The sequence below is a fragment of the Ammospiza caudacuta genome, chromosome 7 (assembly GCF_027887145.1).
Source record: "Ammospiza caudacuta isolate bAmmCau1 chromosome 7, bAmmCau1.pri, whole genome shotgun sequence".
Taxonomy (NCBI): domain Eukaryota; kingdom Metazoa; phylum Chordata; class Aves; order Passeriformes; family Passerellidae; genus Ammospiza; species Ammospiza caudacuta.
In genome coordinates, this window is record NC_080599.1 from 21,563,522 (window position 1) to 21,824,510 (window position 260,989).

General features: G+C 43.9%; 2 protein-coding genes across 6 annotated transcripts in view; both read right to left on the minus strand.

The window, feature by feature from the left end:
• Positions 1–42,685, minus strand: part of RALGPS2 (Ral GEF with PH domain and SH3 binding motif 2) — a 114,156-nt gene extending 71,471 nt beyond the window's left edge. For 2 of the 5 annotated variants that reach the window (XM_058809081.1, XM_058809085.1), the window contains exons 1-5: positions 35,938–36,020; positions 19,750–19,881; positions 17,026–17,133; positions 7,777–7,827; positions 2,177–2,260 (exon numbers count right to left, since the gene is read on the minus strand). In XM_058809081.1, the coding sequence (XP_058665064.1) occupies positions 2,177–2,260; positions 7,777–7,827; positions 17,026–17,133; positions 19,750–19,881; positions 35,938–35,940 (378 nt within the window). In that variant the 5' untranslated portion in view covers positions 35,941–36,020. Of the gene's footprint in view, positions 1–2,176; positions 2,261–7,776; positions 7,828–17,025; positions 17,134–19,749; positions 19,882–35,937; positions 36,021–42,065; positions 42,150–42,526 lie in introns of those variants that run through there. The other 3 variants (XM_058809082.1, XM_058809083.1, XM_058809084.1) reach the window with 3 other exon arrangements.
• A 32,541-nt stretch (positions 42,686–75,226) lies between these two features.
• Positions 75,227–239,048, minus strand: RASAL2 (RAS protein activator like 2). The gene is made up of 18 exons (XM_058808477.1): positions 238,816–239,048; positions 157,154–157,281; positions 148,523–148,646; positions 121,647–121,753; positions 111,228–111,337; positions 102,472–102,625; positions 100,873–100,971; positions 99,549–100,103; positions 97,416–97,560; positions 94,663–94,807; positions 93,565–93,801; positions 92,705–92,906; positions 90,238–90,416; positions 88,212–89,055; positions 84,833–84,967; positions 83,578–83,780; positions 83,079–83,166; positions 75,227–79,277 (listed from the first exon to the last, which is right to left on the minus strand). Exons 1-18 carry the CDS (start codon positions 238,973–238,975, stop codon positions 79,125–79,127), a joined length of 3,768 nt encoding a protein of 1,255 aa, XP_058664460.1. The 5' UTR covers positions 238,976–239,048; the 3' UTR covers positions 75,227–79,124.
• Positions 239,049–260,989: the final 21,941 nt, after the last annotated feature.

Below are 260,989 nucleotides of genomic sequence, written 5' to 3' on the forward strand. Positions count from 1 at the left end.
GAAAATGAGAGATCAGAGTTTAGGGAAAAAAAAAAAAAGATTCTTCCCTCCTCACTAAATATAAATTAATGCAAAACTAGCACATTAAGTTGCATACTTAAAAAAAAACTGTATCAGATATGTAGATCCATATGGGGCACCACTCAACAATGAATTCTCCAAGAACAGGAGAGTCCTGGCATGGAAGGATTCCACTGATTTCTGTTGCCTGAACCCAATCTGTTTTCACAGGCACATCCAATTAGCCCATAACTAATGCTGGAACTGCCTGGCTTCATCCTCAGTGGAATGTAATCAACTGCACAGAATCATCATTGCTTCCAAAATGCTACCTGCACATCACTCTGCTGTGCAGCAGCTGTTAGTAATTTCATATTCTCTTTATTTAAGAAGTGAGAGCTGTTCATGGTTTTCCTTTTGCAAGCTGGGGGCAAAAAGAGAAGAGACAGATGCACAATGCTTAATTTAACCCCAGTGAAATTTTAAAGGTTAACAAAATTTTGCTGACATGTATTCCTGATGACAAGGCCACAAGTCCCCGTGACTTTGCTGATTATTTATTTTAGGACTAAGCATCAGAACACCCCAGGTAAATGAAGCAGAAACAATATCTGTCCTTTTCCCTCTCTACTCCTGTACTCAGGGCTTCCTTGCTGCCAGAACAAAGGCGGATATAAACTTAATGGAAGTCCTTATTCCATGATAAGGTTTCCCCTCCTTCCTTCTAGCTACTGAGCATATTCTACCAATTCTTTAGTATGTCTGAAGCTGACTTCAGGCAGTTCCTGCAGTTCTTCAACAACTGAGAAGTGAAGTCCTTGATGAGTTACACTGCCTCACATGGTTTTTACCACAAAAACATTCCACAATATTCAGCAAAACTAAACATTTCATTGAAGAGTCAACTTCCATGAATAAGCAAGGCAGAAAATGTTGGAATCTGTGAGATTAGTGTCAAAATCATGAATGTTTTTATAGCAGCCTATACATTCTAACAGGAGCAAAAGCTAGATCAGGAAAGTTTCAACTACATGGAGAGCAGCAACAACAACAACAATCTCTCAAAAAAACCCAAACTCTTGACCAAACCCCCCAGGATCTCAATATCTGAATGGATGGTACAGTCACAGAAAGTTTGCAGTGTACATTTTCTTTTCAGTCCAGAAAAGTGCAGAATCAGGCAAGTGTCCTAAATCCAATGCCAGACAAGCATTTCAGTCACTAGGTTAAGAAATATTCTAAGTGTTGTCAGTGAAAAGTAATAGGATTTGATCATATCCTCAATGAGAGCAATAATGAAAAGTGAGAAAGTACACAAGAATTTATAGGAAAAAACCCTAAGAAGTTGAGAGGTTTGGTCTGAGTTTCAGATTAACAAAGATCTCTGTAAGTCTGAGACTGGGTAAAGAGGTTAATTTGGCAGGACAGCTTGTAAGTCTGAGACATCATTAAACATTTACAAGATGAGAGAGGAGAGTAATAGAATTACTTCATCTGAAAGAGAAAATACAGCATTACTTAAAAAGAGCATCACAGTTTTAAGACATGATTGGGTAACTAAAGCTGGACTCCTCCAGCTTTAATTGTGGAGAAAGGGAGAATTCTGTTCTTCTTGTAATAGTTGATTTATATGGAGAAATTTTTGAGTAAAAACCCCATAAATCTCAAATATACTACCAAAACATTATGTGAAATAGAGTTAAAGAACAAATTTTTTACGGAAAAATTGTTTGGAATTTTTAAAAGTTTGCCTAGAACCACCTTAAAAAGGTACCTATGCTGACAAGAGGCTTCTATTTCTAGGGACAAAAATATCTATGAGAAGCATAAGACACTCAACTAACACAGAGGAAATTACATCTAATTACAAGTCCAGAAATCCTGTATGGCAAACCTTTAACCTGTAATTATGATTCTGTCTTCATATAAAAGACAGCCAGCAGTTCTGGGGAAAATGTGCACTTTTCATCGATTGCTGCTATTTAAAACAGAATATTTCTTCAACACTGGTTTGGTCTTTCTGCATATCCTACAGATAAAGTATTTGCTAAAAGGAGTTCCTTAAGTTGTCAAGCAATCAGCTGTGATCCAAAATAAAAGTGATGTGCCAGAACACTTAATCCCACAGACTTTCTAAAATGTGTACATTTAATAATGCTGGAAAAAAATAACTCACATGATTGAATCTTCTGGTGAAAGCAACAGCATTCGGTGCAGAACTGTATTTCTCTTTTTTATTCCAGCCACAGCTTGCCAGCTCCTGGGAGAACAAGGATGAAAATTCACTTCTTTAATTTAGTGCATAACACATGTTCAGAGACAAAGGCATATAGAGACACAAATCTTGTAAGTTTTAAAATAACAGAGCAATAACACATTGAAGTAATACAGTTACACTTGTTCTGATTCCTTCTGAAAGTTGAGATTCCACAAGTGTAATTTCTGAATTGTGTTGAGTTATTGATTATTACCATTCATCTTTTGCTGAATTAGAGCTTTCCTAATTTTGTAACCACAAAAGATCCTGATTCAAACATGAGCCTGAGCTAGAGAGCCAAATGTCCTTTTGTTTTTCATCACTTTCTGAAGATATTTACAGAGATGATACACCTAGTTAACTCAATCTAAGACATGTTTTTAACTTGGCACATTGCATTAAAGAAATACCAAAAAAATGTCATCATTTGCAACAATAATAAAAGAAACACTATTTTCAGTTTTCCCTTCCAAAGGAGCCTATTTTGGGAAACTGCATCATCTTGTTATTTACTATCACTTAATTTCAGTAAAGAAGTTTGCATTAAAATCATAAATAACTCCATGTACCAAAATGAGCTCTTCCATTTGTATACAACAGACATGAATAGATGCAAAGACATTCAGCACACAACCTGTTCCACAGTACTACCAAGAAAAAGAATCAAAACAGACACAGCTTAATTATTCAAGTGGCATAATAGCAAAGTACAGCCCTTCCTTTTTACTTATTCATGTCTTCCTTCCACATCATCCACTCTGAAGTGCTCTCAGTTTCATTACCATGCTGTAAACTCCTCACTGAAGCCAGAGTCACACTACACATCCAGCTACCACATAACTTCAATGACTCAACATGTAACCAATAATTGTGTCACTTAAGACACAGTTTAAAAGAGTTTGGTATTGGATAGTCTAATTTTTTTTACTTTTTAAAATCAGAAACTTCTTATCTTTCTAACCAATGACCAAAAACTATTAAAGAATCTCATGCCAGTTAAGAGGGAGCCTGAATTCTTCTACTTGAAGTTTGTGTGCTGGTATTTCTTAGAGAAGACCCAGAGATTCTTGGCGAGGCACTGGAAAGAATGCAGAATTTATGGCTTTGTATTTAGAGCTATTCCTTCAAATTTCACTAGAAAGTTGTGCCACCTAAATCCACCCTGGAAAATCTGGCATGTTCAGCCCAGGAAAGCACATGCCCCTGTCCTTACACCTCCACTTCAATGAGTGTGCAAGACATAACCACACAGCCCTGAATTACTCCTGCTCCAAAGGAGAGCAGGCTCCTGGAGAGGGGAGCCATTCAAGAGACTCTTGATTAAATTCTCTATCCCTCAGCATCTCCAGTTTCCACTGGAATCACAGCTCTGCACTCGGAGGAACACAAGGGAACTCATTCACAGGCATTTGATAACCCTTCCTTAACAGCAGGAAAAATTAGTTATCACCTCAGGTTCAGGGAAAGTATGTGAATTTCTTACAAATTCAGCCATGTCCTTAATTTGCAATTCTCATCACAGAGTGAAAAACTCAATGATTCTAGGCAGAAGCTCCCCATTGCCCTGGCCCTGTACATCTAAGGGCCCACAGGGTACAGACATCAACAGCAACAGATTTGAGAATACTCCAAAATAAAAGATCCTGCCCCTGCCTGGGAAGATACACAACCAAAGCTTTTTCCAGAGATGCTGAGGCACAGTCACACAGGCATTCAGGACCTGTGCCATCCCTTCTGATTCTTCAACAGCTTAGGGTGACATCCACACCACTGTTCAGGGACAGACACAGGAGAAGCAAAGCTTTGGGAATTCCAGAAGCATTTCCCCCTCCCTTTAGGAAGTGTAGGAAATATTTAATCTCACTTGCAAGACCCCTCTCTCTTGGGCAGCCAACTTCCTATTTCTTACTTACTCTATTTCTTGATCTTCCTCTAGTATTCTACCTTTTCCACCAGAAGTTTCAAACCTGAAGTATTCCCCAGGATTATTTCCTTAGTCTGCCAGTCAGCTCAGGAGCAGGAGCTACATCACTACAACCACCAATTTCTTACTTAATGTGGTACATTTAAACTGATCTGAAAAACTGAAAGACATAGGAACAAGAATACAAAAACTGAACTTTCTCTGTAGCTCATTCTGGTTTTTATTCCCTTTTGAATACATAGCATTTTAATCTCCTTAACAAAATACTGTGGGAACATTTAAATTATAACCTGTACTACACAGCAGAGAGTGAGGTCGTGTTTCTCACAAAACCCTTTATTTAGGTCAAAGGGAAAGTTTCAAAAAGAGGAGAGAAGAAGCAAGGATTAATAGTGGAACCATTCTACAACTTCAGAGTAAACAGAGATTAAGAATACTCAGTAAGTGATTTTTTTTTCACTGCCTAGTCAGGTGAAGCAGAGGGGATGAAGAGGTAAAGACAATAACCCAGCAGAGATTTTCAATATGAACACATGGGCAAATAATTTTGGATGACATACTAAAACATGTAAAGCAAGTGATCAGATTTTCCAAAAAAAGCAAGCTGATGTGTTCTGCAAGGGGTCATGTGGCTGTTATTTAATGTTAACACAACTACCAGCAGCACAGCCAAGCAAGTTTAAGGCTCCTTTCTTTTACAGTAAGGCAGAGCTTTACAGTCACTGCTCTCTAGAAAGCCACAACCACTCCAAGAGAGAGAACAAAAACCAAAATACCACTCACCATTCCCAGGGAAGAGAAGGAAATCTTATGACTGACTGGGAGAACTCTGTAATTTTTTTTTTCTCCCTTAAAATTAAAATGCAAATTGGCTGCTTTCATACAGATAGATGTTTATGTCAGAGAGGTGTGTTCTTTATAATCTTTATTTCTTATACTGCAGCCCATTAACTATTAATTAGCAAACAACCAGTAATTCCTTCTCCTTTCTCAGAAGCAACTTGCAGGTGGTTTTAATGAAGAAGGAAGGTGGTTTCCAGAACCCAGGAGTGACACAGCCTGCACACAGCTCAGGAAGAGGATTGTGTCACTACAGAGTATCTGACCAGGTAATGGTTCAAGTCCCTGCTTCTGGCTCATCCCCAATGTAAAGGGATCCACCACTTCCCTTAATCCCAGATTCTGTGAGCTTCCAGTCTGTTTTTCCACCAAGCATGAAATGCTGAGTTGTAGTGGACAGTGTGCAGGAACTTGAGCACATGTGTGAAACCACAATATTGCTAAGAAATTTGAATATAAACAGAAATAATTCTATTTACTTACTTCAAACAGAGGCAAAAGGCTGCTGAAGTATTTAAGTGTACTGTGAGCATGTTCATTGATTTTGATGCTAAAACAAAAACTGCTACATATTGCTTTGGAAAGTGTTGTTAAGCTCTGTTTTTTGTAAAGATAATCAAGATGAAATTCTGGTATTGCTTTTTATTGAAAAAAACCCCTACCTGTACTAATTTAATAAATATTTTAACACAATGAGGAAGGTGCAACACAATAATTTAAAAGATATTAAAAGAATACTGCTCACACAGCCTAAAAATGAAAATTCATCACCAGCAATTAAAAAATAAAGCATCTCTGAGTACATCTTTCAGAAATTTTACTTGAGAAAATAAACAAACACACATTAAAGGCTAAAAAATTTGATTCAGACACCACATTGCAGTTTGGGAAGCAAAGGGAGATTTACAACCTGTGTAATGAAGATTTGCTGGTAAATTACAAATTTCAATAAACACCTTGTTTTTAAACCACAGCACACTGGAGCAAAACATTGCTCATCATCTCCCACCATGCACACAGATGAGAGCTGTGAAATTCAGTATCAGTATTCAGAATGAAAAACCCCAAGTCTATCAATGCCTTTCAGTCACTCACTGAAGACTCAGTTTAGGAGCCCTTTCATACAGGTGAAATCAGCTCAATGGTGTTTTGTTTTCTAATTACAAACTCCACACTGCTTGAGTGCACATGCCAAGGGATGGATAAAGATCTACAAGTTGAATCAAGACACGGATATGGCACAGGCTGGTAGAAACTTGAAGAAAGCTCACAAATCTACACCACTTCATTAACCTGTTGTCAAGATGCCCTGAGGTAAACTAAGCCTTCCATATCTGATATTCCCTTCTGCAAACCAAGAGAAAAGCAATTTAATTGTATTTAGCCTTTTCTGATGGGAGAGCTGATCTCTACAGCCCTTTTTCTCAGGGGATGAACAAAGTTTAGAGACATATCAGCCACCTTTCCTCATGGGTATTTCCCACTGAAGGTATCACACCAATTTTTCTTATTGATTTTTTCTTATTCTTATAAATAATTACTTTGCAGGTATATCTGCCTACACTCTCATATTTTTTCTGAATAGCCTTGGAGTGCCTTTAACTGGCAGAATATGTTTATCCTATCCTCCAATTGGATCTCTCTTTTTTAAAAGCTCTTCTCCAAAGCTTTAAAGCATTTTGCCCTTTTATTTGACTCTTTTATATGTTTTTCTCATATGCATGTCTGTGTACTATTGCTAACGTTAAGTACTGCTGTGATGTAGGTTCAAAACAGATCAAATGCAAAACTCTCTGAAGGATTAAACCAACAAAAAACTCCAAAAACCCAAACCAACCAACTAAGAAATGAACCAAAAATCACACACAGATCCACAAGTGCTGGGAAATATCTTGTGGAAATACTATGAAAGCTGAATCATCTTCAAGTACAGATCAAACAGCAGCCTTCAAAAAAATTCCCAGGTAAGACAAATGATGAAATCAATAATCATGGCCAAGAGATTGAGCTGGTTTCTCCACTTGAAGCAAAACATTCCTCAGCAGTCACAAGAGTGACATAACAAACCTGCTGCCAGTGAAATAGCTTGTAATGGACTGAAGTGACTGATGACCTGAGAAAGACTTCCACAGCACTGATAAAATGCACAACAAACTGAAAAATGAACCCTCAAAGTGCAAAACAATGCCCACAGGAAAATGCCGATGGTACAGAAATGAGGAAAAACAAATTCATCATTTATTATAGTCATTGTGAAGATGCTGAAATGAGCTCAAGTCAGCTAAAACCTGAAAGGAATATGGCATTGCATAAAAACAAATGAGAGAACACAAATCATCAATGTATTATCCCAAGAGATCACACACATCTTGAATGCCACTACAACCATTTTCATTTTGCCAAAGGAGAAGTGAAGCAGTTGGAAACAAGGGACAGGATGAAGTATTAAAACACGTATCAGTAGCTGAAACCTAAAACATTATAATCAGAATTAACAAATCAGGATGTTTGTCATTCAGAAACACTAAATCCCACATGCTTCATCTCCAGCACAAGCTGAATTTAATACCAGTATCAGTCCCCAAACAGGCTATTAGTTCCAGATATTTTTCTGTTAAAAAGCCATCTGCTTCAGAAATGTATGAAGTGGGACAAAAATTAAGATTTACAGACATACACTTGGCAATTCCAGATTTTATACTCTGGCATCACTTTTCTTATTTAAACTGAAAAACAAAGCTAAGGAAATACTTACCTCTGGCTGAATTGCTTTAAAAACAGGCACATCCATCAGTGTTATCTGACCCTGGAATGAAAATTTCAAGAAAACAAAAGTTAAGATCAAAATTAACCTTGCATTCAATTTAGGTGCTGTGCTGCTTAAGAACTGCATTTTTTCTGTTTTCTTTTCTTATTTGGCTTTCATTTGCTACCTAATCTCAGAGGTTTCAGCTTCTACCACAGGGTCACACTGCAAAACCAAAGAAAAATGTGCTCCCAGCTTTACATGCACAAATAATAAACAAATTATGAGAAATTATCCTCAGGAGCATAGTCCTGCAGTTACATGAACAAGTAAGAGCTTGAACTCAGAAACAGCACATAAAAACCTCCCTAAAAAGACAAGGAACTGACTGCAGTTGCTCAAGGGTAGCTTCTCTCCAAACTCTGAATGTCAGCCCAGCTACGCAGCTCTACTGAAACATCCCTACAACTTTTCAATCAATACTTGAACCATATTTGAGTAACAAAGCAAAGCAATTGTTCAGTTGCTCAGCAACAGTTCAAATTCAACACAGCCATCTCTTTCCCAGCAAGGCAGAGTCAATAAGTGCATTTTCATTCTGGTATGTTTGCTTAGCTTTGAAAAGAGTAAAGTCAAAGACCAGGTTCTGCATTTTGAAATATATTCACAGAGCCTTATTTTCAGTTTATTAATCCTGCACATTTTAGGATTGCTGACAGCCTATACATCTAGAAAAAAAAGACCATTTCTTTCAAAGGTAGCCCAGAAAGACCAGTGCCATCCGAGTTAGATATCACAAATTTTCTTTAAATAATGAATCCAGGGACCTTGTTCTGTTCCCTGAGCTGTCAGCTGCATGGCTTTATTCCCATTTCCTTGAAACAGCAGTGCCCCATATATACACTCCAAGGTACACACTGACAGCTTTGTGATTCCCACAAATTACAGCTGCCACTGGATGCCACCATGGATGGTGGAACAGCTCCTCAGAGAAAGCCAACCTTGCAGGAAAATTTCAACTGGGATGCTCTAGGTGAAAGTCAGCAACTACAGAGATGTACCTGCTCTAATGAGGCAAGATTTTGTCTTTTGCAAAGACAACCCAATCTATATTTGGTAGCACATCTTGACCTCTAAATGTGTTTTTAGACAGGAATTCTGACAACCAAGCATACACATAAAAAAACTATATATATATCATTTGTCTGTAGCCAAGACCCTGACACAATCAGCTGGTATTTTGCAGTACAACACCAGAGAAGTAACAAGCCCTTTATATGTTTCACTTTTACACACTCTCCTTCCTGCTCTCTGCTCCAGTGCTCTTTCTCCTGAACACCTCCATGTGGGGCTGGAATGCTGATGTGCTGGAGGGCAGGGAATCCCTGCAGAGGATCTGGACAGGCTGGATCAATGGCCAACAGGGGCAATATCCCTCTCTGCAGAGGATCTGGACAGGCTGGATCAATGGCCAATATCCCTCTCTGCAGAGGATCTGGACAGGCTGGATCATGGCCAATATCCCTCTCTGCAGAGGATCTGGACAGGCTGGATCAATGGCCAATATCCCTCTCTGCAGAGGATCTGGACAGGCTGGATCAATGGCCAATATCCCTCTCTGCAGAGGATCTGGACAGGCTGGATCAATGAGGGTCAATAAAGCCAAGGGCTGGGTCCTGTCCTTGGATCACAACCCCCGGCACAGCTAGTATGAGGAGAGTGGCAGCAAAGTGAGGAACCCAGTCTTGGAAGAGCAGCCACAGAACTCCTTCTCCAGTCCCCCATTTGTGTGCAGTTTATCAAGCTTCCTCAGAAATGTGTTATTTTTGGTGAATATGTGGCTGAGTGGGTGCTTCATTATGTTCCTCAGTAAAGCAAATTAATAGCAAAATTGGTTGGGTTTGGGAAGATAAAATGAAAAGAATGGGCAGTTCAATAAAATTCAAGTAGAAGGCACATTAAAAGATCCTTACAAAAGACTTGGGCATTTCAATAGTTTTTGACATTTCACTGCAAATCCTCCTCACTAAAACAAGATTGCAATAATAGCACAACAAAAATAAGCCAGGAAATTGATTCTTTGTTCACACTGAAGAGAGAAGACTTAAAAATAAATGTTGGCTTTCTTGCTAGCCCTCCAGAATCCATCCTCTTCATCAGCCTGAACTGCCTTAGCTAAATTGACTTGCTTCACTAGTGACTTCTGACCAAATTATTACTTTAAGATGGGATCAATACAAAATACTTATGAAATAAAAAGTATTATTAGAACTTCACACCACAATTCATATATAAAAATAAATGCATACATTTAAAACAGGAATATTAAAAAGGACATTTTAACACTGAAAAAACACACAAGTGTCAGGGTTCAGGATTAGTGGTCATTATTAAAAATATTTGAAATTGCTATTAAATACATTACAATATTTTAAAAGTCTGACAATTAAAAAAAACCTCTGGAACTTTTAACAGAGAGATCTCTTTCTTCTAGCACCATGTTGATATTAGGCTGATGTTTTTTTTTCCTTGCTCAGTTGACACATTTTTGCTTTTATTAAAACCTTAAGTAACACTGTATCACAGAAGCACTAGTTCAAGAAATACCCATTATTGCAGCTCCTTTCTCAGAGAGCTTGAAATTTCCTTTATGAGTTCCCAGGGCTTAGTAAATTGCTCATAATTCAAATGAACCAAGCCACTGACAGCTGAATATCTAAGCTGATTGCTAAAAAGCCATTTGAGTTTGTAGATATGACAATAACTCACATTAGAGTCTAAAACTACATTTAACAAAACAGATTTTTTGAAACATTAACTTGCTCATATTTATAAGTCTATATTTATAAGTCTAATGATTGAATTTTTATTCTTGTAAAACGTGCTCGCTTGCTGCTAAGTAAGTAAATAAAGCAGACTGAAAGGCTGGCAGTCTAATTAATAGCACTTGAAATGACAAAGCTTCAAAAATAATTTCTGAGTTTTATGTTATGTGCCATTGCTCAACTCTAACAGCAACAAAAAACTTCAGCCCTGACCCTCTCAAGAGGAATTTGAACCCCAATAAACAAAGCCCCTATTCTGGTTTCTGCAAGTGAGAGGGATACAATGCACTAACTTTTCTCACTCCAGCTCCTTAACCCAGCCAATACAAATTCTTGGAGAGTTTCCCTCTCCCAAATGTGGTTTAATGCTTTAATATTCAAACCAAAAATTATAAGTGTTCAAATCAACTTGTTACGTGAAGCACGCCAACCATAACTTCTCTGGTTTTAGAGCTGCCAGCTGCACAGATTTAAGAAAAATAAAAATAATTACATGTGCAGTACAAAACTGTGAACTTGTCCTTACTTATCATTTAAATAAGCATTCTGATTATGTAGAGATAGGGAAACATGGTATTTTCTCTCTTCCCAGAAGCGATATTTCTACCAAGTTCATTTAGATAATGAAGTATTTCATCATTGCACAGGGTGAGCTGAATGGAGATTTTGTTTCTGTTTGCCCTAGATCCTAAATAAGAGCTCTAGAATATAAGTAGAAAAGGTATGTTTTTAATATATCACAATTACATTTCCCAATTCTCAACCACTTGAACAGCTGTACAAGGCAAAACCATCTTCTAAAAGGGGTGCATGATCATTTTCCAATGAACACAGTGAAATGGCTGCTGGAAGACACCTCCCCACCCCTTCACAGCCACAGGAGTTCTGCATGTATAGAAAAGACCTTGCCTGGGGAGTCTCAACAGCCAAGTGCAAAAATATTTCAGCTCTCATGGGTGTTGAGAAGCTGGACTTGTTAACAATTAAGTACTTCAAAATACTAAAATTATTACCACACAGCTTCTTATAAAGAGCTTTTACCCCTCTCTCGGGGAGGTCTGCCGGGTCAGAAATTTTATATTCAAACAACTCAGAATTACATTTCTCTGTGCTGCTTCTTTGAGGAATATGAAGAAGCTTAATGAAATTTAAAAATATTTCCTGATTCTTTCTCTTTTCTATGAGGGCACATGGATTACTCTCCTTCCACAAAAACTTGTCACTTAAGAACTTCTAGTTCCATTTAAGACCACTGCATTAAGCTCTTCTCCACATTTCTGTATGAAAGTTCTCATTGGACCTGGGCTATATTCCCACTTTTTTAGTCCTTCTCAAGCATGAACTCTTTCTATCAGGCCACTTGCTGTATGTACTGTAAGTTTTCCTGCCATGTACCGACCCTAAGGACAGGGCACTTCCCCCACCGCTCCCTCCCAGACAGAAAACCCTCAGTCTAAAAACAAATTCAGTTTCTGTTTGAACTTTAAAAAGTCAAATGTCTGCATTCTGGTCATTGAAGAATACTGCCATCACCTGATTTTACTTGAAGCCATGTTGGTTTAAGCAGCACTTCATAAATTGTTCCTTAATCTGAATTTCTAGAAGGAATTATATTTAAGCCTTCCAACTTGGCATAGTGTTGTCTCTCTAGGCTGCCAGGATATTTTGCTCACTGAAAAAATAGCTAAGCCTCTGTTAAGCACAGCATCAGTAGGAGAATAATTCTGCTGTCCAGAATGAACACCAGGGGATTCCAGCTCCTGCGTTGAAGCTCTACTTGTTTTCTCACAAAGTCCACTCCAAAATTTTTATCATTAAGAGTTCCTCCACATGCTGTAATTAAGTTGCTTCTTCTTGCTCTCATTGGCAACATATTTACTCTAATACTCTTTTGTGAAGTAAAGCTAGCAGGATGTAGATAACCTGACATTTCACTGTCAGTAAGAACTCCTCCTTGTTTCATTGAAACCATTTTAAAATAAACTCTATTTTCACATTGTTTCCAAAATAAGCAGCATTTTCTTCCAACAACCATCTGACAAAGCTTCACAGGAATTAAAAAGACAGAAATACACATACATTTTAGCATGAGCTTACTCCATAGCACTTCCAGGGACTAGGGCAAAGAATAAAGAATCCTTCTTAGATAACTAGGTGGAAAAAAAAGCAATGGATTTATACAGCTGCGCTTCCCTTAATTCTACCTCAAATATTTACACCACCGTGGCTAAGTCAAAGTATAAAATGGAAAAGTGAGTCAAAAAGTAATAAACAGTCTAATAATTAAACAGTAGCTGTCTAAGGAATAAGAATTTACTGTAAAGCAAAAAATAAATATTTCCTCAACCTCATGAGGTTGGCCAGCACCTTAATTTGGAGCTGATGTCCCCAAGCATTCTCCTTCTTTCCTTCAGCCTCACCAGCCTCCCCTTCCCACTGCCACTGCACCACTGACAGATGCCTCCCCCACAAATTGTGCCCTGTGTGCTCGAAACCACACTTCTCCTGGGATGAAAATGGGGAGCATTCACTGCGACCACGCCGACCCTGGACACACCAGGGCCCCCCCAGCAGGGCCAGACACCACGGGGCAAGGCTGGCACCAGCCTGGCTGTGGCTTCCAGCCCAGCAATGAAGAACCGGGCAGTGACCAGCCTAAAAGCAGGGCTTGAAATCAGAGATGGTCTCCTTCCTAGCTCCATCTACAAAGCTGGCCATTGAGTCCTTAAGGTGTCCTGCTTTGTCAGGACCCAGGACATCCCTCTGGCTGTCCTGAGCAGCCAAGACCCCTGCCAGGGGTCTCATAGACCCTGGCACAGAGCCCAAAATGCCTGTGATTATGATTATGGAGCAAGTTATGATTATGATTATGACCCATGGAGCAAGTTACCAACCTTAGATGAAGATCTGCAAGCCATGACAAATTAAGTAGAATGACAGTGAATTTATCACAAGGTGAAAAAGTAGATTTTGGGGTTTTTAGAATGGAGGTTCGGGGAGCAAGATGGAGGTATCTGACCATGTCCTGCCTTTCTCCTTCTTCTTGGCCTCCATCTTCTGCTGTGATGGTGGCACTTACAGATTGGTTTGGAGTAGAAGCTCACTGTCTAACATAGGTGATGGGTATTGGAAAGTAATTGTAAATATTATAAAGACATAACACTGCCCCTGGGGCAGGCAGAGTGCCTGGAACTGTCCTGCTGGAAAGACCTCAGCAGGGCAGGAGAAAGAATAAACAACCTTGAGACCGAGAAATTAAGAGCTCTGACTCCTTCTTCAGTGCCAGGCTGGGAAAAGAGATTTTCTAACGCATCTCAGGGTCACAAGCTAAATGAGATCTTGACACTACTTCATACTCATTGAATGGGATTCTTCTTCCCCAAGATCCATGCAACACCCAGGTATTCAATACATCCCCTGGAAGCTCTCTGTAAACTGCAAGGTGATAAAGCAAACTATAAATTTGCAGCAGCAGCAGGGCCTGAAGATCTCACCCATTTCTGTAACTCAGCCCTTTCTAAAGCAGCCTTCAGTCTTGGGAAGGATTAAAACCACCCAGCTGCTAACAAGGTTATACTGACTCTTACACCTCTATTACAACAAGAATTTCCATTACTGTTCCAACTGGCCCCCTTGAAGGGCTGGAAGACTTTTGCTTAAGAGACAAAGGACCATTACATGAAACAGCCCTCCTCCTGTGTACTCAGGACAACGTTAGATGACTGCCAAAGGGGAGAATATGGGAATAAAATCACCAAAAATATCTGCACTCAGGTTTCTCTTTGGCTTGGTAGCAGCTTCTTGAAAATCCAGGATTATAACCTTTTGTTGTCCAACTCGTCTCTTACCCACTAAACGACTAAACAGAGAAAGTTTTGGAATGATAATGATGTCTTTGAGACAGTGGGAACTGAAAATACATCTGTGTCTCTCACTGGTACTGAAATCACTAGCATGGATCTTACTTCCAGCATATCTCAAAGTTCATTAACTTTCAGATTTTTCCTCTTTTTCATAACTCTACTTCTCCCATGTGTGCACAGGGACCTGTTCTGATTAAAACAGATCACACAAGGTACAGGACGGGACCTCACAATGTCTGTGTTGACTTGATCCTGATCAGTGAACTCTCACCTTTACACTACCTCTGCTCAGGAACTCTTCCATTGGAGCCAACCCTTCCTAACCATTATTTAGACAGCTGCCTAACTACCTCCTGTGCAGCAACTTACTTTTATTGCTGTTTTACTGGCTTGTTCATGTTATCTTTCCTCTCAATCAAAAGCTACTTAGGTAGCCCACAAATTATTTCACCAGTTTAGCACTTCAAAATAAATTACATTATTTTAAACAGTATTCACTCAGCTATCACAGAGACATGTCTGCAGCCTGCACTGGATCCATTCTGTAAGAGCTATCACTAAATGAGAAGCTTTCCCATACTTTAAAAAGCAACTGGGAGCATATCCATGTCCAACCCAAGAGGTACTACCCACCACCAGGAAATCTCACACATTTTTGCATCCTCACGAGTTTGGCCCAACTGCATCACTCTGGCGGCCTTCACATCCACACTGAAACCTAGATGAAGATTTTACACCTCTCTGTTGTAGCAGGATTAAGCCCAGGAAGAGGAAGAAGTGGCCAAGAAAATAAAAACAAGAGTCAAAGATACTTTTCCTCCAGGATACCTAAGTCTTTGCCAAAAATTTATTCATTTCTATAACCTTCGGCAAAAATGATCATAAAAAGACGGTATTCAAAGCAAAAAGGTGCTACTGGAAAAGTAGATACATGCCTGGGGAAACAAGCATTAACAAAGAAGTGCAGCTGTGTAAAGAAACACTGAAAAAGAAATGAAATCAATTCTTTCCTTGCCAAAGGACTGAATACTGATGATTTTGTTCAATTGTTCAGAATTCTACATGCAAAAAGTTTCATATTGATTTATAGTAAATCAAACCTGCTACAAAGAACTAGATACTTTAAAAGGAAAAAGTTTAAAAGCAAAAATGTTTCTTTTGAGGACTGAGAGAACAGCAGAATTATGCTTAGTAATAGAAAGCAAAAATACAGGCACAGCTTCATAACTGTAATGTGAAATGCTTAATTAAAAGATTCCTGTTGGCGAGTAGAACTCTACCCACTTTGAGGTATAACATGAAAACAAGAAAAACACTGGATTTGGATACAGATTTTTTCCTAACCAAGATTTCTTAAGTGGGTAACATTTAGAACACACAGAGTCAAAGGTTGCTGCATTTGAGAGAAGAAGGATTAGATGGTGGAGCACAAGAATTATGAAATGTGATTCTATGACAAGGCACCTCTGTATATTCTGCTGTCCAAGGGAGTGACAGCAGCTCCACAGAGACTGACTGATCCATTCTGCTGCCCAACAGCATCCACCACTGGTAAATAGTAGAGCCATTCAACAAACTCATTCTGGCCTGAATGCATAATCCACTGGAATTCATGTCCCTAGCCCCAGATTCCCTAAGTTAGGTTTACTTTATGTACAGGAATCATAAGATAAAACTGGAAGGACAGCCAGCCCCAAAAAATATCTTCCCATGGAAAGTGGGTGATGCATTGCCCAGCTGCTCCTGACAACAGTGCAAGGAAGAGGCCCAAACCACATGACTTGAGCCTCAGTCAGGAATAAATCCCATAATTAATTATGATCCTTAGCCAAGAAGAATTTAATGTTTAAGTACCACTTCATAATCCAGCTGCTTTAAATTTTCAGTGTTCTCATTCAAATCAATTGAGCCATTAATAATTAACTGAAATAGTTATTAACAATTACAAACTAGAACAAACTAAATGGGAATATTTTGTGACATGTATTACTCCATATCAATAATCTCCCCAGGACAACTCCTCATGAATCTCATCACTTGAATTGGAAATACATTAAGAGCTTAGCAATCTTTCTAGCAACATACTTGAATCACTTAGAGGGACCATCTGTTGTCCTCACCTCCACAGGGAGTAAAAACAAAACAAAACAATCACCCAACGTTTTGGTTAAACATCTCATTATTCTGTGCAGCTAAAAGAAGAAAACTAGAAAAGCAGAGCTAAGAATTAAAACAGCTCCAGAAAAAAACCCAAGTACAGATCAAGTATAGCCTTGTAACTAAAATATGCATGTCAGAATTAAATTGCATCACATAAATGAAGAATCTTTGGTCTATGCTACATATAAGAGTATGAAAAATACCTGGACAGCAGAGTCCAAAAAGATCCATTAATTTCAATTCAAATTTCAAACAGAATAGAGACAATGAAGAACTAAAGAACAGGATCTGTTTTTAAAATCCATGGATGACAGAAATTAGGCAAAAAAGGCGCAGAAATAGAGAAGCAGAGGAAAATTTGCAAAGGAGAGTCACACACAAAGTTAATTGGAATTCCTGGACTTGCTTACCGCATATTCCTCTGGTGTGACCTTTAGAACATCAAATACCACTGCATCAAAGCTCTTCTTCAGTTCAGCTGAACCCTTGTCACTCAAGGACTCGGAGCTGCTACTCTTCTGCAGAAACAAAAAAACACTGAGCATGTTTTGGACCTGTCCTCTTCTTTTTGTCTTCTCTTTTTCACACTCCCCAAAGCAAAATTTCTGTCCAAACGTCATTGTTCACATAATTTTTCTATTGGGTAAATTATCAATTCAAATTCAGTCACAAAACAGACTTTTCCCTGATGTGGACTGCAAACAATCAGACCCTCAAAGTGACATCTGGATTTCTATGGATTTCCTTCTAGCTGCAGGAGGGCAGGGTTGGATGGGATATTGGGAAGAAATTCTTTGCTGTGAGGATGGGCAGGCCCTGGCACAGGGTGCCCAGAGATGCTGTGGCTGCCCCTGGATCCCTGAAGTGTCCAAGGCCAGGCTGGATGGGGCTTGGAGCAGCCTGGGACAGTGGAAGGTGTCCCTGCAGTGCATGGGCTTTACCTTCCCTTCCAATCCCAAGAATTCCATTATTTCAAAGGGATTCCTCAAAACACAATAGTTATATTTCAATGCGTAATTAAATTCCAATTTTATTGACAGGAATGGTAATAACAGCAGCTATATCAACAAAAGCAATAGTCACACTGAGTTTCAAACAGAAAAAATATCACAAAGTTAAGGAAAAAGACAAGGTCTGCTTCAAGGTAATAGTTATCAATTCTCTTCCATTTTCTCTTAAAAACAAGGAAGCTTACAAAAATTACACTGAGCTACATGTGTTCCTGTTGAAGACATTTAGCAGAAGGAATTTTAGTGTTGTTTTTAAATTACAGTAATTGACATTTGCAAAAATTACCAGATCCTGGGATACCATTCTATGAACATTTATCTCTAAAATACAGGTTTTTCTTCCTTGAAAAATACAAGTGTGGCTCAAAAAATAAACACTTCATATTGGCTTCATATGTTTCATACACAGTTTTCACATTAAAGCAATACATCTGTGTTATGAGCAATCACTTCCCCTAGCACAGAGATGCAGACCTACATTCTATTTATTCATTGCTGAAGCTGTGTCAGGGGAAGTTAGGCTTGGGGATCAGGGAAAGAAAGGTTCTTCCCCAGAGGGTGCTGGGCACTGCCCAGGCAATGGGCACAGCCCTGAGGCTGCCAGAGCTCCAGGAGGGGTTGGACAGCACTGCCAGGGATGCACAGGGTGGGATTGTTGGGGTGGCCAGCAGAATCAAGGCCCTTTGTGAGAGTCTGTGCCATTTCACTGCTAATGCTGCAAGCTTTCAAGGCTGTGGACAGGGGTCCTTGAGAATTCAGCCAGCTGAAATAAACTCATTTCCATTTTCAAGCACTTTTGTTATAAGGACACATTATAAAGAAAATGCTTATTTAATAATGATGTCCACTTTTAATTAGACTCATATTACAATCTCTCTGAAAAATCTGCCTTTGAAAACACCAACAAAAGCTCCAAAGCAGACATAATTTTCAGTAACCAGTATGCTTACAGAAACATTTCAGTTACAAGTCCTCTTTCCTACTTCTTAGTCAAGCTAGGAAAAAAATACCACTTGCTTAAAGTAAATTCATGTAATTTTGCCAAAATATATGTTACTCAATTTTATCAGGTGTCACATAAACATTCAAGACTATTTTGCTCAGTAAAAAGGTTGCTTTCCTCCAAGAAAATTTCTCAGGTGCATGCCAAAAAGCAGTCAATGATTCATGAAGCAATTATAACAGAAGTACAAGAATCTATATAAAAACAAACAATGATCTTGGACACTAATGCCAGCTTTCTTGACAATAATTGTGAAATTGTGGTGGAGATTATTTGGTTCCTTTTAGTAGCACAAGATTCCAATTTTTTTGGAGTCTTTTACCTTGGTTGTGGTACTCCCCATTTCCCATATACAAGTGCACACCACACATAGCTGCTATCAAAACTCATCTGTAAACATGTAAATAAATAAACAAACATCTCTGCTACAGTGCAGAGATTCATGGAGGAAGCAACTTCAGTCAGGACTTTGTGGCTCTCAACCCTATTGACTTTGTAGTGCTCTAATTTCAGCCCAAGGCTGTTCCTCAACAAGCAGATGACAAATGGAAAAACCACATTCACTTCAAACAGAGGCACCAGCAGAGGAGGCCAATCTCCATTGCTTGGCTGATGCACACACTCAGCTCACAAGCTGCTCACTTCTAGAGGGCAGAAGCTCTGATGGGCAGGAGGGATCCCCACCTATGCCAGAATAGAGTCCAAGAGACAAAGGGAACAACTTTATTCACTGCTGCTGTGTCAGACTGCCCTCAGTACACACTACAAGTACCTGTCAAAGAAAAGAACATTTCCCACCGGCCTTGCCAAGCCAGCTTAACGTGCTAAGAGTGTCTATTCCTGTTAAAACTTGAAAAGAAAAGCTTCCTTGTCTAGATGTGATGGAAGAGAACATGGAAAAAGTCAGCTTTGGCTATGGTATATGCAAGTTCATGCTCTATTTTGGTATGCCAAGTTCAGGACTTTACATTTTATTCACACTAAACTGGAGTGTATGAAACCAACACATAGTACAAGAATCTGTTGGATGACAGCTGTTAAAAGAAAAACTCACATTTTAGTGCACTTTAAAGTAAAAGTTGAGTACATGGTTAGGCAGTAACTGAGGTTTCCACCCTTACCTCTGAAGCAGTAGCTGCAATGTTAACACCACTGGACTGTCCGTTCATTAGCTCCATACTGCCCACACCATGAATCTTCAGCCCTACATTTACAGCAGCAGGATCATCTCCAAGGCTACCCAATAACCATTCCTACAAAGAGCAAAAAGGTGTCACAAACCACTTTCTGCAGGGCTTTTCATCAAGATGCAGTGCCTAAAATCCTTAACAAAAATAAATGACTTCCAAAATGGCTACACCACTCTGAGGTCCAGACTTTGGATTCTAACCTGTATTTTAAGATTACCAAAATACTTAAAACCAACATAAACTGAAGGTTCCATTAAGATCCATCAGTCACTGGCAGTATTGACTTACCATATTCTTTTCCCCTATTGTTTTCTCTATGCCAGGAATCAATATGTAAATATATGCAGTAGCCCTAACAAATTGATGTCTGCAACATCAGTTCACATACTCTGCTCTTCCTTTTATTACCAGCTTTAAAAGGTATATTCCAGTATAGATGTTAACTCTATTAGGTAACTTTGAGGTATTATCACTTCCTGTCTTATAGGACTCTTCACCAGCTTTAAGCAAAAATTATTACATTGAAAGCAATTAAAAGTAAAAATGGAATTTATCATTTTCTCCACAAATGACCCAAACTACTGCTTAGTAAAAAAAAACCCAAACAGAAAAACACACAAAGGAAAACTCCACACACTGACTTTTAATGCACTCTTGCATGAATACTACGACTTTCATTCCTGCAGAGAAAAGGCTGCAAAGAAATGGAACCCTTTGGCATCCACTATAAAAACTGTAAGACTACCCAACGCCAGTGTTACAGAGTAAAAATTGGTTTGTGCTTAAATTAATGAGCTGTTAGTGCCCTCTAGTGTGAAAACTATTATAAATCAGCTTCCATGGATCTATGTCTATAGCACAGGTGAGTGCTTCCAAAGTTGCTGCTGTTTATTAAGTTCACTTTTGGTTTGTAGGTTAATTCAGAGTATTGCATGGTCTGAAAACAAATGGAGAGTGACAGGTAACTGGTAATTCTACATGACAAAACAGTTTTACAGGAGCTCATACTTAATGCCTCTAAGGAATGCAATAAAATAATCTGAAAAGTGTTATCTCCAAGCGACCTAAACCAAGTATGTCAGACAGACAAGCTTGGAAGGCAAGAGACTGCAATATTTAAATAAGAAAATATCCCAAAAAAAGAGCAATATTTAAGCAGTAAGATATCCTCAAATTTTAAAGTGTCACCATAAGAATGCAATGCAGAAAGGAAAGCAATGCAAGAGAGCAATGTGGCAAATGTCAGTCACACACTACAGCTTCCAGGTATTTCTGAGTATTACCAGTCCCATCTGAGTTGTTCAGCACAGCCACCCACATTCCACCCTCAGTTGTTTTGGGAAAACTGACAGAACTCTCATTCACAGGAGAGAGGATGCTACATTTCATTTTAATGTTACACTCCCAGTCCTCATGCTTTAATTAACACTGATTCCTCCACTGAAAATACATTCAACTGCACTTAAGCTTTAAATTACAGACCACATAAAGGAAAAAATCTCATCTCTGGCTTCTGAGAGTCACTGCTGTCCTGTCCTTCCCCATCTCAATCACCCTTCAGATTGTCTTGTGGAATATTGCCAAATGCACAGCTCCCCAGTGCCTCTCTCCTGCAGCTTTTTCATTTACAGGAGGGGAAAGCACAGAAATGAAACTCTGATGTGTTACAAGTTTCATTTATGTAGTGACAGTAGAGGACAGAGGTACCACATCTTCAACACCAGTGTCAGGTCCCCTGACATGCTGAAAATGGTAAATTTATCCCAAAGTAATCTCCTCTGCTAAAAAAAAAAAACCCTACCCTTTAAAAATTTGGGTTTTTTTTAAACCATTATACTTTTAAGGAAAGTTGGCACTTTGGCTTTGTATGATACAGTTATGGAGAGTATGACAAAATTGTGTAATCTTAAATAAAGGTTATATATTTGACCCTTGCCTCACATCAGCTTCAATTGTTCCCCTTCTCCATATCAATGGGAAGTGAAAAGGGAAAGAATAAGAGATGTCCTTCTTTGCAAGGAAAAATAAAAACCTGAGCTCTGAGACCTTTTTTTTGTGGCAATATTTGGATGCTGTTAATTAAAAGAAATTACAGCTATCACAGAAACCTATGGAGTTGGCAGCTCAGCCTCACATCAACAAGAGCAAATGAATTCCTGTATCAGCAAATGCTCAAGCCCAGTTTCCTCAATGGCTCCTCTCACATAACCCACAGCCACTCACAGGAACTCCCTCCCCATATTCCCTGACAGACTTTCCACCCCACAGGATCTGCCAGGAAGGGACAGCAGTGCTGCACACTGATCCAGGTTCTCCTTTTCTACCTGCTTACTGTGATGGGAGTTGAGAGAACTCTCTTAGTTAGGTGTAGGCCACCATGCTGAGAAGTGACTTCTATGAGGCACACAAACATTGGCTTTTTCAATTTTTTTTTTTTTTTAATAAGCAGAAAATCACTTAGGGAAAAAAAAAAACCTTCATGCAAAGAAAATGGAGTTTATAAAATATATAATCTGCCATCAAGCTGCATCCTAACAAAGCTGTCCATACAATGATAACTTTGTGCCCATTGCTACATTACAAGAGTATGCCTGAATATATTTATACTTTTTCCTATTTTGTGGAGATACAGTAAGGAGCTGAATTAGTACTGAACTACTGTAAATATATATTTATAAACTTTGAAGTTCCAGAATTGGCAACTATCAAAATGTTCTCACGTCTAGCAGCTTTCAGAAGTACATCACCACTCCCATAACAGGAACAGTCATAGCAACAGTTTTGGTCAATGTGTTACTTGAGACAGATATTGAAAAAATCCTCACACTGGAATAACTAAATAATTTGCTTTCTATACTATCCTTCTGCCCAACACCCAAATAATGTGTGAACAGCAGTATCAGAAAGTGATCAAGAGCAGAGAAGTTCAGAGCAGCACAGCTGGGTCTGTTGAATGACTGTCAGCACACTGCAGTAGTGTCACAGTGTTCACTGCCCACCTCGTGTCTCCAATTACCAAAACTGAGTTACACTGAGTAATCTGAACTTCCAGTCAGTTTCTCCTCTCCCATTCAATAAATGCCTTTGTACTCAGAAATTAATTGCATGTGGAACTGAGAGTGTTTCTATGATGCATAAACACCTAAGCATTTATGCCAGCCTGAAGCCTTGACACACTGTGAGGTATCTTCCTACCACGCCACTCATACTGTACAGTAGAAAGCAAACTAAAAATACTGATACAAATATCCATCACACCCAAACAATGAAAATACCTAGACTATTGTTGTGGTTTAGCCCCAGCCAGCAATTCAGCCCCACGCAGCCACTCACTCACTCCCCCATAGTGGATGGGGGAGACAATCAGCAGAATAGAAGTGAAAGATCTCAGGGGTTGAGATGGAGACAGCTCAGTAGGAAAAGCAAAACCCGTGTGCTCAAGCAGAACAAGGAATTCATTCCCTGCTTCCCATGAGCAGGCAGGTGTTCAGCCAGCCCCAGGAAAGCAGGGCTCCGTCCTGTGTAACATGGAAAGGCAAAAGTCACTCCAAACATCATCCCTTCCACCTTCTTCCTCCAGATTTACATATTATTATATCTATGACCTAGAATAATCCTGTTGGGGTCAGCTGTCCCGGCTATACCCCATCCCAGTTTGTTGTGCAGCCCAGCCTCTTTGCTGGTGGGATGAGGAGCAGAAAAGGCCTTGACTCTGTGTAAGCCCTGCTCAGAGTAACCAAAATATTGCTGCGGTATCAACACTGCTCTCAGCACAGAGAGAAATCCAAAACACAGCCCCACACCAGATACTGCGGAGAAAATTAACTTTACCCCAGCCAAAGCCAGCACAGCTAAGCAGGGTGTGGTGCCTCCAGCGAGTTTTCTGCAAATCCACCCAAGCTGTGGTGCTGACCATTCCCAGGCAGGGGCTGCCCTGCAGATCCCCCCAAGGGAAGGCAGCTCCGAGCAGGGGCAGCAGCAGCAGGGTGTGCCCGAGCCCAGCTGAGGCAGAGCCGACTTGATCCCAGCACAAAGGGGAGCAGAGAGTGCCCTTTGTTCCAGACAAACAGCGCTGCCAGACGCACTGACTGCAGCCCAGCTGAGTGTGAGTGAATCAACTGCGGCTGGAAACGCTTCTCCCCAGTGCTGTGTCACAAGTGACTGTGACTGTGTGCCGGGGTCAGCTGCAGCACCACGGGGCAGCAAAACCACAGAACCACGGAATTTCAGAGCATCAGCTGGCTCCAACCCACGTACTCCTTCCTGGTGTCACCAGCATCGTGACAGGGAGCACACTCCTGGTCACACACGGGGATATAACCAGTATTGTGTACAAACTGTGTACTGCAGTTGCTGGAGTTTGCTAAGCGGAACTTGCATTTGCATCGCGATTTCAGCATATTTTGTATCACACTGCTAAATCAGAAATCAGAAAGCATCAGCCATATTCAAATGGTTAATCTAGCATTTAGCATTCCACCCTCCACGTGTGGAATATCTGAAAGAGCCTGAGCAGAGAGTACTGGACTCTCACAGATGTCTAACACAACACTGACACCTGATTCCCTGCCACAGCAAATGTTTTGGCTCAGTCTGGGTCAAACACTGTCCCCAAAGTACTGTATAAACAGCATTTTAAAAGACACCCTAAAATTAAACACAACCTTAAAATTACATTTGAAACTTCCTGCCCAGAACAGTACAGAAGCTTTGAGGAAACAAACACTGAAGTTTTAGGAACAGCTCAAGAGTCAAGATGACCAATATCCTCTTTTAGTCTTACACACAATGTCAGTACAAAGAGTAATTTGTTTTGATCACAGATCCCCATTTAGAAAACAAAAGTGCCTTGCATGGATCATCATTAACTATAAATGCAGAGGTACTACCCAAGACTTTAGGGACCAAAAAAATCTGTTCCAGACACAATGAACCTCAGCTCCTGATCTTGTGGAAACTAGAGAGTGCAGGAAAACTTAACTCCAAAAGGTAAAAGCTGAGACAACTGCTAAGGACAAATACAACCCACAATGAAAAAATCTGAGAAACCAAACACATTTAAAAAAAAGGCAAAGCACACACTCCACACCAAAACGAATCCAAAGAACATAAAAGACCCACAATGAAGCCGAGAGTTACCAAGGAACAGGCAAAGAACAACGAAGAAAAAACAAATTGCGCCTTCCAAACGACATCCTTCAGTTTCACATTCCAGCCACCAAAGCAGAAACCCACCCTAGTTACTGCACTGCACAAATAAAGACAATATGCAAATATCCTCAAAGAAGAGAAATGAAAATCATCTAAAGCCACACTTGAATTCAGTTTTCAGTAGGCATGATGATATTAAGATAGTAAAGCTGATAAAAATAGTAACTTCCACAAAAGACATAAAAGCTCAAGCAAGTTAACACTACTGCATTCTCCTGCAGAAAATGTATCACTGAAAAGAATAAAATCCCATACACTATGAAATCTCCAGATGTGTGAATCTTGGCAATTTGCCACTAGTGAAGACTGAGATAGGAGAGAAGACACACGTTGGGTGGAGGCATGACAAAACCAGATAGGGCAGCATAGTATTAAAAAAACAGATTACTAAGAGTTATTAAATGTTCAATACCACTACAAATATTATAACAAAAACCATTTATAAATACAGGAAAGCAATGTAATACAGGAGAAATAAAACTATCTGATGGACAGAAGAATGAAAAGAAAAAGTCAATCATTAAAGGGCTCTTGTAGCTGACTCCTGTAAAATTTCTGCTGTGAATTTCAGCTGGAAATGATGCTACTAAAGCTGTAAACATGAAGTAGCCACATGAGACCCAGATATTTACATTAGTTATGAACCAACACTACCTGCAGAAGGGACACTGATGCTGTACTCTATGCAGTTCTGGTCACCTTGTTTCCAAAACATTTTTTCCATGAAATGCATGCACAGAAGGGCTTGCAGGTATTCTCAAGGCAGTGAAACTTCTTTCCTAAGAGGAACCCACGAGACCTCAGCTTGCTTATGGTAGGAAACTGAGATCTGCACAAGGACACAATTGCCATATTTAACTATTAGGAAGATAAACCAGAAGTATATAATGCAGATAAACCAGAAGAATAAAATGCAAATTTATGCTCAAAATCTGAGTAACAGCAATTGGGTTCTTGAGCAGTTTTCAGACACCACCAGTAACAGCAAATATCTCACAGCTGCTTAGGTTCATGCTGGACTCCTCCCTGACAGAAAGTGCCACACGCTGCAGCAGGAGCAGCACAGCTGACCCAGTGACACAGACTCTGCTGGAAACTCAAAGCACTTCTGTGCTCACACAGCTCACTTCTGTCACACACACATTCCTTCCCCAAGCAGCTGCTGCACAACAGTCACAGCAGTATCAGCTGGTTAAGCTCCAAGACAGATGAAATTAGAACCCACAAAATAGCAAAAAAGGGAACAAAAAGTTCTTTCATTAGGTTTGACACTGAAGTTTTAAATAAAAATGAAGCTTCATTTAAATCTATTCATTTAAATTTAGATTCTCTTTTTCTACCTTAGAAAAATGCTTTAGCTGTCAATTAGGTAAAATTATTATTCTTTAAGACACTATTCACAGAGCACTTTCACTGTAATTTGTTCTGAATAAATCCTATTGCTGCTTTTAGGCACTTCATTCCCCAACTTAGGGAATGGAAGGAGGCTGGGGGAGAAATAAAGAAAGAGAGAGAGATAACAGCAAGGTAACAGCAAGGCTCTGTCTCATTCATATCTTGGTTTCCAGCTATCTAGGCCTCTTCTCCGTGGTTCTCCAGTACCCATGCTCTCCTTTTTAATCTCAAAAACTGGTACAACTTGTAGCTCCCATGTCCTAGGATGAGATAAAGAAAGAAAAACCAAAACTGAAAGCCAGAATATCCTTCTCCAGGGCACAAGTTACTCATTTACCAAATCCTATTACAAAAATCAAACCATTATCTCAGTCTGTCATCAACATGCAACAACAATCAAGAGGTTCAGCTCAAAATGGAAATTTTTCCAGGTTAGTTACACAAAAATAGGAAGGAGATCCTTACCACTCAAAAGCAGTTTTCCTCAGTGGACTGACTCAGGGCCAAGACTGAAATGGGAGATATTCTAGCAGAAGGCAACAAATTTGGGTATGAGAACTGGGACACAGCTGCAAGCAGTGGCAGATCTGGGCTCTCACAAAGGCACGAATCAAGCACAAGGGAAAGCATCATTGCAGGCAACAAATGGAGTAAGCCAAAAATGTGAACATGTGTATGTGCTATTCAGGCTCAGCCTGAGGTCCTAGAGCTTGGCTTTCTGCTACCTAAAGGCCTCTCCAGCAGTGGCTGAGTGTTAAAAGACAAAATGTAGGCACACCAAGACAATAACTGCACAAAACCTGAAGAACTTTCTGCTTACAAATCATCAGGTCTCTGGGTGCTTCTTCCTTCAGAGATCACCAAGAAACCTCTGTAGTTCTTGAGAAAAGTGCATAGAACAAAGCTTCATTCCTTTGGATCTGCCTATTACTATGCAAGTGCTACCAGAAGAGTGAAACTTTGAATTTATGATACAGTTTGGTTTAGTTCCCATATGCCAAAAGAGCGAGCAGTAGGGAATTCTTTTAGCACAGAAAGTACATCAGAAGTGTAAGGTTCTTCCTTCCTGATCTCCCTCCCACAACTAAAACAAACCAAAGTTGAACCTCTTGGAGCAAAATCTGCTTTCATCCTGAAGAAGAAATCCAGGCCTGCTCAAGGAACCAGAGGAGAATCCCTCCTTGCCCCAAAGACACAGCAGGAGAAAACATAACCTAGAGACATTGCTGAAGGAAATACTTATTTTCAAGAATAAGAAGTAAAAAGATTGCAAAGAAAATAAATAGGATTTAAACTAGAAGCAAATATTTTAATTAATTAGGCAGTTCTATAAGATGATAATCTTTCCCCAATTGGATTTTCAAGACCTCCACCACTTAGCCAAACAGTTGTCAGTTTTGTTTGCAAACAAGAGAAGCAGTAAATGATGAATGTCCCCTTGATTAAGTGATGCTCAGTTTGCAAAGTGTTATTCTGGCTAAGAAGTGCAGGCATGAAATCAGTGGAATTAATAAAGAACACATCTGTGGACACCATTCTGAACAGGGATATCATACTGAAGAGCATGCAACAGTGGAGCACTGAATGCTGCTAACATGGACTTCAGGATCCAAAAACTCTTTTCAGACATAGTTAGATCCAGTTTTGCTTTGTTTGAGGATAATACAAGTTACACACAAATGGGGAAGAATTATTAAGACTATGCATCAGCAAAAATATCACATCTCACAGTGAATAGTCTCTAGAACTGCTTTCTATATTCCTAGTTTCTTTATTATTATTTTCAATAAGGCAGCACAAAAAAATTCAGCAGAAGGCAGACTTGAAAATCATTGTAATGATCTGCCAATGGATCCACGCAGGTGGCTGCCTTCTCTCAGAAGGAAAAATATTTGGGAAAAATACTTGAATATAATTTTATGTACAGGAATGACAACTGACAGCCTGAGTTCTGTTACTGCAAACAGACTACAGGAACTCTGACACCAGCAGTACCAGCCTCACATGCCAAAAGCACATGTAAGAAAAAATCTGATAAAAACTAAGCCTGAGGATCCCCCCTGAATTTCCTGTGTAAACCTACACATCACACAGGGTAAAAAGAAAACTCAAATTTCCAAGCCTACTCCTGTAGGTATCAAGTGCTAGGGTCAAAATTGCAAACAGCCAAACCAAAACTAAGATGATCAAACCATCCTAGGACAGATTTTTAACAAGAGAGAGATGAGAAAGACCCAACTGTTGCTGAATAACAGCCTCCAAATCCACAGAAATAAGGACATGGTACATCCACCAGCCTTAGCTGCACCCTTGCTTTGTACAGTAAGGTTAAAAAGGAAAAGAAGTCAAAACTCCTCCCTGGTTGAACGCCTGAGTTTTTAACTGAGAAGAAAATACTGCTGAGAGAACATTTTACTGTATTTCTTTATTAAGCCACTAATAAACACTTAAGACTTTTCTCAAAGAGGACACACAATATCTTAGTCTGGTTTGAAATTCAGCTTTCAGAGATGAGTACAGCCTTTATCAGTAAAACCTGGGCAGCAACATTTCAGCCATGTTCTCTGTAATTATTCTTTCCTGAACATCATGCATTGATGTGCACTGTTGCTATAGAAATGGTGCTAACAGGGGAAAATCTATCAGCCTGAACTGCCTGTTTGGTGTGGTGACTGCTATGGGAAACTACAACAGGCATTTGGGGACAAAGGGGGATCTTCTGCCTGTGTCACCATCCCTGCATTCATTTATGGGAGGGTGTCAGGCCCAGGGCAGGCAACTTCAACAAGCAAACAACACACAAAGCAGTTATTTACCAATCTGAGCATCCCCTTCACCTCTTTTCCATATTTCTGTCTCACTTTGGAAGGGCCTCAGTAAATCAGCCAACTCAGGAGAGGATAGATGAACACCCAAATACCCATCACTTAAAGTTAAATACCTTTCTCCACCCAAGAGCAGTCAGCAAGCAGTGACCAGCAAAGCACCAGCCTAATAAAACACAACAGAAACCAAGTCACACAGAAACCTGGAAACCAAGTTAATTCAAGTACAGGACTCCAAGAGTCAGATGGCCTGACCATTTATCAGTGACCCACTCAGAGGGCTTGAAACTGTTGACCAAGAATGTTTGCTTCAACTCAAACTATTCAGAGTGAATATTCTCATGAAGGAGGACAATGTATTTTTAAGATGGCATCAGACTTTTTTTCTTGCTATCAAAATAGAAACTTACAGTAGACCACAGGGCAACAGTGTCTCTTTAGACACTCAAGGCAGACAGGAATTTATTTGAAGGCCTGAAATTCTGGTAAACCCATTTGTCATTTGTTCACAAACAACATCAGCCCAGTCACCAGAAAAATCTCAATGTGACTTCAGGTAAATGAGCATTATAAACAAGAGCCCTGCTGGAGCCATTCCTAAGCCATCTATCTGCATTATTGATGAAAGGATGTGCCCTAAAGAGGGAATGACATAATAAATATCTACAGAACTTGTGTAACTGATGTAGAACACAATGCTTTCCAGAAGACATCAAAAAGACACTGAGATGGAGCAGCACAAGCATTAATTTGAAGAGCACAGCTGGCAAAGAGTAAGAACCAGCTACACAAAATCATTTGTATACCTCTAAGGGCAGTAAAGGCAAGCCTTAAATTCTTGTTACAAAACCAAGAGAAAGCCACTGCAGGGGTAAGATTAATGACATGCCTTCAATACAGACTGTCAAGAAGGATTTTTAAGATTATTCCAGCACTGTGAATTCAGCACAGCACGTTCACAAGTGATATCCTACCCAGCTACTTGGATATTTGAGCTGTTCAGTGGATGACTGGATAATTATCACTCAAACATATCCTTAAGCTTATGAAACACAGCTGTGTCCATTTCTGCCAAATCAATGAAAGCAGACACTAAAGATTGATTTAAGTGCAGACATGTGCAAGCTGGAAACTTGGGTCCAAGAGTAATGACAGAAGTACTCTGTACACAACAGAGCTGTGATGGATTTGAGGGAAAATGGTGTTTTGAATGTAAACTACTGATTTACAGCAGATAACACTTTCCTTTTAAGGAAACCATGCCATTTAACATTGCATTTAACTAAAGAGAATTATAGTCAACTTTTTGTTAATCTTTTAACTGATAAAAAGTAAAACTGGAGTGCTGCAATGCAAGAAAGTGCATGGCATGACAGGGCAAGATACCACAAGTAGGAATATAAAACCCATTGTCATGGGACCACGAGGTGATGGTAACTTTATCTTTAAAAAGCTCACAGATTAGAACCTTCCAACAGAATCCTCTATCTGCTATTTCACTAATACTACTAGCCAAAATCTCTGATCTTAGCAAAATGATTGGAAATTGCTTTGCTTCCTTTCCAGGTTCACCAAAACCATGACAGCAATAAAGCTCAGGGAAACCACAATTAGAAGGACTAAAGCAAAGATCCTCTGATCCTAAGACATCTACCAGGTAAGGATTCCCTGGCAACTTCTGGCAGGAATCCTGTTCTAAATTTTGCACAAACATTTTTCCCCCTTCTGCACAGAGGACATCTTTTGGTCCAGAATAACCAACAACACTTTTTGGCTTTTTCTAAAGCAGCAGTCATTGGTCATTCTGGACAAATCAATGGAAGCTAATTCTTCACCTCATCTAAATGAAAATACAACACTTCTTTCAGCCCTGCCATGCCCTGTATTGCTGCCTTAAAACAAAAATCCAGTCATACAAATATGTAGCTTAGCTAAGACAAGCATTTTTGCTCTCGTGCAAGATTCACCTTGAATAAGACGAAAAACATGAAAGAAATGTCCATGACTAACACAGAGAACTGAAAGGGTCTTAGCAATTGTTTCGAAGTATTTGGAATGAGTAGCCCAAGTTAGTTTGGACAAGGATTTGATGCTGCTTTGTCATTACTGTCATTAAAGTGTCCTTGTTCTGGAGGTGCAAGGAAATCTGTCAACATGAGAAGGATGAGTGGATGCTGCACAGCAAAGAAGGAGCAGCCTTGCCTGAGCAACAAAAAAGCCCCAGTGAAGAGAAAGCTGTGCTGGGAAACAAACTCAGCTGGGAGAGCTCAACAGGGAGCCCAATTAAATATATGCATGTGTGTATATATATAAACTAAACTAATTAAGAGCTTTCAGTATTATCTCCAAGTCAAGATCATCCATATCATCAAACTAAAAAAACAAAGCAAAACACAAATTAGGAATGCATTTCCCCATGCTAAACTAGCAGGAAGCAAGTTGCCTGTTACCTGCTGAAAGAATGGCTGAAAAAGTCAATACCTTGGCTGCCCTTTGAAAACACTTTAATCTTTCAGTTTCACGTTCAGCTTGCCAAGTAGGGGAGGTTCATGCTGGTGCTGCTGTTATTTAAACATGAAAGAGAAGCAGCCACATCATAAATAGGGTATTAGTACCTTACTGTTGAAATACCCTGAAGTCACCAGCCACAACATGGTTAGTGTGTTTTGGCAGGTGATACTTCTGAAACAGCTTTATCACTTAAAAGCAAAGCTATTTTAATGATCTGTACAAATTTATCTTTCACTACCTCCGAATCAGCCAACAAAAACTAGCTAAGCAAAAACCGGCATCACAACTACTAATTTAAATTCAATATTCATATAGGGATTTACAGGGTCTTTCTGACAGATGAATCTAGTTTGTTCACAAACAACAGAGCAGGGCTTTCCAGGAGAGTTGTGTGTGGCTAATAAACACCATTAACCTGACAGAGCTGGCAAACATCAGACAGCAGGGCTGCTCCATCAGAGACTGCTGCATAAAGCAGCCCCCTCACTGACAAATGGAGCCAATTCAACATCAGCTCACCCTGGGACCCAAGCAAATCCCCAAAAGCCCCATACCCAAAAGAGAACACAATTCCCAAGTGGCATTTCCAACCTAAGCAAGACTCCTTTACCTCTTCCATTATATGTTCTCTGATTTTAGGTATTGTTACATTAAAAATCATCAGCCTCATCATCAGAGAAGATGCTGATTATGAATTCCAAAAGACAGCAATATTTTTCCTGTAAGCAAAGCACTTCTACCAACTTTATGAGAATCAGAAATACAGAAAAAGCAACAAAGAACCAGTGATCAGCAAGTCTAATGATAACATCATAGAAACACACCCTTCTGCCCTGGGGAAAAAAAGATATCCAATTGCATTAACAGGCTGAACATAATAGGGAAAGATGACACCAGAGAAAGAGACAAGCAACAAAAACTTCAGTTGCTGAAGTCCATCACTTCTCCTCATCTGCCCTCCCTCACTCAAGCAGAATCAAGAAGATAGCCACGACATTCAGTACCAGGCACAGAAATGTGACACCTGAAAGCAGCACAGAACTCTGACAAACCCCAAGGCAGCAAGGGAAGCCTGTCTTTTCCTGGTCCCTGCAGAGATCTCACTTCTGTCCACATCCTTTAACTCCACTACTGCCCGATTCTGTTTTCCATTTAAGATTATTAGCTCATACAAAGAGAGGAAGAAAAAGTAAGTAAAAGAATTTCCTAAGTCAGGCAAATAAGAGCTACCTTTAAAAAAACCCCAGGTACAGCTGAAATAAAGGTCTAAACTCTTCTACAATGTACTTTGTTTACAAATGAGGGATTTCACAGAAGTTTTGTGGGTGCAGTAGCTTAGCAAGACATCTCTTGTGTTTGTCTGATAAATAATGCAAGGAGCTATCTTCCCTTTTTAGCAGTATCACTTAACAGATGCCAACTGGATTTTTGTGTCTGTCTGACAGTGCAACACAAATACAACACACCTCTGAATTGTATCAACACACAGATCTGCACAGCAGATTTCACATCTTCCAAACCCACCCTTCATAAAAGACTTTGGCCTCAACAATGCCCTTTCAATTAATGTCTTTACTGTCTTATAAGTGACAGAATTCAGATCAAGAAATATTCTTCAACAAAACCACATCAGCCTCAAATCAATAGTGCATATTGTCAACTCCTTTTAGTCTTAACATGCTTAAAACTTCATACCTGTTTTACACACTTGCTAAGTTTTGCTATAAGCCCTGACATAATGTCACCTTAAAAACTTTAAATTGTACATACAAAAAAAATAATATAGCAACGTGCAACAACACATATGTGGATATTTCTTTCCCCTCTCCCTCCCACTCATATGGCATTGATGACCAAAACCAGAAGGAATTAAAACAGCTCCAGCTGCTGGTCTTGAACAGTTTTAGACCTCACTTCTCAACAAGCCCATGTCCCTGAATACCAGCTCATACACAGCTACAGAAATACCTCTTTGAAGATAAATTAAATTGCCTTATCTGAAACATGAACTAGCTCCTAATTGAAGAAGCCTTCCCACCAAGACAGCCTCAGAAAGAGTCAAGACTGACTTTACAGCAGTATTAAAGGCAAGTCACAGCATGAGATACAGTTCAAGTTCTGTCATCACACAGACCCCTATCCACATTAAAAAAAGCCAGTGAGTTAATTAGGTACAAGGGCAAGTCATTACATGCAGGCACTGAGGAAGCTGCTCACAGGCAGGTCGTAGAGCACTCCATCAGCTTACCTGCCATTCCTCAAAGGTAAAGAAATACTTTAGTACCTCAAAAGTAGCTTTTTTTGCTTCATATTGCTTTAATGTGCCTTCAGCTATATAAAACACTGTACCTCTGGCACACATCAATAGTGAAAACTTACCAAGCTTGCTTTTTTGTTTCATCTCCTGACTACAATTTGGTAAACATCATTTTCCCCTCTAAATTCCTTTAAAATTATTCCAGGTGGACACTCAGCCACTTTAATAGCTACTGGAAGTAGAGCTGAACAACCTCCACAAATAAAATCATCTTTTGCCAGCATACCTATAGCTACCTAAGGGTATAAAAGATAATCAAAGAATCACAGTCTCACACTGTGATTAGATTTGGCACTGCTATCTTCCTTTGTCCAATGTAACATAATATGTGCTTGTTTAAAGCACCATTAAAAACTTAGCAAGGCACATCACTATGAATACCAAAATCTATTATCAAAGAGCTACCTGGCAAAATCTGTTCAAAATAAATGCAAAATAGGCCCAGCCTAGCAGGGAAAAAAATCCCCAAAGGAGGATTGTAAGAAATTATGTATGATCAACAGAGCAAACAACCAGCAATGAGTGGAGAGCAAAGCCTTTTTCAAACACAAAGCAGCAAAAACATTTCTATCACAGAGGGACATTTGCTCCGATATAAAGAACAGGAAACAGTTTCCTAAGAAACCACCCACCTGACAGCATCAGTGAATGACATATTAAAAGGTAATAATAATAAAGCCTCATAGCTAGGTAATGTTTAACCTCATCTTATCTTGAGGCAGACCTGCAAGGGCCAGGTTTTACCCACCCCAACAAATGCCCCAAGTTTCAGGCTGCTCACTGGCCACCACACTCCCGTCTCTCAGAAGCAGAGGGTCCATGTGTAGCTAAGCAGAAATCTTGCTAATACTTCAGTAATTTTGCACTCTGAGCTCCAGAAAATACTTGCAAATCACTTCAGCTGCATGAAAGGACTGAACTCAATGGATTCTACCCTAACACATTATTCTTCTCCAAAATGCCTGTTGGCATAGTTCTGTAAAGGTCTGATCAATAATTGTATCAAAATTATTTAGAGGCACTTACCAGACAAGCCTGATGAGTAATGCCTAAACAAACTGGTCAGTCTAAAAGTACATGACTAATATTCTAAAAATACATGAGATAGCTGCCCCTTCTCAGGTAGGCTTCCCAATAAAGCACATGGGAGAAGTGGCTGCTGGCAGAGTGCTCTGGGCCTGCAGCAGCACTGCTCAGGTGCCCTTTAAGCACACAGGGAAAGTTAATTACACCAGTGGCAGAGGAAGTACAACAATTGTGAGTCACCCACGTAACCGTGTGCTTTATCAATGCACTTCATAATACTGAAGTTACTAATTAGTGACAGCACTAACCAGTGATGCAGCAATGGGAAAGTGAGCAGCTTGAAACTTTGGACCTTTTTATCTTTTACTGGTCTGGCACATAGAATTTATGTGCATTCTGAAATCCACAACAAACACATAGGAAACTATGCAATGCTACCAGCATTCTAACACCTCACATCTGCTACCTGCAGATGCTTTTGGAATCCCCAGAATACTTCACAGACTTGTGGACATGATCAGCTGTATGACCAAGTTTCCACCAACACCATCATCACTGCCAACTCACTTCACCAGCCTACTGTAAAAGATGCAACAATGGTAGAGTTTACCTCTATGCAAAAGGGATTTTCAGAAGTGCCACAAGGATCCTAAAGTGCCTTAAATTTTCCTGCATAAAATCTGAAACAAAGTTTCAGCTTTATTTCAAGCTCCCAGACCTGCACACCCAGCTAGGGATTCAAGATAACCACTCCACAAGCTCAGCTAATAAACCACTGACATTTGACCCACTTTTGATTTCAGCTGGTTTATGGGAACTTGATTTTATACTCACCATTCATCTCCACCACTGAAGGTTTTTCATGTTCCTTTCTCTGCCATGACATTAGCCCAAGAGTTTGTACAGCTGAAGTGAACAGTCTGGGGAAGTATCAAACTGAAAAACAAGGCAAGGGCCAGGGGGAAGCTTCATTTCTTAGCTGGGTAAGTTCCCTGATGCAGTTCTCTCTGCTGCTTTACCTCTCTATTTCTGCCAATCCAGGCAGAGAAGTGAGCAGTCAATAAATAAGCTGCCTCACTGCATATGGGGTCACAACCTAACTCAATTACAAACCAACTCACATTAGTTACAGCTGTGGAGGACCCCAAAATTGTCAAGCCAGCAACAGAAATTCAGGGCAATTAGAAGATTACACAAACAACCTGGCAATAAAACAAGTGGACTAGAAACAACCATTTACAGTTTATAGATTTGAGTTTTACACAGAACTCACAAGTCTATCTGTGCTTACACACCTCCTCAGACAAATTAATATATGAAGCTAATAAAGAAAAACAGTAGAGATGAGACCTTCAGCTTTTCACTGGAGGCTTCTGCCTGCCTACACATTAATCTGAAAATGATGTATCACAGCAGAAAATGTGCTTTGTACTAGTCCTGTTTATTCACTTATTAGTCTGAGTCCAGTCACTCTGTGACACTATACCACTAATTCTAAATCTAAATGAAAATATAATACTAGAGTCTAGACAATTACCCCAAACCCTGGGCACATTAATAATGTGATAAAAGCAATCCGATTTACAAACTGCATTAAGATCACTTTTTTCAGGATCTCTGCCAGTTTTATCTAGCCACTATTATCTAAGAAATACACCTTCATCTTCTGAAAAAGATCAATATCCTTCTTCCCCAGTACAATCAATCTGAGCCCATTTCAATGAGAGCTGATTACAGAGCCTCCAAGCTGCCCCTTAATGAATAACGAGGGAGGCACAAATCAAACAACTTTTAATGCCCCACCACTACAGCAATGGTCAGAGCATGGACAGCCAGACCTGGGTCACTTCAGACTTAAGTGATTGCTGCCAATAGCACAGCTCCATTAAAGAGGAAAAGAGGTGACACATGCATATCCCAAAGCCCAAGTGCCACTGAGGCAGCTCCAAAGCCAGCAAAGCCTTCTGCATCCAAATCACTTGAAAATGGAGTTAACAGCCTGAGAGCCAGGGTACCTCAAGTTTCTCCTCTGCAAACCCTGTTACCCATTTCTTCTATGAGCACTTCAGCCCTCAGACAGCTGATGGACACACAGGACAAGCAGTATAAGTCAAGAGATTCACAAGCTCCAAGAAATTAATAAATTGAGCCAACCACTTTTTGGCAGAGGAGCTCATAGCAAGCTCCACAATCAAATTCCCTCACTGGCAGTTCTGCTAATGCCTTACCCATGCTGGTTTCAACTCCTAAACTGACCCAGGCTTGTTACAGTTCCTTACTTGCACTAGGAACTACACTACTAGCTAAAACCCACGAGAGGAAGGGCAAAGACAACTTCCAGTCAAAACTTTCCAGGTCTAATCAGCTGGTGGGGGGGATCTCAGTCTTCCAGTCAAAGGCTTCAAAAAGCCTGATTTTACTGCTTCAATATGACTGCTGAGAACAAGTAATAAACGTGAGTCACCAGAGGGCACTAACACTTCCACCAAATGGCAAATGCAGCCCTTCAATTAGGGAGGCTGATAATTACATCCACATCATCATGTATATTTTATCTGGATTGAACTTCAGCCAGCTTGTTCTAATCCATGTTCAAATCTCAACTACATACTGATGAGGCACTGAGCTACACTAACTGTTGTGGTCACACCTGAAACACATGGGACAGACTCACAGTCTCCTCAGACGGAGCAGGGAACACAGGGCAGGCACACGTTCACACGGCAGCTCAGGCTTCCCGTGCCTGCAGAACGTTTGTGCACGTTTAAATACAAATGGGATCCTGAAACAGGCATGGAGAACAGGCCACGAGTCCTGCATCTCAAAGGAACAGAATAAATAACTATTCTGAGGAGTTTGAATCAAGATCTGTCCTGTCATAGGGGACCACAAGGAGCATCAGCCTGGAGAAAAGGGAAAGGCTTCCCTGGACCATCAAGCAGCAATGGATGTGTTTGTTGTTCTCTCAAGTCTGGCATCAAATCAACTGCCTTGTTACAGCCTTAATCTTTAACACATGAGGCTGCTCTTCACCACTGAGAAATAGGCAGGTTTTTAAACCACAAATATGATGCTCAGCAGGGGCTGATAAGAGTTTCTTGATGTTCTGACCAAGCAGCTCTGGAGCTTCCCAGTGCCAGCAGCACAGCCAGGGAGTTTCTGGGGCAGGAAACCTTGACTTATTGATGCAGTTGATACAAAGAGCCAAAACACACCTAAACAGGACAGACCTACAGAAATAACAGCAAAGCCTCCACGCCCCGCAAGGCACACAGCAGCTTCTTTTCCCAGTTTTACCTAAACTGTAATTCTTGTAAGGACTGTAGGACAACAAAGCCATGGAAGAGAAAGGGAATCCTACCCTTATGGAAAAGTACACCTCACCAGGCAGCTGTTGTTTGTCTGTCTGTGCTGAAGTTACTGACATGTGAAAAGTTACAGTGACAGTAAGGCTGGGCTAGGAAGCACTCAGTGAGCAAACGGGGGATCTCCAGGGGTTCAAGGCAGACACCACTGGTGCCACATGACAGACTACAACCCATCTGGAAGCCCCTGGGGAGCTCTGAAAACACCAGCTGAGACTGCACTGGAGTGGCACACCTCAGAGCAGCGAGTCCAGGAGAGTAAAGACCAACCTCACCTGCAGGTCAGGAACGCTGCATCTTAAAACACTGTGTGGTGACTCACTAGGCTCCCCAGTGCTTCATTTGCCATACTGTAAGATTTACCAAACGGGTCCCTTTCGAGACAAACTCTCCTACCAGCTGAAACCCGGACTGGGAACAGCCTCCCTTGGCCACAAGCAGCTCCAATGCCCATCATTTATTTCTATAATTTATTCAATTTATTTTATATGATTTGTGCCATTCTAACTCCTGAGTGACAGCCAGCAGCTCCAGTGTTCACACCACACCACAATGCAGGACACACCCTCCCTGTTTAGGGCTCTGGGCACCCTCTCCTGACTGCAGAGCCAGCACTGGAGCCCTCCCACCCCTCACACCCTGCCTTGCCCAGCTCCCACCTTGGATGGCCCCATCCTGCTGGGACCAGCCTGCCCACAGCCACGACTCCAATGCCATTCTCCCTAGAATCCCACAAGGCTTTCATGGATCTCTGTAAAACAAAAGGAACTGCAGTCACACATCCACACATTCCAGGGCACTGAGCACACAGAGAATCTACTTCAAACGCCTAAGTGCAGCATTAAGACACTTCAGCAGTCTTTTAAGGTGATTAATTAATAAACAGACCAAACATGAAGCCCACAAAGCTTCTGTTCATGCACTAACTATGACACATGCATTTATATTAAAAGATGATTCCTACTGCAGCAGTTCCAGGTATTTAAATGCAAAGATTTTTAACAGAAATCTTTCATTCTTTTGAAAACACATTTCTAACTCTGTTTTCTAACAAGAGCTGTAAACCAATACTTAGAAGAGAAATATATTATGTCTTTGGTGGCTTACACTTTGAAAAAATGCAACCAATTACACTCCCCCCCAAAGGATATTTTCAACTCAGCTTTAGTTATTGAATGAAAGGAGGAGCTCAAATGACTCAGCTTCAAGCAAATATACAGGAAAAGATTAACCCCTAATCTCAATGCAAAAAAAATAGTGGAACAAAGTGATTAAGATGGAGGTGTGGCTTGTCAATTCAAATCTTTTAATATTCAAAGACATCAAGCAGAACATTAGCACACTATGACTGCATTACTTTTCTGTACAAAAGTAATTTTGTCGATTTCAGTCAATTTCAAAAATCCCAGTCATTCAAAAATCCCAGTCAATTTCAAAAATCAAAGTTTACACAAGGAGTTGTAGTTAAAGTTAGCCCTGTATCTTCATTCTTGTTCCTCAGTGCTGAGCAGCATAAAGATCAATAAAACATCTGAACACTGACATTTTTAATCTACAGTCACAAGGCAAGATAGAAGTGTAAAAAGGAAAAGACAGCTCCAGAATTCTGCAGGAAAACACCCACATTTCCACAGGAAAAAAGAAACCAAAAAAAAAAAAAAAAAAAACCCCAAGCAAAACCCATTGGTGAGCAAACAGGATAACCTCATGAAGGGTTTTTTCTTGGGGGGAGGATTGACTCCACTGGACTGAGTTAAACATTTCATATTAAAATGCAGCAAAATAAACTACAAGGCAGAATGTTTCACAAGGGGGCTCCCAGACACCGAGGGGCCGCTGTACATCCATCCCCCTCATGAATTCCCAAGTGCTTGTCCCCATCTCAGCCAAGCCACAGCAGCACCTCCGTGCAGAACACACGCCCCGCTGTGCCGGGAGGAGGAATGTTTCACCCCAGACCAGCCGGAGCGCTCCTTCACACGCAGCCGAACTCCAAACACAGATGGCACCAGAGGGCACCCTCTCAATTCCAGTGACCCAGCTGGGCCAACGTCTGAGCAGGGCTGCAGACAGCCCGCGAGCAGGGATGTGCAGGGGCTGCGGAAAGCAGGAATAACTCTGCTTCTGCAAGGAACTCCCTTTAAAAAAGGGAATTTAATCCTCCATCGAAATTTAAAAAAAACCAATAATTTACTGATGTAGCCCAGAAACATAAAATAATTTCCAGAGTAATCAGAGACATTCCTAGAAAAAATCAATATTATCAACTTCTGTACAACATTATGCTGTGGCACTTGATGGTGCCAACCCAGTCCAGGTGTTTTGGCACCCATGTGGATCACATCAGCTCCCAAAAGCAGGGTCCAAGGCAGGACAGCTCATGCAGAGGTGCCTATGGAAATCCCTTGGCTCTGCTATCAGATACTACACCTTACAATAATACACCAAAAAAATGCATGAGTAGTTCTCAAGCTTTGGTCCATGTATTATTTCTAATGCCCTGCTGAGAGTTAATAATGTATTAAAATGAACACCTGGTAAGTTGAAGTTCATTAAACAAAATAATGCACAACCAGTAACACATGCAATAGGTCTGTATACCAAAAAGGGTCTCAAACCACCAGTTGGCATGAACAGAATGTTATACCCATTTTGTTTAGAAATAAACACCAACAAAGTACAACTAAAACAAAGTCAGCTGCAGAAGCAAGCAGCGATAAGAGAAAAATAGGAAATAATCATTGTGCATCCCATATTTTCCAATCCTGAGAAAACCTAAAAAGCTGTAGGCCTATCAAACATTTGATTGCCTGATTATCTATTGATCCCATTTGAAAAGAAATAGTTTCCACCTCTTGTAGTTATCTGTGATTGCAAAGCTCTTTAATTCAGCAGAGGCACAGAAGGAGGGGTGCAGGAATAAGAACCTTTTTTCAGTAGAGAAATCTCTCCAATAGTATCAGTATAGAAAACCTGTAAATAGAGATACACATCCACAGAATTTCACCAGGCCTGCAACTACTATTAAACCCCAGGGCAAGTTACTCCAAAATATTACCTGTCATCACCACTCATCGTGCTTTGAAATATTTCTACAGAACTGCCCCTCCAGCATCTGCTGCCAGGAAAGAAATAATGCTAAACACACCTCATGTCTCATAAACACCATCTATCTGTCCATCCTCTAAAGCAGATTCCCATCTGCTGGAAAGTAACATGCTCTGAAATTACCGTGGTTTACATCAAAGTGGTGTGATGTGTGTTCATCCCCTTCTTACAGCCACTGTCCACGTTGTCCCTGGTATCCTCATGCCTGTGTGCTGCCCTGTCACTCGTGTCCCCATCCCTGGGCACTGCCCCGCCCCTCGTGTCCCCATCCCTGTGCCCTGCCCCTTGTGTCCCCATCCCTGTGCCCTGCCCTTCGTGTCCCCATCCCTGTGCCCTGCCCTGTCCCTCGTGTCCCGGTGGCGGGCCCATGCCCAGGGCAGCACCCATGGATAGCGGTATCTCTCCGCCACAGCCTCCGCTCCGCCCCGGCCGCCCTCCGGCCCCCGCGGTGCCCCACACGCGGCCGCGGCTCTGCCCGTCCCCACGCACCGACACCCCCGTCCCTGAGGGCTCCACAGACAGCGAGGGCGGGGTGTCCACGTTAGAACCCGCTCCTCAGCCCCGCAAGCAGGCACCGGGGGGGCGAACATCTTTCCCGAAGCCCCGAACCCTCCGTCCCGCAGCCAGGCTGGAGCCCCGCCGCGTACACACCGGCGAGAAGGGGCTCCGCTCCTCGCCGCCCTCGAGTGAGGAGGAGGGGGAGGAGGAGAGGGCGGCAGGTGGGCGGCGGAGCCCCGTGGGGGCCGGGACCCTCCCCGGATCTGGGAGGGGACGGAGCGCCTCCAATCCCCGGCCGGCAACAGCCCTGCAAGGCCCGGCGTGCGAGCCGGGGTGAAGCCTCCTTTCTTCTCTCCTCCTCCTCCTCTGAGGAACCGGACAATGAGCCCCGCGGAGGCGGGCGCCGGCTCCCTCCTCCTCCTCCTTCTCCCCGCCGCGACAGCGCAGCTCACCTGCGAGAGGGGGGATGGATGACGGCGGGGCGGCCGCTCGGAGGTGCTGCGATGTCTGCGCGGGTCGCTGCGCGCCGCCGGCTCCGCAGGCGCGGGGCGGCCGCGGCCACAGTGCCCCTCACACACTCACTCACTCTCACACACTCTCACACGCACTCACACGGCATGGGGGGGGGAAGGGGGGGGGGCGGCCGCCCCGCCCGCGCATGCGCGCAGAGACCCCCCCCCAGCCCGCCTCCTCCCGGCGCCGCGCGCGGGCTGCGCACGCGCCGCCTCAGCGCCGCCCGTGCCGCCCCCAGCCGGCGCTGCTGAGGGCGGGGACGTGCGGGGGGATGCGCGCTCGCTCCCTCGCGGCAGCGCCGGGGCTGGGACAGAGCAGCGGGGCCCGGCTGTGACCGGCACCACGGTGTCAGACAGACCTGGGCACTCCATGCCACGTCCCGAAACACCTGCAGGGATAGTGGCTCCGCCGCCTCCCTGGGAAACCCGTTCCAGTGTCTGATTACAGAATCCTAGTATTGTTGAGGTTGGAATGGACCTCTGGACATTATCCAGTCCGGCGGAGCAGGTGACACAGGAACGCGTCCAGGCGGGTTTGGAATGTCTCCTAGAAGGGAGGCTCCACGCCCTCCCTGGGCAGCTGTTCAGCGGTCTGCCACCTTCACTGCAAAGTTCATTTACACTTACATCGTCACCCTTTCTGTGAGGGAACTCCTGCTGCTGTCCGACCCAAACCTCCCCTGGCGCAGCTCAGCACCATTGCCCCTTGCCCTGTCCCTTGTGCCCTGGGAGCAGAGCCCGGCCCCAGCCGGCCCCACCCTCCTGTCAGGGCCTGTGGAGAGCGGGAATGTCCCTCATGGAGCTCCTGCAGTCCGGGCTGAGCTCTCCGTGGGGCGTCGCTCCCTAACGAGTGAAAAGACAACGGGGGCAAGGAAAGGAGCTGGCCCCAAAATAAAAACTATTACATTGACAAGAGCTCTGTTCTGCAGTGACTTTTATGATTTCCTTCTCTGCACTTACAGTCATTAGGGAATAATCAGTTTATGAGGGGCAAAGCAAGGCCTTCAAGGTGTTGGCAGCGTTTCTGGAGTGAAAGCCCTCAGAAAACCACAAGGTTTTGCAAGAGTTGCTCTACAGTCACCAGAGCTGGCAGTGCTATCGTCATGGGGACAGGAGCTGGCATCACCACCTTCCCATCCACAGCCCCAGCCAGGCAGTCTGCAGCCTCAGTGAGTTATTGCAATAATTAATAGCTACCATTTATACATATTCTGAATGCTTTGAAAGCAATGCCTAATCTCATTAAATTGTGAATTGACTTGTTTTCATCCTGTTGTGGAGCTAAGACAGTCACTGCTTCCTTCACATCCATGAGAGATGGAGTTGGTAATTTGTTCCTACACCGGAACTGCTGCCATTGCATCTGTGGCCACCTGCTATGGGTTTTAATGAAATACAGAGCCACCTGCTAAGCAGAATGCCTGATTTTTATTAGACTTGCAGACTGGTGAGAATACAGGTGCTATGATCCAGATTAAACAAGTCCAGCAGGCTGGAAAGAGGGTACCAGCTTTTAAATCTGTCAGGGAAATAAGGCAGGCAGGATTTGTGAAGCTACAGGCACAAATTTGACATTAAGCAAAGAAAAGCATTACTTTTAGGTACAGTGCCATTTCCCCAATTTAATAAACCTTTGTGCCTAGAAAGCGAACACTGTTACCTCTTGTATGGGGTTTTTTGTTGTTTTGTTTTGGGGGTTTGTTTGTTTGTTTTTTGGTTTTTTATTTGTTTGTGTTTGTGGGGCTTTTTTCCCCCATGGTAATCTAGTACAGTATCAAATTCATTCTGAACCAGAATAAATGAAGGGAAAATAAAATGCCAAATGCCATCCTGCTGTAAGGTTTTCAACAGGTGAGCCAGTGGATGGAAAGACTGTTTCACCAGATTTGGAAGCACAACAATTTATAATATAGAAATAAGAAAATATTACAAAGTCGTGGAATTGTTAAGTTGAAAAAGAGCTCTAAAATAGTTGAGGAATAAGAGAAAAGAAAAAGTAGTAAAAACACCTCAGAAGGGGGAAGCAATGGGAAATTTTTTTTGTAAGCTATTCTCCTTCACTAAAGCAGGACACAAACTACTTTATCTGGTAAAAAAAGTTTAGGGGTGTAGATACAGATTAGGTGACAAATTTTCAGACATTTTACAATCCTCTCACTAAAATGCTTCAGAAAAAACTGCCCAGTGGGTTGTGAGGAAAAAAGCAATGTCAAAGACCCAAAACTAACAGAGATTGAACATGTAGTCATTCATAATTGTGGTGAAAATCCAAAAGAATAAGGCGTTTTTAATTTTGTTGTAAATACCCTTAAAATAATCTAGAAAAAAGTGGTACAGAAGGAGAAAACATTTTTAGGGGACACAGTATTGCTCCAAATTTTGGGGCAGAGGGTGAAGATACTTGGAGTGACCCAGCTGTGTAGGAAGAAAATACAGAGATGATTATTTATCAATATTGATAAATAATCATCAGTACAATGCAGTGGATACTGGAGGAAAGAATTCTCTGTAGGCATCACAGAGGGGTTCAAACCAAAGGAAATAGTTTAAGAAATGCTCAGGCATCCTGGGCAGTGCTTCAGTAGAAATCTCTCCTCAGTTTATGAACACAGCCATGGACACAACACATCAACAGATAAAATGAGAAAACAAGAAAATGTTTTCTGTCTTGCCTTCATTTCATATTAAAAAGTTTTACAGAATGAGCAGGGAGGAGAACGTACATTAGACTGTGAAACTGAAATGCCCAATTCCACTCAAGTTTTACACCAGAGCCCCACATTTAGCTGCTTTTCACCTACAATTCCAGAATCTTTTCCAAGAAACCACCTTCCAATACTCACTTGCCAACTCTATACACACAGCTGATGCTCCTTATTATTTTACAGGTACAGACCTTCCCCATTTCCCTAAATATTATGTTTTAAATACATTATTAGTTGAATGTTGCAGCTGTGCTGTTAAAGATTCAAATCACAAGAAGCAGTGAAAAGAGGAAATGACTAGATGAAAATATGTGGCAAAATAGTCAGTTGTAATGAAGCAAGCTGCTGTCAGAAATAACAGGAAACCACTGTCCCTTGTGAGGGAATGGGTGCAGAGGCCAAAGCTGAGCCAGCACAGCCATGGGAATTGCTGTGAACACAGCTGGAAATCTTACACAGGACACCACGCTTGCCATTGCCAGCTTTCACCCAAAAGAGCAAATTTAGGGATGGTATTTGTCTGGCCAGCTTGCAGAATTCTTCTAGTAGCAAATAATTATTTACTATGGATCTCATAGGTTCTTTTTTGGACACATGCATCCTAGATTTTATCAGGAGTGATGGTTTTATAATTCACTGCCCAACAAGCTGCATCTCCCTACAAGACTGTAACCAGCTTCACTGTACCCAATCCTCCCAAATTATAGAGGATATAACATTTCCTTTTGAAAGCAACATCTTGCATCTTCAACATAATCTTCCAATTGAGAGGAGGATATTTATCTGTCTATTTTTAATTTCACACATGAAAACCATTTTTCCATTAGGCAGCACAGAAGGTGTGTGTGCTTCCACACACAAACTGCAATGCGCCTGCAGGAGGGGCTGTAATGAAATGTTGACATTGCAATCCAGGGCACTTGTTGATGTAAATTTTAAGTCTATAAAAATGCCAGCAGAGTAGAGTTTATTATACTTTTTCATTAACAGAAGGAAGCATAAGCAATTTAGAATAGAACATTCCTAATGTAAGTTACTTTAATATAATCAGCTTTACTTGGGTGGATTATAATGTAGATTATTCTTCACCATTTAAGAAAAAAGGAGAAATAGTACTTTATTATGGGTGCACATACCCTGGGATTCAAACTATACATTTATATAAAATCAAATTAATTTTGCTGCCTTTCATCCATAATATATCTTACATTTTGGTTAATTAATTACTAAGTCAAGTTATTCTCTCATTGCCTGAATCTAGAAACAGTTACTGTCATAAGAAATCATCAGTTAAAATCAGTTTGATATAAGATGTTCCAACTGGATATCTGCATAAGTATTTAGTTCCCTAAGGAATGAGAATATAGTAGAAAATATTTTATTTATATAACTGGTAAATGCTATTTTCTATTCTTACTCTTTGACTAAGTTATTCTGTGAGTCTGCCTGCACTTAATTCACACAAGTACATCAGGGTGAGAAACACTAAAGAAATGCAAAATATTGCTAAATTTACTTGTCAACTTATGAAAAGAAAATGGTATATTTTTTTTGTTGAAACTGCATAATCATTTCTAACAATTGCAGCACAGTTCTGGTATCTGCCACCTTAATTCTGTTATTTCCTGATTTTACAGTGCTTACCTATACAGGTCTTTTATAAGTGCAGTGCCATTAATATTAATTGTGCAATTAATATCCAGGTTCTAGTAAGGGGCACAATCTGTGACATTTACACCTACATACTCCTCTTTTTTATCTGTGATCCTGTGTGATGTCCTTGCCTTCATGACAGGCAAAATAGGAGTCAGAACTGGATAAATATAACATTGCTGTAACTACCACCTTCTTCCTCTTTCCTTTTGGAGGATGTTTTTGCTTAATACATAACACAAATATATCAGCTTCTAGCCCTGAATAAGGAGGGTGAGCTTCCTGCTTCAATCATAACCAAATGAAATTTTCAGTCCATTCAGTTACCTTTGAAATAAAAAAAAAATTAATTGATAAAAATGTCTGTACCAGAGAACTCTGGTTCAAATAGACACTAGACATCCTATGTGTTTAGAGCTTGGAGCTGAGGGAGAAAAATATGACTAGGAATGCTATGCTGGGGAGTAGATGGATGTTTCCCAGCTCCTCTCACTCTCTGTGTTCATTTGATGTGCTAATATTTGCTCCCCAAGGTGTTGTGATTAACACTGGAACACCTCCTTGGGCTCATACCTCTGCTTGTTTCTCAGTTCCCACTACCATGAAGTGAGGAGCTGGAATTAGAACAACACAAGAGCACTCTGAACCACCTTGGGGCTTTTCTTAATATTTTAAAAATCACAACTTTAAAAAGAGTGCATCCAAGCAGCAGCTGCTGAACTCGCCCAAGCATACATGTAAATATTTGTATTTACATGTAAAGTCAGTATATACACGCACAGCCGCTTTAAGAGGACTTCCTCTACATCTGCAAAACATTGTTTTCCCAAGGTCAGCACCGGCTCCTGCGCCCGTGTCAGCAGCGAGGAAGCTGCCCACGGATCACACGTTATTTCCTCGCTGTCTCTCACACAGCCGATGGATTTTTCCACAGAAGGAGAAGGCTGTTCTTTCTGTGCTGCCTTCCCACGCCGCAGATGCGGGAGCTCAAACCCTGCTTGCTGTTTGAGCCGTGTGCGACAGGGACGCTGCTGGCAGCGCCGGGGAGGGAGCCAGAGGCACAGCAGAGCCCGGATGGGCAGCACCGAGGCTGAATGCAGATGTCCTTCTTTTCCTGCTTCCCTGCTACATCACCAGAACCAGCACAAACTGCTTAAAAGGAAGCAAGCACCATTTTTATGTGGTGTAAATACCTATCTACACATTTTCCACAAAGGATGGAGATGCTGGGATGCCTACATGATTTATGCACAGGATGGAAGTAGCACAAACACCATGATTTACAACAGGTTTTAATGACCATGTGAAGGGGAAAGATACCAAATATGGTCAGCAGCAACTGTTAATTGAAACAAGTCATATTTCATCTGTGTAAACAAAGTGATGATCACGTCTGCCACAAGATTTCAAGAGATTTATCTTCCAGGCTCCCTAATATGGTTACATCTGTCCCCTCCTTAAATCCTATGTTCTTGCCATCTGCTCCTATGCACTTCTTTTCACCCTAAAGCAGTGATTAAACAACTATCTGGAAAATGAAAAAAAGTATTTTTCAATTTTGGAGCAAAATGTTTGACAACTGAAAAAAAACTGGAAAACCAAACCTACAACCCCTTTGGCTGTCAGTTGTTTTCTGTGGATGGGAATGTTACTAGTGAGATGCTCAGGTGAAGTTTCCAGGATCTTTACATCTTGCAAACACTGCACCCATAGATTGAGATAGTTTTGTTATGGAGTGTAATAAGTTTGGAGCAGATTAAACTGCCATTCAGTTAATCAGTCAAATTGTCACTGAGAGGTAATGTTATATGGGGAGATCAGGAAGCTTTTTGCTTTAAAAAGAAAGAAACTTCCTAGAATTCTTTATTTGCACCATGGGAAGCCTTGGTAGTTGTGTTCCTTTGAGATGCGCTTTGTACTTACCTCTCCTTGTCCAAACAGGGAGCAGCAGGAAGGACAGAGCTGCAGCTCACTCTCCTTTCTGTGTGAGGAGCACCAAAGAAGAGCAATTCCACAAATCTGTGCTCCTGCCTTCTGGGCAACACTGCAGCCTGCTGGTCCTCATTAATTAGGGGAGCACTCTGCTCTGCATCCATCACCCTCTGTGGCCACAGAATGGGCATAATCCATCTCTTGGTGTTTATTTGAAATCCTTCAAAGGTATTAGAGATGCATTGAGCATCTTTTTACCAGAGAGACTTGATGCAATGACAATACTGTCATGCTAAAAAAATGCCTCATCCCTTCTCTAAGAGTTTTGTTAAACTTCCTTTTATTTGCTTGGGCTGCTGCTTTCTCCTATACAGAAAAAAATTATGGATATCACCTAATCATTCCCTTGAGCCTCATAGGAAGGACCTGGATGTGGTATCTCTGCTATTCAGTCTTTGCTCCTTTGGCTGGTTTACTCTGCTGCTTCTATCCCCTACCATTGTAATTGTTACTGGATGGGAAACCAGATTTTTTTGTACTGTTTGTAAAACATTGTGAAGTATTTTCAGAAATAATGCATAAATTTACCATGGCTTTTTTATCCACAGGTAATAATCCTTGTCTGAAAATCTAGGCCTATAATTTTAATTTCTACTGGTATAAATAAGTGCAGCTCCATTAAAGGCACTACTGGAGGGTTTTGCTATGAAGGATGTGGAGAGTTAGGCAGTTCAGTTTTAGATTCAATAAACACCATTGCTTAAATTACTAAGATAGACAAAACACATTGTTTTACAGGCAGCATTTTCAGGGCAACTTTCACAATTGTTTGGGAATGCCTTTGGGATGAGCAGAGCAGCCAGCCATCATCTGCTGCAGTCTGTGCATCATTCTGTAAGTCTGAGCTGCTGCTAATCCCCTTGGTACTGTGCTGCTGTGTGCCCCAGGGCTTTGCTGGCAGCTGGAATGAGGTGAACCTTGGTTTTTCAGGTGGATGGATGATGTTTTGCCCCATACCTACCTCAGTGAAAGTTAGAAAGCCAAGTTATAGTATACTCACTCATTTTCAAATGAACAAAAAAAGGCAATGCCTTGGCCACTCCAAATTCTGCATTTTTTCCTGTGTATCTCAGGTATTGTCAGGATGATTTGGTTCAGTTACAGTCAGGACATGGAGAAATGTTGAATGTTAGGATTTTGCAAACCCTGTTCTAGACAATTTACATTAAAAGGAAAAGAAAACACTTAGGAAAACACCTGCATAAGGTTTCAGTATTCTCTACCCAAATTAAGAAATCCATGTATAAAATTAATCCAGGTTTCTAAATGCAAGTTCTATTTTAAGGCATGAAAGACTTTTCTTACCAATCCAAATACTATAGAGAGTTTTCAAAATTTCATTTAAAATAGAAACTATAATGACAACATTTTCACATTCTTATAATACCCAAGCTGAACAGTCACTTTAACATTCATCAGAATAGCTTCTGATAGATGAAAAAACCACACCAATAAATGTATTTTTAAAGTAAATAAGTCAGTGTGTACGGAAACAAGGCTGTTTCTTGAGAAAAATCTGACCTGGAGCACTTGGACTAAATGGACCAGTGTTTATAAATGTGACTCAGCTGGAGATGGTTTCTGAACTTCTGAAATTTTCAAGAGATTTTTCCTGTATACTCTGGAAAGGCTTCAAAGTACACTCAGCAAGCAAATTTCAAAAACACAATGGCTGTACTTTAGTTGGTGTTCACCTTAAGTTCTACTGCAGTCTGATTGAGTCTGTGGCCAAACCTGACATGTGTAAGCTAATTATCATTTGCATATCATCCTTTCCCATTGCAGTCCTTGGAAAGATGAAAAGATTTATTTAAATACTGAAATCTGAGTCTTACAAACCTAAACAAGACACATGCTGACTCTGTGAGAGGATGAAATCTCTGTTTCCAGAGTTTTCTTTTATTTTGAAGAGGACCCATCCTCTTGAGGACAAAGAACCTAATCCATGATACTGATTTGAAAAGAGTTTTTGACAGTTTGTGGTTAATACTTTCTACAAATACATCAGAGGTAAACATTCAACACTGCTGCAATCTAAGTTCGTCACTTTAAAATGTCCTCTCCAGCTTCTTCTGTATGTCATGTAGTGTTAGAAAAAACACATACCTGAGACTCAAAGGAGCATTGTTACACCCTGAAAAACTGGACATTCATTATAAATTATTCTTTGAGAGTGCAGGAGAAAATACTTTCCCACCAATTATTCTGCCATAATGTGGGACTGGAGTAGTTTATTCTGTACCACAGTTTATGACACTGCTTTTGCCAACACATGAGGTGAACACTTTTCAGCCCATCATGAACAGCAACTAAAACTGCACCAATTTATTATCTTGCTCTCCCTGGAGGAGAAGGGTAAATAAGCCACATTGTTTTGCAGTGCTTTGTGTTTGAGATGTACCTCAACACACTCTTAGTTTTCAGTAGAGAAGATAAGATTGAAGAGGCACATCCTGAACTGGAATCAGAAATCAGAGTTTTCCAATGGTCCTTCACAAGGACTATTCTTCTGGACATCTGCATACTGTTCAAACAAACGGAATTTGGGAACCTCTGTCTCAATCACAGCAGCTCAGGTGGGGCTTATGGAGATAACAGAAGTATGAGATAATGTAGGTTTGGTGTTGGGAGCAGATTTTAGAAGAAAAACTTAAAATCAATCAGTTTGCTTAATTATGGGCATATGACAATAAAAATTGAATAAGATACAAGTACTATATAATTAAACAGAGCATATGAAAAACATGAAAAATATTATAATATTTTTAGCAATAGATCCTTAGCTTAAACACTATTTTGCATTTTGCCTTCTGGCTTAAAATCCATATCAAAAAATAAAAGAGGATTATGAAGAAGAATTTAAAAGAACTACAAGTGAAGACTGTAAAACAAGAGAAACTACAAATAGTGTGTTTAAGTGCTTTGTTCTATTGATGTTACTGAGAATGAGAGACAAATTTCTCCCCTCCGTTATCATCATCATCCTCCCGTGACACCAGGAGGCCAATGCACTTGTAGGTACACACACCTGCAGGTAGTGACAGTTTCTACTCTCTTTAGTTGTACATTAATGCAACATGCTTTGGCTCTGGGACTCTGTGCCAGAGAACAAACAGCTCAGCAAAGGAAACAGAGAGCTTGGAAAATTTTTATAATAGCTTGACACATACATGTATAATAACAAATGCTGACAGTGCAAGCCTTACTGTTGGTGGTGCTTCACAGTTAAACTGATCCCTCGCTAGAGAAATTTCTCTCCTTTATCTATTTTACATAAACTTTAGGTTCATTATGCCTTGGTTCTACTACTTGGGGTTATTTATAATAGATCATTAAAAATAACATTCTGACTGGATCAATTTTGCTTGGAGACAGAGGGAATAAGCATGTGCATATGTGAAATTTATGTCACTGCATATTTGGAAAAAGAACATTAAGATAGGATCTGAGAAAAAAGGCATCTGTTTCTCCATTGAATCCTCTAATCCCATTTGAGTTAACCCCTTATTTGCATCCCTACAGGTAGGAAACATCTTTCAAGACTTTTCCCTTTCAATTCAATAAATCTCTTCTGCTGGTTTCTTTCCATTAAGTAACTGGAGACAGGTACTTAAAGCAATTGCTGCACAATGAGCCATGAGGGAAGGCAGCAGGCTGGATGGATGCTTACAGAAGTACACTGAAGATATTACCCAGTTCCCAGCTCTTATCTTTGTGAGCAGAACAGAATTAGGGCAACTTGACTTCCTAGCTGGTCTACTGACCCTTGAGAATAAGGGGAATAAAAATGCGACTGTGAGATAAAACAGGCAAGACTGGCAAAGCAATAACAGAATATGCATAATAGCTCAGAAAACATCCTTAGGAAAACAATTTAGTGACTTTATGCTTCTCTTTGTATTAGGAAAAATATAAAGGAGAGAACCACTAGCAGCTGTGTGGAACAGAGCTAGCTTTTCAGGAAAATACACAGGGCCAGATCTTCCCTCCTCCTTCTTCACATGTTGTCTGCTTTTCAGGCCCATGGAAACATGCCAGGAAAAATTAACTGGCAGAGGACCATATTATCTCTTCTGGCCAGTTCCCATGTAGTGTCTCAGAGAAAGACCATGCAGCTAGGGAGCTGGCTGGAAAAGCTGCCTGCCTGGGGAAAACTGTCCTTGACTCCCACAGATCCCAGAGGACATGGCAGATTCCAGCAGGACCTCTCTCTCTTGTTGTTCTGAGGCAATCTGAGGAATTCTCTGAGATTTCCTTCTAGAGATGAAAAGCTGGGGCTCATTTGAGCATTGGGGTTTTTCCATGGGGAGGTTTTGGCCAGAAGGATGAATGCTGATTTAAGGACAGCAAGCTCTACTGATGGGTCACCAGTTGAATGCAAGGTCAGTAAGTCTGCAGCTGCCTCAGAAATGTGGAAGAGGATTTGATCCTGGATAAATGAAACAAGGAGAGTATAAAGTCCTGCTGTGGCTTGCTCCCACACAACCCATCCCTTCCCCAACCCTTCATATTTGGAGTTTCCAGGCTCTTGGTACCCAGGAAGGAGGATGGATGTTGTTAAAAGTAGCTGATTCCCCACTTTAATATATTAAGAACATAAAGCTGTGATCCAGTCTACTGATTTACACAAGAACTATCGGCCACCAACCTTCATTTCAGTTTCCTATTAAGTAATACACATACTTCTCCTTCATGTCCAGTGGAAAATCCCATGAAGTAGAAAAAAAGGAGTTCACATTGATAAATTGACTTAGGCTGCCTCTCCAGTTGGGGTCTGTGAGCATATGGAAGGGTCAAAGCCTCCATGTCCTCAGCCCCTCATGTCCTCAGGGGATTTGTGCATCCCTTCCATGAAGTGCCATTGGAGCCCTGTCCCCTGCTCCCTCATTTCCTGCTCCCTCTGCTCTCCGTGGCTCCTGCAGCAGGCTCAGTAAGAAACTGTTGTGTGTGAGCTCCCTCCCATATGGCCGTGCACTAATCCCCCCTCCCACACACAGCCAGGCAAACAGGGCGGGAGCTGTGCATGGGCGAGGGATGCTTCCCTGAGCACCAGTGTCTGCTAGCCAGGCAATTCAAAGGTGCAGAAAATTCCTGCTGCCTTCTTCACCATTCTTTGCAACATCTGCAGAGCTTCCAAGTATCCTGAATTTGCAAATGAAGATTTTTTTTTTTTTTTTTTTTAGGGGGAGTCTTAGAATTGAGAGATAGCTTGCAATCATCTTTCCCCTCCACTTACGATGTCAAGGTACTTTCCACAGGTTTTAATTATTAATTTTGCTCCCTTGTCTCTTATGATTGATCAAAAGAAAAATCAACCTTGGAACTTACTGAAGAGTGAGAGAAGATAGGAAAAAAAATCACTGCCATTAAAATTTGTCAGAGTTTTTGAGGAAGCTCTGCTCCTGCCTATTTACATTGAAGCTTTTTTTCTGTATGCAGAGAAAGGCTGTCAGGAAACAGAGCATTTGTCAGGTCGGGCTGTCAGCCCAGTGCCCAGCACAGGGATATCCTGGCATTACAGGCACTGTCACATCTCATTGCCTAATGCTCGCCCTGACGCCGCCTCCTGCCTGAGAGCGTGTTCCGTCAGGTTCTCACTTGGGAAACACCGAGCGCCACTCGGTGTCACCCGCCCCGCTGAGCTCGCCGAATGGCACCGATAGGAACAGCAACAGCATGGCTTCTGCAGGTGGCAGATTGACCTTACTGAAGTCACACGGCATTAACACAGAGTTTTATGTTAAGCAGAAACTCAGCATCAGTGTAGCACAAACATCCTTGAAATGTCAACAGGCATTTTGAAACTTATTTCTCAAAACCCCTTAGTGATTCCTGGGAAAGAAAGCCACAATCTTCAAACTAGGCAAAAACAACCTCCAAGCACATAAATAAACTCCTTTTGCCTTACCCACATCAGCAACATGGCAGTGGGATTTGGGGATTAAATAAGGTGAGCAACATGTTGACTCGAGAGGTCCTGGGTAGGAAATCTGAGGCTGGAGCCTCACCAGTGACAGCAGCCAGGGACTTGGGGCCTCAAGTGGCTGTCAGGTGCCATCGACTGTCATCTTGCAGGTCACAGCCTCCCCCTCCCAGAGCATCCTGTTCTTCAGAGCTTCTCTTGTTATACAGTGCAAAAGAGAACAGAACTGAGGATCTCAAACCTGTATTACTCAAACCCTTTAAGAACACAGAAGAAACCTTGAATTGAACTCAGCAAATAGCAGCCAGATCTGAGAGGTCATGAGAGCATCAATTTTGCAGGTGAAGCCCTTTGAAAAAGCCACTCTGCTGTTTTCAACACAGCTGTGTTCAGGCCTTTTATTCCCAGATCTCAGGCATTTCAGTGAGATTGGTAACTGTGGCAAAGAGCTAATGCTTTTTTACTTAGGTCAAGAGTTTGGAAATACAGGCTTTAATATGATCCTGAAGAGAGAAATTACTTCAGTAAAAAGCATTCTAAGCCAAACAGAGGTGTGTGAGTGCCTCTTTCACCAAACATAAAAGAAATATACTTGTGGATTTTATGCATCCATACAACTCAGTGCATGTACATTTTTAATTGACTACTCATTTCTATACAACAATGTGGGAAAGAAAAATACAGAACCTTTCAAACATGCATTGAGAACAGTATCAGGAGTGATCAGGACATGCAGCATCTCTAACCAAGAGACAAAATCTGCACATTAGAACAGAAGACTGTCTGAAATAAGTTCCTCCAAGTGGGACAGGGAAAATGACATCATTTTTAGGAAGTCAACATCTATGGAACCTTAATTCAAAGATATCTTCCTTCCCATTAACTCTTTGGAAATTACCCAAATAATTTTCTCAGTCAGTTGTCTTTAATACAATTTTTCTGATGAATGCCCTTTGCACAAAAGGATTTCCCATAAGAAAACTGCTAGTGATAATTGTAACTTTTGTATTATTCAGTACAGTAAAATAAGATAGTCAGTGAAGGTGGTTTAATCTAATCAATTTCATTTAAATTATGTGAAGGTGCATATAAAGTATAGCTAACCAAGGCACTTGGCTAGTTATACTTTATATGTACCTTCACATAAGTAGCAGTTGATGATCTGTGTTGTGGCACTTCTGGAATACATGTGGACATACCCAGCTCCATTTGCAGGTCACTCTCTAAGCCACCACCATTATTTTAAATAATTTTCATTTTCAAAAGTAGGGATTTCGTGTACAAATAAGAGAGGCAGGCACACTTGAAGCACTCAAATGGAAGAATTATCCATGACAATGTATAACATTTGCCAGAAAATAAATGCAAATAGTACTTGGACTCCAGACAACAAAATTGTCTCACAGATCATGCATCATTGTGTTAACCCAATAATTTCCCAATTCCATAAATGCTGATAATTTTTCATCTTGTTAAAGAGACCATCAGATTTAGAGTGCCTCCAATCTGATGCAACTGCATTTCACTGGGCAACCCATTGAGCTGTCCCTTCAGTGCCCCTCTCCTCTCTGCTCAGAGGAGCAGGCTGGACATCAAGGATGAATTTTCCACCTCTGAACCCCTTGGCATTGCAGAGCCTCCCTGCAGAGCAAAATCTGAGCACACCAAGTGCAGCTCAGTGTGCTAGTCTAGACACTCATGACCCAGCCCTGCCACACTGTCCCATCTATCCCCACACAACAGACAGGCCTCTCTCAATGATTATTTCATTCCTCATGTCCCAGACAGCAGATGAGACCCAAGGAACAAATTAAAATTGTTTCAGCTGCAGTGTCTGCAGGGCACCTGCAGAATGCAGCAGTGCTCCAGCCATGCCCTTTCCTGTGTCAGAGAAATGAGGGTAATTCCCAGCTGTCTACACAGCTGTACCCTTTCCAGAGCTCCCCTGACACCTGGGAAATCCTTCTGCAGCCAAAAGGAACAACTATTTATAACTGCTTGGCTTTCTCCTGTGGTATTCAAGGGTCTTGGGCAGGATGACTGCTGCCAAACTCCATTTCCCACCTGGCACCTCTGCAGTGGAAGTGAAAACACCTTACAGCTGGGATGCCTGCCATGGTCTGGGCAGCAGCTGCCAGAGGAACAGCCCAGGCCTGCACTGCAATGCTCTGCTGCTGTGCCACAGCTCCAACACAGCTTTGTTCCCAGGAGTCAGCACCCAGCTCTGGAGGCGCGGCTGGGAGCCCGAGCAGGCCCAGACCTGTCCTGGGCTGAGCATGGATGTGGCCATTACACTGCCAAAACTCTGCAAAAACACCTGGCAGCCCCGGGCTTCTTATTCTAGTGTTACCAGAAAGAAAGGAGATAATCCGTGACTTTGATGGCTTTTGCAACTTTTTGTTTCGTGAAGTTATAAAATTTTCCAACCATTTCATGAAATGGTCAGCACGAATATTCTCGAGTCATACAACAGTAAACTCCTTGCAGTCTTGCCACAGAAGCTAACAACCAATGTCTTTTGCTCTTGCCTACTCCGATGCTAACACAGCCATCAGTTCAAATTTGGAAGGAATTTGCTGCTGCTTTTCTCTCCCAGACTCTGAGCCCTCATGTGGGTTACTGTGCTTCATCTGGCTCAGGTTTCACAGACACCTGACTCCTAAGGATTTCCAAGGATCCACTCAGTTCTTGAAGAATCCACACAACTGGGACTACATCATGGTGAACTTAGAAGGAAGGGCAGAGTAGATTTTATATCATTTGGGTCACTCCTGGGAGTTTTCCAGTTTGGTTTAATCCAGATTTCAATGCTTTTTATACAGAAAAGTACAATCATGAATAATAGGAAGAAATTTCTTTATCTCATTTCTCTTGCATTTTTGAATCCAAATAAAAGCTTCACAAAGTTCTGATTCACATACCTGGAATCTATAAAAACAGAAAAACATCAAAGAACCTCTAAACCTGATCCAAAAGGGGAGTTTCCTGGAGTTCTGTCCATGACAGCTTGGCCCAAAATCATGATGGGTATTGGGCCTTCTGATGGTAGCAATCTCTCTTAGAAACGCAAGGATTTCTTAATTGTACGCTCTTTTTAAAAAATAAAATATGTTTTAAACAAAAGATAGATGAAAACCAGGAACAAAGAAGAACCAGAACACAGTATCACAACACAGTTAAGATCAGGCCTTCAGATGACCTTAAACCTGCATGGTAACACAAAGGCTTTGACCCAGCTGTATGGCATTAGCCCTTTTCTACATCTGCTATGCAGCTGCAATTACAAATAGCCTTAGAGGATGTGCTGATGCTCAAGGAAAAAAATGGGAATTTTGAGTTGCAGAAAAGGATATTTGCTTGGCTAGTTCTGTAGTTGCCATGAACTCTAATCTGGACCCCTTGCTTACAGGAGATAATAATTACAGATAAAAGCTGCATAACCCAAAAAAGTCTCTGTTTCTACAGAGAAATCATCAGCTCACTAATGCAAAGTCAACAATTTGTCTTAATTGTTTGCTGGATTTTTTTACATTTTAAAACACATGAACAGAGCATGTTTGTTTATCTAATCTGAGGTACTGCCAGCAGTCACCACCTCAATACAAGATGTGTAAAGTGCCAGCTGCATGCCCTTTGTGTGACAGAGAGAAGTCTGACACCTCAAAAATATCACAGCACAGAGAATTTGATAAAATGGGTTATCTGAAAGCAATGAGACTTTAAAATGGATAATTTTCTCATCCACTTTTCTCATTTATATATTGTGCAAATTTAAACACATACATTCATGTTCCTTACACATTCCTATCTTACAGCTTTCTCAATGAACAGGTTAAAGTCTCCAGGAATATTCAAAGTACCACACACGATGTCACATTTCCTGTTGGCTCTGATCCTGCCACAGACAGACTTCAGGAGAAACTGCTGCTGGGGTGGCAAGCTGGACAATCAAAATATCTAAGGAGAACCAAGAGAAAGACTGGCTAAAAAAACATACCAGTGCATGCAGGCAGAATGGAAGGGAAGCTAAACAGAGGGGAAAGATCTTCTTTGCAGTGGAAGTCACAAAAATTTGGTCATGCATGGAAAAGGAGCAGTACAAGTGGTTCAGTGTCAGGCCTGCCAACAGCCAGCAATGTGCAGTAATGCACTGCACTCACCACAAATTGGAAAGGAATTTAAGACCAAAAGAAATAAATTCAGAATGAGTTCTATTTATAATAAAAAGCATTTTCCCTGGGTATCCTAAAGCATTTACAAATTAAAAGAGAAAAAAAAGTTTTATAACCATGTAAAGAAATAAACAGGAAAGAACTGAAATCTGCAATGCAGAGTAATTGTATCAAGATATAAAATTTTACTGGGGGTCTACTTTAAAACAAAAGAAACCCTAATAGTCTTTGAAATGTGAGCACATGGCAAGCCACGTTCCCAAGAGCAAATGTAACTCCCCAGGATTTGTAAGAGCAGAACAAACAGTCCCACATGTGCTCAGGTTAAAAGCACTCCCCAGATAAAGATGATCAAATTGGTACACAAACCTGCCTGCAGAAGAGGATGCACAAGATAATCCAAAGGAATTTGATTAAGTGCTTAAGAGCCCATAATGAATTCAGGAAGTAAAACACAACATTATTACAGGTACAAGTGCATTTATGTGTTATGTAAACACTGCTGGCACTGAAAATTAACCTGAATGAGGTTCACCAAATGCTAAAATGAAACTTTATTAAGAAAATATCAATATTGCCCAGATGAATTAATGATTTGCTTCCTGTAATAAAACATATAAATCGCGTTCATAGTTTCACTGCAATAAAACCAGCCAATACTGGGTGTTACTTCACAGGGCCAGGTGGGAATACTGATATTTCTGGATAAAGAGTAATTCCAGTACATCCTTCTCAACAGAGAAGCTGTAAAAGTTGCACTCACAAGTCACTTTCTAGAAGCTTAAAAAAAGGCATCTCAGAATCATAAATTTTATACAAAAGCACTAAAATTAAGAGTATGGTTTTAAAAAAAAGAAAGCAACTCTAAGATCTCTATCATTGTAAACACTCATGAGCTGGGACCCATCCAGCAGGAATCCTGCCCACCAGCTTTATGTAAAACTGAGGTTTCTATAATGTAGAACTCTTCCTGCTGCTCAGAACTGAGGCTGGAAAAGAATGTACCAGCTGTGGCAATACAGCAGCTTCCAACACCTTATAATCCCCCATTAAAAACCCAAAGCTGCAGGAAAAACGGGGGGTTTTAGAAATATGACTAGGATATATCTTTCTGAAACACAAGGTGATACCATGAGCTCAAATGTGACACGTAAAGTGACCCAAGCTTATCAGTGCTTGCAAGTTACTCCTGATGCAGTTATGGATTGTACTGCTTTAGGTGATGGGATACAGGGCAAAACTCTCTATGATGTGCTCTTCTACCCCAGGAAAACCCTCCCCCGGCCTAGACAGGAAAGATGATAGGACTTGGCCTACCTTCTAAGCCTGCTCTGTCTCCACACTTATTTGCATTTTAGCTCTCTAGTTACAGCCACTGTGCCACCTTTTTTATGTAAAGAGTAAAAACTTACTACATCAATACTCCTCCCAACACCAGCCATGCTTGGAGAAATATTCACCCCACAAGCACCTAAATCCATACAAGCTTCACGCTGCTGAGATGTTGTGGGATTGAGAAAAGAAAAGTGATTTGTCAACACCTGAGGTACATAAAAACAAACCCAACTGAGCAGAAGATGAGCCTGCTGTGTCCTGTGAGGTGCTCCAAACTACTTCTCCAGAGTTGGATGTGCTGCTCGTGCAGAGATGAATGCAGTGAGGAAATTTTGGTAATAAGTGGTTTGGTAATACATGGTTTGACCACAACAGCCCCACTGGCACCAAGCACTAAAGGAACAGTTGCAGAGGGCCTCAAGCTATCCAGGAAAAAAAAAATTGCACATAAGGCAGAGCAATTAATTGGTTGCTATATCCATACTGTACTGCTGTGTACTGGGAAATAATTGAGTGGTGTGATTTAAACATATTTCATTTGAAAAGTGGTCTTTCCTTAGCTAGAATTGTAATATATTTTTACAAATGGAAGTTTTCCTTTTTAACGTGATCACTCTTGAGAGGTTCTGAACGTGCCCAGCCAATGTCACAACTCAGTTTTGCATTTTAAATAGTACTCTTAAATATAAACAATATAAATGCTCTGTTGAAAGCAACTTTGAATACCCATGATTCACACTGCCAGCCTTAAGAGCAATTAAAAACCAAAAGAGAGAACTATTTCAGAGCTAATAAAGGCTGCAGCAGAATAGACAGCACAAAGCACAGCACTCCAACCCTTTTCAGAGCTGCATCTCTCCCAGCCTTTACAACTGTGTATCAGCCCAAGCTCTCCATGGCACTACCACACCCTTGTTGTCTCACAGAGAGGAGAATGTGAGCATTGCTCACATATTTTCTTTTTCAGAGAAAAAAAATTATAAGAAATAGTGTTTTAAGATGCTGGCTTGGGAAAATGACTCAGAAATTACACCAATCCATGGCAGACAGCCCTGTGGAACTACAAACCCTCTGAGCCAAAATGGGAAAATGAAGATGGCTTGTGAAATCCTCACAGCGAGACTGCCAGCACAGGAACACACAGACCAACTCCTGTGAGTGCTTGGGGGGATCATCACGACCTGTCAGGCCTGGAGCAATCCTGTGTGAGAAACCTCATCAGTTACAGGCACCTACTTGTGCTGCAGAGCAGGAGAGAAAGCATTTTCTTCTTGCTAAAAATATTTCCTTCCCCTCTTCAAAACGACACAAGTATAACTGCACCTGACCTATTTTTCGTCCTTATTCATTCCGTGGAAATCCTGCAAGATTGACACCTAATTTCCAGGTGCTGTTGCTTAGCTTCCTAAATTATTAATGAGCATAATAATGATCCCTTTTCATCATCACCTGGGTCAGGGAATGGATGCAAAGATTACAATCACATCAGCACCCTCACATCAGAGCATTTTCATGGTATTGGAAGATCCCACCACCAGTTTCAATCCATAAGCTTGCATTTGATACCATGGCCTGATGATATGTTATATACAGGGGAAATAGGGACCAAAACCATGGATGTCTCACTAATTTAGTGTGTTCAAGAGTGGTTCCAGCTGGAGCCAGAAGCCACCAGGAGTGGGGAGCACTGAGCTGATTCTGACATGGGTTTACACAGAGGAAGTGAGGGGGAGAGGAGAGGTGGAACTGGTGATGGGGTCTGACAGGGAGCTACTGACTTACAGGAAAACTTCAGATGTCTTGAAAATGTCCAGAAGTATTTCAAAAGTGAAAACCAGGGATATTTCCACAGCTGTACCCTTACCTGCAGAGCTGTGTCAGCTCCTATTAGGATGTGGCCAAGAGGGAGAGCTTTTCTGCTGGTTTAGCTGTCCATTCTCCCTAGGCCAATGACAGACATCCTCATCCAGCACTGCTGGCTGAGCTGGCTCAAGATGTTCTGCTTCACAGGTGCCCACCAGCACCTGCCAGCTGGGAGCTACCCCCAGAAACCTGTGAGCCCTCTCAGACTTTGGAAAAGGCTGGATCAGCCTTTCATCAGCACTTTAAATCTCACCTGGGGTGGGGCAGGGCACAGTCTCTGCTGTGGGCACATAAGTGCAAGAGGAGAATAAGGTCTCCCACAGTCACAGGCTGCTGGCAATGTGTCTTTTTGTGGCCTGAACAAAATCCAGGTAACAAAAGCACAGCTGCTCACCAGTGGTAGATCTACACCTTCTCCTGGCACAGCTAACCCTCACAGGACTTGGAGCCCCAGGCCCAGCTGGATTCTGGAGATGGTTTAGCTCTCAAGGCTATAGGCATGCAGACCTTCAGCCACCACAGCTAAATTCAACAGGGATGATGAAATGGAGCTCCTGAGCAGCAGGACACACACTTGGGGAAGCTGCTCCTCAAGGAGATGCACAAAGCAGCCACAGTGCCACCTCGGCTGGGACCGGGCACAAGGCTCTGAAATGGTTCCTACACGTGGCCAGCCGTCAGGAGATCAGGCTGTGCTCCGAGCCAGCTGTGGGAAAAGGGCAGAGAGGAGGAATGGGTGAGATAAGGGGAGTCTGGTTGCAGGTGGAAAACAGGGAACTGGAGCCCGAGTAAGCAGGACGGGACAAAGAACAAATAACGAGCACCAAGTGATCTGAACAACCGCGTTCGCCCTCCCGCTGCTCGGCCCATCTGCTTGGAATCTGTTTTCAAAACAAGTCCTATTTTCCGTACGCCTGCCCCGATCCAAGCTCCCATCTTGTCCTTTATAGATCCGGTGCTGTCACTCAAGATCATTTCGAGCAGAAAAGCTGAATTGAGAAACAAAGAAAACGTATTGTTTAACATACACATTCTTCACCCCGGTAAGTTCCTCTCGGCTGTGTTTTCCCTTCACTTATTCAGGTCAGAGCCTTTATTACGGGCACTCAGAGACAACGATGCTTTCACATGACTGACTGTGCTACGAATTCATCACAATCCTGTTTGTGCGGAGATCCAAACAAGAGCACCCTGTTGGAGCACCCTCGGCCCCGAGATGCGCTCCGTGACCTCCCCTGCAGCGGAATGAGGTCACGGCGTTAATGAGCGCTCCGAGGGGGCTGCCAACAGCCCCAATCGGCTTTTCTCCGTGTACACCGAGTTACAGAAGGAACGGCACGAACTAAAAGGGCTTCAGCTCCACCCTGTGGCCGTGAGCAGCTTCCCAAAACATCGCTCTGCTCCGGGACCAGGCAGGGACGGCGCACGGGATTTTTAAACTGAAGCACTGGATGCCTCTGCATGGGCACTGTTGTCTTACAGCTCGAAGTGTTCCAGGTGTTTCTCTTTTGGTCCGTGCCTTCATAAACTGGGGTTCATCGTTACTCTGGTTATATGTACCAGCCATCACCATCCTCTTTGGGATTTGTGAGTTTTGAACATTTCACTCACCATTTTAGAACCAACCAGCTGGCTGGGCTTAGCACCACGACCTTGTCTCTCCCTGCAGTGATTTTGGGAGCGATTAGGATGTAAAACTTCTCTTTTCTAACTCATGTTCCTGCCTTTTACCCCTTTTCATATTTCTCTGATGAGACACTGCTCGCTGATATAACTCCTACAAATAACTTTTAGAATTGGGGATGCTTTTAAGGAAAGTTTTCTTTGCTTGCCCAAGTTTTCAAGAAGGGAATGGCTCTCTAAATGAACTTGCAGTTTTAATGACAGGAACCTTGAGAAATTCAAAGCTAGCTCCAGCTCCGTTGGTTGGCCAAAAACTAAATAGTTCATGTCTGACCTAATTAATGCTCAAATACACATCAGCAACTTTCAGGTGCCAAGGCACAAATTTGTGACAAGTGAGGTTCAGGCAAATACCATCTCTCTCTTCACCCACCACAAAACCCCCTCAGTATCCCTGTCATGCAGGATGCTTTGGGGTGGCACTGGAATGCCTCTTTGGGACTCTGGAGAGCAGGTTCTGGGTTAGACAGACTCGAGTCCTGTGTGAAATGTCAGAGCCCTTTATTCTAGTTCTCATCACTGCTCTGGTCCCTCCTACCTGCCCCAGGTGCTCTTCCTCAACTTTTCAGAAGGTGTGGCATATTTTTACCTCTTTATTACGCCCATATCATACTGAGACTCCCATATCAGTATCTTTACTCTGGCTCTATTTACATTTCAAAGTGTTGAGCCTGTAGCATTTGTCTGTGAGTTTTGAGATTCTAATTAGATGCAGTGCCTCATTTTTAACTAAATACTCAAAAACATATGCAAAAGTTGAAATACATTTTAACCAATGTGTGTTGCATGTAAGCAAAGCTGTGGATTTTTTCCAGTCTGAAAAGCTTCCAAACCTATTCACTTCAAGCATTCCCTTGTGGGTTCCTTCTCACCTACGTAGAGAGGCCCATATTTATTTTCATTTTAATAATATCTTCACCACAAAACTGGTTTGATATGTTTATCTATCAAACTATATCACATTCATCAATTAAGGCTTGGAAATGATACACAAACAACATGAAAAAAATGCAGCCATCTTTCCTCCTCCCACGCAAAATCTAACTTGTAAAACTAGAATTTCACGGCATTTTATAGCAGCTATTGAATTTTTCAGCTCATCCCAGATCAAACTAAGTTTTATATGCAGCAACAACTTGTACAATGCATTGAGTACAGCACTGCAATGGTTTCACTTGCAGGAGGAAGGGAAGTAGCCAATGCATGGAGGCTCTAGCACACACCTACCACTGCCAGTCTGGGAAGAGGGAGGAAGGTGAAAGAAAGGTGGGTGCTTCTGTTCCATATGAATTCAGCAGGCATTTTATCACCAAACCCCTCAAAATGTGACCCCTTGTTAGCACAAATGTGATGCCATGGGAGTTTGGGAACCCTCTGATTTGAAATAACCCTCCCTCCATCTGTGCCCATCTCCCCACCTTTTGGGTAGTGCTGTTGGTGGTTCAGGAGATTTTTGTCAACGGAAAGTATTTTTATGGTGTACAAGTTTTGTTTTTATGGAAGGTAGTTTTTTCCCCCTAAGCTGTATAGGTAAAACAAAATCTGCAAGAGCAAATTTCTAAGAAAAGGGGTTCACTCTACAGCTAGAACAGTTATTTCAGTCTTCCCTTTGCTATGTCATATAGCAAAGCCAGAAGAAAAAGATTTTGGCATTTGCCATCTAGTCACTAGCACAAGCACCTCATTTCTGGCCTCTCATTAAATCTTTGGCCAAATACAGCCTGATGTATTTAGAGGTCCAAATACTGCTTTAGTAGCACTCAGGGAAATTTTCAGGGAGAAAAAGCCATTTCAGAGCCCCTCACCTTCCAAAAGATCACCACACCCACAGCTCATATTTTAATAAATCTCTATCAGGTAGAAACAAGCATCCAGCTGCCAAGCACTTAACTGTTAGACCACAACAAATGAGGAAAAAAAAAATCTCTCTTCTACCAAAATCATGGGCTGAGGTGCAGAAATGCTTTGATGATATTTTTCTGAAACATTAACCTTCAAACATAATTCCCAGAGGCACTGAGGTTGCACCTGAAGGCTGCACTGTTGGGGAGAATTGCTGCAGAAGGGGCCTGCAGGGCAGGAACGTGGCAGGTAAACACAAGGAATGTCTGCACAGAGATAATGGGATGCAGGGAGAGCATGGCTTCAGGGCATGGAAGTGCTGCCACTGCCACTTTCCACATGCCAGCAGAGGTGATGGTGACTTGGTTGACATTGCATGAACAGTAATCTTTGAAAACAGACACTCTGAAGCATAAAGCTGAGCTGGAGAGCATGAAACCAATGCTGTCTCTGCTAAAATCTTGTAATGCTGAAACCATTTTAGTAGCAGAAAAAAAAAGAACTGAGCTAGATTCAGTCTGAGCAGTTCTACATCTACATTGTACCTTGAGATCAGAGATAAAAGGAGCAGCGATTTCATTCTTTGCAAGCTTTCCATCCCTATTTTGCAGATCCAGGAGTTAAGGAAGAGGCATAAGCATCCAAAATCTGGTGTGGCTACATGATCCTTATCTCCTGCCTGCATTACCTGGTGTCTGCAGAATACTGAGACTGTGTGCTGTGCCTCCTGAAATTACAGTGAGGGGAGGGACAAGACAGGACTGAAAATCAGCTTTTCAAAATTTCTGGACCACAGCACTATTTAGTGCCAGTACACTTGGATGTGTATCAGGACAGTATCTAGCCCAGAGTGATTTCTTCTTCTTCAGGCATCTGAGCTAGACTGATCTATTCAAACTCCCTGCACTTCCCCACTCAGCCTGACCTTTACAATCAGCTCAAAAGCATTCAGGAGTTGTATGCAAATATAAAAGATGTAATTGTTGGAGCTCGTGTTTCAGGGAATGCAAATAAGAGCAGCATGGAAGGGGGGCAGGCCTGTTTGGGGTGTGATTTGCAGAAGCAATTGATGTGGAAGATCCCAGCGTTAGCAGGCACAAGAGAAATGACACACAGCCAGTTTTGAAAGGCAGCAATTTCCAAGTTCTTCTTGGCCTTCCAATTCTTTCTCCCTGGGATGAGTTTTAGGGGGTGTGCTAGGGATGAAGGGCCCTGGCTCACACCACTCACATTGCACCCTGGACTGGGTCTCTGCCACCACAAAGCAGAACCAATGGGTTTGCTTTAGTGTTTAGTGTCAGAGAGAACATTCCCAAAACAGCTTCTCCAGCAGTCCACTGAACCAAACATGCAGGGCTTCCCTCCCAACAGCCACAGCTGTGTGTCCCAGGATAGTGCAGGGATAGCACAGCATCCCTTGGGATTTGCTTACATCATCTCACAAATCTGCATGCTCTGATGGCTGTGATAAATTTGTGCTTTAAACCACTAATGCTGCAGTCAGAGCTGAGCTCCAGGGATTTTACAGCTCTATTCCTGTCTGCCTGCAGCTCCACAGGGGGCTTGTCTGGCTCCACAGCAGGGAGAGAGGCACCAGCAGGAAACACAGGCATGGAACATGTCTTACCTAAGTTCTTGCCTCCACAACTCACAGCATACAATCCAGACAATGCTGAGTTTTGCTTCTCTGTTGGTTTTCTGTTCCTGGCAAACTGGGTGCCTGAAGAGGGAGAGAATACACCAAATTCCATGGGGGAAGCCATCGGTCACGGTGAAGCCAAGGTAAACCCCACAAAGCCTCTGCTGGGAACATGGTATTAAAATCCTCCCATGGAGATAAACTCCCTTCACTCAGGGCTGGATCTGTCCTGCTTGCCTAGCACACACTTCGGATAGAGTCACAAAAGCCAATCCTCAGAGGATCCTGCCCTCTTGGAAGAACACACTGAAACATGCAATTATCACTCTCCAAAATGGTGCCAGAGATGGCACAAAAGCTGAGCCTCTTTTTAGCCCTGTTTGCAGTGAGCAAAGCACCCAGCCCATGTAACAACAGTTCATTATCCTCAGGATTTCTGTTGACACAGGGGGGAAATTAAAATCCCTGCTATGTGTAACAAACTTCCATCCCTGCAAAGGAGATGCAAACTGGGTGGTGCTGCCGTGGCTCTGCTCTAGCTTCATGGCTGTGTGTGGAACAGCCTTTCTGTGCCTGCTGTCTGTCTGCCTCATAGGCCAGGTGGGATGCCCTCATGCATTTCTGCACAGTGAATCACTAATTACTACATCCAAACCCAGTCACACTGTTATTACTATATGTAGTTGTATAACTTGTCTAACTGTTTGTACTTTCAGTACTTTCCTTCCTTTTCCCACACCTGAACCCTGTTATGTTTATTCCTGCCCATCCAGTTAGTTTTCTAAGATGCTCTAGTCCTCACATTTTTGAGAATAGCTCCCAAATTTGTATCCTCCAAGTCTTGTTAGCATATCCATGGTGTTCATCCTGAGGTCAAAATCAATAAATGCTAATCAGTGTCACAAGTTGAGACTCACCATACAACTTCAGAAGGCTTTAAGCATTTGCCCACACAGAGTAACACCAAACCACCTCAGAAGGCTGCAAGTATTTCTGTTCTTGTTCTTTAGCCCAACCTTTTATACCCTCATGTTCAAACATTGCACCTGTGTGCCCTCTGCTCCCTTTGGTGGTTGCTCAGTGCCCCTGCGCACTCCATGGCTCGTTGCTGTCAGTGCTGCTCACCTGCTGCCACAGCTGTAACCCACTCCCAATTACCACAAACTGTGTCCCTACAAATCAAGGTCTTGGAACTGCATTTTATGACATTTTACTGCCCTCCTTTCCAGAGAGCTTCTTACCTTCCAGTCTGGTAGTAATCTTCTGACTTCCACTTAAAGCAACAGCTTTCCATGTCTTATCCAGGATCTGTCCAAAGCTGAAACAGCAAGATCTGCTGCATATCCCTCATGGGGAATGCCCCCAACTCCCAAACAGGAGATATTCCCTGTTACCACCCCTCAGTCACAGAAACTTGAGGCTCTTTACTCACAGTCTCTTTACTCACAGTCTTGACCTTTTTTGTTGGGGTGAGAATTTGCCAAGGGGGAGTAGGTTCCATGGTGAAGAGCTTTCAGATCATCCTCATGGATACAAGCAAAGCCTGTGATTATTGCTCTCTGTCCACTTCTCATGCCAGGCTCTTTATTTACATCACTGTGTTATTGCACAGCCATTGATGATTAGCTCATTTTTCCTAATAAATATCAGTTCTGTAAGAGAAATATTGCAGCCAAGCCCTGTGGGTAGGAAGGAGAGATTTGTTTAGCTGGGCAGCATCTGCTTTGTCCTGCTTTTCATGTTCCTAGTTCTTCAGGGACACAAATTAGAGGGCAGCTTGAGTGGGAAGTCTCCATGGACACTGTCCCAGCAACAGATTTTGATGTGGTCTCAGAGAGGTCTGGAGTTAGCAGGGATGGCCTAAGGCCTTCAGGAAAGATGAGCATTCTACTGACAGCCATTCCAAGTGGATTGAATTGCAAATGTTACTGAACCTGTTTGCTGATAAGGCTTGTAGCTCTCCCAGCATCTGCACAAGTGTATTTGCCCAAGATACTCCACATACTTGTTTTTCATGCTGATAAGGGAGCAGTGGTTAAGGAAACACTTGTAGCAATGAGTGTGTTCATGTCATGCCTGCGTAGGAATCATTTATCAAATTCATTCCAGACTCATTCCAGTAGAGGCCCCTCTGATAGCTGTGACCCTTAGAAGCCAAAAAGTGCAGCAGGAATGTGAGAAATGAGGAAAAACTGGGCTTGAGTGTGATATGTACTCACCCACCACTCACACAGCTATTAGAGAGACTAAAATGAAATTAAAACCTTGCAGGTTCCCTGTGGAGCCCTGGCGATGAAAATGCCAATCCCCACATGGAAGAACTACAGGCAGGTTGAAAAAATGATGCCAAAACTTTTGATTCACTGCATTTTCTCCTTTCCCATGGGGAAAGCAGCCAGCCTGCCACAAACTGGGCTGGGCCAGATCCAAGTTAAACAGATTCCAGGTCGCTGGGCTCCTCCAGGTTTTCCATCAGCTGAAAAAAGCATCACCACTCTGATGAACTCACCAGGATGGTCTCTTTATGATGATGCACCTTCAAATCCCTGATCAAAGTCAACTGCAAATGTTGTACTGAAAGGTGTAAAAACTTCATTGTCACTTTAAAATCTTCAAATTATTCGATTGCATCCTGCTTTGTGTCTGGGGAGTGGGTCAGCAGCCAAAGTACCAGTGCTGATGCTCCAAAGACTGTGAGACAATGACTCCACTTTTACCTCATGCTAAGGAGTGCAGTGAGCATACCTGGAGCAAAAATTGCTTTTAATGTTCAGGGTCAGGGCCAGGGCAGGTTAGTATTTATTACCCCAATCTGGAAGGGTATCTATTGTTGGGGAGCATGAGCATGACACCAGGCCTGCCCCAGTGTGAGAATAAATCAGTACCAGCACAGTCCTACACCTGGGCAAACTGCAGGAAAGCTGCACAGAGCCAAATCACCAGGGCAACACCTGCCCAAATCTTCACATCCAGAACCAGCCAAATACCAACCTAAAATCATCCTGAAATCAGATGCCTGTGTATTTTTGACCCAAGGACCATCTGAGCTGCTCCCAGAGGACAAATCTGCCAAAGCAGCTCATTCCTGCCCCACAGCATTGCAGCCATTCCTGCCCTGGGCTGAGGGCAGGGCAGCAGCTGTGCTCCCACCAGAGCTGCTGACAGGACACCAACCCTGGCTGGGACCCACCCAGCTCCTCTGGGAGTGCAGGGGCTGCAGACTCCTCTGCAGTCTGCCGTGGCCCAGCAGCCACCAGCTGAGGAGGTCATTTTAGAAGTTTGGAAAGGCACTTGAAAAGCCACTATTGACAATAAATTGTTCATGTCTCCAGGATTTCTGATCTCTGGGATAACCACTGCTGCTTGCTGTGAACTCCCCAGGTGCCCCTGATAACCCTGAGCCTCTGTGCCTGGCCAGGGCAGGAGAAACCCTGCAGCCAAGTGGGAGCAGCACTGGGGACATGATGCCAGCTCTCCAGAGCACATCACCACAGCAAACACCCTCAGGAAAACCCCCCAGACAGCAGCACATGGGCAGAGCTCTCACAACACCTGGGAGCCACCAGGGAGCAGAGCATGGCTGTGGTGAGCTGTGAGCAGGACCGAGGACACGGCTTCCTTCAGCCTTTGCCTCTTCCCCTTAGGCACATGGCTGATTCCAGCAGCACAGTTGTCAAGTCAGCAGCTGGGGCAGATGGACTTTCCATTTTAAGAGCCCTCTCTTCCCAAAGCCACAGTCTGGAATCCGCCCATGGGGATAGTTTACAAAAAAACCCCAAAAACAAAAGCAAAAAACTTCAACACAAGACAAAACAAAAGCCCAACAACAATAAAACCCACAAAAACCCAAAAAACAACAACAACAAAAAATCCAACAAAAAACCCCAACAAAAGCCCATGACAAAGATTATGTAACTTAGGGAGCAACAATGTTTCCACCCTTCAGTCAATCCCAGAGGAGATGGCAAGTATTTTATCCACTTACTTAACCTTACTGGTTGCTGCAGCAATGACTTTCTAAATGCTCCCCAGTAGAGCACAGATCCTGGCATGACAGGGAGCTGCCACTGTTTCCCAAAGAATGAGAAAAATCTGAAAGGCTCTACTTAATCCCAGAAATGACAGTCTCTATCAGGCCCAAGTTCTTCTGGCCTTCCTGATCCTAAATAACATCCAACAATATAAACTAAATATTTGCAGTACCTTCTGGTACTGAGGAAAAGGGAAGTCAATCCTCCACCAATCCTTCCCACCAGGGAAGTCCTGAGTCCTGGAAAAAGTCCTTTGAAAGTGCTGAGGGAGCCAGTGCACACAGAGGTGTCACTCAGGAACAGAGCTCTGAACTGAGACACAGCTATGATCCACACCTGAGGTCCAGGGAAAAGGGACTTGTTCTAGGAACAACCCTGTGCCCAAAGGGATGTGAGCTCCCAGGCACTGCAGCTAACTGGGAGACCACACTCTCACTGATAAGAACTGAAATCCACCCAGCAACTTTTCAAAGCCTTCAGAGAGCTGTTTTTTACTGGACATTCCTAATTTGTGTCCCTGGTAAGGGCAGCTCCTCCTTTCAGAGACACTGCTGGCTCTGCAGCAGGATGTTCTGCTCTGGAATGCTCAGGGAATGCTCAGGAAGTCACAGCCCTGCTGCCTGACAGGGCAGGGCAAGCCCTGTCCTCTGAGGGAGGAAGGGCAAATTCTCACAACAGCCCCTCCAACAACAGTAACAATCCATAGTGGAGTTTCAGGTAGGGTCCAGCATGGATGGTCCATGTCAGACCCTCGTGAGGCCAGGGAAGGGCTGAGTACCTGCATCCTGCAGTACCTGCATCCTGCAGTACCTGCATCCCGCAGTAATTGCATCCTGCAGTACCTGCATCCTGCAATAATTGCATCCTGCAGTAACGGCATCCTGCAGTAATTGCATCCTGCAGTAACTGCATCCTGCAGTAATTGCATCCTGCAGTAATTGCATCCCGCAGTAATTGCTTCCTGCAGTACCTGCATCCTGCAGTAACGGCATCCTGCAGTAACAGCATCCTGCAGTAATTGAATCCTGCAGTACCTGCATCCTGCACTAATTGCATCCTGCAGGAACTGCATCCTGCAGTAACGGCATCCTGCAGTAACGGCATCCTGCAGTAATTGAATCCTGCAGTACCTGCATCCTGCACTAATTGCATCCTGCAGTAATTGCATTCTGCAGTAATTGCTTACTGCAGTAAGGGCATCCTGCAGTAATTGAATCCTGCAGTACCTGCATCCTGCACTAATCGCATCCTGCAGTACTTGCATCCTGCAGTAATTGCATCCTGCAGGAACTGCATCCTGCAGTAATTGCATCCTGCAGCTCAGCTCCAACTCCTCCCTCACTGCAGGCAGAACTTGCACCTTGCCATGCAGAGCAGGAACTGCTCCCACTGTCTGCAGGCTGCTGCCAGCAGAAGCCTGGACAGCAGAGAAAAGGTGGTGAGAAATGTCACTCATCTCTGCGCAGGTCACTTTTCACTCTGAGTTAGATTCTGTCATCACTGTGTCATTCTTCACTGGGGTCAGCACTGAGTCCCTTGTGATCCCCCTCCACTTGTGACACAACAGACCTTTGGCTCCCATTATAGTGTGAAAGCTGGGAAAACTTGGAGGGTGCTGAGACCATCCATCCCAAATGCCCTGCTCCCAAATATGGCATCTGCAATATCAGTAATAATTCCTTCCATTTCAGCCCAGGCTGCTTTGCTACTGAGCTGGGCTAAGGAGGGTCTTGAAAAGTGGTCTCAGGTCCACAAAACTCACATTTCCAATCACATCAGCAGGATGGAGCTGAGTAAGGACAAGGAATTCATGCTGGCTGCAGGAAGAACAGACAGGTAGCCAGGTCTCTTGCCTACAACCAGGATATTTGATCTACCCCTACAGCAAAAAGCAGGAATTTAATACATCTTCTGGAGACATGAGGATATTTAATCTGTGGGACCAGGAGAAAGGTGAAGGGCAGCAATGTGAGATGGGCCCTAGCAAGACCAAGGACTCTCTTCTCCTGACACTCATATCTCAGAATAGGCAAATTGCTATTCCATCTGCTAATGGATCTAAGCAGCAGCTGCTGTTCAATGTAAAGCAGCAGCACACATCCTTGGAAATCAGTCACAGTTGTACACTTGCATCCTTTGGGCAGGAGGACTCTTGGAGGGGAGCTTCTCCCAAGGAATTTCCCAAGGGAACTGCAAGAGTGGCAGGACAGCTCCAGAGCCCTGTGTGCTCTGCCCAGAGTGGCTGGAAATGGGAGAAGAATTTGGACATTCACATACAATTTTACACAGTGGAGTAAAGTGGAATCCAAAGCCTTCTGCAGGATAGAACACCTGGGTTTGGGACAGAAAAGCCCAGAGCTGCCCCAGTTTTATTGCTGTATTATCCCAGTGCCATGCAGGGGCTGGAGCAGAGCACACAGGGTAGGGCCAGCCCCAGGGCACTGTGGGTCTGCTGTGGGCATCCTGCAGGCTTTGAAATTGTGGAGAAAGAATAACTCTGTGAAACTCAAATAGAGACTTTGCCAAAACACCCCCTTGAATATGGATTTTACGTTCAGTAAGTTCACTGTGGAAGGTTTTCCCATTCACTATACACATATGAAGAATAAATGTAAATATCTTAGAATCCAGCATTTGATGAATGAAATGAACCTGTGAATGAAGTGAACCTATAAATAATATCCCTCTGCATGTCCATGCCTCCAACTCTGCAGCTTTGGGCTGCTGTGTGAGAATGTGTAATTTAGGAATGGACTGAACAGGAGAACTGGGCTGATCACACTCACTGGTTGGGTGTGAGGGGAATAACCACAGTAATTAACACACAGAACTCTCTTTTCAGCACTCAGTGAGAAACCCCACAGCCAAAGGAAGCAGAGAGCAGTTCTCCCTGTCTCCACAGCTTGTCGCTCTCTCACTCCACAATGCCAGGATTTCCCAGCCTCAGGAGGCAGGAACTGATTCTGTTCCCCTCAGCCCTTGGTTGGCTGAGGCTGCTCCAGGCAGGAGCTGCTCAGTCCCAAATATTTTGTCCCAGTGGGAATTCCTTCCCCTCCACTCCCTGCATTTACACAAACACAACCCGAGCACAGAACAGAGGGGGACTTAAAATCAGTGTAAGTTTACAGAGTCCAAACTGTTTAAAGTTAAAGTTTATTTGTATTCTTTGTAGGAATATCAATAAAAGTCCTCAAATGTATCTATATCTGTACATATTACAAGAACCTTCAAAAATTATTCACAGAACAAAAATAAATCTTCTTTAGAACAAACCCAGGCAATGAAATGCAGAAATGGATCTCAGAGACCAAACAGTCCAGTGCTACAAGCATAAAAATACGGCTTGAAAAACAAGTTTATCCCTTTTTAAAGGTGTACTTTGTTGAAATAAAAAATAAATTATTTAGAGCTATCACTGTAGAACAGTTCTGTGTAGTAACACTCTTATTAAGGCCCTTGAGACAGAAAAATCTATTTTTGCAGGTAGGATTCCTGGCAGGCATGATCTGTAAGGACATGCTCACTCTCCTGGGGGTTAACTTACTGTGGAGAAGGAAACATTTAAAAACATCACCCTAAATTTAACTCTTTTTCCTCTGGCAGACCATGCCCACCACTGATGGAAATGCACATCATGGTTCAATTGGGACAGGAATTGTTCTCCAGGAACAACAGAGACATTTTTGCAGAACACAGCAGAATTCATCTACACAAGTAAGTACTGCTGACACATTCCATGGACATGGCTGTAAAATTCACGGACTTCCAAGTTAAAAGCTGTTGGGTTTATGCAAGCATCAGAACATGAAATAATTTATTAGTGATTACACCTCATATTCTCTAACTAGAAAATACACACATCCCTTTCCACGCTGCTGTAGATTCCCTGCCTGAGTTAGGCCACTGGAGAGGAATGTGGCAAAATGTGTAGCTGTATGGATCTGTGCTTTTGTAAAAAGCTGCCCATTTTGGATCGACCAGGGAAGTAACAGGTGGTAATTCCTAGATATGAAACCTATTTCCCCTAAAAAAAAAAGGCCTGAATTCCTACAGTTGCAAAGAACAGGGATTTACAGGATGCTGCCTAGGCCGTGCTCCCTCTATCCTCTCAGAGCCAGTCCCTGCTCACCTCACACCCTGCAGACACCACACACAACCTGCCAAGGGGCCACACACAAGAGGCTGCTCCATCTCCCTGCCTTGCTGTGCTGGCTTCAGGCTTTTCCTGAGCACTCAGGAAGCCCAGGTGGCTTTGGGGTTTGGAGAGAACCCTCCTAGAACGTGGCCAGCACAGACTGAGACACCAAGATGGGGTGACTCTCCTGTTCAGTCTGAGGAACATGAGTATTCCTCCTCCAGGCTATCCAATTTTTCCTGCACTACTTCATCTGTTCCCCAGTAAGAGCAGCAGCTCCTTGCACAGCATTAGACACAGCCATCAGCCTTTGCTCAGAGTGTGAACACAAAGCCAGCTCCCCATCACACCTTGCACCATTTACTCCCTCAGAGCCCACTGGCCACGAGTCTAAACCCAAACGTGATCAGGCCCAGGCAGGGCTCCTGCTCCTGAACAGAGCATGGATTTTATCAGTCTGGACAAAATGGAAACTGGCATTTTCACATATTGTCAGCTTGAGGCGGCTGAAAGTTTTCTGGAAGGCTGCTTGGTAACAAACTAGGAGAGACAGCTGCCTGCAGGACTCAGGAGCAGTGTTTTGTGCTGCAGCAGATCATTTCCAGTCTAGCAGCACTGACTCTGCAACCTTCACCCCTTGGTGGCAGAGCTGGAAGAGCACGCCTGGCACCTGAGGGGAGAAACTGGAAAAGCAGAGAAACAACCAACCTAGCAAGGAGCTCTGAGACCACAGAGAGGGGTCAGGCTCTGAGAGAGCCACTGCTTCTTCCTACAAGCATCCTACGAGCTTGAGAAACACACAGGAGAAGATACAGTATTGGAATGATGCACTACCCAAGATCTCACCAATACTGGGGCAGGGATTAATTCCCCTCTAAAAATCCAGGCTGAAATGCTGCCTCTACTGCAGAAACCAAAGTGTACACCTCAGCATCAAACCACACAGGTCAGCCAGTGACCTCTGACACTACCAGAGCACTGGGGAGCTCTGGGGAAAGGTGTTTCCCAAAATAATGCTGGAATAACTCTCCTAAAACAACACATCTGCTTCTGCCTCGTTCTGTCAGTGCAGCCCCACGGGCGCTCACCCACACCTTGCTCACAGCACACCCACATCACCTGCACTGTGCCACAAGGGAGCAGTTCACATGCCCATCCCAAAAGGGATGGGAGCACGTTCCCCCATGCTACAGCTGTGCAATTACAGTACATGGCTACAGGGACATGCAGATCCCACAGAAAGAGACCACAAAAAGGGTTTGTGTGACAGAGGCCCTCACGTGACAGCTCAACACAAACTGGAGAAGTTGCTACGGCTGTGATGCCTGAAGGGAGAAAGGAGAAACTCAAAGGCACAGTTTGAGGAATAAAATATCAGAGGTCAGCAAGGATCTGAGCTGGAAGACGGTTTGGAAAGTATGGAAAAGTAACCACTGCTGAGCCAATGCAGAGCACAACCCCAGGTGTGTCAGTGCCACCTGCACCGAGTCCTGGCCGAGCAGCCAGAGCAGCTGTGATCCCAAAGAGCTGAGAATTAACCCCAAATCCCAGCTCACTGCTGTGCTCCAGAAGGCCTGGCTAGGATGGATGCACACACATCCTGCAGCACAGGAGTCTCTGCACTGATGCACAGAACACACAGGGGTGGTGATGGTGGCTTGAGCATCGTGACACCAGAGCACACACACTGCTCTGCCACCTCCTGCATCAGCCACAGGGCTGGGGTGCATTCATTTCCAAAAACCAGGCAAACTTAGCAACAGACACCAGGTTTGGGTCTTGGTATTGCCAATAACTCATGTGCAGGGAACTGGCTTAGACAATCCTGGATTTTTCATGAGACAATCCCACACTGAGGCACCTCTCAAGGTTTTGTCTCAAATTGAAGTAAACTTTTCCAATTTCCACAGCACATGAGAATGGCTAATCACACTTGCTGTTATCAGTATGTTTCTGTAATTAACAATTTCAATCAGTGCTGCAATACTTTCATTTACTGTGAGGGTTTGAGGGCTAGAAATGCACAGCAAAAGCTGAAAGTAAAAATTCACACTTGACTTCAGAATCTGAGATTTAAAAAAAAAACCAACTCTCTCTCAGATTAAATATTGTGGCACTTGATGAAATCATGAGAATTGACAATACCAAGCCATTTAGTGTTCATCTGTTACAGATTGTGTCACTGTCTCCCAGGAGAAGGTCACTTTGGAGCAATATCCCATTCACACACAGTCTGGAATCATGCTTCTATGAAACACAACTGAAAGAAACTGGAGACAAAAACTTAGTCAAAACTCCTGAAAAGAACTGCAGTGTACAGAACTCAAAAAAATACCTTTAAATTATCCAGAGAAAGGAAAATTTCAGCAGGAATGGAAGATCTTTCAACAAAGGTGCAGAAAGCACCTTTCATTGGAACTACACTGGCTAAGCAAGTGGCTGAAATAGTGAAAATTAGCAAGCATTAAAATACAGAAATCCTCTAGAAAAAGGGACTTTTGCATATGGAATTTCCTGTGCTGGGCATGGGCACCCTTTGGTTAGCCCTTTCCCGAGAGGATTAACCTGTCTGTTCCTGATGGAGAGCAGAGAGGGAATTCAGGGTGCCTCTGAAGGGGGTGTACAGTAGGGATTGGCTAGAAATCGTTAAAAAAGTATTTACAGGTCTGTAAATCCTCCAAACAGAAGAAAATATATAAAACTGCATCAGAACTGGGCTACAAAAGAAAGAATCCTACCACAAAATCCTGCAGATTCCCTCTGTCTGACAGGAAGCCTGACTGTGCAAATTCCAGGAATCCAGCTTGCTGCTGCCACTTTGTACCTTCTCCAGAAAGGCTGTTTTATGACAGAGCCCTATTGGAAGTAGGTACAGGACACAGCAAGAGCCAGTTCTCTTGCTAAAACATTTGCTATCAAGTTTGCATTCAGCTAAAGACCAGCTGGGGAAGAGGGGAATAAACCCAGCTGGTGAGTTTTCCTATGGAATTCATTTCACTCCATTCATGTCCTTTGATCAGCCAGTTGCTGCCTCGGGTCACCCACAACACACACGCACACACACCCCCCCTCTTCCTCCTCCCAGGACTGCAGTGCTTTCAACAAGAGAAAAACAACAACATCAACAATAACAACAACAACATAATTATAATAATAATAAAAAAAATAGCAATAATTAAAAAATCTACAGTATTCACTTCCTTTTGGTATATTACATTGGCATTTTCTGTACACAACCCATGAGTTCCCTCTATTTACACAGTGATCCACAAGGACTTATTCTGGGAAGCCTGGTTCTCCTGGCCCTGAGTGGGGAATTAAAGCCCACCCTTCAGAGTTGCTTTTCAATTTTATTGAATGTACAATACTATCTTAAAACAATTTAAAATACAATTTTAAAATACAACTCTAAAACAATTTTAGAACAGTCTTCAAACAATACAATCTTCAAACAATACAATTTTCCTTTTACAGAAGAACTATGTGCAACAATCAGTGACGGTGAGGGGTCTTGGCTCTGCTCCGTCCTGCTCTTCCACGGAGGTGGTTGGCAGCACCTGCAGAATTAGAAACTGCTGTTCTTAAATTCACCATTCTCCGTGATGGAAAGCTTGGGAGGGTTGCCATTCCGGACGTGCATGGTGTAGCGCTCCTTTACCTGCGTCAGGGCACTCATCAGGCGCGTGTTGGCCGAGTCCAGGAACACGATCCGCTTCTCCTGCAAAGACACCCCACAGCGTCAGCGCTGCCGCCCGCCCTGGCTGGGAGCAGCCTGGGCTCTGGCAGAGGCAGCTGGGCCAGCACTCCCTGCCCACATGGGCTGTCTGCCTCTTTCTGTTTTCGGGGTGCCACGGGCTCCTCTGCGGCCGCTCCGGCCCTCCGGGGTGTTTTGTGCGACGAATCCGAGTTACAGCGGGGAATTGATCGAAGCTCCACCCAGCCAGGCAGGGTTTTGCCACAGGGGGAGTGGGAGGGGGTCGGTGTTAATAACAATGGTAGCCAATTTCCATATTACATTTTAGAAGTATATTAGAAAAACAGAAACAGGCAGCAGAAAATAAAAGTGGTGTGGGGGGGGTTTCATCTGGCAGAGAAAAGTGCAGGTGGTATCTGCCGACTGTTGTCTCTTTGGATGGAGTGTGCTCAGAGTAAACTCATGGGATGCTTGAAATAAATAAATAAACAATAATAAAAAAAAAAGCAGATAATGGCAGCCTGCGGTGATGGTGCAACAGCAACACAGAGAAGCAGCAGCCAAAGCTAACGCTGAGGTTTACTGGAGGTGAGGGGGAGAGGGCACTGTGGGTGGAGGGGAGATGCCATTGACAGAACACAAAGAACAAACATGGAACACGCTGCTCCTAAACCCATTCCAGCTCGGGGGGCTCCTGGGCTCCTCGAATGCACGTGCCTGGTTGATTGTCCTTGCACAGAACGTGCCAGCCTCCACTCGGAGCAGACAGCTGTGTGCTGTCCGAGATGTGTGCTGCTAAATTGATGTAACCCATCACCAGACCCAGCCTGCTAACAGTGGGATACAGCACTGGAGGGGCAAGCCAAGGCATAATCAGAGATGACAATTTCCATCTTTCCCCCAAAAAATAATAATAATAATGCAGCTGCAGAAAGCAGTGCTAGAGATAGCAGGAAGGTTACTGTGCTCTCCATGCCACCAGCCGATTGGCTTTTGTTCTTTGAGAAGGGAAAATGTCTAATTTGCTCAACCAAAACAAGTTGCATGTGGGAACTCTTCCCAGTCCAGCCCATTGAGAAACAAAATGGAGGGAAAAATGATGCACAGAAGGCATAAACGTTAAGGAACAGTTCAGACACACTGCTCAGGAGACTCACGTGCCACCACAGCCCCTTGGGATTTGGATCCCAGCACATCAGTGCATGCTACAGCACTAATCAGCAATGTCTGCTTTTCTCAGTGGGCTCCCCCACAGGGCTGAGTGCTTGGGTGCAAAAACAAAACAGAATTTAAGTCCTGCTTCTGTTACAGCCCTGAACATGCTGAGCTCTGTGTAAAGCCAACAGAGGAGGAAGAGGCAAAAGGCACAAGGCCTGCTTTAGCCCTCATCCCAGTCCAGCTGATGGGAGCAGGGAGAACACAGAGCCAAGGAGTTACAGGCCTCTCCTCCCAGGCTGAAATGAGCCCTGCAGAACACAACTGCCTCAGAAGGAATGTACTCCTCAGCCAGGCAAAGCTCCTACTCCTCCAACTGTATTTCACCTGGAACATACAATTTAAAATGAAATTTTTCCTTCTGAAACTTTTCCAGAAAAATTTCTAAAAGATCTTTTCAAAGAGTTGAGAATGAAGGGCTGGCTGTTTTTAGACACTGCTGAGCACTCACTGAGCCAGTCTGCAAAACAGCTGGAAATCCACACTTGGAAAATCAATCTGAAAAGCACAAGGTTGGTGAGTAGAGGCATCTTCTCACTGAAAGGAAAATTGGATCTACCAGGCACGTCTCTGTAACATGCTCAGGGCACAGGGAGCAGGAGGAGCTGGAATGGGTAGGAGGTCAGTGTGCTGGGCCAGGACTGGGTACTGCTCAGCTAGAGAACTGATTGGGTTTACTTGCCTGTTGGAATTATCTCATCCCCATTTATGACCTGTAATTTAACACAGCGGAGATGTCACTTGCAATAGCAACCGGGCCAGTTCTCTTTGCAGCTGCGCCGCTCCGAGGAGAGACTCTGGCCAGACCTATCCCTGCTCAGGCTCCAGAGCCAGAACAGCTCGTGTCTGTGTGCATGGGGGCAGTGCTGGGAGCTGCCCTGCACCCCTCAGACCATCCCAGGCTGGTGTCCCTAAGCACAGGGTCCCAGGGCACTGCTGCTCCTGGCAGCCTTTAACTCTTCAGCCGGGTATGACGAGCCAGGTTCCAGCCCCACTCAGTGAAATCTCACACAAAAAAACACCTTTCTTTTCTAGCCACTGAAGGAATCAGACTAAATAAAATCTTCCAAGCACGATTTCAAGGGATTGCTACAGAACCCAGCAGACACCTGGGCTCCCCTGGTGAGTCTGCTCTGAATCTTTCAGCAGTTTCCTCCTCTGCTCAGGTACTCGAGGAAGGACAGTGACAACTGCACTTCCCCCATGCACTGCCTGACAGTGAAGCAGTTGAGGTTTGCCAGTGACCTTGCTTGACCAAGAAAGAGAGAAATCATTAATGCTGCTGTTTTGCTCCTGTTTTTTCACTGTTTTATCACTGGTTTCCACCACAGGTGATAAATGCTGCATCACTTGATGAAGTGTGACTAAGGACTACACCCTTCCAGCCCTGAGGGTCTGAAGGTCTCACAGGTCAGCAGAGGTCCCCTCTGCCAGCTGGTGACACTGGGATCACAATGGTCCATGCTCCACCTTGCTAGCCCATCACCAACACCAAGGCTGAGAGCCTCCTGGCACACACAGGTAACAGGCAAGTTTCTTACTCAGTCCCAATCTCTCCCCTCCAAAAATCACTTTGCATGTTTGCCCAGTTTCTTCTTGAGGCAGATGAAAAAGTTATCCACCCATTTCAGAATCCAGGCTGCTGCCTGGATGAACTGCCATTCCATGTCTGTAACAGCAAGATGCCCTGACTGTGCCTAGCTCCAAAAACCACAGCTCTTTGCTGCTTTATATTTTCTCTACAGTTCCACAGGAGTTCAAGTACTTCTAATACCCCAGTGCCATGTTTAACCATGTTCAGCTGAGACTCCCACCACCATTCTTTGTGTAGGGAATAACTTAGGTTATTCCTGAAAAAATGATTAAAGAAGTTTCCATATGGAACTACTGAAAAGCCCAGAAGCAGGAAAGAGACCCTCCAAATGCAAATACCACAAATGTAAACATGGCAGGCAGATACAAACCAGTCCCAGGTTCTGTTGTGGGATCAGCACACACACAGAGGAAAAGCTGGAATGACCCCCAGGATACACCCACATGCACTTCCCACTGGGTTCCCCTCCCCACAGCTGCCCAGGGTGACCGAGGTGGGAGCTGCAGGTCTGTGGGAAATGGGCATTTCCCAGGACTGCTGGGGATGGCCAGTGGGTGAAATGCCACAAGTGACATTCCCAGGACAATGCTCCATTGCAGCATTCTCTTTCCTGGACTCCACTGTCCAAAGCCATGCTGTTGCTGGCACAGCTGAGATGCATGCACATGGCAGCTAAACTATGCTGGGGTGAGGCACAGCTTCCCACAGGTCCCAGGCCCACACTTGAAACAACATCTACACAATGCACTGCTAATCCTTTACTCCCTTGGGATCCCACAAAGCAGCAAAGGTTTTGGAGACGTGATCAGTCCTGGGATTTGTTGCCAGGCTGCCTCAAAGCCCAGGTCAGACAGAATTAAATAAAGCCCAAAGTTGTCTCCCAGAGGCAATAAGTGACCTGTGTCACACTGAGGGCTGATATGGCTTGGAAGTAGAGAACAGTGCTGGGGCAGGAGAGAGGGGCCAAGAACAGGTTCTACACACAGGTTCTGGGAGATCCCAAGCTCTTTACCTACCTGTGCATCAATGATTTTCTGCTTTGCATCAATGACTGCTTGCATCTCAGCGTGATCCTTTTTCAGCTCCTCTTCAACAGCCATGAGTCTGATGAGCAAAGAGAGGGACAGATTAGGACAGTCTAATCTGGCCTGTTGGTTTGACTTCTCTGCTTCTCCTGGCTCTCCAAGAGAAGAATTCTGCTGCTCTCAGGAAAGCTTATCTCTCCATATGACACTCCCAGCTGCCCAACCCTATTATTTTCAGAATGGACATTGCCAAAAATGCCACTGCTCTGAAAAACTGATTTCATGTACAGATTCCAAACAACAACAAAAATAAAGACCTAGACTCAGAGACTTAAGGTAAAAATTCCTAAGTATTTTCTTTTACCTTCCTGACAATCTCAGGCAAGTTTCCACACTGCATCCCCATTTCTTCAGCTCTGAGGATGGAGTTGCACAGGGGAGCCGCTTGTCTCGTTTGGAAAACCCAGTCCTGAGCTTCCCAAAGCCTCACCTGCTGATGATACTTTTCATCTGGCTGTCCTTCTCCTCCTGCTGCCTGCGCAGCCTGTCCTCGCTGTCTTCCAGCCGGGATTTGTAGTCTGTGAGCAGCTTCTGCATCTGCTGCTCCTGCACCAGGAGCCGCCGCTCGTACTCCTCCAGCCGGCGGCTGGACACGCGCAGGCGCTCCTTCAGCTTGGCGATCTCCTGCTCGTACTGGCAGCCAGGGAGGCACCAGGGAATCAGGGGCAAAGGATAAAAAAGAAGAGATCAGATCCTCAAAATGTTCTGCTGGCTCTTTCGGGGAGTGTTGTTGTTTGGGTTTTTTTTAAGGGAAAAATAAGCTGATGGAAGTAAAGGAAGTGAGAAGCAAACATAGGGACAACCAGAGAGAAGGAGCATCCAGCTGCCCCCACGCTGTGGGGTATCACTCTGCAGCACAATTCCAGCAGTCAGAGGGCTCTGACATGGCTCCTCAGCCCTGACTGATCACATCCTGCCTTACTTCAGACTCTAGCAGTTCTCAGGCAGATGTTGCTAACATCTGGAAATGGATATGCAACTGTAGAAATGGCCCAGGCTGCCCAAACTTACAAACCCAGAGCTGTGTAGGACCCAAATAACTCACTCTTCAGGACCTAATCAATCAGGGCAGGTCAGAGCAAACCAGTCACTGCAAACCAGAGCCTTTCTTGGCTGAGCTTTTGTTCTTCTTGTCTCTCTGGGCAATCATTTCTGCAATAGTGTCATGAATCTCAATATATTGCTTTGTTTTGGGTTCATTCCCCTTTCCTAATAATCCTATGTTTCTGCTTCTTTGTCCACTAAACATTCTTCTCACTCCCTGCCTTCTCAAAATACCAGACCTCTTACACAACAACTCCATCCCCACAGCAACACATGACTGTGACTGTATTTGGAAAAATGGGATCTACTTCTGAAAAAACACACACTTTCAAAAACAGACCATGCAGATTTCTGTGCAGCTCAGAAACCTTGCAGTACCTGGGTGACAGGCATTTGCCTCAGGAGAAGCCCAAGACAAATCTGACTGCTGCTACTGATGAAAGCTGAGCTGCAGCCCTGCACAGTCCCTGTGCATGTCCTAAGCCATGCTCAGTGGGGTTAACAATCCTGATTTACTTTATTTACTGAGTTAGTGATCACTGTAACTAATATAACCTGAGAATGTGTGATGCTGTGACAGCAGGGCCTGAAAATCCCTCTGAACTCGCTGTGGGGTGCACAGCACTCAGAATCAAATCTACCTTCTCAGCATGCTTGACTTCATCCAGGCTCTGAGTCGTGTCCTTCTTGGTGTCCTCGTACTGGCCGTTGTTGAACACCCATGCCGCCGTCCTCTCCACCGGGGACAGCGTGGCTGAGTCCACCGGTGACTGCACCTGGGGCAGAGACACCTGGGCGTTGGCATCCAGCAGACAAACTGCACACTAACCAGCTCTGACATCCAGCTCAGCTGGAGGAGAAAGGTACCCATGGATCTGGCAGCCTCAAAGGATCCCTGGAAGGTCTCCTGCAGGGATACTCCATCCTGCGTTGACTTTGGACCTCCAGCACCTGCCTGAATCCTCTAAAACCAACCCGCTTTGGAAATTTTTCTTCCTCTCCAAGTGAGTTACTCTCTGAAAAAGTTCTTGTTTCCCAATCCTGTTCACATCCACCGCTTCCCTTTGCCACGCTGTCAGCAAGGCTTTCTCACCCTGCCACCTCTTGCACAGAGAACACACAGTGACAGAGCTCTGCTCGCAGCGTGCTCAGGTGAGACAGGCTGGTTTCCCTGAGTGCAGAGAAGCTCCAGGAGCAGCTTCCTCAGCCAGGCTGGGACAGACTGCAGTGGAGCCTGGGACTGTACAGTTGATGTGGCAGGGAGGTGTGGCATGATCCCAGCAGTGCCTGCCAGGTTTGGATGGTCCATTGCAGCGTAGCTGCCCTGCCAGGGCCAGCTGTGCTGATGGGGGAAAATGTCCAGCCTCTCTGGAGGCTCTCTCTCCCCTCTTCAAGGGAATCCAAACAGGGAGCCAAGAAAAGAGACAAGAAACTCTCTGCCTGGCTGGGGAAAACATGGCTTGCTACAAATTCCAAGCAATTTTCACAGACAAAGACAAGTTTATAAGCGCAGGAATTAGCATAATGACTCCTGAAAGAGCAAATTGTCTTATGTTTTTGAGAAATGCAAAAGATCAACTTCTCCCCAACTGCAGCTTCTTTTTGTGCCCAGGCAGCTCTTCAGCTCCCTGCCTGGCCCAGTGGTGCACCCAAGTGCACTGTGCTCCCTGGCTGGAGCTTGTCAAATCCCAGTCTCAGCCAGGAGCTCTCCATGGGGGAGGAAGAGCTTCTTTAGGAGCCAGGGATCATGTCATCCTCCTGCTGTGTTTCTCCTGCTCAGAAAGAAGCCTCAGCAGAAGTGTAAAGCCAAAGAAAAGGCATAGGAATTAGGCAAAAATCCCTGGATTTAGGCAAGGGCCTTTTGTGTAGAAGGAAGTCTTCACAACAAGAAAGTTAACAGCCCCTTAGGTGTGGTGTGGCAGCCTGGCAAAGCTCATTAATTCAGATTTTTTTATGGCATTTGCTGTCAGGCAGCCAGAACAAGGGAGACCATGGCCCATGCGTGGCTGTGAATGGCTGGAGAATGAGGAGCAGGATGGATGAACACTGTCACCAGCCACTGGAGCTGCAGGGGACTCAGACAGCAGAAAGGTGACTGTAAAATACATCCCCAGCCCTGCACCAGACTGCTGAGCAGCAGCAAACCTGGCCAAACAAGCTTCCAAGTGTAGGACAGAATATTTCCAGCAGCAAAATTGTGGAAGCTGTCAAGACCAAGTGGATGGCAAGTCACACATGCTAATGGGTCACAAGTTTTTCTCCAATAAAGGGCAAAAAAAAAAGAATTAGCCTGCTAGGAGCATGTATTAATTCCCCTCTTTGCCTCTCTTCCAGAGGAACACACTGACATTTCTGTTCCCACCTACCTCCTAAATGGAAATGGAAGGCAACAAGTGACCTCTCCCAGCAAACAAAGGGCCCAGCTCTATATTCAGAAACAAATGGGACTTGTAGAGAACAGAGTCTAACAATTATAACGCCCACAAAACATGCCTAGAAAGAACATGCCCAACTTCTCTTTTCTCTTTCTCTTTTTTAAACAAGAACAGAATTCCACAACAAGATTTGCAATTAAAAGGATGCAATGGAATTTGCCTTGAAAAAAATGTTGGCCACTCCATTTGGCACCATTCAAGACGTTGTTCATGGGTGTGGGGAAGGAGAGAACAAATTGATTTCTCTGAATAAAGCAGGAGCAAGCACTCTAATGAATCCAGTGGAAACAATTAGTACAGAAAGTACAGTGGGAAGACAAGTGGATGCACATCCCCTGCACATCTATCCTTTTTACTGGCCTAAAATGTGCTACCAGAACCACACAAGGTCTGGTTGTATTCCACAAAAAACCCCTCACCTAGCCATGCCCCTATGCCCCACTGTAAAACACACACTGCAGGGAGTACAAACACACACACACTTCAAATAACCAACAATTACTTCTTTGGGTATCACTAACTTGGCATACTAAGCTTAGGCTTGTGATTCAGTGATTCTGCTCTCATACTTCAATGCACTTGAGGTATCAAAGTAGTTTTGAAGCCCTGATTGTTCCTGGGTTCCCAGATATCACCCAGCTTTTCCTGTAACATTCAGGAGTTTGCCAAAAAAGCTCTGCTGTCAGGGAACACCAAGAAAACCTTGGGCACAGCAGAGGTTGTTCTGCCACCTTCACCTCACAGCCCAAAGTCTTCCCCCTGCAAGAGCTCTGACCTGCAGATCATGTTTTCCACCTTCACTGTAGCATTGAAATACTCACTTCTTCTGTAAAATTAAACTAATGTAGGAAAATATTTTCATACACAGCAAATCACAACAGGATTGTTATTATTTTTTTTAAAGATCAAGGAATGATGGCTTTTTGACAGGAAAACCTTGATTTATAGTTGTCTATGAGCAACTGATAATGTGCATTAGGAGTTGGTAGATATAAGCACTCCTTTCCACAAAAAAATTTACATTATTCATAGTTTGGGATTATTAATGAAAAAGCAGCAGTTTTCTAAGGAACAGCAAGAGATTGCTTCATCACGGTGAAATGTAGATTTCTCCACACTTTAGACAACTGTGCTTATTTGTTATTTTGGCAGCAGTTATCCTGTGATGTTTTATCTTTGTTCATTTCCCTGTTTTGAGGCAGCTCTGCTTTTAAATTAGCACCACAGGGCAAACACAGTCTCACGTGGCGATCTGAACTACCACTACAAAGCTGCTCCTGGTTTTTTTTTTCCTTTGTATTCAGGGAAATTTTCCAGCTCTGTTTCTTACAGCAGGTTTGCTGCTACCTTAGTAAATGGAAAACAGTTGTTTTTTTCTTCAGATTTAGTACAAAAGCATCCCAGTGGCACAGATAAGGTGGCTTGCCGAGCTTGTGAGAGTGACAAGCACGATTATTCCTTACACTTGCCGCTATTGGCCACCGGTGTAAGTGCTGCTATTATTGATTCAGCTTAGAGGTCCAGAAAGCTTTGGAGGCCAAGGGCTGAGCACCAAAGCAGAGGCCTGGAGGCAGGGCTCCCTTACCTGCTGCGTTTGCTGACGCTGGATGGCGCGCACCTTGGGCACGGGGCTTTCCCTGGAGGACGAGGACTGGTGCCGGGAGCGGCTCCCGTTCTGCACAGGCTCCGCGCCCAGGGCCCCCGAGACGCTGCCGGTGCTGCGCAGTGAGGGGCTGTGCGTCAGCGTGTGCAGCGTCTTGGCCCTGGTGCCCAGCACGGCCTGCTCCATCTTGCGGATCTGCGCCTGGCTGCTGCTGTTCTGCCGCGGCAGCACCACGGGCACGGGCCGCTCGGGGCGCCGCGCCGAGTCCTCGCTCTGCGAGCTGCGCTTGGCCGACTCCTCCAGGCTGCTGTTGCTGCGCCCGCTGGGCTTGAAGTCCTCGCTGTTGCTGCGGCTGCGGGAGCTGGCCGTGCTCAGGTTCTCCGGGCTGGAGTCCACAGAGGCCTTGGCCGTGGGGGGGCTCGGGTTGTTCAGCTGGTACACCGGGTTTTGGAAGGAGAGGGGCCGCAGGCTGCCCTGCTGGTTCCAGGCCGGGTGCAGCGGCCTCCGCACCTGGGGAGCGCTCTGGGGCGTGCTCTGGGTGTCCCACAGCTGCTTGATGGTGGCCACCTGGGTGACGGAGAGCTGGCTGCCCGCCAGGCGCAAAGGCACGTCGTGCATCATGGAGGCGCTGTCGCTGTGAGCGGCGTGGGGGTCCTGCAGGTCCATCAGGGAGATGCTGCGGCCGTTGGGCAAGACACTTACCTTCTCATCCTTCTCTGAGCAAGTCATGCTCTGGGTGGATGCCTGCTGAACCAGCAGTAAAGTCTTGCCCCTAAAATGTCCATCTACATTTTCCTGGGTTGGAGACTTCAACTTGTTTATGTCACTGTGGAGTGGAGAGGAATTTGGTTAATTTTTGAGCAGCCAAGACCCTGAGAGAGCTGTCCCAGAGAAGTCTTTCTACCTCACTTAACCTCCCCCCACTGAAAGCTTCAAGGAGCCAGACTTCCTTTTATGAGCTCTTTGTGTGCAAGTCAGAACACACTCTTCCCTTAATTACTGCTTATGTTGGAGAATGGTGTTTGATTCAAGAAGTCCTTCATCTTTATTTTTTTTTACAGGTGAAATCTAAACCATTCCCACTAAATTCTCCCCCCTTTAGTCACTTCTGTGTCTAGCAACACTTCAGATGCCATTTAACCCTTTGCCATTATGTAGCAAGAGATGGGACAAAAGGAAATCATCTCAAATTGTGCCAGGGATGGTTTAAATTGGATACCAGGAAACATTTCTTCACCCAAAGGATTATCAACACTGGCTCAGGCTGCCCAGACAGTGCTGGAGTCACCATCCTTGGAAGGTGTTAGGATGTGGCACACGAGGACATGGTTTAGTGGTGGCCTTGGCATTGCAGGGCTAATGGTTCGACTCTATACTCTTAGAGGCTTTTCCAGCCTTAATGATTCTATGACTCTGTGTATTATGGAGGTCTTAAAATTCAGCAGGAGCTGTGTGAAAGCTCCTTCAGAGCTGGATGTAAGCTCAGGGGGCATGTGACAACCTGGCCCTTGTGCCTGACAGCACAGGTACTGCAGCAGCTGAGCCCTTTGGCAGCTCTGCCATGTCACAGCTCCAGATTAACAGCTGTTACAGCATTAGAAATGCTGCACGGAGCACAGGAGGGACAAATTCTGCTGTTCCACAGGCAATAAGTTTCACCTACAGCTCAGTTTTTCCATTAGCAGCCTGATGGCCAGAAGGAAACACCATGGCTGACCGTGCACTCAGGCTGGCAGTAAATCACAGAACTGATTTTTTATCAGCTCAAGTCATTGACTCCCAGAGATGTGGTTGAGTCCTGGGTAAGTCCAAAGCTCCAGGTGCCCAGTGCCACCTTGTGCACCTCTTACTGGGATGGTCCATTCCCCGTAAGAGAGGCCCCATTCCACAGCTCAGGTGATGAAGCCCCCAACCCTTGGAACCACAGAATAGTTTTGCTGGAAGGAGACCTCGAGGATCATCTCATTCCCACTCCTCACAGCTTTACAACCCCACAGCTGGGACGTACCCATCGCTGGGGTCCTCAGTTATCTTCTGAAGTCCCGAGGAGAGACTCCCAGCGACGTTGGGGCTGGAGCTGTGCTCCGTGAAACGCTTCAGCTGCTGCTGCGTGGGTGTGGGGCTGCTCATGGATTTTGTGATATCCGCAAGAATACGGGGGAGAGGTCCCAGTTTTGCCACGGTTGCCTGTAGGAAGGAATTTTCACCCTAATTGGATACAAGCACCACGACATCCGGCGGGTTTGTGATTTTTTGGTAGCGATGCACAGAGGGATGGAGTGGAAGGAAGGAGGGTGGGTGGTTGTGTGCGGGTGTGCCAGGATCGGAATGCAGTGTTATGGAGCAGCGCAACGACGGCGACCAGATGGATGGAGGAGACGAAACGGGGTGCAGCAGACATTGAGGAAAGAAAAGGAAATAGAAAAGAAATTAGGATTGACCCCCAAAAAATAAAAATCATGCTCAATAAAACAAAACTACTGCCATTCCAATGCAAAACTATCATGCAAAGCACACTAGATCCCGGGTGGGTGAGGTCAAAGTGAGAACTACGGCATCTGCTCATTGAAGGGCATTCAAAGGCTACAGATTCAGCTGGTGGGGGGGACTTTCCAGGCAAAGGGGGTCATGTGGTAAAGGAAATGCATGCCAACAGATGAGGGGGATCATGAGAGGATTGAGGGTGATGGGGAAAGGGAAGGTTTTGATTTCATAAGCCTTTCAGTTTTGGTATCCTGCATGGATGCCATCTCCTTCTGCACCGTTATCAACAATTAATTAAGCCGTTCTTCCCTACCCAAACTTGAAAAATAACTGCATGAGAGCATCAGTGATCCTCATCCCATATCAGCATGGGGTGAAATGTGTGGCTCCAATTACAGGTTAGCTCAGTGCTGGCCAGGCTGAGGGTAAGAGCAGCTGGCCTTCAGCAAGGAAGGCTGCTCCTCCAGGCCCTGGCTGCTCACCCCTTTGGGCCACTGCTGGGAGATCAGCTACAGGGCATCTCCAGGCTCCTGGACTGCAGGAAGAAGGTGAAGGAGCTGCAGATTTATTAAAAAATTAAAATTCTGCTACAAAACCAATGTTCTTCTCAAAGATACCCTTGTTTTCCCCATAAGCAGGTATTCAGTCAGTTTGGCTCCAGAGAAAGGTCTCTTTACAGACACTTTCATACAGCACTGTGGCTATTAAAATCTCCAAGGTGGCTCCTCTCCTTATTTCCCAGCCATTCCCTACAGTAAAGCCATAATGCATGTAACTTTACCCCTTAATTCTCTTTTTAGGAAACCACTGTACCAGCTCCCAAGGGCCTGCTAGGATATATCCATACATCTAACCTACAGAAAGGGCCACGCAGATCCTTACATTTGGAATCTACACTGGATGAGGTAAATTGAAAACCAACATCATATCTTATTATCAAACTAAGATTAATATACAGACTGTCTTTTTGAGTCAAGGGCACTTCAATTTATTCTGATGCAACAAACTCAGATTTTTGTTTTTTTCTTTTAAGTAATGTACAGTGAAAAAATAGATACACAACCATTAACTACTTTGGCAAACCCTAATGCAATAAAAATTGAGTGCATTGCTATTCACCTTACTTCTCCAGTTTCAAAAGAAAGAATAATATACATGGAAAATGGACAAAATAATGCACCTCTAAAAATTGAAGTATGGAACAGTTCCAAGCACTTAAAAAATAAAAATACTCAGTTCAGCTTTTCTGGGCCTTATCAACTACATTTGCTACCAAGATTTTAATGATCTTGGTTCCTGCAAACCCACATAGCCAAGGAAGATCAAAGCTCTGCCTTTCCTGCTTCTATAGTGAAAAGGAAGCAGTGCTCATTGCTGGTGGTGTCTGCTGGGATCAGAAGAACAGAACCTGGACCCTGCACAGGAGCCAGCACAGGGCACAGCAGAAAGCATCTTGCTCTGCTGCAGGATGGCACTGGGAGCAGATCCAGCCTCTGACATGGCATTCCTTGTGTGCCAAAATCAAAGGAAATGAGAGCATCTCAGCAGGCTTTGGATGGGGCTCTTGATGAGCACAGCTCCACAGGGCCAACTCATTCCTCCATCAGAACAGGGGAGGGCCTGCTGGGCAACAAAGCACCTCCCTCAGCACCACCAGGCACAGCAACCTGGCCTTTTCCTGTCCAAAAGCCTCACTTATGAGACAGGATGGGCTGCCCAGGGATTTCAGGTCCACTTCCAAGCAATGCCCTCAGCACCTGACCTTCCCAAAGGCTCTGCAAAGTGCCTGCAGTGATGCTGAAGCCCAACCACCTCACACACCCTGCTGCAGGGCCTGATCTGAAACCACAGATGGAGCAGCTGTGAAGCAGCACCATCACACATTCCCCTCCACACATTCCACTCCTGCCTTCCCCTGGAACTCCCCAGTGTTTGCTGTTGCCATGGAACCATCCCTGTATTCTCCTTCCAGGGCCTCCAAACAGCTTTACCTTATCAAGCTGGGACACAACCTCCCAGAGGAGGGAATGCAGCACCGAGAGCTCCTTGCCCAGGTCGATGTAGCCGTCGTATCCAGGCATGTTGGAGATGGTATCTGGGTTAGAGAGCTCCCTCAGAAAACGCTGCATTCCTCCCCACTCATGTTCCAAAAACTCATTCATGAAGGCCATGTACTCTTCCTTAATACCAAACCTGCAGGAAAGGGAGGTGGGGGGAAACCCAGTCAATAACCTCCACACAATATACAGAGTACAAGTGCTTACAGACAATTACTTAAACACTTTACTTTAGACCTGCCTTTCTGAAGATTTGGAGTATCTTCCAAAAAATAAAAATTCAAAATCTGAAGATTTTGAAGTCTTGGAGGGAAAAAACAACAGAACAATTTAAGAGATTCACTGCTTTGTTGTACTTACTTAAATACTACTACCTCACTGTTTATATTACAAATCACACCTCTCCCTGCTCCCTCCCACACATACTCTTTCTCTTCTCCCATGTAGGAGATGTGCCATGCCCTTTGTATCATTCAACTGAGAATTCTGGAGGGAAAAAACATGAAAATCATGATTCTTGAAACAGCAAGGATCTTCTTTCCCTTTGAAACAGCATAGAAAATATGGTAGTGCATGACTCCTCTTGGTTTTATGGCGTGTCCCCTCCACAGAATCCAACACACTCCAGTCTGCACATAAGGAGAATTTATCTGAGGTGTCTCAAGCGCTCACATCCAAGTGAGAAGATTCCCCCTGTGCTAAATCTGGCTTCAGTCTGCCACAGAACCAGCTGCCTGTGAGCACAGCCAGGAGTGGGGCACGCTGCAGGTTTTGGTTGCCCTGGCAGCACCTACTTGGCGAAGTTGGCGAGGTTCTGGATGACCTTGGCGATGAGGGTGAGCGTGCGGGAGGTTTGGTCATCGGGGTACTCCTGCATCAGGTTGAAGAGGCTGGGGGACATGATGGCAGGGCACAGGAAGCGCAGGAACAGCGAGGCACTGATCAGGCGCTCGCTGATGTCCTGCTTGCCCCTGTTCAGGCACTGCTGCTTCCAGGATGCAAACACCTCCTTCAGCTCACGAGGGAACACGCTGGAAAGCAAAAGAAAACCAAAAAAAAGAGAAATTAAATTGCACTGGCAACGAGATGCAAGAAGTTGAACTGGTGATCAGTCACTCGAAAACATCAGCTCTTTTTTACCTCCCCTTTTTTTCTCTTTCTCTCTAGGCTAGGTAATGTCATTAAGCCTCTATTCATAGATCCCCATTTAATCTGGTGGCACTTAAGTAGTCTTTAAAGCACCCCTTGTTCATCTGTGTTAAGTGAAGCCATTTCCAGACAGGCTGATTTGCAAGCTAGAACTACTTATCCATTGTTACCCTGGAGCAAACAGGGTATTAGAATACTGAAAACAAACGAGCCAAACTGAGCTCATCTCCATATCTGACAGTTTTACCTTGCTTGTTAGGCTCTCAATATTATGCCTTTGCTTCGTGCCAAAGCAAAGGCCCCTCTTCCTCCATTGCTACTCAGAAACAGAGATTAATAGAAATCTCCCTGACAGTGCTTCCTCTCTGTGAGTTCCTGTTCAATTCCACACATCTGAAGAGTCTAAAAGTCTTCTGTACACATCAGCTTTTTATGCCAAGTCCAAGCTAAGCTATTATCTCCTGACTTTATTCCCTCTTTATCCAGTCACTCTCAGCATGTGTTCCCTTGGCAGGGATTTGGGGAGGTGTGGTTTGTGGGTTGGACCCCTCAGTCTGGGCACAGGTTCACCTGCAATCTGGAGTTACAGGCAGGAAGGCAGTGAGGAGAGGGCACAAAGGCAGCCTGGGAGGATGGAAGGGGCTGTGCTCCTTCCCTGTCCCACTGCTGCTCCCTCACCCTCAGAGGAGGAACAGGCACCCCTGAGCAAACAGGGACAAAGGGAGGGAAGGAAGGGGCCTTACCAGTAAGAATTGATAATCTTGCAGAAGACCAGCTCACAACACATTTTCAGGTTGCACTGATGATCTGCTAATTCACTCTGTGAGCACCTGCTGGGATCTGCTTCACAGTTTTCATCTGACTCATACACAGCCTTGATAAACTCCCCTGGAAGAAGGGAAGAGAAGGAACCAGGGTAGTTACAAGAAAAGCCTTCTTGACACACCTTTAAATCCTGCTTATGTCTTTCCCTGGCAACTGCCTGTCCTGCTCTGGGTGTCTGCAGCTCAGCCTCCAGACACCAGCTGTTGGGGACACAACTCCTCCCAGCCCTTCCCCAGCAGAGCACAGCCTGGTCTCTGATGCTGCAGCCTCCTGTGCCCTTGTGTCCCCAAGCACAGGTGCAAAAACAGGATGGCTCTGCTTAGCAACCCTGCAGGCACTTCCCTTATGGCCTAGAGAGGAGGATTTGACTTGGTATTCAGTGTTATCAACTATGAAATTATCCACAGTCCTAGCAATGAAGCTGTGTGCTATATGTCTTCATAATTTCCCCAGAAAATGCTCTGGCAATGATATTTATTTATATTATTGCTAAATCTGCCCTTTTTTTTTAATTTTAAAAAGTGTCACCTTGCTCTTGAATAAGAGTAATACCCAAGCCCTAGCTAGATGCTGCTAATTTGTCAACCTCTTAGATCAACACATTACAGTGTTTTTATGGCCTGCATCTTTCGAGCTCCCTGGCATTTCTGTCACCCTTCCCTTTCAGCATCACAACAGAAACTGCTCACATACAAACCACATGAAGCTGCCTTTGTCTGACAGACTGGAATGAGCTACTCAGTGCTTTCCCTCCTCTGTATGCAGGCATTCCAAGTGATTTTTAAGCTGTTGGGTGTTCACTAGGAAAAACCCTTTATTCACTGGTTTAATGATTCAATGTCTTTCAAGTTCATCTCCTCAGATGATCTCACTGGCTCTGAGCTAACACAAGGCTTATTTGTGGAAAAGGGGTTTGTTTTTAGCCTTTGCTTTCCTAAAACCCCTTGAACACCTCTCAGCCCCTTCCCAAATCTCAGCTTGGTGTTGTTGCAAGCCAAGCAGGCACCACATTTTCTTAATTTTTGCTGAGGGCATCTAAATCTCTTACTTGCAAAACTGCTGGCATCACTTTAATTGAGCCAATTCTGTTTTAACTCTTGTTTACTGATAATATTTTTTTATCCTTAAATATATTTGAAACTTATTCTTTGTGGCCCAAAAGACCCTGCTATAATCAGATATAAGATTCCCTTCCAGACATGTTACATTGCTAACACCAACCACAGTGCCATTAATCCTTTCAAAGAACAGGGCAGCTGAGTAAAATGACATTTAAAACCTGACAAAGAATTAGATGGGGATATTGTCATGAGCAAAGTTGCCCTGAGCTGCGGACAAGCTGGACAGCCTTGGGGGCATTTTCCATCTCTCCTGCCTGTGATTTACCATCTTATCACTCAGTGCTAAATGATGTATTAGCAGTCATTAATGTTAGAATATTTTATGCAATTACTGCACATTAAGGAGCTTGCAGTCAGCTGTAATGGAGTGGTCCCCCAGCTGATGTTCAGCCTGCTGGGAAGCACAGCACAAAGCACCAGGCTGCGTTTCTCTGTACCAGGTGAGAGCCCACAACTGTGACTTACACTCAGTGGTCGCACCCAGGAGAATAAGACTACCAGAACAGGCTCATTACACTCCAGAAATGGCCAAACTGGATGCAATCCCAGTGACTGCAGTGACCCTTGGAGCACTAATTTAGCCAGCTATCTCCTTGATGCCCTGCCAGAGTCTGGGATTGCTGAGGACAAGCGAGACTGCTGGGAAAGCAAGCAGCTTGGCTTTTTTTCCCCTTTTTGAGAAAGGATGTGGTTTGGGACTTGGCTTTGGCCTGATCTTGTTTCTCTTGTATCAATTTCCAAAGCTTTCTTCATCCCAGAAACAACAGGGGGTGGGTGGCTCATTGTGCAACTGGAGAAGGAAGATTTGTGTGGAGCTGCTGAAATCTGACTGTGGTGAGGCTGTGTGAGGCAGCCAGCTGGGTTTGGTGCCCTTTGCTGCTGACTTTGGGTGGCCAGGAATTCCCCAGGCACTGGGTTATGACTAGAGCAGAACCTCTTGGTGGAGGGAGGACAATAACAAAATTATCAGAGTCCACCCTGGCATGTAACAGTGGGCATGAGGACCCTGTGGGGAGGATGGAGTGGTAGATCCCAGAATGGCCAAGGAGTTTTAATGAGTCAGTGAATAAAGAGCAGGGATAAACACAGGCAAGAGGCTTCCCAGACAGGATGCATCCTGATCTCCTGTCCTGGGATGCTCAGCAGCCTTGCAGCCTCACTCCCTGGCCTTGTTTCTCCAAGGACTATGTGTCAAAACCCCTCTTTCAAGCCTATATCAGACAGAACAAGCACCATTGCTCACAAAGAAGTTGCAGTGTTATACCTATTTAGCACACCAGAGACACAAACCAAAGTTACCCAGAAAAACAGAAGATGGCAACACAAACTTGAAGAGGGACTCAGCTACATCAAATCTTGCCTTGCATGGGTGCTTCTCCTGCAGGCACCAAAGAGCACCTTCTCCACGTGGAGGAAGGGCACGGAGAGCAGGACAGTGTGCTGTCTGTGTATGGGACACTCAGGCTGAGGCTGTTCCTTCCCATCCCACATTCCCAGCTGCAGCCACAGCTCAGGGTCAGCCCTTGCTGTGCAAACAGGGGGTTTCTTACCCAGTGCATCCTGGAGGTACTTCTGTCCTACCAGCTTGAGGTATTCCTCAATAGCTTTGGTAGCAAGTGTGTTCTCCCTGAAGATCAAGACATCGTGTTCTGCACAACGATCTACCTCAGCCATCACCAAGTCTGTCAAGAAGTCCTGAGGGGAAAAAGGTCAAATGGCAAAGGTGATTTGAACCAGCTCAGTTGTGCCAGGCTAACTGCAGAAGCCAAGAAGGAAGGATATTTCAGGATAATAAATGATTTCTCAGCCTGAGACAAGGGGTGCAGCTGCCACATGAAGTACAGTCCATGGAAATAGCCAGGTCTCCTCTCGGGTTTATTATATTTGTAGAATTATATACATCACAAATTATAAAGGATGAAGAAAAAGTCTCTTAAAAAAACCTTTACAACCAAGCTTGTGTTTCAGTTCAGCTACAGAACAGAACCTCTCAGCAGCTTATCAGAGGCTTTGTCTGCTGACAGAAACTGTGCTATTATATTTATCCTTATCTTTATAAGCAACATTCCATAGAAACATGGATTTAAAAATCCAAATCGGAAGTGACACACAGGTTATTACAGCTTGATGATATTTGAATAAGAAGAATGGCTTAACAAATTAAATTCACAAACCAAGACTGCTTTAGGATTTGGAAAAATAAAAGTTAACATTCAAATTGCTGGTTATCTACATGGCTTAACTTGAACTGTTTTAGATTGTCCAGGCAGGAACTGTCAGCAAGCCTTGATACAGAGAATAATCTCTTGATATAGGGTCTAATTCTACAGTAATACTTATTTCCTCAAGTGGTAACTTTATGGGAGTAAACAGCATTTAGCACTCTTGGATTTCAGTCCATTATAGTTGTTTCTTTTCAACAAAACCCACAAGAATTCTTTTCACCTGGCACAAACTGGGAACATCCAGCTGCATCCCCATCAGCAGAAGTATGAGCTGGAAACACCCTCTAAGGAGCTTTATGGCAGCCTGAGCCACCTGTGCCTCCCATAAATAGAGGTTCAGAACTTCACACAACAGGAATGCAAAGTTTTAACACTAATTTATCAACTTGTTGCAGCAGGCACTGCAGCAGTCCAGAGCCTGTTTTCCAGCAGGGTTTCAACACAATCTTAGCTACCAGCTTCTCTCATCAGATCACTTAAGGAACATGTTCCTGTCACACACAGTGTCACAGAACACCAGTTTTCAAGGGCTAAGCAGAAAAGCACCTTTTCTGGAATATTTAGGTGAGGCTGTCCCTTGGGTGTTGTCTGCAGCCATCCTTCCCCATCTCTATCCCTCTGAATTTGTGCTTTGTTTGCTCTAGCTGGATTCACTGGCAGAAGGTGCCTCCAGTGTGTCCCTACTCACACAGCAGCAGCAGCCAGAGAGATCAATGCAGGCTAATGCTTCCAGAACTTCCCATGACCTGCAGGACACTTTCCCACAACCCATCTGAAGGAACCAGTGTGCATCCAGAGGTCCTAAGAGCATCCTTGGGACAGGTGGGACCACCATTAAGTCAGCACAAATCCCCCAAATGGCTGCTCAAACACTGACCAGATCGATGCTGCATTGATCTGCTGACTCAGCACCAGCACCCACTGCTCATTTATTAGCCCAGGCTTATTTATAGAAGCACTTCTCCAGTTTACCAACCTCCTGTTCACTCCTCTCTTAACCTACATCCTGATTTTAGAAATGCAAGGGAACACTCAAAGGTAGGTGCTGATTTTCAGAATAACACCAAGTTACAGAGCCTTCCTGCTTACACTTCATACACAACATCCATTGTAAATCAAAGGTGACTTTGATGAAGGGGAGAGAATGATGAGGAGGACTCCATGGATATCAGAAGGCTAATTAATTACTTTATTATACTATACTATATACATTCCATCTAAACTGAATCTGCCAAGCACTCACTCTGCACACACTGCACAGAATCTCGTGACTGTCACCCAACAGTCCCAACACACACATACACACACACTTGGCCCTGACAGGCCAAGGAAACAAAACATCCTCACTTTGGATAAACAATCTCCATATTGCATTCTACTTTGGCACAACACAGGCACAGCAAGTGATTTGAATTGTGTTTTTTCTTTCTCTGAGGTTCAGGAGCCACCTGTGCTTACCTTGGCTCTCCCAGTGCTCTGAAGGATGTGCACCAAGGCAGAAGCCATCTCCTCCTTGTTCTTGACGCTGATGACGGGTTCCAGCACGGAGCACAGCAGGGCGTAGTTGCTGGTAACATACTCCCCAAATTCCTTGTACTGCTCCATGGGCAGGATGGTGATGGTCTGGTAGCGGGATTTGATGCGGATGGAGGGCCCCCCTGCCTTGCCCTTGCTGGCTGTGGGGGTGCTCACTGGGTACCATTTCTCCACAAACTGCCGGCCGCTCACGCTGGCCGTGGGGATGTTGACCAGCCCTATGTAATTGTTCTTGTCCTTTTTCTTCTTCTTCTCCACGTCCTTGTAGATGTGAACAGTGATGCTCTGGATGTGTGGGAGGCTGTAGAACTCAAAGTGCTCCCCCCAGAAAATGTTGTCTGCTTTTGCTTTGCTGGTGGTGCGGGCAAAGAGGGTGTCATCAAGGCACAGCTCACAGAAGTATTTCTTCTTAGGGGTCAGGTCCTTGGCCTCTATGATCCAGAGGCGAAGCACGTTTTCAGCTCGACGGCAATTGTCCTGTGCAGGAGAGAGAGATCAGTTCTGATTCCAAACCCCTAAAAGTTGAATATTTCACCTTCTGAAGCAGCAGCAAAGGTGCTGCCTTTTCTGTCTGAGGCAAGGACAGAGTCAGAATTCAGAATCAGACAGTCTGATCCAGAGAGAACTGGAATCTCTAGAAAAATGGACATTTTCTAAAACAGAGGCAAAGGGCTGTCTTTTGCATGTCAAGAATGTTGGAATATTTTTCTTCTTCAAAAGCTGTATTTGAAATGCTTTAGAAAACAAACACTGCACACAAGAGGCTGTCCAAAGCTGCCAGACTGGTGAGGAATCCCAGAGCACTCTTAGTCTGTCCCTGGGAGGTAGGATTGCAGCTATGGAGTGACTTATCTGACATTTCCAGCTGATCTATAACTTGATTCCCTGTCTCACTCCAGCTCCAATTGGTTTAATGTTGGTTTTTTTGGGTTCCTAGATTAAAACATGACCCTTATGAAGGCATGCCCCATCTTTCCCAGGTGCATGGCCTCAGGAATCCAGCCTGCATCCCAGGCTGGCACTGGGCAGGGATCAGGAACAGGCTGGTGTGTGTTTACTCATTAAAGGTCTGCCCTGCTGCACTCCTGGAATAGCACAGGGCAGCTTTAGACACACGGATGAGCGGACGGCTCCCCAGACTAAATTAATTGAGGATGCATCTGTGGGAAGCCCTGGTACACTGGACTAAAATCCAATCATCCCACCTCCATTCCCCCACTAATCTCATTTTTGCAGCTCCCATTACCTTCATCGGCTGCGATAGTCTGCGTATGTTTTCCATCCACCAGTCCCTCTCTGCTGCAGAGGAACAACTGAAGCATTTACTGCCCTTGGAGTAGGTTACCTGCAATGAATAAATGACAGACTGAGCTCAGGCAAGCCTAGGAGACATGGAAGAGGCTGCAAAAAGCAAGGAGGAAGATAAACAACGTTTGAGTAACAAAGTAAATATGAAAAAGGGAGGCAAAAATACAGCGGCCTAGAAGGCAGAGAGGATAAAAGGCCCACAAAATGCAGAGAGCAAAAGAAGTTTAAGGTTCTATAAAAGTAGAGAAACTAAAGAATTTATATAAAATTAAGAGCACCAGAGGCTCCTATTAAAGACTTTTAAACAAAGCTTTAATCAGCCAGTTAATTTTTCTTTTTTTAAAGAGTTGTTAATTGATCTGTGGCTATTAAAGCTTGCTGATTTCCCTGTGAAGGCCCAGGGGCACAGGATCTGGTTACCAACAGTGTAAAGACAGAACTGACAATGCATTAGCATAAGGCAAAACCCATTGGCCATAATGACTTCAGTAAATACAAAATATTTCCAGGGGTCCATATAGGCAGCAGTAGCCTAAACAAACTGAGGGAGTTGTGCTCTGCTCCAGCCCTGACAGCTCTGCTTTCCCACACCAGGGAACCGCCTCGTTCCTTCCCCTCTTACGTGGCCTGACAAGCCTCATTTACCCTTTCCATTCATTTGTGCTCACAATTACAAAGCAGTTTGAGGCAACAGCCTCAGAGCTAAGCTGCTGCCAGTGTTTTCCACCCAACTCCCCAAGCCCAAGCAAACTGCAAAGTGTTTCCAGCCAGAAGAATGAGGCTGAAGCAAACAGGAACAGTTCCTGGATGCATCATGAGGGACCAGAGCCTGATATGCTGATTTACTGCCAGAATTTTCCAGGTTGTAAACAGATCTTTGTTCCAGAAGTTCAGACACATCTGACTAATCCTGCTGAAGGCAGAGTGACCTGCCCCTGCCACGACAGGTGATGTGGCCTCAGCTGCATGCAGACACACAGGGCTGCACTGCTGGAGCTGTGATGGCAGGACTGAGCTCACACAGAGCCACAGCCTGCAGCCTCTGCTGAAACAGCCAAGGGAGCTTTGGATCCTGCTTCACGGAGCCATGGACACGTCCACAGCCACTGAGGCTTCTCCTCTGGCAACTTGAAGGCACTGAGCTAATGGAATGGGGCTCTGACTGGAAAACTCCTTTCTTGGGTACAGTCAATTTTCTAAATTCAATTTTAGGTGAATTTGGAGGGGTGAACACACAGCTAATGTACACACTATTGCATATCCATTGTTCTGTATGTATCAACCATACATTTGCATGCACACTACAAATACTTATCAAACTCAAGAGATTTTTCAATTAGAAAAAGACTTCTCTCTGTTTCAGTGACTGATGCCATTAGCCTCAAGGACTTCAAAAGTCACATGGAGGCTCAACAGCTCCCACCCAAACCTCAGCCTGGCAGTGGCTGCTGCTCTGTTTCCCAGTCCCCAGTCCTGGAGCAGCATTCCCCAAGGGTTCAGGGGGATGGCAGCTGCCTGTGTTGGAGCCTGTCCCTACCTCAAAGCAGAAGTCTCGTCCAAGGATGCTGTTGTGAAGTGGTTTGACAAAGACTGCTTCTTCTGCTGCAAAGTCCAGAGTCTCTATGGTGCTGGCTTGGTTCAGTAAAGACTCATGGGAACGGGACTCCTTCAGCTTGGGCAGCTCACGTGGTCTGGAGGACAAGGAGGAAAGGAAGTGTCTTGGTTTTTCTCACAATTACCAAAAAGAGCTGGAAAGATGCCAGACAAAGCTGCAGCTTGTCTCGGTGCTTATTCAGAGCAACTTCCACAATTAGTCTGCAAACCTTATGAAAATAACATTAGGCCAGCAACCCCAGACTCCCAAGGCAATATCTAGCCTTGGAAGTTCATTCCCACTGACCTAGAAATTATAGCTGCCAAGCTGTCAGTGAAAGAACAGCAGCAAAAAATTCAGAACTTAACTGCTGAAATTTTTAAAAAGCCCTTATAGGTAGCTTTGGATGTAATAATGAAAATACTTGTTACTAGCTAGATTAGTAGACAGATGTTGTGTATTAGCAGCAAAGAGCACATGGATCCCTAAATCTGTAACCAATGCAGAATGAGGATTATTCATTAGAGCAGATGACCCTTCACAATATACTTGATTTTTCACATTCAAAGCCTTTACACTTAAAATACAAATACACAAAACACACAAATTCCATCCCACTTCATGATTGCTCAAATCAGTCATCTTGCATTTTCCTTTTCAGCTGCTTCTTCCAGCTTGAATTTCCAATTTTTTTGATACTTTCTTTCTCTTTAACTTCTCACTAACACATACTGCTTCTCCTTTCCAGCTGATTGTCCTGTAAATCCCTGAGCGCCACCAGAGCTGAAATCTCCCACATCCACAGCACTTTTTTATCAAGGCAGTTTTCTCTTTATCCCCACCAGTTCTTGAACACTTCTCAAAGGCATTTCCCTCCCTCCACTATGCCACAGGTTTTGACAATCAACAGTGACATTATCAAATGTGCTTTAACCCTTTCTGTACTCTCCCAACAAGATTTAATGCAATTTGTGCATAGTGGGGAGCTCTGCTGTCAAAACGTGCCCAGTTCAGAGGTGATGTGGCTTCTCCTTCTGCCTCCAACCTGCCCTAGAGGCTTCTGCAAGAGTCACAGAACACCTGAGGCACAGCTTGCAGCTCAAGGTAAACATCACATCCAGACACATCTTATTTTTCCTGTGGCAGGAATTCAGTCAAGTCCTTCACAGCTGAGCAGCAAGGAGGAGGGCACAGAGTCCCAGCTTAGCAGAGAAGGAGCTGCTGGCCTGGCAGGTCTAGCTTTTGATAAGATACTGAAGTCCCTGTGCTCAGTGATCCCTGAAGGCGAGTCCAGAAATGGGGCTGCCCATCCAGCAAGTGTGACTGGGCACAAGGAACAGATGTGGAAGCAGAGAGGCATCAGCTCTCAGCACATCACTCAGAGAAACAGAGCTCCTGTGTTCATCCTCACAGTGTTTCGTCTTTGATTCAGTCCCCAGTATCAAATGGAAATTGTTAAAAAATGTTATTTATAGAGGAAAGAAAAGCACAGCTACCTCCAACAGCTTCCCTAATTTTGAAAAGTAATTAGTTTCTCTACACTTCTCTCACATATACAAAAAAAAAGTTCCTCACATTCTTTATCCTTAACAAAATCTCCTCCCACCGGTGAGCAATTCTATAGGGGAACTCAGAGGCAAAAAACCCCAAACATTTGGAAAAGGCACCCTAACAAAACCTTGGGTACCACAAAGGATCCAGGCAATGCAACAAGCAGAGCTCACCCAGCTGCTCTTTTGTATGGAATGAAATGCTGCAGGTATTGGAGCAGATTCACACACAATAAGATTTATTAAACAGTGAGGGAGAACTTTGTTCCCATTTCATACTCTGAATGACCTAAGTGCAGGCAGCAAAACCCTTTGATGGGAGGAATATTCCAAAGCCAGATTTCAGATGCAAACAGCAGCCCTGGCTGTACTGTGCTTTGTTCTAACAGGTTCCAGCAGCAGCTGAACCAAGGCAAACCCAAACCTCAGCCATGTATAATTGAGCACTTGCTGCAGTTAAGGTAGGGCAAGTCTAAAATAAACACACCACAATACACCACTCTAATGTCATCTCTGCAAAATCCTCTCTAATTTTTCCTCTCAAGAAAGCACTGCTGAGGTCACTTGGCTTCTGTCCCTGCCTCAAACTGAGCAATTCCTGTCCTTACAAAGTACTGGGAGCCTGCAGCCAGCGCCTGGTCAGTGAAGGAAAGCATGGAGTGAGCACAAAGAGGGGGAAGAGGAGGGAAAGAGAAATAATTACCAAAGAAATGAGGGGGAAAAAAATGAAAAAAAAAGATATGTAGCAATTTCCAGTTAAGCAGAGGCTGCACTTGGAGCAAGACAAGGCAAGCAGACCTACACAAAACAACTGTAGAGCCACTTAGCAGAGCATCTCCAGATCATAGCGGTGCCTCATGCCACAGCCCTTCCTTCCCTCCAAACCTCCTGCTCCTGCCACATTGCACACAACAAATCCTGCCCAGAGAGGAAGAAAGGCACAAACAAATCCAACAGGAGCTCTTCCTCAAGCCTCAGGTTACAGATTTCAGAGGAACACCGTGCCAGGCAGATAGGCTGGGACCAGGAGAGCAGCCACAGGTACAGTGAGGAAAGCTCCCTCCTTGGTGAGGAAAGCTCCCTCCTTGTCAGCTCTGCTCCCTCCCCACAGTGCCAGGAGAGGCCCCTGCCTGCTCCTGGGTTGCCAAGGCACAGCATCCCCTAAGGAGATTAGGGGGGGCTGGCAGCCAGCAGAGGCAGCTCTGCAGGCGTGGCTAAGGTGACCTTCCCAGACACAGAAGTTCCTCCTTGTCCTTTTCTGCAGCTTTGATGAGATCCAGACATTAAAGGCAACGTGAGAGAGCAAGGAATCTTCCAGGAAAGCCTCCAAACAGCCTCTGGGAACAGGGCAGGGGCAAGGCAGGTACACACAGCAGATGCACTCCAAGCCTGCACATCCCATCTTGCAAGTCACACCTTTCAGGAGCATCTCTGCTGCTCCACTGCTCTTCTGACCAGTGGGCTGTGAGCACTGGGGACTGTTGCAGAGCAGCTGGAGCACTGCTGCTTTTGTTGACTCAGGGTCCTGTGGCAGACAAATGTCAGTCTGTTCCAGCAATCCTTTGAAGTTACCATATTTAAAACAGCTCAATAAACGGATGAAGTGGCTTAGAACTGGCACTTTATCTTCCACAAACATCAGAACATCCTAAAGCTGTCGGTTAGATGCGACCACATGCATTTACAAACACAAGTGCATGCATTTGTGAGCATTACAGTATAGATTTCATCTATTGAAAGATCTGCAAAGCAAATCTTTGACTTGTGCCTATATCAGCAGCATCCCAATCAATACAGGCAATAATTATACAGAAATAATACTTCTCTGCTGCTTTAAAGCCTCATCTGATATGCTGAATCTGTAAAAAGGAAAGAAAATTGCTTGCTGGCTTCCTTTTGCCATAGATGCCACTAATTCATGTCCCAGTGTCCAGCAAAGGGGCTGGATTAACAGGGTCCTTCCTGTATTAGGTAGGAAGCTACTGGGAAAATGAGCATTGCTCAGACTGTCAGCAGAGAGGTAATCCCAGGGAAGCAGATTACTGTAAACAGGAAGATCACACATGCAAAAAGTGGGGGAAGGGTTGTTTGTACAAATCTGTTTCTGTTAAACAGCTCCATTAACAACACAAATCCTGTTTTAAATTACAACTAACCTCCCATGATCAACTTTTCATCCTGTTGCTTTTTCTATCTATGTCTGTAAACAGAAGAGATTGCAAAGGAACTACATGGGAGTTCAAACAGTTATCAAGGCACCAAATAATTCTTATAAATTCTCCATAAATTCTTTCCCATAGGAAAAACAGACAGAGGAGGAGCATGTCAGGGAGCGTTTTAAACTTCTCACCTCTTTTCACATGTTTTGGAGCACTGGTCTTCAGAGTTGCATCACTTCCTTGTAAATCAGAGCCCAGACAATGCCCTAAACCACTGACCTGGCAGCAGCATGCAACTGCCACTGAGAAAGCTCTCCAACCACCCCATCTTGCTGGCCCAGCCCCAAGCTGACCCTTTCTCCTTGCACACCATAATTCAGTAATTTTCCATGACAGGAAAATCTCGGTTGTAAGCCGGGAACTGGAAACCTCTGGCTTTCAGTGGCTGCCCATGGCACACAGCAGCCTATTAGCAAAGCCCTATTATATTCTACTGTCTGTAAGGCACGTAGAATAAAGGGTTAAAATCCTAATTGCTCTGGTTATGAAGCTCTCCTGCTGATTTTGACCTATTTAAAAGCCAACCTACAAGGCACAAAAGACTTCCAATTACCAAGCTTACCAGGGAGAGCTCTATGTTACTTGTAAAACAAGCCTGTGGACATCAATAATCCAAAAGATTTGGAAGAAAAAAAAGTTTAAAAATGAACTTTCCTTTACCAAACTGGTGTGAAAGGAAAGAGCTCAGCCCAAGCACCCAGCTACAGCCAAGTCTCCAAATTGCCTTACACCAAGCTGCTCGTCTGCATGCTTCAAATAATTCCAGCAATCCCCACGTGCTGGGAGGCACTCCCCAAGAGCAGAAAGTCGAATTCAGTACTCAGCCACTCTGCAAAGTCACAGGGGAGAGCCTGGACTGTAATGCAGAGAATTTTCTGCTGTTCTCCCAGCTCCCAGCCCCGTGGAACAGGACCCTACCGTCTCCAGCATCCCCTGCAATTCACCAGCTCTGCCCGTGCTGCAGCACCAGGATTTTCCCTGTCCAAATGCTCATTTTGTAGGCACCACACCCCTCTTCATTTTCCAACTGCCAATTATCTGAACATCCTATTACCTGGTCAACAATTCTACAAGTCTAACCAGTTTTATTATTAATTTCTGGTTTTTTTTTTAAAAATCAGAAACTTACAGTAACTTATTTATCTGCAAGTTACACTCAGATGTGATTAAATGCTGGGTTTTTCTGAGTATATTGTTCTAGTCTTCCACTGAGATTCTGGTCCTTTCTGGCAAGGTCCTACCCAAAGCCTCATTGTTTGAATCCTGGATTTGCAAAGCCCTTCCCTGCCTGCCTGCTCTCCCTGCAGATCACAGCTTGTCTAACAGACACCTCTCAGGGCTCAGCCAAGCAGGCTGCTGAATTTCACAGCAGGAGAGTTCTCTTCTCTCCTCTGGTCTCTGCTATTAATGTTTCCAATTGGTTTGTTTTGATGACCAGAAATGCTTAATTGATGCAGTTTCATTTCCCTGCTAAACTCAAGGTGAATGCTCCATGGAGAAGCCTTTGCAGAGAAGCATCAGCCATTAGAAAGGGGTCAAGTGAGCTTGCAGGTGGGAGAGAGTAGCCCAGCATTAAGAGGAAGGTCTGTGACAAATGCTGGGATCTTGTTAAGTTTTCAGTGAAAAACCAAACAATTGCTGAAAGAAATAAGTTCACCAAAGCAGGAATGAGGCGTCCCTCCAGAAACAAACCACTCCTCCCTCTCCTTTCCCCACACTCCAGAGTGCTGATAGCTACAGATATGCTGAATGAATGCAAGCTGGGAGTGAGTCAAGCCTTAATAAGGCATTGTGTAACACAGATTTCCATCCTGACAGCTAAATCAGGGAGAAAATCCCCCACCCTTTTTTTCAAAAACCGGCGTTAAATTAGAGCGAACCTGAAAAACACGGCGGGTTTTGCTTCTATCATTTACAGGAGCCCTGCTATTTTCTCACTGCAAAGAGGCAAGGAGGGAGGAACAGGAACTCACCCAAAGTAGAAGAAGCTGTGGCTGGAGGAGTGGTACCTTTTGACCATGAAGCCCAGAGCCATGGCTACCTGCTTCCCTGTGCCCCGCCGGAGCCCATTCCCAGCCCCGCTGCCTCTGGCTCATAATGCCAGAAATGACTTTTAGCAAAGCAGGAGGATTCCCACGTGGCAGTAAATCCCAACAGGGCAAAGCCCTCCCAGCTGTCTGCAGAGCTTTGCTGCAGTCACTGAGACCATATGCAGCCAGTCACAATCATCTTTGCTCCCTCTCTGTAAACAGAACTGCTGGTCCTCTTGGAGATACCCTCAAATTCCTGCCCACAAACTGGAAATATTCATTTGGCCTCTCCTTTCAAACAAAATTTTCCTTAAGTCTTTTCTCATGCCTTTTTTACATGTTTTATATATTATGGACACTGAGAAAGCATTACAGATGAATGTGTGAGTTGAAAAGCCCAAAGGAAGCAGGAGGAAACAGGCTGGAAAAGCTGTGAAAGATGCCACAGTGACACGGTGCCAGGTCCCCTCATGGTGAGAGCTGCTGGCAACCTGGTGAGATGCTGCACTGGCCACACATTAAAGAGCCTCATTCCCACCTGCCCTGGCTCACAAAGGAGCACAGTCTAGTCCTGCCACAGCAGTGGCTTGTAAAGACAACATATTCAAGTACAAAAAACCACCAGCAAACAACCTGAGCCTGAGAAACAGGAGGGATGTGAATTACAGACTGAGAGGTTATGGATTTATTCCTACAGGACACCTGGATGCTGATCCATGTTTCTAGAGGGCCACCAGAACTCTCTCCTCTCTCTACACACTAACCCAGACACACTGAAATAAAGTTAAAAACCAGAAAAGGTACATTGGCCAATTGCTTTCTGCTGAAACAGAAAATCTGATTACAAAAAAATCTGCAACTCATCTCCATCCCTGCTCCCTACAGCGTTCCTGACTCCCTTCTGTTTTAAATCAGCTCTGAACAGACAGCACCCATCCTCTGTCATCATCCAGCATGGCATGCAATGTTACAGTATCCCACATCTTGATGTGCACCAGGATAACCAATCTTCCTTAGTCCAGAATTTTAGAGGTATTTATCTGTAAAATCTCCACTTTCTTGACAGGTCCCAAACACCCCAAAAGGATGAAAAGGCAGTGTGACAGCAGCCTCTATTTCCTTCTAATCCATGCAGGGTTTTCATTTATAAAGCTGTATAATACTTTCTTTGAAGGCAGGGCTCTTGTGTTTGTCAGAGCAAGAAAAGGGAGATGCTATCACTCATCCTGGCCCTGAAAACCTGTGCAACACCATGACATCACCCAGAATCACCTGCCTGAAATGGGAAAGGGCTGACTCACCAGGGCAGGACAGCAAAGTTCTCACTGCTACAGACTGAGAGGCTCAAACAGAATGGGGGGGAACAGAAGGTGAGAGAGAGGCAATTCCTCCTCATGAATTCAGAGTCAGCTCTATGTTCAATAATGGCACCATGTGATCAAGTACCTGGATTTTATGCTTTTGTGCTTTCATGAATTTCCTGAATTTTTTTTGAATTTTCATCAAAGAAAATTCACATTTCATTTCAGTCTAGTTGAAATTTTGTGCCCACACAGGCAGGGAGTGGAAGGGGGTCTGCTTTTTAAGAGAAGGCAGCTTTGCTGTGTGTTACATCATATCTTAAACCAAAGATGTAGGAATTAATTATAGCTATATTTATTAGCTTTCCCAGAACAACAGTGCTTCCCTGACACTACAAAACCAAGTATCCAGGAAAGACAACCAGATTACTTATGGCAAAGAAATCTTCACATTACAAAAATTCAAGCAAAGCTGCTTTCAAACAACGGTAAAAATAACAGGTATGTGATTGCCTGGTGGCATTATTCAAGAAGCTTATGCTCACTGAGTTGCTATTATAGCCACATTGCAACACTCTGAAAGTAGAGATTTATGGGAAAACTTGCATCAAAGCAACCTGGGTGGACTACAGGAGCAAGGCCATCTAGATGGTTAGTCCCATCTGGTAAGCAGCAGGCTTTTCTGTAACTCCTGATGTTAACAGACCTCCAACATCCACAGCCTTGCTATCTCTGTGATTTTATGGTCTGCCTTTCAGATGGAGAAGGCAGCACCATTGATTGAAGCAGCACAGCATGACAGATACAACTAATGAATGCAGCCCAGCTAAAGGGGAAGGGAAAATGCACTGAACAATGTCAGATCACAGAAGCCTGCCGTGGCCTCAAGTACAGGCCAACAGATTTTTCACTCTATCTACTTCTCCTGCTGGGCTACTGTGGAATGTAACACAGAATATGTTTAATAAAAACAATCAAGGGACTTTGCAAACAGTTAGGAAATACTGTGTGTAAGAGCCTTTGCTTGCCTCATATACAATCCAATCTCAGCCTGGGTCTCCAGGCAAAAGCAAAGATAAACCAAATGGAGCACTAAGATGGTCAGAAATTACTGAGTTTTCCAGTTTTCTGAAAAACTGATCATCTGTTCCTTGTGGTAACACTGCAGTAACCAAAACACCAACACTGCAAGGGTCCTCAGGGTCTGAATTGCACTGCACATCTCTGGGCTGTGCCAGCACTGGTGGACCCGCCCTGCTCACACCAACAGAACTCCTCCTCTCACTGGCCTGCATGCAAGCCCTGCATGCTGCAAGGCAAATTTCTCTCCAGCTGATCAATCCCATGGTTTTGTATCATAAGATTGGAAGTCTGCAGCTTATTTGAAACAGATGCAGGACAAGGTAGTGGAGTCCATCTGCTTAACCTGAGCTTTTTGACAGCTGTGAGGAGCAGCAGTATCAGCAGTACACTGCACACTAAGCTTAAAAGTACAGAGGCAGCCCCACAAACCCCCCTCATGCCAGCTGGACAATAAATCCCCTTCCTTCCCTCCTCCCCTGGGTGCACCCACTGCTGGGTGCCAGCTCTGCCCCTTACCTGTCCTCAGAGTTGTTGGGGGAGGGCAGACGGAAGCTGATGTTCCTGTCCAGCTTGGACTGGCTCTTTGTCCTCTTGATGGACCCTTTCAGGCGCTTGCTGAAGAAGCCCTGCAGTGAGAAGGTGCAGAAGTGAAACAGGGAAACTGATGCCAGCCATGAATCACCCAGTGCTCTGTCACTGAGCCCCAACACAGAGGTTTGATGTCAGCCACAGGACAGGCTGGACTGGGATTGCTGGGAGCAGGAAGAAAGGCAGGGCTGGGTTGGCAGTGACAGTTCCAGGAGGGGAGAGCCTCAATTGCAATAATTAGCACTGCTCACATTACTGGGGCACTTCAGTGGATTCCAGCTATTATACAAGAGATCCTAACCCCACAATCATCATTTAAAAAGGAGAAATCTTCAATATCAGTATTTGTTCCTACTTCCCCTCTCTGTGCCATGTTTTTAATTCTTGGTGAGCTTCAAAGTACAGAGGTTCTCATATTATGAGCTTCTATTGAGCCCACAGTTGCAGCCAGATTTGCCTTTTTAATTGAGATGTAGCACATTAAATCTTTAAATAATTCATAATTTCAATAATCTGGCTAGCCAGAACAGAAAATTTCAAAGCATTTCCCACACCACTGGCTTCAGATATCAGTTATAATATTAGTAAGAAGCAAAGCTCAATTCAAAAATCTGCTTAGGATCTAAAAATAAAGTAAATCTTCAAAGAATCTCTCTTCAAATTACAATTTTTTCCCCAACAACCACAGCCCAAAGGCATGCTAGTTGGAGAGAGCCTCTGGGATCATCTCCTGCTCAATGGGAGTGTGCTGCCAACACTAGGTCAGCCTAATTCTGAGTTGGTCTAGCCAAGCACTGAAAACCTCTGGAGAAAGAGCGAACAAAGGAAGGGGAATCTGCTTTCTGCATCTGAAGGCAGTGCTACATTTAAGACTGCCCTTCAGTTTTAGTTTCTGAGCCAGAGGCTCCTCAGTGGTGAAAGCTGCTACATTCTCCTGGTAAAGTGGAAAAGAAAAAGCTTGATATTGAAATACAAAAAAAAACCCAAAAAAAACAAAAAAAAAAAAAACAAAACAAAAACAAAAACAACCCAAAAAACAAACCAACAAAAAACCTCAACCAGAAAAAAAAAACCAAAACAAAAACCACCCAAAAACCCCTCCAAACAATAAAACCAAACCCCACAAATGTATCCAATGTGCTGGGGGGAAAGGTCCTGTCAAAAGGGCAGAGTGTTTTCAGCTGTGTGTGCTGCTCACTCTGCCCATGATGCTGCACTTCTCTTGGTCCTGGTATTGAAGAAGTGCCTTTGAAAAATCCCTGTAATCAATAGATGCTCCTGGGCTTCTCTTGGGGCAGTTGCTGGAACTCAAGTAGAGGATGTACAGCCCTTTCAAAGGCACTTTTGTATATTCTGACCTCTCAGCATAAAAGGTAACAAACCCAACCACAGGCATTCAGATCTGCTGGACCCTGGCTTCAGTCCAGTTCCTCCCAATCCACTCCAGCTGCAAACATGAAATAACAAGGCTTTTTCACCTTAAGGGCAAATAAGACAAAGCTGACCCAATTCAGCAGGGGTCCAGAAGTATTTGTATTGAATAATTCCCAATCACACCCAGAGAAAGATGGTGAACATTCATTTTTGTGTGCATGTACAGTTTTAAATTGGTACTGCTTTAACATGGAACATGCTCTTGGTTTAATTGAACATAATCTATACCCCAATCAAACAAATGTTCTATCTGGGGTTGAATAAGGCTAGCCAGAGTTGACTATACAAAAAACCAAAATAAAACAAAATCAAAAAACAAACAGGGTAAGAACATATTTAAAGACAACAATTTATTCAAACAAAGGGTGTGCTTATTGGTCATCCTCAAGAGTTGAAAACATTTTCAGTATTTGTTCTGTGCTGGCAGTTCATGCAGGGCCCAGCGCTTACAGATGGACAAACTGGGAGCAGCATGAAAAATTCACACGTGCCAGAACTGAGCAGAGATTTTTGACTTCCATTTGCCAAAGGAAATGCTTTTAAATACCAAATGCAGATAGGAAAAAAAATGTAGTGATGAAAAATAAACTTCTATTTGCAACAACACCACCTAACTGAAAGTTTTATTTCCTTTTACTCCTATAGACAAGAAATCCCTGCCAATGTTTACAAAGCAGCCTGCACCATTAAAAAGACAAAAACACCTCTACTGTTTTCTTATGTCTAGCCATTTCTCCTAAATACTTATTTCAACACAAAACTGACTCTTGTTTGGCTCTTATACCTAAATGAAATGGAGTGTCTGAGCTTTAAGAATCATCATGGAGCTTCTTTAAAAACAGTGAGAATTTTACTGCTTAAACAAACACCCTCAGACAAAAAGATGTAAATTATTACCCAAACTGCCCAAATTGATGAGACTATGTTCTTAATAAAAAAAAAAAAAAAAAAAGTACAAAATATTTGGTAGGATAACTGGCCAGGATGAAATTTGACAAGAGACAGATTTGAGGTTCCCATTTAATGAGATCGTACAAGCTGCCTTCAGAGTCACAGGTTTAGGGGAACAAGGATGGAAAAGAGAGATGGGGAGAGAGCAATGGTGCACAACCACACACACACAATCAGGAACAGGTCAGGGCTGGTTTGTCACCTCATCCAAAAGCATCAAACACTGGCCTAAGAAAACCCAATGATAACAACCTCTAAAAATAATTCAATCCCACTGAGAATTCTGTTCATCTCATTTGGAAGTGAAGCCACTCGACTCTCCCCCTCTGCCAAGAAACAATCTCCACAGGAGAAGGGATAATTCAGCAGGCTCTTGGAAACTTCCCCTCAAACTGCACAGGGAAAGCACAGAAACTCTCACCCCCAAGTATTTCCAACCCAGGGGTGGTGGCTGTTGAGGGCAGTTTAGGCTTTAGGAAAAGATGACTGTCCAAAGATGCCAACTGGCTCTTTGTCCTTAACCTGAGCAGGGCAGCACAGAACTGTCTGACAAATTCAAAGGCAGCCCAAGTATGAGCTACTCAACTCCTGGACTGCTGCTCCCTATGGACATGATGATTCTCCACTCCAGGGAGAGCAGCCCATGCATAATAAACAATGGTTGTCCTGGCTGTTCTAAAGGGAAAGGTGAATTCAGCCATGAACAAATGAAATTGTGTATAACCAGAACACAGATCGGCCATCTATAAAAGGCAATGGTATCAGTGCAAGTTTCAAAGCACTAAAAGTGGGGTAAAATGGGCAACAAAAAAATTCCATCTTACACACAGTGCTGTTCCCTCCATTAGTTCTTTCTGGGGACAAACACACTGCATCTGAGCCTTGCAGTGCTTCTTGAACATCTGTAATTCTTGATGAGGAGCACCAATGCATTATTAATAACACCAGGTGGGTAACTTCATTTACAGAGCCATGAGACTCATCTTCTCTGAGGGGAAGGGCTGGATGGGTACAAAGAGAACCCTCAAGTGGCTGTGGATGACAGCAGAACTGCCTCCCCACGAACCTGCCTGGTGAGGACATGAAGCATTTTATTCCTTAAGCTGTTCACAAGCAGCTATCAAGGAAAAAAACAATGTCATAGCCAAGTGAAAACACTGTCCTGTGCCAGTAATGCTGTACAGCTATGGGAAGGCAAAGAAGCAGGGGAAGATGGCCAGGTGGTAAAATGGAAAGATAAAACTAGAAGGATATTCCAGGAATGAGCAGCAAAATGCTGAAGTTTGCTATTCCTTGCAGAACAACAGCAGAAGGCAAATTTAACTATCAAGGAAGTGAAGTTTGCTTATGAGCCCAGTAACACTCAGCATTAAAATATCAGCAGTGACTCCCTTTGGAAAGCCTCAGAACCACTCACACAGTAGAAAAGCAGCTGAAAACAAGCCTGGATACACTTTGGAGGTGATATCCAGAACAAGACAGGGACTTACAACAGCCACGCTCCACCATCCAAAACCCTGGCACTATGTCACTGAAGAGGAGGTTTGTGCACAGGCACAGAACAATAAAAAGCATGTTTGAATGTCCAAACAGAGGATAAAGCCCAATAAAAGCAGAGTGGTGTTATGTAAATCTGCTGTAGCTTTCACTCTAATGCATCACTTTTCTGATTTTCTCATCTCAGCAAGAAAGCTGGAACAAAACAGAACTCCAGAAGTATAAACTGATTAAAGGCAACAAGAGGGAGATTTACAAATGATATATTTTAAAGACCAACTATTTATTTTAGGAACAAAGGCAAGACAGGATTATAGATGTATAAAACAAATAGAATGGAAATTATCTAAGCTCCTCATGCACCCTGTTACATAAGAAAACCAAAGGGCAATTTAACATGAGAGGCAGCACGTTTCAGATTGTCAGGAGACTTTTCCTAATGCTATCTATAAATGAGCCCATCCAATTCACCACCACAAGATATTATACAGACAATTTTTTTTTTCAGCAAGATTAAAAAGGGATTATGTGTTTATATAAGGAAGAATAACATATGTAGCTGCATTAGTCAGGTTTAAAAATAACAAGAGTGAGCAATAATCATGCTTCAGGACACAAGCTGATCAACAGCAAGGATCAGGAAAGATATTTTTCCCCTGATGGGACAGCACTGCAGATTTGGCCAGATAACAATTTCAACTTCCCAATGAAAGATGGTCTGCAGCCACAGGAGGGATGCAGAATAGGAGGAACAAGTTTAGGAACAGTAATAAGAAACCCAAGGAAATGCAGAGGATACTGTAACAAGGGTGCATGGATAATACACCTGTTAATAAAATGCATCCTAGGATTGCGTGCACTCTGCATGATGTGCAGCCAAAAGTCCTGCAGGAATCCAATTTCCAAGTCCCTGGGAATTACACTGAAAAATGCATGAGGAAGCAAGAGCTACCTGATAGCCAAGAGGGCCACAGCAGCTTTTCAGATCCCAGTTCAGCAAAGTGTTTAGCATGGACACAACTGGGAGCAGCACCTGGCTGCCCACAGCAGGGACAGCAGATGGAAGGAGCACCCTAAAAAGCCCCTATCCAGGAATTAAGGAATAAAGGTAAAAAGTCTGTCTGGAGAACAACTAAACAACAGTGATAAAAAGTAACATGATAAGAAACAGGTCACCTGAGCCTGTCAGGAAGGGCAGGCAATGATTTCCTGACCCTGGCTCTTTCCCTGGCATGCAGCCCAACACTTCAGAACACCTTTTGATAACGCAGCACACATGCTAATTACAAAAAAAGTTATTAAAAAAGAGCTTTGCTAAAGCTCGTAACATGAACCTGAGGAATGGCTGCAGGAATATCTAACAAGAGTAATTACAACAAGTGATAAGGTATCAAGGCAGAAGGAAGGGTCCAATGGGATGTGGTGGGGATAGTGGCCTGACTGCTTCTGCTTAACATCCTTGTTAATCATCTGGAAGCAAAGTTAAACAGCACATTAATTACACTGAGCTATATTAAATTAGGAGGTGAAGTGAGGGCCAGGGAGGACAGAGAAATAACACAAAGGGTTAGGAGCAATTAGGAACTGGTAACACACATTCCTGTGAACTTCAGTACCAGAACTTGGAGAATCAATTGAAGGGAATTAAAAACACAAGAGCAAGAAAAGTGATAAAAGGGCCAGAAGGATTCATTTGCAGAGGATGCATTAATTAAACTTTGCATAACTTCACTAAGTCATGATTTGGAGGTGAAGAATAAAATGAGTTGGTGCATATTTAAATACTACTAAGCCAAGGACAATTGGAATGTGAGCAGTGTTTAAAGCTATGTACATTCATAGCTCCCCACAGTAACTAAGGAATAAAAGGAATTGGATAAGGTCAGGTTTACACCAAACCAGAGAATAATGCTCATGCTGTTGAGGTCCACCAGACCTCAAGTGTCAGAGCCTGGAAATCCCCATCATTGATGCAACACTGAAGTTTGATATAATGAACAAATCTGCTGTGGCAGCAAGACACTGTGAAGGTTACAGAGCCTATGAGCAGCACTACTCCAGAATAAATACAGGGATGAAAGTGTGGTGAGCACCCTGGAGATAGTCAGTCACCTATTTATGCTTTCTGACACAGAATTCATGGAATAGCCAACATATCTAAGGCATCACAGCACAGACAATTGATAAAAACTGGAGAAGATTCAAACCTGTCACAGGAAGTAAAGAGTAGAAAGTGGAAGGAAAAATGTAATCATTTCAATTGAGGGGACAGATTTGAGCACGGTGTTTTTCATGGGGGATGCTGTGGTGCCTCACACTGATGCAAATCAACAACTCCATCTCTGCATTGGTGCTGATGCAGAATTAAAAATGTGTATTTGTATGCCACAGGGTCACACAGGCAGCACAGCTCAGCCTTGTCCTATCCTGGCAGCACAGCAGGAGCAGAGCAGTGCTCTGGAGAAGCAACAATCTTGCTGACTGCATAAAAGATGAGGCTGGGCAGCCACGAGATCTCATCAAGCTTTGACCTTCACTGGGGCTGGCTGCATTGTCTTCTGTTCCATTTAGCAGTACTCTTAAAGAGAAAAGAGGCAGACAGCACTTCTATAGATCCAATTATGCCCTCAGCCAGAAACAAACCAAGGAAGGCAATCTGCAAGTATCCTACATCAGGGTTCCTATAAAAATCATTGTATTTACTTCAAGGATTGTGCTCTGGCTTTCCTGTCTCATTCACACTTGTTCCTTTGCCTCTTTCTCATCTTTCTCTCCCCATTAGCCAGCAGACAGGGATGAATCATATTATTTGTAATAACAACTCTGAGCCAAAACTGGAGAGCGCAGCACAAGTCTGAAGGGTGAGTTTAGAGATTCCTCTCCCTCCTGCAGGAGGATGAGGATGTGGACGGCCCCACATTTACCCAATTCCAACTGCAGAGCAGTAAGGGAATGTGCCAGGCTGCAGCAGTGCTGCTGGGGTTGCACAGTGGCCCAGCAGGGAAGGGGATGCAGGGAGAAGGAGGCACTGCCAGGACATGGTGTGTGTGGGAAGGGAAAGCTGCTCTCTCGCCCACCCATGCGTCACAGATCCCACTGGGAGCCAGCTCCCTCTGCCTCCCTGTTTGTTCAGTCAAAGAGGATCCAGTATTAAAAATATTACTTCTCCTATATATGTATTTACAACAGCACACATCTGTCTGTGAGTAGAGACATTTCTTCATCTCTGTTTTGCCACCTTTTGTGCCTTTCCCTTCTCTCGTGACACACCTGGAAATTGTCAAACATCAATGTTCACAGCTGAACTTAGATGGAGACTAATGTTTCAAGGGCAGATAAGAAAATTTGAGGCAGTGGGGAAGAAAAAGAAAGGACAAGCACCAAGACCTCTTCTCTCTGTCTGTGTTGTGCAGTGTCAGCATTTGCAAAATACCCTTTACTCCCCTTGGTGGGAGATAACCAGAACACATCATGGAATCAGAGAATGGTTTGGCTTGGGAGGGACCTTAAAGATCATCTCATTCCAACCCCCTGCCATGGGGGGTTTTCCACTAGCCCAGGTTGCTCAGCCTGGCCTTGAACACTGCCAGGAATGGAGCACCCACAGGTTTTACTGGGCAGCCTGTGCCAGGGCCTCACCACCCTCACAACACATAGGACACGCTGGTCCATGTAGTAGTTCATCCTGAAATTCTGCTTTTCACACACTAGTACATTTAAATATACATCTTTTCCTCCAGTGCCCATGCAGGAGGTAAAAGGCAAGTTTCCCAACCTTTACACATCAGCCCTTAAAAATAAATCCCTCATTGACCACCACCACTGAAGAGATGACTTAAAAAATGCATTGCCAAGGAAATGTTTGCTTAAAGGCAATTATGCTGTGATGAATCAAAATTCCAGATGCTAAAGCAATGCCAATTAGCAGCATTAAAAAAACAGATGCTTTGTTCTGAGTGAGTACCACTGCCTGTGCTTGAAAGGAAAAAACCTGCACAGAACATGCTGGAAGCCACTGTCCTATTGAGAAGACAGCTTTTAAATAGCTGCTCTGAGAGACAAACTTAAAAAGCTGTAAAAGCAACTTATTATGAAAATCTCAGCATAATTTTCCATCAGGATGGAAGAAGGTTAAGCTGTCCCCTGCCTTAAGCTGCTTTCTGTTAGAAATCCAAGCAGTGAGTAGACAAGGTATGGCACAGAGTCAGGGCCAGGGGAAGAATCACTGAGACAGCACTATGCTGCAGCTGCCTGGAGCCCTCCAGCCTGCACTCTAGATGACAAAGCCTGGAAAAACAAAAAAGGCAAGTTATTTTACTGTTAATCTCCTTTATATGCAGAATAAATCCCTGTCAACTCGGGACAACCTCACAGACACAAATTTGAAGCCATCTTTTGCATCCTTCACTTGCAGCTCTTCTCAGATCACTGATCCAAGACTGAGACTTTCACGAGGTGCCCAAGTCACCTTTCCACCTTCTGAGAGCTGGGAAATTCTTATTATCAGTCAAAGGCAGGAACATGATTCCTCCCCATCTTCTCAGCCACCTATTAGGTGTGTGCCAATCTACCAAGTTAGCAGTGGGTTCGGTTTCAGCAGTTTTGGCTTGAGCTCATCTGTATTGTTAAGAAAGCTGACTTCTAATTGCAGCTTGTTCTTTTAAACAGCTCACAAGGTGCTTAAAGCAGGGTGATCTCAGCCCCCATTTAGGAGTAACAGGGTATAAATGGGTTACTCGGAACAAAACCTCCAAAGCCAGAAGCCTTGTCCCCACGAGGAGGACAGGAGGGTGCATTATGCTCCTGGGTGTACAGGTGGTCAGGCAGACAAAGCAGCAGAATCCAGCTCCACGTGGCACAAATAGCTTCTAGCTCTCTGCTGGTTTGTGCCCAAGGAAAGCAGCCAGGTACTGCTTCCTGAGCCTATTTGCCAGAGTCCTAAAAGCACAACACACCACCAGGGGAAATGAGAAACATTCTGCAGGGTTCTTGTTTTGAGAGGGAACAGGAGCTAAGAAATATCAGAGAACTATTAGAGAAGAATTAGAGAGCCATTAAAACATTACTTAAGAGATAGGATCATCATTAAAAGGAATGGTACAAAAATGAGGAAAGAAAGGAGGCATATAAAATAAACAATACAGATAGTCATCTAACACTTCTGACACTTGTTAGACAAAGGCTACTACAAAGCACATATACATCTAAAGGCTTGAGCTATTACTTATAGATGAAGGCAAAGAAAACAGAATTTCTTATAAATGAAGACATGGATAAGACTTTTGAAGGCTCTCAGAATTCAGAAATCTTCCTGGAACTCTCTGAATCATAGACTCGGTATCAAAATCTCAGAACTTGACATAACAGAATATTCTTGTGTCAACTTCACATACAACTAGATCAAGGCCCCTTTTTCCCCAAATACCATCCAGAAAACAGCTCTCTGAAGTGACAGAGGATTCTTCACAGAACACAGAATTGCTCAGGTGGGAAAGCACCTCTAGAGATTGTCTAGTCCCTTCCAATCTGTACTATTATGTGACTCTGAAAAGAGCCCAAGTAAGGATACCCACTGCATTCACTGCTTCCTTGGTCCCTTTCTGCATTCCAATATATCATGAATTCACAGGTTGCTTCAAACACCATGTATTCTCTACACTCTGACCAACTTTAATACTTGAATAATTTAAATAAGTCTCATTAAATCTTTTGGCTGTTTTTAAATTTTATTTTTAAAATGACATGATGCAGGATTTATTCTGAAGTACAAAGATTGCTTGCCAAAAGTAAAGGAGAGCATGAAAACATTCACAATATTCAAGTTAGATATTTTAAAACATGAACAAATATTGTTGAAAATTACTGGGCACCTCATTTTAACTTGAAGCATTTGCCTTCAGTCTAATAATAGAAATGCCTTTTTGCTCCTGGACACACTGACCAAAGACTGCCCAAGCAAAACCCAGGCTGTAACTGAACCACTCTCATGCAGACTCACAGCCAACCAAACTCAAGACAAACCCCAAAGAGCTAAAGAGGAATTAAGGCACCTGCAGAAATTTCATCAGCTTCGGAATAAACTATAAAATCATTTCAATTTTCTATGTACTTCACTGGCAAGAGGGAAAAATAACCAACCTAAAGGAACTTGTTTCCTTGTCAGGATTGAATATGGAATGCAATCCCTGGAGGCGACTTCAAAAGTATTTATATAGGTCGCTGCCTACATTAACACTGATGCTTCTCTATCTGCAAATTCACATCAAGGCAATGAAAAGGAGCAAGTTAGGGATACATCAGGAATCTTACTGATAATATATGATAGCAAAACCTCTTGGTCTACTGGCAATATTAACCAAATATCCCTCTGCCCCCAGGCTCCCCCAGCCTGGCTGTACACTGATATTTGAATGTCCTCCTCCCATGCAATGAGACAATGCCCCAGTGCAGGGCAGGCACACTTACTGGTACTCTGAAAGGAGAAGTGTTCGGGACATCCATGGAGTTGGTTTTCTCAGAGGTGCTGGTCCCCGAGATGCTCCGTCTGCGAGGAGATCTCTCTGCTGGGACCTCTGAGGGAGAGAAGAACAAGGTGGTGAAAGGGTGCCCGGGGGTGTGGAATAGTCAGGCTTTGTGCTCTCTAGGACAGGAGCCTCAGGAAAGTTTTGAGTGCATTACTAAGCTGCTGAATGAACCCACCTCTATTTACCTGTATCTTATTCCCTTATTAACCTACAATGGCATTTTCACTGGCAGATTCAAGGTTCTGAATCTGATTTGACTGTGGAAGATACCTGGCCATACTTAATATTCTGTTACTGTTTGAGAGACAGTATTCAGAGAACTTAAATCTATTTTGTTTTAGAATTAATTTTTTAATGTAAGCAGTGCAGCAATTAAGAAAACTCTAACCAAGACCCAGGGAAGCTCAGTTTTAGTCCCAGCTGAATGCAATTCAGCAAAGGTCAAAGTTCGGTCCTGTATGATCCCACTACTTGCTCAAAGCATGCAACCAGCAGAAGACTTATAAGTGCCTGGTAATATGACATATATATCTCTGCAGATAAAAAAAAATAGGTCAATTTCTCCTTGTTCTGGCTGTATGACCTTACTAAGACATGACTTTGGCATCTTAAATCCATGCAGACCGATCTGATGAGCACGAATATTCATAAAAGCTGCACTAGTCTTTGACTGTACAAATACTGGAATAACAGCATAACAAAGTACACACAGCATTAAAAACCTCTCCACAAACACACGTCTATGCATTTTTATATAGAGCTAGATATGCATATGTATGCATAGAGATACCTTTATCACAAGTGCTGCCCATCTCCAGCTCAATTGCCAGACTTTAAAGAATCCAGCTTCACAAAACACCCCCCGACACGGGGAGGGAAAAAACCACTTCCTAGCAGAAAGTCCATTGTTATCTTCTGAACCTTAAAGAGCAGGAGCAAGCCGTGACTCCGGGCAGGGACATTCTGACTCCTGCCGTTGTCCTTTCAAGAGCCAGACGCTGCCTCAAGTTCCATTGCCGGCCCCGGGGATCCGTGGCCGGCCCCGGAGGGATCGCGGTGCTCGGACCGCCCTGCCTGCCTCCCTCCCTGGCGGGGAGCAGCGAGCGGAGCGGCAGCAGCAGCGCCCAGCACTGACTGCAGCTCCTCAATCAATCGCTCCGGCTGCACATCCTCATTAGTTACTTTCAGGCTATTAACAGCCGCCCAACTGCCGCCTTCCCTCCGCTGCCGAAATTTTCCCTGAGCATCCTGATCCACGGCAGCGAAAAGCAAGGTTTATGGGGAGAGACAGCCAGCTGGTGCCACGAGAGCGGCGTTCTCCTCCAAAGAGCCGGGGAAAAAAAAGGAGAGAAGCTTTCTTCAGGGATAGCATTACTTGTGATGCCTTTGCACGCCGGATTTTGATTTCAGCAGAGTTATGATACGTCTCTCCCATGGATGCTTGGAGACTGACAAAATGGAGCACAGAGGAGGAGAGGCGAAGGAATCCGGACCCTGCAGTATTAGTGTCTCACTCGGCAGATATTTATCTTTTAACAAAAGCAAACTGCTGACATGGAGCCCCTCGCTGTTGGGGAAAGGAGTGCTAAGCGGGGGAGCAGCCTGGGGACCGGGCAGAGCCCAGCACACACAGGTGTGGTGAGGCACAGCCGGCTGTGGGGCAATGCCCCAGCCCTGCCCGCACCCACCGAGCCCATCCCGGCCCGCCAGAGCCAGCGGGAGCAGCAAGGAGAGAGAGATGCCCTGTGGGGAGAGCCCTCCTCCTCCTCCTCCTCCTCCGGAGCAGCACCGGCTCTGCTACAGCATCACCTGCTCCAGAGCTGCGGGGTGAGTCCCCACCAGGGCACCCTTGGAGAACAAAGCACTTGGAGCAGGGCCAGTCCAGCCCAAGGTTTTCGAGTCCGTCAGTCCCAGCAGCTCAGGAGCCTTTGCAGTGCTGCCAGTTTTACCTGACTGTGCACTTTCCTATCACCAGCTGCCTCCCTGGCCTAGATGAAGGGAAACTTTATTTTCTGCAGCACCTGTAAGTACTGCTCTGCCCAGGATTTAAAGAATTGTCTCTGCCATTCCCATGTCCATGTAAAAAAGGCAAACGGGATTGATGTATTATTCCATTGGAACGGGGCTAGAGTGAGCACCTTTGATCTCACTCTGACTAGGAAGCAGTAACGTAAGAGGTTTGGCTTCCTCCGCTCCTCACGAGCAGGAAATCACATCAAAGCTGCCCCGGTAATTTAAAACACTCTGTTAACTTTGCTGAGTCATAAATGGAAACACCAGCACTAATTCCTCACTATTTTCCACAACACGTTCTGCAGGAGGGGCAGTTTGGGGAACAGCTTAACTTTAAATTGAATGGAGTTGAAAAGCTGCCACAAGGAATGTGCCTGGCTCCCCCACCTTCCCTCTCCTCCCCAACATCCCCCCAGCAGCAATCCAACTTTTCTGCAAATAAAATGTTGGCATTTCATCAGTAAAATGAGTTTCTTCTTTTCTCACACCATCACAGAAGTGTACCAAATGGGGAAGGGAAAATGAAATATTCACTAGGTGCCTGCAGTGAACTAAAAATAAAAACTACCTTTCCCTCTCTTCTCCTTCTAAAAAACAAGAGCAAATAGACACACTTAGTCCCTAGGAAAAGGAAGACCCACATACAGCAAAATTGTCGGTATATATTAACTGTAAATCAAAAGCTGAAGCAACTTGCTATGACGCCTGTAGAACAGCATTTTTGCTGAGTCTTGAGAAAGAAATCTATACTGTCACCACCAGGCAAAAAATTAAGACGGTTCCCTCCCCTGCTCCACTAGTAATGCTTGAGGCTACTCTTGCATAATCTTCACCTGCTGCAAAAATCAATGCACCTCTCATCAGCTTAGTATTAAATTACAAGTGCTTTCTGCATTGCTCACTCTCAGGGAGCAAGCCTACAGACAGATCACATTGTTTATCCATCAAAACAACCTGAAAGCATTATCAGCCCATCTGTTTCTGGGAAGAAAAGGAAAAAAAAAAGGCAAAAGGGAAGAAAACCCACCTGACAGCTCCTCCCCATTTCAATCTTTAACAAAAAAATTGTAGAATCTTACAATGGTTTGGGATTGAACGGGCCTTAAAGATCATCCAGGCAGGGACACTTTCCACCATACCATCAAACAAATGAGTTGTAAACATCCCAATGGGTCACTTTTATCACCTGATATCTTGGTGATACCAGTAATACTTAGGGAAATAAGTATTTCTCCAAATAACTATTTACACATTACATAGCAACAGTCATTTCCTAATTAGCTGAGCCAATTACTGTGCAGTGGCAGATGCCTCTGAGGAGGGAACTGCCCAAGGATATAATGCAGGTAGGTCTCTTCTCCCATCCTGTTGAGCCACTCTCCACCCACAGCAACACCAAAGCTTGTTCCGTAGGCCAGGAGGAAGGTTTGTGTAAGCCAGGTGCCACTTACTACATGGAGCAGTGGTGAGGGTGCCCTCCTCTGAAGGGAACCTCTCTGCCACAGTGGGGTAGCCTCAGTGCCCTCTGGTCACCACAGGGCTCTGGGGCCACTTGGAACATTTGCTGTGGTGGAAATTTGTGTTTTCACTGTGAAGAGCTTTTTCTCCAGGTGGGAGAAGCAGACACTAAACAAACCCAGCTTTCTGGTTCAGCCACACCAGCTAGGAATTATCTGCAGATATAGAAGGAAGAACAAGAAGAGGAAGAAGTGTTTCCAACAGCATTTTTCTGATGGGGATTACCTAGTGAAATAGGAAGCTTCATATAAAAGTAAATAAAAATGTTAATGTTTTATCTTGCAATAAGCATTCTCTCTCATTTTGCTCACTTGGGGAGAGTTCAGACTTGGGCCCAATCCACAGATTATCATAAAAATTTCACTAAATGCCTGTACAAAACACCTAAGGTAAAAGAACACTCAAACCCCCTAATCTGTTTTAAGTCCTGAAGTCCAAGTTTGTATTCTGACTAAAATACAGTATGCAAATCCTGCAAGGTATAACTTAAATGAAAAAATGGAAATTTGCAGAGATAGCTTTTCCACATTTATCAAGGCAACCAGACAGGGAAAACAATCACAAGAAGATACATCAGAGTGAATGCAACCAAGTTTCAGGACACTGAAGTGCACAAAAGCTGCCAGGCCTGGAAAGGGAAATACAAAGGGAACCTTGCAAAGCTCACTGGCTGTAGAACTCCAGCATCAAACAACTGCTAGATACAAACTATGATCAAAAACTCTCCCAGTCCATTAGCAGGGGTTTGAAAAGAACTTACTGTGCTTTACCAGGGATTGAGTCGATCAGATAAGTCTTGGAAGATGACCCAGGTAACTATAAAAGATTTTAAATTTACAGACAGGCAATTCTGTTGGTGTTAGACACCTGCATTGTGCTGGCATATAAAAAAAAAAGGTATAATTGAATCAGTGCCCAGTATGGAAGGTGCATAGAAAGCAACCTAAATGACACAAAAAGTCGCTTAAAAGATTCTTAAGTCATTGATTCCTAAATAACTTTACAGTCTGAAAGACAAGACCTAACATGTGAAGCAGGGGAACACTAGAGGAGACTGGAAGAAAAGGCACAGATATCACAGGAAAGAATAATTTGAGGGCTTCAAGTAAAAACTTCCACAATTTATTTTCCCTGAAAGTTTGGAGGAAACTGTAATGGCATTGAGTGCAACATTAGCTGTGCTTACACTGATGCATTCACTTTGAAGCAGAAGAACAAATCCTCCAGCTCTGCAAACCAAGTCAGAAATGAAGCAGATGCACATCCCTAAACTGCTCAACACATCCTCTGCCTGGCTGTACAAAATTTGGGATAGTTGCTCCTTTCTGACCTCCCCATGGAGCAGCCTCTGAAACCTCCCTTTATGGTTGACTCCACACACAGCCAAACAAATTGCCAGCACAATAGCGCCAACACAAAAGCAGAGACAAGGAGCTGCTGCCCATGACCTGGAGATGCTGATGTTCTCGTTAGCTCCTAATGATCTTGGACTGCCCCTGCTAATTCAAATTACCTTGTGTTTGCTGCAGAGATTGCACACAGACAATTAACACGGATCAGCTGAGGCATGGTAACTTGTTCCTGCAGCCTAATTTGTTTAGAGGCTTATGACTTAAACACACATTAGTATGATATCAATATTTATTGTCCTCGTTATTAAACAACAGCCTTGAGCCACAGCTTTCCAAACCAATCTTTTCACTGTCTGTAAAAGGGCTGTGAATAGAGGCATTCTATTGCTATCCCACAGCAATCCTTTGGGACAGCCCCGCTGGCTCTTGAACACACCAAAGCTCAACAGCTCCTGCCTGCTCCTCTCCATGGCCCAGAAAGATGCTCCCAGCCTCAGCACTTCTTGCTCTGTGGCGGGATTTTGTCCCTGAGCAGCAGGAATTATTGTTATGGACACAGGAAAAGACACAATGCACTGCAGATATCCAAGAGGTGCCAGTGAACCCTAAACCTGGTCCCACAGTTAGACACCACTTGGGAATTTTTATTCTAAATGCATCTGCACATTTCTCTTAAGAAGAAAAACTTTGAGCAGCCTCCCCTGATTTATCTTGCTGCCATCACACAGTTCAGAAGTCAGGCAAGCTGACAGAAATGAGAGGAAGTGGACTGAGCCCAGTGATCAGCTTGTCAAAAGGCACAGAGAAGAAAACCAGAGCAGTAAATAATATTGTTTATCCAGTTCAGTTCATTGGCTGCAGGGCACATGCCCATTTACAAGGTAACCCTTGCCCAGTGTGTTTGTAACTATTTCAAACATGCTGCAACCAAGTTTAATTAAAACTTGACACCACTTAAAAGCTCCTAAAAAGAATTAAGGTCAGGTAACAGAAACACCAAAGAAATTAAGCACCAAAGTGGTAAAGTTTCCCAGTAAAGTGTTAAAACCCCAAAAATGCAGTTTGTACCCTACCGTACCAAGGAACGAGAGAAGGCTTTTCTCATCTTCAGTGCTGCTATCCAGCCATTCAGCCACATGCCCAGGAGAAAGCAGACTTATTCTCCAGCCAGAAAACTTTTCCATACAGAACACAGTAAGTGATCGAAGCAGGGTAGGAAGGATGGGGAGGAGCTGATGGTCTTGGGGTTCCAGTACTCCAGTTACAGCCTACACTGGCAAACATGGGAGCCTGATCTGCCCTGTTCTCCCAACCCTACCTCTGCCACGGCAGGCATGGGTGGGAGCAGCAACTGGGATTTGTACCTGTCCCTTTGTGGCAGGTTTCAGTCCAAGCAGGAACAGAGAGAAGACAAAAAAGGGAAGCAGGGGACACTGAGGTCTCCAAATCCAGAAGAGGCAGCAGGTTATGACAGAATCAACTTAAGTAAAAAGTAGAAACACATCAGTGCTGAAGAAGCTCAAATAAGTCAGCACAATAGCTCATCAGCTAAGTGCAATGTAGCCCTACCACTCCTCACAGTGTTGGCTTTGTTTGAAGGCTCAGGTATTGTGCTTTATGCTAGGAAAAAAAAAAAAACAACCCAGCAAGCTCAGAGGCAATTTAAATCCCCTCCCCACTTGTAACGAGCCTGCATTCCCCTGTTTACAAGCCCCTTCCTGCTCCAGCTATTATCCCAGCATCCCAGCCTTCCTTGCAATGAATTTGTTCATGCAATGGCAGGTTGATCAATGTGTGAATAGGAAGTTCCCACCCCTCCCTCTCCCCTCCTCCTGCATGGCGGCGCATTGATCGGCAATAATGGAATCTGCTGCTGGCTGCCAGCAGCAGCACGGACAGGGAACTGCTCCTCTTCCTCAGCACCACGACAGGGGGAATCCCTCCTCTTCCTCAGCCCCGAGCACAGCCACAGCCCTGCTGGACTCAGCCCCCACTGCCACAGAGACAGGTAAGGACACAGCAGCAATCCTGGGGGCTCAAAGAAGCCAGCAGCACTGATGGGTGGTAATTTATCTAAAAAAAAAATAAAAACCAAGCCATCAGCACTGATGGGTGTTATTTATCTAAAAAAAAATTAAAACCAAGCAATCAGCACTGAAGGGTGGTTATTTATCTAAAAAAAAAAAAAAAAAAAAACCCAAAAAAACCAACAAAACCAAGGTAAATAGGAAATAACTCTGCCCTGCCTGGACAGCGAGCTGGCTCTGCAGTGAAGCCTCGTTGCTGTGACTTTATGAGGGGTCACATTTAATGTGCAGGATTTACAGTGTAAGATTTATTCCACACAAAAGAGCGCTTTGCAGGTTTACACATGCACGAGCAGTGACGAATCCTGGTAAGTGAGGGACTCCTGGGCCCCACAAATCAAAATTGCCTTTGTCCTCAGGGGATGGGGCTGATGCTCTGATCAAACTGCACTCTTTAAAGAGACAGCTGCCTTTTGCTCACCAGTTTCTGAACCTGTCTTTATTTTAAATAATTCATACACTTGCCAGTCCCTATTACAAACAGGGATATTTGCTGACCACTGACTAAAACCCAAGCTACACCAAAAAGCCATTAGATCAGCAAAGCAAAAAATTAGATACCAAGTAACAAATGAATTGGGAAAAAAAAAAGAGCTATCAAGTCCCAGCAGGGAGGAAAATTCCAATTACTAAGACAAACTGTAGCAAGTATTGTTTGTGCAGGACAGATATTTTCATGAAACACCTGCCAAGCAGGGCAGATGCTCTATAGAATTCCCAGTTAATGAGGGAACATGGGACAGGCAGTCAGGAGCCAGGTAGCCCAGCAGCATCCCAGACTGAGCAGAGCTGTCCTCCTGTTCCCACTGAACAAGTGCAGCTGTATCCCATGGCTGGGATGGAAACCCAGAAACATTTCCTACATCACATAAAATCCTGTGATAGACAGATTTTCCACCTGTGCAAAAAGGGCTGATTAATTTTTTTAATGAACTGTTCCAACAGATTTCCCTCTGTGTGTGGGAGGATCACATTTTGTCCAACTTCCACAAGTAGAACCTTTTCTTTAAGACTGTGCAAACTGATGATGTAAATCTACTTGCAACAAGAATGGAATTAAATAACTTTTCCAGAAAGGATTAGATAGTTATTTTGGTCTATCTGGTTGGTCAATATGAAATTAAAATTGCAACTCCTTTCTTATAGTTCCCTAATCAAATCCTGTACTCGCAATCACCTGGGTGTCTTTCCATTAAAAACTTGCAATATTTACTATCTTCTCTATAAATAAAAGGTTCTAGAGAAAACAGAGTTATGAGTATTGATTTCCTATGAACACTTACCAATTTTGTACCCTTTCTAGGAGTACAAATCACATACAGATCCTGTTTTCCTCCCTGGCTGCCTCATCTTGTGTAATAATTTAGCTTTATTAATCCTTTCCAATATTTTAAAATGCTCATGATAGCAGAGGAAGTATATTGCATATCAAATAAGAAACTGGCTTATTGGAGTGTTTTAAAACATGGGAAGATTAAAAAAAGCTTTGTTAAAAATAGAACTAGAACTGGCAAAGACTTCAGGCAGGAGGATGCAACTAGGAACTGAAAGGACAGTGAAGTTTTTGATAAGCAGATTTTCCTGGGAGTTAACATTCCTGGGGAAACCCTGCATAAATGCATCCCTATTATTTATCTTCATTTTGTGTGGTTTAACAGGTCACACTAACATGCAGTGCAATACAACAGTCACCTGCCTGCAAGGGACTGTCAGGAGGTGGAGACTGACATCAGAATAAAAGCAAGAATTAAAAAGTCCTTGTAAGAGAGTAAGTCATGAACACAGTCCCCACAGAAGTGCTGGGAATTTGAAGTGATAGAAAAGATGTACGAGAGACACCAGATCCATCTAACCTGACTTGAAACACCTTTAGAACATCCCCCAGTGACTTCATCCCTTCCCTGAATTATCTCTGAAGAAAGACCTGGTTCCAGAAAAAAGGATCCCCAGTTGTCAGCACCCTCACAAAGCCACAAAGAGCCTGTCTGATCCCCTGTAAGCTGTTCCGATTGTTAACTCCACTCTGCTTAGCAAATTGCTCCTTAGTTCCAAGACTGAATTTATCAGCCTCATCTCCCAAAACTGGGCTCTGGCTGAGGTTTGTGTGCTTTGACAGACCATTATCAAACACTGGGATCAGAAGTGTCCTATCTGCTTACATACTTTGAACACTTAGTTTCAAACAATTCCTTCAAACATATCTTCAGACTCCTCTGGAGTATTGATTTTGATTTAAAAACCTTTGCTGCGCAAGAAAGCCAGAGACAGCTCCACAGCTGCAGGAGGTGCTGCTCACAGCAGAACTTTTATTGTGAATACCTTCTTAAATCTGTCTTAAAGGAGGTCTTGTGCTCTAAAGCTTTCCAAAAACCATAAAAAAAGTCTTGTCCAAATTTTCCAGGACAGACAGATTGTAAGATAAAATGCAAATCAGCATGAGAAGACTATTCAAAATATGACTAACTTATTTTCATGCTGTGGGACCTACCTACACTGGGAGTTTGTTGAACCAATGCAAATCCAGATGCAAATGGCTCTATTGACCAGAGCAGAAGTATGGAAAATATTAAAATATAGAGAGACAGGAAGGGTCAGCAAAGCAGTAATTAAAAAAAAAAAAAAAACAAAACAAACAAACAAACAAAAAAAACCCCAATCAAAAAACAGGGACAAGAAGCAGTTAATATCCATCTTGAGAGACTGCTTTCCAAAATTAGCACCAGTAGCTGCACAGTATAGCAGGTGAGAACATGAGAAAACCTGTTCAAAGTGTTTGGGTTTATCTCCCTCACCCCTGAGTTCTAAAAGCAGATGAGTTCTCAAGTCTGGAAATTAAAGCAAGCCCTTTTGCTTTGGAGCATCTTACAAAAACCAATCATTTAAAACTTGTCTACATCCCTCCCTGGTAATTCCTGCATTACAGCCCCTGACTGAACTCTGCAGTTGTCACGAATGTCACTCTCCTGAAGTTATGAGTCTGGAACCTGTGAAGCTAAGCAGCTTTGCCATCCTGTGAATTTAAAAATTAGCAAATCAGCTGTCTTGATCAGTGAAACTACCCAGAAGGATAAGTCTTAGAGTTTTCTACGGGAATTTTTAGTAAGTGAGAATTCATAATATATGCAAATAATAGAGCAAAGATGCCTTGTGATGCAGATGCTTTGTAAGCACATAGTCAGTGTAGGATTATAAATCATAATGTATTAATGTTCTCTGCATGAGGCATTTTCAAGGAGAGGAAAAATGGGTCTTACATGCACTAGGGACAGGTGCTGACAGACTGACTGATGGATATTGCTTTAGGCAGGAGATGATGTCCTTACAGCAATATATGTTAGATATTGTACACCCAAGTCATTCTTAATAAAATGTCTTACAGATAATTTAGGAGGGAATAGAAACAATGAGTGTTTGTTTCTCCAACCTCTGGAACAATGTCATGTGTCAGGCAAAACTACTCACCTTCATTCCTGCCCATCAGGAAATAACAGGAGTTATCTGAGCACTTTGCCCCAGAAAAATGCAAAGCAGTACTACCTTTCCAGTCCTATTCTCAATCCCACAGCATGGAACAAGCAGCAGGCTTGAAAATAAGTTTCCCAGACACCTAAAAATGTCAATTCTATATGCACAAGGCTCCATTTCCTTCATTAAATAATTTTAAGTGCCTATCTATAATGAAAGTAATTTTGCTTTGAGGAGCAGCATTACAATCTAACAGCCTCCTAACCAAGCTGTGATCTAGTTCAACAGGATCCCAGTGGACAAGGCTGAGTAACTCAGTCTGTATTAGGAAATCATGATGGGAGTATTCACAGTTATTTTGGAACATGGGTAACTTTTTTGGCTTAAGCTACCTGAGCAAAAGCAGTGTGTAGTGCTGTGACAGGATCCTGTGAACAAGCTACCAGCAGAATAACTCTGTTGCAGTGTAAATCAATAGCAGATTTATGTCAGACATGAGAAGATGTGGACAGCCCCACTGGAGCATGGCAAAGCACACAGAAAGCCCTTTTTAATCAGAAAAAAAAAAATAAATGGATGGACACTCAAGTCTCTCTTCAAGCCAGTTCATTTATTGTGGAAAGTGAAACCCTGCTGATGAAGTGCCAGCCCACACATACACATTATAGCCCAGTGTTTTATCCTTTCAGATTGCTTAATGAAATGATTTTAGCACAGTCACTGATCTCTACGCTTACTCTCAACAGCTCTTAGCCAGCTGCAGATGACAACCTCTGCACACTGGTGTAATATTGTCACTTAGCTGGGTAATTGTCCTCCTCCCTTCCAGAGTGAGTACCATCAGCCTTCCCAGCCCAGCTGAGATCAGAGACTTTTACCAGTGCTTACTCAGGATGGGGGGCAGGAAAAATAATTTCCTAAATTACAATTTCAGGAACACAGAGGAATCCAGGGGCAGTGAAAGCTGTGCCTGCTGACAGCCTGGAAAGATAAATAGGGACAGAAAGGCTCAAAAGGAAGGTGAGATAAACAACAAACCTTGAACTTCTGTAGTATATAACAATACAGGTAATTCAGCTGGGCACAACTGTTGGATTTCCAGAACTTCACTGATGAACAACCATAAGGTATTTTTTCCCACTTCCACACCAACTTAATTACATTTTTGTACTCAAGCCAACTTCCCTGGTATCCTCAGAATAGCCAAGGGATTCAGCTAAGTTACACTTCTAGCAGGACTGCAAGTTTCTAAGTACCTATTAATGACCACTCCAAAAATATTAAGCTAATTTAATTCCAAATTAGGGCCAAGATGTTATTTACAGAGCCATCCACTCTGGAGTGCCTTTCCAGACTGTGAACCATATGCCTCATGTCAACAGAAATCTTGCATTAAAGTATGAATACACCCAGCTATATATATTTAAATAGCAGAATGTAAAGGGTGCTTCATTTCTGATGCTGGCGTTCACAAAATAACATTTTTCCCAGGAGTTTTTCTTCCTCACCTTGCAGGCCACATAGTTTGCACAATTCATGTGTTCACAAGTGCTGTATTTTGTGAAAATAATTGATTAAGGCAGTTTGGTTGGCATGCTTCCACCATTCATGTTGGTCTCTACAATTACTTCCTGACCTTCTGTTTTTCCTTGGGCATAGAGGCTCAACCAGAGCTGGGAAACACCCAGGATAGATTTTTCTTATTTAGACTCATTTGGACGACATCTCCAACAAGCAAACAAATGAAAGAACAAGTTAGTGGGGGCTGGGGTTTGGGTGGTGGCTGGTTTGGAGTCCTTCTATGACTTCATAGAATAACAGAACTAGAGTTTTGAGAAAAACAGTTCACATGGCAGAGAACTAAATATGAGAGAGAAATAAGTATCTTATCATTCAGTCTGCACCATTCTGGTTCCATCAGAATGCCTGACACCCACACAGATGGCTTCCACTCACCATGACCAATGTGATGACCTACTGACCCTGACACTTAAGCTTCTGGCCAGATCACACAGGAACTGCCCAATCAACTAAAGCATTATTTACCCTCTTCCTCCAAGGTTTGGCTCCAGGTAACAGCCTCTCATAGCACTCCCACAGCGAGTCCAACTTGTTGCTTTCAGCACAACCCAAATACCAGCGATTCCTGCAGAGCAGGGCTGAGGGTGCCGTGCCAGCAGGGAGCTTTACTCCACCCTCAGGTCACTGCTTGCTCCCTTTATGCATCAAGAAACCACAGCTTTGCCAACACCATCAGGTGGGAGCTGAACTCTCCATGACTGGCACAGACTAAAAAAGAAATTACCTGCATTTTTAACACCACTTAAGGAGACAGAAAACCACCACCAAAAAGCTCTCAGTGTGCAGTGGCCCCAAAGCACCTGGCTGGCACTTCCCAGGCAGCAGAAAAGCAGGAGCATTCCAGAGAATGAGTGACTGTGACCAGCAGCATGATTCCCTACCCTTGCCCATGAATCATGGTCTCCCTCCCTCTCACCACTCAGTTCCACCTGTGTTTATAGGAAGACTATGCTAATCTCTGCCTAAGCACCAAAATACAGCAACTGCCAAAGCCCAAGGCCCTGCCAAACACTGGGGATTGGTGCAAGAAAGGCAACATATGGAGGGGATTTTTAATCTGCTCCCAAATTAGGGACCAGATTTGGTGGTGAAGGAAGGAAGCACAGCAAGGGAAGAGACTGCAGAGTTGAAGGAATTTTTACAAGGACATACCAAGTCCTCCATATTGTGGACATGACCTTAATTTCTGACTGATGCAATATCTTAGAGCTTCCTCCTGGACACTCAGTATGGAGAAAATACAGCTGACATTTTGGAGTGACCTTGGGACATACTGGGCCAGGCTTTAAGGGCATGAATGCTGTGAAAGCTGGCATTAGAATTGTGCTTTCTTTTGTATAGTTGGCATTTTTCTGTAGCCATTACCCCTGGAACCAAACAGATGTGGAGACAATTACAACATCTATTCTAGAGAAAGGACCTGTCTGTAACAGTTTCAGTGAGACTGAGCGTGGAAATCTAACTGAAGCCTACTCAAAACGAATCAAAACAATTAGGAAAATGGATAAATAAATAGAAAGAAATGGTTTCAATCCTCTCTTTTAAAGCCAGATGTTGATTTTTCAATGCTTGTGGGTTGGTGGCACTTTTGAAGGTTGCCCAGAGACTCGATTCTAAGGAAACATTTTGGCAGAGCTGCTCCACTTCTCTGGCAGGTGTTCACATCACAACATTGCCCTCCTAAAGTCCCTGCTCATCACACTGCAGGTGCAGGAGAAGAAAAATGCAATATCACATGTTACCACAGCAGACCCACAGCCCAAGGATCAGCACCATTCTGCTAAGCAAGAATGCATCAGGAGCAATTTCTTCACTGAAACAGTGGTGAGGAACTGGAACAGGCTGCCCAGGGAAGTGGTGGAGTCACCTGGAAGTGTTAAAAAATGTGTGCATGTGGCCTTTAGGGACATTGTTTAGTGGTGGCCTCGGAGGTGCCAGGGTAACAGTTGGAGCTGATGATCCTGGAGATCATTTCCAACCTTAATGGTTCTATGGTTCCACACAAACTCACCACAGCCATTTGTAGCTGCCACCACCTGCTCAGAGGAGCAGCCATTCCTCTGTAACCCAATTTTTACAGTCGTGTGTACCACAACAGTTTCGCCATCATTTCCCTTTAAATCCATTTCCCATTAAATCTACACTCCTAGCCTGTAGACAATTTCACATGTGGAGGTGCTGAAACCTTGAGTTCTGCCTGTAGTTGCATTATTTACTTGCTGACTTCCTGTGCAGATTTCCCTCTCCCTTACCAGAAGCAGTCACCCATAGCTAAAGAAAATTAAATGGAAGGGGATCATTAGGTCTCCCTTCTGCCACTGGCCCAGTTTCAAATCCCACCAATATTAGCCCTCCTAAAAAACATTTGTGCTGTCTGATGCCAATTAGCCAAGAAATCTAGATAAAAGGAAGCTCTCCCTTTGTGGAGAATTGGACAAGGTACATACCTCTAGAGGCTGGAGAATGAATCTGTCTCTTGATGCCAACGAGCCATTTACAAATGCCATCCACACCCTGTAATTTGCTGCAGCCCCAAATTCTTTGACTTCCAATATTACACGTTACACTGACTCCCAGATATCAGAAAATGGCAATACAAGGCTCAGTGCAGCAGAATGTCCCTTCCTCCTGCTCATGCACAAATGAAGCTGATTTGTTCCCATGAGCTTTAAAGAGCCATGACAGATCTTTCTGACACAAGTCACCTCAAGTATTCATTGCAATTACACTTTTTTTTCCCTCCCTGGAGATTTTAAAGAGAGAAAGAGTACCCACAGAATATCAGATAAAGCTGGGCAACAACATGAAGAATTTGCAGGAATGTAAGTTGCTGCTCACATCTGCCTTCCACAGCTCCCCTGTATTGTACTCTTAATTCTCTACCCTATTAACATGTTAATCATATGAAAGAGCCCCAAAAAAGAGACAAGAAATTCTAAAGGCAACCTCGTGGTAGCTACCCCAAAAATCACTTAAATAAAATTTGGAAGGAATAGGCATTGTGGTGCCTTGAACTTTTCTGAGCAGTTTGCCAAAAGTTTGCTTTCTCAAAGAATTGCAAGTTTGTCTGAAAAAAAGCTGAGGCAGAAGGTTTTCATTTTCTGATCATGTAATTCAAAAGCAGCTGCAGAACAAGCCCATTGGTTCAGGCTAACAAAAACAGTCTCTCCAAGTTAGTAAATTAGTATTCACCCTGTCTATGGATGAGGAGGAAAATGACTAAGGAGGAGGTCGTAATCAGCACCTATTAAAGGAGGTTTCCAAGGTAGAAAACATTTGACTCAGGAGATTCCATTCCCCAGTTCCTTAGACAGCATTTATTGGTTTTGTACCTACTGGAAACTGCTCAACCATATCAAAAGGCAGGAAACTTAAATGCTTTCTAGCTTGCTGTCACTTAATATATTTTAGGACAAAATCTGCTGGAAAAGCAAGCAGCATTGCTAAGGCAGTGTCCTTTACATTGAAAGGAAACCAAATCTTCTTGTTTTTTATGTGCAACCTGTAGGATTCCCTGAACTGCTTTGATTTACCATCACTTTCTGGGGGACAGGAAGCAAGGTTGGCAACATCCTTCCTATGCTGGAAACATCTCATAATGCCTGCCACAAGGAAACTCTGACAAATATTCCTACAGGGTGCCCTTAAATGATGGCCTTATCTAGAAATCCAATGACATTTAAAAATGTACTACCTTAGGTAAAGTAAGGGCTTTCAGGGAGAGGGAGAAAAAGAAACCTTGTGATTTTAGTGGCAACAAAATAGATTTTAAGCAGTTTACAAAAACCTGTTCTTCATCTTTGCATCTACACGTTGTTCTAATACTAACACTTAATTTCTGTACCAGTGAACAGAAAAGTACCAACATAAACATCTCTGTAAAGGAATGTATCTCTTTAAAGACCTTTGCAGCAAGCTGAAACAACGAATAAAAGGAAAATGCATAAATGAATAGAAAATGCACAGACATGTAACAGGGACAAAACCCCGGCAAGTTTCTAGTCGCTTTGAGCCAAGTAATTTAAACCTCCAGCAGAACACCTCTGTGCCTCGCAGCCAACCCCGCCCCGCTGGGATCAGGGCAGGAATCACGGCAGGAATCGCGGCAGGGATATCGAGGCAGGAATATCGAGGCAGGGATATCGGGGCAGGGATAGCGCGGCGGGAATCACGCTGGAATGTCTCAGCAGGGATAACGCGGCGGGGATATCGGGGCAGGAATCACGGCAGGAATGTCTCAGCAGGGATAACGCGGCAGGAATAGCACGGCGGGGATATCGGGGCAGGAATATCAGGGCAGGGATATCGGGGCAGGGATATCTCTGCAGAAATCCGGCCGTGTCCGGAGGGATGTGCCTCACCTGTGCCCTGCATTCTCTGGGGATCCCCTCAGCTCCACCATGGTCCTGCCAGGATGCCGGGCAGGCGCAGCGGAGGCTCCGCGCTCTGTTCCCCGCGCAGCCGGGGCCCAGCCCAGCCCAGGCTCCCTATGGAGCTGCCCGGCCCGGGCTGGCCGACGGCCGCCCCCCGAGAGCCGCCTGCCCTGCCAGCCCCGCGGGTGCTCCCCAAAAGCGGCGGCAGGAGCCAGCCCGGACGGGCACACGATCCATTCTCCCGTCCCAGGGAGCCGGGAGGCAGCGCAGGAACGCGGGGTGGGGTGGGAGGGGTGTGGGCAGCCGGAGACGCTCCTGGGAAAAGCCGCCTGAGAAAACTCGGATTGCGAGCAGCTGGCTCCGAGGCTAAAATCGGCGGCAGGGAAACTTAAAAGGGTATAGTTCACTGCAGACGATGCCCAGAGTGCAAGAAGCCGGTTTACATGAAAACGTCTCAAGAGCTGGATCAGGAAATGTATCGGAATCTGCTTGGAAACTGCACTTCCTTGAAGATGTTTCCCCACTTCAAATGCTTCTACAGCTTAGGAAATACACAGCACAAAAAAAAGCCCCAAAAGCCACTTAAGCAAACAATAAACTTCCCTGCCTCCTCTTTGTTTTCTGCAATGCCTTTTATTTTTGTCCTTAAATTCAAAGATCTGTGACTTTGGGAGTGAAACGGTGAAGTCTGACACCAATTGCCTTTTCCTGAGCTCTGTTCTTTTTTATTTTATTTCACAAGTGCCGAGAGCTGAACTTCCAGGCATAGCATTTTTATTTATTTGTAGCTCTTTAAGGCACAGAAGCCAAACCCTACACAGTTTGGTTGCTGCTGCCACCACGTTGTGACACCCCAGCAAGAGAGAGTGTCATGTTTAAAAGCCCATTTTTAAAGTGCCCTCCAGCAGGTCCCACCTGCCAGCCAGGGGCACCAGAGCACACACACACAGAGGAAGAATGTGAAGTTGTTCAGCCTGTTGCTAAACAAAAATTACTCATCAAGAACTGAGGGGCTGCCTTTTGCTGTTGTCAAGAGCAAGTGTTCTGTTTATTTTTAATTTTCTTCATTTTTTATCTAATTTTCCCTTTTGATTGCAAGACCTCTGATTCACCCCTTTTTTTTCCACTACCTTTTTTCTAGCAGGGTTACTTAGAACAGCTCCTGCACATTGTCTCAGGTAACAATTTCCCACACCCTCAGTGTCTCCCTTGGAAAAAACAGCTTTGGTCACCCTGCCTCCTGCCAAGGCTCAGGTGGAAAATCTGTGAAAAAAAAACAAGCCTAACCCTTGGGGAAAAAACTTACTGAATGTGTGATTAAACAATACTGACTCCAAAATAAATAATAAAAAATTGTTACTGCTCCATTGCCCTTTAAAACCATTCACTAAATTACACCCAGGGATCCTGCATCAAGAGTAGCACTGGAACAGAGGAGAAGCTCCAAAAAAAAGGCATTGTCCCCCAAAAATAGCAGAGTAACATAATATACAGTCCTTCCAAAGCACAAATTGATTTGAGCTGCTGCTTGGAAATGCCAAATTACTGGAAGCAGCAGGGAAAACTTGGGACCAGGTGGAGCCAGACTTTGTAGAAGGGCAGCAACAGCTCCTAAGGGCCCATGATCTCCTCTCCCAGGCACAGAGTCAGGAATGCTCAGTAATTACACAGCATCTCCACTCCAGAGCTGGGCACCAGCACCACAGAAAAGCATCACTCCAGAGGGTGGAGCAACAGCACACAATGCATGTGCACCACAGGGCATGAGGGAAAAGATGGAAAAATTAAGGATTGGGACATGAAAGTTAGCCTGTGCATCTCTACAAAGGGTTCTTGTGCTTTTTTTGGCAAATAATGGATTTTTGTTGTTATTATTATTATTATCATCATCATCATCATATTAATTATCATTATAATTACCACCATTATTATCACCATTATTATTATTATTATCATTATTATTATAATATTTATTTTAATTGCTTATTATTTTTATTTATTTATTCGTCATTTGGATTTGTTCCCATGTTTCCCTTTTTTCTTTTTCCGTCATTTAGGAATCCTCTGTTTTAAAATCAGGTTCTAACAGAAGGGTTAAAACTTCAGATTCATCTCTGAAATACAGCCATAATCTGCCTATTTCTCCCAAAGAAGTCATTTTTAGTGATGCAGGAAGGTTCTATCCTGGTAGCTATTTCTGTCAATCCTACAACTTGCTGTATGGGCCTCAAAAAAAGATTTCCGAAATGCTGAAGAATCTGTCTGACTCAAGCAAAGACATCTGCTGAAGACTTAGGTAGAAAGAGTGAATGGGGCAATTAACAAATAAATAAATTAGGGGTGGGAAAGACAGATTATTACAAGTACTTGGAATTAATCTAGAAATCTACCCAGATTCAGGAATTCAAAATGCAATTTGCAAAGTCTAGGGATAAAAGTTGTTAAGTTGTTTCCAAAAGACTGTGACATTGACTAAAAATTTTTAGAAACCCCTGATAATATTATATGACTTATGTTAAATATCAGGACTTCTATGCTGCTGCTTTAGCTTGTCCGTGCCACAGAACAGTGGAAAAGACCATTGGTGAGGAGGAAAAAGTGAAATGACTAAAGTTTTCAGTGGTCAGACCCTCACCTAAACTGCATCCAGCTCACTGAAAGGTCAAGGAAATATCTGCAGTTTCAACTGAGACAAAAAAATAAAGCAGAAAAATCCTTCACTGGGTGATGCACGACATCAAGCAGCCTCAAAAATAAAGAATTATTAGTCTGTAGCCAAAAGCACTTTACTGGACACCAATTGTACCTTAATGGGCACTAATCACTGCTCCAGCTCCAAGGCTGCTTTTGGGACTCCAGGATGAGCTTGCAGCACAGAGGTGCCTGCTGGAAGAGTTCCTGATGAACTCCAGTGGAGTTCAACAGCCCAATTTCCTCTTGGAGCAGTTCAATTTTCCTCTGTGCCTTTATTATTTCTCCTTTAAGTAAATTATCTCTCTCTACTGAGCTGCTCAAACGCTTTTTGCCCATTTTGCAGATAAAAATCACAGTTCTAATCCTTCCCTCCCCTTGTGCCTTTAAAGAGGGATCACTGACAAAGGGTGGCAGGTTAATAAAACCCCCAGTACACGCTTGGGTTGTGGCTCCACTCCTACTGTGAGAGCACTGGCTCCATCAAAGCCAGCACAGAGAGCAGCTCTGTTTTACACCCAAGCTCCTGGAACTCCAGGCTGCTGCTGGGGGTGATTTGGAACATCTCCCAGGTCAGACTCAGAGCCAGCCCATCACCACAACAAGGATGTGAGCAGGATTTCTCTGCATGGAGCCGAATCCATTCCCCTGGCAAGCGACAGCAGCAGCACCAAGGAGGGTGGGAGAGCAGGGAGAGAGGAACGTCACACCCCTGCACAGCACAGACAGCTTTGTACACTGAATTTCAAACTAAATGCACCTAATCCAAGCTCATCAATACCTGCATTTTTGAGCATCAATTTATACTAAAGCAATAAAATGATCAACAGCTAATTCTGTAAACTAATACCCAACTTTGAATCAGATCAGTATGTTTAAGTTTGGCTCAACAGTCCAAACTAACTCTGGACAAGACAAGGTAATTCAGGCAGTAGGAAGGAAGGCTAATTGTCCATTAAGTGTTAAGCCAGTTGTTACTGATGGAAAAAAGGTAAGTATACATGGTTGAGTGAAGTGTAATTACTTTTTGTCACAAGATAAACAACTAGAAAAGAGAAGCTACAAAATTGAACAATCCATGGTGAGTTCTTGTATGATTTAAGGTAGATTTCTCTAAAGAACTTCAAAAATATTTTTTATTGCTGTTCCTGAGGCAACAAAGGAAAATCACAGGGTCCTTCATTACAAACCAAGGTTTGGTTAGAACACAGGCAACAAATCTGCCCCAGATGGCCCAAGAGCCACCAGTTCTCAGAAATTACTACATTGCATAACATGCTCTCCTCACAGGGTGTTCTTTACTCTCAACATAAAATTAAAAAATCACTAAAGTGATTTTTTGTCTATGCTCTGGAAGCAGTGGGCAAGGATGTAATATACATTTCCAAGGGGAAAAAAAGCCCTAATGGATTATGTGTCAATATTAGAAAGCTGAGATTATGTGTTCTTACCATTTATCTCTGCCCTAAAAAGGTTTAAGATCTAAACAGATAAAATTTGCTTCATGATGAAACTCAGCTTTCAGCACAGATGATCTATGTGCAGGGGAATAAAGTTTCAGCAGCATTCAGAACAAACCAAAATCCTTTGGCTTCACTTGTGTTATAGAAGAAGAAAGATAGCAGCTTGGCAATTTTCTGTATACAAATAACTCCAATTGCCCAGGGGAATGTCACTGAGATCCAGGCATCCTGTTTGTTACATCCAGCCTCCCTGGAGTCAGCTTTAATTTCAAGCAGAGTTGCCTAAACTCTCCATCCTTCCAAGGCAGGCAAATTGCACTGTACATTGTCCAAATTTCAGATCACTTCAGGGCTTTTCCCAAAGTTTCCTAACCTCATTTGTGGATGCAAAAGATAGCAGGGCACTTTTCACACAGTAGATGTTTCCCTCTGCAGCCTGTAAAGATGTCCAAGATGTCCTGGATTTCACAGGAGGTTTTTTAAAAGGCAACTCATGGTTTGCATGCATTTGCATTTTGGGATAGACCATGATGGGTAAACAATACCATCTAAAGACTTAAAAGTTTTAGAATTTCAATTGATCTTGGCATAATTACACTCCCTACTCCTCATACCCAAGTCCCAGCACTAAGAGATCATGACCCAAGGCAGCAGACAGTGAAGCAGGCAAAGGTTGTGGTTGTCAGCAAAGCCTTGTTTGTGTAATTACATCAGCCAAAGGCTTCAGATCCCAGCTTGCTAAAGGCTCCCACACACGGGTTCTGCAAACTCTGGGCTGAAGGGAAGCAGAGAATGGAAGCAGAAAATGCATGGGAGCACCTGCAGCCTGTGGAAACACAGAATGGTGTCACATCCCCTGCTCCCTGTCCCACCTCACTCCAGCATCACTTGGCAGCTGCTGGGAGCACTGAAATTGAGCTTTGTGGTACAAAGTACAGGTCAAAAAGAAAAAGAAGATCCCCAACCACCCACTGAGGCCTGCTAAATGACATGATAAAGGGAACTGGCAGCAAGGCAGAAAGGAGGATGGGAGTCTCTCACAGGTACACACAAACAGGCTCGTGCAAGCCCAGCTGGGCAAACCCAGAGAGCTGCAAACATGTCAAGTCAGCACATCTGAATCCATCTTCCTGCCAGAGATACTGCCAAACACACCCCTCAGTGTGAGGGCTAAACCCAAGCCCTGTTTTGTATCCCTGCCATGCACAACAGTTGGCAGTAGATGGGGATTTTGCACATGGCAGCAGAATGAAAAAGCAGACAGGGCTACTGGGAAAATGACTGCACCAAGACACATATAAATCCCTACAGATGAGATACAGGGAGCTGTGAAGTGCATTTTTTCATCCCTACTTCCTGACAGATATTCTTTGTAGGCCAAGCTGAGTGGTGGAGGGTGAAGGACACCCCTCTTGTTGGCACACAGTTTTCTCAGAAGTTACAGGGCTTCCATCATATCAAATTCCAGAATATCACCTAAATAAATTTTTGCTGAACTTAAAAACCTTTACTGAGTGTAAAAAGTGGTGCATTGCAGATTCTTCCATTGAGCAGGTCACAAACAATCCTTTTTGTTCCAAAACAAACTGTCTCCCTCTCCCCACCTCCAAAACTAGTAACCCTTTCCAGGTATTTATCTTAGCTGTTACTGCACAAGGATCTTAATTATGTGGTAAGCACAGAGTAAATCTATTTTTTCTTTCATCACAAATACTTATTCCAGCTGGAATATACAGAAAGCAAAGCTCAGCTTTGATAGTTTTAGTTGTAAACAACTTTGTCTTAGAAAAAGAAGTTATTAAAATCACCCCAGGAATCTTTTTGGCTCTTTTCTGCTCTCTCCTGCCAGGTTTTTACCTGAAGGAAGAGCATGGGCTGGGTATTGGAGCAATCCTCCCCAGGCAGGAGGGCTCAGCAGAGACTTGCAGGAGCTGTTCTGAGGCACACAGCATGCAGCAGTGAAACCAGATGCTGCTTAACTCATCTTCTGATGCTCACTCCAATTCCAAAGCCTCTGGATTTTTAGAAGAGTAGAGAGGCAGGATTTCTGTCTGAGCCCAGCTAACTGCTCACCTGGTAGCAATGCAGTTTAGGCCTGGCATCAAAACACATCTGAGCTTCATTCTCAATGCTAGTGACTCAGGGTGAGGACAAAACCAAAATTTGCAAGGGGCATCTTCACTTCTGACCTCCTTTCAGCAACCTTTTTTCAAGAGATGCATATTCAGACTGAGAATAAGCAGGGTTGTTTCAACAGGTGAAACAGTCTTTTTTTTTTTGTTTTTCTTCTTGGATGATTTCACCTCCAAATATAAAAATATTTATTTACATCACTACTAGCCTTTCCAAAAATTCTCACTGACTATGCTCTTTCCTGATACTTTAAAATTAAAAAAAAACAACAGCAACAAAACCAGACCCCAAAGCCTTTCCTCATTTTCAATTAATCCTGATATTTGCACATATGCAGGCAAAAAAGATCTCTTATTAATGCCACAAAGCTGCCAGAATCCAAACTTTTGCTGCGTAGCCTCCTCAACAACTCTCATTTAGAGTGAGCAGGTGGCAAGAAGGAAGCAGAGCAAGAGAGAAGACAATTATTTTGGGAAAGGAAGTGGTAACTGCTACTAGCCTGTCAAACAGCATGAATGGTGGAAATCTGAATCATGCTTTTACTGTATGAATGGGCTAATTCCAACACACTGCTATAAACAACGATCCTCTAAAAGGATGTAATCTCTCTAACAGGAAAAAATACACCTGTTAGAAAAAGAGCAGGATCTGAAGCAGAAATCAGGCAAAACAGAGATGGCCCAGCTTGAGTTCCTCTTCCTGTGACATTTAGGTGCTGGTCTCCAGGGTCTGCATCACACTTTGTGACAGAATTACCCCACTGCAAATAACACTTGAAAGAAGGTTAGGGGCTGTCAAGCTGGAGTTAGGAAGAAATTACAGCTCCATTTTTAGCTTTCTTGAATGGAGGCTCCTCTGAGTAAGTGGTGCCAAGATGAAATCCTAGCAAGCAAATGACATACTTAGAGTGTGCCTGTTCACTCACAGAGGTATTACTACAATGATAGGGATTATGCACCAAGGAAATTTCAGGGCATATATTTAACGGATGGCTTGCTGACACAACTCAGGGTACAGTGTATCTTCCAGACAGGAATTAAAAATCTCAGCATTAGCAACAACCTCTCCCCTGCCTGCAAGCAGAGGGCAAGCTTCTAAGCTAGCTGCAGATGCTGAGTGCCTCTGGAATGAGAGTTTTTAAATGATCTTATTAGTTTTCAGTGTTTAAACAAGTCACTTTCTATCTTGTGCTTTTCTCCCTGTGCTGCCCCTCTGGCCCTCGTTTGAGGGTGACCACAGTGGTTTGTGCTGCTCAGAAGGGATGGCTCAGCTGCTCCTCTGGCAGCTGCTGAACCATCACAAATTACAGCTCGCTGTACAGAAGTATGTGGAAATTGGTGTCTATCTTAGTACAAGGGACTGTAACCACAGTGGTGCAGCAGCTGCCTCCCAAACAGCTGAGCCAACCCTGCAGCAAGGGGGAAAATGAAAGACACTGAGAGAATGACTTCAGCAGCCCTTGGGTGAAGCACACTTGACTGAGTGCTGAACTTTGGGGAGCTACACATTTCTTGCTTCCATTTCTCAGATGTAATGTGGGTAGTTTCTCTCCCACACACTTCCTAGGAATGGTGCCACACGGATGTGTGCATAATTCTGTAAAGAATGCCACAGAAATCTGCAGAATGGGTGCTACAGCTGATGATGCAAAGCCTTTGAATAACACACACAGTTCCACTTGCTCCATTAACAAAAAGATTCTCATAGAAGTTATAACTTTATTGCTACCAATGAAAAAGAACCCCTTCACCTTACAGCTCCTTTTTCATTTTTAATAAATAAATCTATTAATCAGCAAATCACAAGAGAGCAAATGCCTTCACCTCTGCACTAGAGCCAATCCTAAGGAGCTCTTCTGCAAGGAGTAATTTCAGATATCACTGTCAGATGCATGGCCTGCAGTTACCATGTTATCCACATGCTTCCCTGGGACAAGCTTGATATTCTTATCAGCTCTGCATAGCAATTTCTCTACCAGATACTGTACCTGCCTCTGCTGTGCCTTTCAGATTTTGGTGTCCATTCCAAAGCTATTTTAGTGCAGTTGTTATCTGTACTGCTTGTCATAGGTCCTGGCTGCCACCATCTGCTTCTTCCTCTGTATAAGGATGTGCAATGGTTCCCTTCACTAATGCGTCCTCTGGCTCAGCATCTTGACATAAAGCTATTCCCACTGCTTGCTACCAACCCACTTTTTTCATTAGCAGGAATTCTGTAATCATGACAAGAGACATTTTTAACCTGGATGTGAGAACAAGAGAAGTACCTAGGGCACTGCAATCTGAGATTATATATGACCTTCTTCCCACTCTCATCTACACTCACAGAAAGGGCATTGCTCAATTTTTCCTATCCCATTGCATGCCCAGCTCCTTTACCCACACACTCTGTGACGTCTGTATTCACTACAGCTGTAGCTCTCACATGTATCTTGTACTTTTAATATATTCTTGTCAGGCATATATCAAATAACACACTACAAGATGCCACTTGCATCTAAAAGTGAAGCCAGATACACAGCAAGGCAGATACCAAATAGCAGAGTCATCCATTCTCTACGGCCTTGAAGGAAAATAAAGAATGTTACAAGGTTTCATAGAAAAACACAACACTGGGGTTTCCAGCTATTGAGATGCTCAGAGAAGTCTAGAAAATCCACTCATTTTTGCACATGGTATAGATGAAGAAGGAATTTAAATCTTATATTTTTAAAGGTCTTTCTAGCTTATGAAGCTATAAAAAATATTCACTGCCTAGCGCAGACTGGCTGCAATTCTTTATTCCCCTCACTAGCCATATACCTGGAGTAAGTATTTTGCCTACAACACCATGTAAAGATGATTAATACCAGGTTTAGTTCCAAACAAGAATGAACATTCATTCATCTGGCAAAACAAAATGATCATTCAGAGGTGCATTTCAAACTCCACAAACAAATGCAATCAGGACTCTTTTCATGTCACTCATCTCAAAGTATTTTGCAGTTTTTCCTCCTAAATCCCCAACATTGTCCTGTTTATTTTCAGACTTCCAATCTATAATTTAAGAAATAAAAAAAAAAAAGAACCTTATCTGCCTTCCTCAAATAAGAAAGAGTTAAACAGTGCTATTGACAAGTACAAATAAATAAGCAATACAGTTCAATGTGTTAATTTACTATCTACATGGGTGGGATTTTCCTTTCTTGTGTGCAATATACTTGCAAAATAAAATACTTAGTAAAAAAAAAAACCAACAGCTGAGGCTGTGAAATGAAAAATACCTTATCTGCTCTTCAGCTTGGATAGCAGCTATCAAGGCTGCTTTACTATTTACAGATCCATGTTTATTCCTCATGCCTCACTCTCCCAGGAGTGACATTTTTCACAGCTGAACCAGGGAAGAACTGCTCCTGAGTCTCACCAGCCTGTGTGAAGGCAAGCTTCTTGCACAGGCTGGGAAGAGAAAGAAAGCTCATTTCCAGTGTGTGGTTGCTGCCTCTTCCTTCTTTTCTGGGAAGAGCTGGAATGGTGCTCTTTATGCAGCCACAGGTGGGGTGGAAAACAGGGGGAACTGGGCCAAACCTGGACTTGGGGAACCACTGCAACTTTGCCTGTCATTTTTAATATTTTTCTTATGCTTTGCCTAAACTTCAACATGTATAATTATAGCCAACAGCAGACAGACGGCTGCTTCTTTTGGGAATGGCACCCTCAACAGGTAAGCTAGAGAAAAACCTGTTATTGGGTGCTTGTTGTGAAAACATGAAGCCAAGGAAATTCCAAAGGTGAGGTAAAACACAACCAGCTACCAGCTCTAAACCAGCAGGAACCACTTAGAGCCATCCACAAGAGCTGCATTCCTACTGACCTGCATCCAGCAGCTCTCACCTCTAAATCCGAGGGCTGCCTAGTGAGTTTAAAAACACAGCTACAAAGCTCCCTTTGGGCCAGCATCCCATAACCATCTATCTGATATCTGGATAAATCCTGGTGCTTGGCAGTCACTTTGCTGGAGACATTTACACACAACGCCTGGGCTGTGCGACCTCCCCATCCTGCAGTGGTACCCGCCTGGCCAGGCTGCTGTGGCAGGAGCTGCCCTCTGAGAGCTCGCAGCTCCCCGGTATATTTCTTTTATTTCTCTCTCGTGGTTCTCTTACCTAGCTGGGCGGCCCCCTCTGCCGGGTACTCGGGGAACTGGCCCTCCGAGGGCACGCTGACCGTGCGGCGCAGGCAGCGGCCGCGGGAGGCATCCTGCGGCTCCGGGATCCCTTCTGCAGGCACCTGCGGGAAAACCGACAGCTGTTAGCTGGGCACCGGGACACCCTGTTCGTGTGCCATCTTGATAGGGGACTGTCACTGTCATATTTCCTGAAAAATCCTCTTTGCCCAGGATTTCTTCTCCTAGGAAGCTGAGAAGCCTCAGAGAAGAATAAGAACAATAATTATTTGATTGCTTCTCCTGTGTTTTGCTGCTTTGGAAGGTGGTCTGGAGATTGTCTATCCAACAGGTGGTTGATTGGTTTCATGTGAATTCTTTTAACTTAATGGCCAATCACTGTCCAGCTGTGTCAGGACTCCGGAAGCAGTCACAAGTTTTCATTATCATTCTTTTATAACCTTCTGTCTGTATCCTTTCTCTATTCTTTAGTATAGTTTTAGTACAGTATATAGAATCAAATTCTGAATTCCTCCTTCATCCTGGGAACCCCAAAAATACCACAGGGGACTTCATTTTCTCCTCATCTGCTAATGGCTCTCAGGCATAGTGTGCATTTGTGGCCTTAACACAAAATTCCAGAGGCTCCCCAGGAGAGTGCAGCAGCAGTGAAGGGCATGCTCAGCCCAGCATCCTCTGACCCCCAACTACTAAAGCACTCCTGCCTTTCTAAATTGCTTCCCCAGTGCCAGACCATGGCTGCTTCCAGAGGCTGCTGCTCAGATTGCTCCAGGCAAAACTTGGAGAAAACTTGTGCCAGCTACCTGGTGCACACAGGGGCTGCACAGGCACTCCCAGGGTTCAGAGAGCCTCACCACGAACAGAACGCTCATGGCTACGGCCCAGCAGCTCCTGCCATGCTCAGGTGGTAACTGAGCTCAGGATTGGAGAACCACTGGTTCACCAGTTGGTGAATTTGTACTTCACCACCATTGGTGAATTTGTGGTTGCTCCAGGCCAGAGAGACCTGCAGCCATCTTCAGGCAATGGCACCGCTCGGTGCTGGCCACCACACCCTCTCTTGGTGGCCACCACACCTCCTGGTGCTTGTTTCCATGCCTGGAACTTGTGGCTGGGCAGGACTCTCCCCCCTGAACCTTCCACAGCTGGAAGGAACCTCGGGGATTAGGGAGATTCAGCACCCAGGGGCTGGAGGGAGGCACAAAACATCTCAGTGTACCTTTGAGTACAACTGCAGTACGTGTAGCATGGCAGCTTCTTTACATGTGGCTACATAAAACACAGCTGGCACCCAAAGAAATAGAAGTCCCTGTCCTATTTCCTGTGCTGCTTCTCCTTTCATATCTTCCATCAACTCTAAGAAATGAGTATTAATAGCAAACAAAAAGCTATCATTCATTTGCACTGAAGGTTGTAAAAGATCTCAGAGATACTGCATTTTTTTAGAAACAGGCTGGACACTACAATGGCTCTCAAAACCAGTTCTGGCATTTCCTGATTTTTTAAGCACTTAACATTCTCTTAAGGTCATTTAAAATGCTATTTATGACTATCCTGATTTATTTGTCTCCTTCAAACAGTGCCCATTTTTCAAAACAAGTTTCCCAAACCCCTGGTGCTTATTCTGATCAGACTATTGTGTTCTCTGGTGATTTTTACGGCTGTATAAACTCTTGTGCAAAAGCAGATTGGTAAGTTAAACAGAGACTAATTTTGTTAGTTTATGCCACATTTGTTCAATCAAATTCACATATTAAATTTTTGGTTCTCATCTGGAGGCTCCATGTAGTCTTATTCCCTTCTAAACACTCTCCTGATCCTCTGCCTCTCCTGATTTTCCTGGTTTTCTTTTGGGAGATGCTGTGAGCCAGATTTTCCTGAGGATCTTTTGGTGGGATGCTGAGAGCCAGATTTCCAGATCAGCTATTACCAGTCACACGCCACACCTGCTTCAGCAGCCCTTAAAGCCCTTCCACACTCCTGTCACAGTGAACTCCCTGCACTACACCCACCTGCTTCCTCTAGACCAATACAGCTACTGCAGCATTGATTTCCCCACTAAAGTAACTCAAAAAGATCCCCTTAAGTCAGACTTGAAAATGCTTTATTTAGTAAAACTTCTCCAAAACCATTGTCTCCATTTGTATTGACAAAAAGGACTAACTCCAAGACTGCAGGACCAGTATTTATTGCTTAGCATGAGACCAGCCTGCTCTAAAAAAATACAGATTTGTGAACATGTAAAATGATCTTGCTCAGCAGCTCTGCATCCCTTGGGACTGGACACATTTTAAACAGTTCTATAAAATGTTCTGTGCTCAAACAATGGATTAATGGATGGAGAGACACCAAAACACATGGAAGTGCACAAATAAATACCATGTGAAAACCAAGGCAGACATCTGCAACCTTCCCAACACTCCTGTAGCCCCCCCAGTCCAGCAAGCAGTTCAGCAAAGGATTGAAGGGAATGGCACAGCCTTGCAGAGTCAGGACTCTAATGGTGATTCAGTCTTTCAGCTCTTTATTTTTTCCCCCATCCAGCTTTATCCTCTTCTTTCCCTGCTGAGACTTCACCACCCTGGGAATTCTCTGACCCTGAGCTGACATGCTGAGGCTGCTGGTTCAGGACTGGGGTCTGAGCAGTGTTGACTCTGTGATAAAAAGGTACACAGGGACAGTCCAGATGCTGATCATTTTAGCAATCTTAATTTTCATCACAGGTCACGTTTCCATGACAAATTTCACAATTTAATGAGGATGGGTTCAGAGCTCAGACTCTAAATCCACGAACAGCATCCCAGCTCACCTGCCACTGAACACACTTTTTAAGTATAAAAAGTCTGTATGGGGGATTTCCAGCAGTTTGTTGATGAGGGGACTTCAGAAGAAATAGGAGCAAGAGCTTTCCAACCATTTAATGTCTCTTAATGACAAATTAAGATAGTCACTTTTAAAAAAAGCAGATGGAAAAAACAGATAAGATTTATCCAGATTGGAACGAGTGGTTCAAGACAAACTTGAGAATTTGCAGACTCTTCTGATCTAACAGTCAGGAAGTTAGGTATCATGTAAAAACCAGTTAAATAATGCATTTTAACTTTTACCTTCCTTCAGAAAGTTAGAAGCTAGCTAAAATTTTGACATGGAAATCCACTTTGAAAATGACAGCAAACATTTCTCTGGGCTTTTGGAAATTAAATAATTAAATTTGCTTGGGAATTAAGGCAAATCTTACCTTATGGCTGGGTTCAGCCTTGACAAACTCTTATTTACAGGTGAAACATGTTTGCTCTAAGACCCTCAATGTGATAAGTCCTTTGAGAAGGGCAGTGAGATGTGGGAAGAGCTTCCCCATGGGCCCCATGCAGCAGTGTTTGCTCCCCTGGGATCACCACTGTCACACCACTACTGGTGTCAGTCACAGGAGATGGAAAGAAGGAAAACACCTCCCAGGTGTGCTGCTGCTGCTGGCCTCTGTCACCAGCACCAGTGAGCAGCAGATCTTGTCACAGTGCATATAGGTCTTTGCTATCCTTTGCCCTTGGTTAAAACCACCTCTAAATCTGAGAAGAAAGGTGAGATTTGGGTGCAGGGAGGGGAAAAAGAAGAGTCTATCACAGTGAAAAGTGTTGTTCATCTTCATTTCCAAGTGAACACAAAACAAACATTCTGCAGGACTGCAGCCAAGCTGCTGACAAAGCCCAGCTGAAAAGCAGCCCAGAGCCAGGTGCAGCCATTTGTCACATGCCTCCAAGTGGAAGTGCTGTGCACAGGGTTGTCTGTCTGAACCACCCTTCATGAACACTCATTCCCTTTCCCTGTTTCAAATGGCTCTGGTTTTAGAGACATGACCACTTGTCAGAACCCAGGAAATTCCTCTGGCTGCCCTGGGGGACTCGAGCCCCTGCCCAGGGGGCTCAGCGACCCTGGCACAGAGCCCACGGCCCCTGTGCCTGTGATTTAGCCCTTGGAAAAAACAATTACCAACCTTATATGAAGAATTACAAGCCACAAAAGTTTAAGTAGAATGATAGTGAATTTATCACAGGGTGAAAAATAGATTTTTTGGGGTTTTTAGCATGGGGGTTCAGGGGGCAAGATGGAGGGATGTGGACATGTTCTTTCTCCTTCCTCTTGGCCTCCATCTTTTGGTGTGATGTTGGCAGTTACAGATTGGTTTAGAGTAGGAGCTCACTGTCTAACATAGGTGATAGGTATTGGAAAGTAATTGTAAATATTGTACACTTAGTTTTGAGTATAAAAAGATAACACAGCCCGGGGGCAGCTGGAGTGCCTCTGTCTGTCCTGCTGAGCGCACCTTGGCTGGACAGGAGAAAAAATTTTATAGATAAGGAGCAATAAACAACCTTGAGACTGAGAAATGAAGAGCTCTGACTCCTTCTTCGACTGCTGGGCTGGAAAAAGAGACCTTTTAACGCATCTTGGGGTCGCTCTGAGAGCAGAGAACACAAGACCTACTGTGCCCTCCCAGACCCTCCCACCTGATGGAACAGGTTTCCCAGAGCAGATGAAAACATCTACACCTTTCTGACAGGGAAAACTCTTCCTTGTAGAAGAAATGCCTGATTTGTATGGGCATCAATCTAGGCCTGTTTTCCTTGTCTTGGAAAATGCTGCTAAATATTATCACACTGTGTAATAATTGCACATCTCCTGTCACTCAGGATTCCTTATTTGCTAACTCATCTCCCACATTCCTACAGGGATTAATTTTCTTTCTACTTACTTTTTAGGCATTGAACTCTAACTTTCATTAATAATTTTCATTCTTCAGTCTCACCTATTCTCATGTTATAAAGTTGACAAGGTGTCAAGTAATTAATGTTTTTCTACACTACACAAGGTGATACTTCCAGACTATTTTTGTCTAAGTAATTACAGATATTTTTGGATCAAGTTGCGCTTCAAAAGGCTTCTGATTTTCAACCTACTCTTGCACAGCACAGAATTTCTCTTGCATATACTTCCTTCAAACTGCCTTGACAATAAATCCATAGTAGTGGGACACTATGAGAAATGGGTTTTCTCTATTACAATGTTTATTTCTGTAGTGTTCCCTTGGTCTTAAAAATCTGCTGTATTTTTAGCAGGACTAACTGAAAAAAACCCAAATTTAGCATTATAACTGAAACAGTGGAGAATTCTTCCATTTAGCTGTTTACATTTTGTATATATTTTTCACTTTCTGACTTGGACACACATACCTGCAGAAGGATTTTACAAAGCAGTATAAACACACATTTCTGTTCCCTTCCAGACTCACACAAGCCAAGCTTCTTGGATTTCATTCCATGAAGTAACAAAGCAGATGCACAGAGAATAAAATGAGAGGTTTCAGACTTACATCTTTCAAGTTATGCCAGCCTTGTGAGGTTGTAAGTGCTCCTGATGCCTAAAGTTTGAGCTTTCATATTTTCCAGATTCTGTTCTGCATTAATATATAACTCTGAACTTCATATAAAGTCTTAGCAAGTTCTCTTCACAGTTTAGTTTGACAAAAAAATCCTTTTCCAGCCTCAGAACCAAGGACACCATTGCAGGTTCAAGCCCAAAAAGTTTAAAGAACAGAGAATTGAGGAGAGCAGACTGGGAGGATGGGACTGCATCACCTGGAGCTGGAATTGGACAGTTAACCCCAATGTGGAAATGGACCAAAACTTATCAAAGCATGAAGACTCATGACCCATCTTGGGTGTAGCCTCAGCCAGGCTCTTGTACTTCCCAAGGTGTATCCTGTGAAGGCCTTTTAATAAATCCCTACTTTATTCCATAACACAGCCTCTGTTCCAGGCAGCCTCTCAAGGCATCCATCACTCCCTACGGGCTGCAAGGGCACTCTGATCTGGCCATCTCTTCCTTCTTCCCCCACTTGTGGGTGTCCCTCTGTCCTGAACATGGATTCTATGATCCTCCTCAGCAGCCCAAAGGAATTCTGACCTACTCACTCTATCAGTAACGACTGTGTTCAGAGCAGGAATCTCTCCTGCTCCTGTTCCCTATTGCCTGGTTTGAGTCAAAAAACAATTCCTCCAGCATTACCTTTCCAGTAATTTTACTCTGAACATAATCTTTTTTTTTTCTTAAAGTAACCTCCCTCTTCTTTGTTCACCTGGTCTTTGCTTAGGCTCCCTGCACCAGTGGTCCCACCCAGGATGCTTTCATGATTCCCCATACAGAGACTTTTCCATCATCATGCTCTTAACAAGCATCTCACCCCACTGCTGCCTTAGGTCTTTGTGCACTCCTGTTTCTAGATCACATTTCATGGAGCCTCTTTCAACTCTGAATGACTTGCCAAGAAAAATTTAACTGCATTGCCTGCCCTCCCCTTTCTCAGGAAGGCTGCAAAGGGATACTCCTAGTTCAGAAAAAAATTAGAAGAAAATGTAAATCCAGAGTATCAGCCCTGTGTCTCTCTCTCCTGACTGGCAGCTCTACATGTTGTGTGTAGCTCTACATGTTGTGAAAGGGACTCAGAAGCCAGACTAAACCAACCTCTGATTTTCCTACTGAACATTCATAGCTCTGCAAGGAGTTCCCTTTTTCCTTTCATTTCACAGTAGCCACAAATTACTTGAAAATCAGAATGGCAAATCTGACTCCAGCTACAGGCTTCTGAAACAAATCCCATTATCAGCATGTGGAGTCACACCTGCACCAAAGGCATGTCTACTTGGCCCATCTGCATGCAGCATTTCCCAAAATAAGCTATTTCTCATTGTGGTAGTGCAGGAAGATCCCTTTGAAAGAGCACTGCAAGAAGTTACACTTCTCCTTGCTTTTTTGGGGGTTATTGCTACACTTAAACCTCAGGCCCTCTATAGCCTATATTGAATTTCCTCAGCTTCTGACAAAAAACAAGGTATTTAACCCCAGAATATAATGTGACACATTGGACTTCCCACATTTACTCCTCAGGATCTAGTCAAAAGACTCATCTTACTCCCAGCAAAATGCTTTCAGCTGTCTGTGGTAGGGGAAATAAGAGCCCCTAAGTGCATGATTACCACCTTCAGGTAACTATCTGTGATATGAGCCAGTGTTGTTCCAATTACATTTCTTAATGAGATGCATCCTTTTGGTCCAGCCATGCTGGAACAGCACTGTTTTAGAAATGATTCTCACATCTCCTTAAGTTTCTTCAGTGAACACTTCAATTCCTCAGGTGTCAGTCCTGTCAGACTAGAAAAGGAATTACATAGTAAACAAATACCATTAAATGGGCCTTCCATTTTGCCTGCTTTTGATCACCTCTCCCACACATCAGCATTAATGCTGTTCCCTTCTAATAACTCAAGTCCTTCTCTAAACCATTTCCTCCCACCCTCCCTATGCAAGGCAATATTTCATTGCAAATAAACCTGAGCACAGCTGACTGATATTTTATTCCACACCAGAAACAGGTCTCACTGTCAGGCTGTAACAGCCATATACAGAAGCTTCAAAAGAATCAAGAAAAACCATAGAAACTGGGGTCATCACCAAATACAGGAAACTATGGCATTAGACTAAAACTCATGGACAAAAAGCCTTCATTTTTCCTTACCTTTATGCCTGCACTGCCATAGAGAGGCAGGTTTACAGAGCTGTGGTGGCTTTGACCACCATTAAAAGACAGTGGCAGACAAACACAGGCTGCAGAGCTCCAGGAAGGAGTTTCACTTTGGCTGCTGTCACCTCTTCTGTGCCACCAGCACCTGGGCCAGCTGGATTATAACTGTGTGCACCACTCCATTCATACACAGGAGAGCTTAGCTCCCCTTTCCATAGAATGGGAAGGGGCTGGAAGAGACCTTAAAGATCATCTAGTCCCAAACCCCTGTCATGGGCAGGGACACCTCCCACTAAACCAGGTTGCTCAAGGCCTTATCCAACTTGGCCTTGAACACCTACAAGGATGGGGCATCCACAACCTCCTTGGGCAGCCTGTTCCAGTGTCTCACCACTCTGGCAGTGAAGAATTTCTTTTTAAATTCCCTTTTCCCCCCCCCCCCCCACATGTTTCAAAGGATTTGTGAGCGAAGTAAAGGGAGATGAAGAAAGCTGCCTTCTCCTTTGACCAATAAAGGCTGATGTCTTGTGAAGGCTGACATAGAACAGAGACTAGACAGAGCTAAAGAATAAAGTAGGGATTTATTAAGAGGCTTCCATGGATCCACCTTGGGCAGCACAACCCAAACTGGCCACAAAATGCACAACCGGTCATGGGTCATCCATTTAAATTTATAAAACTTTGATAAGTCCCAGTCCATTTGCATATTGGAGCTAATTGTCTATTTACAGCTTTAGCTCATGAAGTCTCATCCCTCTTGTTTTTCTCTCTTCAGCCCACGTTGTTTGTGCTCTTGGGCCTGAGATTTGGATCATTTGTCCTTGGTCCCCAGCTAGAGCAGGAATTGTTTTGTCTCCCTGCTCTGTGCACAGAGCTCACCATCCCCTCATAAGAAGCCCAGACCCACACACTAAAGCAGCACAGAATCTAAAAAATACAAAGTCTAAAACCAGAGGCATCGTTTCTTCCCTATTCCCAAAGGGCAGATACATTCCTCCCCCATTCCCAAAGGGCACCAGTGTGATCTTGTCTCACCTCCTTCTCCCTGTTGAGCAGCACCAGCTGGCTGTCTGTCAGGATGCAGTATTTCCTCTCCCATGTTGTCATCTCGGTGTAGGGGGACTGGCCACAGGACAGTCGGTGGGTGGGTGGTCCTTTCACATCTGGGAACAGAAAACCACCCCTTGTTAGCACGTGGCATTAACACCTTCTTTGCTTTCACAGCTCAGCAGTGAGATCTGAACCAAAACTGCACTTTGTGCTGAGTGGGGCCTGTTTCAGCATTTTAAAAGGTGAAATGGGAATCCTGGGAGGCACCCATGTGCTACTAATATTTATTTACTTATAGCATGACTTACAAAAATAGCAATACCAGGGATGAATAGGAATGTCTTTGTCAAAGGCTGAAATATATTGAAAAGACCAAGAGCTCTTATGAAAACTTAATCTTCCTTCCACTCCCCTCTCAAAACCATGGTTCAAAGGAGTACAGCTCCAAATGTACTCTAAATCTTAATAAAGTGGATTATTTGAGACTAAGGATAGAGAGATATAGGAAGGAAGACAGGGATCAAGGAAGGCAGGCTTGAACAAGGGAAGGAAAAATTCAAAGGGATGAACATTTAATCGAGAAGGGCTTACTGGCACCTTTTGGTGGGGAACCTACTTGATGAAATTGTGCATTTTCATTTAGCCACAGACACTAAATTCATACTTGAAAAGAACCCCAAACAACACCTCCAAACACAACAAATCAAACCATAATCCAAATAATTTGGTTCCCAGTCCTGATCTACTAAAATTTATTTTAAAATCTATTTCCTATAAATTGCTCTTGATTAAGCTACATATGATATTGTGCCTGTCACTACTAACAAAGTCCCTTCCAACCCAAACCCTTCTAGGATTCTGTGATTCATCTCTTTACAAAGTTTTGATATTACATTCTGATTGCTTGATAAGATTAAGTTTCATTTTCATCTCACACTCCAGTTCTACACAATTTACTTGCAATGATCTAAAAATCATCCATTCCCAATGGTTGTAGATCCCTCAAGTCCCAAGGGTCTGAAACAGACACTGCAAAAATCAAGGGAATTCCTGCACAGGAGTCCAGGACCTGCTTTAACTGTTTCAGGAGCAGAGTGAGTGTTCAAACCCGAAATGTTTTGCAGCAGTACCTGCCTTTTAGCACACCCAGCAGCACGCACAGAGATAATCAAGCTGCTTCTCGTAGCTTCTCCCCAGCGTCACCACTAGAGGCCAGCGAATCCTCAATCACCCAGCACCTTCCAGGGCCAGCCAGCCCAAAGGCCAGCGATAAACCTGCCCCCAGCTCGCTTCCCTCCTTGCAGACCCTGCTCGTGCCCCCTCTTTATCAAAAACACTGCAGCATCTTCATGCTCTCTTCCTGCAGCTCTGCCTCTGCACTGCAAGGGATGTGTCAGGCTTGGGAGATGCCTTGTCCAACCTCACATTGCATCAGGATTTTGTGATCATTCAGCAAACTGCTTGGAACAGGCAACCTCTGAGAAGGCTGCATGGCTCCTGCTGCTCTGATTAACAAAGAAGGGCAGCTTTGTGCCCTTAATGTCAGGTAAAATCATTCAGGGAAGAAGATGAGATGCAGACTCAGGTGACACACTGTTACTTGTGATACAACTCAGTTTGTGAGAGTGACAACAAATGCTGTGTGGCTCAAAATTGTCCAAAACTCTATTTAAGCATAAAGATAATGAAGAGAAACCACCATAAGCTCTGTGAAGCAAAAGTACACTTATGCAAACTCCTGGAGCACAACAGACTTTCCCACAAGTTCTGTATTAGTCCATTTTACAGACATGAACCCTCCAGGTAGACTTCTGGCATAACTGCAACTCACATTTATCATGGTGTCCAACCAAAAACCAAACCAGATGTAAAATAAAACCACTGCTGCTCCTGCATTGACCTTGGCTTCCCAAGCAGCACATGAGCCCTATTCCTGCCTAAGTATGACAGATCTGACAGAGAGTAGAGGAGAAGGATGAAGTCATGAGCTCGTGGTATAAGAGTGCAACAGAAATGGGAAGATGAGAGCTCTGGGGATCTGATCTCCTGGGTAAGAAAAGCATGTGATAAATCAGCAGGGGGAGAAAAGGATGAAGGAGTGTGTGCCCTGTCCTGCTGATGTGGGTGGGCTGCCAGTGAGAGTGCCTCCAGCTGCTGCACTGAGCCCTAACCAAGGAACTGCATTTGGAACTGCTGGTAAACTTTGTGATGGCAAAAGAAAACCCTCCTGGGCCATCAGCTCCAACGCAGAATCTACAGTCACGACTTGCCCAGCCCCAAAAGATCTTTGTGTTATAATTTCTTCTAACTACAGGCCTTGGCAGGATACCATCCAACAGATCCATGGGCTGCACAAAAGGAATTAAAGAACAGAACGACTTCTTCCACTGCAATAACAACTCCAGGACTTAACTGAGTCATCAGGCACTGTGAGCCAGCCATGGCTGTGTTGCCAAGTGGGTTGGCTACGTCACAGCAGCTTTCCACAGGCTGCTGGCAGACTGACATGCCATGCTGTGTCTGGAGCTGTCAGTCACCCCTAGAGAACACCACAGTGGTGCCATTTTGTGTATGCACTGGGGTCCTTTGGAACACAAGTTGGGCACAGCCCAGCAGCCCTGCAAGCCTCTCTTCAGCAAGCTGGTTTTCCAGAGCATGGGACCCCATAACTCCAGTGTGATGCTGTGAGCACATTGCAAACCCCACAGGTGTGGAAGGATTTCTGCACAGACAAGAAAGAGCCACAGGAAGGGAGAAGTGATGAGATAGTGCCCACAACAAGCTCCAGATGAACAACTGAAAACCAAGCAGGCTGTCTTTCCCTGCAGCCTGAACTACACCATGCAGGCTGTCTCTTTTAGAAGCTCTCACCTTTGGCTTTATTTCCAGAAAGCAGGTATTTTCATTGTCACTGATGTCACCCTATAAACTTCACTTCCCAGAACACTCACAGCAACAAGGACCCCAGTGTAGCTTTGGTGCCTCAGTCCCACCTATTTAAATTATTTCTCAGCTCTCCCTCCTGCACGGCTGATATCTTTGGAGCCTCTCACAACAGCTGTGACTTCAACATTTATTCTGAAGTATGTTACCAGTTTAGACAGAAGACTCTTTGGGACTTTGCACAGTATCACATACACGCTTGGTCGCTCACAAACCCCGTTCTGCTTTCCGGTGCTCTTCATCTTCGGTTTTCATTTTACATTCTTGGCTCCAGCTTTTCACGTGCATGTAATAAAAACCCACCAACCTCTTCCACTAAAGCCCCATAAAACTAATTAAGCACCATGCTTTGAATCACTACAGAAGTGAATTGCAAGAAGTCCATGTGTAACGAGGAACACTGAAACTTTTGGGAAAGACTGCAGGTCAGGATTGTCCTTTTTAACTCTCTGTCAGCTCACACAGCAAGGCTTGAGCTTTGGAGGTGAATGATCACTCACTCATGAGTGCAATGATTACTCCTTCAGACAGGAGCTAGAGAAGAGATCAGGGAGGTGCATCTGAAAGCTCTGAGTTTGCAGATGTTATGTGTGGGATGGGCTCATGCAGCCACACACCTAAATAGGCAAGTTCTGATGGCAGAAGATTTCTCTGGGTCTGATGCAATCCCTTCATTCTGCAGCACTACAATGAGGCATTCAAGTAAGCAGATCAGCAAGTCTACACATAGGATTAAAGGTCAGGCCTTATGTGCCTTCAAATGCTAATATCAGTTAAGTAACAGCTTGGAAAAAATCCCTTTCGTGGTACATCCCTGCCGCTGCCTCCCCTCCTGCCACATCTGACATCGCTCAAGACTGGAAACTGTGTTGTTTTTCCTCAGGGCTCTGAAATGCCACTAGCCATGATATAAATATCCACAAAGCTCCCTTTCTTTCAGTCAGATGACAACTTGTACCTTATTATTCTTGAAGTACAGGGCTTATTTTTAAAGAAGGGGAAAAATAGAGGGGCAGTGATTCCATAATCACATATCAACAACAGAAGTGTTGAGTGGTGCAGGGTGAGGAAACGTGGAAAGCAGCAGCAGCCAGTGCCAAGCTAATCCCCACAGACAGGGAAAGACATCTCAGGAAAATGATGGCAGTTTAGTAGTATTCATGGAGCAGAGCCGTCCTATCAGATGGAAACATTTCTGAAAGCTTCCATTGCAAACATGCAACAATTATTTTCCTTAAAATTCCAAATGTGTTCACGAGCGGAGAATATTTTCCAAAAAGCAGGCAATGGGCAGAATCAGAAAATTATTTCCAAGAGATAATGGGTGCTTCAGTGTCATTTAGTCCCCAACAGCTCTCTTACAACCAGAAAAGCAGCATCTTCTCTCCTCAGAGCTAGTGAAAAGGACAGAATTACCAGAAACCAAGCCAACAGAACTACATTAAAGGCAAATTCATGCCTTCAGACTCTGCCAAAAAGCACTCTACTTACCATCAATAAAAACACAGAAATAACCCTCCAGCCCAGTGATGACAAGAGCACCCCTGGCAGGCCTCAGAGCTCCTTTTTCTGAACTGCACTATTCCTATGGTGAAATCAAGGGCTAACTGAAGTAGTTGCCAAATTTTCCTCCACTTTATTAGGGTCCATATTCTGTTCCCAGTATTTCCAGCAAGGAGCTGCCAAGCAGCTGAGTAACTAATGTGGTGGCCAAGTTTGTATGCTGGGAGGAATTTTTTTCCCCTGAAGAGAGATTAGTAGGAGCCCTAACACCTTTTGACAACAGGTCTGCTTGCCCAATGTCAATGTTTCCACAGTGTTTTATGTACTTACCATAGAGACAGGATGAGAGAAAAGCATTTTAGGTAAGTGCTGTCATCTGAGAGCTTGTCAGAACCCCAACCTACCCAGCTGTGCATGACCACACAGTCCAGTTTGAATAACCATCAGTTCCAACCCTGATAAAGCAGGTTGAAACAAGCCTTACTACTGACAGGAAACTTCAAAGATAAGTAAGAACTACAAGTCCTTCCACTGAACTTCCACCATCTCAAAGCTCATGAAGGGATTCAAGAGCAAGATGTGGCAGAAAAGGAAATACAGTGTCTCAACATGCTCCATTCCCTCAAACCTTGGAACAAGGCAGGATTTCTGCAAAAGGAGTCACTAATGGGAGTGAAAATGAGCACCAACAGTGGCTCTGTGACACACAGCTGGGTGGGTATGTGCACCCAGTTCAGACAGCTGCTGAAGGTGAAGATCTGCACAGGCATTGGAGCAATCCTGGCCCAGCTGCCAGAGGGGCAACATCCCAACATCTGCACAGGGCAGAGGAGGAGAGAGGTCAGCCACTGAGAGGCTGCAAGGGAAAGCACAACCAAGGCAACTCCTATTCTCTCTCATGCTGCTATACAGAGCTGTTGTTTGCATTTCTTATTTCTCAAGCCAACTCCCAGACATGTGCAATGGTTTCTGATCCAACCCAGACCAGAACAGTGTAGACAGACACTATCAAAAACTGCTCAAAGAGAAGCTTATCACAATGCCCAAATTCACCTGGAAGAGGAAGGGACACTCCTCCTCCAAGTTTGTACAATCACCACACTGCCCCAACACAGAAAAGACAATACTTATGGTATAATATTAAGAAAATTCAGCACATACTGTGTGTGGAAATGCAGAGACTGCCATGCTACAGAGAAAACACGATGCTCTCAGGGTTGATTAATTTTCTCTGAATCACAACACACTTAGAAATATGACTAGCACACATTAGAAACAACACCACTGATTTTGCCATTTTGTTTCAAAGCACAATGTGGGCTCCCTTTCTAGGAAACCTGTCATAGCTACTCTGAGATCCAGCAGTGCTCACTTGCCCCTCTAAATCACTCTGTGGCACAGCTCCATTTCAGCTAAGAGGTGCCTACATTTTTGTGGTCAGCAACAGATCCCTGGTGCAGCAGGTGGCATTTTAAGTGTAGAAAGTGTGAGCAGATCCTTCGGGATGAGAGGCATGCCATTCATGTAGGATGTTATTACAGAGGTAAGTATCTGGTGTGAATTCTTCCCGTTGCATATCATGGCCACACTCAACAAAGTTCAGTCCACATGTAATGAGCAGCTCTCAATTCAGCTGAATCCAGTTGCTCTCCTCCAGCAGCTGCAGGCAATGATAACCAAATTCTTAGATGGAAATCTAATATCCTGGGTTAGAGGTAGAGAAGGCTTAGTCAAACCATCGGGTTTCAGAGATCTCAGAAGCTCTCATGCCGACCGCTTACAGCCAAAACACTACCTGGAAAATCCATTCTGCACAGAATAAAGTCATAAAAGGTTTAAGTAGGTGAAAACAGTATTTTAGAAGCTGGCAGAAGCCATGACCAGTGCCATGGCTTTCTCAGATTCCAATGTATTTGGCACTGTAACACACACTCTTCACAAGATCTTTAATTTTTCTAGTATAGGCCAATCTTGCCAATCTAACCTATTAACTTTCCACTGCTCTTTTATTGAGTGGCAGTGATCAGACACAGCCTCAAGACTGGTTTTCCACTCTCCCAGTGAAGAATCTCATGAGCCACAGGGAGATTAAAGTAAAAACTGTTCAGTCAGGTGCAATTTTCATGTCCTATATCCTCAAAGAAATGCGACTCTGGCAATTTTCGTGCTTGTTGTGTGTGCTTCCATTTCCCTACCAGCAGCATATCAGCTCTGGGAGAAGGAATCTCTCAAAATTTAGAGATGGGAAGTCTGAAGGTGTCTGTTGTTCACTGCTTACAGGTGAGGTTTGAAGGATTTTCCCTTCCTCTGAATGAGGACTGTGTGTCTCTTCTGCCCTCAGCTAAAGGCATAGCTTTTCCCCAGCAGCTGCTGGGAAGCTTTGCTGAGATCTGTGATGGGCTGGGAGAAGGGTCACCTTGCTGCTCAGAATTTCTCACATGCAGCAGTCTCACCTTGACACCAAGAGGAAAGATTAACCTTTAAAACTCAAAGAGTGAGAATCAACATTTTGCCCACTACCAGAGCTGCCAGCCAGATTCTTGAATTTCTGCACTAAGAAAACACGTCAGGAGCAATTTTTAAGTGGGAAGGAATAAACCATCAGATGAGGGAATGCCTTAGCAGCCAAGGGCTGTCTCCTCTGCAACCAGCAGGAGACAAAATACAGAATGCTACTGTTCAACAAGCCTGGCATCTCCCAGCAGGACGGGATCTCTTGCTGACATCACTCCCACCCCTTCAATTCCTTCCCTAGGAGAGATCTGACTTGTTTGTTCAAGAGTCGGCCCGCGGCGAGCAAGGTACAGCAGCCTCCCTGCTGCAGCTGAGCTCCCAGACAGCTCTGCCAACTTCCCCTGGGCCCAAGTCCATACATCTGCCCTGTTCTTGCAACGTCACCACTGTGCCTATCTCCAGCTCAGGAGATTTCACACCAGGGCTGAGACTACAGCAGAGATCAGCCAAGATTTCCCTTCTCGCCTCCCTATAACACACGCAATCCCAACCCCAAACCTTTCCCAAGGCCTGTGCTCACACATTTGCCACCCTGACATCTCCTCAAAGGCCTCAGTGTTCCCTGGTACCCAAGGGCTCTGCAGAAGCTCGAGAGCACAAATTCAGTTAGGCCACAACCGTGCGAGCAGTTGCACTGAGATTTTTATTTTCAAAAGGAAAAATTATGGAGCTGTTCCAAAAAAGAAACCGCAAGTCTTAAAATCTTACGACTAGTTTAGTGAGCAGATGCTGAGTGTGCCAACAGTCTCAAGGTTTCTTGCAAAGTCCTAAAAAATGAGAGTTAAAGAGCTAATGGCAGAGACAAAAATTAGGCATAAAGCTCAGAGGGTAATTCTGACTAGAACGCAGAAAGTTGCACCAGCTTGCTGTCATCGAGCAGCTTCTTTGAGCAAAAGGTGTGGGAGCTCTTAATAGCAGTTTAAAGCTACCAATTAGCTTGAGCACTACTGAGCTCCTCTAAGCTTCTTACTGGCTGCATAGCCGATTGCTAAATGTTAAACTTACAGAGGGTAACTGATCCTCGCCTTTCTCTCTGTCCCCGTCCTCCCGGGCTGAGCCCAGCCTGGTTCAAGGGACACAGTGTGCAAGATGTGCCTGTCAGGAGACATCAGCACCTTCTCAGATGGATCAGTGCCAGCAGCTTCCAATCAGGCAATCAGTGTGCAGTTGGAGGCTCAACAAGTGGAACCAGAAATCACAGCCCAGCCAAGGTGGGGACTGTACAAACCACGCAGGTGCGCCCTGCGCTCGGCCCGGCCTCCCCGCGCGCCTACGAACAAGGGGCTCTTTGTGCAGCCTCGTAACTCTCATGACATCACCACAACAGAAGCTGCTGTCCCTGTAAAAAACCAATTTGGTTCCCAGGATAACTAAGATTTCAAATAACCCGCAGTTGCTTGAAGTCATGGCTGTGACCCTTCCTTTCCTTCTTATTCAGGTCTCGTTCCCTGCCCAGGACCACTCATCTTTGCTCCTGAATATTAAGTACATTTTTCTCTCACAGTTAAATTCCCACTTGGCCTACAAAACACTTTGGAATCTCAAAACAGAAATGGTTATTACAAACCTGTAGAGAGGATTATAAAAGATTACATGCCCCTATTACATAGCTGCCAAGTTCTGAGAAGGTTTTCAAGTGACACTTCTCCCCAAAGCAAGGAGAGGCTTTCGTGAGAGGTTTAGAAAGCAGAAAATGGAGAATAGCAGAAAAGTTAATTATTCGTGGGAGGAAAAAAAGTCTGCAGTTTTTCCTCCTAATTTATGCATGGTCCTTTTCTTATCCAGCTCTATGCCCTTCACCTTGCTCTGTCCTCTGCAGTGCTTGCTCTCACCAACCCCTAATCTCCATCTCACAGCCTCTTCAGCACCAGGCATCCAGAGAGGGCTGTTCCCTCTTCATTCTCTATTTTTTGCAGCAGTGCAGGAAGAGGACAAAAGAAAAAATGTCCTGAACTTTAAAAGGACCTTGGTCCAAGGCAGCTGTGCAAAAAAAAAACCTCAGCAAAACAATTTAAAAGCAAAAGCTGCTCAGTTCCTGCATAGATTTTTGGTGCACAGACACAACAATGTACCAGTGTATTAGGGGTCAAAATTAAATGTGTGGCACAAGCAGTGCACAGAGCTTGGCAAAAGCACCAACAGCAAAGTTCACAGACCGCTTTACCCCCACCCTTGCCAAGAAGGCATAAGCCAGATGGCATTCATCTGTCACAGACCACTTTCAAAAGAGCACGACCCTTCTGCTTTCTCCTGTCAAGGAGGGAGGTATGGGAAGGGCAAAGGTGGGGAAGCATTTCTGCAGAGACAAGAAAGAGCCACAGAAGGGAGCAGTGATGAGATAGTGCCCACAACAAGCTCCAGATGAACAACTGAAAACCAAGCAGGCTGTCTTTCCTTGCAGCCTGAACTACACCTGGCTGTCTCTTTTAGAAGCTTTCACCTTTGGCTTTATTTCCAGAAAGCAGGTATTTTCATTGTCGCTGATGTCACCCTATAAACTTCACTTCTCAGAGCAATGGCAGGATGGCTGAACTCCCCAGCTGAGAAAGACACCCTATACATTATCTCAAACCAACCCTCCCTGTGTGTGGTGGTGTTCATGACAAGAAAGAATAAGGGAGAAATAAAGAATGACATATTACAAAAACGCCTTGAAAATCTCACATGATGCTTTAAACACTTGCTCACCCTGCCACCACTGCACAGCCAGTTGCTGACGTACAATTTTAGCTATTTTCAGCCTGAATGTTTCTTGACTGTTTCTGGGTAGACACACAAGCTATTAGGTGCCTCTTTTGGGTTTGGGTTTTTTCTTGCCTCAACAGACTATGGGGAAAAGGGGACTTGTGAGCACTGCTGCTGTCTCATAGAGGGAAGTTTATTTCCCATGTCAAAGGGAGACTTCACAGGACACTAAAATCTGCTGCAATAATGTGCATGGTTTTGCATATTTTGCAGGTCATTCAGGCATATAGGCTAAAGTTAGCTTTTGTATTTTAACCACTTGAAACAAATGACTAAGGGACCTCCTCAAGGGATTCAAATATCATGTACAAGAAGCCCTGCAGTACTCCCCTGCTATTTAGACAGACCAACTCTACTTCCTTCTGGCATCTTCAAAATGTTTTCAGAAGAACCTGGAACCACCAGGTTATTACACATAATTTTGTTGATTTGACCTACTTAAAAGCAAAAGCAGCAGAAAACTCCTCATTAACATCTGAAAAGCCTTCCTGTATCTCAGTAAATCAACACTAATATTCAAAAGATGGGACTTTTTTCATCATTTAATGATAATAACACAAAACTTTATAGAGGAAGGAGACTGGATCTTATAAAAGTGCAATGGGGATCCTGAGCCATATTTACATTTATGCAAAGAGATGTCTTGTGGCAAATAACCTGAATCCCACATTTAATGCAGTAAGGCAATGATCTGTAGTACCTCTTTGATCAGCTCTACCCTTTAACCTTCAGTTAGAGGTTATGTGAGGTTGGTTTCCCTGTGTAATTTAACCCAGCTACTGCACCTGGTTTAGGGAGGGAAAATGGCTTGGGGAGAAAAATCCCCTTTGGTTCAGCATAAGGAGGTCACCACCAAGATGGTCAAAGCAGGACACTGAGCTGCAGGCTGGCATCAGGGCTCAGGAACCTCCTGACTCAGAGTGCTTTGCTCTCCTCATTACCACACAGCATCAGGATTGGCAAACCAAGCTTCATTTTGTTCCAAAATTTCAGAATACAGAGGGTGATTTCTTTCTTCTTGCTTACTCTGCATGATATTGCCTGGAGAAGCTGTGTGGAAGTTTCAAAAACCAGGGACAGGGCTTGGAGCAATCCAGTCTAGAGGAAGATGTCCTTGCCCACAGCAGAAGGTTGGGACTGAAGGATCTTTAAGATCCCATCCAACCCCAACCACTGTGGGATTCTGTGCTGTGGGAAGCCAGCTGTGAAAGAAAGAGGCAACAAGGAAGAAGTGACAGTGCCCGGCAGAGAACTGCCAGTGCTGAGCTAACCCTGTGCCAGGGGAAGGACATTTCCTGCAGGCCAGCCTGTTTGGACATTTGTGCCATGCTGAGCTCCAGGTTCCTGAGGTACCACCTGAGCAGGTGGAGCAGGCTCCCCACGCTTTGGCAAACCCCAAGCAGAATGATTAATGCATCCTTTGAGCATGGGCTGGCTAATTAAAAGGATCTGGAGGCAGGGTGCAGCATTGCAGGTATTCTTCAGCTGGGTTTTCCCTCTACTCAATGTTTCCTTCTCCTTCCAGTAGCTCAGGCTGTGATGAACAAAGGCCACATCCTCACCCAAACACTCACTGCCCTTGAGCCCTCACCTTCTCACTTTCTTCCTCCTTACTCCTGCTCTGTTCCTCAAAACTTGTAAAATATAAAGCTCATGAAGGCCAAACCTTTTGTTCTTCATTACACTGCTTTTTAGCTGATTTATATTTTCAAGATGGATTTTTATACCTAAAAATTTATATTTTAAATTATATTTTAATTTATATTAACATCTAATGCCTAAGAACCAACATGCACTTGTCCCCAAATGTTCTCCCTTCTGAATGCTTTGCAAACTGACAGCACAGAGCTCCCAGGGCAAACACAAACCCCCTTCTATCTGAAAGGTACTCCTCTCCAAAATCCTAGAAGGAGAACACATAAACTCAGCAAGGATAAATAATAACCAGTGGAGAGGAAATGTCTGTCCTACAGCAATGCTAAAGAGAAATTTATAGGTCACAACCTTGCAGAAACAGGCCTGGTAACATCTAATTAGCAGTCCTGCTGAGCAATTGCATCTCATAACAGTAAACCCAACCAGACTGAGGGAAAAGGAGAGGGGAATTTTTATAGAAACACAATAATTACAATATTTTGAAGAAATTTGCTTTATGTTGCTGTTTTGTGGGGATCCCCTTTCCAGTAGGAATAATCAACCCACACAAGTGATTTAATGAGTTATTACTGAATTACATTTCACTCCTATTGGGAAACAATTTAGAAGGACAGCACAGATTTTTATTAATTATTTTATTTTTAAATTGAAATGCTAAGAATTCTGTTTGCTGCCAGAAGATGGGTGGAGGAGCCAAGGAAAGTTCACATACCCAGGAGACTATTAACTAGAACCAACTTGGACAATGCATTTGAGAAGCATTTCCTTCCAGCTACTGTAGAGAGCTGTCCTTAACATGCCTTTACTTAAGCAGCCAACTTTCCACCACTGAGTACAATGAGATTTCAAAACACACAAGAAATCAGAGTATAAACAGACACAAACATCCCACTTAGTGACACAACAAAAGAAAATCCGGGGCAAAAAGCTTCAGCTTCTCTATTTTGTGTCCTTCATAAAACAGCTTGGCATTTTAAACAAACTGCTCCTCTTTTTTTTTTAATTTCCTTTTTTGCCTTTTTTTTTTTTTTTTTTTAGTGAAAGTATTAGCACAAAATACCTGGCTTAGCTGCCTAAGTAATGGTGCTCCTGAACAAAAAATTATTTCTGGGGGCTGAGGGATAAATCTCACCCAATAGGGAATTGGAGGGATGGAGTTCCAGAGGAAACAAGCAGCCGACAAAGCAGGAGTGAGGCAGCAGAGCCAGCAGGAAGGAGTGGTGAACTGGGCAGAGCTGGTCCCTGCCAGCAGCACAAAGCAAGAACGTTGAAAATACGTATGAAGATCATGTCACAGAGAGCAGGAATGGCAAACAGATGAGGGGCAGCCCCAAAGAGTGAAAGACTAAGGAGCAACTCCCTTTCTTCAAGAGTTTTAGTTTGCCAGAGACAGATGGTGCTGCTTCCACATGGTTAGAGCTGGATGGTACCCTACGCCCCCAACCCCTGATGGATGTCAAGCTTATTTTTGTAAATCTCTGGTGATAAAAACCATCCATGGCATCTTGCTCATTTCCCCCTCATTACTTTGCCAAAAACTTCCAGCTCTGCTTTCCTTACCACATCTACAGACCAGTAGTATTTGTTCTGCTCTCAGTGACTAATGATGATTGTGCGCATCCCTTGTCTTTGCAAAAGCCTTTTTTAACAATAGCAAAAGAACTGAAAATGGTATACCTCAGTACCTGGGACCACTTTTGTTAGCCCTGAAGCAATCAGACACAATGATGAAAAGAAAAAAAAAAATCTATTTTTTCCCCCCAAACTCTCATGTGATTAAAATCCATTAAAATGCAAACAGACATGAATTTTATTTTACCCATCAGTGACCACACTTCACTATCCCTGGGCTATGGCTGTCTCTTTGTGAATTCCCTGCACGTAAGAGCAGCCAAGCTCTAGGTTTAGGAGCAATCAATCTAGCAAAGCTCACTAAATATATATGTGTGTGTATGTTTTATAATGATTTCCATTTTTCACGTTGATTTACATTGATCATTGGAAAGTACATTCAGCTTCATGTTTGCTTAGCTCTGAATAAACAAAGCAAAGGCTGTTGGGTATCCAAAGACAAATGAGACATTACAGATGTAGACAAAACCTATCATCACCCTGAAAGCATTTCTCTTTGAAATTATATAGCCATGCAGAAGTTATTCAGAGTGGAGATTGCTGTATGTGTTTTTAATTCAGGCTGGGCCTGTTGGGGGCAGGGAGGGAGAGTCTGATGAGTCTCTCTGCTGTCACTTTTCCTCTCCTGCATACCTGATCATTCAGAAACGTCTGATTCTAAGGATGTTTTTTCTTTCCCTTGTGTTCCCTAGTTTCCACTTCTCAGCATAGGTCTCCTTAGGTCCATATGTCTCAGTGCACACACACACCCACCTGGATTTTTACCATTAAAATTACAATGAGCACATCAGCATCCATTTGAACATGCAATTCCACATCAAGCACAACCATGCAAATCCAGCACAGTTAGTGCCCCAGCTGGCTTCACACTGCACAGGAGTATTTCTTTCTCATCTGCAGACCTTGTCCCCTCTTGCAGATAAACCCCCCCTGTTTCAGGGCTGTGCTGGAAATGATAGTTTCCACAGTAACAGTAGGAAGGTGTCACAAGTCTGGGTACATATGCTGCACAGCACAGCCAGGCTCCTGCATTTGGTGGCTGCTGGCTCTACAAGATGCTACATATGCACCCAATAAATTGCTTTGGTTCTGTGCAAACAGAAATTTTTCAATTAGTACGTTTGAGCCATTCATTTCTTTTGTCAAAGTAACTCAAAACTCCTGCTCAACACATATCATTCCCCCCAGAAAAAATAACAATGCATTTTACAATTATATTTAAGGGCCTTCACTTCTCTTTATAGGCATGAAGCATTCACAGAAAGCTCAAAAGAAACTCCACAATGAAGAAGGGAAAAAAGATTTCCTGGGAAGAATTCTTCCCCTTTTAGAGTATATCCAAGCAGGAGCTAAGGAACTGCCATTATAATGAGCTCCTCAGGTAGGTTTGGTGGAGCCTCCTCCCTGCTGCTGTGGGTCCAGCTGAAAATACCTTGTTAGCACAGCTAAGCAGTGAACACAGCAGCCACAGCAGTGTCTGTGTGATGAGGGGGACAACAGCATCAGCAGACATAACACCCCACAGCAGCCCCAGCTCCCCAGCCCTGGCCTGTGCTCAGCAGCACTTGGGTGTAGAAGGGCATCAGCCAGATTTTGGACGTTTCAGGATTTGTCTCTGCACTGCCAAGATGCAGAAAACTTTGTACCACTTTTTTCTGACATGTCTTGGTTTGCTCTTTCCTCAGTACTAATCACAGACTGATTGTGCTGAAGTACCAGGGTGACTGCCCAGACATTTTCTTGAGATTATGTAGTAACAATAAATTATAGAAAATAGACATATAAAAGATATACAAACCTCTTGATGCCCAACCCCACAAAGGCACAAGGGTCTCACCTGCCAGGGTACTCAACACTCTCCTAGATGCCCTGTGCTGTCAACCAGCTCTTCTGGACTGAAAGGCTTTGACCAGCACAGGTCAGCCCTAACACTGTTTTACCATAAAGAGCCAAATTATCACGACAGCTGCATATGCAAGTGGGGGTGGGAGTCACAGTTGGAAATAATGAAAACCAAAATTAAGACAACTGGTCTCTGCCACAACAGATTGAAAACTTATCCTTTCTTTCCCCACTCCTTTTCGAAACTTCATCCCAATTTCTGTAAGAGTCAGTCTCAGTATCATTTAAGTACTATGCCAATAAAGGAACAGGCTATCATACAAGACATCAGTGGCTTGAACCACACATTTTATCAGCTACAGGAGGGCTGACAGGAAACCTACAAATAAACCACAGGCAGCCAGAATCCTCCCCTTGCTGAGCACCACACGCTCAGCCAGCCCAGCTTGCACAAGCAGCACCAGAGTACACCAGGCATGCAAGGATCCACTGCTTCACAAAGCTGGCAGAGGAAGTGGTGACTGAGAGAGGCTATTTATACAGGACACAGCCAAAATAGCCCATCAGTAATGTTAAAAAAGGCATGAGTGGGAGATCACTGACGGCAACTGTTTGGATCTGTGTGTTCACCTTCTTCCCTTCACAGGCAGTTCTCAGGGCCACTGCCTGGATCTGTGCTGCCAACAAAGCCTCTTCTTGTGTTACAAGTGCAGCCAGAACTAATAGGAGAGAAAAGGTAGATGGAGACACACTGCAAGAGTTTGGAGGTTTTTTTGTAGTACTGTGTCAAAACCTGCCAAACCTGCCTGCCAAAGCATCTGTGTCACTAAATGACTGCTAGAGGAAAACTGCTTTTAAGAGTATCTACATCAAAAGGGCTACTGGTTTTTCTATGAAAATGGGTTGTAAATTCATAGGTGTAAGTAGGAGAAAATCTACAGCAACTCAGGATGAGTGAGGTTGCAGCTAAAACTCTGACCATATTATCATCACAGAAATATCTGATAGTCTCAGAAGATTTTACTTGGGATCAGTCAGAATATGGGATGCAGGAAAGCTCCCAGGAAAGACAGTTTCATAGTTTTTAAAGTTTTATTTATATATGTAAAACATGCAAAAGCAGCTGAAGTCAGACATAAAAGGTCTGCTTACAACTTGCCATTGGACTTGCCAGAGTACTTTCTTGCACCTTTTAGAAAGAGGGATTTGTCTGTGGCAAGGAAGGGCTAAAAGAATAAGAGATCTTTTCACAATTAACAAATCTCAGGAACTAGAATTCAAACCTCAAACAACCACGTAATTCTGCTCCCCTAAGTCTCAAACCTACAGACAGCATCAATAGCAATGTGTGGTGACAGCTGACACAAATAAATGCATTTGACTGCAGCAGTGGCTTTGCTCACTCCTGTTCTCACACATCACTGTCACTCATCTGGCTCCTCTCTGCAGCAGTTTCCAGACAGGTGGTTTTTCATAGAACCCTAGAACCCCAGAATGGTTTGGATTGAAAGGGACCTTAAAGATAATTTTGTTCCACCCCTGCCATGGACAGTGACACGTTTGACTGGACCAGGTTGCTCCAAGCCCTGATCTGGCCATGGAGGCTCCCAGCGATGGGGCAGCCACAGCTTCTCTGGGCACCCTGTGCCAGAGCCTCACCACCCTCACAGGGAAGAGTCTCTTCTGAATATGGAAACCAAACCCACCCTCTTTCAGTTTAAAGCCTTAACCTCATATCCTATCACTACACATCCTTACTAAGTTCCCATGTTTTGAGAAAGATCTATACCAAATGCACAGATTAAAATGACCAGCTTATTCCCCACAAGACACAAAGACAGGGAATGTCTACTCTCCAAAACATGAGCTTCTTTAAGAAGCTGTTTTGGTAATTTTTTTCTATCACCTTCTCTGTAGGAAGTATTTCTTAACTTCATATGAACAAGCGGTCCCGTAAGTTGTAAAAAGCTCCCTTGCCCACAGAAGAGCAGATGTCGAGCTTCAGCTCTTCTCAGAGAAAGAGGAAAGGAGAGACAGTTGGTTTCGATGCTAATATGTCAAGAGTTTCATGCATTAGCCTATTGTTTACATAAACAGCTTCCTTTAAACAAGTGATGTTTTACAGGATTATGAAGTATTTATTTCAGAAGAGTCTAAAGAGTCTCTTGAGTAACTACACAGAGAAAGTATCACCACAGAAAGCATAAGGCTAAATGATAACACAAGTTAATTAGTTAAAGCAGGCAATCAAGTAACTCTATAGCAAAGTAATGGGATAAATAAGTGCACAGAGATAATCTTGCACATGTTTACATCTAAAATGCCATTGCTTTGAGTCCTAAATCACATACTGTTAGCACTGCAAATCTGCACCATTCGTTATTTGGAAGAAAACCAAAGGCCTACAACCCAAATACTTTGCTCTGGGTTTGTTATTTTAAGGAAAAAAGGGTCAATGTGCCTCGGAAGCGCTCGCTGCGTGAGCATGCAGGCAATTCTCCTCTCGCGCCAAGCTCCATCACGGGCAGCGTCTGTGCAAATGCAAACCAGGGAGCTCTGCCTGGAGAAGTTCCCCTCTCACTGCAGGCCCCAAATGTGTGTGTGTCAGGAAGAGTTAAGGCTCCCATTTCCAGTGTCAAATAAGCTTAGCTGGAACTGAACCACTGGGTACACTTCCCTTTTCTGTAGCCTCTGGCAGCTGCGATTTAGGGCTGTCTTGTAGAAGAACACAGAATTTTGAGACGAGTCTAACACAGTTTCTTTCACACTTCCCAAGCCTGGGCTTGCTGACCCCTCAAGGGGATTGGCAAGGACCAGTCTGGGCCCCTCCTGGGCTGTGGGGAAGGTGCTGACATCCCTCAGATAGCCCTGGGCTGTGAGCATCTCCTGCTGCCCTCCAGGACATCCTTCCCTGTTGGGTCTCCCAGCCCAAGCTTCTCTTTCTGGAGACTCCACAGCTGGAACACAGAGCTTTGTCAGAGACTCCAAACCCGCCTGCTCCAGACACAGCTTCTCCTTTGGAAAGCAAAGAGTGTTTTTCCTCCTCCCGCCACCTCTTTTCGACCCTGTCTGGCCTGTTATCAAAGGAAAAGCTTCTCCCAGCAAAACCCCAGAGCTTTACTTCACTGGGAGTCCTTTCTCCTAATCTCCACACTTCCACTCTTTGGCTGACTCTGAGAAAGCTGCATCTCTTCAAAGGCCTCTCTCCTTGCTGAGAAAACACAGGAGACAAGAAGTCTCCAGGACACGATTACCCTCTCCTCAGATAATTCCCATGCAATAATTTCTCATGATCAAGGTAATCACAGATAATATTCCTGCATGCTCCAGCTGTCAGACTGCTCTGCACAAGCAGCACAAAGTACAACATCCCAACAGCCCCACAGATACAGAACACAAAGATGGCAAAAAGGAACATAACACCCTGCCAGTCACTTGCCATGATTTCATGAGTCAGAAAATAGCTCCTACAAATATAAATATCCTCATTCATCCCACTGCATGTGAATTTTTGGATTCTGACAAAGTGGTGTGGGGATTAAATACATGAAAATCACAGGTCAATGCTGAAATGAGTGTGCAACTACTTGCATGGAGACACTGTCCGTTAAGTGGAATTAAAATCAGATCAGCATAATTTTATTGGCTTCAGATATTACAGTAATTATCTTGTGTTGGTTCATAAATATTCAGCTGTGCAGCATTAGCCTATAGCCCACATTAAATGTTACAATGGCTGGGATGAACCAGGCAGAAGGAAGTCGTGGGGAGGGATGTTTAAGTGATACTTAAAGCTGTCAAATGCCAGAAATGTTCCCTGTGCATACCCAGATCCCTGTAATTTCAAATATACCATGTTAACACAACATTTAGTACCCTGAGACCACACTACAGTTTAAAAAAGAGAGACCAGGCAGCAATGGGTTATTTTTGTATTTATAACTACACAATTATTTTCATATTTATAACTACAAAAAACGGCAGTTTAATATAACAAGGGATTTTGTACAAGCAGCTATTTTGAATCTACTCTGATAATTAAAAGTGCAGGAGTTTGAACATTAAGACTACACCTTTCCACAACAACATCAGGTTTCACAGCACAAGGCATTTGCACAGCATTTAAAGGAACACTTGAATAAGCTCAATTGTGTAAAACTTCCCTAATAAAAACCCCACCAAAAATAAACTACTTAAGAGCAAGAGAGATTTGGGAGTGGAGGAACATGAGTCAGTAGAAGGGCTTCTAAAATGAGAAAGTGGTTTTAAAAACATGAATACAAAAAAGCTGCTCCAATGAGTAATAAATACTAAATTCCTACTCAGGAAGAAACAGCTTTGTATTTTGGGAATTGCTGAAAGAAACTAAACAGGGAACTGCCTTGGTTTTGAGTTATAAATGGGAAAATACAAATCTCTAGGTAAGTTTATATGGCAATATGTATGAAATGTAATTTAATAAACCTACAGTGTAAAGATCTTAAAGAGGGCATAGAGTTCAAATTACTTTAGTGATGTATAAAAAAAACCAAGCACTTCTGGAAAAGCAAGGATATAAAATATTCTCTTACTCAAGGCACAAAAAATCCTCTATAAAATGAATGAAAGCTTGAAATCAAAATTAAAAGACCAAAGAAACATATCTTTATCCAAGTGACAAAAGAGAAGGAAGGAATTCTGAAGAACTGTCTTTATAAAAACATTAACAAGAGAGTGATTGTGAAAACCAAACACACACTAAGTAAAAGAACCCAGTGTTTACCCTCACCCCCTCAAACCAAACCAGAGATACCCAGGGAAGATATAGGTAAGGCATTCTGCTGGAGGATTATTTTGTCATCAGTCTACAATTAAACACACACCACCCTGAGATCCAGATAAGCAACAGTGAAATAAATGTTATCTGAGAATTCTCTCACAAACCCATTCTCAAGAGTGTGAAAGGGTCACTGGTATTACTCAGAAATAATAAGAACAGGTGCAGCTGCTCACCCACAACCCTGCACCCAAGGCTTTGTCTGCATAGCTCCTTCCTTATCTTCTTCTTTCTACCCATATCATGGTATGTCCTCAATCAACAAGTTTATCAGAACGCCACTTCTCCTTCCTCAAGCTAACATATTTACTAGAAATTAATATGATATTAGATTTCTTAGGTAGTAAATTGCTGGATTAAGACTTTTCCTGACCCAGAGATAGGGAGGGATTTTAAAAAATTTTATTCTATTTTCAGTCTCATGAGAAGGGTGAGATGTTATAATTCATGCTATTACCATCAGAAGCCAGTTATTTCCTAATTACAATACACTAAAAGTGTTAAATAATAATAGTAAATAAATGTATTTATTTAGTAGTAATTAATAAATAATAATATATTTTATATATACACTTACAGTTATAGATTACTTTATAGATATACTTATAGTTATATTATATATTAATATATATACTTATAGTAATATTACTATAATTAGTAATAATAATGGTGAGTGTAAGGCCTTTTACCTTCAGGCTTTGCACACGCCAGGGGAAATGCTGGTTCCAAACGCCTGGCTCAAGGATGGTTAGGAATCAGCAGATATGCACCAAAATCACTTCATTCCCACCCAAAGTCGGCCCAGGCTGCTCCTGGGAGGGCCCACACAGCACAGCAGGAGAGAGCTCTGCCATTCCTGCTGAGTGCCCACTCCATCTGTGCCCTCCTCCCCACAGCCACCCCGCAGGGGGATGCAGGATGTCTGCCATGCACTCTGGGGAGGCTCTGCATCCAGCCAAGGCTCGGGGCAGAGCCAAAGGACGCAGCTCTCCCGGGGTTCAGCATCCTTTCATCGCCTAAGAGGATGAGTGAGTCCATCCAGGAGGGATTTGCACAGCCAAGAACTGATGAAACAGTGTCTAAACATGCTTCCCAGACTGTGAGACCAACTGGAAAATATTTACCCAGATCTTGATTTTCTTTTCTTTTTAAATCCCACTTCCCTCTTCAAGCTGCCATAAAAACAACCGGTCCTCTTTTGGGAGTTAAGCATTTCCTGAAGAAGGGAACCATTCTGCCATTCTGGCACAGAGATGAAGCAAAACACAAGGAGCCAGGCAAGCATTAGAAAGAAGACAAACTTTTAAAAAAGTTGATAATCTCCAAGTATTTCAGAGGGAAGTGGAAATACTTTTAATTGAGTGAGGCTGTGGAAGTAGAGGACTTGGCTTTGTGGACAGAAGAGGGATGGAACATGCACCCCTGGCTTCTCCTGGTCCAAGTCCAAAGTGTGCCTCTCCCACTGTGTATTTCACAACACAGAAAAAGTCTCTTGGCTTTCATTCATTGTGACAAGAATTTCTGTCCAAGCAGACATTTCCTGGGGCACTTTTGATCAAGCTTTTCAGCGTAAAGCTGTTTGCATACTTTGGAGAAACCCCATGTCTCTCACCACCCTGTGGTTGGGTTGAGTGCCTGAGCACTTTACCACAGATCTCAGCTGCATGAGGATTACCAAGTTCTGCTTCTTGAGGAGAGGAAAACATCCCTTTTCTTGGATTTTTCCTTGAACAGTAAACAGGACTATAGGCATGGAAGGACACCCTCTGCCCACCCAAGCACCAAAAGAGTCAGTGGACAACTCAGTGACCCCCACTGAATTAAACTGGTGTGGTTTTTGGAAGAACACAAGATTTGATCCCTTCTGAGCATCTAGATTGTGTGTGAAGAATATGACATTTCCCTCACCCCTTTTATCTTCAAGCCACCTCCCACAGACCTCAGCTGTAAACCCCAGGAGCTCACAAATTTTACCACTGTTTTAGCAGATCTCAGCCTGCAGCCTTGCACAGGGCAGGAGCCTCTGCCCAGCAGCTCCAGCTAATTATGGCACAGACAGCACTTCTTTAAGGAAAAATAAGACCAGGAGAGCAATTAGTTGTCCTCTGACTGTACAGCCCACACAGCTGCACCTCTTAGAGGGTGAACTAGCTCTGTCATCCACCTGAGGGATCAGAGATAGACTGTTTGTGATGGCAAAAGGTGAAAATAAACCCTATGGAGGTATTTGTCCATCCCACCAAAAGCTCTGTTTTCCTGTGACGTGGCCTAAGCAGGACCTGGCTGTTGCAAGTGATTTTATGGGTGACTTCATCAAACTTATTTCCCCAAACACCTTCTCAGCTACAATTTCCTCCCTCGAGAGAGTTTGACTTTTAATCTAGAGACCCATTGTTTTTCTCTCAGTTCCTGAATTGTGACTCCCTTTGCAAAACCAGTTTTGGCAGGCTCAGACAGAGGTTTGGCCCATCCAAAAAGAGCCAAAAGGCTCTGTCACTGTCCCATAACAGACATGCAATATTTACCAAGTGGTGCCTTCTCACAAATAATCCTTTTCCTTTGTTTACTTTACACACTACTAAAAAACAAAGCATCCCAATAACACAGAGACTGGAAATAATTCTGAATTATGAGAGAACCATTTGGTATCAAAGAGCACCAGAACTGAGGAAAGAAGGATGCTCAGCCCTTCATACACTGTGGCATTTTGATCCAAATGCTCATATCACATTGAATACCTTTCCAGAAGGTCTCACCAACAGTGAGATCCTGCAGTAGAAACCTTTGCTCCTAATCTGAATAAATACAGAGGAAAAAACCCAACTAACTCCTTAATTAGAAGACTTCAACAGAAAAGAAAAAGAAGAAAAGTAGTTCTGTTACTTTCTTTTAATCCCCCCATGTGTTCCACACAATTCATTAAGCATCATCAAGCCAAATTTCTATGGAAAAAGGTCTTGGAGAAATGAACCAGTGACTGTAAATAAATAGGCTTGAACAGATATAGTCCTTCTTAGTTATTTCTTGGTTTGGGTCATTTGTTTTTGTTTTAAAGCAAGGTGACAGCTTCCAATGGCAAACACAAGCCTGCCAGGGACATTTCACTGGGACTGAAAGACTGAACACTCCTGCAGACACAGTATATGCTTCTTTCACTACTACTACTGAATTTTTTTGGAATACTGATGACTTGTCCAGCAGCCTCAACCATATCCAGATATTATCAGGTTTTTAATATGATAATCTGGAGGACTCTGGAAAGTGCTGAGGTTTTGGGAAGAAGGAAAGTTTAAATTTGTAATAAAACCCAAAATAAAGTTTGTGGATTTTTTCCAGGCATCATCAGTAATTGGGTTCAAGCTGGGTAGCCCACTAGAAAGTTTCAGAAAAGCCTGAGCAAAAAGGCAAGCTTATCCTCTTTTTCCCCCACTTTTTTTTCCCCACCCTGCCTTAAGAGTGTTATCAGCAGGGTAGTTTTAAATGAAATCTCAGACTGGCATCTTGCTGACCTCAATCCCAGCTGGCTAAACCCTTGCAACACGCCTGTCCTTGGCATCTACCAGAAAGCAGACACCAATCCAGCTGCTTGATTACAAAATGGAGAATCTGGTATGAGGAACTAGATCCACTCCAGTGTCTGGAGCTCTGTTTAAAAGACAGCTTAATTTCTCTCTCTCCCTGGTACTTCACTGACAGGAGCAGGCTTGATATCTCAATCAGGGCAGCACAACACCACAGAGGATACTGTGCCTGCAGGACTGCTTATACCACACACTTGAGAAGGAAATGCTTCTGCTACCAGCAGGTGATGCTTGTTTTAAAGGGACCTCAGTTTTAAAGCACACACTGAAACATCTCATATCACTTCCTTACCAGGAAAGGAGGTTTTTTCAGTTGCTTTTTAAAAGTCAAGATAGAACATCAGAGCATCACTGTCATGTTAATAAAGACAAGTTATAAAACAGTTTAAACAACTATCGTGTGTCTCACTACAGTCAGCTGTTACACAAACAGAACCAAACAAAAGTGAGCTCATTACCTGGTCTCAAAACAATTGGATTGTTCTCTGTCTTCCCTTCAGTTATGGGCTCCCCTCTGCGACTCATGATCTTTGCCAAGCCACTGGAGAGGGAGGAGAAGATGCCCTGGATGAAGTAGCCCTGGGGCTCGGCCCTGCTGCCGTGGGGCTCGGACAGCGAGCGGCTGAAGGGAACCCGCACTGGCCTGCTCCTTGTTGGGAAGGGTGCCTCAGGTGGGTCCTCCTGGAGATTGGCAGCACTGGTAGCATCCATGCTTGCAGAACTTTTACCAAGACTTGGGTCACTGCATTCCCCTTTCAAACTGGAGGAGTCTGCTCTTCTGCTCGCCCTCCAGGGAGGCCAAGGGTGTGTTTGCCACCTGTACGCTCCAAGAGGTTTCTCTGAGTCAAAACTCATCTGTTTATTCAACTTCTTGCTTCTCATTCGGTGGTACCAGTGATAGTCCTTCAAGGCAGCTGTGCCAGCATCTTCTTCTGACAAAGATCTTCTGAAGGTCCTGGGAGAAAGACTATGATGCTTTTTGAAGGCACTCATTTTCCACCCTTTGGATTTGACGCTTCACTTACATTCCTCGTTGCTTAGCAGTCACGTAGTTGTAGTTCCTCACTCACCATTTTACATCCCCAGTTACTTTGTTCATGGCTGGAAACTACAGAACAGCAGAGGCTCTTTCTGAAGACCTTGAGCACCAATCCCAGAACCAGGTATTCCTACATCTCCACAAGAAGGACATGCCCTCACCTGTAGCACACCGACTTCTAACAGCATACGAAGCTTTGCTGAGCTTGCTATCGCTTCCTGGGCTGTCACAGTTCTGCACCAAGCTCTCAGGAAATGACTAAAAGAGCCCAGAAATGAAAACCCACAGTGCTGTTCTGTACCAATCACACTTCACTTTTTTCAGTCTACATTAAAGATTTGGTTAAAAAAAAAAAGGAATGCAAAAGTACTTTGCTCTAGAGACGCAGCAACGTCTCAGAAAAGCACTGAAAATTTGCAGTACTCAACTAAGAGTCATGCACATGTTCTTTGGTTAAGTAGCAAAGTATATTAATATATATAGTTAAGTATAAAGTTTCTCTTTACCACAGGTATGTTCTATCACTTAAGAGTACCTCAGAGCTGCCTTTTGGAGAAAGGTAATACAGACAGATTTATCAGAATCGAGACACATTTATCAGAATTGTGCTGGAAGCAGGAGACAGGAAAGCAAAGAGGAGGAATGGAGGAAGGAGAACAAACCCTGCAACTCAAGGCAGTGAGAGTGTAAATATACTGAAGGGAAATAAGTAAAGAGGAGGAGAGAAGGGTGGGTGGGACTTCACCAAACACAGACCAAAGGGAAGGGTTTAAGGCATGGCAAACAGAACAGGGCAGCAGGAAGATAGTCCTTTTTCTCCTCCCCCTTTCTTCCCTTTTTAAACAGCAGAATAGGGGATTATTTTTTATAAATCTAAGTTGCAATAAATGAGACGGAAAAAATAGTCCTATCTGCCTAACCAAGAGGAAAAAACCCTCTTGCCTTCACTGCAATTTAAGAAACAGCTGAGCGTTCTAAAATCTCTTAAAGAAAATATCCGCTGGTGAACGAAGAACACCCTTGCCAAGTTTTAGACCAGAACACTTAAATCTGAAGTCTACACAAATCCCTGAAAATAGGGGGTTTATAATGGAAATGCTGACACACCCTTGGCAATCAAGTAACAATGAAAACTACTCCTCTGGTTAAATAAAACGATAATCTGGTCTGGCAGACCAATAAAGCTTAACTGACCCACTATGGGATCTCTCCTTTAAGCTAGGCTGCATTCATCAGCCAAAGCACATTCCTGACAGCTGCAGATGCAAAAACTTCCTTACTTATGTGTGTATGTGGTACCACTGCTCCCTAGAACAGAGAGGGAGTTACCCTAAAACCTCCTTCAAATAAAAAAAATAATTACTCAGTAGTAAATTAGACTTTTCAATTATAAACGACAGAAGCAACTATCTCAAAATGACCATGTTTAAGAAGTCACAACAAATAACCCCAGAATCAGAAACAGCTTGGACACTACAATGCAATTTCTGCATCAAATAATGATGCTGCCTCTTGTGCTTTGTCAACACCATGCTGCTCAGAATGTAAATCTGGAATGACAAAATGTACCTGTACCACACCTCTGCTACAATCTCCATCCAGAGCAATAAAGTTACAAAGAAGCACAAGCAGTGAACACAGAGGTACTCCTGTGAAAATGAGACACAGACTTCGCCAAAAAATAGTTAGCTGACTTTTGTCTTCTGCTTCTTGATCCCAGGGGTTGCTGATCACCTTTGGTGGCAGCCCATCTGGCCCCATGGACCCACACAGGTTCTTCAAAGTAACTCCTGACTTGACCTTCATGCATTGCTGGTAGCTGTTCTCCTCCTTGATCCCTTTCACCAAGCACAGCGGCCACAGGTGTCCATGTTTCCAAGAATGAGGCAAAACCAGAAGCACTGAGAAGCCTAAAGGTTTTTGGGTCTGCTGTTACTGGGTCCCTCACCCCTTCCAGCAATGGGTTCTCCTTCTCCTTGCTGAGCCTTTTGCTGCTCATGTGGCAGCAGTGCTTTGGCCAAATGCTTTGAATGAGGCAGGCTGGTAAAGCAGGCTCTGGGGAACGTCAGGAGCACGAATAAATCCGACAGATGATGATGTGGTTGGCTCCAGTGGCACAAGCCATAATCAGCAGGGAAAGCTGAGAATGTGAGGCAGGTTTCTGGTCAGCTCTGCAGGCTGGGTTTGCACAAGTTTCCACTAACACACTGACATCTCCTTTGGGGCTGGGAGCACAGAAGGGCAGGAGAGGACAGAAAACACAGACAGATGGTGCAGGAACTGAAGTTCTCCTGGAGTTGCTTGCTGTGGATTTCTAGTGTGCTTTGTAACTCCTGCTGAACTCTGCCAGGCTGGGCACCCACACAGACTCTTGAAACAGCCCTTGGAGAGCCCTTACCTGCCCTGTTGGAACACTTGGTACCCCTGAGGAATGACTCAGCTCAGACAAAATGACCCCAGCAGCACCAAAACAGGGATTTAGCACAAGAGCACTCTGGACAGGACAGAACTTCAGGCAAGACACCAGTCTCTGCATGAGGACAGAGATCATCTCCAGGATTCTCCCCTCCTTTTCCACCACCATCCTGCGGACACCTGACTGTACAGAAAGATCCCTCCATCCCCTTCCCAATACAGCTGGCATTGCATTGACCACTGACTCACACAGACCACCCATTTCAGCAAGAGAATTCACAGAAAGATTACACACATCTCCAGTTCCAGCACAAAGCAACGTGCAAAACCAGTTACGGGTTAACTGCTACTCAAAGCTATTTTTATTGGTGTGGCCAGGGGTTGGACCACAGCTCTGCAGACCTAACGATACAGAGAAAGGCTTCAATAAGCACTCTACATGAAGCCCAAGAACATCAAAGTCACAGTTTAGTTTAAGTTCAAATAATATTGAGAAGGCTTTTTATTTTTTTACTTCTGGTTTCACTTTTTATTTCATGTTACCATTGCTCAGAAGAACACATTGTGTGATCAAAGGAACGTTATCCTTGGCCTAGCTGAGGTTTCACAGTGTACTCTAGAGAGGGTAAAAGGGTCTTTCTCAAAGTGCTTCCAAAAAGGCAGACAAGATTTACATGTTTATTAACATAAAAACACTGATAGACAAGTTTGCTTAGTCTACCAATAAGACAATTCTTTAAAACAGCTAACTCAAAAATTTTAGCCTGGGCTTTGAGTCAAACTGATTTCTCCCTTCCTTACACACATCAGCAGCAGCAATGATGATGTTCAAAAAAGCCATTTGTCTACACTGAGTTAAAATTTGTCTCCAGTGGCTCCAGCATTTCTGGTGTCCACAGAACATGCAGTGAGTAATCCATAAGGCAGAACTTTCTCCTTGATCCCCAGCCCAGTCCTTCCAGAGCAGCAGCTTATCCTGGGAAGCATTTCCCAGTCTCAATATCACAAAGAAATCAGCTTACAGCAGTGACTGCCACTGTATCACTGATGTGAGATCCCAGCCATACCAAGCCTCCCACGCAGCTGTCAGCAGGTAAAATAATGTCAGGGGAAGAAATGGGTTTGTCAATTAAGTTGAGAAAATTTGAAATATTTTTACTCTTGTTTTTAATACCAACTGCCTACAAACGTGATCCTCCACCAGCATATTTTTCTCAGTTTTCTTTTTTTTTGGTAGTGTTTGCAGTTCATTGTGCCAAATCATTCATTTAGCTTTTCAGAAAATTACTATTTTCTTCCTAACAATCCAGTCACTTAATCATCACATTTGACATGTTTAACAGCATTATATTTCACTACTCCTAGATATTTAAGTAATTTATGCACAAAATGCAGATTTGCTATGTTGGAATGTAACTGTATTTCAGCTTTAAGATTGTATTGGGAAAACAATCTTTCTTAACTTTATAACATTTCACAGAAAATATACACAAGCAGCCTTCCATTTGCACTGAGCATATGAAGATAAATCTTTGCCAAGGGCCTCCTGTGTGGGAATTCTACTCTCCATCATTCAGCTCTCCAGAAAAAACTACCCAGATCTAGTGCAAGGAGCTTCAGCAATTTCTCAGAGTATGTTGTTTAATAAATACTACCAGCCAATTAAAAAAGTAAAAATGCAATGCCACAGAAAACCCAAGTGCACCATTGCCAAGCAGCTGGAAGGAGGAGAACCTGGCTCTGATGTTACAAATTAATATTTAATGCTTGCTTGCTCTCTAGAAGCTGTCTAGTGCTTGAGTAAAGGCACTACAAAGTGTAAAATTTAAGTTCATAGCTTATACTGTAAAAAAAAGGATGAACTGCAATCTCCCATGACTGAAATGCTCCATTCTGAATTAGTTTTGGACCAAACAAACTTACCAGCTTCTCGTTTTTTACCAAGACATGGAGGGGGAAATGGGAAAGAAGAGAGTTAAAAGAGAAAAAAAATAAAACCAAAATGCCACACAACCACCAACATCCATGATATGCCCTGAACATTTATTCACCACACTTGGTTTCAACCGAGTCCTCTCTTTTAATTGAGAAAAATCAGCAGGCTAAGCAAATACCACTTCTGAAAAGATCCCAGCTTAAGTCCGCACCAACCAGCCATCACATGTACAAAAGTAAACCAAGTTGCACCCTGTATCCTCTCCAGAGGAACCAAAAGTAATACAGAGGGTCAGGGATCCTGGATTTAGCAGTCTAGCTCCCCTTAGCTTTTCTCCCATTTAAAACTAGCCCAGTGCATTGGAAACAGTTCATGGAGCAGTAATCAATATATAAAGCAGGAATGAACACAGAAGTTTCCTAATTGACCCAACTTGACATGTGGTTAAATAGCACAGAAGATGAAAGATTTTTCCTTCCCTTTAAATTAGAGACTTTTCAAAATATTAAGTTTTGTTTATGCAAGGCTAAGTAATTAATGACCTAACATCCCCTTCCCATCTCCTATCACCAAGATGCATCTGTTTCCCCCTGCAACATTTCCTGCAGGTGGATATGACTTTTCCTCAGCTCAGGGCAGGCCAGTGCACCTGACTTACTCCACCTCTTAATATTTAGTGCTAATTACTGTTTAGAAGTTACACAGAGGACAAATGAAACAGCACCTTAGAAATTGTGGCATTTGGGGTTAGAGTGACTGGAATTGGCATTGCTGGAAGTCAGAGATCCCTTCCTGAGCCCAGAGCAGAGCTCCTGAGAGCAAAGCTGCCCCACGTGCCTCTCACAAGCCTGGAGCTGGCCAAGCCTTCAGTGACCAACTGCAAGCTCACCTGTCCCACATAAATCAAGGTGTGCTGTTTCCACTATCACCGTGCTGAGCCTGAAGTGCCTCTGGGCAAGCTACATGGTGACACAAGAGCATTTAAATGCCACCTAAATGTTGGTGTCAAGGCAGGCTGTAACTGCTGTCCCTGCCCCATGACTCCAAGCCCAACCTGTCCCTACAGCTGCAGTAAGCCAGCCTGACCCAGCTCTGCTTTTGCCATGGTTTAGTTCCTGAAGGCAGGTACTGAAAACTCCTCAAGACACACGGGAATTTCCACCTGAATATGAGGAAGAATTTCTTCGCTGTGCAGTGACCATGCACTGGAAGAGATTGTCCAGAGAGGTTGTGGAGTTTCCCTCACTGGAGATATCCCAGACCTGTCTGGATGCAATCCTCTGCTCTGGGATGACCATGCCTGAGCAGGAAGGTAGGATCAGATGACCCCCTGTGCTCCCTTCCCACCTGACTCATTCAGTGACTCTGTGATTTCTGCCCTCTAATTCCTTGGCAAAATCCCTACAATTTCTCTGCTGACACAAACTCCCCATGTGAAACTCTCCTGGTTTCATTTTTCCACGCTGTTCCCGTGATCTGCATGAGAAGCTGCTACAGCCCTGTCAACTGAGCAGAGCAGAGAGAGATAATAGAAATTTATGAGATGCTGGGATTTGGATGGATGCCAGCAAACGTTAGCAAGAAAATCCTATTTCAATACATTGAAATAAACCTGGAGACTGGCAATGCCAGGTTTTAATTTCACTAGCAATCTTCTGTTGTTGTTGTTGACGACCAAACACAGCTTGTGCCAAGTTTCAAGGGCCATAAAAATGTACATTTAAGAGCCAGCCAGACACAGGCAGTGGCTGAGCCCACATGCTGCTGCGAGCCACCCCAGACAGCCAAGGATTTCAGCAAATAAATAAATGCATGACCTGGAGGTAAACATGCCAGTAACTACTCTAGTGGAGGCACTCCCCTCTGAAATTTGGGGAAATTTAGGGATTTCTGTAAGGAAGGGGAGCCCTCAGCCCTGGCCTGGGACACACACAGGGAGCTCAGGCTGGAGGGAACCCTCTGGAGGCACAGATCAAGCAGAGCCCCAGGAGAAACACAGCTGCAGTGATCTACCCCACTGTCAACTTGTGCAACTCCACAAATAAATCAGTATGTTTATATAAATATATAAACATCAATTGCATAAAGAAAAAGCTCTTATGCCCAGCCTGACATCCATTTCTGTGTGATTACAGGTTGGGCTTCGTACCATCAGAAATATCATCCACAAGCTGCTCATTTCAGCTTGTAATAGCCTTGGTTTCCAGCAGGCTAAATTAACTTCCCATCACCCCTCTTCATTCCCAGCTGAAGTGTTTGGGATTTTTGTGGAGAGAGTGGGGAAAAAAATCATTACTGCTGCAATCTTAAAGCAAGGGTTTTACCAGCCAAACACAGTTTTACTGCTAGATGTGATCCCTGTGTTCATCAAACCAATCACAGCCTAAGCTACTAGGGGAGGAATCACAGTTATAGTACATAGGCAACTTAATGGATAAACATCCCAAAAATGGTATTGGTAACTATGCCCAAGTAGCAGGTGCATTTATTTGAACTTTCCAGCTTTTATTTTATGTAACTAGAAAGGAACATATCCTCACTGCAGACTGCTGCAAAAATAAGACCTATCAACTCTCCACCAAGGATCTTAGGAACTGGGTTTATAATTTCATTCTGGATATTTTTAAATCAGTTGCTGTAACTGTTATTTTATTCATAATTTATTTATTATCTTATTTCATCCATTTTTAGACAAACTATCTTTATATCAACAACTCCTTCACACAATACTAGCTTTGTAAATACATTTTAAAATGTAAATATATTTTGAAAACTTCTCAAACCTTGGAAATCCCACTGTAAGAGCCAACTGGCAGCAAAAGATAACCACCAGCTAATTGACAACACTCTTCAAAATCACTGGACAGTGTACTCTTACAGTGTATATAAACTAAGAACTTTAGCAACATGCATAATTAAATTATTGCATTTATCATCTAAACACCACCAGTAATAGAAATACTCTGTCTGCTGTGATGACCTTTCAGACTGAATCCAGCCATGAGCCCAGAACTGTCAAGAGCACCACTAAGCCATGTCCCTAGATAGCAAAGCACAAGGAAGAATTTACAAATCCCAAATTATTTTAGGCTCCGGATTTAGGTAGGGAAATTCCTTGAGCTGGATGAGAAATATCCTTACACCCACCTTGCAGCCCCATCGGAATGTTGTGTTAATATCAGCAAATTAAAGTGCAACAACTGACAACAAATCAGTTACAGCTGGAATTTAGAATAAAACCTTCATCTAAATGGAGAAATAATCTCCAGAGAGGAAAGATTAAACATCCTGGTATCTCAAAATGCCAAAAGTCTGAAATGAAAACACATAGGAGCACTGGGAAAAGGGTCTGTGTAAAATTTCAGGTGCTGTAGCACTGCATTGAGAAAGTAGTAAAAGAAACAACCAAAAAAGAAATAAAAAAAGAGATGAGGGGCAGGGGGAAAAAAAGAGCATTTCTTAAATGTAAACGGCCTTCTGAGCAGCAGAGATTTCCCTCCACAGGTTGTCTGTCAGGAACAGCCTTGACTCAGTGCAGAAGCCACATGTCAGGGACAGTGATGAAGATGTAGCTGCTGCCAGGCCTGGAGGAGATTCCAGCCCTGCCAGCAGAGCCAAGGGATGAAGCAAGGTGACCTGCAGGCACCAAAACAGCACAGAGAGACAGAAAGGAGTACACCCTCCTTGGCTGAAGCTCTGTGCTTGCAATTTAAAGAATGATTAAAGATGTCCAGTGCAGGACATGGCTTGTGACACAGCATGTGATCTCTGAGATGAACCTGTGTGTCCTGGGAATTGCAGTGCACAAAAAGAGTCTCTCCCAAAAAGGGAGAGATACAGGAGAATTTCAAGCTTTGAAGGGACAGGAAGGAGGGAGGAAGAGAAAGAAGATCATTTCTCTTTCACAGACTATTCAAGGAACTAATCTGTGACACGTGCACACACTTCCTCACCACAGAACAAAACAAAGTGGACATTGTGGAAAAGGATTTGCACGAAGCACCAGTGATGGCATCCCAGGCAGGGTCCCAGGCCACCAGGGCCACCCCCAGCACTGCTGTGGGTGTCACATGGAGCCCCATCCTTCAGCAAGCCATGCACAAGCACTTCATCCCTTTTGTGTCTTCTCATTCATTATTATGGTACCAGAGATCACTTCTGCTTCAAGCTCCAAAATGACTGGTGTTGTTTCATTAGGTGTGAAAACCAGATGACTGGAACTGCCTCTCTCTGAGGTAATCCTTCCCAAATTGAGCAGAGTCCCATTTGTAAGTCTGTACAAGCAGGACTTTCAGTAGGCAGCCACTGTTTAGCAATCTCTTTTTAAAAAATACATTCTCTATTTTCATTGCAAAAAAATGAAATTTTTACCAAAAGGTTTAACAGAATCATGAAAAAGACAAAGGAAACAAACCCCCCAGACTGCATGCTCTTGATTAGAGCAGAATCCTCTCCAGCTGACATTTCTGAAGTGCCTTTTTTTTGTTTTCTCACTTCATGGGTAAAAGGGAAAATGAGCTGCTATTTGCTATTTTTACCTTAACCACACCAGCACTGTTAGTAACCCATGCTCCATCCTCACCAAGCAGCATGGAACTGCTGTGAACAATAAAGCCTGACTTTGAAATCGTACCTTGACGTCTCAAACCAACCTGCCAACAAGTCCAGAATATTTGCTCTAAATATAAAACACAAAGGCACTCTGGGTTTTATAAAGACACAAGCAAGCACCAGAATTAGACTAAATTAATGAGCATGTGTACTCCAATTCCAACAGACAGGACAGCACCCGTCTGGCTTCACTTAGGAACTTGTTATAATCTCTGCCTTATAAAAAGGTTTTTACACATATGAAACACTCATATACCAGTGAGACATAAAATCAGGATGTAATCAAATCTCCACAGTTTTATGTACAAATCCCTCGGGACTTTAAGCTGCAAAGCCAAACGTGAATAATTGCATCTATTTTCTAATAAAGACCATGTGCTCTGGGGCACAAGTACACAAGTTTTCAAGAGCTCTGCATAATATTTTTGGAGGTATTTCTACTTCAAATAAGCAATCCGGCTAAGCAGAGATAAACATGCACACGCATCCCTGACCTTGTTCAAACAATGCACCAATTGCTGTGATAAATCTGGTTGCCAAATCTAAATATAGACTTTCAGGAAAAAACAATGGAGTTTGGGCAGAAGAGGCCTTCTCCTATTTACTGTTTACCTAATTACCCAAATGAATGTGCAGTTTGGCCTCTGTCCCCTTTTGGAGAGTGGGAGCCAGGGGAGCTCTGGCTGTGACTGGAATCGCAGCGTGCTGCGGCACATTCGACGCTCCCAGTGCACTTGGTGCAGTTTCAAAGCTTGTCTCACACTTTGGGTATGTGCACACTCTGCTCCCCCCAGACAGCCCCATGCCTGACACAAGGCAGATAGGCACTGCAGGGCTGACTCACTGCTACAGAAACAGGCTCTGAAAAAAATTTCTTAAGAAAAATCCCATTCAAAACCCACTCTTAAGTTTCCAACTTCGGGTGCCCAAGCAGGAAACGAGGGGAGGTGGGAGCACAGGGCAAAAGGAGGAGGAGAAAGTTCTATTCAGGGTTGTATTTTTAGACTATTACTAATTTTGTTTTGTCACTGTGCTACAGAAGCTAAACCTGGGTGAATTAATGCAGCATTATCCTTTCTAATTTTTGCTCAGTCCAGGCTGCAGTCTAAATCTAATCTCCTTACATGGGACCTGGCAGGGCATTGCTCTCCCTGCCCTGCTGTGGCTCATATCTTTCCACCAGATATTCCTGCCTGCAGCACACATCCAGCCATGTATTCCCTCTCTTCCCCAAAGCATGTAAAAAACAAGGAGAATTCCCCCTTTTGTCTTTGGAAACAAAAATCTATGTACTGATGACGCCAAACCTGAAATCCTGATTTGTTGTGAAGCACACCAAGATAATAGGATTTATAACCACAATGTATGGGAAGAAACACCACTGAAATGCTGTTCCTTCTTGCTAAAAATACATCTTAAAGTGTCCTTGCCTTTCTTGATTTATGGATATTTATAAGCCAAATTTTGTTGGGCAGGCTGAGGCTAGAGGAGAGAAATCTGTGCCCTCTATTCCCTGCTCTATTTTAGTCTGTAACAGTTATGCATCCCATTTATTCTTATTGTTTCAAAGCAAGTTAGTTTTAACTTCTATTTTTTTAACAAGCTGCTGTCCCCAGCTATCATTATTAGGGTTATTGCCAACCTATTTTTTTATTTCCTTTCTCCACATTTGCACAGCACAGGCCCAACCCATTCGTGACTTCCCTCCCTAGATGCAAGTTGCCACACATAGATCAATTGCACAGAAATACAATGACTTACAGTAAAGAAATCATTGGGGAAAAAACAAACATATGGACCTCAACTTATTTATAAATACCTTCAAAAAGGAGCCTGGAAACATCCCACCCCAGGCTGGCAATCCACAAGGCTCAAGTGGCAGGGAGTGGCAAGGGAAGAGGGAGACAGACAAGGATTTTATTTTTTGTCTTATTAAAGTTTTGTTTTATTCTTTCCAGAAAAACAAGAAAGGCCAGGAAATCCTCAGAATTTGGCATTCCTAACACCACCTCTTTAGATGAACACAAGGTCCTCACTTCCTGTTCCCTCCTCATTTCACAGCAAGTGAGGACAGAGCAGGACAATGCCAACGTGAGGAGCTGCCATCAAACAACTGCTCTACAAACAGAGAAGCCCTGTAAGCCAACCCTGGGCCAAATTTGGGTTATTTTGTTTATTTCTATTCCTGGATGCTAATGCATCCATGTTTTTTTAACTATGAAAACATAGGTCTTAAGAGTCACTGAAGCTCCTCCTACACGTCTCATCTTTGGAACAAAGATTAACTGACCCAGCTTCCTACAAAAAAGTGTCTTCTCTGACCATCAGCAGCCAGAAGAATTTGGGGGTAAAGATGGTTAAACAGGAAGGAAAGAGGTACAAACCTGTAAACCAACCCTGTGCCAAACTAGAGTTATTCTATTTATTTCTATTCCAAACGAATGAATCCAGGTTTTTTTAACTATGAAAACACAGGTCAGGTCTCAAAAGTCACTAAAGCTCCTCCAACATTTCTCATCTCTGGAGCAAAGATTAACTGGCCTAGTTTCCTACAAAAAAAGTGTCTTCTCTGACCATCAGCAGCCAGAAGAATTTGGTGGTAGAGCTGGTTAAACAGGAAGGAAAGGAACAGATCCCAAAGCTCAGAATAACCCTCTCCCCACTGCTGCAGGGGAAAGGAGGGGACACAGGAACCCATTTAATGCTTCTCCTGCTCACACCAGGCATGGAAATGTGGAAAAGGTGATGGAACACATAAAAGTCTCTTTTCCAACCTGTGCCTTAGGTACAGCTTTGGAGCAGCTGTGCCCTCCTGCATCTCAAGCACAGTGCCAGGCACAAACAGCTCCAGACTAAAAGGTGCTGGTGCTCAGGACTGACGCAATTTTGGGACCCATGAGAAGCTGCTGTGGTTTCACCATCATGCAGCTGGCATGATGTCCAGCAATAGGGGCCAAAACTCACCTCCCTGTAAAACACACATTTAGGGACAACTGAAACCAAATCAAAATCAAGTTCTTCCTGTCTGAAAAGCTGTCAAGCATATCAAGTCCTTCTTTTACCTTCTTAACTGTCTAGAAAACTGACATAAGAAAACTGATTATTACTCTGGAATAAACTGTAGTAGAAGACAAGAAAAAAAAAAGGGCAAATCTGAGTTTAATCTTCTTAAAATATAAACCCCTCAAGGAATACAATTTGCTGCAATTAAATACAAAAAGCCAATCCCCAAGATAAGTCTTAACAAATCACCTTGAGAGTTTAATAAATTGTGGTTTGGTTTGGGGGATTTTTCAGTGCATCTGTTAATGCACTTACCTGGCCTGTCAAACATATTTTGAAGTTCTCACACCAGATGAACACAGCAGCCAGAGTAGAAAGTGAGTGTGGGACCACTGAGAGAATTGTTTCAATAAAGAGGGTTTGAATATTTAATTATTAAACTAGAAAGAAGTCTCAGGTTTCAGCTTGTATCATATAAAATTTCACTGAAGTTATATGCACAGAGAGAGATATTGGGAAGAAATCCTTCCCTGTGAGGGTGGGCAGGCCCTGGCACAGGGTGCCCAGAGAAGCTGGGCCTGCCCCAGGATCCTGGAAGTGTCCAAGGCCAGGCTGGACAGGGCTTGGAGAAACCTGGGATATTTAAGGTGTCCTGCACATAGCAGGGGGTGGAACAAGATAAGCTTCAAGGTCCTTCCAACCCGGCCCTTCTGGGATTCCATGATAAATCCATCCACCAGATGCAGCACCATCACCGTGGGAAGCTGCACATCTGCCATCTAACTTGTGGATTATTTTAACTCTCACAGATGAGCAAAAAATTACTGATACAGTAAATACACAGTTGCTTTTACACTTAAAGATTTTTAGTTGTTGATATGTAAAATAACTCTTATTCAGTCTTTATATCTAAAGAGTTATCTTAACAAGCTCTCTTTTGAGTCTGCAATTCAAATCTTTTCTTTCTGGATCCTTAAAGATTAGATGCAGGCCATATTTCTGATGCACAGAAGGCATGAGCTCCTCTTGCTCTATCTTGTATTTATTTTGTTCCCCATCATCCACAGATGATGTTCCCCAAGCAGCTGAGAAGTGGAATGCTCTGTTCCCAGAGCCAACACCATGAGTCAGTGTGTGCTCACCAGTCAGGGTACAAGATCTCCCAGCACTTTCCCCCAAATCCCAACCATTTTGCAAACTTCTATTGTGCCTAAATTAAGCAGCTTTTGTTATCAAGTGAATAAAAATTCACATTTCCTGCCAAGCCACTAAACCACATTTAAATGGCAGAATGTACACCCAATTTAGCATTTCTTAGTGGTTTAGGTGGAAATTCAGGTATGCAGAGAATGACTTTGCAAAGCTGCAGTGGTCATCTTGACAGAAGGAGGATAACAAAGCCTGTGAAGTCCAGAGAGAATCAACACCTCAACATTTCCTGGATCTCAGAATGCAGGCAAAGGCTAGCAAATCCAAACCTCTCTGCTGCCACTGGGCTCCTGTACCCTGCAGGAGCTCTGGCTGTGGGCTGGCCTTGCAGGAGCACTTTGTTATTCTGAGCTGTTTAAAACCCTTCACTTTGGTGCTTGTGGTTTTACAATTCCACAGTTTCAAGCAGCTCATCAAAGGAACCTGTAAGCAAAGGTGGGAGGACACAATCTTAAACTGGCTTTGTTAACTAATCAGACTGCAGTGGAATCTGAAGTCTCCAAGAAGTTTTCCAGAAATAGTGCATGATTTATGCAGAGATGATTGCACATCAATTTCTTATTCAGAATCTTTGTCACATTCCCTGGGAAAAAAGTTGGGTTTATTTCTGTCCTCCATTCTTCTCCCCTACTGGGTTCTTTCAGTTACTTTTCCCACTTACTCTCCTCTGCTCTTCCCAGGCAACAAACTATCAAACACAGCCAATAAATGGATTAAATCCCACAAGCTTTCCTGCTGTAGTCATTGCACTTTTCACAGCTGAATAGTTCATATCCATTCAATTTCCATTTACAGGGTCTGATCACTGAATTGAACAGGAAAGTTCATCCACCTGCACCTCTCTGCTTTCAGCCTATTTTTGAAAGTCCTTCTTATAATCACAGCTCTAGACTATCAAATGAATCACAGTTCAACAGATTCAATACTGCAAAAAATTTCTATTCCAACACCAACTTACATTTTCCCTTTTTAAAGCTGGCAATGAAAGAATATTAAAATAGAAGCTGCAGCTCTTCCATCATTAAGGCATCTAAATTTTGTACTACATAGATTTCGAGGGAACTTCTGAATGAACCAGAAGGTGGCAATTTCTGGGTAATCCCACCAAAGCCAGGAACGGCAGGGGGAAGGGGAATCACTGCTCACAATCTTTTCCTATTATTAAATGCAATACAATTAAATGCAAGGGTTCCCTGTAAAATAACTGAAGCCAATCACCACAAACTACACTAGAGGGAAAATTAGGCAGAATTTATGCAGCAATACAGAAGAAAACAGTGACACAGAACACAATGTCTCACCAAAGGATGAATAAATGTGCATTTAAAGCTCAGAAACTTAGAGCCAGAAATAAGAAGCAAAACAAGGCAGAGAGAGGAAGGGCAAGGGAAGAGAAGGAAGAAACATGTGCTCATTATCTCAAGAGCTTAACTCCAGAGGTTCCAGGAGGAGTGAAGAAGCAGCAAAGAGATTCCAGGGCAGCAGCTTCTGACACAAACAGGTCTGATGCTGCCATTAGCTCTCCATACACATCTGAGGATTGATGTGCAGCTCTTGAAATCTGACAGGTAGAAAGCTGCAATTTAGCAGGAATAGTTATTTAAAGCACTTACTCAGGAAAAAGCTGGATTTAGCTCAAAGAAGAGGCCACTGCCTGTGACTGCCCCAAATACCTGGCCATGGCAAAAATTTCATACAGGGACTTTTAAGACTTTAAATCTACAGACACCATCATGAAATCAATGTTTGTATTTTTTCTGACTAGCCTAATTATAACTTTCAGCCCCAGAGCTACTTTCAGTATCCACAAAACTCAGTTTAAATTCACTCTTCCTACTACCTAAGCTATCATCTAATTTGTTATCTCCTCTCAAACTGAAAACCTCATTTTTAAAACTAATTCTCTTACTGTTCCCTGATAACAACCCTCAGGATTACAAATTTAATCACAATAATAACTGAATACACTGACAGGTGAACCCAAATACTTCCAGTGTTTACACCAGCAGCAATAATTAGTATTTGGCCATGTCAGAAAGTGACTGCAAATTTAACTCCACAAGGAAGTGACTGGAACAATACAAGTAGCAGTCCCTTACTGAAGAGAAGATACAAGAAGAGGGAAAAGGTTACTTTTAATACAAGGCATCTACAATTTATTGCCAAAGTGATTTATTACTAATCCAACTTTTTTTAGAGGCTAAAACGTTTTCATTATTAAAAGAAAAACATATAGTAAGTTCCCAGCAAACAGAAATAGGAATTGCTAAGATTTTTTACTTTACATGGCTCAATTTCCTTTCCCTCCTGCAATTATCTGTCTGCAGAGGAAATAGCACACAACATTCTGTGCCTGGCTAGGAGGTTCATAAGGACAAGGAATATACAAGGTAATACCATGTTATTTTTTAACAGATTCTTTTCTTTCTTGTTTTTTTTTTGTTTGTTTTTAAAGAATATTAAAAGCCTTTCTGCAGACAGGATTCTGATGCTCCATGACAGAAGAATGCAGCACTGCTAAATGCAAAACAGATTTTTAATATTTCTGACACCTGTGCTGCACGACTGTCATTAGAGGAGATGCTTTTCTGGGTAAATATGTTCTATAACATGTTCACTTGAAGGGGCAGCATAAATGTCACTGCACTCAGGTGATCGCATCCATACTGAAACTCCCTTAGCCATGGGTCCTGACATCTCAGCTCTGGGGCTGCCACCCTTAAATCCATACTGCCCTATATAAAGGTCCCTGATTTATCATCCTCAGCACTCTCAGACAGAAAACACTCCTGATGCTTAAATAAAACTACCCAAGATCCCTGTTACTGCCATTATTTACCTGCCAACAGACAGAAATGTAAAGATGGTGCAACCATTAAAGCTGTTACTTTTCTGCTATTTGAGAGCTTTGATGTGACAACTTGAAAGTTCATTTACCAGCTCCTTGCATCCAGTGTCACCCTGCAGAGGCTCCAGGTGATGTGGCAGCATCAGCTGTGGGGATGCAGCTGAATCAGGGTTGTCACAGTTGGAAAACAAAGGATCCTGCTTAGCTAAGTCCTTTTCAACAAGTTTTTGCTGCTTTATTGTTCTTTAATGTGTTGAGTTTTCATTCAGTTTGTATTTTTATATAAGAAAAACAATAATGTTCAAGAACAACCAATTTCAGTTGACTTAAAAGTCTCTTCAGCTAGGGCACAGTTCAAGCTTGTTTCAGTTTACCCCTAATCCAAACAAGGGTTTGCATCTTCTCTGCAGCTGCACACCAGCACACAGACAAATTAAAGAGTATTTAAAAGCATCAGGGATCTCAAGAGAGGAGAGATAAATCCAGCAACATTTGTTAGGCTGGCAAAATGCCATTTGCTGATTTTGACCATGACATTTTATAACCTTTTTGTTTTAAATAAAGATCAAAACCTTAGGATGTTCAGTTTCACCACCACTTCACGAAATGGTCTCAAGTTCTCTGCCTTAACCAACCTTAAAGATATTTATACATTAATAGGAGTCATTAAAAATATTTCATTATAATTAAATACTGCATTCTAAAGGGATCATTAAAAAAAAAACCTACTGTCTCAAAGTATGTGGAATATAAATCCTGCTGAAATAGTATCTGACCACATCTGTTCTTATACAAAAGTCCCCACTTAAAAGTCCCTTTTAAAGTCTGATATTTCATGTACTTCATTAATCCTGAAATCTCTGAAAGCTGCTGTAAGTTGTTAGTGGCTAATCAAATGCATAAATTGGGACCACACAAACCCATGATCACTTTCAGATCTCCTGCAAGTAAATCTCTCCCTAACAACTAAGAATGAAAGAAAATATTATTCTTAATTACATGAGAAGCTCTAAATAAAGAAGAATGGTCATCAAAGACTCTACTTAAAGACAAAATCAACATCTTTTGCAGCAGAATTTTTCTGTCAAAATAAAATGTAGCAACACAGAATAAGGTGTAGATTTGTGTTTTTTCTGCTCCCCACACCATAAACACTGAAAAATAAATATTCTAAGTGTAATTTGTGCTTCTTTGTAATGTTTCCTTCCTGTGCCATTTCTTTTTCCATCTGACTGCTAATTGCAGTGGTCCTTTCATCCATGGGCTGGTATGGAGAGCTGGGCAGCAGGCTGGGATTACAAACCAGAACTGAGGTCCCAGCACTCAACCCCCTGCAAATGCAGAAACCAGGCTGGCTTCAAGCACCAGCCTTCCCTGGGGCAGAATGAGTGCCTGGATTTGCACACCCTCTCCAAGTGCTTTCCAAGGGGTACACTTGCTCCAGGATCACATTTCCCTCACCTCAACCTCCCAGCATCCTCACCTTCCTAACATCCTGCAGGCATTTAAAAAACCCATTTAACACACCTCCCCACAGTGTAAACAGTGAGATTTAAGGGAAAAAGAACAAAACCAAAACAACACAGCTCTCTAGGGGTTCTGAAATCATGCTGAAAGTTATCAAAGCCAAGGCTATTTACATGTTGCCCTCTTGGCTGTGTTTCCCTCAACAAAGAATTGTGCTTTCAAACACTGATGGACTAAAACTTCTCTGAAGAAATGTACACAAGGTATGTACATAAAGTACACTTTACACAAAGTAAATGTACTCTAGTCACTTAATACCTGCTAGACTTGCCTATAAAAAACCCCTCTATGTTAATTCTCAGACTGACCTTAAGTGAAATTTCAAGGAGAATAATTCCATTCTCCTTATCCCTGAAGCAAGTAAAAGGGGCCTAGAAGAAACCTGGAGAGGGACTTTTGACAAGGGCATGCAGTGACAGGACAAGGGGGAATGGCTTCACACTGACAGAGGGCAGGGTCAGATATTGGGATATTGGGAAGAAATTCTGCCCTGTGAGGGTGCTGAGGCCCTGGCACAGGGTGCCCAGAGAAGCTGTGGCTGCTCCATCCCCAGAAGTGTTCAGGGTCAGCTTGGAGGGGACTTGGAGCAGCCTGGGCTAGTGGAAGGTGTTCCTGCCCATGGCAGGGAGGTTGGAATGAGATAATCTTTAAGGTCCCTTCCAACCAAACTATTCCATGGTTCTATGACATTTATTTTCACTCAGCTTCTTTCTGTAAAGACTGGTTAATTTACCCAAAGCCCCAAGCTATTTATAGAGAGATCAAGGAGATCTCCTCTACAGTTTCCTGTATTTGTCACACAGCATCTGTCACAATGCATTCAAGGAGATTACTCTGTTTCAAGTCATATTTCAAGGCAGAAAGCCATGGATTCTGAGAAGTCCTGAGTGAGTAGGGAGAGAGCAGTAATTTTGGGCTAGAAGGGAATTGCATTTGTCAACAAGATCTCCTTCCCAGCAAAAGGCAACACAATACTTGGCACATCCAGTCTGTAACTTCTGCACAAGAGAAGTGCTTGTGCCTACACTGCCCCCTCCACACTCTCAGCTGCAGCCCTGGGAGAGATTGGCAGCAGCCAATAACTCACACTAAAGTCCTAATTTCAAAGAGCAATTTTTCATTAAAACTCACACCCTGATAAAGTTGGCACTTGGATAAACTTTATCACATGTGGCTCAGGTGTGTCCTCCTATCCTTATCCCAGCCTGGGGCAAAGAAGTTGTCCTGCTTCATGAGGGCTGTTTCAGTCTTTGATAATTCACCTAATCAGTCCTAATTATTCAGAGTCATTGATGAGCCTTCTGCCCTACTAAAGAGTCATTCCCTCAGCTATGGCACTGCAGAAATTGTTTCCTGCTGAGGCACTTTGGAATGTCTACTTTGCAGAACAGCAGCTGAAGAAAGGTGCTTGCACCAGAAAGCCACAAGGCTAATAAAATCAATTCTTGACATTTGAGACAGCCTCTTAAAAACAGTCACTGGGTATGCATATAATCACACTCCATAATTACACTAATTTGCACAATTAAGAGCTTGATAAACACCATAAATTTAAATGAAAAACCCCAGGCACAGGCTGGTGCTGCAACTGGAATATTTTAAAATCCAAAATATCCAACACTGCTGATGACAATTTCTGTCACAAGAGCACCTTACTGAAATCTAGAGAGCTACTTGCCACCAAATCAAAAGAATAGGGACAAAGTAATAAAATTGCTTCTTCTACAGCTCATCAGTGTTGTTTTCTTCTGAACCTCATCTTGTGGTGCAGTCACAACTGACACAACAATTTAAAAGCTCCTGAGATGCCTGTCTCCTGCAAGCTCCCCACTCCCTCCAAGACTTCCAAATTAGACAGAGTGCTGCTGTTAGAGAGCCAAGCTAAGGCAGAGATCCCAGGGCAGGGAACAGACTTTAAACAGAAACAGCCTTTAAACACACATTCACCTGGATAACCATCTTCTCCATGGACAATGCTGTGGCATTTTGTTGCCTCCTCACACTGGAGATGAGAGATGAAACAACAGCTCCTGCCACATTTCTCCTCCCAGGCACCCAAATCCCTTGAGCAGTTATCTTCCCCATCAGACAAGATGTTTCCCGCACTCACCGCTCCATGTCTTTGCCTGCATCAGCATCTTCCTCATCAGGCTTGCCATGCTGGAATTTTTACCCGTGCTGCCTAAACCTGCTCAGGCCCAAACCAGGTGGAAGAGGTAAAAAAAGGCACGTGCATCTTGTGTGTGCCGGCAGCGTGGCTTTCCCTGCAGAGCTGCCCAGCCCCTGGAGCAGCAGGGCTGAGCACACGCGCGTGCACGCACACGCACAGGAAGCCAGGGACTGAATCAGTGCTCAGCTCACTGACTTCCTTCTCCATGCTGCAGTGGCTGGGCTGTAAACAAGCACCGCACATGAGCCGAGCGAAGCCGAACAGTCCAGCAGCGAAGGACAAAAGAAGGGAGTGGCTCCAGCAAGGAATAACTATTTTAAATACACAAACATCTTCCCATCAGATTAAAAGTAGCTTTTAAATGAGGCAGATTCTGAAGCCATTGTTGTGACAGGTTAACACAAGACAAACAGGAGACGCTGCTTCCTCCTCTGGAGAGGTCTCCTGGATTGCCAGGACGGAGCGTCCCACAAGCATTCCAACCGCCTGGTCAGAAAGTGTCCATGAAAAGAGTTCAGTCACTCCAGGGATAGAAGGCAAAGAAGGGGGAGGCAGATGTAGGAACAGGCTCCCAGAAGGGGTACCACCAGCTACAGCTGCTGCACCTTGTGCAGGAGCAATGGAGGAACAGAGGAGGATGCTGAGCTTGTGTACAGGTCAGAGCATGTGGCTTTGGCCTCCAGCCTGCCCCACAAGCCAGCCCCCACCCCTGCTCCCCAGGAACAAGGTCAGCCTGGCAGAAATGAGAGTGTGTGCAGGGATTAGGCAGGAGTTAAACACATCCTCCCCAGCAGTATTTCAAGCACAGCCTGCTTGTGTTATGGGAGATCCCCACCTCACCACACAGAGCCTCAGGCTGCTTCAGCTCCCAATGGCTCTTCCTCACCACTTTGTGCCATTTCCCTCACAGCATCTCCACATAACACACACCAGCATACATCAAACCCTTTTGCACAGGTCCAGAGGGCTCTAACATTTGCTCTACTGCTGGCAAAAAAGCTCTGTTGATGGAGAAGAAAGCAGACAGGTCAAATTCTACTGACCCAAGATGCTCCAAAGGAAGATGTTGATTTCTTTGACAATTCCACTGGCTCCCCAGCAGGTCTGTGCACTTGGCAGGCATGATGAGCAAGGGCAGGCTGCGCCCATGAGAGAGACAGCAGCAGCCAGTTGTGTTCAGTGCTGCACTCACAGACTGTGACAAGCTGGGTGGCTCTGGACAGTGCCCTCCCTGGTGTGTGAAGGAACAGAGACACACACGAACTCTGCCCATTGGCTCTCCAAAGCTGCATGTCTGCTGCCATCAGGGAAACCTGCCACATCCAGGCATCCTTGGAAGGAGAGAGGAGGGAAGATGGACAGCAGAGCCTTGGTCCATCCCTGAGGGTCAGCCAGACAGAGACCATTCTCACCTTGGCTGGGACACAGACACAGCACCCTTCTGCTCACAGTAACGCAGTGCTGGGAAATGCCAGTGCAAAGTGGACCTCCCCCAGCCACCTGGGGTGGGAAAGGCTTTGCAGCACTAGAGACCCTTCCTGTCTCTGAAATCACACCACAGTTACAGCAGGTCTTGCTCTGGAGCCTTCAGCAGGCAGTGTCCCCACTGAAAACACCAATGAAAAGGTGCCTGACCTCCATGTGGATTGTGGAGCCAAGGCACACTGTGGCTGGTACAAAAGGCTGAGTGAGGAGAGCCAGGAGCTGGGCAAGCCTCAGCCTCAAGATGAGGAGAAGTGCCTGTCTGAAGGAGCTGCCTCCCTATGTGTTTTCAGATGTGCTTTTTATTTGTCCTTCTCTCAAAGACCACTTATCTCATAAAAGGCCTTTTTAACATCTAAACTAAAGCATTGAGAGATCTGCAACTATTCAAAGACCCTTTTTATTACCATCTTGCAAAGCTGGCTACTGAAGACCCCATCTTTTCTTACTCTCTTAATGAGGCAACAGCATATTCTTCTCCCCTCCTCCTTTCACCTTCTTTCAAAAAATTAAATTCTTATAAAAGTACAATTAAATTGCTGATATTCTTAATGGTAACTGTGAGATCAAGGGGTTGGAGTAAAAAAGTAACAGTGCTGCTCTCAAAACCAGAGAATTCAAATGAATCTTTCCAGGTACAGTGGAGAAGTTTCACAACAACCCTCCACACAAGAGAAGCACAGCTGCAGAGAGGCAAGGGAGCACACGGCAAGCAGAGTGGAAGGAGAGGGAAAGCCCAGTGGCCTTTTGCTGAAGGGCTCCTCTCCCCATTCCACCATCCAAGGCTGAAAAGCAGCACTTCATTATGGAAGAACTGCACACAGTTTCAAACCTTCCTTTCCATTTCAGCAGGTAAAACCTGCTAGCACATAAGAGTTGGGCTGAGCAAGCATCCCTCCACCTTTGTTCCCTTCACTTGACTGGGTTTGGGTTGGAAGGGGTCTTAAAGATCATCTCATTCCAAGGGACAGGGACACCTTCCACTAGGTCAGCTAGCTCCCATCTGGCACTGAACATTTCCAGGGATGGGGCAGCCACTTCTTCTCTGGGCACCCCGTGCCAGGGCCTCACCACCCTCACAGGGAAGAATTCCTTCCCAATATCCCATCTAACCCTGCCCTCTGTCAGCCATTCCCCCTTGTCCTCCCTTTGTAAAATTCCCTCACAGATCTCTTGAAGCCCTTTTAGGTATCAGAAGGTGCTGTAAGATCATCCTGGAACCCTTTCTACTCCAGGCTGTACAACCCCAACTCTGCCAGCCTTTCTCCACAGGAGAAGTGCTCCAGCCTTTTCTTCTCCAGATTATTTCCATGGCCCTTCTCTGGACTTGCACCAGCAGGTCCTCATCCTTCTTATGAGAGAAAGGTTGGTGTAGTCCAACATGCCAGATAACTGCCTCAATACTTATTTTTATGTACACATCTACCAAAAGACATTCAGAATTTAATTCTTCAAGTGCAATGAAATCACTGCTACAGTACAAAACATAAATAATTTCTTTAATCAGCCAAAAAGGGCTTCACAATAACGCCCTTATCTCTGCCAAGAACCAAAACAATTGCCACATAAAGATTAACAGGGTTCCTTGGCAGGGGGATGTGACTATCACAGGGAATCTCAGGAGATACTGCAGGACATTTCAGATCTGCACCAATGTACAGATCAGCTCCTTCAGGCAGCAGAGGCTCCTCAGCCTGGTTGTGGAGGGGTTCTGTGTAGTAAAAATAAAAAGCCCTGGGATGAGACCACTTGGGAGTAAATGAGAGAAAACACTCTGAGGAATCAAAGCCCTTCATGCTTCAGAAAGGAAAATGTGGTAGCAGCTCTGCAGCTTCTCACATCCCCATAGGGAGAAGAAAAACAGTTTTGAATTTGTGATCCATTTAAGGTCACACATAAAATGAGTTTGGTCAGTTAAACCCTTGAAGAGCTTTTCTGGGACAGACCAACACTAACATAGGAGATGACAACAGAAGAATGGAGAGCAGCACACAGGCTTCAGACCAGCAAGCCCTGCTCAAACTCTTCCACCCACTTCCCCAGTGCTTGGGGCATTCACCTGTTACACACCAACTGAACAGAATGTTCTGCACTTCACTGGTGCAAAGTCAATTACAGCTCCTCACCTGGCTCCAGAAGCACCAGGAATCATGCAATTTCCTGAGCCGAGCCCAGGCCTTCTTGGCAGCCAAGGCTTTCAAACAGGCTTCAAAGATTTAAACTTTAGACTAAAGCTTCACAAGCTGCGGTTCAAACCTGTGCATCTCCCCTTTGCTTCCCATGTGATTACAGAAAGTTGTAGTAAAAGCTTGTTCCAAACAGAACTATAAGACCAAATACATTTTTAATATTGCATATAAAAACATCAATTAGAATGTTTGCTTCAGTTACAAATATACTCAAAACCAGAAAAAATTATCACCTAGGGTAGAATCACAAGGTATATTTTAAGGTTGGAATCTCATATTTATGATACATGATCCTAGACCACGACAAAGAGGGTGCTGGAAATTCAGATCATATTTGTACTAAGGATGCACCAGCTCCTCTAATTTTACAGGCTTTACCAAAAAGGAAGGACATCCTCTCCCCACCCTTAGATACTGCTCCTTCTACAGACTCTACAAAAAAGAAGAAAAAAAAACCCACCCAACAAGTTGACACCCAGCACAGTGAGCTGATGTTTTGCAGGCATTTGCCCTCTGATAAGCAGAGAAATGCCTTGAGCTGGGCGTTTTCCCTGTTAACCTTCCTGAGCAAAAACATTAGTGCTGCAAGAAAACGGAACCCAATGCAGTAGGTAATGATACTAAATATAAGCATGAGTCAAATCACTTTGTTTCTCAGGCATCCAGCTCCACAAGTTGCTTCAGAACAGCAAAAATACAGTCCCTGTGCAGATCCTAGAAGAGCTGATCATTCCTCATTTTTATGGGATTTTTGGGGTTAAGCAGAATGTATTCCTAGAAATAGAGTTCCACAGAACTCTGTGAAACAGATGCCCTTCAGCAATTTTTTACAGCAGCTGCTACTATTAAAAACCCTCATCACCAGTGACCATCTAACAAAACATTCTTACAGCTGGCCTAAGAAAAATGAGAGAGAGCAGAAAGCACATGGTACAGGGGAGTATCCAAGGCACTGCTGAGATTGGTTTCAGATTGTTCCTGCCAACCAAACCACAGAATCATAGCATGAACTGTTCAGGCAGCACAGATTAAACTGCCTTGGTGGCCATGCCATGAATGAATCTGCTCCACAACTCCTCCAGCCCCAGCAGAAAGGCAGGATAAGTCCAAAGTGTTCAAGCCAAGTCTCAAGGCTGGCACAGTGACAGAAAGCCAGCAGGAGATGCTTCCCACCATGCAAGGGACAGTGGGAGGCTGCTTTTGAAACAGAAAAATACACACTTGTTAAAAAGAAGAGTTTAAATATCTAATGGACAAGTCAATGGAGGAAATCAATGGTGCAGTAATAGCTTCGATCATTCTCAAAATATTTGCACAGTCTGCATTCAAAGATTCTCTTGGGGGAAAAAACAACCAAACAAAAAAACTCCAAAACATACCACAGATCAAAGTATTATTTCAAAAATTCATAAGTTAGTTATTTAAAGTCTACCTCTACAGATACTCACCAACTCCCTACCTCCCATCCCCACAAATTGCATCCAATCTGAAAAAGCCATTTAAGTGAACAACTCCACATTTTAAGCATCTCCAATACCATGTCTCTCTCTGTACATTAACTGGGAATTAAGTTAGGCAAGGAAAAGAACACTGAGACTACATGAGAGATCACTACAAATTTGTCTCCAGAGTAAGTCTTTATTTGAGAGCAGAAGTTTATTTATTTACTATGTTTAAATGCCAGTTGCAATTCCATGTCTCTGTTTTGCTTTAGCAAAATTTAAAACAGAGTGAAAAGGATCAGTAACTGCAGGCAGCACTAGCACTGCTGTGACTGATAGAACAATCAGGCTTTATGGGCCATGGAGAGCAAGGATATGGGGTGTGGGGAGAACCACATTCCCTTCCAGAAATAAATAATAAAATGCCATATTGTCTTCTTGAATCCAAGACATCAAAACCAAATGTCTCTAATAACTCTTGATAAGACAAAAAACCACCATAAAGAAATTACAATCATGGAGTCACCCTTTTTTGCAGCAGGAATTCTCTAAAATGCAGCTCACTACTAGATCCAAGTCTCTGCAATAATCAAAGCTTCCCAGGAGCTGCTCTGCAAGTTCTCAATGCAGGGCTGAGGTTCACCCTCCCCTCAACAATAACAAAATCCACCTTGGCTGTGGAGGTCTGAGCACATGCTACAGCCTTCACCAAGGTTGCCAAGAGCTGTTTTAGCTCAACTTTGTCCAGCCTCAGTCTCCCTCCCTGACTCAGGTGTCCCCTTCTTCACAAGCATCCTCTGGAAGAAGTCCTGGCTCCCTGCAAGATGTTCTGCAAACATCTTACCCATGTTAGCAGAATTCATAGTGAAAAAGAAAAGAAGGAGAGAGGAGGACACAGAGATATCTAAGTCAGGTCTTTCCACAGAGGGATATGGGGGTGTCATGTCCTTAGGTGGGAAGGGACCTCAAAGCCCATCTCATTGCACCCCCCTGCCATGGGTAGGGACACCTCCCACTGGCCCAGGTTGCTCCAAGCCCCCTCCAGCCTGGCCTTGGAAACTTCCAGGGGCAGCCACAGCTTCTCTGGGTACCCTTTGCCAGGGCCTCCCCATCCTCATGGGGAAGAATTTCCTCTTAATACACAATTTAAACCTACCCTCCTTCAGCCTAAAGCCATTCTCCCTTGTCCTATCAGCAGCTACAGGTGGCAGAGCAAGACAGGCAGTCCATGACTGCCAGCAATTGTCTGTTCTACCTCCACACAAAACCTGCAAGGATAAGGCAAAAAAATCCCCCAAAATACAAGCTATACACATTGACAAGTATTTCTCACCTCTTGCACAATGAACAAATTAAGTTTCTTGGAGTTCATACAGCATTTTAAAGTGCACTCCAACAAAAAAAAAAAAAAAAAAAAGTGAAGTTTCAGTTTCTGTCAAAGGGTTTTGATAAGGAAGAATTTGTAGATTGTTCTCTCTTCTCCCACTGCTCTCCCTCCCTTGGGACACAGGCAATTTTCTACATAAATGTGCAGGAAAGACATACTAAAGACTGCTTTGAGCTGCAATTTGAGCCAGACAGAAAGAAAAAAAAAAGAAAAAAGACAAAAAGAAGAAAGAAAAAAAAAAGACAAGAAGCTAAATTCAGAAGCAGGGAAATCTGAACCAAAAGATGAAAAATAACTGCACAAATGATGCCATTGCCAGTAAGGGGTAAAGGCTTTGTGGCTGAGCCACAGCAGCCAGTGCCAGCCTGGTAGATCTCAGCCACAAGGAGCTTTCAGCAGCTTAATTGCCTCCCTGAACTGGTGAGTGAATAACTCAGCATCCAGACAAACAGGAAATTCATTGGAAACTGAACAAGAGACAGCCAGTGGCTCATTCTGCAGGTTAATGTGCTTTTAAATGAAATGAAGTATAAAAAGATTACAGCTTCCTAATCAAACCACACTTTTTAAAGATGAAAGGGAAGGAAAAAAGGGGAAGTCAGGGAGGCTGAGGATGGGAAGCTAAAATAAGATGAAGTATCTACAACAGATTAAATGGGGCAAAACCAGAAGAAATATGCACTTGGGTTAGTCTTTACCTACTCTCCTGGGTCCTCACACAGGACTTTGCAGTCCATCACCCATGTGAGCAAAGCTGGGAATGCAGATGGCATTTCTCTAGAAAAAAATCCTGGGCTGCATATCAGAGACAAGTGCACTTCTATAACCCTGTGTTCAGCACAAGGAGGAAATGCTGTTTGCACCTGCAGAACATCCATCTCACTTCTGACCACTGTTACCACAGCACTGCTCCCAGTGTTTGCCACCAGCTCTGCTGGGAGGTGAGATAAATTATTTTCTTGTCAGCAGCAGTGCAAAGAAAAGCACATCAGATCTCAGCCTCTCTTGCACTTCTTGTTTTAGAGGAGGATTTCTAGCCAAACTATGCTAAAAAGACAAAAGAACAAATGTCTCCTCACACAGTTTGCTTGCTGGTGCACCACAGAAAGAGTACATCATTCATTAGTATGCTAATAAATTTTCTGTTTCATTGCAGGATGCTGCCAAGTTAAAATACTGCTATTACTCTGTTAGGGAACTATCTTATCTTTGTAAGTAACAGAACATCCAGCTAACTGACCGTAATTGCAGCTTGGGCTACTCTGCAAGGTACAAGAGACTCAAAGGGACCCATTTCCCTCATTCTCATTCACCTCCTGATGCTATAAGATTTATTCATTGCAGCTCTATTGGTAATTTGGCAGTCTGAGATTTATCATATTGGCACCTGCAATAAATATGAGAAAGATGCAGATATTCATCTTTAACTAAAGGTTTTCTTTACCAAGAAGGTCAGCCAACCAAAATGACCACTTTAAAAAACAAATAACAAACAAACCAACCCCCCACCTTTCTCTAGGACAGTGTTGGCAGTGAGAGGTCATACTGCTTTCAGTGGGAGGTGATACTGCTTTAGGAATATTATGAAACCAATCCAGCACAACACAAACAGAACCAACTGTTCTGTCTGTGGACTTGTGGGAAAGCACAGTGCAGAGCCACCCTCCCGCCTGGAGTGATCCTCCCAGCAGGAATTTATAATATGAGAGGCCAGACTGCTGAGGTCCTGCTCAAAAACAGCAGAAGAAATTTGCTGATCTCTTCTTTTCTCCTCCTGGAATCTCCCTTTTCCCCACCACAGACCAGACATGCTTAATGGCTGTGACTGCACACAAGGTCCTACTTTTGCTGTTGGCAGACAGCTGCCAGAAACCTACTCTTAATCCCTAAACTTGGGCACATCAGTAAGGAAAACAGGAGCTCAGAACCACAGGAGAATCTTGTAATTTGCTCTCTGAAATAACCCAGAAAGCCCACTGCAATCCACGTGCAAAAGAATGTGTTTTCCCTCAAAAAACCTCAGATGAGCATTTCAGTCCCATGTCTTCGTGGGAATCACAAGTGCCCTTTTGATAACTCATGGATTTCCACGTTGGCTGGGTGAAAGTCTGAACAGGCAGCCTAGAGAAGCAATGTTTTTTCCTTTAGCAGAACACAAAGTTGTTTTCAATTGTTTTGCACAACTCTTCCTCATGGCCCTTGTATTTTAGTGTTGATGAGAGATAAAAAAAAAAGCTACAAGATGTGATTTGCTTTTTTGGGTTACCATATCTTCACAATAGATTCCAGGTGTGTTGCTGAATGGTATTTGTGAATTTTCCCTCCTGTGTGCTGGTATTCCTGGGTTTTTTCAGAACTACAATTAGAGGACACTAAGCAGGAAAAAAATCTGCAGACCTTCATCTCTTTCCTTGCTTTCAAATGTTTGACTGGGGAGGAGGAAAGCATGAAGTAGCATTTATGAGATGTTTTACTGCCAGTTTTACTGCAGAAATCAGGAATACCTTTAAGCATAAGCACCAGCTGCCTTGTTTACTGGGGCAGAGTTGACCCAACCACTCCTTGCTGTCTCGTGAGTGGGACTGAGTCACCAGTCGGCTGCAGAACCTCAGCTGAGGGTTGTGCCAAAGCTGCTCAAGTTTTTCTAAGAGGGGGTAAGTCAGTCAGGCATTTGACAGCCTGCTGGACTGCAACCAGTGCAAGCAATAGGCAGACAAAAATGCAGCTCCCAAGAGAGAAGCTCTCCCCACCAGGACAGAATGGCTCTGGGATACCATTTTTGTGCAAGGCAAAAGGCACTCTGCACCCCCAGAGCATGGATTCACATGCAAACTCACCACTGGCACGTCAGTAACTGCCTAGAATAATCTGTGCAAAATTGTTTTATGTAAAAGGACTCTCCCAAATAAAAGTACAAACATGGAATTTGAGAGAAGGGACTGTAGGGACTGTGCCCTTAGCATGCAGAGAAGAGAAGGCTTGGACTCTTTGGGGCAGTTCCTGCAAACCTCTCTAATTCTGCAACAACCTGAAAAAGAAAGCAGATAAAGATGTCCTAAAAAATATCCCTCTCAAAAGTATAAGAATTTTAATCTAAAAATGAGCAAGATGGCACTACTGCTGCACGTGGGGCAGCAGTAAGGAAGGGAAGGACACAAACAAAAGAGACAGGATGAGAAATACCATGAACTAGAGAAGAAGGAAATGAGAGAGGAGGAAGAAGAGAAATAATAAACCAGACTGGTTGTTTTGGGAGTGGAAGATGAAATATAGGAAGTGTCATAATCAAAGTGCACATTATTGCTTCTTTCCTATAAAACCACAGGGGACAAGATCACACAGGTATTTTCCATCTCATCCAATAAGCATACATCCCCCAGCTAGTGAGTGCCAGGTGTATTTTTCCTATGACTTGAGGAAACACTTGTATTAAAATTAAAAAGAAAAGAAAATGCTCACTTAATCTGCTCTGCAACCTGAATCCCCACTTATAAATGGCAGGGGCTGGAGACAATGAGAAATTGCTAGATTACAGAGGCCTCTGCAATGCAGTGAGCAACAGCTGAGGGGTAAAGTTGGAACACCACCAGTGGGCTTCAGAATGCCAAATTAAGTTTGCTTGCACAGTTGTTGCTAATAAAAACCACAAAGCCTTTCTCCCTTTCTCTGCACCACCTCATTCATCCTGCTCCATAATGCTGAAACACAACTAAAATCAACAGGAGAGCCTCAGCAAAATAATCCTGTCTCTAACACCTTCCAGTATTCCCTGCAGCAAGGGAACAGAGGGGCTGCAAGGACAGGTATGGCTTTACTGAGGATCCAATGTAGCCATGATATTTCCTGAAAAATCCTTTTGCCAGGGTTTTTCTCCTGAGAAGCTGAGATGCCTTAGAGGAAAAGAAAAAGAATAATTATCTGCTGCTGTGGAATGCAACAGCTGCATCTTTGATTGGTCCATGTTGGTTGTTTCTAATGAACGGCGAATCACAGTCAGCTGGCTCAGACTCTGAGAGGCATGAGCTTTTGTTACCATTTCACTTCTTTCCTTGCTAGCCTTCTGATGAAATCCTTTCTTCTTTTCTTTTAGTATAGTTTTAATATATAATTTTCTTTTAACATAATATATATAATAAAATAATAAATCAGCCTTCTGAAACATGGAGTCAAGATTCTCATCTCTTCCCTCATCCTGTGACCCCTGTGAACACCACCACAATCCTGCACCATGGAAGAGAGGATCCCCCACAGTGGTGAAGTTCATGAGTGACACAGGTGGGAGTTGTCACTCCAAAGACAAAGCACCCCAGCAGGAGAGGAATTTCCAAAAGTGCCATTTCAAGCCAGCGAAGTCATGACACACAATCACACAGACAAATATTTTCATACTATGTCACGGATAAGCAGAACTTGCTGATGTTTATTGAGAGGTCTGCTGGGAGCTACAAAATGATTTCTTCATTTTTTAAAGGCACAAACTCCTCACCAAGCAGGAAGGGCTGTCCTGCAACTCAGAGCAAATGGAAAGCAATAATGTGCACTGAGCTGCTCTGTCAGAGCTCAGTAATTACATGAAGGAGCTGATCTGTTAGCAGCCAGTCTAAATACAGCCCCTCAAGGGGCTCCAGCTCAATCACTGGCACTTTGAAAGGCACAGCGCTGCTCCAAGGGAGCTGCAGCAGCAGAAGGGAACACCAGACGTGTGCTTATCAGCAAAGAGGAATTACCTACTTATGGAATAATAAATTGTGCTATAAAAAAAAATTAAAAACCATCATGCTGCAAGGAACTTCATTTCACACAGGCCACATTTAGAAGCACATCAGTTAGCTCTAATTTGCCTTAATATAGCAGATTAGCAATAGAAATTCTCAGCTTGCCTCTAAAGTGAAGGGTTTCCCAGCTGCATTAGCACAGTGAAAATCACAGCACTGTGATTTTCCTAACAGTTTTATTGTTGGGAAAATGGTTTTGACTTTAGAAGGGAGCTTCTCCTGCAGTAAGGAAGATGTCTCAGGGAGTTATTCAGCCCAACAGCTCTTGGACACTCAACCCTATCAGCCTTCAGACAGGGGGAATAACTACAAGAGTACAATGCATTTTGCAGAGCAAACTGATCCCAAGAGCCCCAATAAAATTGTGCTGTAGCCAAGAGTCATCTTTCAAAGAAACACATGCTCCTGACTGCTTTCTTGCGTAAACAACACCGTGAAACAAGTATTTACTTTCACAGGTCAAGCTTACCAAAATTAATCACATAAAATATGTGCATGTTTTCTACAAATTCTGATTATTTCTATTTTATCACAGTCCTACACTTAAAGACCACAATTCTGTAGAACAGAAAATATTTGGGGAAATACTTAACTTAGTTAAACAACATCACAGATTCCTCTTTTTGCAAGTGGCCACTATAGATGTCATCAAATCCATGCATGGCTCTCAGGCCTGTTTAAACCCTCCTTCCATGGCACAATATATTGTTCTTCACAAAGAGGAGCCCTACTTGGATCCCAGACTTGTTAAAGATTGTTCTGTTTTTTTAAAGAAAAAAAGGAAATGCTCCTCCCTCACTCACCTCTCCCCATTACAACAAGGAGAAAGCACAGAGCACAAGCTGCTCTTTTTTTTTTTTTTCCTCTTCAATCTGTATTATATGCAACACACAGGAAAAGCCCATTAAAGGAGGAGGATTATTTGCATGTAGCAGAGCCCAAAAAGTCAAGGAGAGACATGAGGAAGGCTGCCCAGTCAGATGTGGTGCTGCATTCCTTAGAAATACTACCATTTTATTACATTCCTCTTCAAGGAATTAGGCAAAGCTGCAGAACTTCTGAAGATGAATGAAAGGAAAAAGGGATAAAGAAATGAAGGCGTGGCAAACCCTAGTCAGAAACCAAAATCACAAAGACACTCTTGTAAATAAACATGCTTTGTTGCCTGCCTTTTATTTTGCATCTTTGACATACTTCTCTGCTTATATTCGAGCATATGTTTGTTTTTTCTTTAGGAAAAAAAAAAGAAAACTGCACACAGCTTGGATTGTGTCTGTGAAAGTGTAATTCTGTATGAGCAGAGAACAGCCACAGGCCAAGTCAGCAACTTTCAACACAGCTGGCATCAGGGATTCCACAGACTATGGTCCTTTTGTTACCAGAGCTGAAGGATGTCAAATATTTTGCTCATTTGACTAGCACATGTTGCTCTATCCTGCTTGGATTTTAGGCAGTCTAAGCCTTCAGTCTGAAATAGAGAGGAAGTTTTTAAAATTTGTAATTTTATATTTCCAAGTGTGACTGAAGGATCAAACATTAGTCCACCACAATAAGCAAACTGAAATGGTTGCCCTTACAAGATGTTCATGAGGTGTGTAGTAAAGCAGGATACTTTAATTATAACTTTTGATCAGCCATTTTTATGAGGTTTTCTTCAACAGAAGAATAGAGGAGATGGAAAAGCCATACAAGAATATGTTCGAAAGATCAGATATAAAAGGCATAGCAGCAGATCCTAAAGGGAAAACTTCTAATTGGGCAATGCTAAATGTAAATGAAAACAAAGTTGAAAGAAAAAGGTTGCTACACAGTGTCAAGTGTTACTTCATCAGTAAGAGACCTGCTGAAATGTCACACCTGGGGCTGTGCTCAGACACCTCAGTGCCACATGGCAGCAGGTGCTTGCAAAGGGAGAAACTCCTGCTCCTTTCTGCCTTTGTGCTTTCAGATGGAAAACCCACCCTAAAATCACTTCCTTGGTAATACACAGTGTCAGTTAGGGTTTGAAGTCAATATCTCAAACACAAAGACCACTCCTTGTGCTCCTGAGAACAGCAGTCTCCACAGGCAGTCACTTGGCACAAGGAGTCACCATCATAAATCACACTTTTATTACCCATGCTTTTCCCTTTATCTTCAGTTAGGCTGCACCACCATCCAGGGTTCTTTGGGACACTCACACTGCAAGATCCCAGGGACTCTCTTACAGTCCATTAGGCTTTTCTTCTGCATAATACAATTCTCAAGCTTCCCACTAGTCATCCTTGGGCAAAATCCAGCTGTCTTGTTCAGTATCCAGCATCTCTCCAGGAGGAATACACACATACCACACTTACACCAGAGACACTTCAGACCCCATGCATGGGCAAAAGTCACAAAACAGGACACAGGTGTGCATGAACATCCAGTCAGAAACCTTCTGGGACTGCTGCCAGTAAAGAAATCATCATAAGAACAGGTTTATTCAGCAAAAGAAATGATACCAGTTATGCAGGAGGCCTTCTTGTTCCTGCTTACTAGTTATGCAGTAAATCTGGACTGGGTTTAAGGTACAAGGCTGACTACTGCATGGCACTGCATTCATAAAATAGATAAGGAAAATTTCAGCTTGCAAACTAAAAATGAAATTCAAGGCAGCTGTAAGCATGAGTGTAAAACAATGAGGAGGTGGAAGAAAAAAGATAAGGACATTTCTCTGAGGCCAAGTATTGAGGCAGCTGTTGAGGGAGGTTCTCCTTCATGCAATCCCTCCTTGGTGCAGAGAAACACTTCTAAGTTAAGCCACCATTCACTAAAATTCTTCAATTAAATTGGAGCAGATACTTTGAAACAAGCTTCAAATTAGAGAATGGCCCTGAAGGCTCCTTGTAAAATTTATTTATTTAGGTAATCAATAAAATAATAAAGACTGGAGACAAAAGGGCAAGATCAGCACCAGTATCCTACTTGAAAAAATAACACTCACAGAAAAAGACACCCACAGTAAAAATAACTACCAAACCCCTCACTTCAGCCTTCAGAAGTCATCTTTCTGCTGCCCTGAAACAATAGGGCTGTGTGTTCTCTTTGTGAGATATTTTATTTCAGCCACCACACCCAGTTCTGGGAAGGGCAGGACGATAGCTGCTGATTTGTTTGCAAGATGGTGCAAGGTGAAGTCAAAGTTACTGTTCCTGTATCCTGTTCAATTTATTATTTTTTTAAATTTCACACTAGTAAATATGGAGACAAAATTCACTCATATGCTAAAAGGAAAAGGGAGCACAGCTTCCACCACCTCACCAGCTCAGCCTTAATTGGCACAAGCTTCAAAGTAAGGAAAAATTCTTCCCTCCCTACATTTGAGCCTCAACCTCTGCAAAACCAACACCCTGCACAGAACTTTCTTCAGGAGGGAACAAGTCAAAAATCAGATTTGTTTTGCATATAATGCCCTGAGCTTATTTTCACTTATGACCTAGATAGACAAATTATACAAATCCAGACTAAATCAAAATAAACTAGCACATGTACTGGGGGGAGTGTGTGTCTAATGTTAAAGTTGTACATCACATGGTCCTTTATCCAGACTGGGGACCTCAAGAGGACAAGCAGAAACCTTTTTTAAAAGCCTGTTGTGTTAACCATCACCAAGCTGGCCACATGGCTAAAACAATAAAAGGATTCCAGCCAAGTGAGCATTACTTCCTCTAGACTGTCTTTTAAAAATTAAACTCTGGAAAGATAACAGTCATGCTCAGAGCTAATTATAGCAGAAACATTGCAGCAGCTAAAAATGCTAAAAAAAAGTGGTGGGAAAGGAAGGAAGGTAGCTTAAAGGGGAAAAAAATGCAGGGAATGGCAAACCTGTCATATGTGTGACACTTGGCCTTCGTGCAGTGCTCACAGAGAGAGGAAAGGTAAAAGCTCATCAGGTCTGTGGACAACCAAAGTCCCAAACTCTGAGAAATTCAAAGACACAGAAGACCCAAAAATGCTGCAAGAAACCAAGAGATGTAGGAGTAATGTGCAAACTAAGTGGAAAAATTAAGAAAGGATTCTCACCCTGGTTTTTATCGCAGCTGAGAGCACAGCTGAAAACAACTAAGCTGCTGCCATGCTCACACCCAACTCTCCAAGCCCAGCCTGGGCAGAGCACAGGTACAAGGCAGTTTTATTTTAGCCTGGTTTATTTCAGTGATTTTAGCAAGAGAACTGTAAGCCTGCAGAAATCCCAGAGCCATGGAGCCTCGTGAGGAGCAGCAGAGTGTGCTGCCAGCCTCCCAGAGCAGCTGATGAAGAATCTTGCTCTCATGTGTAATCTGGACTTGTGTTTTCTTGTCATATTATTTTCTTTCCAACCCTATAATCAAACATTTAGAAGCTACTTCGACAGCACACATACTACTTTGTCCTTCTATTCCTAAACTTTGGCTAGTAATCAGGTGACCCAAACAAGGGCAGACTACTCATTTGTTTGGGAGTGGCAAATCAATGAATGGAGGAAATTCACAATACCCTTTGCCCAGCACTAAAACAGGTTAGTAGAACCTTTCCTTCTGCCTGTGCCTCGGGGAATCACCTCCCCTTGGAATCAGCAAGGGTGAGAGCAGTGAAATATCAAGGAGAAAATGAGAAGCCTCTGATTTATGAAGCTTTCCAACACAGCAGAGTATGTCCATAAACTGTGTTCCAACACTGACCCACCAGAGGATCCAGCACAGGCTGCAGAGGGATCCACCAGCATGAAATGACTGTAGAAATGACTGTAGAAATGACTGTAGAAATGACTGTAGAAATGACTGTAGAAATGACTGTAGAAATGACTGTAGAAATGACTGTAGAAATGACTGTAGAAATGACTGTAGAAATGACTGTAGAAATGACTGTAGAAATGACTGTAGAAATGACTGTAGAAATGACTGTAGAAATGACTGTAGAAATGACTGTAGAAATGACTGTAGAAATGACTGTAGAAATGACTGTAGAAATGACTGTAGAAATGACTGTAGAAATGACTGTAGAAATGACTGTAGAAATGACTGTAGAAATGACTGTAGAAATGACTGTAGAAATGACTGTAGAAATGACTGTAGAAATGACTGTAGAAATGACTGTAGAAATGACTGATGCCTCCCTGCCCTCCCCCAAAAATCCTCCAGTCATTAAGGCTGGAAAAAGAAGGCTATTTCTTTCTGCACATTCAAGTAGCTGTGAATTCATAACTTCTCAAACCCACACACACTAACAACTGTCCTCATTTAAAAGATTTCTCACAGTTGCTACAAGCCAGGAATAAAATAGATATGAAAGTACTGCAAAAGGCACTGGAACAAGAAAAAATGTCAGCAGAAAAGATACTGGAAAGAGAGGGAAAAGTTTTGATGCTTATGCATGCTAGTTATATGGCAGGATGATTTTCCCCAAATATCTGTTAAATCAGCTTGTAAAATTGGAAAATAAAGTTTCACCATCTGTGAAATCAGCACAAATACCAAAGATTCTAATCTGAAATAAAGTTCTGTTCCATAGTAGGTGGGTTAAAAAAACCAGTAGGTTTGGTTCACCAAGGATGCCTAATCAAATGGGACAGCACTCAAACAAACATGCCCTAAGCTGCAACACATTATCATTCTTTATTCTGCATGGGGCAAAAATAATCCTTGAGGCTGGTCAGGAAAAGGAGCTGGGACAATGTTTGATCACAAAAATAAAATCCAAAATTTAAACAGAGCTGAAATTAGGAAAAAAAGTAACTTATAATCAGTTTTGAGAGAGGATTCCAGTCTCCTCTGGACCTGTAAGCCACCTTTCCCTGTATCTTGTCTCCACAGCAGGTGCACCAGGTAGGATATTGCTGTAAGTCCATGATAAAATGCCATTTGTGCCTGCAAACACGAATATTCATCAATTCTGCCTGCAGATAAAACAATAAATGTTTGCTCCCACAAACAGAGGCGATGTTATTTAAACCATGATCTATTCCAGTAAATCCAAGCCAGATGGGGCAGGATTCAGGGATAACTGAACTTGCTGTGTTTCTGATAAGGGAATTAGAGTGACAGAAAGCCTCGTGCTGAGAAGTGTGGGATCTGGTAGATCTGCATTTGCTTCATGGAGATGAATATCCCACAAATACACTGTTCAAGGTCAGTGAGCCAGAACAGTTTGGAGGTAATGGGTCCATCCTAAAGAGGGTACCCAAATTCCTGGGTAGCTGTTATACCAAGGAGCATCCACAGAGACTGGTAGGTCACTGCAAACAAACCTGATGTAAGTTTTTGACAAATCCTATTTCTCTCTCTGTCTGGAAACACTAAGTAAAAGTTTGGGGGAAAGGGAGAAAGCAAGAGAGAAAACACCCACATCTCTCAGATCATAAGAAATAGAGGGAAAGTATATGCAAAGTTAAATTTGAATAATATTTTTCTTTAGAAAATTAACAGTGATACAGTGTCTGTGATTTACTGATACCAAGTACACACAAAGTAACTTAAACTTTTCCATCTCATATAATCAAAATTCTGTTGAAATGAAGACAGGATTAAAACATACTGTACCTCCAGCTCCAACTTGGCTACAGCTTACTTAAACTGTTGGGGTTTTTTGAGCCAGCACAGAAAGAGTCAAAGGTGTTAACAGAAAAGTCAGACTAGTACTCTGACCAGGAAAGCCAAATTTATCCCCTCCAGCAAAGGCTGACAGAGCCATTACTCAGGCAAGGCTTCAGATAAGGCACCACTGGAGTGGAGTTCCAACATAATGCAGGGGGTCCCTGCTCTTGGTTCATCTACCACAGCTGTTAATACAGTGGGGGAAAGAGAAACAAAAGAATATAAAAGAAAAGAAGGCAAGCTTGCATGAACTATTTCTGCAAAAAAATAGATGCACACAGGCCACATTAAGATGATGTTAAAAACCTGGCATTTTTCTAACGAGCCAGTATTTCAAAGATGCTATCTGAAAGAAGGATCAGACTAAAAAGGCTGCAGGGCAAAAATGAAGACATGAAGAAACCAATCACATGTATATGAACCAAGGCAGCTGCCACAACTTACTTAAAATGTTTAATTGGACAGGTAAAACTAGGGTAAAATTTAAGTGCCCAGGTTCACTGAACAGAATCTGTACCATTTCAGGCATGAGAGATGCTGTGCATCTACTTTGTATCCTACTGTCAGTCTGCTTTCTAATTGTGTACCTTCAAACCCCAACTCTGCTGATAGCATCTTGCTGAACTTCTAACAGGGACTTTTATTTTTCCACTTGAGAAAAATCTTTTGAGTACAACAACAAAGCAATTCCTTTACACTCTCTATTTCTCACTTCAGCATCACCCTATGAACTTCAGCCTGCTGATAATATTAATATCAGTGTTACTAAAGGCTTAGAGCCTGCAAGAGGAAAGACAGCCCCTTTTTTTGGGCTTTGTTTGGAGTAAATGAGGAAGAAGCTGAGATACTATAAGTTGAAACCAAGGACAGAAAAAGCACAGAACGAGTACATGTTGTATAGCTTAAAATAAGCAAAAAATATTACTTCCTCATGGTCAACCTTCAGATCCAAGGAGAAGGAGGAAAAAAAAAGTCTCATTCCAACAGGAAATGAAGGTCAAAACCACTGAAATCAACAACTTAACATTTGAGATGGGGAAAAATAAACATATTGTTATTGATGTTCAGAGGGACAGGGTCAACAGGCAGCAGCAGTTTCCTACACCACTTGTTAGAAACATGGCAAGTTTAAAAGGCCACCATATCTGTATGTATTTATGCTTTCACTGATTTTATACAACAAAATTGCAACTAAACTAAAATGGAAAAACAATGAACAGCTCAAGCTTAGAAAAACAACCTTCTAAACCTGTTTTCATCACATCTCCTGATTTAATGGTTGGCGTGACATGTCAGAAGTAAACGAGCTTCGTGTAATTATCATGTCTCCTGCTTGATCTCTGTCTTCCTCAAACACTTCTAAAAGAGCAAAAACATTGCTTAAAATACAAGTGCAAGGAGCATTTCATCTTTACAGCAAAACCTGTTTTTTCTGGTCTTATCATGAGAGGTGCTTTTACTCCTATCTTCCATCTTTACTACTTTTATCCACGCTGATGTTGAAACACTGTAAAAGTGTGCAGCAGGTCACAGGCTTAAGCACTGCTCTTTTCTTCCTCCTTTTTTCCAAAAGTTTCTTAGAAACCATTTCTTCCTGCAGCAACGAATCTGTTCCTCTGCACCAGACTGGAATTCCAAAGCCTCTTTGTTTACTCCCTCATTTGCACACAATCCCCAACCCCCTATTTTTAAAATAGTGCAGTTCTGAGAGTGTTCAATTTCTTAATAAGCTGTCACTGGAAAAGCCTCAAGACAGCAATAATGCTGACACTTACCAGCAACCAGGTAGCTTCAAAATAGAAAAAGAATACAATCAAACAATATCTAGACTTTGCTGTCTATCTCAGTACTAAAGAATGTAATCACTTCAAAAGTATCATACATTTGATCCATGCTTTATTTCTGTTACAGAGGTTTTGATAGGAGGTTTTGACAATTATTACATTATTCTTATGCTGTTTTCTTAGCTCAGTAAATTTAGCTAGTGCATTTAATGCATCTTTAAAAACAGGTCTCCCACCCCCAAAGCCTAAACAGCAAAAAAAGGGAGGTGAGGGGGAATCATATGCAGAAAAGGGATAGGTTAGAAAAAAGATCAGCTTTACACAGTAGAATTGTTGATTATGCCACTATTTTGCAGGGAGATTTTATTTTGATTTCAAATGCTCACCTAACCTTCCCATACACAGCTTTCAGATCTAATAACTGGTGTGCTGCAATTCTTCTACTTGCTGACAATGAGCTTGGGAGAGTGAGAGACACAGAAAAATGCTCAAGGCACCAGGACAGATATTCAAAGCTACTGATGGGAAACAAACTAGGGAAGCAGGAGCTTTGGACAACATACAGAGCAGGAGATTGTCATAGAAACTGAGCCAGGACAGGTCTTGGATGCAAATGAGGGATCCCAGAGGATGTATGCTGTGACCATGCCCAGAACAGTACAACACTTTTTGACATTTCTGCTGCCACCCCTGAGCTGTGAGTGAAGAAAAGCAATATCAGAATGCTGAGATGCAAGACTCACACTTATGTGGTGCAACAGCCTGAAACTCCACCAGCTTCAAAAAGCTGGCAGTAGTCCTGAGCTATAAAACCATAGAATGGTTTGGGCTGGAAGGGACCTTGAGGGTCACTTACAGCCCCTTGCTGTGGGCAGGGACACCTTCAAATATCCCAGGGGGCTCCAAGCCACGTCCAACCTGGCCTTGGAGCAGCCACAGCTTCTCTGGGCACCCTGTGCCAGGGCCTCTCCACCCTCACAGGGAAGAGTTTTTAGTTTACATTTCATCTAAACCTACTCTTTCATTCTGAGCCTATTTCTCCTTTATCCTATCATTCCATGTTCTTGTAGTAAATAGTGTCTGTCCATCTGTCTCATGGGCTCCCTTCAGGCACTGAAGGCCACCATGAGGTCACCCCAAAGCCTTCTCTTCTCCAGGCTGAGCAATCCCAACTCCCTCAGCCTTTCCTCAGAGCAGAGCTGCCCCATCCCCCTGATCATCCTGGTGCCTCCTCTGGATACTCCAGCAGGCCCTTGTCCTTCTCCTGCTGGAACCCTACAGCAGAAGGCAGCTCTGCACAGATCCCTAATCCCAACAAACCCCTGCCATTTAACAGTGCTCTACTCCTACTTTCTAGATTCCCTCAGCCTTTCAGGCACAGCATGAGCAGAACACAAGGCTTTAGTTATTATTGTCAGCAAATAACACACATACCAAAGCAAACACTGCAGCACCAACCTCCTTGTTCAAGGTGCTGGATGTTTGCTACAGCAAATTGTTTTCCAGACAACTAAAAGATTTAAATAGAATATGATGTGACTTCTTTGCATTGACTACGAAATAAAATTAGAAATTCAAAGTTCTCAAAAGTCCCTGAGTGTTTTCTGGGAACACCCCAAATGCACAGAGAGAAGCTGCTGAGGCAGCATAACCTGGAACATGAAATTAAAGTGGAAATACCTATAAGCATTCTTGTAAACAGATCATGCATGGCTGATTGGGATAAAGGCTGATGTGAAAGAGCAGATAACCTACTGAAATATTCAGCTGCTGAGGAGATGAGGGAAGGAAAGGCTATTAAAATGTTTATTATGGTAATCAGAGAAATTAATTTGAAAAAATCAGCTCCCACTATACAAGCCTCATAATGAGCTTATAGCCTAAACACTGATGTTTTGTCAGATTAAGCAGACTTTCTTCCTTTGTATTTTTTGATGTGATATAGCTACATGCTGGGTTTTTTCTTTAAAAGACATCTTCAATATTCTATTACCAGAGAAATAGGGCTGAAAGACAGAAATGTCAGCCTTTGGAAGGCAACAGGATTTAAAAATGAACTGAGGGGAAAAAACGTCCTGTTATCTGTTAATATGAGACCTTTTAATTTTTTTTTAAAGCAAGTTAATGTCATTTTACAGTTCAGAACTTGGGTTACAGAGATAACAGGATTTACATGATCATGACAATTTTTAAAATACCCCATCACTGTTACTAAATTTTACTTGTCCTGCAGACAAATCAAAGCAATTTTCTACTTGTCAGAGATGATAAATCAGTTGTTGGGTGACACTGACAGGTGGATTTGTCAAATCTCCCATGAAGAGCTTTGGTCTCTGCTTTCAGGCTGCTGTGAACCCCTGAGAGGGCAGTAACACAATTGATTAAGACAGATTAGGAAAAGTTTGGATTTTTAGGGCTGCTGCCCCTTTCCCCAGCTTCCCTGGCATTTTTCTTTCTGCTTTAGCATCCAAGTGGGTGCACAACATCAAGCTGCTGCTGGGTTTTATTCTAGCACTTCACCCACAGAATTCCAGTTAAAAGTAGAACAGTTTAAAAAAAAAACCCTCCAAACCACACACTGCATCTGAAAATACATTATTTGGTTTAAAAATAACGATTTCTCTTCAAGACAAAGGCACACCTTCAGAAAGATAAGAATCAAACACCATTTTTTCTCTTCATTTTGTTTGCTACTACATAAGTTACTCAAAAGAAACAACTGGTATTTGAGTGAGAGCAAAGAAGCTATGGCAAAGATGTGTGAATGGAAATTCATACCTTGTGTGTACCAGCCACAAAAAAAAAATCCACTTACTGAGAGTAAAGGTGGAAATGTTCTAATGAAATACTTCATGTACTGACATTAAACAAGTTAGAAAAGACAACTGAGCCAAGCTGCTCCCTTTTTAGTCCTTTCTTCACAAAATAAATGAGAGTGGTGTTAATATTCTGTCTGGGCTGCAAGTCTAAATTTTGTTTAGGAGCCATGGCAGGTGTAACAGAGAGACTAATTTGGAAAAACAACAAGCTACAGATAGTAGAAATCAGAAAATGCAGAATAAGAAATGTTCTTTCCTAGTACCCTTGGGAGTGACACGCCTTGGGCACTGGGGTGATGCTCCAGTGCTCTGCAGAGACTTTCCTGATGCAAAGACCAGACAAATACAAGCAGCAGTTGACACTGGCCCAGCAGATAAGAAAAGATGGGAAGCCTCAAAGTGAAGCCCAGAGGTAGAATCTCAAATGGAAGGCTCCTCCCAGGCAAGGGAGTCTGTCCAGGAGCCATTGAGCCCCACCTCATCTTTCAGACCTTTCATACAGACCTTGGAGTTGGGTTTGACCTCTGGGACTTGCTGTGCTCCATCTCCAGGACACTGCAGCCATGGCTTCCCTGGCACAGCACAGAACTCTGCTGAGTTTGGCATGGAATTCCACTGCTCTGAAGTTCAGAGAACCAGGAGATGGGATTTGCATCCTGCCATACAAAATGTGAGCTACTTCCCAACAAGGCAACTCCCTACTCATGAGCTTGTTCACTGAACACCTGAAAAAAATAAGGTTTTTAATTGCATTTTCTGTCGCCCAAAGAATTTGCAGGTTTCAGATGGAGCATTGGTTTTGCTCTGTCCTAGGATAACATTTGCACTGTCCTCTAGACATCCACATTCAATCCTCAAGATTAAGGACTTTTTTATATCATTTTGACAGGAAGGTAGTTCCTCCTTATTCCTGAGATGTTGTAAAGCAGGTCTTCCTCCTGCATGTTATGCTCAGCATTACAGTAAGTGGGGAGAAAGGCATTTCCAGCCACTGACAGAGCCTGAACAAACTGCCTGGCAGCAGCACTCAGCTCCCTGTATTCCCATTTATCCAGGGCTGAGTCAGAGCTGCCTCCCCCCACTGAAAGGAGGCAGTGTGGAAATGATGACAAACTGTTTCAGAGGCTACAAGATGAACTAAGACCTTTGGCATTAGTGTAATGCAGACACAACTCTAATTCCAATAAAGTCATTTATTGGAGCTGCTAAGTGCAGCTGTTCTGCCCTCACTGTACTATGAGCAGCAAGAGTGAAGCTGAGGGGTGAGGCAAAGAAACCAAGAGGGAAAATGAAATAAATCATTTGGAAAACAGCTGGACAGTAAAAAGGCCAGCCCTTAGGCTGGAGAGCTACTCTAGATTTACACTACCATTAAGATGAAACTAATTGCCATTTGGGTAAGCAAGCTGCATTTTAAAAGACAAGTGTCTTTTAAAATTAATTTGCAGTTATTTCTAAAGATAAGCTGTAACTGGAATGATACTTTTGCCAGAGAATCCAGAGCAGAGTTGCTCAGTGTCTTTAGAGGAAAAAAGTTTATTCCTTGGAAGAGCTGTGATTCCCCATGAAAAATTTCTGAGGACTTCTTCCTCGCATGAATAATTTATGTGCTTTGGTAGTCATAGTATTAGAGAGACAATTATGAACAGGAGATAACTCTTCAATTTTAAAAGTTGTTACTTATTCAGGCTTCATTTGTACTACTGTGGAGGAAAGAAAATCATACTAACCACTCTCCTTCTTTCTGCTGTCACAGGAAAATTGTGCAAAGCACAGAGCCAGCCAATATCCCTTTTAATCCTAAACCAACAACATTCAGACTGCAATATGAGTTTCAAGGAAAAAAAAGTGGAAAAAGCCACAGAGGAATAATACTCATGGTGGCTCATCAGAATATTAAGGAGATTGCAGATTGTCAAAGCTCTGGAATCAGATGCTGATAATTCAGAGCTCCTGCCAGCTCAGATTCCAAGCTACAAATCTATTCTGCACGTGTTGAGGAATAGATTTGCATTCATTGTTTCCTATATGCTGATGAAGGGAAAGATTAAAAAAAAAACCCAGGTATGAAACTCAGTATCTATCCCTCATGGGCACCGATGTTTCACTTGCTTTGCTGGATATTTCAACCAGAGAAAAAGAACATCCTACAAAGCCCCAAACCACTAACAGCTTTCACATGCCATGCCTCTGGACCAGCATGGCCTCTTGTACCAAGCTTGCTTCCAACAAAAACAGCACCAGCCCGCCTGCACCCAGCCTCCTGCTGGCAGGAAAGATGGAGACAAGGATGGTGTACCCAGAAATGCACTGGGGCTCTCCAGCTGGCACCCCCACACTTGCTGAATTCTGCATTTTCTCCCCAATCACACGGAGCTCCTTTAACCTCAGAGCCCTGGTAACGCTCAGCACAATGCCAGAGGTTGCCTTTTGAGGCAAATTACTCCATTCAGCTGTATTTTTAGCTCCCAGATTCTTCCAGGAGTCCATTTCCAAGCAAAACTCCACCTCCTGTTTACAGCAGCACAGGAGCCCACAGCTGGTTAGACACCAGGCAGCAAGGGAGGCAGGGAGGACTCTGAATTACAGCAGTGGCTTCCAGAACATCCTTCTCCTCCTGTACTGGTGAACATCTCTTGTGGTTCAAGCTCTCCATTCACCTTCTGGTAAAGGTTTGCCTAAAAGGCTTAAGGGCACCCTGCATCCAACCCCAGATGAGCAAAGACAAGTTCAACTCCAGACCCCAATGGGAGCTCAATGTCACCTTGGCTGAAATTCCTTTGACATTGACACACACAAAAACAATTCCCCCCATGGCTTGAATTGCTGTTCCAAGCAAAAACTGTGTAGTTAAAATTAATAGCATGCTCATTTTATAACAGAGTCACACACACACACAAAGCTGGCTAATCTTTGTTGGAAACCAAAAAGCCACCAAGGTTCCAGAAAAAGGACTGGAGTAGATTTTTCTTTTGGGTAACCCAAGTGAAATGGAGCAGGGAGAAAAGCAGCCAGTTTTAGGAGATGATGATTACAAATGCTGCATCAGCTCTGTGAAATTACAGGAGTGAATTATTTTTTTCCAATGAGGTATTAAACCCCCCATAAGACTTAGCTAAATGTTACATATCTGCTGAAAACTGCACATCTGCATTACACTAACTGGTTTTGAAGTGTCCTCACAAAGAAGTAAACACACACCTCCTGCCCCAGATAAAAAGCAAAGGCACCACTAATTGAAGAGAGATAGAGCCTCAAACTGATTCACCACCAGTGGGAACTACAGAGAAAACCACAAGGAGCAGCACAGATGAAGAACACCCCAGAATGAGTAAAAGGGATAAGAACTGGGATGTTGCTTCCTCCAGCTGTGTAAGTGCTTAAGTAATAAGCACATGACATACTGCAGGGCACTGCAAGGACAAGAGGCCAACACAATGCCCCTAGAAGTCACAGGGCTGGCCTGTCCCATCATGAGTAATGAGAGCTCCAAGGAAATACAGGCATTTCCTTCCCTAATTCTCCAAACACCCAGCTCCAAGGTCTCAAAGTGGTCAGCAACAACTCGGTAAGGAAAGCACCCAAAAGTCAATTACGTCATCTGCCCTGGCTGTAAGCAGAAGGCCACTCAGGCTGGTCCAGTTTTCATAAACTGCCTAGTGAGCTTCCAGCATTTCTCATGGAAGGCACTTCCTTTTGGAAGGGAATGAAAAAAGCAACCTTCAAGCAGAGAAAGTAGGTCACAAAGAAGCCACATCAATAAAGTCTGGAAACAAAACAGGGAGGGATACTGTGTCAGCTACAGAATTGGGTGGTTCTTCTAAATGGAAATCAGAAGTACAGCTAGAACATCTCAACTGGTAACCTGATGAAACAGATTAACTACACTCCAAGTGATACATTACAGCTTTTCCTCTAAGTCTCCTGCAAAGCCACTCTTAAGTTTTTAACTTAATTGCATGCTTTTTGGCCTGAACTCGTGATAACCCTTCTCAACTCCACAATAGCAGTCTTGACAGCAAAGATTTATGTTGCTGGGTATCAACCTCCCACCACCCCTCTGTCACCACAGCTTTCATGTGAGACTCATCCCAAAGCTTTTTTAGAGCCATCCAGGTAGAGACTGAACTGCAAACAGATGTGGTGGTTATGTTTTACAGTTTTACATATGTCAGCCAAGAGATCTCATGGCCTGGCCAGCAGATGCCAGTGGTAATCCTGCAAAGATGGCTGTAAAATCAGCCTGAACACACAGAAAACCAGGGCCCAGCAGTCCACTCTCACCTTTTTTTCTCCCAGAATTAAGTGAAACATCAAAGCTAATGCAACCTGTAATCAGAGCCAGTATTTCCTCAGCATGGAAGCAGCAGGCTGATTTAATTCTTGGCACCTTTTTACAGGAACACCTATGTGCTCAAAGGGAAGCCACCTTAACTCCTACCAGAGCACTTGCTGTGTCCCAGGCTGTCTGGTTTCCAACCCATTCTGAGAAGAGATTTGGACCACTGCAAAGAAAACAGTTACTGTCTTTTGATACTAACAGCTATTGCTCTTCAAATTATCCACAAAGAAAGGGATTATAATCTGCTTTTATAAAAACATGTAACTCAAAATATAGGACTAAGGAAAAAGCCTCCTTCTAGTTATGTACAATTCACAGTTGCTTACTGGCTCCCAAATGTAATAATTAGATATGACCAATATTAAATCACCATGTTATATACATAAGCAGCAGGTTAAAGGTGCCAAGAGAGCCAGTAAACCCAAATTACCAAAAATGCACAATTTGTACAAACTGGCCAAACAACCTGCTGAATTCAGGAGCCAGATAAATTTGAGCCATGATGATTCAGGTGAATGCTGCTCTCACAGCAAACATATATTTATCACTGACAGCCATGCTGCATTTTCAGACAGTTTTGTATTTTCACCCTTTTCTGGTTTAACACAGAAAAAGCAATGTATTCTGACAAAATAAAATAGCAGAAAGCAAGTTGTGCCAGAATTGCAAAGATTAATGCCATTTCATACCACTTAGGTTTTCAACTATTACTACAGCATTCCTCTCAATTTTTTTTCCAGCAAAGTTTCAGACATATTTTGACTTTTACAACATGCAAATTCTAGTATTGGTCTGGAATAAAAAAAATATTTACTTCCTTCTTATCATCCTTCCTTTTATCCTGTACATTCATCATTTCTGCAGAGGCCGTTTACTTCACATTCCTGACTTCCCTATTAGCAAGCCCCCCAAAAAAAAGAAAAAAAAAAAAAGAAATTAGAGCAGAAAATGCTTAACTTCTGTCTGTAAAGCTTGTCTAGGCTGATAAAAAAATAAAAGAGGCTTTCCTCCTAATTTGATTTAATGGTTGTAATGATTTAATGACTATAAATTGAGAAATTAGCAACTACTGGCATCAAAATGAGAAGAGCTGAATTAGAAATGTCCAGTTCTGTAAGTACTGTCAGAGCAGTGTGAACTGAGGCCATGAACAACCACAGGAGCTTCTTTAAGCAGAGGAGTCACCAGCCAAGGGTATGTGGAAGCAAACTGACATAAATATTTATGGCAAGACCATAAAACTTTTTTTTGCTACTTCACTATATGGGATATAAAACTCATTATCTCTAGGGAGTTGAGGCTCTTTGAAAACTTCAGTGAGCAAGGCCTGAGCTAATGGAAGAAGTTAAGGAAGGACCCCATGAAATCTGTTCAACAGGGTAATTAATCACTCCACACCTCACTGACATCCTATGCAAGTGCTGCCAGAGAGTGAGAGAGAAAGGGACCCCATAAACCAGTGCCATTTAAAAGATAAATGTTCCCAAACCTGGTTTAGGAGGATGTTGGTTTCTTTCCTGACTTCTTATTTTCCAGGATACCTATCAACTACTCACCATTCTGAACAAAAAAAGATGGAAAATAATTACAGAAACACAGCTCAAAATAGGAAATACTTGGTATTATTTGACAAGGAAGTCTAATGATTTCCTAGCAAGTGTGAGCACATTGTGTTTTGCTGCGTGATGTACGTGTTCCAGTACATTTAAACAAGTAGGAAATGCAGCAGAGGCAGCAGCTTGTCTGTACAGCTTGAGGTATAACCTCATAATGTAAATAAACATCTTCTCAGGAAGCATTTTGTCTCCTCTTCTTTCCTAGAGCCTGCACTGCACTCCTCAGATAAAACACCTAACTAATATGGAAAACTACTATGGATCAGTGAAGGGCTGGCAAAGCCAACCAAACTTGTGTTATGCACTGGCACCTGGTCCCAAATGGCACAGGAAGGATGTTGGAGCTCAAAGGGGTTTAACCATTGTTCTGTGGTTTTCCAGCTTTGATCTGGGATGTGTTTGCTTCCCCCAGTCAGCAGTGAGGAGTTGCCTACCTGAAATTAATGATTCAGGCACCAGCCAGCCCTGCTTACAAATTAGGGAAAGATAATGAGTGCTGGCTGTCCAACACCTTCATACCAGTGGTCCAGCCTGCTATCACTGTATTGAGACAAATTTATTTCATTTTGAAGGCCAACAAAGCTTCACCTTTGGCTTCTTGTGGAGTAAGAAAAAAAAAATAAGAGGAACAAGTAGATGTAATCACCCAAATGGAAGTCTCCCCCTCTGAGGGCATCTTGCCCTGCTGACCTACAGATCTGACAGCTAACAGGGTGTTTGAGAGGATTATTAATAGTTACAGAGGTTCAAAGTAAAGCAGCAGGCTTAGAGGCACCCCAAACACAAGGCAGTGCAACCCAAGGCACGCAAGCAAAGCTCTGTAGGTGTCTCAGGAGATCTGGCTTCTGTTGCCAAGTTTCTTGGATGTCCTTGGACAAGTTATCTGACCTATTTGTGCCTCATTTCCTCACCTTCTCAGCTCAGAGCAGCCCTCTCAAATAAAACCATTAATGCTTTGGATGCACTCATACAGCAAGGCAATGAATGGTGCAAGTCAGTGAAACTGATCCTCCTTTAACCCTGATGGAATTGTTAATAAAGCTGTCACCATTTGTCAAGACAAAATGGAACAGAAAACTGAAGCAAAGCCATCGTTTAATTTCCAAATGAGATTCAAGGACTGCATTCAGCCCTCCCAGCCTCTGCTGCCTTGCACACATTTTCCTGGAAGCCTCATAGCACACACTGTGCTGAGTAGTGCAGCATCTGTCCCCTATCTCGTTGAGACCAGTATCAGAGCACTAAAGAGTCAGCTAAATGAGGGTGTGAATTACCTCCGCTTATCTCAAGCCAATCCACTGACTCAAGTAATGAGATCCTGAAAAAGCAAGCAGGTTTTTAACTCTGTCCTGCAGAAACCCCTCCAGAAGTGCCAAATCCACCTATATTTCCTCCAAGCCCTTACTAGCAAAGGATGATGTACATCCCAAGAGGAGAAATGTAGTTACACTGTTGTATTCCATGTAGAACTTCAAGTTCCTCTGTGAGGGATCTCCCAAAAAAACGTATGTGTCAAATTTCCAGGCTTCCCAGCTTACTCAGCCTAACCTGAAGACTGCTATTCCAGAGCTGGGGAACATCAGAGCTCTCTCAGGAGAGCACGGAGCTGTTGTTGGTGCAGTTTGGTTCACTGCCATCCAGTGCCTGTCCCACAGACCCCACCGCTTTAAGTGTCCTGCCTTTCCCCACACAAAACATCTCCTCCTGAAGCCCTAGGAAAAAAAAACCAAAAACCATCTTCTCCTGAAGCCCTAGAAGGTGGTAGTGGACATCCAGCATTTCTTACACATTATGTGGATACAATGGACACAAAATGCTTATTCCTAGGAAGTTTTGTCTCCTTGTTGGAAATTTCAAGTCAAAACCCAAGTAATGTTTCTCTTTGTCAATGCCCTGCCTCCCAGTACCTTGCTTCAAACCCCTGCTACCAGAGTTGGGAGTTTTCTCAGACTGAATGCTAGAGTCCACCTGAAGGAATTTCCCACACTCTTTTCACGCCATCCAGACTGAGAACAGGACCAAGGTGAAGAGGTTCTGCTGAATCTCTTGGACTCTTACTGTGAAAGCCTAAGGCTGGGAGGGATTAAGTCTGAGATCATTTTTAGTCACAGATTCCTCAACACTTCTTTTCCTCTCATCACAGCACCGATGTCCATTCCCACACCGCCTTGGAAGCTGGGACTGAATGCACACAATCCCCTCCCAGCTCCTGATACTGCACCGTGTAATCCTCCATCCACTTTCAAACACATTTGCCATTTTTCATGTTTGCTGTATCCTTTATTCTCTGGTCCTGGCTACAAATTCCAACAGACAAGCAAAGCAGCCTCTGTCTATACAGCACCAAGCACATCTACAGTGCAGCACTGTGTAAATAAAATGAATTATCTTAAGACAGAAAAAAACGGGGTATTTTCAATTAAACCATTAACAGCCAAGAATGCAGACGCAGCAATAGAAGAGAAAAGGTGCCTGCAAGTTTTAATCAAGGCAGAAACTCACAGAGAAGCATATGCATTCTTATGCAAATCTGCACCAGACGCATCGCACATCTGCTGAAATGGGTGTCGTTTTCCCACAGTTTGCAGAATTAATGTGTTTAACTAAGTGCCTGCCAGTGCTTGCAGTGTAAGAGCTAATTTCTAATGGGGTATTCCCGGTTGGAAAAAAAAAAAAAAATCCCTTTAGATAATAAAGGATCTAAATCCAGGACTTGGTTTTACATTTACTTAAGTGCAAAGATCCCTTCACCTCCAAGAGCTCCTTGCTTGCACTGCTCCAGCTTGCTTTACAATTAAAAATAATCCCGACTCTTCAAGAAGAGCCTTTCTACATTTCTGTGACCTTTGGAAACCCTATTAAAGAGAATTGACAAATGCTATTCCCTCCTGATCAATTTTATAAAGGTTTTCTGAGATAGGAGGGTGTCAAAACACACAAAGGGCTTTGAGAGAATTTTACAAACCAAAACATAGCAATATTTATTTTCACTTGGTTACTTTCCTTGCAGATACAATTTGTATTTCCATGATTACTATGTGTCTTCACAGAGGATTTTGAAAGAATTCAGATGAGATCTTAACTTCTGACCCTGAGGCTAAAAAGGCATATATGTCAGAAAATACCGAAGTCTCAGCTATTTTTTATGAAAATCTATAAATATTAGTTAAAAGGAATCCATGATCTCATAATAAGTCAACAGGTCACAGTTATGCTCTTCTTATCTTCCCTTTTTTTTCCCCTATTGTTTAAAAATAGGAAACAGCACCACATGAAAATGTTCAGCCAGAGATAAATCGTGTGACTGAAACACAGGAGTCAGGAAACCAGTGTTTTAAAATAATGTCATCCTCATTTTCCCCAGCATACTCTGGTATTGTTGATGCTTCCAAATATTTAAGTGACTTAATAAATTAGTAACCTAGGCAACCTTGCAACAACACAGCCAGCTGAAGGAGTCCAGCTAAAAACTCCCCCCCAAAAAAAAAATTTTAAAACTTCATTTATGTATAAATTCCTGTTAGTGTTCCTTAAAAAGAAGAAAGGCAAGCAGATTTAATGTCAAAGGGCTGATTATGCAATAAGATTTTGGAGTAAAGCAACCAAGGAGCAAACAGGCTGTGTCCAGCCCCCAGCTCCACTCCAAGTCACCTCTGTCACTGCACAGGAGAATGAGCAGAGAGGACCTGTAATTCACCCCCTGCACGCCTGTAAGAATTCCCTGGAGTCAAACAGGGCTGTTGGAGGAGCTGTCACAAAGCAGGCACGAGCAGATCACCTGGAAGAGCACTTCACTCATCTTCTGATATTCCCTGCTGCTGGCCGGCAAGGGAAGGCAGCATCTCTGCCCTGTTTTTCATCTGTAGCAAATGCAGTCACTTAAAACCTTGGTTTTGATTAAACTCTGCCTTTTACAATGGGGCTCCAACTAAAATTTATTGTTGCTTATCAACACAGCTAACGAAAGCTTTGTGCTGTCGGCATTCAACGTCTGTCCCTCACTGGGTACCTGAGGGCTGTGATAAGGTCAAACACCACCACAGCAGGCATTGTCCAAACACTCAGGAAATGACATTTCCCACCCAACGAGGTTTATCTCCCAAGCCTGCTTTTGCACCAACTTTCTGGGTGAGTTAAAAATAAGCCTATTGATCAGAAGGGGAAGAAATGCTGGTGAACACTGACCTTCTCTCCTTTCCAACACAAGAGTGGCTGCACAGATCCTGTGCAGCTCTCCAGATCCTTTGCAGCTTTCTAGGGCTCTGCACCTTCACCTTATCTCCTGGTAAGCCTTTCCTAAAAGCAAATGTTCTCCTGCAAGGAATTGGAGATCCATACCCACTCAGAAAGGCAGTGGGATACAAACCCAGCCCAGCTCACATCTCAAGGAGGGAAAATCTTAGTGCCAGCCATCTCACCTAGCAGATTGCCTGGCTACGAGGGTTTTATTTGCTTTTTACATTAATTACACCGTTCCCACCTCCCCCTTGTCAGGCGGCCTCTGGAGTAGTTTGTAACTGAGCTGGCGGAGATGAGCGATGAGGCTTGGGAGAGGAGAGGACCGGATCCCCCCGCGTGCTCCGGGCACCCTCGGCAGGTCCTGCAGCAGCGCAATGAAGATGCCGCCACCTGGTGGGACCTGCTCGGGCTCGGCCGGAGGCCGGGGGGCAGGCGGGACCCCGGGCAGGGAGGGTGGCAGCTCACACTCCCCATCCCCGCACGCACATCCCGGGAAAAGGCCGGCCAGCAGCATGAGCAGGGCTGGAGGGAAAGGATCTGCTGACAACAAGATGCTACTCGTTACTAAAGCCTGTTGGTACTCATCCAAAGAAGGATGCTTCAGAAATGGATAATCTTTGTGTTTTCAGCTACAACTACAAACAGTGGAATAAAATAAGAACTTTAAAAGAAAAGGTAGATAGAAAAAGATACTTTGACAGTCATAGCAAGGCAAGCTGTAAAGAACCAGAAACCCCCTCAGAACAGAGCTGAAATCATTGATACAAAAGAGCTGAGCAAGGCAGATGACAAACTGCTGGAGTAGATAGCTCACAGAAATTGGGCTATTGAACTGAATTTCACATGATCAGGAGATGCTTCTGCTCAGTGCCCAACCCACAGCTATTTTTTAATCTCTGCATGACACCATGCACATTAGCATGGCTTCAGTCCTGAGCATGAGTCTGGTATTTTCTGAGAGCCAATACTTAAAAGCCTGGAACTCAGCTCTGAGGCAGCCAAGAGATGTTTCTGTCTGCTTGCACAGGGACCGGGGCTTTTTCTGGAGTTAGAAGCTCTGTCTGCAGATTGATATCCATGAAAAGGCATGGAGCCCTTCTAGCCTGTGCTTAGAGAGCCTTCTCCTCCTGCCAGCAGAAAGGGGGGCGAGGAGGGTCATTCCAGCAGTGAGGAATGTCTCCAGGCTGCCCACAGGATTAGAGGACAAGGTGATGAAAGAGTCCACATCCTATCTGCACTCGAGTTTGTACAACCACCGTCAGCTTTTAGCGCTGCTGCTAAAAGAGAAAGACATTTCCTAGTCCAGATAAGGCCCCAGAGCAACAATGTCTGTTTGCAGGATGAGCACTCAAGAACAGACTCTTCCCTGTGCTATTTTTTACATATTTCAGCAACTCTTCTTTTGCAGTTTTAGCACAGGAGCTTTTGCAGCGAGCTTAGAGCAGGCACATCATCAATGAATCAGACAACCCCATCACAGAAGTTTGCAACCTGTACATCAGGCAAAACCCAATGCTACCCCCATCACATGCAACATTTAACACCAATGCTGTGATGCTGGCTTTAGAATTCATTCCTGCAAAATCCATGGATGTTCAGTCAGCCACACCAGGCAATGTAATTGCTCTGTTTCCACAGTTAGCACTGAAAATGCTGTCTATTCAGTTATTGCCCTGCCTCCTCCTCACAGAACCTGTTTCAAAGAGCAGAGAAAAAGACCTTGAAACATGGGTGGATGCTTTCAAAAGTCAGTTATCACTTTTAGAGAGGGGGAAAAAAGTAAAAAAATCAAAGCATTAATCCAGGCAAGACACCTCCCCCCTCCTAGCCGTTGCACACATGCCACGAGTCTGAATGGAAGCCGTCACCCAGAACACATGTCGATACATATTTTACAGAAACATTAGTTGTGTGTCAAAACCAGTTCTTGGAAACATCATCTAACAGCACTCACATGATTTGTGTTTCACGAGCAATTAAACCTATCACTCTGACAAGCAACTCTGCTGCTCCTGTCCACCATTCAAACATCAGCTTAGAGGAAATTAATTATATTTCAAACTCCGTCCATGGGTAAGGAAACTGTATTTCCATGATAATGTCCTGGCTAATTCACTTAAGCAGAAGCTGCTGAACCTCCAGAGCACAGAATGAAACAGCCACCCTTGGAACTAGTGCGGCTAAGGCAGGAAATGCAAAAATAGCCAGACTGTGATTTAGATCTCATAGTGAAGTCAGACAAGACCTCAGTGTCACACTGAAATCACATCCCAGACATTGTAAAGTCCTACTGTATTCACATCACTGTCATACTGCTGGCAAGCCACAGAGCCCAGCAACGATGGGACTTCACTGCTAAACTCTTTTCTCTGTGCTAGCAGATGAAGTTTCACAGGCTCTGCAACCAGACCAGCTCTCCTCATGGCAGTAATTACTTCTCTGGACAGAGACAAAGTGGATGGCACACAACTGCCAAGTAGAGATGCACAGAAATAAACAACTGTCTGTCTTGAAGTGGCTGCTGAGCTCTTTTTCTTTAAAATACATGCTTCCACTACTAGGGACACTGTTCAGATAGTCACCTTTCATTTGGAACAACAGCCCTACAAGGCAGTTCACATTCACAGAGACACGTGGAAATGAAATGCAGTGACATCAAAAGCTGCATTTCTCACCGAGTCAGAAAACACTTCTCCACTTTTCATGTGCTCGATATTCCTTCCCTCCCCCAGCCATTCACGGTGAAATAATTAGTGTTAGTGTTCTCATTGTTTATCAGACAATACAGACAATAAGGCTAAGCTTTCTGCTCCTGTTTTCTTTCGCTATGCTGCTGTGGTTCCTCAAACAACTGTGCAAGGCTTTACTTTTAATCCTATGAATAACACTTGTCACTCATAGGTTTGTAACCCATATTTAGCTGTGCACAAACACACTGCACATGGCACAGTTTCAGCTTCATTCATTGTCTGCAAACTTCTCCAGATGTGCTCATGCAAGGAAAAAAAAAGGCTAATAAACAGGAGGAAACAAACAAATACCAGCTAATCCGATTGCAATTTCTTAGGGAAGGAGAGAAGACACTAGCACACCAGATTCTTTATGAGGGAGAGGGATAATGAGTTGTTTTTAAACACAGACTAGGAATAATTAGTTATTGTCCTTGGGCTACAAGATGTGTTTTCATGTGCTTGAAGTGCATGGTGATTTTTATAGCCTGTGAGCTAGCTGGGCCCTGTCACAGTGGATTTTCCCCATTTATCTCCACGTTAACGTCAAACTACAAGCACATCACAACATATGACTTTATCAGCAAGCAATGTTCCTCACTGTGGCTAATTTTGAAACCACATTCCTGCTTCCACTCATGGAAGACACAACCTTGGGTAACAATCAGATAGGCTGGTGCCAGACATCCTCTCCTTAAGTACATTCTCATTTTACCTTTAGAAAGTGTTCTCAACAAACAAACAATCTGAAGACAAATGGCTTTCTTTGGAACTCCTCTCAACAACAGCAGCGAGATACTTTTGCATTTCATAGTCCCAGCTCCAGGCTGGGATTAACAAAAGCAAGGTAAGCAAGAAGCAGCAGGCTAAACAGTGCAAACTACTAAAAATCCCAAACTTCTATTACAATTAATTCTGCTAAGTATAACTTCACTCATTGATGCACCAGACAGAAAGCAGACAGACAACCTCATCCCACTGCACCAGCTTTTCAAGCTTCCAAAATAAACACAAAGGCCTTTGAACAGACCATGCTCTCCAGAAAACCTGCAGCCTGATCTTCCTCATTTGATATGTGTGAAGGCTCAGGCTGGTGGTACTCACAATAATTACCTGCCATCAGCCAAGAAATGCAGCAGAGTTGTTGCAGATAACTTATTCATGTCATCGTTGTGTTTCAGGAATAACACAACCAGTAACAGATCGGTGACACGGGTAACAGAGAGCATTTGCTTCTAGTTTTTACAGGTCAGGGAAAACCTGGAGAACCTCGTTGGGAACCAGGGCAGGGGAGGAAGAAGAAAGGGACAATCATCAGAGTAAAACATGTTAAAAAGTCCCAATAAAAAAGTGTTTTTACAGGTTCTCCATCATCATAGAAACTTGGAATGGTTTGGGTTGGGACCTTAAAGATGGTTTTGTTCCAACCTCCCTGCCATGGGCAGGGACATTTTCCATTAGACCAGGTTGGTCCCATCCAACCTGGCCTTGAACACTTTCAAGGAAGAGGCAACAATAATAATATCAGACAAAGGTAACATGTGCACACACCACAACCTTTTCGAGGCTGGACCATCAAATTTGTTACAGGAGGGAAAACAAAATAATGCCTGCAGTACTCTTCACTCTGAAACGTGGGAGTAATTATCCTCAGATTACCAAGACAAACAAGAGGGAGAGACAAGGAAAAGATAAAACAGAATTTCCACTATTTAGGTGCCGATCGAGAGATAAATCCGACTTCACTTCAGCTGGGAGCCTAAACAAACCAGAGGCCCGACCACATAAATCAAGCTAATTTTAAAAGGTTACATACCAGGGAGAGTTTGACAAAGAAGGGTCCCGCGCTGCTGAGGACCCTAACATCCTTTTTATAAATTACAAAGGTGCCAATGTAACACAGACCAGTAAGTCTGAGGCGACGGGACCCACGGTATCAGCACCTCGCGGGCCTTTTGCAGCTCATTAATACTAATTAGATCCGGGAGTGCTCAGCCCCGCCGGCACCGCATCGCGGGCACACATCCTGCGGCTCCGGGCACACAAAGCTCGGGACGCGGATCCCAGCACCGGAGCATCCCGCACCTCGGCGGCGAGGAAGGCGTGGCCGGGGCGAGCCCGGGGCTCCGGGAGCCCGGCGGGGAGGGGAAGGCAAGGAGTCGCGGGGAATTGGGAGCTTCGGCCGCGGGGAGAAGAAGAAAGGGAGAAAGAAGTTGGGGCCGGGAAGTTTTCCGCCGCTCCCCGCCCCGGCGCCCCTTACCGTAGACGCGGACCCAGCCCTGCTGCTGGCAGACCGACTCCCGCAGGACGCGGTCCAGCGCGCTGCCCGCCTCCAGCTCCTCCGAGCCCGGCTCCGGCTCCGTGAAGGGCTCTGCCGCCCATGCCGCCGGCTCCACCGCCGCTCCCGCGGCCGCCTCCATGCTGCCGTGGGGACGAGGAGGGGCCGCCACCGCCCGCGCTGCGCCCCGGCCCCGCTTCGCCTTAGTGCGGCTCCATACCTCCCTCCTTTCCTCCCTCCCCCGGACCGCCCCTGCCCGCCCTCCGCGTCAGCGCGGGCGGAGCCCCGCCGCCCCGCCCCGGGCCGGAGGGGAGGCGGGCGGTGGCGGGAGGCTCTGCCCCCGCTGACCCCGGAGCCGCCGGCAGCCCTTTCCCCGGCCCCCGCCTCCCCCTGAGGCCGCCTCGCTGCGCGTGGCAGCCCGGAGGAAACTCAAGATGGTTCCTCCTCTCAGCTCCACGGCGGCTCGGGAGAGGCGTCCCGTAGGAATACGAGTCGGGATGGTGCGGCCGGGGCCCATGCCCCTCACAGCGGCCCGTGCCCCTCACAGCGGCCCATGGCACAGCGGCCCGTGCCCATCACAGCGACCCATGCCCATCACAGCGGCCCATGGCTCTCACGGCGGCCCATGGCACAGCGGCCCGTGCCCATCACAGCGACCCATGCCCATCACAGCGGCCCGTGCCCGTCACAGTGGCCTATGGCACAGCGGCCCATGGCACAGCGGCCCGTGCCCATCACAGCGGCCCGTGCCCTCACAGTGGCCCATGGCACAGCAGCCCATGGCACAGCAGCCCGTGCCCCTCACAGTGGCCCTTGCCCCTCACAGCGGCCCATGGCACAGCAGCCCATGGCACAGCAGCCCGTGCCCCTCACAGCGGTCCGTGCCCCTCACAGCGGCCCTTGCCCCTCCGTGCCCCTCACAGCGCCTCATGCCCCTCACTGCGGCCTGGCCTGTTCTCCCAGTCACGCCAGGGTGATGGGTCAGTCTCAAACAGCCCCGGCTGCTGTGGGGCTCCCCAGGCTCAGACCTGCGCTCGCACGCCTGACCGAGACTGATAAATCTTTCATGCTCTCACACAGGCTGTTTCTCTCAGGTACATGAGGAGATGTGCTGCAGGGAAAGGAGGGCAGCTGGCTTGATGAAGTGCATTTCATTTAGGGGATTTGCGGGCTGGTTTGTCCTGAATGTGTATTTACTGACCTCCCCCAGTATATCGTGTTTCAGTTTTCTATTTCCCGTTTGTATTTTGGTGAATTTCCCAGGGCTTGAGGTACATGCTCTTTAAAAGTCTAGAATAGAACAGCTGTGAATAAAGCATGCAGCCTGCAGTGTCTTTTAAATCATGGCATTATGACTTGAATTTTCAGGGAAGGTGGGCAGAGGGGTTCAGCTTGCTTTGGGTTCCATCCCTGTAATCTCTTGGACTGAGTCTGCGCCTGTCCATTATCAATATGGACTGTGTGGGCTCACTCCAGCACCCAGATCCAGTGATTATCTCCACTAGCACAGGCTGTTTCCAAGGGCTCACCTCTGTACACAACTTAGAGGCACAAACAGTTTTTTTCAGCTCTTTATTGAAAGAGCAGTTGATTTAGTGTGGACCTGTAGCAGTTATGCTGCCATAAAGCTGCTTTAAAGTAGATAACAGCTCCCACACCTTCTAAACACACTTCTGTCATCTTGTTTTGTTTTGCAGCAGAGCAGAGCAAGCAGGTTTACATAGCAAGTTGTGGCTGAAGAACAGCAGCTTCACTTAGAAAGGAAGGACTGCAACTGTGTGAGCTCTGCAGCTTGACAGGTCCCAGTCCATTGCCTGAACATGAAGGTTTGTCTTAGGAGTTGCCAAAAGCTCCTCTTGGGAGTGAACAGTGCCCTCCTGAAACATGTGAGTTGCAGTACCCTCACACCACATAGTTGTGTCTGTCATGGAAGCTGCATTAAGTGTTTCAATGTAGGAAGAAAGTCCTGCCAGCCCCATGACTAATTGATGAAACCTCATTTCTGTGAGTTTCTGTCTCATGCTTGACTGAGAGCTTGACCTGAATCTTGCCCTACAATTGGGTTATTCTCTACCCAGCTGGAAGGGAGCAGGATGGGTGAGCATATGCACCCTGCTGCAATTTCCAGGCTGAGTTGGAAAATGAAGAAAGCTCCTTCTTCCAAATGTTAGGTTGTTTCCTGATTGGCAGAACTGGTGTACTCCAGTTTCCTACAGATTCATACCTGGCAGAGGGTGGACACCCTCAGTGAAGAGGCTTGTAGGATCTCACTGAGCCAAGATTAGCTCTTCTTGCACATTTATCCCACTGTTTGTTTTGTTTAAAACAAACCAGTGAGTTCAGCACTTCCTGAGGTTGTAGGAGGTAAGAGACAGGACCAGGGGAAAGAAAGATCCAGTGAGTTTAATGGTGTCAGCCTCAATTCTCTGGGGGAAAAAAAGGGTCTTTAAAACTACCCTTTTAACCAGGAAGAGTTAAACCAGGATGAAATCTGGTGAGGATTTGACTCTCCACCACTGTGACAGGTGTGATTCTGCACAGAAGCAGCACAACTGGGACATCCAGTAACATTTCCTTGCTCCTTCCCACCCTAAAACATGTTCTGCAATGTGGTTTCCAAAGTTCTGGGAGTTGAGGGTGTGCAGGATACTCCTTCCAGAGCAGACATCTGCATAAATTGCCATAATCATACTGTAAAGCAGTAGGAAAAGCAGTTTTCCCTCCTACGTGCTCTCTACCCCTGCTCATTCCCAATGCTCCTGATAATATAAAATGCACATATTCTCCCAGCTTATAATTTAGTGGCCACAATCCAATAAACTCCTCAAAGATTTCCCCTCCTGCTCTCCCCACAGCCCCCTTCTTGCCTCCAGCCTCCCAGAGACATCCCCATCCCTTGGCTCTTTCCCTGCTGCAGGAAACTCACACAAGCAGACACGGGGGGAAAGGGGGATGAAGCTGCTTTGAGAAGGAGAGGAGCTGGCCTGTAGTGAGGGAAGGATGTGGCTGCTAAGCTTCTGCCAAAAGTGGAGATTGAAAAAGCTGCCACACAATCCTGGGACAGCATTTATACAGGAGCAGTGCAAGGCAGCAGCAACTGGTTCCCATCAAGTGAGGACTGGTTGGATCTGCAAGTAAGATCAAGCCATCCCAACAGCAAGGTCTGGAAGGACTGGCTAGTGTGGTTTCTGAAATTCACATGGCACCAGAAGACAAAATCCATTCTGCAGCCTTTATTCGTGGGGTTCGGGGCAACATAAACAATAATAAAGAGCAGGATGACTAAAATAGGAAGGCTGGTTTTGCGGGCATGACAGGAGCAAAAATAGACATATTTTATAAATAAAGATGTCCTGGAAATCAGAGACTCCCAAGTTTCATGCTCACCAGTTCAGCTGTTCTGGCTGGGGGTCTTCTCCACCAGTAGTGCTCAGGGGATTTGTGAAGGCATAAATGAGCAGTAATATAAGCACATGCATGAAATTCCCTTCATGTAAACCAGCCCCATTAGTCGATGGCCTTGTGGATGTCATTTTAACCAACAGACTCTAGTTAAATTAGGGCTGGGGGGTTGCTCAGAATAGGTTAAATCCAAGTATTTGAAGAGAGCTGCACATGAATTTTCATAAATACTGCTGTATGTGTTGTTAAAGAACTCAAAGTACACCAGTGTGGCTTGAGAAAAGAAAGCTTTTGAGCTGACCTTCTTCCAGGAGAATGAATTAATGTCTTCAGAAGTGAACAAGTCTCACTTCAGTGATCTTATCTCAAAAAAAAAAAAAGGCAATAAGAAAATGAGAAGAGACACGGAGGAGGGAGGTAAGGACACTGGAAGTGATGGGATAGATACCATATGAGGAGGAAAGACTAGAAAAACAAGGAGGCTCCAGTTTGGAAGAACAAAACCTTGGGGCAAATAAAGACAGAGAAGTCTGATGAGGTCAAGAGAGGTCTGGTATGGACCTGAAATTCTTTTTCCCTTTTCTTCACAACACAAGATCATGGAGAGAAATGTTCAGGAGCCAGGTCTCAAGCAGACAAAAGGAAGTACTTTTTCACACAACACATAATTACACTGTGGAACTTACTGCCACAGGATGTCATGGAGGCCAAAAGTATAAATGAATGAGGGAAAAAAAAAAAACCAAAAGGGATTACACAAATTCATGCAACCTCCGGCTTAGGAAGTCCCTCAACTGCTGATTACCAGGAGCCAGGAGGAAATGCCGGAGGAAGGATCACTTTATACTCTCCCTCTTCCCATATCCCTTCCCAAGCATCTGCAGCTGGCCACAGCCAGGCCCTGCTTGTTGCCCATGTGGACATTTATTCTGAGACAGCCTGACAATGTTTAGATCCTCCTGGGAACTCCCTTATGGATGGAGCCTTAGGGACCAGAGGTGTCTCCTGCAGAGACACAGGACTGACCCCTCATTTTGTTACCTGCAGCCCAACGTGGTCCCAGTGAGGTCTGTGGTGGCCACTCTTTTCTGGTTTAGGCTGCTGTAATTGAGGCCAGATTGAGCCCTGGAACCTTCAGAGAGACTCTTCCGCTTTCCCTGCCCCTGGGATTAAGCACTGAAATCTCTCTGCTAAAACCCTCTTTGAACGGGGATGGCAGATAATGCACAAACTGATTAAAAAAAAACCCAGCACTGGGGAAAGTTAAATATTAAAGAGCCAAGGCCCAGTTTTAACTGCTGCTGCCGTCCCTCCTTCATCTCGTGCCAACTGCCTCCAGGATACATGTGCTGACACTGGCTTTCTACCTCACAAAAGCGGCCACAGCACAGGCTTTAAAACTCAGCCCATTAATACTGGGATAGGAAGCAGAAAAATAGAACAAAGGCAGTGAGGGACTCCCCTGGTTCCCACTGTGACCATGCCAAATCCATCCCTGCAGCATCACAGGGCATGGTATCCCTACCCCAGTGAGGCATTCTGCCCCTCTGACTTCCCAACATTAGCTGATTGAAAATATTTTGCTGCCTGCTTTGCCCTGCTGTAACTAAACTATAATTTTCACTAGCAGAGAGGAGGGATTTGGGAGAAACATCTGGTCTCATTTCATCAGGATAACAGCTCTGTCTCTATTTATACCCACACTGGGATCGCTGTGCCTCTCAGCTGTTCTGCTCCTGACAGTCCCTTTCAAGCTGCTGTGTCCTGCTCTGTTGGGGCAGGCACCGGGTCGAGGCCAACCCTGCTGCCACGTGAAACAGGAACCAGGCCCAAAAATGTGAGCTTGTGAGAGCTTGTCCCGTCCACACCTGGGGCTTGCTGTCTGCCACGCTGGTGACAATGTGGCCTTGATGGATGGTCGCTCCTGTCCTTGTATCCTGCTGGGGAGAAAACAGGGAAAACCCATCTGACTAGACAGTTTGTTGAACTGGATGATCTTTAAGGTCCCTTCTGACCCAAACCATCCCTTAACTGGAAAATAATTTTCTTAGTAATCCCAGAGACTTTGTTGGTCAGGGATCAGGCCTGCAGTGATCAGCCTTACTGGTTTGAATACATCAACCTCAGTAGTCTGAAGTTTTCTTCAAAATCACAGTGAGGAAAGATCAGCCAGCTCTGGCTTTTCTGTAAGGTGTTAGCAAATGAACTGAGACCCTACAGAGGCACGGGAAGGTCGGGGACTCTGCTGGGGAAGGCAGCACGTCCTACTTAATTCACCACAGTGGGAAAAATCCACTCTGCTGCCTCCCCTCCAGTGCTCACAAGACATCACATCTCATCCAGCATGTTTAAAAAAACCCTCAAGTCAAATGGCCAAGTACCTGGAAAATTACCACGTAGCACGTTCAGCAGTGCAAGTCAGGGTCTGAAAGGAGCTCGTACCCTGAATGATGATGGGGTGTGGGTTGGCATTCATCATCTCAAGCAAGTCTATCCCACAGCCCTGTTTTCCCTCAAACAGGCTGTGCCTCTGCTCCCATCTCAATCCCCTTTCAGCCCCACGTGCCCCCAGCACACAGCTATTTCGGCATCACTCCCCCTCCTGTTTTCAGCAGCTCTGGAGTGTTCATTAATTATTTTCTTACACTCAGCTGCTAAAGGAGGAGCCGCTCAGAGACACAGGGGTTTTGTAACCCAAATGAGACCAGCGTTTTCAGATGCTCCTATTGATTGTACTAAGGTTGCAAAGTCCCTGGAGCAGAGTTGAATTTCACCCTGCATTTCTACCCTCTGATGTGATCCTGCCCCTTCAATATACTCCTTCAGAATGCTCTTCTCAGCTGTGACCTGAGGTTCAGTAGATCAATATTTGTTTACTCAGCTTGGGTCTAATTTTCATATGTGCTGGGTAATCCAAATCCACCTGAAAGCAGCAGATAGGGCCACTCCTGCCTGTTGTGTGAATCAGGCTGAAATGTGGACCCTGCCTGAAACACCAGCCTTTTGGAGCAACTTGAGGCAGGAAATATGACTCAGTCTTGGGAGAACATCATCCAAATATAAACCCTGGTGATGCTGTGGACAGTTGGGCTGAGGGGTCACCAGCTGAACCCTTGTGAGCTCTTCACTTCCATGACTTTTCTGGCTGAGGAACATTTTTCTTCCTCATTTGAGTCACTCCTTTTGTGGCACATTAAATATTTTTGCAAAATGTGTCAGAAGTGCACCAAACCAGCCATTTCTATGTAATTGCTGAGAAATGTTCTCTCAACCTAAGTAAAACTGTTCAGAGGAGGCTGAGGGAGCAACCTGAGATAACAGCACCTTATCCTTCCAACAGCATGTTCTTAGGGTGAAATGTGCCTTCATCTCTACCCCTTTATAAAAAGCAAATGTGAAGGCATATGCAGCACTAAATGTAATTTTTTTTCCCTCCTCATGGGATTCAGGGAGGAGGGAAATGAAGAAAGGCTGGTGCTGGCATAGAAAGGTCTGATTTTGGAACTTTGGAAACCAAGCTCAAGGATGGATGTGGCCATGCCAGGGTACCTGAAGTCTGATTAAAGGCTCTCACAAGTCAGCACAGAGCCCTTGTTAAAGAAGGTAGAGGTTCTTCTCTGTCTGCTGGAGCTGCTCAAATCCTATTCCATGACAACACATCCCTTCACCTTGCAGGTCAGGAATATCCAGACATAAAAAATCCTTCAGCCTGTCAAAAGCAGTCAGCTGGCTTTAAAGCCCAAATGACTTTTTCTTTTTTAAATTTCTCCTTTTAATAGTGGTTGCCTGTCTGCTGTTGCCCTGACTTTAAAACAAAATAACCAGCCTCCAGCAACCTTCAGAACAGATCTGTAAAACTCTCCAACTGACTGTAATAAGCAAAGGCAAGACTGTGACAAACCTGCCAGCTTTCTCTTCATGGGCTGGATCATCTTCAGGGACCCCAGGATGGGCATTTAAAAATGCAGCCTTTGAACAGGTCCCTTTTTGGGGATAAAGCTGGTCCGCAGGACACTGGGGAGGTGATGGTAGCAAATGCTGTGATGAGTCAGTGCAGAAAAGGTCATGGGATGAACATGGGGTCAGTGAAAGGCTGCAGTTACTGGACTGTAACTCAGCCAGAGAGGTTTGGGGTTTGTCTTTGAACAAGAAATGAGGGTAGTAAGGAAGGAATCATGTGTTTGTCTCTGTTTGTCTTGTCAGGCTCCTGGTTAGCTGACTTGGCTTGAACTTTGAGCAAAGAGTAGTCACTGGATTTATCTCCATCTCTAGAATCATGGGCTTCTTTCTCTGGGATTCCTATATTACAAATGTAACCAACTTCCCTCTGCTGTATTTTTGTTCTCCCTTGCCCAGACAGATGGGTTCTCTTTCTTCACTATTGTGAGCAGAGGCAGATGCAAATAAATAGGCACTTGTGCTCTGCTGTGTGGTTACCTAGAGAGGCTGTTGTTTGCAAACAAAGGCTGTACCAGCACACAAATAACCTCACTTGGTGTAGCCTGGAGATGGCTCTTCATTACAAACACAGCCCTGGGGTTCTCCACGCTGCACTGCCACATTTACCATAGCATCATTTACCAAGCAGGAGTGATCAGGAGCACTGTGAGATGCTGAGACTTCAGAAAAAAAGGAGGAGCAAACTCCTCCTCTCCCCTCCCAGAACGTATTGTTCGCTGAGATGTTTGAATAAATAAAGGAAAAACACTGCTCTGGAGCTTGTAACAGCTCACACACACACAAATACAACATCCATCCTTCTCCTCTGTCTTGTGAGCAGACCCTGAGAGAGCTGATGCACATTCCCTTGCACCACAAACAGGAGCTTCTTCTGATTTTACAGGGCATGGATTGATGTCAGTTTGGGGGATTTCCTCCTGGACCACACAAAAGTGCTTGACTGGAGCTGCCAGCTCTCAAAGGAATTCCTGTGTCCCACTAGGAGGGCACCTGCAAAGATGCTGGGTTGGAGATGCATCCCTGCCACTCACCTGTAAACCTCCTGAGAGCAAAGCTTATCCCACAGGCCATGGTGGGTCTTGGTCCAGGAGCAGGCATCACTGTGACATGGATGAAATACTCAGTCCCTGTTAAACACACAGAGATCATTAAAGCTTTCTGCTGATGCTTGTGGTTGTTCAGGCCACCTTTAAAATAAGATGTAGGCACCCCAGAAGTGGGCTGCACAAACCAAAGCTGAGTCTCAGTGCAGGAATGGTGGAAAATGGCTGTGTGGTGCTGGTCACAGCAGCCCTGCAGCCCTAAGAGTGCAGTCAAGGTGTAGGGTTGTGAGGAGGAGATTTGGGACAGTGGTACAGAGGAAGGCTGAAAATCACAGAAACATCTTGGCCACTTGAGAAGAAGCACCTGAACAGCTACACTTCCACTGAGCACCAGGATTTAAGCCCATGACAACAGCCACAATGAGAGCTGTGAGGTAGCTTTGTGTTTCACAGTGTCCTGAGGAGAAGGTCTGGGCTCCCTTAGTTACCATGTGAACCTCAGGTCTCACTCCTCAGGCCTTCATTTTTCCTGCCAGGGTCTCTGCAAGGATTTTGATGCTCTGTCCCACTGGGTGAGAGAGTACCAACCAACCTGGGTATTTATTTTACCTCCAGGAGGTACCTGCTGCTCATGCTGTGCCTACAGGGTGTTTGGGGCATCAGATATTCTACCCAAGTCATTTAAAATGTCCCAGGGAAAAAATACATCCATGCTTTTCCAGGAATAGAGCAGGCAGTTTGGAGCACAGGTGCCAGCAGTGCTATCCATACAGGAGGGGAGAGAGTCCTGAAGGTGTTGGGCAGCTTGGAGCAACACTCAGCTGCTGCAGCACAGGAGAAGGCCAGCAGCATAGGATGGTACTCTGTTTACAGTCCCTATTCTTCCCTTAATTACAAGCTTCAGCAATGGCTAATAAAGATGATCCAAAACAAATAAATTGAGATGCTGCTGTAATTAAGTGGCTTTTGCTGCGTGCAGTGAGCCAGACCCATCTGTGTCGTAGTTCAGCAGAAGCCAGGAGGGTTCCACAAGGGATTCATTGCAATTGCATCTGAGCTGCTTCTAAGGTGGAGCTGACCATCCTGTTTGCTAAGAAACACCATTCTGTCCCCCAGACAGTGATCCTGGGCAGGGACACAGTCATTCACAGACATTCAAGCTGGTTGCATCTGCCTTCATGGCAGGTACATCCAGGTGAGACCTTCCTTGCATGTGGGAGGGAAGCTGGAAGCTGGTGGGAAGCAGCATTTGTTCCTCTGGGCAGAAAATCCCACAGGGATGACACTTGGTGCTCTGCCCCTGGTTTTTAATCAGGGCTGTACAGCAGAGACAAGGAGCAATTACTGCTGTCTCTGTGCTTATTTGATGGATGAAATGAGCTGACAGACTCCCTGTGGCAAAGAGCAGCAAAAGGCTTTTCAGGTTGTCCACTTGAGCTCCAGGTGAGGGCTGATGCCTTGCAAGGGCAGATGTGAAGGGCAGTGTACACAGAGCCCTGACTGCCCTGCAGATTGAATTGCAGGAGCCTGAGCTCCCAAAGCACAGCTAATGCTCCCACAAGCCTCCCCTGTCCAGATGTGCAGTGCCCACTCCTCTCTGCAGGTACAGTCCAAAATGTTTGGGGCTTCCTGTGCATGGGTGCAGATTTTAGCCTGAGAAATGCTGAGCATCTGGGAGCTGCATTGGGTATTTTTCCTCCCACTTCTGTATTTTCTATAGGAGTGTAGTCTCAGCACTTCTATAATCACAGCTAATATTTTAAAATTCACTTGTCCCAGAGAAGAGCCAGTTCACGGTCCTTTTGCGGGATTTTAACCCAAGTTGTGCATGATGTCTAGTAACAACCTGGTATGTCTAAAAATGGTCCCAGCACTCAGCCTGAGCCTGCTCCCCTTCTCTTTCACATCACCACAAGGCACCAGGGCTACTGGTCATGACCCCAGTAAGAGAGGCACTCTCTCCCTAAGCTACCAAAATACCACCTACTGAAGCTAATCCTTGAAGGAAAAAGGGGATACACAGAAAATCTCACACCCATTGTGTTACCGTGCATCCCACACTGTGGCACTGAGCACAGGGCACAGATCCTGCCTCTCCCTCCCATTTGCCCTTTAGAGCTCTTGCAGGACTTTATGAGAGGAGTTCACCTCTCTTCCTGATCCTGAGTGCCAGATAAAAGGGTGCTCACATGCAAACCTGCTGCTTCACTCCAGATAAAGAAGCACAGGTGGTGTGATCACTGCTGCCAGGCGGGAGCTGCCTCCAGAACAATCAGCCAGCCAGGTTTTCCCCACACCAGAACAATCAGCCAGCCAGGTTTGCCCCACACCTGGCAGGACACAGGCAGGGACAGCCACGCTGGCACTGCCACACCCAACCCCAGCCCTGGCTCTCTGTCAGGCAGCTGCTGTGTGGAGCACTAATGCTGGGTGGGCTCTGCTCTTCCTCTTAGGTCACAGCTGTAACAAACAGCCACACTGATTTCTCCACCCCCAAACTTTTTGTTTCATCATCCCTCCCCCACATGCATTCCCATCTGCCTTCTGGACAGAGAGTTTTTATAGGATGTTTCAGCCCAAGAAGCAGATTGTTTTATCTGAAAATAGTTTTCTCCAAAAATCACGCGCAAGAGGCAGCGCAGCTTTGGGAGTGTGGGATCCCCCAGGGGAAGGGACAAAGCTGTGGTTAAACCTTGGGGTGGAGAGTCAGCAGATCAGGGTTCTCACCCGCTGGCTCTCTGAGCTCTGACTCAACCCATGGCCCCTGAATGTTTGGTTTCCCCTTTGGGAAAACCGGTGTGATGACACACTGTGATAGCAGCACACAGCCCTTTTTTACTGCTGGGAACCACAACAGGCTTCTGCAAAGGCACATTCTCTCAAAAAATATTTTAAAAATTAAAAACAAGCTTTTGGAAACCAAAATGCTCCTCTGCAAAGTTTTCATCTGGTGTGGTTTACTGAAGCTGCAAAGATCTGCTTAGATACTCTAAATATTTACCTGGCATTTTTATATTTGCCCAATACTGAAAGCAGCAGTCAGTGCTCAGTCCCCTGGGATGCACAGCTGTGCCCTGGGTGCTGTGCTGGGAGCAGGACTGTGAGGAGCTGCAGTGACCCTGTTGCCTCTCAAGTCCCCCCAGGCTGGGACAGGGCATCCTCTCTTTTTTCCCATTCTCTTTTCCCCATCATTCATCTCTCCCCTTCAGCACCCTCTGGCTCCCCCAGCTGTGCCTGCGCTCAGCCCCACTGCAGGGCTTCCTTTGCTTTCCCCCAAGCCCAGCACTGAAGATCTCTGCTCCCATACCAACATTTGGAGCAGCCCAAAGATGCTCCTTGGCTTCATTTGTAAGAGCTTTATGAAACACTGCCCTGCCAAGAGCATGGTGGAGCCTTCCCTCTTGCAGGCTCTGGGACAGCCCTCCTGAACAGGAGATGCTCAAGGCTACCAAACTGGCAAAGCTTCTGGTCATGTGGAGTGTCTCATGCCCTGCTCTGCAGCCCCACAAAGCACAGGGATCACTCCAAGTCTTGTGTGGCACTTATGGGTCACTGAGGATAATCTAACACCCTTACACTGGGGAAGTAAATCAAGTCATGTTTCTCAAGGGGGCTTCTACCTGCCCTGCCTGTCTTTGCTGTTCCTCTGCTCCCCTCTTTCAGCCCCAGCCATCTCCCCCTCCACCACCCCCTTCCCTTTGGATCTCTCCTTGTCCCCTCTACAAACACTGACAGGGTAGTGGCCACCAGCTTCACACCCTGGAGAAAGCCCTGCTCTGGGAAATTGATTGTGCCTCCAGCCCCCCTCTTCAAACCCTCTGCCCTGTCCCTTTGCCCTGAAAACCTCCTTAACATAAGAACCTGCTTATTTTTTATAGTATTTGGGCAACACCTTACAACAGCATAAGCCCTGTTTTCAAATCAGCCCCTTTAAATGCTGCTTTAGTAAGAAAAATTCCCTCTCTTCACTGAGACATCTCCAGGCTCTTTACCAAGAGGAAAAGAGTCTTTGGCTCCCTTTAAGCAGTGTGGACACTGAATTTACACAGGTGACTTGGCCAAGATGTTCCAGAGGAGGAGCAGCAGCACAGCTGAAAGTTATTTTAAATCCCATCCCAGTGAACCTTGCTAAGAACAGGAATAAACAAAGTTACGTGAATGTTGCAAAAAGTGTACAAGATGGAGGAGAAGAGGAAGGTTAATCCAGGATGCAAGGCAGTGATGTTCAGAGCTCCCTCCTCTCCCACATGTCACTTCCAGTGTCTGCCAGCACATCCCAGACTACACCCCACCACAGTGGAGTGTTCAGGATCTACTTGTCTCATTTTTTGAAAAGCAACCTCATTTTTCCTAAATATTTCCACTAGGGAAAGGGCATGTCAAGCTTAAAATCCTCAAAGCCCCATGTACCTGCACCCAGGAGCTAAAATCCTCACAAGCCTGCTGCAATGATCAAAGACTAAAAGAAAAAACCATCCAAAACTGTCCTAACACTGCTGCTCCTCAATGCTTGCTGCCCAATTCCCACTACCTCCCACGGGACAGCATCACCTGGATCAGGAAGATGATGCAGGAAATCTACCTGCACTAAGGATCTAAAATCCATGGAATTCTCCTGTAATGATCTACCCAGAAAGGTGGATCGTTCTTTCAAAGGAAGAGCACCTTTCAGTGCCTGGGTAATGCTTCCATGGTCCTTCTCACACCAAGCTCTTCCTGCTGGACCACCTCCTTTGGTTTTCTAGTCCAAGTGTCTCCTGTGTCTTGGTCACAATCCAAATGAAAATGTCTCCTCTCCTCTGCAAAAGCACCCCGGTATTCCCGAAGAGAGGAAATCCCTCTCCAGTGAGGCAGAGCTGTTGCTGGGCTGTTGCTGCCATCTTCTGTCCATCTGGAGTTTTGCTGCTCACAACTTCCCCAGCCTTTGGCCCGTGTCAAGGCAAAGGAGGTCAGGGAAATGCAGGGATACAAGGCTTTAGGAACGGGCTGGTGTTCCCTCATGGGTCAGAGAGGGTGGAGATCCAGCGGTGTGCCATGGGGGTGCCCTCTTCCAGCCTTGGCACCTTGAGGGTGCCGAGCTCTGCTGATGGAGAAGGCACAGGCTCTGCCTGAGGAGCCACATCCAGGAGATGAAGGGGCTAAATATCCTCACTTAATGCAGTTGCTAAGTGGACTGTTACTAGACACAGCATGAGCTGTTCACGGTTCTTCCTGAAAACACAGGGAAATCAAATGTTTATTTCAGAGAGAACAGCAGGACTATGTGATTTGTCTCCTGACACCCATCCAATGAGGGATTTTTGGCAGGGAAGCAGAGAGAGTGGTGTGACTGCCACTAAAGCTGTGGCACCAGAGCGTGTTGTTGATCACAAGGTGAGGATACAGAGCCATTGTTTTCCAAAACTGCAAAGACTTTTGTCCATTTGTTCAGGGCTTTAGTTCTGCCTGAACTGCTGCCTTGCAACCCTCAGATTACTTTTTTCCCCTTATCCTGTCATTTTTGGCAGAGAGTGATGCTTGGGGGAAGTTATCCTAACAGTGGGCTGTTAAAATATGTAATAAAACTACTTAATACCAAGAATTTTTACAGGCTCAGTATAAATACAGTATTTTTAACAGGCTTAAGTACCAAGCCTCACCATGGGTTCAGCTCAACAGATCTCTGACCCCATAACATTTGGGATTACTTGTCACAGGGATTAATGTCACAGGTCTTTAGGCAGGTGCTGTAGCAGCTCCCTGGAGGTGTAGTATGAGGACATGGTGCAATTCCCAACCACTTGTGGCACAATTTCACTGGTTCTTGGCCACTGGACATGGACTTAATCAGTGTAAACAGCAGCAGCTGCTCAGGGGGCAGTACATGAAGCACAACCCTACACCTGGGTATTTCAGCTGTCAAAAATTTGCCCAAAAAGCTGGCATCTTGTCTCTTTGGCACCTATCTGTGTAAGCTGAGGTGATCACTTTGCACTTTGATTTAACCTCCCTCTAAGCAGGGGAAAGCATGCAGGCCCCAGGAGGTGAGGATTGCACAGGGTCCAGCTGGGATGCAGCCAGTGAGAGATTCAGTCAGATTCATTTCAACAGCCTGAAGGTGTCAGGGGCTGCAGGAAAGGCAACTCTTACAAACCAAACCTACACAGACACAGTGCAAACTTCAGAACTGCTCAGCACAAACTTTCTTAGCCAGAATGTGACACTCCTGGTGAACCTGTTCAGTGCTGAAACACCACAGGCCATGTGCAGTGGTGAGTTAATTCCCCCTTCCCCTCAGTGGGAGCATCCTGAGCTGGCCCTGTCACAAAGCTGTCTCAGCACAGAGCAGCTCAGGGTCCCCTGATGGGCTCCAGGGCAGCAGCTCTGGCTGTGAGCAGCAGTGTCTGTGCCCTCAGTCTCACCAGGGAGCTGCTGTGGGGGTGTCCAGCTCCTGCAATATTCAGCAGCAGCTGCCAGCTGAAATGCCAAGTTCTCCACTCCTCTGAAAGGTGGGAACATCCTGAGACAAAGCCATTGAAAGGAAACAGTGTCCTGAGGTTCATACAGACAGACAGCAGCAGAGGAGGGGACAGGCTGCAGGAATCATTTCTATACCTTGATCCATGCCACCCTGTGGTATTTTTGGGGTGCCCTGCAGCAGGAAGGAAATTATGAATCTGACTCCATGTTCTTGGAAGGCTAATTTATTATTCTATTCTATTCATTATGCTACACTAAAATTATACTAAAGAATAGAGAAAGGATACTTACAGAAGGCTTAACAACATACTAATTAAAACTTGTGACTGCTTCCAGAGTCCTAACACAGCTGGACAGTGATTGGTCATTAAGTCAAAACAATTCACATGAAACCAATCAACCACCTGTTGAATAAACAATCTCCAACCACATTCCAAAGCAGCAAAACACAGGAGAAGCAATCAGACAATTATTGTTTTCATTTTTTTTTCCTGAGACTTCTTAGCTTCCCAGGAGAAGAAATCCTGTTGAAGGGATTTTTCAGAAAATATGACAGTGACAGAGGCCATCAGTGGGGACAGAATCACAGAAAGGGTTGGGTTGAGAGGCACCTTAAAGCTCATCTCATTCCACTCTTTTTTTTCTTTTTCTTTCTTTTTTTTTTTTTGTTTTGTAGAAACAGAGTTTTGTGAGCATTTAGGCTCCTGGCAAAGGAACTCCAGAGTCCTGGTTCTCTAAGAAACAAAAATATTAAATCAAGAAATCCCATTTTCCCCTCATCCTTTTAAATCTTCTTTCACTGGGTTGGAGCCAGGGTGTCATTAACTCCTGGCTGGGTACTGCAAGGCCAGAATTGTGATGTGCTTAGTGGCAATGCCATAAAAACCCACTCATTCCTGTACCAAAGGGCTTGTGTTCTTAAAGAATAATGTGTTGGGATAATGCCTTAGAACTGGATTAGTGGATCCTGATGCTCCTTCATTTGCATTTTCCCCCTGGAGCATGTTTGAAGGTGTTCAAATAATTTTTTAAACTTATTCAATGGCATTTTAATCCTTAGGTAATGGCTGAGCTCCACAGAAATATTTACATAGCCACCATCCAGCACACTCAAGGATGTAGAGCAGAGGGATAGCCAGGAGCTGCTCTGGTCCTGCATTATTTCAACCTCAGGAGTGGAAAGCCCAGACTCAACTGCACACTTCTTCACACACCCCATTCTGCCCCTTCCTTCCCTGCAAAGCCTCATGGCCATCTCCACAAACACCTCTGACTGAATTTGCAGCTAAATGAAGCCTTCAACCACCTGCTCCAGCACAGGGCCACAGGAAAGGCCACAGGTGTAAGCTGGCTCCTCACACTGCTTATCCAGCCCCATCACAAGGCTGGGGGCCACTTTTCCCCCCTGACAGCAGCCCAATTCTGTGCCTGGGCTGCAGTCAGAGCCTATGGCAGCAGAGCATCACAGCTCACTTCCAGCTGCTCCTTCCAGTTTCTGCTGTCAAAAAGCAGCTGAGGCTAATCAGGGTCCCACTGTTGCCCATTTGGGAGCCACTGCCATAGGGGGTGAGGCACAGGGTGCCCAGAGAAGCTGTTGCTGCCCCTGGATCCCTGGAAGTGTCCAAGGCCAGGTTAGATGGGGCTTGGAGCAGGCTGGGACAGTGGAAGGTGTCCCTGCCCATGGCAGGGGGTGGGACAAGATGAGCCTTAAGGTCTCTTCTGAGCCCAACCACTCTGTGGTTGTGTGTCAGAGCAGTGTCCCATCAGCAGCTGCACAGAAAGGTCTGGGCTGAAATGAGGCACAAAATCTGAAAGATGGCAGGGCACGGGTTTGTGTGCTTTGAACAGGGAATAGAATCCATCCAGCCACCAGCAGTGAGCAGCAAGGAAGGGACACTGCTCTCCTGCCCTCCCTGCACACAGCCTGCCACATTCCCAGGCATTTTTGCCTGGGGAGAGTGACTGTGCTCCTGACCCTGCATCAGCCCAGCCTGGTCCCAGGGGGGGCCATTACAGACTCTGTTACCTCTGAAAGAGCCACTGCTAACAAAGGGACCCTGAGATGCCGCTAACGAGCTGGCTGCTACTCTTTGAAGCTTAACGAGAGAAGCCTGAGCTACAAGGGGCTGTGGAGTCACAACAGTCAGAGCATTTCATCTGTCAATGCTTCAATTTGTCCGTGCTGTGCCCTGCTGCTCCTGCATCAGAGCAGCTCTGGCTCCATGAGCTGCTCCAGCACTGCCCGTGCTGCAATACCCCTCCCGGCTTCCTTCTGCAGCTCCAGTCCTGCTTGGCAGTGCCTTAGACCCTGGAGGAAGTTTTGCTAACTCCCATCCATCCTTTAAAAGCTTTGCAAATTCATCACATCATGCACAGCTTCTCATTGTGGAAGAAAAGAAGTTGGGTGTTTAGCTTATTTCACTGGTAATAGCAGAAAATGGTCTATTGCAGCAAAGAATTTGTCCAAATAAGCTGTGAGCCATAGCTTTCCTGCAGATAAAATCCAGCTCATTTGAGTGCCCTGGAAACACTCTACAGGTATCCACTATTGAAGCATCATTGTACTTTAGATAAATGTGCTGCTTAAAGACAGCTGTCAGCACAGGCTGCTGAATAATGCCTTCATTTTATACACTCAAATTGTTCCCCAAGTTATTGGCAACACCTAAAATTGGTAGTCTGACAGCAGAAAAATAGCCAGCATGATGGTGGAAGAGCAGGACCCTGACCCTGTGGCACCCACTGAGCTTCCAGCAGTGTTAAAGGGCTTTAATAGGTTACACCCAAGTTACTGCATTTATTATTGTCAGCCATCACCCTTCCATCACTCTGCTGTGCTGGAGTCGTGTCTCTGCTGTGCTCAGGTCACACCCCTGGAGGTTCCACACTTCAGTTACACGCTGTACATACAGAAATCCCAAATAGACAGATTTTAAGCCCACCTAATAGCATATATTCTTATATAGTATTAGAGTTACAAGTATCACAGAGGGAAGAAATGCTGCTTCCTTCTGCCATTTTTTCTTTTGCTCTTCCTTTACTCACCTAAAAGAATCTTTGAGCCTTGAGAGACTACTACATGTTATAGCCTTACCTTTTCAAGGATAGAGAAGCATTTCTAAGGCTCCTATTCCTCTTTCACACATATTTATTTAAATTAAAGTTATAAGCACCTTTATTGGCTCATAACTCTCAATTCTTTTTTTCAGGTTTTAGCCCCTACTTCTTCATCTGATGTATAACTCCAATAATCATTTCAGTTCAGCTCTTTCTTCAACAGCACAGCAGCCTTTAGCTGCTCTACCTCTCCTTAAGTGCCTCTGGTGCATCCCCACCCTTGGGCTGGGGCTCTAAACAAGCTCAGCCTGGGGGCTTTGCTGCTCTTTAAGCCTTGAGCAGCACCACTAATCTCTAGCTCAGCTCAGCAGTGAGCCTGACCTCAGACCCTGCTGCTCTGGGCCTGGCCAAGCCTGTTTGTTTCCCCAGCCTGGGGACAGACTGACCACCTGGAGCTGAGACCTGTTTGATCCCTGCAGAGGTGCCTGATGCCTGCATTCTCAGGGGGTGCTCAGCACTGTCTCCCCAGGCTCCAAGCGGAGGTAAAACCTTGGCTTCCTATTTTATATTCCAATGCCAGCAATTTATCACAATCTGTTGCTCTTGCTGAATATTTTCCACCACCCAGGTGGCTCCTGGGTGGCATCTTTCCTGCAGCAGAGCTGTTTGTCCCACTGAGGGCAGCAGGGGCTGGGGTAGAGCTGGGTGGCTTTTGGGGGCACTCTCTGGGATCTGATGCTCCTGTTCCCCCACATCTGGATGGCAGGAGGCACCCTTGGGATCTGTTTCCCATTCGAGCTCCTGTGGCCGAGCCCTGGCACCCCAGTGCTGTGGGAAGGCTGTGCCTCCAGCCAGGCTTCCTTCAGCACATCAGGGGTGCAGCCAGCTCTGGGGGGCTGTTCCTGCCTGCTGAGCACTTTGTTACTGCTCCTCCTCCACAGCTGCTCCTCAGCCTCACGCTGGGGTCGCCGAGCAATTTGGGAGAGGAGGGGGCATGATTGGCCCGTGTGTTTCACACCCCTGCTAGGTAGAGTTAGCTGAGGGGGGAACATTGTGACTACCCACAGGGTGTTGGCTTTTTCAGCAACTGTGAAGGATTTCTTTAGTTCCTCAAAATGTCTGGAGTTTTAGTACTTACAATCAGCAAAAATTGGCATGGAATATCAACGGAGCACAGCTTTTAGAAACTCATTTTCTTTTTCCTTTCAAACTGACAATGGGATTTTAAGAAAAACTTTGAATAATGGATATACTTTTGAATAATGGATGTTTCACAGCCAAAGTCCCTTGACTTTTCTTTCTGTGCCTGAATGAGAAGCCTTTTAATTGCACAACACGTGGGGAGGAGGTACAAAACGCTTTGTGTCTTGTGCTGCTGATTAACTGATGCATACACTCCCATTAAACATTCAGAGAGGGCTAAGTGTATCCCAGCCTGAAGCTGTGTGCTATGCACGTTGGGTTTTTATCAGCTGAGACTCTGGCATGAGATGTTTTGTGATTTTCCTTGTCTCTGTCATGGCTGCTCATTATTTCCCCTCTTTTGTGTGTGTGTGTACTTTGGATCTTTTCTCTTTCTGGGGAGGCATTTTCTACCTGGAGAGCTTGTAGCTTGTGTTCTGGGCTTGTGCAATGGCTGTGAGGTCACCTTGTGAAGTGAAGAAGACTGCTGAGCTGAGAGTGTGGAATAAACCCTGTTTTCCAAAATAGCAGGGTTTTGTTGGTTTTTTTTTTCCTTTTTTTTTTTTTTTTTTCCTTTTTATTTCCTTGGTTTGGTTTTTTGGGCTTTTTTCTGCAAGAGTTTTCCTGAGAAATGGTGAAAGAAGTTCCTGATGCCTTTGCCAGGCTGGATGTTCTGTCATGGTGAGATGGAGAAGCTGCAGTGCATGGAGCAATTTGAGCCCCCTGGAAATTGCTAATGTGGGATGCAGGCAGGGGAATTAGCAGGAGCAGCAGTGGTCTGGGTCTTTGTTGCTCTCATTCCATCATGTTGCTGTCTGTCCCTGGAGCTGGCTCTTCTCCAAGTTAATTCAGCTTTCATGAAAGTTTAACTCTGCTGCAGAAGGGAAAAGACAAGTCACTGTGGCCCTGAAAAATGTAAAGGGTGGTTTGGGGTCAAGTTTTCTTGTCCTCAGTTTCCCCAGGTCTTGGTGCAGTGCCCAGCTCTTTGAGTGAGCCCAGACGGGCTAAGCAGAGTGAAACCCTGCTGTGTTAGTACTTCTCTAACTTCTGTTTGCACAAGAAAACCCCAACAAACCCCAAAACTTTAAACAATGACCCCATCAGCTTCCCAATTTTCTTTCCAAGCCAAATTCAGGCTGAGGACCAAGCCTCAATGGATAAATGCTGCTAGAGCCTGGCTCTGTCCTGCTCCCAGCCCTCTGTGTCCTGGCTGGGAGGGACTTCAGCTCAGTTTATAGAGTGAAATCCTGACTTTGGACTGTTTAAACTCTTGGGATTACCCCACAGAAGACCTACAGAGGCAACCTGGGGTGGCCCAGGGGGTCCTGTGGGCTCCCTGCTATCAGGATTTTCTCTTTCACTGAGGGGTTTTTGTGGTCCTTGCCTCTTCAAGCCATGGGAGGCTGCCAGCAGGGTTTCTGGCTTTAAACAGAGCTTATTCTCTCTCAATTTTGCAGCTTCTTGCTTCGAGTACAACTGCAATTTAGCTTTATTTCACAAAATCTGACATGACTTGAGACTGTGATTTACTGGCCTTGGAGGATATGGTGTATGTAACTGTGCAGGGCATAAGTGGCTTTTCATGGCAGAGGAGTCATAAATTGAGATGAGAAAAAACGAGGGAAATGGGTTAGTGTCCAACTTTACAAGGCAGCAGTAGGAACAGGACACAGGCAGGTGATCTGTAACTGTCACGGGGCTTTATTGCCCCTGATTGCCTGCAATAAAGCTCCTCGAGCAGGGTTCAGGTGTCTGGAGAGACACAAGATGGCAATGTTCTCAAAAGGACACCCTGCAGCTTCCCGGGGCTGAGGGCGTCCAGCTGATCAGCTTTCCCTGCTCTGGCACTTGATGGGGACCTGGGGAAGGGTCTGTGGCTGGTCACCCCTCCATGGCCACCAGGAAAGGAGCCTGGGGGTGAGGGGGGGGATGTGAAAGTCTCTGGGGACACCAGCTCGATGAAGGCTGGTGTTGCCCTGGCCTCAATCCAGAGCTTGGCATCCCTGCCCTACTTCTCCATGGCACACACACCAGGAGGTGTTGTGGCAGCAGTTGAGGCCACTGGGGTTTCTTCTTTTAACATCTGCATCCCCTCTTTGCCTTCTGTGCCCTCCACACCTTCCAACAGACCCAGATCCAGAAGGACATTTTGGACACAGAATAACAACCTTCTCTTGGCTTTTTTTTTTTTTTTTTGCTTGGTTTTACTTAATGCCACAAGAATATCTGCAGGATTTGTCCCACTTAAAAATTAATTTTCCCTGGTTGAGCAGGGGGTGGTGTGGGCTAGGTGGAAGAATTGCCACTGCTTTGTTGTTTTGGTTTTTTTTTTTTTTTTTGCATTTGCCTGACAAATATTTCTGGGTCCCTTGGCATTATATGTTAATTTTCAGCTTAAAGGTTGTAAGGCATTGCAATGTGGCACGGGAAGGGGTGGTGTGACAGTCTCCAGGCTGCCTGTGCTCATTTTATCTGCAAATGGCTGCATTTGCAATGTGTAATGATCTCTGTAAGGCAGTTAGAAGTGAGATAAACATCAATTTTATGGCTGGGAAAACATAAGGGGTGTTGCACAGGAAAACGAGAGGACCTGAATACTGAAAACTCTCTGGCCTCCTCACTCTCTGCTGTTGGGTTTGGCTCTTGTCTCTCCATGGATCCCTGTGCATCCCAATCCCTCCTGTGCTGGGTCCAGGCTGGTGAGGTGCTGCAAGCCAGGGATGCAGGAGCTGCACAGCCTCTCCTTTAAGGGTGGGGGATGCAGATAGCCAGGATTTGGTATTCCCAGCCAGGTGTTCTGGAGGATTAGCTGAAGTGGGAATGAAGACCAAGATTAGGAAGTTTTTTTAGGATTTGTTTTGTAACAGGAGCTCCCACACAAGGCTGAGGTCATGGTTCTGGGGCATCCAGACTGGGGATGTGTTTTGAGTTTCACAAATAACAAATAACAGCTTTTTGCAGCTCCGTTTCTTCACCAGATACGATGCAGGGTACAAAATGCTTTTTCTAATATGCTGAATGCCTCTGGAACGCAATTAATATTCTTGCCTAAG

Coding starts and splice junctions, on each gene's coding strand:
- RASAL2 (XM_058808477.1), bottom strand. CDS start 238,975: ATGGAGGCGGCCGCGGGAGCGGCGGTGGAGCCGGCGGCATGGGCGGCA. Junction 121,754..148,522: donor AGAGGGGGCCGCCCAGCTAG/GTAAGAGAACCA, acceptor TCTCTCCCTCAG/AGGTCCCAGCAGAGAGATCT. Junction 90,417..92,704: donor TTGTGTCCCAGCTTGATAAG/GTAAAGCTGTTT, acceptor TCCTTCCTACAG/GCAACCGTGGCAAAACTGGG.